The 288,358-nt window shown below is 38.4% G+C and overlaps 2 protein-coding genes across 3 annotated transcripts; one reads left to right on the top strand and one right to left on the bottom strand.

The window, feature by feature from the left end:
- Window positions 1-103,448: 103,448 nt before the first annotated feature.
- LOC145979505 (E3 ubiquitin-protein ligase RNF169-like) lies at window positions 103,449-195,821 on the bottom strand. Of its 2 annotated transcripts, XM_083112441.1 has the most exons (9): window positions 195,411-195,821; window positions 189,315-189,463; window positions 169,629-169,721; window positions 159,067-159,223; window positions 145,975-146,073; window positions 137,378-137,497; window positions 124,505-124,607; window positions 113,188-113,288; window positions 103,449-105,981 (listed from the first exon to the last, which is right to left on the bottom strand). In XM_083112441.1, the coding sequence occupies exons 1-9, from the start codon at window positions 195,760-195,762 to the stop codon at window positions 105,194-105,196; spliced, it is 1,962 nt and encodes a 653-aa protein (XP_082968567.1). In that variant the 5' UTR covers window positions 195,763-195,821; the 3' UTR covers window positions 103,449-105,193. The 2 variants fall into 2 exon arrangements, with proteins under 2 accessions (XP_082968567.1, XP_082968568.1); XM_083112442.1 differs by lacking the exon at window positions 145,975-146,073.
- Window positions 195,822-210,321: 14,500 nt separating this feature from the next.
- Window positions 210,322-279,130, top strand: LOC145979322 (juvenile hormone esterase-like). Its single transcript, XM_083112171.1, has 11 exons — window positions 210,322-210,549; window positions 218,281-218,415; window positions 225,189-225,330; window positions 243,659-243,844; window positions 246,049-246,239; window positions 251,913-252,087; window positions 260,085-260,177; window positions 265,928-266,031; window positions 271,107-271,242; window positions 273,564-273,684; window positions 278,160-279,130. The coding sequence occupies exons 1-11, from the start codon at window positions 210,358-210,360 to the stop codon at window positions 278,326-278,328; spliced, it is 1,644 nt and encodes a 547-aa protein (XP_082968297.1). The 5' UTR covers window positions 210,322-210,357; the 3' UTR covers window positions 278,329-279,130.
- The last annotated feature ends 9,228 nt before the right edge of the window (window positions 279,131-288,358 follow it).

Here is a 288,358-nt window from a genome sequence, read left to right as displayed (position 1 = left end):
GAAGCTGAGGACGGAATCCATGCTAGAAAGATTTGTATTGGAAGCCATGGCCCAGACTGGAGAACAGTATTCGAGAATCGGAGAAGTGAATGACTTGAAAAACAGGCTAAGAGAAGTTGGAGTATCAATTTCAGTGAATCTGTAGAGGAGGCCTAAGAGGCGCATTGCACTTTTAGTTGTAGCTGCGATGTGTTCCTTAAAGTTCAGTTTTTCATCTATGATAACACCTAGATCTTTTTGGGTCGCAACTGTAGTAATATAATTGTTTTCAAGAACATAATGAGAATGTATTTTGTTCTTTTTTAAAGAGACTGTGAGGGAGGAACATTTCTGTGGGTTAAGTTGTAGGTTCCACTGCTTACACCATGTGTAATGGATATCATGTGGATATTCCTTCCGAACTTCTAGATATCTAGAAGATATCCATGGGATATTCCTTAGATATTCATATCTCCATAACAGGAGACATTCATAGGATATCCAGGAAGAAGAACATTTCATGGATATTCTGTGGATGGTTTTTGGATATTATGGACACTCTGGATCATTTTGGATGTTTAAGACATTCTGTGCATTATTTTTGGACATGTTCTGGATACTCTCTGGATATTTTTTGAATATGTTTCTAGACATTTTATGGATTATTTATGGGTATGTTTTGGAAATTTGTGTTTCTTGGTTCACATGAATGAGACGTTATGCGAACTTTATTATTTGACTGTGGATGGCAAAAGGATATATTATGAACAAGAATTGGATCTAATCTGAATATTATCCTGATATTTTTTAGATATTTTAGATCCAGGATTGGATACCCTCTGGATGTCCAGGATATCCCATACATGACCAATGGTAGTACACCCTGGACTGAAGACAAACGAGGCTCTGGCGATTGGCCCCATGGCCAGTATAATTTTTTTTGTGTTGTCCTGTGTTTTGTCCTTATTCGTGCTGAGTGCTCCTTTACAGCCTCAGCTTTTAACGAAAGTCAGAAGATTTTAATATTTTATGATTTTAGTTATGCAACGTTAGAGTTGTTATGTGTAACGATAACGGGCTGGACCCCGTATAATGTGACGGGTGCATAATAGCCTTAGTGCTGACGCACCCAAAATTTTAAATTCAAAATCAAAATAAAAAATGACCAATGGATATCCAGAACTAGATATTCTATGACGTCTGATGAATATTCATAATATCCATGCATCTGATCTGAACATTGAAATATCTTATTGATAAGCCTTGGATATCCTTGCGCTTTATTGGAAGATATGTATCTATCGAAAAGTACTTGCTTTACCAGCAAAGTCGGGAGAATATACCCTTATGTCTCGTCTGTCCGTTCGTGTTTCAAGCAGTATCTCTGCAACTACTGGAACTACAAAGACAAAAGTTGATGGGGTGATAAACGTAATAGTCTAATGCAATACACTACACTAAAATATTACGTTAGAAGAGCCTATAAGTGCCTATAAGAGCACAAATAAAGTAAGAACAGGTCCCATGGAGTAGCGGTAACGCTGTGCTTGTATACCACAGAAGGTTCATCCTGGTACCGCTCCCGCCATTCGGTGATCTGTCGTCTGCTCGAAGACCTTGGCAGCCTTCAACTGACTGCTTCCGTCTACCAAGGTGTGCGCTGGAAACAGCGCGAAGTTTGTCTTCTGTCAACCAGACCTCTCCGTTACCTTTATTTATTTATTTTTTATATATATTTATTCCTTCTTTTGGATGGCGAAGTTAAGGCACAAGTCTTTTCTTCCACTTAACCATCTCTACCTTACTTTTATAAATTATAGCTAACTGTTTGTGAAATATGTAAAAACTAAAAACATTAAGATACCACAAAATGAACTATATAAAAACTAAGAAGATTAAGATACCAAAAAAAGAAAAAGAAAGAAAAATAATAGAAAGAACAAAAAGTAAGAACAGAAGAGTACATACACACAAAGAAAGAAATACATAAACAAAAACATAAACACACACATAACAAACATAGTCAAATTACATAAAAAGTCGGTGGGTGTTGGTCCTACAAATTTACACAAAGGTTTAATGTTATTTTCTGTTCTCAGTCCTGGTAAGTTTACTCCAGAAGATGATTTCTTAATTTTGATTTGAATTGGCCAAGGGAAGAAGAGTTTCTTATGAGGTCGTTCCTACTTTTGGAAAGTGAACTTGAACACTTGGAGTGACTTGTCCATGACATAGTCCACGTCCATGGGAACGTCGTCACCTTGTAATCAAGGAATCCCAGGTTCGATACCCAGTCGAGGCACATAGTGATTCGGACCCCACTTCAATCTAAAGATCCAGTCCCGATTAGCCTGTTCAAGAAGTGGACTTAAAACAAGCTTCAATGAACGTTGAACGCTTCGTTGTTACTTTCAAAGCAGAGGGAAGAACAAGGCAAGCTACATACAGGAAGCAGGTATATCAGATGGAGAGAGAAAGATAATTTTCCTTCTAAAGGTTTAGTGGTTCAGTGATATTATTTGCTTATATATTTGATCCCTTACATTGACAGAGGAACATGAAGTGAGAGTATTTGAGATCCTTAGGAAAATATTTGGACCTAAAAGGGATGAGGAGACAGGTGAGTGGAGAAGGTTACATAATTTAGAACTACATAATTTGTATTCATGTCCAGATATTATTAGAATAATTAAGTCAAGAAGACATAGGTGGACAGGCCATATTGCACGAATGGGAGAGGAAAGAGGAGTTTACAGGATTCTTGTTGGGAAACCTGATGGTAAGAGACCTGTAGGAAGGCCAAGACGAAGATGGAGGGACAATGTTGAGATGGACCTGGTAGAGATGGAAAAGAGTATATAGATCTTGCTCAGGATAGGGACAGATGGAAGGCCTGTGTTGCTTCAGCCATGAACCTTCGTGTTTAAGAAGGCTAGAGAGTTAGTTTAGTTAGTGATATCATTTGCTTACCTTTTTGGAAGACTGGTGCAACAGCATCTCTTGGCGAAAGCTGTTCTTCGAGCTTATAATCTAGGAGTCCAGTTTGATTCTCAGTGGAACTGTTCATATCCTACTTTCAACTGTAGTCCAGCCCCGATTAGCCACTCTGAGCATCGCGTTGATTGATTTGGATATACATACATAGGTGATGGTCATATCAGCAAATAGCTATCGGTCATGAAGGCTTATAGGGGGTATGATGTTAGGGTCCCACATTTTCTTGATCACTTCCGAAGGTGGGAATGATGTGATCAGCCAGCACTCAGTACATGAAAGGACAAACGCACGACTCCTCAGAATATTATACTCACTGTAGGTCCAGACCCCATAGCCTCGTTAGCCTTCAAGATGCAGTTGCTGGGATGGGACTGTACTACGTGAAGAGAGGTTGACATATTGGTGCCTCTCCTGAAGTTCACTCCTTATACTCCTCTCTGTAGGAGCTGTGTTTGTGATTGTCCCTTCTATGATTTCATCTTATCATCATTCATCCTCACCTTCGCGATTAGCCAAAAGTGTTACTTCACACATTCCTCACCAGATGGCAACAGCGTCACATAACTGTACAGGCTAAGCTGTTAATAGAGCCGTTCTGGATAGCGAAAGCAGGTGCCTTTCCTTGGCCGCTAAGTCCCGATTTGGCGCCAATTTATTCTTTTTCTTTTGATGCTAACCATGCAAAACCATGGATGAAATTCCTATAGATATGCTTACTCGAGTGTGGACTATCGGCTTGATGTCTGTAGGGTTGCACACATTGAATTGCACTAATGGTAATGAAGCTTTGAACATTGTACAGTAGCTCCATATAGTATATTATATGTAACGTATACGTTACATACATGTACGATTCAGAATGTAATAAAATAATTTGAATTCAAACCACGGAATATTTTTTCGGACACTCTAAATCAAATCAAATCAATCAATCAATCAAAAACCGATTAACTTTTCTTAGCGTAAAGTGATTTTAAAACAAACGTTTGGGAATCGCATGGTTGCCTGTTGTGTGGGCGAGAGAGAGAGAGAAATGTAGAGATAGAAAGGAAGACATCATCCAGTTGTTGATTAATTCCTCCATCTCTATCAGCCGTACAGTTATCTCCCGATGTGTTGAGAGACCGCCTTGAAGCGAGCGGGTGGTAATATCAGGCAGATCCCGGGAAGTGATTAAGAGAAGCGATGGTGCATTCGACTGGGCTGTCTCCACCACCTGCGTCCTTCCGTCCGTTATCTTTCCAAATACAACTCGAGATGCCAGATTCCATCGATCACCCCGAGGAACGTATATTAGATCCTGGCAGGGTGGATCCTTGTTAAGATTCTTGTCACGGGAATTCCCCTACAGCAATTTAAGATTACGGAATATGCTCGGAGCAATAGTAATGAAACAAACTCATGATTAGGAATATGATTTTGGGAAGAATGGATAAAGAAATTCGTTTTACAAAAAAGCTAATTAGATTAAGAAATGTGTACATTTGAGCATTTCCTACTTGATAGAGCATATTTTAACCATTTTCCAGTCATATTCAGCACATTTTGACTTTTTGAAGACATAAGGAACTTGTCATTTAGGTATTTTCGAAGTGGATTAAATTTAATTCCACTTTAAACTGTAGGTCCTGTCCCGATTAACCTTACTGTGTATAAAGTTGGCTTAAAACATTAAATCAATAATTTGGTTTATTTTACTTCTCATTGCTGCCACTTTTGGCTAATCGTGAAGATAGGGATTTATTTATTTATTTATTAACCAGTCGCCTATAACAGAGCGAATGCTCCAATTACAATAGGCATTACAATTTGCTATATACAACATAATTTTCATAAATATATAATACATGATACAAACACATAGTAATTATTACACAAAACCTTAGATAAATACGAATACAAAAAGTTATACAAATACAAAAGTTTCACAAATACAAAAACATACATATATTACAAATTTTGAACAGAGGAGAAAACTAAAGGACAGAAGAAACAAAACATAAACAAGTAACAAACTATAAAAGCTTGAGAATAATAAAGAAATTATACGAATACCACTATTTAAATAAGAAACAGGAATAATCAATACAAAGCAAAAGCTCAAATTTGAATTCGTTTATATGTATACAAAATTTAAAAAGCTATAAATTGTATTTGAGACTATAAATATATCACTCTAGAATTGGATCTGTTTTATTTGTATATTATATCTAATATGTTATTTAAACTATATAGAAAATTTTTAATATTAAAAGCCAAATCCAAATCAATTCCATTCGAGACAATATTATTATGTTTACTTAATAATCTAATGATTGGAGAATTTTGATGGAATTTTGTGTTTGATTTATTGCAGCAAAATGGTTGTCTTACTCTTAATACCTTATAATTGACATTAAAGTTTATCAATGAATGATGATATGACGAAACTGATGTAGGGACACTCACGCAGAACATTCGTGCCCGAGCAGGGACTCGAATCCTGAATCTCTGCCATCTAATCTTATCACTAGGACTAGGATTTTTATGAACTAAATATCACCAAAATATGCAAAATAAAATATGCTCTTATGACCTAAAAAATATACAAAATATGCACTATAATTTGAAAAATATGCCCTTATAACTAGACTGTTTCAAACATCAATATCTAACTTATGCTGAAATATTTTCACTATTTTTAGTTCACTTTCTTGGCCCTGATGAGTTGAAATGTGCAATGAATACTTTCTGTAAATTATCAATTAAAAATTAAAAAGATTTTTCTACAGTCCAAACAGTCGATTGAACATAGGAGTAAGAACGAATCCACTTGGAAAATGACTGTATATTTCTTGAAAAAACGAAAATATACTGAATATGACCGAAAATCCATCAAAATATAATTTATCGCGTAGAAATGGTCAAATATGCCAAAATATGCCCATAAAAGCACATTAATTCAATTAGTTTCTTCACAATATGAATTTCTATATATTTAGGGAACAAACACATCAACCATTACCAAAAAAATATGCTGTTATGAAACTCCTAGCCCTTCTTATCACAATTCATCTTCATCTCCGCGCGCGAAGCGATATGAGCCAAATCATTGAATCTATCGTGTTGCTTAACAATATCTGTCGTTTATATTGGCAAATTTGTTCTCTCTCTCTCTCTCTCTCTCCTTTCATCTTTCTTTCCTTCCATGTTTCGTTCTCTCTCTTCTTTCTTTCTTTGTCCATTATAAATATCTTTGTTAATTCATCTTTTTTTCATATTTCTGTATCGCTTATTTTTCTTTCATCCTTTCTCCTTCTGTTAATCTTCCATTCTTCCTCCTTCCGTTTATCTTCCATTCTTCCTTGATCTCATTCTTCTTCTTTTTTATTTCTCTTTCTTTTCTTTCTCTGTTTTTCTAGCTCTTTCTCCATCTCTTCCGTTCTTCTTTCCCTCTTTTTTACACTTACTCTCTCTCCATCTCTATGTTTCATCTTTGTTATTTTCTCATTTTTCGTTTATCTTTCTCTCTTCATTAAGGTTTCGCCACCTCTTTCCTCCTTCTTTTCCTCTTTTCCATTAGTTTATTTCTCTCTCTCTATTCCTTTCTTCCTTGCTGTTTCCATCTCTGACGTTCTTTTTCCTTTGGTTTCTCTGTCTCTCTCTCTCTCTCTCTTGCTATCTCTCCATCTCTTTTTTCATATTTCTCGCTTTTTCTACCTTTCCTCTTCCTTGTTATTTCTTGCATCTCTTTCATGCTTCATCTCTTTCCCTTCTTTTCTAATGATTTTTATTTCTCTTTGTTACTGTTTCTGCATCTCTTTCTTATTCTTGCCCTCCTTTCCTATTATATTGTTTATTTCTTTTTATTTTTGTCTCTTTTCTGTTACTAATTTTATTCATCTGCGTGTAATTACTGCCCTAGGTCTGAACCTTGATATCTCAGAAATTGAAATTTTTTGGTAAAGTGGTAATATCAGTAAAGTTGACAAAAACTGCCCAATTTCATGTTTTTTGTGCTCTTAGTTTTTGAGTTATTGACTTTCAAAAAAGCAAAAATCCAAAAATTTGACATTTTGAAATCTTTGAGTAGCTGTAGATTAAATACCATTTGACCTAGAGAGCTGAAATTTGTGTCATTCTCTTCTGCTTTTAATGAGCTTTAATTTTAAATGCAACACGACTGTGCACAAGCTCTCTATGTCAAATAATTTTTGATCTACAGGTATTTATTTAAAGATTTCAAAATGTCAGCAAATTTTAGGATTTTTGCTTCTTAGAAAGTCAATAACTCGAAACCTAAGAGCAGTTTCTTTCCTCCTTATAGATACGATGAATAAACAAAACATCTTAAAAATTTGAATCCTAAAGGCTCAAAAATATGGTGGATTCGACATAGAATGCGCAAAATTATTCTGAAAATTCCTACTGTAGGCTATTTGGGTTGGCATGGTGGTGGGCTAGAGCCCCTCCCCGCCAACCTGGTGATGACGCACCTGTCATGATAGTAGACGAAAGTCGATTATTTTTTACGTTCCAAATTCTGTAAAACTGAGATATATTGAGGCAAATGTTTATAACGGCAAAACTTTGAAATGCATGTTCGATTTGCATTCAGAAGTCAATATAGACAGATTGGAACCTACTGTAACAGAACATGAAAACTTCACTTGCCGGGGTTGATGTGATTGTTCAGGAGCGAAATATACGCAGGATCGGCGTTCAATTTCCACTGCCAATACGATTCTCAGAGTTTCCAGAACAGCCGGTCCGCAAATGCCTTGTAAAACATTGAATTTATTGCTTCTTGAAGAGGTCGTACTGTTCACCGTACATTCCCTTTTCCTCTCTTTGAAAAAAAAAATTGTTTCTCCTCTTCTTCTCCAGCCTGGAGAAGAGTGCCCTGGAAGCCTGGAGCTGGAGAGAACTGTCAAATAAATCGAACTTGGAAATATAAGCCTGAGAGGTTTTTGAGAAGATTTGCACTTCGGTCAACCGAAAAGCCAGGACGTGAAAATAGTAGGCTGTCACCTTCATTGACCTTGCTCCAAGTGCATTTTTAGAAGATGTTTTTTTTTCCTTTTCCAAGATGTTTCTGCAGCATCTTTCCGGGCCACCTGGATTTCTCTGCTACGAACATCCCTGGAAGATCAATATTAAAAGGAGTGGCGAGATGGACGACGCTAAGTGAATGTTTATCGCCTCAGCATCCCGAAGATTCATTTCAAGAAGCAAGCTTCTGGAGAATATTGGAGTGTTCCAGTCCGGGAAACAAGGCAAGAACATACGCCCTCCTCTCACGGACATAGCGTTACGTACTATTTTGCTCTGGGGCGGTTTCCATGGAGACCTAAATGGGGGCGTTTATCGTAGTTCGTACCGAATTTCACCCTCTGTTCTGAATGGTAGGTCACGTTAACCAATGGGCAGAGGTAAAGCCAATTATTACATGACTAGGACTCTAGTCGAGGATATACAGTCAACTTTACTCATTAGAGTATACTTTCTGCTACAATGCTACCAGGTGTGGCAGAAAAGTAATGAGACTGGTTTTCTTTTAACCATGAAATTATTATTTTTACAAATGAAGGTTATCCCCTTCAAAATAGTTCCCTTGGGCAGCTACACAGCAACGGAGGCGTTGTTTCCATTGTTCGCAGCAGTGCTGGAAGGCGTCTGCTGTAATATTCTTCAGCTCGTCGGTTACGCTCTTCTCGATATTATCGAGAGTACCAAAATGACGCCATTTCAAGTGGATTTTGAGCCGGGGGAATGAAAGGAAGTCACAAGGACTGAGATCCGGCGAATACGGAGTCTGAAGAACCACAGGAATGCATTTTTCTGCCAAAATATCATTGGTGGAGACAGCCGTGTGACATGGGGCATTGTCGTGGTGCAGCATCCAACTGCTAAAAAATTGAAGGACGGTAAACCGGTTCAAATTTAACTCACTACTGATAATTCTCAACGTCAATCGACGATCTGACCTAACATCTCTTTCCACATTGTCGTCCGTTTTTTTAGGTTGAAGGTCTTCCCGCACTTCTCGGCCTTCTAACAAGGACTTGTGTCATCTAAACAGTTGAGCCTGGATAGGGAATGTTCCCCATAAGCCCTTTGTAGCATATAAGTCATAGTAGCGGATTCGCCAAGCTTTACACAGAATTTGATGGCAAAACGTTGCTCAAACTTTTTGCCACTACATTCTCGTAATGCACCTCACAAACACACCTTCACTTCAGACGCTCTCAACAACCGCGTAGCAACTGTAGCAAATTCAAACTTGCACTGAGTCAAGGGCAGGGGTTAACCTAACTGCCATGTGAAGGGGGAGGCAGCTGCGTCGTCGATTCGTGCGAAGTGTTGCCAGTCTCATTACTTTCCTACCATACCTTCTACAGCGTGTCCTAAAATAATTATCGGGGTCTTATAGTCATTTCCCTTATATATGTAACCTACAAGGACAAAGCATATAAGGATGTAAACAACAACCAACAAGTTTACATAGTGTATCTTATAAATGTTCAATGTGAGCACCTTTCGTGACACGGTACACATCCATCCGGGAGTCCAATGCTTCTCGACGCTTTCGTTCGACACATTTGGAAGTCCAGAACCCTTCCCTTTGCAGACACTTCCAGTTTTTTGAGACTCATAAAACCATCGAATCGGACGGAGGATCACTTCGAAATCGCCGTCGAAAAGCTCGCAGAACCACACCTTGCAAATCCAATGACACAAAAGGACTTCTGCACCGGAGTCTCCATCTTGTACGAGGGACGTTCCGAAAATAAGTTTCGTCATTTTATTTTCACATGGAAGCTTCATTACAAACAGAAGAATACAATATAATAACAAAATACAATCTATTGGCTATTTTTCCACATAGTCGCCACCGACAATGATACATTTGTCGTACCGTGAAATCAATTTCAAGAAACCCTCCTGGTAAATATCGGTGCCCAGCCATTTAAGGAAGTTCTTCACAGCCTGTTGCACCTCTTCGTTGCTTCCGAAGTGACGTCCCGAAAAGATGGTTGAAGTCTGATGGGGCAAGATCGGGGCTGTAGGCCGGGTGATTCAATCTCTTCCATCCTGACGACGAATGTGTTCTGCAGTGACCCTTGCTGTGTGGGGTCTTGCATTGTCGTCCAAGAACAAAACTCCTCGACTCAAGAGCCCTGGTGTTGCGTCGAATGGCGGACTTAGATTTGCTTAGTGTGTGGCAATAGCGTGCCGCGCTACGTTTCCAGCACCCGTCTTTCTGCCATACTGGTTTGCACTCGAATAAGCTCGGGCACGTCGGTCTGCTGCTTATCTCTATTCTTCGACACTCTGCGCATGCGCCATCGCTCCTCTCCTCTCGCTCCTCCCGTTGTGAATTCAGGAAAGATTGTCTTTTGTTATGGCAATGTGATTTCGCACTTTGTAATACAGCTTCCCTGTGAAAAAAAATGACGAAACTTACTTTCGGAATGTCCCTCGTAGAGTCCAGCGCAGATAATTCTGCCGTGCAATGCGCGACAGAACTAAAGAAGCAGTGTTGCTAATGGAGCAGATAGAAAAATCGCTGCGGTGCGCCGATGCACAGCTGTTACGTACAACAATAAAATTAGAGAATTCAGGTCTATCTAACGTTGAGTTTTAAACGTCATGCATTATACCAGGACTAGGATTAATATGTACTAACAAGTGACTATGTATGTAGCTACATACATATGGACTAAAAATTCGCAAAATATGAACAAACACATAAGTAAAATTACCAAAAATGCTGCAAAGAAGACTTCTTCATACGATTCCTTATTTGAGTGATTTCAAACAAAATAAAAATATATATATATTATTTTTCATTGCATTAATGCACTGGTGGCGTTCTAACTTTTCACTCCCAAAACCCGTATACACTGGTATGGAACTGCAACGGCAGATAATAACATGCCAACGTGTTAAACTGCTACAATTGCACCATAACACTCCTCCTGAAGCAGTATTATTATTTCCTCTCTGAGATCGGCGACAGTCGGTTGCCTTTGTTGTACATTTACAAAGGATGCCGACTTCCACAACAATAACAAGTACATATACTGCCACTAGACGATAAGCTGCGCGGCTTTTTCTTTTGTTATAAACCAGGGCCGGCGCTAGTCATTTTGCCTCCCTGGGAGGTGGCGGCAGATGCCGCTCTATTTCGACCCCCCCCCCCCCGGTCATTACGCAGCAACGGAAAATTGAAAATTAATATATTCCTAACTAAAACATCAAAATAAAAAATAAATAATGAGACTTCTTATGCTATTTCAATACTATTCAGCGCAAAAGAATATCTCGCTCGATCACAGTTTTCAATAGGCTTATTTTTTTCTTCTCTTCAAATTTTGCCGCTCTGGGTGATGGGACGGTTCGCCCTCCCCTTCCGCCGGCCCTGCTATGAACTTGGTCACCCATCAAAGCATGGCAATTTTAACACAGAAAACAATATGTATCGCATTAAGCAGCAAAAATGACAGCCTCCTCTATGCAATTTCTACAAGAACACGTGCCGGAGCCAGAGTTGAAATGATGTTGGAGCCACATAATTTATTTATTTTGAATAATTCCAAAATTATGAAATATGAACAATTTGTTGCTGCTGTTCGCTGCTCTCTTGCCAAAATGCTTTATTGGGTTGCTAACACCATGACTGGCTTCCTCCTTCATGAACTCGTGCACGTTGCTTAGAATTTCCCGAGCTTGGCTATGCAAGGTTTTTGATTTCAACTTCGACAGAACTGGAGGCATTATGGAATTTAACGTTCATTAGCAAACACACACTTTTACATAAACACACGCAATACACGCACACAACGTCAAACCGGTCAAATACTTAGTATAAAATAAAAATATGGTGCTTCCAATCCAACAAAACTCACCGCCACTTTACCTGCCTTTTCCCCTTCCGTGACAGAAATAGTGCTTCATTATTACAGTTGGCAACACTAGTTACTAGCTAGCCAATGAACATGCACTGCATAAAAGAAGCAAGCACTACGCCGTGCTATATTGCCACATTAGCGTCCCTACCGAACGGTGGGAACCGCTAGCTGGAGCGCTATTTAATTGTTTTCAATGATGTTTGCGCGAGTGTGTCCAGGAATGGAATGACAATGTGGCAACAATAGCGAAGGTTTTCGAGCAGGGTAGAACACATGATGCTAAGAGAGAGGGAGACGAAACGAAAATTCGTTTCTACGCAACGGCAAATTTACGTGTGTGGCACTCTAATACACCTAAGCCGCTGTGACTGACCTGTACGACATGAACATTCACCTTCGTCTGTTCCAATATACCAACTACTTGAAACCCGGATAATCATTTAGGAACATACTGTATATATGTGTGTGTGCATGGGTGGGTTTTGGCCATTACTGTCTTCTATTACATCCGATTTCACGTAATCGGGAAAAATATGAATACATGATGCACGTCAACATTTTATCGCCGTAATTAGAATACTATAATGATTTCGCAGAAATGCATACAGTTAATTTTAGCAAAATTTGTTGGTATCTTTGTGCATGCCTTGAAGTTTCGAAGTATCGAGTAACCCCATGCGAAAGTCTCAAAAATTGTTTTTTTTTTCTTTTTCAGGTTTCAACACGTAGAGAACGAAAATAAGAACCTTAGGACAATATTTGGACCTGAAAGAGATGAGGACACAGGTGAGTGGAGAAGGTTATGTTATTTAAAACTGCATAATTTGAATTCATGTCCAGATATTATTAGAATAATTAAATGAAGAAGACTTAGGTGGGCAGGCCATGTGGCACGAATGGGAGAGGAAAGAGGAGTTTACAGGATTCTTGTTGGGAAACCTGATGGTAAGAGACCTGTAGGAAGGCCAAGACGAAGATTGGGTGACAACGTTGAGATGGACCTAAAGGAAATCGGTAGAGATGGAAACGAGTATATAGATCTTGCTCAGGATAGGGACACATGGAAGGCATGTGTAGCTGCAGGCATGAACCTTCGGGTTTAAGAAGGCTAGAGAGATAGTTAGTTAGTTAGAGAAGGAAACAAGGTAACCACTTCTGTTAATTTTTTACGCCTTTTTACACAAGTATATTTTCGAAGCGATTAATTTTTAGTGTAAATGTCAGTAATATTAAAGTTCTTACCAGTATACAAATTGATAATTCACAAACGCAATATCAACAGAAAATAAAATACAATAACATGCTCTACTTTAGCCACTATCTTTAAATGTAGTCGTTAAAATATGCCTTTCCATATATTTTATACGTCTTCTCTATTGTAATATGCCTCTTATGTGCTAATTATGGGTATACAGCAGGAGTGTATATTCCAGGCTAGCTAGGCCTGCGAAGCCTGAAGCCTAGAAAGTAAAGTACTGAAGGAAAATCGATTAGAAACTGTGTGAATTAAGCTGATTTGAAAAAGAAGATAATGGCGATTCTGAAGTTGGCAACCTGAATTATTATGAGTTTGCAACCTGACTACCGTTGGGATGGCAACGTGGCTTCCTTGAAGACGTCAAGAATGAGTCTTAATCTTCTCCCTTCCAGCATAGCCTACACAGAAAAAACTGGTTTGTTTGGAATTACCAAAAAAGTTTGGTTAAGCTGTTTGGTTATGCTTTTTGTTTCCGATAACCAAATGTTGCTTGTAATTACTAAATATTTTTGTTTAAGAAAACAAAAAAATTTGGTCAGACAAAATATGGTACTCTTAACAAAATGATACATATGTAAGTAAAGAGAAACAAAACGTTTGGTTAAATTTACTATATGTGCTTGAGCGTGCTTTCGAATTTGAAATAACGATTGTCCAGTTTCGTCGAGTGTAGCATGAAAGTCCCTTGTCGAAAATTGAAACTGATGTAGATAGGTAATTACTCGAAGCGAGTCTTTATGTTGCTGTGTAACATAATATTCTGAAAAAAAGTTCAGAATATACTTACTTTATACTGAGTTTCCTACACCGGCCGCTAGATGGTTCTGTCAAAATGTGTATAAGAAACATAAGTTCCTGTACTACAAATAATGGTACGTTTGATTATAATCATAATGAAAAATTGTGCTTTAACATTCTTCGGAGGATATGTGAACATCAAAGCTACAAATTAAAGAAGAAAATGTATTGCAGTGAATAAAAGTGAATCTCCCATGAGCAACCTTTTGATTCTGGACTGTATAAGTAGAAGGTAAGTGCCCAGGAAAAACACGCTCGAAAATTGTTTAGTTCACGTGAACTTTCTATTCTGAATGTGTATTTTGAGATCAGTTAGTTTCTACACACTAGCTAAAATTATCCATATTATAACATAAGTAATTATGAATAAATTATTTGGTTTTCCTAAACAAATGGGCTACATTTTGTTACATTTACCAAAATAATATTTGGTTTAGGTAACCAAAAAATTGTTTAGGACAAACAAATACAACTTGACCAAATATTTTGGTAATGGTGAACAATTGTTTGGTTGAAGCCTATTTAAACAAACGTTTTGTTCACTACAACCATTTTTTTTGGTTAATCCAAACAAACATTTTTCTCTATGTAGGACCAGGTGAGTTAGCCCAGATCTTAGTGTCAGCATACGCCACTGGTATAAAGTCAGTTTACCCAAAAAAACACATTGATAACAGTATTACGAAAGTCAATGTGCTTCTTGTGCTAAATAATATTTTGTAGATATACGTTTGGTAACATTCTCGTTTGACACTGGCAACAGTGCACTCGTTATTATTTTGTCGACAGTTGAGTCTCTGGCTTGTTGTAGTGTGCTTGTTTGTTGTTTGCAAGCAAGTTCTGGCCTGTGACGTGTTGAAAACTGCAATTACACATAAGTGCACAATAGAACAGCGTTGTGGTGGAAACATGATAAAGATACAACCCAAGTGCTGGCAGGTATTCGTGCCAAGTTTCCTTATCCGCCTTCACCAACACGGCAACATGTGTGGAAACTGAACAAACAATTTGAAAAACCTTGAAATGTTGCAGCTGCACCAAGGTCTGGACGATTTGCAAGTGTTGTACCGAAGAAAAGAGACAGATGCTGCAGGATGTTGTGTTAGTTGAACTTGAAAACAACCCCACTTATTCAGATCACTGTTTTGTATTGTAGCAGGATGAAGCTCCTCCACAATATGGACGTGATGTTAATTTTTTTTTTAGATGACACATTTGAAGAGTGGATAGGACGACGTGGTACCATTGACACTGCGTGTTCTTGTGATTTGACGCCATGCCATTGCTTTGTGGGGAATTGTTAAGGATACTCATCATCACTAAAAGACTCAATTATCAATGCATTTCATGTCATCAACAATGATACAAGTTTACTGCATCGTATTTGCAATTCTGTTGTTGGTCATTGCACACAATGCATTGCAAACAATGGAGGAGACTTTGAACAAAACCAGTGACACTGGAATTTTGTGTATCTACTTGTATTTTGTATGTATACTTGAATTTTGTGTATAAACTTGAATTTGTGTATGGGTAAACTGACTTTTGCGCCACCCTGTATTCAACCACGAATGACATTTATTTTTATAAAAGTTAATTAATTTCATCCGTATATTTAATAGAAACATGCGACTAATCCAGTGTTAATGGAAACGTAGCCTCCATTTAACGTTTTACGAAACCCTCCGAAAAATTTTGGGACACCAGAACTGAATAGGCCTACAACTGACTGAATGGGTGTATGTACCTAGGTACAGTCAGCGGAAAAAAATGATACACGTAGATCCATCTATACACGCTTTCCTTCTAAATGTTGTGTGTGTGTCGCCTACTCTACAGCGATGAACGAACTACAACAGTAAATCTTCAATGTCAAGTTAGCCCATCAAGATTCACAACAGCAACTAGCTTGCGGAAATTGAAAATAGATGGCAGCACCGATATTTTAAAAACTCTTGAGTAAAGCTGGTACGTGAGAACTAAACTAGAATTTATGAAATGTGAATTGTTAATGCACTATATTATATTATGATAATTTCAAGAAACGAATACAAATTAAATAGAGTACAAATGACTAATAATTATTTTATAGCGGGATTGCGGATATGGAATTGAGCGATTATTGCTAAAAAAATAACGGATCATAAAAACTGTATTGTGTAAAGTGATCGTCATTTCGTAAGCCCTTATATTAATTTTAAATGACATTGTAATGTCATTCTGAGAAGTGAGTAATTAAGGATCCAGGTGTGCAATTTTTTTTTGCAGGTCCCTATATATATACTCTGGTTATTGATATAAACAGTGGCTGCGCCAGGATTAATCATTTAGGGGTGCGATGTTGAAAATGAAGGAAAACGAAACATGCATGCAACCTTAACACTACAATAAATACCGATCAACTTTTAGGAGGTATCTATTATATGATAATATGCCAATGAAACTGTGACTTGCTTCATTTTACCACAACCACCTCACGTTTGGAAATTTGAAAGTAACAGCTTGTTGAATGCAGTTCATTGACATCAGGGGCGCCGACTTGTCAAAATTATTGGGGGGGGGCTAGGATCACTGAAATAAATTAATGAATGACTCACTCCCTCCCTTTTTGAAGTTTTGGCCATCAGTAGTGGCCCATGATTTCCTCAAAAATATTAAAATTTTTAATTAATGTTCGAATGCAAAATGTCAATTGTTCACGGATGGATATATCACAAGTTTCGTCAATCATAATAGCACAATATATCCGATTTTTAATATCTGCTACCACAAAGCGCAAAACAGATCTCCCTAATATATCAATGATCTCGTTCTGAATATCATGTGTGAGCCATTTTGTAGCCAGAACGTCCCATCCACTCTCCTAGTTCATGCACATCTTCTTTTGAAACTTCTTTTAGTAAAAATGTGAACAATACTCCTAATTATATACTTAGTATATAGTAATAAGTCATGTATTTTGCTGTCTCTAGTCATAGCCCCCCCCCTCAAAGTTGATGGTCTAGAACATTTCAAATGTGTATTTGAAGTTAAGTTCATGTGGCACAATTCAGAGTAAACTTTACAAGAGAAGCAAAATAATACATTAGATCCTCTTAAGCAAAATTGTTTAGGGGGCTCTGTCACCACATCGTTAACATTTGGGGGGGGGGAGCTCGAGCCCCCCAAGCCCCATGGAGTAGGCGCCTATGATTGACATATATTGTGTGTTACATTCCAAGAAAGTGATCATGGAGTAGGCTATATATATTCAGACACACATTACGAAGGGGCTATAATGCTGCAAGAGTTAATAATGTATTCTGTTGAAAAGACGTTTTAAAATAGGGGTGCGGAAGAAAAGTAAGGGGAGTGCAACCACCCATTTACATACCCCTGGAGTCGCCTCTGGATATAAATGTCCAAACTTGTGATGCAACTTATGAGGGGGGTGGGAAAGAGAAAAAGAGGACAGGGGGTGGGGGACGGCGGACCAATCTCGGTGTCTGGCCAGAGGTGTAGTAGTTCCTCTGGAGATTGAATTATTCTATCTTTGGACACAAGGATCCTATAGGCCAAGAGATTCGACCTGTAATGAGTAGAACCCTGATTTGTATGTACGAGTAATAACATATCCTATTCCTTTCTAGATGCACACCTTGAACGGAAAAATGTGAACGAATTATATAACTGATATGATTTGGCATAAGTTTTATGTAACATATTTTTTTTTACATATTTGCCAGAAAATGACATATTTTACATATTTGCCAATTTATTTAATATAAAACAACATATTTCGGTAATGTTTTCCTATCTTGATCCTCTTCCCTACATTTTCGATTTCTGAAACACGATGAAGAAAATTTGAAGCTCATGTGATGCCATGTTTTGTAACCAGTGAGATGCATAGTGCTTACTGTCACCTAAAATTGACTGCCAAGTGGAAAGACAAGCTGAAGAAAAAAAAGAATACGGGAACTGTTATTTATCGAAAAATGCTTCCTAAAATTATTTTGAATATATTCAAATATTAATACATTAAATATCTAGCAGGATTCTTGAAATTGCGTGGATACTCGATTATTATTAATATTGCATATTCTTTGATACTAAATATTTAGTTACATATCCCATATCAAATCGTTTATTCCAACACAAATGCTTTATCACCGACTTCCACCCCATTCTTGCGTGATCTAATGTTTTTACGTAAATTAATAAGACAAGATTGTCTATGTTCTGAGCTGTTAGAGAAAATACACTACTTCCATGTAACATCTTTTACAGCGAGGAACGGAACACATTTCTACACGCCATTCTCAAGGTTAAACGTATACCAGAACGTTCAAATAGTAAAAGTTCAGGAATCGTTTAACGAGTTATTCCTAGTGCATGCTTTGTACATATTCATATTGAATTGATTGCTTTGTTGTTTTAAACAGTGTCGTTAAAGGTCTAGAAAACCCCTAAATTTTATTGGGTTCCGCTGCAGGACCGGAACCTTTTTTTTTTCGAACAATTTAAATTCGGTCCACGTTGCGTAATGTATCATTGGAAAAAGGTTCCTGGACCGTATTTAAATTGATTCAGAAAAAATGTTCCTGGATCGAATTGAAATACTTTGCAGATAAATAGGTTCTTGACGGTCCAGAACCCATTTACGCTTACTGACTTTCTCTCTTGGACCGGAATTGAATTTATTTAAAATTCCTGGACCTCTAACAACCCTCGTTTTAAGTCCACTTTATGCACAGAAAGGCTAATCAATACTGGACCTACAGTTTTAAAGTGGGATCCTAACCACTATGTAACTGTACCGGGTATCGAACCCGGGACCCCTTGATTACAAGGCGAAGACACTGCGCCATCTGGGAGGCGATCATATGATGTTATTAGGAGCAAAATTCTGTAAAACTTTGTAAATGAGTTTTACTGTATTTGTAATATGTCGTTACACAATCATAAATCTTCGACATTAATTTATGTATTAACTAACTCTCTAGCCTTCTTAAACCCGAAGGTTTATGGCTGTAGCAAACACAAGCCATCTATCTGAAGTATTGCGTTAACTTCCTTATTAGACAAAGTTGTGGTATATTTTTAAAACACATGTATTTACACTCTGTAATTGATACATAATTATCAACATAAACATAAAAGCTAGCAAAATTGTCAGAAAAAAGATCACGTGATACTTCAAAATGTACAGGGAATGTATCACCTTAACATAGTATTCTCGTCCAGCGTGACTTGTCCCTTATACTATAACCCCAAATCATTTCAGGATTTGCTCCTCCAAGTTCATTAAACATTCCCTGTACTTTATTTTATGAATTTTTTAATGCTGACCTATACGCTGAAACCCTAACATAATCGCATAATAGTTTTTGAATTCACTGCTGCAAAACATAATGCATACATTGCAAAATTATGTAGCAGTTTAAGATGAGAGATTACTGTTATTTTGATATAATTATGTAGGTATTACATAAATGCCTACCTACAATAATCGTATTTTTAACCGTAATATTTAGAGTATTTAAAAAGGGGCTATTATGTTTCTTATTTAAAGTAGCAAACATGTAACATTAATAGGGAAAGTTGACCGACCAGAGTGGGAAAAAAGGGTGGCATGGTGGAAAGTAGAGAGGAAGAGGTAAAAATTCACCTTTCCCGGATGATCTTTATCCACCGCCTATATGCAGTGGCGTCGATTATGGGGCTAGGGAGCAGTTGCCCCACATTTTGCAATTTTTGCTCCCGCGCTATGCTAAACATTATCTACCAAGGGACAGTAAACTGTCTTTGCACCCCCCCCCCCCCCGGTTATGGAACCCAATCGCCGCCACTGCCTGTAGGGGTCCTCCAAAAGGAATACAAATAATATCAGTAAGTTATTCAAGCCCAATATATACTGGGTGTACCAGAAGTGAAAGCGCAAACTGATACACGATAGTAGAGGCAAAAAAGTCTCAGTAAACATAGGGTCACAAACGAACCGTTTGCGAAATAATTGCGAATGTATGGTTAAGATTCGCCACTGACTCATTGTGTGTACACATCGTATGTTTGTCTCCTTGCGCACTCCAAGGTTTCTTGGTTTCCAACATGTAACATACTGTACAGTACAATAGTCCTTGGTAATAGAAGCAAGCTACCCCATGTTTACTGAGACTTGCTGAGACTTTTTTCACCGTTTCAGTTTGCATGTATATGTATATACATTTGACTTGCAAAACTTTGCTGGGAAATATGAAAATTTTAAATATAATTATGTAATAATTAAGCTAATGGCTTTTCAAAAAGGTGAAATATTGACAGAATGTCTCTAATAGAAGTTCTAATGAAATTCATAAACTTTCGATACAAGAAAACTATATTACATTGATTTTAAAAATGAAAGATTAATCCGTCCCATGTAAAAACATTTGTCAAAGTAAATAGGAAGTGTTTATTAAAGTGACGCAGCGAAGGAACATTCACTTTGTTGGGACACAGCGCTCCAAGAGGTAAACACTTTCGTTCCATGTAATTTTCAGTCTCAGTAAATATGCATCGGAGCGCTACATTCCCATCATTAAAATACAAGACCTGAGACACTTTCTATCGCCTTTAGGGAAGGTTCCTGTTCGGAATAGAGAGGTATTAAGTCATTCAGAGGAAAGATAATCAGTAATTGTCTGGAAAATCGAGTTTTCTCTAACGAGATTGGATTCCGAAAAATCCTTCTCTATCGACGTTACAAACAGAGCTGAACATCTTGAGAAAATTGAGAATATTGTCTGGGAAAAGACATGAACTCTTCAGCGTGGTGGTCAACAATGCAAATGACAATGTAACACACGCCTAATTGTACATACAGTAAACCCTCGTTAACACAAACTCGCTTAAGACGAACACTCGGTTAACATGAACAAAATGTTGGTCCCGGCAGGGATGTATTATATCTTATAGAAAGTTTTATCGGTTAACGCGAATTTCGGTTACCACGAATTACGAACTGTTTTTAGTCCGTTGCGTCATTAGATCTCATTTAACACGAACTTTCAAAGTTTTTCATAACTTCTTTCTGATGATCCTTTTGTCGTTCTTCTGCTAGGTATGTAAGAAATCGCTCAACAATCTCTATCATCTTGCCAACAATCAACTTATACAGTATTGTAACAAACAGATTCAGATCAACAATGTGTTCAAATGTGTTTTTCTATTCTTTAAAACATAGCCAGTACGATTGACATCAAGATTTAAACTTGGGTGCAATTGCTCTACAATCGCGATCATGGCGTCAACAATGATCTTATACGTATTTAACCAACAAATTCAGTTGTGTGTTCAGATGTGTTTTTCTATTCTATTGGACACTTTTAACGTTTTGCTGCAACATCCGAATTGACTGCTAGCTTTACGGAAGCTATGAGTACAGTTGGCAGTGAAGATACCAGGCATTTGCGTTCCCGTCTGTAAGCGCAATATACAGGAATCTTTCACAGAAAATGATCTGTGAGTGTTTTTTCTTTTAAGTTAATTACTGTAGTACTGTAGTAGTGTTTTCTATTATGACATACACAATACGTATTGTAAATTGTTAATGTGTAGAAAGAACTGTATTGCAACAATAAAATTGAGTCCCCGATTTTTTTAACACGAACACTTGATTTTGCGGTCCTTTGATATTCGTGTTAACGAGGGTTTACTGTATATGTTACTCGATTGTGTTTCAATGAAAGCATAGTTTACAAAGAAATTACTTATTTGATGTTCATTAAATGGATTCCTGCATATACAGTACGTCCGAGATGTCCCCTTACCATACTTGCATGCATAATGTTGCAACCGTTTCGAGAATTGGCCGGTATTCGGTTTCTTGGGAAAGATTTCGTTTTCGTGGTTGGCATCCCTCCTCTGCTTCATTTAGATCCTGAAGCTTATCAACAGTCCTTTACTTTTCAATCACCTCCCATTTACCAATTACATTCGCCTCTTACTTCACACCCTTCCATTAATTTTCTGGATCATGGGCATTATGCCCAATATAGAGAAATTTGGCCTGATTCCACTTTTATTTATACTGACGGTTCAAAAAAATCAAATTCTGTTGGTTGTGCAATTTATATCCCTGAACTCAAACACCAGGCACTCATCCGATTACCCCCTGATACCTCTATCTTTATGAAAAACTCAATATGCTGACCAAGGCCAAAAAAACAAATATGCAAAGTGCTTAGAAAAGCGGGCATTAAAACTTACAGGAAGGGAGGGAGAAGCATCTTAAGAATAGCGAAGAATGCAAACAAAGAAAAGAAAAACAGAGAAGTGAAATGTAAAGAATGTCAGAGTGTGTGCATAGGAGAAACGAAAAAGAGTCTGAAAGACAAGTTGAAACAACATAGGGATGATGTACGACTTAAGAGAGAGAGAAATGCGAGTATTAAACACACGACAGAAACAGGACATGACATAGAGTGGGATGAGGCTAAGCAGATAGGAAGGGAGAAGAGAATACTAGTGAGAAAATGGAAGGAGGCCAAGGAAATAGAGAAGAAAGGTGAAGAAGACACAATGTACTGCAATGGGGGACTGAAGATAAACAAAGAATGGAAGAAAGTGTTAGAAACAGTGGAAAGGACAAGAGAGAAAGAGGAGGAAGAAGAATGAAGGAAAAAGAGCATGAGATAAATAGTCCAACCACATTCTCTTTCAGGTAAAAGTACTGTTGACAAGGGAAAGCCACCTGCTAGAATGTTCCAGAACAACTTGCTAATAGTCTGGAGGGGAGTAATTTTTGTGTATACAGGGTGACTGGTAATTAGATGTATTCCCTGAAAGGGGTTAAAGTAGAGACAATTTGCAATACATTTGACTATATGACACCCCGTCCAAAAATTAGTAGTTTTCGAGATAATCGAATTTATATTGTTTCTTTAAAAAATTGCAATTTTCCACATAAAAAGATGAATTGAGAAAAAACTGCTCATTGTATGGAACTTATTTCAGCATTTTCTGATAGCTAACAAATAAAACAAAAAAAGATACCATCACAACACGAGTTACAAGACCAAATGTCCGTAAAAACCTGCGTGCCTGCATTCGTAACGGAGGTGCCCAATTTGAGCAAGACGTGTAATGTTCTTTAATTGTATTGTTCATTGATTCCATTCACATGAAGATGAATGAAGTATTATTTCTTCTACACAAATGTGAATGTTAGCAACATTTGTACCTTGTTGGATAGCAGATGACACAAGGAAGTAAATAAAGTAATTTGTACGCTTCGTGTCATACCATTTTTGTTATTAATACGTTGCCAAGTAAACTAAGAGTGCATTTTTTTATCATCACTTGTAAGTTTAGACCCATCCGTTACTTACATGTGATTGTTATTTGGAAAAAACTTTTTTTAAACGAACCACTTATTTATTAGCTATCAGAAAATGCTGAAATAAGTTCCATACAATAAGCAGTTTTTTCTCAATTCATCTTTTTATGTAGAAAATTGACATTTAAAAAAAAAAAACAATTGAAATTCGATTATCTCGAAAACTACTAATTTTCGGACGGGGTATCATATGGTCAAATTTATTGCAAATTGTCTCTATTTTAACCCCTTTCAGGGAATACATCTAATTACCAGTCACCCTGTATATATCGTGCTGTTTTGTACCTTGTTACATTTGTACATAGTTTGAAGAAGACCTTGCTAGAAATGTTACGTTTAGTTTATGTTTTATAATAAAATAAATATCTGCCTTGGTCAGCAAATTGAGTTTCTCATATCATGGAAACAAGGCTTAATGGTGTTATACTCTATCTTTACTGCAGAATGCTTTGCTATTTATCGTGCATTAATATATTCCATGCAAAATAATCACACCATCCTGATTCTTACCGATGCACTAAGTGTCCTGCAATCTCTCACAATAACCTATCCCCAATTAAGTCGACAATCAATATTTATTATTTTGATTTTACAACTTCTACAACAAGCACAATCGAACAATATTCAAAGGCACCTTACATATGTTAAGGCACATAACGTCAATCATAGAAATGAAATTGTTTGATAGGTATGGTAAACAGGCCCGAAATTTAGAACACATTCAATTCACTAGATTACCATATACCGACTTATTACCTCGCGTAAAAAAGAAAATACAGGATTCTTGGTCAGATTGGTGCAAATAACAATTAACAATGGTAGGTCATACATATCGTTGGATAGCAGACTATCAGTCAACACACTCATGGTTTCAGGCATATTTACTTCCTCGTTCGACAATAGTATTCATTAACAGATTACGTACTGGACATGTCCGCACACCCGCTCATCTAGCAAAAAAAGGAGTAAACAGACAGGTTACCTGTTCATGTGGTCACGATACTCCGGATTCACAACATCTCTTTTTAGAATGTCTGGAGTTCCTACTACAACAGAATATCTTTCATAAAGGTATTATTCGACGAAAAATTCCATTGCCTATTTCACTTAATTACCTGTTAACCAATTTATCGCCGTCCCTAATATGGATGTTGTGTGGATACGCTCGAAAGAATTGTCATATAAACAAATACCTCTGTGAAATCAAACCAAATTCAATGATTACATTATTAATAACATTGTGTCGTGACTAGTGTGTGATTCCCGTGTGTTATGGTTCAACTAGAAGAAACTAGATTGTTACAAGGAACAGGACCGATGGTCAAAGTCAACAGTCATTTGTTGACAGGGTCAAAATATGGAATGGAATGAAATGGAATGCTCTGAAGGTCACATGGAACGCTCGCTCGTATTCGTCTGTCAGTTGTTGCACCATGGCTGATGTGAGTGGACGTAGTTACAGTGCTGAGGAACGGCTAGTGACGTGTGTGTGGGTGCAGTTGGCATCTCTGCTCCAGTAGCGGCTTCTGCCTATTCGCACGTGCACACCCAAATAAATCTGTAATGCAATTAATTTTTATTAAACTTATTCACTGAACACTATCTCCAGTGTTTCTTTCAGCGCACCCCCGGAGGGAATCTACCGCCCCCCGGACAAATTGTACAAAAAAGCAAAGTATAAAACTTTTCCGCTGCCGTTGTTTCCCTCTCATCGGACCGCATTACTTTGTGTGGCGAATATTCTTGCCTTTATATTTCCCTCCGTAAATAACACCGCCCACACTTGTCCAATCTTACAGAAGAAGCAGAATAAAACTGGCAACCGCACTAGCCTTATCTCCTCTCTCCCATCTCGTATGTGCAGTAGTGCTTTCCACACCAAAAGCGCCGACACGTTGTCATCAAAGTATTTTCTTTGTAATTGATACACAACAGTATATTTGTAATCGATAAGAAAATCGATTATCGAGTCAAAGGTGGACTGACTGAAAAGTGTTGAGTTAGAAAAGAACCTTCTTGCTGACCTCAAGTCCTACAAATGTTTTGTCAAGTCGATGCTTGATAATGAAATATATACAGAAGCTGGAAATCCATTGTTGATAATCTTAGAAGCTGACGTGGGATATTGCGAGTTGAAAAACTCTGTGAAGTCCTTCTAACCATTCCCGTAACGACAGCCGGCGTAGAAAGATCTTTCACTGCTATGAATATGATACTAACTAGGACAAGAAGTAGAATGCTGCCAGGAACTTTAATGCATTGCATGATAATAAGCATTGAGGGACCTAAGATTCCAACTGATGATTTTCTGGAGAAAACAGTAGATTTACATGCTACGAAGAAAGCTCGCAGAATAAGATTGCTGTAAATTATTCATGCCATCGTAAGCTTTGCATGATGTGTTCTATTGAGTTTAATAATTGTAATATTTTTTCTGGTTCACCGTCGAGGAATTTGGTCTGGATGATAAAATGTAAAAGTAGGTGGTGTTTTGTAGTTTACTATTTACTATTGTAATGCTGATTGCTCAAGATAATATTTGTAAATGTTAGACAACAGACTTATATATAAAAAAAAGATATGTCTTTCCACATACAATTACTAAGTATACTTAGGTCTTCTCAACGCCCTCCCGGTTCTCTGGAATGCCCTCCCGGAGCAAATTTTCTGAAAGAAACACTGCATATTTCCTTCAAAACATCAAACGTTCAGAAGCCCATTCGCCCCTACGGCTTCGATTTACCAGCGCCTGCCGCTGAGATACGTTCGCTCGGAACACAAGTCGCCGTGTGCTCGTTGGCCGCTGTTTGCAGCACGCAAGAAAAGAGAAGAGATTCGCTCTTCTAGATCGCAGTATTATGGGCTTTACGCACACTGCTAGTGCTGTGTTCACGATACAGCAGTGTTGCAATCCCATTCTATTCGAGATCGTGTGGCGGAGTAGAGGCAGCACACACATCATCATAAGTCGAGGGATTTTTCTTTTTTGGAAAAGGGACATTTCTATGGTATCTTCGCCCATCCTGTTCCAAGAAAGAAGGGGGGGAATAGGGCAACCGAAAGCAAAACGCGTGATTTCAACAATGTCTTGCATGGCCCTAGATTGGCCATGGGCAAAATTAACTGTCCCTGTGGCGCTGTAGTCGATCAACCCGTGCGGGGGTAACGTTGATAAGTCAGCTGTTTTTATTGTGTGTCTGTTCTTGCTTTGCAAAATTGTTGCGCTGTCCAATGCTCGTTCCTGTTTCAGTGTAAAGTGTTTGATTTCATGATGAAAGGGAAAACTGAACACAGCGAAAACATACACGTACGTAATATTCAACGTTGTTGAATATTTGGAGGGAAGTTAGCTACAGCGACTGCAGTAATAATACTGAAACGGCGGAAGGGGAAAAAATCTGAAATACGTAGCAGGGCAGTGTGGACACAGTGAGTACTGTTATTTTCTTTAATAATTAATATTCTCTTGATTTCGCTAGATTTTATTTGTTTGGTCTGTCGGACATTAGAAATACACAATTGCTAGATAGATTACAACTGATTTTCTCTCTTCATAAACTTTTGTCTTCTCGTTTAATATCTAAGAAACTAAAAGTTAAAATATACAAAACCGTAATTTTGCCTGTAGTATTATATGGATGTGAAACTTGGTCCCTTACATTGAAAGAGGTACACAAATTGAGAGTATTTGAAAATAAGATCCTTCGGAAAATCTTTGGACCTAAAAGGGATGAGGAGACAGGTGAGTGGAGAAGGTTACATAATTTAGAACTACATAATTTGTATTCATGTCCAGATATTATTAGAATAATTAAATCAAGAAGACTTAGGTGGGCAGGACATGTGGCACGAATGGGAGAGGAAAGAGGAGTTTACGGGATGCTAAGAGACCTGTAGGAAGGCCAAGACGAAGATGGAGGGACAACGTTGAGATGGACCTAAGGGAAATCGGTAGGGATGGAAAAGAGTATATAGAACTTGCTCAAGATAGGGAAAGATGGAAGGCCTGTGTTGCTGCAGCCATGAACCTTCGGGTTTAAGAAGGCTAGGGAGTTAGTTAGTTAATATATATCCAATTTTTAAAAAAAGAAATAGCCACGCACTCGATGGAGACACATAGTGGTTCGGATCCCACTTTAAACTGTAGGTCGTCTCTGCTTTTCTGTGCATAAATAGATCTAAAAAATAAACTCAAACATAGCCATCAGCGACGCAGAGCACCTTCAAGAGGAAATAATACACCTGCGCACAGCCTTCAGACAGAATGGATACAGTGAAGGCATTATCAACAAGACGCTAAAGAAAGTAACACACAAGAACAACCAACGAACAAACTCGGATCCACCTGATGACCAAGAAGACAAGAAGATGGCCATCGTCCCATACACCGGTAACCTCTCTGCAGTCATCAGCCGCATTCTTTCAAAACACAACTTTAAGACGATCCACAAACCGCCATCGAAAGTCAGAAGACGACTTCGAAACCCCAAAGACGACCTAGAACGGAAGACACCCGGGGGTTTGCCGTATCGCCTGTGGCTGCGGTAAAGCCTACAATCGACAAACGGGGAGGACAATCGAATAGCGCTGCAAAGAACACGCCAGCTCCATAAGGAATTTTCGCCCGACCCTGTGGCCGAGTGGTTAGCACATCGCGCTGCGACGCCAAGGGTCCCGGGTTCGAATCCCGGTCGGGCTTGGTTGTTTATGAATGTCCATTCATCAATTTCATCATTTCATCACTCATCCCCATCTTCGCAAATTAGCCAAGAGGCACAAAACGCAAAGTAAAATAAACTAAATCAATCAATCAATCAACGATAAGGAATTTTCATCCCGAAAAATTAGGGTTAGCAGAACATTCAATCCAGGAGGGCCATAGAATTGATTTCACAATCACCGAGATCATCAATAAATCATCAAATTACTGGGACCGTCTCATCAAAGAAGCAATAGCCATACACGGGGAAAAGGACAACCTCGACAGGGACACGCGACTCGAACTGGACCAAAAAGAAAAAGAAAGAAAGGAAAAAAACCCACCCCCAAAGGAGCTCGCGAGGGTGAGTGGTGCCCGACCTTAGTCAACCGGCAACTATCCCATTCCAGCTTTTAACCTTGCCTGGTGCCTCAACTTTGCCTCGTAAGGCTGATTAAGGCGGCCGGGTTTGGTTGCAGTAGTCCTTTGGTTGTAGTCCTTCTCGGAGAGTCAAATCCAGATTAGTGCTGGATGTGGCCCCTTTGAGTAGACCTCCATTCATGCAGGCATGCACTAGTAGCTAACTACCTACAAGGATATCGGATTTCATGCTTCCTGGTTTATAGTCTTGTTTAAGAAGACTTTCACCAAGTGTCGAAATTAGGAAAGATGTTGAAAAAACTAGAAGAGAAAGAGAAGGGAAGCTCCGAGGGTAAAAACTGGCGAGCCAGCAAAAACCTCGGCTGCGTCTGAATTGCATTAGCTTCATCTAGATTCTGATGTGTGAAAAACCTTCACGTTGAAGGGGAGGGGAAAAACACACATCCTAACGGTTCCTAACCTTAGATGCCGCAAGCGGCGGGGGGATAAGGAGAGGAAGGTTTTTATGGGTATTTTGGCCTTGCGGCCCATCAATTCTATTGTTAGTAAGCCTGGTTAACGATAGTCGACTGGGAGCGCGGACGTCGGAGAAACGCCACCTGATTGGCCCGCCACCTACACAGGACCCCTCCCACACCAAATACATATAACGTCACCCTGGTGCCGGGTCTGCACATGCTCCCTATCACAGGAAGGAACGGAATGTCTGACTGGGTGCTCTTCTCAGAGCATCTAGTCTCGCCGGGCGTTCTTCTTAGAACGACCGGCGCCATATTAGAAAGAGAATTAGTCTACGGCAACTCTCTCTTCAAGATTGTTGTCTAGGGAACATGACTGAACGAGTACCAGACATCAAAGACGTAGCGGAACGAACTCAACCCTCTTCACCAGGCCCGTGGGATGTATGCAAGTATATCGCAGCGCGCATCGCATGGGTTGGATGGCAGACGGGCGAGCTCAGCGACTGACCGGCGACTCCCTGGAGACGAGACCGAGCACGACGACGCACCGGGACTACACTCCGCTTCACCAGACGCGGCGGCGAGCAGAGACGACGGAGGAAGGGAACGGCTAGATCTTCGAGAAGCGGCTACCCGAACCTCTCCACGGGGGGCGCTCCTGACAGAGAAACTCGGAATGACCTTCGGGACCCGGGGGGGAGATACCCTTCCCAGCGGCTGGAAGGAACGAGGTGGGGACACCACGCAAAGGGTTTCTAGGGTGGGTTCCCTGCGCCGGGTTATGACCACCTCTGAACTGAAAGCCAATGGGATAGGGGAAGGCCTCCCAGGATCCCGGGGTTCGGACCGGGGAATTTGGATGGAGCCCCGCAGCCCGCAAGGGGACGCTACGGGGCCCGGCCGCGGATAAACATGCAGGTGGATACCTTGCGGTGTTACACCAAGCCTGCATGCCAGCGACTGTGCCCCGGCATTCTGTCGGCACGCCGGGTCGTGCTTCCCGCCCGAACGACCACTCTTGACTAGGGACGCTGAAAAGTGGGGGAACCATCCAGGCTGGCCTTGGATTTGCGTAAGACCCACTCGGAAGCTGAACGAAACCAGGAAGCTGGGGATCGAGGGGAGTACGGCCCGTCGCTCCGGCGGAGAGCGTTGGTGGTCCTCAGAAGGGCCGATCTTGGCCCGATTGAGTACCACACGGAGGGAGATCGGTCGATGTGTCTGCCTGCGGGAGACGAAGGGGAGGAGGAACTGACGTTCGCAATCCTGCTGAGTCCATACTGCGGGGCCTGGTACTGGTCACGATCGGGCTGTAATGCGTGAGCACGCAACGGCTTACCTGGGGGGGTTGGCCACCTAGATGCAATATAGCAAACAGCTCGTAAGCCAGGGTCATGTTATTATCAGGCTCCAAGGATGGCCAAGGCAGAGGAACGAGCGCCGGGGAGCCCTCTCTGGCTGTTGATCGTGGGTAGGTATGGAAGCCGGGACACCTCTGCGGACCCTCTGCCCGAGAGTGGAGGGTGAAGGGGATCGGAGAGTCTGGTCGGGAACGGAGCCCGGCGTCCCTCTCTCTGTCGATTAACGGGGTACGCATATCCAGACAGACTCCGACCCAGACTCCTCTTGCTACGACGCAGACGCCTATCCTAATTCATACCATTTTTAAAATATCAAATTAACTTAGAGTCACACTAAAATTCAAAATTAATAATTTCCAAATTACCACTTCCCACTAACAACCCCTAGTTTGGTCAAAATTTTAACTCTCTTCCTAGGTCCAAATTCCTCCAAATTTATTAAAAATCTTACACTTGTTGCCCCATAATATCCCATACCCTGTCACAAAATTAAAATACATATTCATACCTTAATCTAAAATTGATTGGTTGGTTTTTTACTGCCCCTCAGGCAGGTTTTTTCTCCAGCATACGTTAAAATCTTTTTCTTCTTTTTTCTTCGCATTTGCTGCAACTTCCTTCCTTTTCCTTCTTCTCATTTATACTTCCCGAAAAGTGCCGAAAGGCAGAAGTCGGAGATACAATTCACACCTAGTGTGCTTTTCCATGTAGTTTACACTCTAACCGCATGAAGCATGCTACACACAAGGAGGGCGCTCTAGAGCTCTACTGTACCCGCCTCACGGGTGGTCGGGTTCAAGAGTGGCTGCCATTATATCGCAGTGCCGTTATATAAGGCTGGGCCCCACTTAATGCGGCGGAGAACTTTGGGGGCCGTATTAATAAGTAATAAGTAATACTTATCTCTGCACTTCATGCCCTGAAGATGAGAGTGACGTTAGCTCTCGAAAGCTCGGAAGTCTTTCCGGAAATCACTTGGGTGATTGCCCGAGAAAACCTCTTCAATATTTGCCGCCAGGAAAGCTTCAAGAATTATTTCAAACAAATAAAATTTTTCATGAAATACGACTCTCCCATAACCTCATTTTCAGTGAAAGGTGGTCATAACGTGGGGAGCCAATACATTTAGCATCATTATGGACGCAAGAAAGGGAGCAAGTATTTGAGATGCGTGACTTATAACACTTCTTCTGGACGCATGGTTGAAGTGCACACCCATAGCACCAGACCACCAGCCGCCACTGCCCTGCTCTGAAGGTCAAATGGAACGCTCGGTCGCATTCGTGTGTCAGTTGTTTCGCCATGGCTGATGTGAGCGGACATAGTCACAGTGCTGAGGAACGGCTAGTGGCGTATCGGTGGATGCACTAACGACAATGCACCGAGTAAACGATGTACTGTAACGTAGTGTAAAGTTCCCAAGCATGTTATATTAATGTAAGTAAATAAATAAATTCATGTTACAATAAATAAATATGTCATCTATTTTTAGAGGTAATATGTAGGGTGTAATATAATTTATAGGTACGGAAACTTCTTCGATACTCTAAAATTTGTTATAACTATATTGTAGCTACAGCAAGTGGGCGTTCGCAGGATTTATTTCTCGTTTGGGAGCAGGCAAGCAAGGACACCCGGAGAAGGGGGGCACTTACACCCCCCTGACATTTCTGGAAAGAGTTACTGTAATTCGAATAGTGAAATTGTAGTGATATTTTATAAAAAAATATTGCTTTCTGTGACAGCTATTATTATTATTATTATTATTTGAAGTAGGGTTACATTTAAGCTTACAGTCTATTTTACACTAATTAAAAAAACTTTTTGTCCTACATGAATTAATATGTTAAATATACAATTATGCAAATTGTATATAGATATACAAAATATGGAAATTACAAATGTATGTAATTTAAAAAACATAAGAAGTAGTGGCTAGTAGTAATAATAATAATAACAGTAATAAAAGCAATAATAATAATAATAATAATAACAATTTATATGACTCTGCCCCTCCTGAGAAAAATTCCTGCTGGCACCCTTGCAGGCATGACATATTTTTCCTACAAAACATTCCTTCAATTTAAAGGTTCGTGTTTATGCGACAATATGTATTAGTCCCTCATAAAGGTTTATGATTATGATTATGATTATCTCATAAAGAAGGTAGAATGCAGGGTTTTATAGTGTTTCAATGACTCTTCCATCTTAACCATCTTACATCATAAAGCAAAACGAAGTTTAATGAATAATTTTTAATCAGATATGTGTATATTTTAAAGTTTACAAGTGTTACTAATACAGAGCATGTTATTTGTGGAAACAAGTACCATGATAACAAAACTCTTAATAATAATAATTATTATTATTATTATATCGGAAGGGGTCAAAACAAAGGCTAGCCTGGGGGCCCAAATTTCATAAATCCCCCTCCCTCCAGAGTAAGGCACTTTGTAGCTCCGACAATTCCACAATTATAATTAAAATATCAATTGTGACATACACAACCCTGTCAAAATTGTTTTACTGATGTAGAGGACAAAGTGAACGGTTTCTTTTTCGGTCTTGTTTCAACGCAAAGAGCATCCATCCGAACAAAACAATGAAATATTTAACCTGCACATATTAAATCACGCAGCACAGATTCTGAGTTGCAGTGATTTATGCCAGCCTTTGTACTAAAAGCTGAATTTGCTTTATTGTCATTATCAGAGCACGGATTTTCATGAGCTAAAAATCTTTGAAAAATGACCTTTAAAATGACAACAAAAATTCCTTAAAATGACCTAAAATCTTTGAAAAATGACCCGAAAGTTCGTACAAAACTCAATCTGCTTATTGAAAACAGTGTATATATATATATATTTGTAACGAACCTGAGAGTTTAAGGTCTTATATTTGTAAGAAGTTCATTCATTCATACTTTATTGGTTTTAGATGTTATACCAGCTCTACACCAAGTGTCCTAAAAATATGTCATGCATGACACTGTTATACAAATTACAAATTTTGAATATATATAGTTTTCATATACATCATATATCTACATCAATATCATGCAAAATCTAAAATTGATAATAAATACAATTGTTATATCTGGTGACTATATCAAGTTACACATTTTTAATATTTACAATTTTCATATGTCTATATTAATATCATGAAAAAATCTACAAATGATAAATACAATTGTTACGTCTGGTGACGATATTAAACAGGATAAAGAGGTTGGAAGATGTATTCCTTTCTCCCTTTGAGTGGTATAAAGTGGACATTGAAATATAACATGATGAGCATCTTCCTGATCTAGATTGCACTTGCACATAGGTGAATTTACTAAATTAATTTTATATAAATGGTGATTTAAACGTATGTGACCTGATCTCAATCTTAGTATTAAAACTAAAACCTTTCTGGGTATATTAAATGTAAAAAACCACGGAGTCTTATTGTTTAAATTTAGTACATTTTTATATGAATGACCCATATATGTAATTTTTTTTTTACCCATATCTCCCAATCTTGTTGAATTTTGTTTTTAACTCTTGGTAACATATCTGTATATGATAATAATATATTCGTTCTGTGATCCATAATTCTTGCTTCTTTAGCATTTTTATCTGCAGTTCATTATAATGAAACCCTGAATGTGCTGGTATATATGCAAAATGAATTGTCCTTCCCTCTGTAGTTAACTTACCATACAATCTTATTATAAAGTACCAATGCTGATGCCTTATATAACTTTTTGTATGAAGATTACACACTGTACAAAACACTTTTAGCATCTGTTAATATTAACAACCTTTTATCTGGAATATTATTAATGTACATCAATGCACGATATATTCCATATGCTTCTGCCGAGAAAATAGAACACTCTCCAGGTAGTCTAAACTTTTTAATATTTCCATTTGAAGAGTCAATAAAAGCACATCCTACTTCTTCTTTATTTTTTGATGCATCTGTGTATATGAATCTATAATTCTCCCAATTTTGTAAATATAATTGAATATTTGCATAACTTGTTAATGAAACATTTCTTACCGGTATTTGATCATATGAAATTTCATAAATTGGATGTTTGCTATGTGTTATTATTGTAGAAAATAAATCTTGAAATTCTATTTTACATTGTAGGAAAGTTGAATATTGTCCCTTTATTTTGTTCTCTTGATATAAAATCCATTGGTCTTGCATAAGTTTATTTACTGGATGTTCTTGTGTTTCCCAGCACTTGAAAACGAATTTATTTGTAATCCATTTGCAGCTATACTTAAAAGGTTTTTCTATGGATTCTAAATAAACTCCTACATAGGGAGCTGAATTCATGAGACCCAATGATCTCCTCAAGACTTTTCTTTCTAAACTATCTATCTTAGATAGAATTCTTTCTGTAGCATTTCCATATATGCTGCATCCGTATTCTAGCTTAGGCCTAAAAAAGTTTTTGTAAAATAAAAGCATTATTCTTGGGTGAGCACCCCAATTAGTATTTCCTAAAATTTTAAGCATGTTGAAAATTTTTTCACCTTTAGCTTGTAAATACCTTATATGATCCATCCACATTAATTTTCTATCAAAATTAATTCTAAATATTTTATTTTATTTTGAAATGGAATACCAGCAATTTGTGTCAACGTATTTGGATATTTATGTTCACTTTTGTTATTAAAACATACAGTTGCTGACTTGTTCTGTGATATGATAAAGTTCATTCTCTCCAGCCAACATTTCACTTTATGAAAATTATTTTCTATTTTCTGAATACCTTCATATGGATTACAAAATGATCCTAATATACACAAGTCGTCTGCATACTGAATTATTTTTATTGTAGAATTATGAAATTGAAATATTCCTCTCATATATATATTAAATAATAATGGAATCAGTGGACTTCCCTGAGGTAATCCTTGTGAAATGGTACGGGGCCCACTAAGTGTGTCCTGAAACCAAAATAATATTTTCCTATTTATCATCAAGTTCCATATTATCTTCATAATTATTTTCGGAGTATTTGTCTGATTTAACATATCAATTAATATATGAGGATCAACGCTATCATATGCACCTTGTATATCTATAAAGTGAGCAAATATATATTGTTTCTTATACATTGCATTTTGAACATGCAATGTTAATGTTGATAATGCATCAATACAACCCTTGTTTAGCCTAAAACCGAACTGATAGGGATAAAAATATTGTTCTTTCTCAAAATACCACTCTAATCTTTTTAATAATAATCTTTCAAGTATCTTCTCAATTGTAGGAGCCAACGTAATAGGTCGATATGATTCAGCTTCTTTCGGATCTTTAGTTGATTTAAGTATAGGTAGTATCAGATGTGTTTTCCAGTTTTGTGGCACATTTCCACTTCTCAGAATATTATTATAAATATTTACAAGTACTTTTAATGCATTGTCCGATTGATGTCCTATCATTTCATACGTTATTCCGTCGTATCCTGGAGCAGTTGATTTTATATTACTTAGAGTTTCTCTTAATTCTTGCAATGTTATTTTTGAATAAAATTCATCACTGGAACTTATATTATTTATAATCTCGGGTTTTTTATTTCTTACATAACTAGGTGTAAACTTTTTTTCAAAATGTTCTTGCCAAATTGTTGTTATATGTGAAACTCTAGTTTTATGTCCTTTTTTAAGAATTTTTTTTTCCAAATTGTGTTTGTTTTAACAGATGGTGATAATGATTCACAGAATTCTTCCCATGCTTGCCTTTTTGCTTTATTAAAGATACGTTTTGCTTTAGCAATTACTTGTTTTAAATTTATCCAATTATTTGGCAAAGGTTGTTCAGCAAATATTTCAGACAATCTTATTCTTTCTTCTTTTGCATCTTGACACTCATCATTCCACCAACTTATAGTAGGAAAGTTGTTTTTATTATTAATTTTCTTCCGTTTGGCTACAATATCCATTGCATACGTTATTAATTGTAAATAATTACATTGACACGTTATGTTTTGTTCCTGTTTAATATCTTCCATTGAGATATAAGAGTCAAAAATTACAGAATATAATTCCCAATCGATGTTTTTAACCTGCCACCTTCTAATTGGTAATGAATATATTTTAAGTACTGAGTGTGCATCATTTAACAATGTAATGAAAATTGGCAAATTATCACTACCCCTATTCACAAAATCTACTTCCCAAAACAATTTATTTATTATATTATTTGACACAATAGTTAAATCTATGGCTGTTGGTGATTTACCATTCCATGGATAATGAGTAGCTGACCCATCGTTCATGAAATGTAATGATCGATCACTAATCCAGTCCAAAATACTACATCCTAATGCATCTCTATAATTACAACCCCATGCTTCATGATGAGCATTCATATCACCTGTGATAATGACATTGTCGTGGACATAATATAATAATTCATTAAAGTGTGTTACTTTAATATGTTGAGATTTATAACTCGATGAAATATAAATTGAAACTATTGTACACTCTGTGTTCATCTTAATTTTCACTGCTATTAATTCTACATTAAATAATTTTATCAACCCTAATGATTCTGGTAATGTTACTCTCTTAAATTTTATACTTTCATGTATATATAAACCTACACCTCTTGTATCTTTAGTATGTAAATTAGATATTAACTCGTAATGAGGTATTTGATAATATTGATGCTGTCTACCACGAAATTCGGACAAACTCAATATACCTGGATGATGTTCATCTATTATTTGTAATACTTCTAATCTTCTAGCTGTAAATGAATTTATATTCCATTTCACTATAAAAGACATACCTATTTATTCTCTTTTACAAGTTTAACTTTCTGATAATATTGTAATTATCTTTCCTATAATTTGTTGCATTGAAATTAAAATCTTCTGTTTCTTCCTGGAATCATTTAAATCACGAACTGATTCAATCATGTCTGGTAAAAGATCCAACAATGACTGATATATTTCCTTTTGTCTACAAGAAACTGATTTACGATCCGAATATCTTCTGCAATTTATATTGTCCATATCTTGTTCTTGCTTACTATAAGGGGGATTCTCTCAAATATACTGGATATTTGTATTTTATTTGTTCTTTTTCTGTGTCTGATGTGGATGAAGCATTCACATTCACATCCTTTTTGTTTTCCCGTGGGAGTTGTACAATACGTCTTGTAGCCGTTTTCATAATCTTCTTTGGAGGTGATGTAACAACTTTGCTGTATTGTACTCTCATTTTTGGACCACTATCCTCCTTTGATATTTTCTTTTGTTCCGCCATTTGAGTTACAAACCTCGCACAATAACTCTCTCTGCCCTCCTTGCAACTATCACTTGTTGGTGCATTCTTCTCATTCACATAACCCTTTTGGTTGGGGGGGAATTCCAATCCGTTTCTTCGAACAGTTTCATGTTGAAATTGATCCCTAAATAATTTAATTTTTTGTTCACATGATATATTTTTTGAATTATTTCCCGTCACCATACCTTTTGCTTCATAGTATGAGATGTTTTTCTCGGCCATAATAATTTGAATTTGCTTTTCATCCTGATATTTTGAGCACATTTAGTTGCAAGCGTTATGATCTCCTTTGCAATTTATACATGTTTCACTCATTTCGCAGTTTCCTTCGTGATAATCTTGGCCACATTTATAACACAATTTTTTACCCTTGCACTGTTGACTTGTTTGAGCAAATCTGAAACATCTATTACATTGCAACACTGGTTTCACACGTGGCACTACCTCAACTATTTGTTTTCCAACTGCTATGTATTGTGGTAAAATTTTCCCCTTAAAAGTTACACATAGGACTGAGTAGGTTCAAGCTTAAATGACCCATCATTCCGCCATATTTTCTTCTTCATTCTCTCCATCTTAGTCACTAGCACTGGGCTTTCTATACTGCTTTCCAAATACTGCATTTCAAATTCTGTGGGTATTCCAAACACAAGGCCTTCCTTCTCCACTAAAGATTTAGGAATTCTGGCATTTACTCCTAACTTGTCTAATAACACTTTATTTTTCACAAAGTTATTAGCTTCTTGTGACGTGTTGAATAATGTTCGAACTCTATTTCGTCCACTTTGATCTACATACTTTACTTTCACATTATTATCCATCAACATATATCCAACTTTAACTGGATGCAAATTTCCTAACTGTTGGTTTCTACTTTCTATTATCACTAAATAGGGTTCGTTGGCACCTATGTCATACTGGTATATTTTTTCTTCATGATTGGTAGTGTGTTCCATCCAGCGGCGTATACTCTGGGTCACCTAGGTAATCGGAGATGACCCGGCTATAATTTTTTAAAAAGTTTTTTTTTTTTTTTTATTTCTTGGCAATATTCTTCCGAAACAATCTTTGATTCACATATTTCTTTGCTTCCAGCACGCGAATGTTTTCAAACCGTTTGTCACGGAATGTCCGTGAGGCTTTTTCTCCAGCTGGTGGAATCTGGTGACGTCAGGGTGAGATTCCACCGGCTCCCTTTAAATCCCTTGACGGAAGGGAGGAGAAGGAAACACTGATTCTCAGGCGCGGTGATTCCATGGCAAGGGCAACCTCCTTCTGGAGAGAGTCCATCGGTTGCACTCTCCACCCCAGAGCCTTTGCCGTTCCCTCGGCTGGCACCCTCTTCTGCTATTCTTCCCCGATGGCCTTTGTATCGTAGGAGCTGTGTTGTTTACGACAGGGAAATTTCTCTGGAAACAGAATTCTGGGTTCACAAATTACGTACTGAAAAGGAAAGTAGGGAAAATACATCTGAAAATGCGCGAGAAACAGGGAAATCTGAACAACATTTGCGAACCAATACTATGTTAATTCTTATTTTACATTTGCGTCTGTCTTCCTGATCTCTGCTATTTCAACAGATATTGTCAAAGAAAAAAAAACTTTAATATTGAAGATGAAGGTAATTAAATAAATTAAATTTTAACTAGAAATTCAAGAAATTACACCGACCTCTGTGGCGGAGTGGTTACCACAGCTCCCTACGACACCAGAGCTCCATGGTTCGAATACCGGCCTGGGCATGGGTGTACTTTGTAAATGTCCCTTCATCAATTTCATATCATCACTCGTAGTGATTAGCCAAAAGTGGCAGAAAAGCGACGTCAAATAACAATTTAATCAATCGATTAATGAAGTAATTAAACTATTTATATGCTTACTTTTTTTCATATTTGTATTTTAAAATGCGTGATTACTTTCTTTGTAGCCTTCAAAACCAGTGAGAGTACTTCTTTCACAGAAATGAATAATTTTTAAAAGGGAAAGCTATCAGAAATAAATTATATATATATATATATATATATATATACGTACACATATATTAGGTAATTTAAGTTGATTTTTCCCCTCTTTAGATTAATAATGATCATAATGATAAAAGATGTTTGAATGTAAAATATATAAACAAAAAACGCAATGATTCCAACTTATAACACATCGCGCATCGCAGGGAATATAAAGCTGGGAAAGGGAATTTTTCAGCATACATAGGGAATTTAATTCTGTGTTAAGCAAGAATGAACCACAATAGAAGATTGTTGCAGGGAATTGAATGCGTGTTGTAGCGATTCGAGAATTTAATATTTGTTTAGCTGTTAGTGGTTTAGTATTCGTGCTATTGCTGTGTTTAATGAAGTTAAAGGCAATGGATATATAATACAATATTTGCGACTGAAAATATTTGGAACGGGATCTTTTCCGGAGAAATTGGAAATAGTTAATGTAGGTAGGCCAGTAGCATCTCTTGTACCACAGGTCTTGAACTTAAACTTCCGTGTATAAAAACAAAAATCGAGAATGCACGAGCAACTGGGTACTTGGGTAACTTGAATTTTACACTTTAATTAATATTGAGGGTATTTATTTCACTACCGCATTCCTTTCATATTCTTTGTTACAGGTTTCTTTCTTACAGATTTATTATATTTTCTTGTTTTATTATTTGAAATTCTAAACGTAGATTAACTGCAAGTGCAATCACAACAATTATTCGACAGTGGTCGCAACAATAAGTTAAAATTTTTAACACATATATTCATAAATCCTGTATGGATGTTGAGGTAAATTTGCAGGGAGACTTCAGGAGTGGGTGAATGAATCAAGTGTCGGAGATTACCCACTAGTTAAAACCAGCATACGCCACTGGTTCCATCCTAGAACTTTTGTTACCCATTTCATTTTGTATTGTATTGTTCTTTCTTTTATTCGGCCCATTTACTTTGTGTGAAATGTCCATAACATCATTTACATCATTTTCTTCATGTTTTGAATCAGATGATATTATATCAATATTATCACTGGTTATAGTATTATTGCATATAGCACTATGTCCGTCCTCAACAATATTGCTTCCCCTTTGATCCATTATGATAAATAAACGAGACAGTTAAAGCACATCTCTAATACATTCCAAAGGGATATTGAACGTCTTAAATTGTAATCGATTTGATTATTATCAATCAACTTTTGTCCTTTTCTATCACAATAGATAATAATCTAAACACTACTTAATCTTACTACACAAGTCCTTCAATTAAATCCACATAACATTCGATTCAATCTAGCGAATAATCTTGCTTATTGAACCAATACGCCATTTTTTCACTTCACAGCAGCACACATTGTTTCAATGTAAGAAGTTAAAATTTTTAAAATGTTTGTTACTTCAAATAATGTGCAAGCTGTCACAGACAACTATAGTTAGATTGATACAGTTGTGGTTGGAACATGTGTATATGTTTAGAAATACCTCATAATCTGTTCGTGTTGATGTCACTTTCTCATCTCAGCAGAGGAAGTGAACCCACCTGATTGTTTTTCACCTGACGACAGACTCAGTTAGAAAACAGGTGAAGGTGAGAAATCAACAGAAACGTGGTAACGGTTAATGGAATGCCCGAATAGTGTAACTGGTAATTATTTTCGTTTCATTCTGGCTATACTCGGAAATAATAATTAAGTACAGAAACTTTCGTGTATTTACGTTTGACTTGTCCAACGTTAATTCTACAGTAAGAATCACGAACCTTCCGACCTTCTGTAAACAACCATCTCACTTCGAGTAACGTATTACTCCGCGCCAGCTGTTCGTGAATGGTGCGGCCATCATATGCTGCTCACTCGCAACCTTTAATTTTACGTAACATGGAAAAACGTATTCTTCTTTTAACTGTTAATCTACACATTGAAGTATAATAAATTTTCTACAAGTGATTAAATACGTGTTCTTGTTCAAGAACGAACATATTTTTCTACGCCAAAAGTTCAATTTATCTGACACTGGGTTAACAGATCCCCCTTCCCCCCTCCCTCCTCACTCAGTATGACAGCGCCAAAGTTACACAAGAGAGAGAGATAGATTCGTTTCAGTAATTCAAGCCTTTTGGTTTTATTTCCACTAAATTATTGCCAACATTGTTGACATGTGGAGTATTGTTTTCTCCTTTGTGCAACAAATATACCGCCAGTTTTAGCAGAAGCTAAACAAAGATAAGCCAGGGAATAAAAAGAGATTGTTTATCTTTCTCTCGGTTTCTTGTACACTACAAAACAAGAAGACGATAATAAGCACATTATTTACACACGTCTCATGCAAGTAATGTATTTTCTTACCTTGATTCAGTAATTCCTTTTTGAACTTGAGGCATTTTCGGCGCTAGACATCATCCTATCCGAGTACGGTCTGTCAAATTTGCTTGCCGAAAAGGAACTCAACGTGGCACAAGAGGCGAATATAACGTCGACTGCTAAAATTGGGGAGATCGTCATCAATCATCACTATCAACATTTTCTCCACAGTGGACATAACGGCTCTTTGATTGAAAGAATACGAAAGCACCTCGCATTGTATTGCGCTTATCTCAAAATCGGTGTGCTTGTTTATACGATGAACAACGTGTTTTTTTCGCGGGACTCACAACATGACCGTTGGTTTTCCTTGCTTTCACCACACCGAAAACACAAAGACGCAGACACACAATTACATTTGGACACCAACTTCATTGCTTGCTCGGGATAGCACCGACACAACGTCACATAAACGTTAAGAACAACCTGCTTCTTGCCACTTTTCAAACGGCTGTATTTCCGAAAGACTACTCTGAAAACACGGGAGACCTTCCTGCACGCATGGAAGTCGCCATGTTCGAAACTGGCGCTATTTTCTTGCTATTCACGTGATCGATTGTAATTTATACAATAATCACGTATTATTATTATAAACAGAAACCTTTAATGAAAATATATTTTAAAACGTATAATCCAATGTAATTTACACGTTTTTCTTCCATTAGCGTACTTTCATAGGACGGACTACATGATGCGGAAGAAATCCGTTATTAGGCTGTTGCCAACCACAGTACTTCTCACTAAGTCAAGTACAGAAACGGAAGTGGTATGTCGATTGTCGGCATATGATAGTGTGCTTTCACATTGTCAGTGACGATCCTCCGGGGATGGGGAAGGGGGTGGGACGCAGGAGTCGATCTATAATCCAGAGGTGTTCACCATCCGGATGGTGACATCCTCACACTCCGGAATACTTTTGCGGGTGAAGGAGGGCAGGCCGTAGGGCGAGGGAGGTTGATTTAAAATGAACACCTCTCAACATGAGAGAAGAAAAATGTGACAATATTTAAAAATTCACCCCCAAATATGCATTTTATTTTATATGTAGCGTACAATAAAATGTGATAAAAACAAAGGTAAAGTGCTCCCCTGTGCTTAGCACCAGACCATGAAGGCGTATAGGGGGTGTGGGTGTAACGACCCACACTTTCTTGATCCGGTCGTGAGTGGGGGTGATGTGATCAGCATCACGCCCCTGACCACCTTTACCCCCCAGGGTTTTCCCCCAGGTACCCATGTCATTCGACGCTGGGTGGGCGCCGGAGCCGCTTCCAACGTTAGAAAAGTTACCGGATTTGAACCGGCCGGGGATCGAACGCGGAACCCCTGGCGTTGTAGCGCGCTGTGCTAACCACTCCGCCACGGAGGTCGACACCGACTGAGCCACCGCGGCCACACAATAAAATGTGACTGCCTCAAAATGTTTCTGTATTCTACAGTCTTCTTTCACCACTTTTATGCTTCTCTAAGTTGCCGTTTTAGTTTCCCTTGGTGTCTTTGCTGCATAATTATTAATTTAGTCAATCAAATCATATGTATTAGCTTATTTTCATTATCTATAATAATAAATCATAATATTTTGCAACATCAAATAAATTTAATGAAGAAACCCCGGTTTCAAAACATAATTTATCTCATGTGTCACATTCTTCTAGCAAGTTTTTTTTAGTAAAATATGAGAGAAAATTAATCCTTTGGTACGGAATCGTCTTACTTCTGGGGGATAAGATGTAAATTTTGTATTTGATTTTTTTAATTTAGCGTTGCTTTTCTTCCACTTTTGGCTAATCCCGACGATGAGAATGAGGGATCGTCAGATGAAATTGATGAAGGGACACTCACAAATAACACCCATGCCGGAATTCGAGCCAGTGAACTTCGGTGATGAGTCTGAAAATCGAGCACCAGGCAAGATGTACATTTTTTAACTTTTTTAAACATACATTCAATAACTTTCAACAGGTCATCACTCAGTGATACACTGCTTATTCCGCATCTGTTGACAAATGGAATGTTTTTACACCTTGTAGGCTCTGTGGATTATTTTTTTTCCATAAGTTTGCAACACTGGTAGGGTACACGTGCTTTTGTTTACAGAAGGTCTTAAGTTCTATGATTCTCACTTTAGTATATGCAAGTGTGTTTAGTGATTGTGATGTGATTTAATATGATATTGAATTGTTCCTCTTCAGGCAGAAACGTAAGCAAATCTGTGCCTTGCTTGTAAGTCCCCATACGGTAGGAAATATAAGTGATTATAAAACTGGGTTTAACTTTGAATACTGTGTTGTGTTTCTTTTCTACCCAGCAAGCCCTGATGGTTTGCAAAGATTCTCATGTTCCCGACTAAAGGAGTAGCAGACTAACTTTCTGACGACTGGTGTCCAACTGGAGTACGTTGCATATTCCAAGACAAACAATTTAACAATTGCTTCTTCACCTTGGTGTGTTGTACGGACTGTGATTAAGAAACTCGACAATGTTGCATTTCGCGATTTTCAGACAGGGTTTGTTGCGCTGGTAGTTAAACACAGAGTAAGTACCGCAAGATAATTCAGGCAAGACAGAAATTGTTGAACTTCTTATGTTTCAGCATGCAATGACACAAAAGTTTTTAAAAATGACCTAAAAATGACGCAATTTTTTAAAAAATGACCCCAAATCTTAAAAAATTACCGAAAAATAAAAAAAAATGGTAAAATATGACCAAAACATGACCCAAAAAATTACAATTCTTCAACCTGAGGAGGGTGTTCAGGATTTCTGTACTAGTTAGCAATGTCTACGTTGCGACAGTTAAAAGATGTCATGAAAATCAGGGTCCTGATCATTATTAATATTGTTAATTGTTGCACCAACCTAATTAGATCCCATGCGTGGGTAGTGAGGAGGTAGCTTCTGTCTTTCGCCGCTAGATGGATGCACTGTACATGTAACGAGCACGTAGAGCGAATCCGTTTTGCGAAGAAACTGGGAAACTTAGCTCGTAAAACTCCCGTGCACTTAAGGGGGGGGGGGCGAACTCGGGAAGCAGGTGTGGCGCTCTTGCTTGGAAGCTTGCAGCACGTGCTCCGCGCAAGAGGAATGCCAAATGCTTCAAAGAATCTAGGTCACGTGACGTATTCATGTATTTCGGTAGGGCACATATTTGTTAATTCAATGCTTGCATGTTTCTAACCTGTCGAAATGGCCAGCAGATAAGCAAATAGCAAAACGTCCGAGGCATGGGCGTTCCGGTTCCTTTGTATTCATCCTGGCTGGCTCGGTTCCATCAGTTCATCATACATACTCATGCAGAAATCTACTAAACGCGCGGTCATGAAACTAGGCGGCTGGGCAGAATTCCGCTGGTGCCACATGTGGGAAAAGCAAACCGAGAGGGGACAAAAGTTGCTGTTTCTCGCGCACTGTGTGGCAACGTCAACCGGGCTGCGTTGCCTAGTTCGAGCGTCAGACCGACCTCTCTCGGGGGCGCTTTTGTGTCATCCCTGACCTTTCAAGCAAATAATGTTACTTTGTATCACATGGATTACAAAGACCAACTCTACAACGAGATCTTTCATTCTCTTAAACCTCTCAACACACGGGGTTGTGCTCCGACGTGGCAACAGCGCAAACTTCTGCCACCCGCCTAAGTTAATGGCCATGCGTATAGATAAAAAACAAAAGCAAGTTAAGCTTTTCCCTCTTGTCTCTCTCTCTCTCTCTCTCTCTCTCTCTCTGTGTGTGTGTGTGTGTGTGTGTGTGTGTGAGTGAGTGAGTGAGTGAGTGTCGCGGTGGTGCAACCTGAGGGACGCCTGTTTTCACGTCGGAGACCCGGATTCGATTCAAGGGAGGGAGATTTGGGATGAGAATTTTTCCAACAATGCCCCTGTATGGAAATGTGAATGTGTCGGATCTTACCTCAACAAACCTCCCCCCCCCCCCCCCATATGTTGCAATGTGATGTGGGTAGCTTTTCATTTATACATACATATTCATATACGCGTATATATCCCACTCTTTCCCACACTGATTTTTTTTTTAATACCACCACACTGCTGACATTCTATTTTAAAATTTCATTATATTTCCTATCCGATTTTTCTAAGACTTGCCTTCAATTATTACGTATAATCGTTTCCACTTCAACAGTATAAGCCTATTACCATGTTAGAAAGGCATTGATCTTTTTATCCATTTCAAAACAATAGCCGACAACAAAATATTTCATCATGCAGATAAATGAAATTTAGAGAATAGTGGTTTTTCGTAAATGGAATTTTAATGTTGAGTGCTCTTTTTAAGTATTTTCTTCAATCATGTATGGATCCTTTAAACTTGGTTGCACTCAAAATTTCTAAATTTTATTTAGTGAATTTACAGTGTTGAATGCTCTTGTTCAATTTTTCTTGAATCGGGTATGGATGTCTTGAACTTGTTTGCTTTGCATAAATTCTAAATATTATTCAGTAAACTACAATATTGAATGCTGTTGTTCAATTTTTCTAGAATCCTATATGGCAGGCTTAGATTTCGTTTCCAAAATTCCTCAGCGCTCGCATCCTCCATCGGTTCCGTGGACTTTTTCTTCCTCTCTGGATATGAAAACACATCTTCCTGCCTACTTCTGGTCTTCAGAGAGTCGATGGATGAAAAGTTGCGCGTCCAAACTGTCCGTCTTGATATTTCAGGAGTGTCGAGAGGAGAAAGGTATTAACAATGGAAGAGCTCGAAAGACAGGAGCTGGAAAGAAAGATGTTCATAAGGGGTGGAAGCGGGGGCGAAAAAGCCACGGATGAATTCCCATGGGAAACACGAATTCGGGAACAATTGGTTTCAGAACAAGCCGGGCAAGTTTCGCATTTTCTTGGCCGCGACCATAACTCAACGTGATAAACTAGACCCAGTAAATCACGATTAGACCGACGCTCAAGGGTTGGCTGTGGACACGGCTCTCTCTCTCTGCTGGGCCTCCGAGAAGAAACGCGCCCCCTCTAAGGATCTTCCATTCTTCCCCACCCTGGGGTTGCCCCCCTTTTTAAGATGGGCGTCTTGCGAGGCAGAGCTAAGAACTACACCAGGCAACACCATACATTCCATCACAAATTTCCTCCACGGCCAAGATTTAAGGGAGAACGGCTAAGAGCATTTCGTATGATTTACGGCTTAAATATGCATGGTGCTTATTACAGGACTACCTGCAGGGTCATTATTGATTACCGAGTTAAGCAAGTCGTGCCTCGCCAAGACACGAAGGAGGGAATAGAAAGTTTAATAGACGAGTTACCGGAACAGATGCTTGGAAAAGAAGGTCCCTAATTAAAGTACAAAGTGCTTGTGGAAAGCCTGTGCGCTAGATCGCAACGTTTCATCCTGGATTGCTGCAAAACGCATTACAAGCGTGTATTGTGTTGCATAGTTGAAAGGATAAGCGTCACTTACTTTTAATTTCGAGCGATATAACATTGGTGGAATTAGAGAATTAATTATACTCTGTCATTAAGGCTAATTGGGACTAAACCTAAAGTTTAAAGTGGGATCCGAACCACTGTGTGCCTCCACCGGGTATCGAACCCGAGACCCCTGGATTACAAGGCGACGACAATATCACTGCGTTGTTGGAGAGGCCCTTCTCTGTCTCTGGAATCTGTGGAGCAACACAGCACATAACGGACCCGGTGGAGGCACAAGTGGTTCGGATCCCACTTTAAACTGTAGGTCCAGTCCCGATTAGCCTTACTGTGCATAAAGTGGACTTAAAACAGCAAATCAAACCAAACCAAACCAAACAGCACATAACGGAAGAGAAGGGGAGAAAGCGAGTCGGTGGAGCAAAACCGTGTGCGCTTCTGCAAATAGCTGCTAGCTGCATTCCCTTCCCCTATCATTGGTCGAGCCATCTCAAGTCACTACTTGCGTAGAGACATCCTTTCGTTCCCTTGCTCCAGATATGCCCGATGCAAAATGTAGGAATGTAATCCATACAGTAAATGCCTAAGTTGTTAGAAAATAATACAGGCTGTTCGGAAAAGATTGCACCTATTTCTTCTAGGTAGTCAGTGTGCGGAGAGGCATATAACAACCATTGATTGCTTCTACAATGCAGAAATTTCACTTGACGTACCCACACTGTTAGACGTTACCGTGAAATCTACAATATCCTACAGTTAAAATTTTACGGACTCGACCGTGGATTGGGAAAATACTTCCATACCGTTTTAGACCAAGCCGCGCATGCGCATTTGTGTCGCTCGTCAACTTTCACATGCCAACATGGCCGAGGGGTATGTTTTTGTTGATGTGTTGTGCTTGTTTATCGATGGTTGTGCTACGAATGCCTGCATGGAAAGTAAATCTACATAACTCAAGGTACGTATAATGTTCTTATTTTTTAACATAATGGAATGAAAATTCATTGTAGCACAGTTTATTACGTGCTATATTATTATTATTGTACTGCTGTACTATGCAACGAAGCCAATAACCACGTGCATTTATTCACTTCGCCTGTGTAGTGGAAGATATAAATTCATCGATGTATCTCTCACATATACCACATTGCAAATACCTTCACTTTCATTAGGTAGTATACAAACGATATATGAAGTGCGTGTCTGTTGTTTACAAGTAGTTCTCAGCATTTGGTTTTGTATCAAATTCCTTAATGGAATATTTCTTCTTCCCAGGTAATTTAATCCAGCAGAAGGGTCAAAGCACAAGTGCAATGTAGTAATTATTTGACAAAATTTAAAGAAACAAGTGTAAAGTGAAAATAAATAAAAGTAAATTATAATTATGTACTTGGTTGATTTGAATAAATTATTTATATTATTTGAATTATTATATCCATTTTTAAAGTATTTCAGAGGATTGCACCAATAGTAGGGATGAAAGATTGGTAGTAATGCCAGTAAAAGCCAGTTTTTGATCTTATTTTACCTATTTATTTATTAATTTTTTATGTTGAATTGATTCTCTTGGGCTATCGATCAAGTGGGTTCTGCAACTGTTTCTGAGCTTTTGAGAATAATGCCACTATCTTCAGGCTAGAATTACTTCTTTACCTTTACCCTGAAGATGAGAATAAAGTCAGATCTAGGAACTTCTGAGACTTTTGTAGAATTCATGTGGTCAAGGAGAGAGAATCTGTTCATCATTTGCCTACAGAAAAACTTATTATTATTATATTATTCTTTGTGTTCATGAATGCAATTTATGATTTTATTTGTTGCATTGTGAGGAACTTGAAGTTAAATTAAATTTTTTCAGTTCAATTACAGATATTTTTGTAATTTTTCCCAATTTAAGTAATAATAATTATTGTACTAACAAAGTAGTCCCATTATGGAAATGTATTTCCATAAATGCTAAAACATTGAAGTTTTAAGGTTTGAGGACTATGTTTTCCTTTCTGCTTTCTAACGTTATTATGTTATTCACAGGGTTTCTGAATATCTGAAAACGCTGAGAATTTATTTGTTTTTTGCTTGGAAGGATTGTAAACATATTTCACCTTTTCCTCATAACTGGTTTTCTTTGTGAATGTATCATATCCTTACAATGCATTCGCGCGCGCGCGCACACACACACACATACATATTGTAGTAAATGGAGAGGTATAACAGTTGGGCTGAAAAGTTCGTAGGCTAACATAGTAAAAAATATTTTTTGACAAAATTCGATTTTATTATTCAATATAGTTGCCTTCGAGGGCGATACAACGATTATAGCGGTCATACAATTTTTCGATGCCATTTTTATAGTATGATTTCTCTTTAGCCTCAAAATAGGCCTCAGTTTCGGCGATTACCTCATTGCTATCTCTATTTTCGTCCGTTTTGTCTCTATATATCTCTCCCTTTCTTGCTTGTATATCTCTCACCCTGTTTGCTTTGTCTCTTTATTTATCACTCTGTTGCTTTCTCCGCATTCCTTCTCATCAGGCTTCTCTATTTTCCTTCTCTCATTCCCTTAAGACGCTTATTTCTTCTGGTGAGACGTAAACGTGACGTCAATGTATCCCACTTAAGAACACATCTTTTGGATTTTAACTTTCCTTGGAAATTCTTCTTAATGTGTCCATGGTTTCCGCATCCCACCACATATGGTGACAGAATACTTGTAACCATTGACTTGATTGATTCGTTCCACTTCCATGTGCACTTCGGCACCTCCCATGCTTAGGAACAAGGACAGCTCCCCTTTTCCCAGTTTTGAACGTCCTACAATTTTGTATTTAAATTTATTTTTTCCTCGGATCCAAACTGTCCCTTAATTGAGAAAACTTCAGCGTTTTTTCTCTGTCCTCCGGATACAATTACGACGACATGATTTATGACTTTGATCCGCATGAAATTATCTCCCCCCCCCCACCTCCTCTCCGCTTTAATGACATGTTAAAGTCCTCCCTTCTGCCGCCCTGTTCCTAACAAGGCCTTGTATTTTGTTCAGCGAAGGCTAGATTTAAGAATTCACATCTTCCGTCTCCGTTAGTCTCAAAACCTTATGCGGATATTTACCGAGTGCAGAAGGGTGGAATAAAATGATGCATTGCAGTGTGATACATGTTTCATATTAGTTAAACGAAGAGTCGTGTTCCTAGACAAATAATTTGAATTATTTATGTATTCTTGTCCTTCTGTACTTTTGTTATGTTTGGCATCGATTCTCCTCCCCTGCTCTGCTTTGGTTTTCGCCATCTTTAGAGAAAGCAAATTATCATTAGTGTCTCTATCTTATCATTCTCGGTGATGTTCTTGAAAGTACTAAATTATTAATTAGCATAGTAGGGCAGAGTTAAAGCCTGAGGGACGTCTGATTGCCACATCAAAGGAGGGAGATTTGGGATGAGAATTTTTCTAACCATGTCCCTGTATGGAGATGTGAATGTGTCGGATCTTACCTCAACCTCCCCCCAAACACACACACGAGTCTCCTAACATGGAGCGTGCTACGCTCGACCGAATATCATTTTAAGGTGACGATAATCATAGACACATATATGTAAAATAACCGCCTTGGTAGTTTCAGCCCATAATCATACTTTCATTCACTTTCCTATGCATTGCTGTATTGGTTAGATATATTAAACTACATTATAACATGGAGATGATGACTATGTTCACTTAAGTTTCAATTTCACTGACAAGGGAGGTTATCTAAGTGTTTCCCTCCGATTTCCATGAGACTTGGTAGGTGTATAAAGGGACCCAAAGTAGGAAATACGTGTTTTTTTGTTTCGGCTAAAAAATAGTTTTAGGGGCAACCCACCCCTCAAATGTCAAGATGACAAATTGAAGTGGGAATCTGACCCCTGTGCCCCCTCCGATTTCCATGAAACTTGGCAGGTGTATAGAGGGGCCCAAAGAAAGAAGTACGTGTTTTTTTCATGGAAATCGGAGGGGAACACAGGGGTCAGATCCCCACGTCAATTTGTTCTCATCTTGACATTTGAGGCGAATTTTGCCCCCTAAAACAGTTTTTTAGCCGAAACAAAAAAAAAAACGTATTTCTTCCTTTGGGCTCCTCTATACACCTGCCAAGTTTCATAGAAATCGGAGGGGGACACTTAGATAACCTCCCGTGAGAGTCTTTTACTTCACGATCCATATTCGAGGTCCAACAGACAAATACGTGTACTACTGGGCTTCGAACATATACCGCTCGATTTGCCTTTTGGAGCGTTATTCACTCGAGGGAAGAAGCTCTCAATTCCGTACGCTAACTGGCGTCGTCCATACGAACTATATTGCGCTGGAGCGAAATCCTCTCACTGCAGGACTGTTAAATACACTTCCAACTCTGCGTATACTCGCTGTGACACGTTCTCGTCAACAGAGGCAAGATTAATCAGATGAATCTGGTACACTTCGTCCTTCACATGATACACAAAAGGTCCAAGGGTAAGTGCGGTAATTAGTAATCAGGGGACCTAGGAGGCCTCGAATTCAACGTGCTGGAAAAGTTGTGTTCAGGACATCTCTCATGATCCTGGCCCAATGTGGTGGTGCATCATCTTGCTGCAAAAGCTTTTTGAGCTCACACGAACCGGAGTATACTCTTGTATGTCATTGGGGAGTGATGATTTAAATAACCTTTACGGTTACACTCTCCATTTGGTGCGGTTTAGGTACCGTGGAAATATTTGTCGTTTCATTTTATTTTGTATTTTAATATTATGTTTTGAGAAGTCGACTCTTTAAAAATACAAATTATTTTCCTCGTGGTAGGAATCGAACCTAGGAGAGACTTGCGAATGATGGAAGATCCAGCGCGCTAACTGCTAATATACTACACAAAACAGATTCGTTTTCGGTTCGACTAGAATTTGGAAGAAGAATTGGAAATTTGATTAAAAATTATATGAAGGAAGAAGAAGTATGAAATTAATATTGTTGAATCACGCTTGTCTACTAAAAATGCAAAACTTTTATTCAATTTACAAATCAAAGAATTGTTCACAAGTTATAGTTAAATCACTTGAGATGTTGATAGGGTGTAAAATAAATCTCAATGATACCGACACGCGTGTAAACATGAAATTTAAACATTATTCGTTAATAATCCAGTTTGTAGTTAATAGAATTGTAACGGGTTACATTTAGAGGGTATACTGACAAAGCTACCGAACATCTGTACTTGATTAAATATAGAACAGAATTGCAATCGTCAATCAATCATAATTGGGAATCGTGATGCAGAGCAAACGGAATTTCAGCGACCAAATGTGCAACTTCCGGTTTAATCTGGCCACTTCCGCTATTCAAATTATTTCAACCGGAAGCGAGCTCATACGGCTGGAGTTTAATTAGTTCCGAAAGGTAGTATTCTAATATGACATTGTCCATCGTCGTTATGAATATTGGAGTATTGCAAACTTATATATCTGGAAAACATCTTTTTCCACATTTACAAGCAATAGAGGTTTTAAACATTTTTTCAGGCCAAAGAGACTTTGGTGTCAGAACCCACGACCAGCCAATATAATTCTCTATGCTGTTGTGTTTTGTCCTTGCATATGCTGACACTGGTACATAATATTGAGCCATACGGTATATTACTCTACTAAATTTAGTGTACCGGGTCGCCAGAATTAAAGTTACCCAACTCAGAGCCCTCTGTAGCCTGTTTGAGGCATCGTAGAACTCTGAAATTTGGTGAATCCACTAAACAGATCATGGGGAAGAGGAAAATACATGGAGACAATGTTGAAACGATCGAGCTAGAATTTTCATACATTTGGAATTCTGAAACTTGAGTGAAACCGGATATATTCTCAGAATCGTAGCCCACCCGCGACCCCACCATTATTACTTCTGTTGTCATCTTTCCAGTGTTGCTCCTGCGTCACAAGGAATATAGACTGAAGATTCCCTTATGATTGTCCCAAAATTCCCTTTCCAGCTTTTAAATTCCCTGTCCGATCAAGTCGAAAATCCCCCTTGATAGGAGTTCAAACCTAGGATCTTCAGTTTCGTAGCGCATTACGTTCGCGATTGAGGTTACAATCCATGCACCAGGCTAAGTTTTTAAAAAGAATAACTGCTTCCACACTTTTCAAAATTCCAAAAATTTAATTTTGAAGTCAAACAACAAAAGCTTTATGACTAAAATTTCCATCTAACTTTTAAAGCTTTTCTCTTGAAGGTATCTAAAGTTTAATGACGAAGTATAATAATTGTGCATTTCAGTACACACTGTATGAAACGTAAAAAAATAAGAAAAAAAAACTTGTGCTGGATATTCACTCATCTGCTGGATTGAGTAAGCCCCCTCATGGATATAACAATAATATAATAATAATTATTATTAGTATTATTATTATGGAATAAAATTGTTTTATTATTATGAAATTTTAATTATTATTGTACAATTATTGTTATTATTTCTATTATTCAAATTTCTGGCGAACATGGGAACAATTATGGATGAACCCCCCCCTACCAAAAAAAAAAAAATTTCCTGCCTACGGCCATGCACAGTAAGCATTGTTCTTGCGTGGGGAATTTGAATTGCCTAACTTAAGTTACAAGTCCTTCTCCTTGGCCGTGCGGTCTAAGGCTTTGGGCTCCGACTGCGGGACGGCATGGGTTCGAGTCCACCTGGCGTAGCCCGGTCATGAAAATCTCCTACAACGGCTGGGGGTTCGACGTGCTGACCCCACGTCACCCCATTACCGGTTAATTGTGGGAGGGAGACTGGCAGTCGGGAGATAGGCCAAGGCGCTTACGGGCTATAGAGACACGCGTTATTTATTATTATTAACTTTAGTTACACATTGACGATTTTGTGGAATATACGTATTTCAAGTTATGCCTTCTGTACTTTATTAACTTGTACGTATTTGTATTGTTTGTATTTGGCGTTGCTTTTATGCATTTGAGGTTAATCGCGACCTAGGGGTTTATCTATAATCGAATGGTTTATTTCAGAAACCTATCGACCACTTCTTGCGAAAACGATATTTGTACAGTTTGAAGTAGCCCTTGCCAAGACGCATCCTTTGATGCATAAATCGGTCATGTAACAGCCTGCCTAAGGTGCCGAGGTACGAGGTTACATGAACTATTTCTGCACCATACGATGTGTGTTGGCAAGGGCTACTTCAAACTCCCCATTGGTCGATAAGGGGTTTCTGAAATAAACTATTCAATTTTCCATTTGGTGGGTGTAAGTCCAAATTCAGGGGGTGTAAGGGTAAATTTTAAGCCAAAATCGCCATAAATTGGGCCTTTGCGAAAAGAATTAGAGGGTGTTGTGGAAGTTTGAGGGGTGTTCGGAGGGCTGTGGGGGTGTGGTTAAATCACTGTCGCGACCATAAGTGATGATTAGTTGAAGCTGATGAAGAGGCAGTCACAAAGACTGGCTGGGACTAGATTCCGGGAACTTCGATGGCCTTTCGTGGTTAGCTGAAACAAGATCCAGAAGTGAAGTATGCTGAGAGAAGTTGAAACACTTAGAAGAAAAAGGGAGAGATATTGCCTAAACAGCCTTGCACTATTCGAATGAGAGCTCGAGGAAAGAAAGTTCGAAAGGAAATAGGAAAAGAAAGAGCATTTTGAGGAAGTCGAACAGAAGAAACATGTTGGCTTTGCGGTACAAAGCTAGCGGCGAGTCGGTGGGCCATGCCGAACCACATGCCAGGCATAATTCAATATCACTTCGGCATCTTGGCATGTAATAGTTGTAATTCACGCAGCGACCAACCCGCCCTTCCACAGATGTAATGGAATCCAGCAATGTTGCCCTGAAGAAGAGGGCAGTAACCAGAAAAATAAGAAAAATGAAAGAGGGGGAAAAAGAAGCAAGTTTTAAGTCTGAACCGGCGCCATGAGCCTCTTCCCTCTCTGCACGTCATTTCAAATCGAGCGTCGGATACGAGCCAAGAAGAACCCCCCCCTCCGCTCTTATCCTTACCCCCACCCTTCCAGACACAGAAGTTCCTCCTCCACCCCATTAACTAACGAAATAAGGCAGAGTGGGATAATAAGATATCCTGACTTCGGAAATCGTACGGAAGGAAACTCAGTAAAGGAAAAGGAGGTGTAAGCCGGGAAAAAAGATAAATAAAGACGAGGTGAAGAGAGAGACTGGGGCAAATGGACGTTATTATCTAAATCGTGTCCCCCTCCCTCGTTTCTAAGCCTTGTTTTTGAAAAGGGAGAAAGAAAAATTCTGATGGGGGGAGTTCTTAATGAATAGAACGCTCTTAACTCCTCATAACCTGAATTAGATACTCTCACAATTAGTAGTGACATCTTTAGTACCAAAAAATAAGTGCAAAGTTGGAGGGCTGTAATGTTTCATTAGGTGTGTTAAGTGTCCTTTGACGAATTCTTATAGTACTCTTTTATTTCTGGAGCACTATTTTCACGTTAGTGTTTGAAATTAGTAGCTGCAGAATGTGATTGAAATTTTCACTTCGGAGCCTCTACTCTGTCCCGTCTATCTCTGTAGCAAGGCTGCGCATAGCACCAGAGAAGAGGGGAAATCGAGCGGCCGGAGCGAAGGAGTATACGCTACTGAGAAGGCTGGTAACTGCAGTCGCTTTCCCCCTCCACGCAATCTCATTCCCTCTCAGGTGTTCATTGGTGGAACCGTCTCGCGTCACTACTTGCGCAGAGACTTGTTTTCGTTCGCCTCCTCCAGAGATACCCGGGAAAGAGTATAAGTGAATCAATCAGATCAGCGTTCTTGACCACCATGGGTGTCATAGGAATAAGGACAATTTGTCTATTTCCTTATATTTGTAATTCTTTCTTTCTTGTAAGCTCCAGCGTAGTCATGTGGTTAGTGCTCTCGCCTTTGGTGCGAGAGGTCCTGTGTTCGATCCCCAGTGGCAACTCCAACAATGAGGAACTATTTGAAAGGGAGAAGTAGCGGTTCCCAGTCTAGAAACCCAGACAACAGCAGCGATGGGACTCAATGAGCTGGTCACTCGTCACCCAATGAAAACTCTTCTTGGCAGGCCCTGACCGTCAGAGGGCGTTGCATCAGGAGTTTAGTCTTCGAGTCCATCTTCCCTGTGCCTTCCCTTTAGCTTTCGATCCGCTGTTCTCTATTTTATCATATCTTTGTTAGTACTTACATCCACCCTACTAGATCATCTATTTTTTGTTTCCTGTTTTCTGCTTCATTTTCATCTCTACTTCCCCTTTTTTTTCCATGTGTGTTTGTGTATTCTCCATTTCGCTCATTATCTTCTCTTTTCCTCTCTCCCTATATCGCATATTTATTCCTCTTACTTTACCCCCCTCTCTCTCAATCTCTCTCTCTCTCTCTCTCTGTCCTTATGTAGCTTCTTTATTTCCCTTGTATTTTATTTATTTCTCTTCTTTTGTTGCTTCTCTATTTTTCTTGTTTCTTCCCTTTCTCTCATACTCCCTTCGTCATTTCCTTAATTATCCGTTTTCCTTGTCTTTCTCTCTCTCTCTCTCTCTATCCCCTCTGTTGCTTTTTATTCATATTGTTTTTCCTTTCTCTGTTACAATATCTTTCCCTTAGTCCCTTCTGTCTTTATTTTTCCCTTTCTCGCTTTCTCTCCCCATGTCGCTTTCTTGTTTCTCTAACATTTCTTTCTTCTCTCTCTCCCTCTATCGCTTCTATATTTATTTCGTATTTTTCCTTCTTTCTTTCTCCCCCTTTGGCGAGTACGGCCCTTTTCATTCTTCCCGATCTAGGTTAATCACAAATTTATCATACACTATTGTTAGGGACGTGAAGTTCTCGTTTAATTTTTCCCTAAATTTCGGTTATTTTTTACTGCAGTTCGGTGTTATTTCTCACGGTTTAAATAAAAATTCGGTGTTATCTTTACATGCGTTTTTACGGTTTCTATGCATAAGATTTTCACATTGATTTAGTTATGGAAAATGAAGGCAATTTTTAATTTTAATGACAAAAATAAATAAATAGAAGGCTTACCATTGTGAGAAATGACCAAATTTCTTGCATTTGGAAAATCATTTTATTTCATCGGTCACTAAAATATGAAATGTTTATTGAAAGCTATCACCCAAATCTTTGAACACAATCATATTTCAAACTTTTCACTCTCACAGAATAAAATTTTCAATTTTTTTTTCTTAAATTCACTTTTCAGTTTACATTAACATTGATGATTTTCCACCCACAGATGGTTCGTAGTAAATGTTCACAGTATTCACTCACGACACTTTCTATAAGAAAAGCACTTCTAAATAGAAAGATAGCATTTTTTCCCCCATTCACTCCAATGGAATGATTCGTTAACAAAGGCTTCCACAGTTCGAAGTGTGATGTATATCTTGTCTTTTTAAGCCTCTGGAAGCCTTCGACGACAGAAAGTTGCCGGTTTGTTTCGCTCGCCTTGGTTCTCTTCTCGGACCTACCCAACTGCGTAGTGGTAACATGGCCGCCTTGTAAAAAACACAAACTGTAGGTCCAATCCCGGTTAGCCTTTATGTGCATGAAGTGGACGTAAAACAACAATTCAAACAAACAAACTATTCTTGTCCACTTGCCTCTCACTTCCATTGCGCTTAATCAAAAAATCCTTCCGCACCCGTGTTGCGTGTGATTTTGCAATTGAATGATAACAAAATAATGTAGTTCTCTCTGAAGTATAAGGTCTTTCAAAAGCAAACTTATGCATTTACTGCTGGCTTTGGCATACTGCAAAGCAGTGGCGGCTGGCAGCTAGTATGATGGGTAGTGCCAACGTGATCAAGAAATCGAAAATTTTTCGCTAGCATATGTCATAGAAATCTAATGAAAGAGGTAATTTTAATGGAACTTTGTTTACTAAAATTGCAGACAAAAATTCAGAGCTCCTAAGATTGGTTTATTTTACTTCGCATTTGTACTACTTTTGGCTAATCGCGAAGATAAGGATGAGTGAACACTCACAAAGAACACCGATGCCCAGGCCGAGATTCGAACCCGAAATCCCTGGCGTCGAAGCATGCTGTGCGGAGGTCGACCAGAGTTTCTAAGAAATAAATGCGACTATTAAAATTTCGACGCCTGTCACCTTTACCATTTTTTTGATATTTTTAAATAGAATTGATGTTTAAATCTGGCGTGGGACAGCCAAGTTGTTTAACTTTTAATTTAATATCGTATAGTAGCTTGGAAAACGGTGTATGTAATAATGTTCTAATCTGACTCATCTTTACTAACTACCCTTCCTTTCACAAACCACCGGACACTTGCACTTCAGTAAAAAGAAAAACACTGAACAATTTGCAACCCCAGCACGGCAGACGGTTCATCAACAATCGGTGTTACTAACAACTGAAGTAGGCTATGATTATCTGCTAAATGAACTGTAGATTTACAATTATTAGAATTCAATGCAAGAAATTGAATTATATCTCCAAGTGAAATTCTTATACTGATAGATTTCCGTGTGATTTTTTACAAATATTAAAGTAAAAAATCCCCTGGTGATGCGAATTCCCTTTGATATTTAGGCAATTCTTTTGTACAGAAAATGTCTTCAATGTTGCCAACGTCAGTCGCAACACATTAGTGTCTGTGTGCGTGAGAGCAAGGGATATATCTTTCTTAAAGAAGAAATCGATAAGAAAAAAGTGTGAATGGCTCTTTAGACGCATCTATCTAAATGGTTATATAAATTTGGGCAAGATATTACGTTCGTTCTTGCCAAGTATGCAGGAAAGTATCTTTCTCGCGAATTACTTCTCCAACGAGTATTACAAATCGGTCAGGATTAGTCACTTGTCTGTGAAGTTTGCAACTATGTCAACACAATGCGAAAGCTCTCGCGTCGAAAAGGGGCACGGCTGGTTGTCTTATGGGCTACCACCTCCTCGCTCGTTAACTGCGGAAACTTTTTCATGCCTCCGCGCATGCCTCTGCGCACAGGCCAGACTATGCTGGCCCAGAGCAAGTGAGAGAACAGCTGGGGATGCGGCGCAGGAATTGAGGCGGCCGTACGAGATTCGAATCTCCTCCTTCGTAAATGTATTAATTTAACTATTTTGGCAAAGCAAGTACTTTTTCTTTTTCTGAGGGTAGAGCCATAGCACGGCGACTCTCCCCTTAGAGCCGCCGCTGCTGCAAAGTACACCACAGCAGGAAAAGGAATTGCAAGACGATGCACAAACCATGCAGCCTCAGGGATTCTGACTGAAATTTTCCTAATGCAAAAAAATCCCTCTTACACCTCAAAATACCCTACATACACCTACACCCCTAACCACCTCACGCGCAACACAACAGGCGTTTCTCCCTGAAAATTTTCCCGTTCCTACGAAACTTGCCTTCTGAGAAGATCCCCGCGGCGAATTCTATTTCAGGACGAGGTTAAAGCATTGTCAGTCATTTCTGCGCCAAACTGCAATAAATAAAACATGACAATCTCTTTCGAATCGAACATTCACCAGCCAGACTACAAATGACAGATCTCATACAGCTCCAGGTAGTTCTTTTTGAACAAAGGGACTGTTATTCCCAGTTTGTATTGCATATTTCGCGGCATTTTTCGGTTTAAAGTGCAAAATTCGGTTATTATGAAAACTTGCATAATTCGCGTTATTTTGCGATTCCGAAACACCAAAAACATGCCTCCTTAACCTACCCAAATACATTTTAAACACTTTATTTTGCTTTCCTCAACTTTTCGGTGTTATTGCTAAAGCGAAAACTTCACGTCCCTAACTATTGTTAATTGGGCATTGAGAGGTGGGGAAAATGCGAAAGTTTGTCAAAAAGTTTAAACTCCAGGCAGCTGATATGGTTACTAGTATTTTGTCAATGAAAATTATCACAGTGTTGATTGTGTCTGTTTTTGTATTGTTTAATACTATTATTAATCATTGAAACCCAATATTAATAATAATAATACTTTCTTTATTTAGCAGGCGAGGTTCAGCCATGGGTTGCTCTACCACCTAACCCCTTGCTATGAGTTACATAAGAAATATATATAAATGTATATAATATTATAATAATATTGTTAATATTATTATTGCACTGTTTATGGAAGTTACATTTGCTGAGCAGGCATTGGTATTCAATGGGGTTGTAACAACCAGATGTGCCCTTGTCTATACTCAGATTTCCCTGGTGATATCACTACACATTCGCTACAAATTGTATGCTGATTTTTCGTTTCAGAACACGTTGATCAATTTAACCGTTGTTAGTAACAAAGATGCTGATAATTGTGTACATTTGGTTTCTCGTATATGCACAGAAATAATATATGTGTGCCAGAGACATGCAATATGACGTTTTGTGACGTTCTACGTCATCCTAGCGCCTAAACGTGATGATAAATGCATACGTGGATAATCGGAATATATACTGGAATTCGCAATGCTCTGCAACGAACCTTAGTTGTGAGCAGTGGAGTGGTCATCAAATATGAATGCCCAATCTGTGTCCTGCGGAACAGACATGTGGCCGAACCGAAACAATATATATATTGGTGACAACAATGCGATCATCAATAATGCAACAGAACCCGAGCGTGGAAAAAGGTACCTAAGCATTAAAAATGTGTTGTGTATGACAGTGGCGTATTTGTGAGGGGTAGAAGAGTGCATATATCAAGTGTCAAAAGACGAACGACTAATGGAATTTTATAATGTTCAAAAATCCTATTTTGCTTGTTAAAAACTATTTTAGGTTTATCAAGCATTAATTTAGATTTTTATATATTTTTAAAGCTTTTACAGGATTTTTATGTCACACAGAGGCATTTGCTTTGTTTGGTCACGAAACAATTCAATGACGAATGTGTTTGTAACAAACTCTCTGTCGATTTCCCTTCCTCCAACTCCATGGTGATTTTTGAAAGACCTAAACAAAGCAACATGTCTGGTGCCACTGTTACCTGTACAGTCCAAAGTGCAAACTTCTGATCTGTATTGTCCTGCTCACTTTCGCGTCACTTCGGCCTTTTGTAGCATTCACGCCTTGCAATCTAACATTTCAGCATTGAGTTTGCACCATTGACTATGCTTTTGTTGAAAGATTATTTTCAACATATAAGATGATCCTCACAAAGAAAGTTGTGGAGTTTGACTGTGGATAACATGAAAGACGATTGTTACCTAACTATACGTCGAAGAGTGGATTTTAATAGCAAATTTTCAAAGGTTAGTTCTGTCATCGCCGTAGGGTTAGGCAACACACATAACGTTATGCAAGATAGGGCGTATTTTAGGATATAGGTGTCCCATTTTCATTGCCAGTGACTATACCTAATCAGTATTTTTCAGGAATTTTGAACTATATTAAGTTTTTTCCATTGTTATTACATTCCAATGTAAAATGGCCAAAGCTGTATTTGGAATTCTCTGGTAAATAAATAAATAAATAAAAATAAAATCGTGTCGACGGAAACATTTTTGTGAAGCCCCTGAATTATAGTTATTTTGACTTTGATTTGATATTTGTTATTTTGCGTCGCTTTTCTGCCACTTTTGGCTAATCGCGACGATGAGAATGGGTGATGATATGGTGAAATTGACGAAGGGACATTCACAAAGAACATCCATGTCCAGACCTGGATTCGAGCCCGGAACTACCGGCGTTGTAGCGCGCTTGGCTAACTACTAAGCCAGCGAGGGCGGCGCACTTACGTTACTCTAAAAGTAACTCTGTCGCATTTATAGTTACTTACTTTGAAAAGTAACTCAGAGAGAGAGAGAGAGAGAGATTGAGAGCTCCGGTGGTGCAGTCGGTAGGACGTTTTACTGCCACGCGGACAGTCATGAATTCACGGGCGTTGGCCCAGAGAGAAAAATCCCCTTTCAGGAAATTGAAAAGTTCCCCCCCCCCCCCCGAAAATTTCAATAACCTGGCAGAGCATTTAGACAATAGCTAAGAAAATTGTTCACTTTGGGTTTCTTTCATTCATTTTAATTTAACGAAGCACGCAAGGGCAGCTGCAAGATTTTTATCAGGTGGGGGGCAGTCGTAGAAAATGTTGCTACTACTACTACTACTACTACCACTTATTATGTTCTTTTTTAATTTACACACATTTCTAATTTCCATATTCTGTATATCTATATACAATTTGCATAACTGTATACTAATTCGTGTCGGACAAAAAGCTGTTTTTTATAGTTATGTAACCCAATTTCAAATAATAATAATAACAGCGGTGGCGATTGGATTCCAAAACTGTGGAGGGGGAGGGCAAGGACAGTTTATTTTCCATTGGTATATAAGGTTTAGCAAAGTGCGACGGCAAAAGTGGCAGAGACTGAATGGCAATTGCCCCCACGCCCCTCCTAATCGCCGCCAATGAATATTTAATAATAGAGGAGAAGGTCTAAATATGAGCCAAGGTTTAAATATGGGTTTTGGAGTTAGCAGCGCTCCCGGGTGCTGCAGCCTGGCAGAGGCTAAGGGAACTGGTTATCTGTCAAGGACAAAGGTTGCGGCGCCAATTCGCAAGAGAAAGTGGTGGTTAGTTTCGGCCATGGACGCTGTTATAGAATTGCGACCTATGAAAACTTTTTGTAGGTATGTTTTAACTCGGCGTTTTCTGAATTCTCATCTGCTTTGTGATATTAGCGGTACATAAAACAAATGTGGGATTTTATAATGCCATTATTTGTTTGTGAAATATGTACCACAGAGAGCGAAAATAAATTGAAGAAGAAAAATAGCGAGATGGTCTAAATATGGGCTATAACATGAGCTCTAATGTTGAGATCACATTTTCAACAAATACTTGGATGTTTTTCTTAATTTCGATTTTTCCCATTCATTTTCATTTTCAAAAATATGAATTTTATAATGTTTTAGCGATAAATGACTGTTTTTTTAAAATTTTCATTTATTTTTGTGATATTGCCACTAGTAGCCCATATTTAGACCACAATTTTGAAATACATCATTTTACCATTTTTTGGAAATTGCTTTTCTTTAAAAAAAATGGACACCTTCTACACTTTAGCATGCTATTACATTTAAGAATATATTTCATAGATATGCATTTTATAGGCAGGTGCTTGATATATTAATTTTTTCCCTCAGAAAATGACAACATAAAAAGGGGGACCCATATTTAGACCTTTTCCTCTAATAGTTGCTGTAACTTGCAGTCTCTCACAGAAAACAATATATTTTGTTATAAAATATGGCTACAATTTCACCACTCGAATTACGCTATTTCCAGAAATTTCAGGGGGGGCAAGTGCACGTCTGACCCCTCCTTGCGGGCGCCATTGGTAGCACGTACTTTTTCTCTTTTTAATAGAAATAAGCACTGAATCAGTCCTCTTTATAATTAAAAGACAAACTGATGAACGAATTTAAATTATCGTTCATTTTTTATAAATGTTAAGTTAAGAAATATGATGATCAATTGAGGGGGAGACGGAACACATGTAAAGTTTTATTGAAGACGTCATCCACAGATGCTGCACAAAGCCTAGACACCTTAGTTGGCTGTAAATGCTAAATATTATTTCATTAATTCTCATAGTTTCACTCTTAAAGCAATACTTAATTATAACTAATTACACTTTATTTTATTTAATCACACATCAGAAGTAAGGAGCAAATTTAAATAATTAGTATTATAATGTGATGCCTTAGCATTCCTCCCAAGACGTTTGATCTCCCACACGGAGGAAAGTGGCTGGATTCAACAGTGCAAACCGAAGACCAGGGTTTGAACCCTGGAGTGGATGATATTAGATATGATAATAATACTTCTAGCTATACCCTCGTCAGGAGCTGCTCTGGGATTCACCAATACTGCTAAACGTCACAGTAAAAGGTACAATATTCTACCCCTAAAATTCTGCAGACTGCTTCTCACTTTACACAAACAAGACGAGACTGTAAATATACATCTCTGGCCATTGCTGCCAATGCTTTCTCTCTTTGTTCCTATCTTTATCTTCTTTCTCTCTATTTGTTTCCATCATTTCTGCCTTTCACTCTCTCTCTCTCTCTCTCTCTCTCTCTCTCTCTCTCTCTCTCTCTCTCTCTCTCTGTCTCTCTCTCTCTCCTCTTTGTTTTTCACTTTCTCTGTCTTTCTTTCTCTCTCTTCCTATCTTCCTCTTCCTTCCTCTCTCTGTTTCTATTTTAATTTTTGTCTCTCTCTATGTATTTCTATCTTTCTCTTCGTTCTTCTCTCTCTCTCTCTCTCTCTCTCTTCATTTCTCTCTCTCTTTGTCTCTATCTTTCTATTCCCTTCTATATCTTTCTACGTTTCTATCTTTCTTTCCTCTCTCTATTTGTTTCTATCATTTCTGCCTTTCTTTCTCTTTCTCTATACTCTTTTTTTTCTCTCTCTCTCTCTGTTTCTATTTTAGTTTTTCTCTCTCTCTATGTGTTTCTATCATTTTCTTCGTTCTTCTCTCTCTCCTCGTTCGTCTCTCTCTTTGTATCTATCATTCCCTTTCTTTCTATTTTTTCTTTGATTATATCTTTCTCTTCCTTTATCTCACTCTATTTTTCTTTCTATCTTTCTCTTTCCTTCCACTTCTCTCATTCTGTTTCCATCTTTCTATGTTTCTCTGTGCTTAAATATTTCTCTTCCTTTCTCGTCCTTTCCCTCTTTGTATCTTTATGTTCATTTCTCTTCCATTCCTTTTTTCTGTCTTTCTCTGTTTCCATTTTCACTCCCTTTCTCTCTCTCTCTTTGTTTATCTTTCTTTTCCTCTCTCTCTCTCATTGTTCCCATCTTGCTCTTCCATTCTCTCCCTCTTTCTTTTGTTACCACCTTTCTTTTCCTTTCAATATCCTTCTTTGTTTCCATCTTTCTCTTCCATTCTTTCTTTCTCTTTCTTTGTTTTAAGTCCACTTTAAGCACAGATAGGCTAATCGGTACTGAACCTACAGTTTTAATTGCGATCCGAACCACTGTGCAATGTGTCTCCACAGGGTATCGAGCCCGGTACCCGTGACAACAAGGCGACGACGTTACCACTACGCCATCAGAGAGGCCACACATTAACTTCGTTCTTACCGTGGAGAATAATCATCATTCATCCTCATGGCCACGATTAACCTAAAAAGAATACAGAGTAGGCCGATCACTTGACGTAACATGAAGCATTTCTTAGCAAGGAGCATATGCGGGGATAAGAAGGATTCCTTCCCAGTATTATCTTCATGAAGACTGAGTATAAATCCTGGACAGACAAGCTCGGCGCCCTTTTATGCGATCCTTCATACGGTCGGCTTTTAGCTGTGTCGCATGAATCTTCCAAATGATTCCATATATACCCTTGGCGAGGCCTTAAATTTATTCCAATTCTTCTCTTTGTGTTTGTCTCCAAGAGCATGCGAAGAAATGAGAAGACAGAGATTTGTGTTTTATGTTGGCGGAAAATCAGAACAGATTATCAATCTGGTTAAAACCTTGTCTTGCTCATACTGTCGTCGGCACGTTTCATAACTTGCTTGAAGGGAAAATCTCGTAGGAAAAACAATGTCATGGTAACTATGGTGCCTGGAAAAGGTATCCCCAAAAAAATTGCTTTAGGGTTGGTTCAAAAGTGAATGGAATATATTGAAGTAAATTCTACTTCGTTGGTCATGACTTCTAAGATTCTGTCCACATACTCTGCCCTTCTACTATTTCTTTTTTCCTTCTCTTTTACTCATTCATTTTTTTTCTCTGCCTTTTCTCTTCACCTGTTTCTGTATCTACTTATCTTTCGATATTTCTTTCTCTTTGTTTTCTCTATCTTTCTTTCTTCCTCTGTTACCTCTCTCCTTTTTCTTTATTCATTTGACCTGAATCCGTTCTTGCTCTCTTTCTTTGTTTTCTATCCTCTCTGTCTCTGATTTTTTCTCTCTATTTCTTCCTCTGTTTCTGTTCTCTATATTTCTTTCTCTCTCATTATTTCATCCACTATTCGCTGTGCGCTCTTTCCTTCTTCCTATGTTTCATTATCCCTTTCTTTCTTTCTTCTTCTGTTCCCTATTTTATCTTTCTTTATTATTCTATTATTTTCTTTCTTCCTCTCTTCTCTGTTGTCTCTTCCTTTCGTCCTGTTTCTCTCCTTCTTTTTGCTTCCGTTCTTAATCTGCTATTTCCTTCTTCCATTATTTCTTTCATTCTCTCTTTCTCCTTCTGTTCTCTATTTTGCCTTTCTTTCTTTTTCTATTACTGTATTTGTTCCTCTGTTCTCTATCTTTTTCTTCCTTCTGTGTGTGATTCTTGTTTTGCTGTACCCCAAACTTTCCATCTTCAGTCCATTTTGGTGAACATAGGAGGTTGGGCTAAAATATTTCACTGTGGTTAGAGTCCATCCTTGTCCACTCAGTGGACGGCTCTGCCATCTGAAACCGTATTAAGTATATCATTCATTCTTGCTCTTGAATTATCTCAACAAAACAGAAAGTGGTGTTAGAAGGTTCATATTCGTCAACATTTTGGCCAACATTTTAACTTTGGTGGTGTTAAAACAACGCAGACGTTGCAGTCAACACCGTTTTAACATCCCTGAATGTGCCTCCTGTCTTCACCATTTATGGAAACTACGATCCCGTCAAAACGCTTTAGGAGTTTTCTAACCACGCTTCTGTTGATGAGTTACTCATCTCCATAGCTTCAATCTTGGTACTTATATGGGTTTATGACGTTTTTTAAGCACTCTAGGCGTAATACACAAATATTACACGTCACATTGCTTCGGTAAAACACAAACGCAACCTGGGATAAAGAAATAAGAAACTACTTACAAATTTTCGATTTCAGGCTTCAGCCATCTTATTTCAGTAGTGGTCATGATAATTTTTCACCTCATTCTTTATTGATATTTTTTTCTTTCCAGAATCGAATACAAGTTGACATAATTTCTACAAAGTTTTATATTAACAAATTTGAATAGTTTTTTACAATATTGTCTGATTTTAACTTATTATTAAATAATTTGAAATAAAATTGGTTTTAAAAGAATCACTATTATGTTGGAATATGGTTTGATATGGTGAACAATAGATGGCTCTGGACTTATAAGTATTTTTCTAACATTTTTGTTTATTCTTTTTGAATGTTTTACTGTGGTGGAAATGAGTTAATATCTTGATCTTTTTTACAGAATTTAGAATTTTATTTGAAATTGAGAAGATAAACCACATGTAGGAAGATAACAAAGTTTAATTTCTAATTGCCATAAAGAAAAATGTACGTAATTTCCTTTTATAAAAGTAATAAGAAAGCTAAATTTTCTAGCCAAATGGCTTTCATATCAATATCATGATTATATTGATATAGGTTACTGCATATTGCCTGCGTTTCAGCATTGCCTAATAGTTAAAGCTTTCACCTTTGGTGCTAAGGGTTACATTTCCGATCCAGGAAGAGGACCCCGATATTTCGTACTTAACCCTGGAACGGTAGGACAATCGGCAGATGAATGCCCTACAACGGAAATCCTTGGAAACTAATACTTGGAAACCGCAGATTTTCTACAACAATTTTTTTGGAAAATAAATATTGAAGAACACAAATTAAATATTCAGTAAATATTTAATACTCTACAACGTAATCTTTGTATACTAGTTATTGAAGAATACAGATTTGTCACAGAGTCCTTTATTTTTGACACTACGATGGTTATGGTCGAATGATTGATATGGACACATAGGCTATATAACGAATTAAGAATCCAGAACATCCGCATGGAGAACATTTATTTTCGTAGCACAGCCAATTCTGTGTTTTATATATTTTTTAAAGTTTTACATGATTTTTATGTCACACAGAGACATTTGCTTTGTTTGGTCACGAAAAAATTCAGTGACGAATGTGTTTGAAATGTACTCTCTGTCGATTTCCCTTCCTCTAAGTCCTTGGTGATTTTTGAAAGCTCTAAACAAAGCAAAATGTCTGGTGCCACTGTTACCTGTACAGTCCAAAGTGGTCTTGCTCACTTTCGCGTCACTTCGGTGCTTTTGGCATTCACGCCTTGCAAACTAACATTTCAGCATTGAAGTTTGCACCACTGACTAAGTTGTGTTGAAATATTACCAGCATATATGATGATCCTCACAGACAAAATTGCGGAGTTTGACTGTGGATAACATGAAAAAGATTTTGGCCTAACTATAAGACGAAGAGTGGATTTTAATAGCAAATTCCCCATGGTAAGTTCTGCCATCGCCATAGGGTTAGGCAACGCACATAACGTTATGCAAGATAGTGAGTATTACAGGATATAGATGTCCCATTTTCATTGCCGGTGACTATACCTAATCAGGAATTTCAGGAATTTTGAACTATTTTTAGTTTCTTTGAACCTACTTCAAGTCGGTTTTTAGGACCTATTTTAGGATTTTTAGAACCTATTTTAGGGTTTTTCGAACCTATTTTAGGATTTTTAGAGCCTATTTTAGGGTTTCTAGAACCTATTTTAGGATTTTTAGAACCTATTTTAGGATTTTTAGAACCTATTTTAGGGTTTTTAGAACCTATTTTTGGATTTTTAGAACCTATTTTTGGATTTTTAGAGCCCATTTTAGGAACTTAAAACCACACTTTTTAGAACCTAAAAATCTGATGTCTAGTCATTACCTGTAAAAGACCTTTCCCGGGAGTGGATTGGAAGAGGTTCTGAAGATAACCCAGCTCCCTTAGACTGGCCTCCAAGGAATCCACAGCTCACTTCTGGGAGTTCATCAATTCCTGAGTCCGAAATAACCGGTATTGCACAACGCAAGAGTTACGAACAGCTGTGGAAGAGGCTTCCTCAAAATATCTGCCACAACATGGCGCAGAATTCGGCTGTGCTGCAAATATGACGGTCTCTATACCGTTGTTCAGGAGTCTTCACGAATCAGGGAAATGTCCATATCAATGATTGAACCATAACCATCGTAGTGTTGAAAATAAGAGGGGGTTGTCCACTTTGAGGTCACTCTGTAGAATTCTAACGGGTGTCCCACTAGTTTTCGAACCCGAAAAACCCGTTATAATTTCCGAACAAACATACATTGGAAAATGAAATTCACAATACACGTACCTTGTTTCATGCTGAACACGAGGCAGGGTTGAACATAAACGCACGCGTCAAAACAAAGACGGTAGGTGGCGCCAGGGGAAGTGGTGGGTGTGGGTTAGTGTGATCCGCGAGTCCCTGCATCGCGAGGATGGATCGGTACACCGTACTAGAACGCGTGTTCATTGTAAAGAAATATTGGATATCGAGACCGTATCAGGCGTTCAACGTGAATTTGTTGGATGCCGTCAAGGACCATTGAAGTTGGGAGTTTGGTGTGCAATTTCCCTACAGCGTATCATTGGACCCATCTTCTTTGAAGACAGTAAACACACAAGTTTACTTTCACATCTCCAGTGCATTTGTGAATCAGCTGGATGATGAATAAATGCGTCGCGGTTATTTCCAACAAGACGGAGCGACATGCCATACTTCCGTGTCCATGGCAGAAATTGAGTCCTTTTTTGATGACAGAATCATCTCCAAAGGATTGTGGCCGCCAAGATCCCCAGATTTGTCTTCTCCGGATTTATTTTTATGGGGTTTCCTTAAAGGTTGTGTCTACAGAAATAAACCACGATCACTGCAAGAGTTGCGATACAACATCGAGAATGCGATTCACGACATCACACCGGAGACTCTACATCGGACTTTTCCCAATATGGAACGCTGTGTATAAACATGTCTGGACGTCCAGGAAAGACACTTGCAGCACCCGCTGTGACGATCATGTATTCAGCATCAAACAAGGTATATGCATTGTGAATTTCATTTTCCTATGTATGTTCGTTCGGAAATTATAACGTTTTTTTCGGGTTCGAAAGCTAGTGGGACACCCTGTATAATATCATGCGATACAAAAAAACGCATGAGCTTCTAACATTCTGCATAGCTGGAATTCTTCTTTAGACATGCGCATACTTATTCAGAGCTTGTTCTAATTATTTACATCTTGGATGATACAGAGGGTTTTCAGTGTTTTTGGTTGTTGTTGTTGTTGTTGTTGTTATTATTATTATTATTATTATGCCGCAGTGGTCTAGTCGGTAGGGTGTCTGAGGAGGGAGACCCGGGTTCGATCCCCGTGGTGGGTGATCCGGCTTTGTCCCCGCATAAAGCGGCTCTGGGGCTCCTCCAGCCTCAAATCAATGAATACGGGGTACAACCCTGGGGAGTAAAGGAGGCCGAAGAGTGGTACTGATGACATCACCTTCAAAATGGCCGAGATCGAGAATGTGTGGGGCCCAATCCCCACATCCCCTTAATTGGGCCTTCATGTTACGGTGCTATATGGATGGGGCTGGTACCTTATTACTAAAAAACTCAATATGCTGACCAAGGCAGAAATTTATTTTATTATAAAACATAAACTAAACGTAACGTTTCAACCTTCTACCAAGGTCTTCTTCAGACTCTGTATCAAGTACAAATGTAACAAGGTACAAAACAGGACGATATATATACACAAAAATACTCCAATCCAGACTATTAGAAAGTTGTTCTGGAACATTCTAGCAGGTGGCTTTCCCTTGTCAACTGTACTTTCACCTGAAAGTGAATGTGGTTGGACTCTTTATCTCACGCTCTTTTTCCTTCATTCTTCTTCCTTCTTCTCTCCTCTTTCTCTCTTGTCCTTTCCACTCTTTCTAACACCTTCTTCCATTCTTTGTTTAACTTCAGTCCCACATTCCAGTTCATTCTAGAAGGTTGAAACGTTACGTTTAGTTTATGTTTTATAATAAAATCAATTTCTGCCTTGGACAGCATATTGAGTTTTTCATATCATGGAAACAAGGCTTAATGGTGTTATAATTGGACTTATTATTAATAGTTGGGTGATGACATGGCATGTTTTCAACACCACACCCGTCTCTTTTTTGTTTTGTAGTTTTGTCCCTTACGTCGTCTTTCTGCCTTTTTATACTAATCGCTACGATGACAATAAATGATGGATCGGTTGGAACATGGGAAATGGGCGCTCAGAAATACACATCCATGCCCATATCCGGGACTCAAACCTGCACTGTAAGATAATCCTTCTCCATTGTGGTGGGATATATGGTTTGTAATATCTCGTAACTTCACCATTCTAATGGCTTCCTTAACCTTGGCACAGTTTGTATCACAAACGAAATAAATCTCTGCTGTAAACAGATTGCCTCTCCGGATAATTGTATCCAAGCTGATGACAAAGGTTTCCAACTTACGGAGGGAAGAAAAAAAAGAAGCTCGTTAGCCAAGATTTATTACAGGGAGGAGAAAATTGATGACCAGGTTCTATGCACTTCCCAGTAAATCTGGGGCCAAGTTTCGCCGGCATTAAAGAAATGTTATTAGATTTCGGAGTGCGAAGTCTTCACTTTATAACGCTAATAGGGGAGGAGCAGAAAAATACGGGGCAATGGGATTTGTTTCTTTCCTACGATAAAAAAAGTATCAAACTGCTATATTATTCTTTGGGAGTTGTTGCATGATTTCCTTTTCGTGAAGAAACACAGTTTTACTTACACCCAGTGTCAGAGGCGGCGATTGAGTTCCAAAACCGGGGGGGAGGGGGGCAAGGTGCCAAATCTAGGCGGCAAAGACAGTAATATTTCCCTTTGTAGATAAGGTTTAGCATAGGGCGGGTGCAAAAGTGACGAGAGGTGGGGGCAACTGCCCCCTCACTCCCCTAATCACCGCCACCGCTCAGTGTTAATTACAACACTATTTATAGTGTTTTGTGGCTGTTTGTTTCTTGATGCGAACTAAGCTTTTTTGTTTTGGGGCACTCATTGGCGGGGGGTTGGGGGGAATGCAAATTTCTCTATATACGAGGGCTGCTCAATAAAGAATGATCATAATTTTGTGATAACAGCATACCCTCGCTCATCGTTCAAATTTTGATAGTCCCTTTCAAAGTAGTCCCCATGCGATGCAATGCACTTATCCCACCTTTTTTTTCCTTCTTCAAAGACATGCTGGAAGCCATGTTTTGATAGGTCCTTGAAAATCGCCTCTGCTGCCTTCAGCACTGCTTCCGATGATGGAAAACACTCTTCACGAAGGTGTTTCTTCACATTACGGAATAAAAAAAAGTCAGAAGGGGCTCGATCTAGACTGTAAGGTAGGATGAGGAACACATGTCACATTTTGTGTGTCGAGATATGAAGTAACAACATCTGCAATGTGAAGGCGAGCATTATCGTGGTGCATCATCCAACCTGTCTTTCAAATGTGGCCTTTTGCGATTGATATGGACTTGGTGAATTTCCAGTACATCCCTATAGTATGCTCCAGTTACAGTTGTATGTGCTGGTACGACATGCTGATACACCATTCCCTGAATATCGACAAATGATATGACCATAATCTTCCCAGCAGAAGGCACCACTCTTTTGCGTTCTTTAGTGTTGGTGATGACGGAAATTTCCACACAGAGCTTTGCTGTTTGCTCTCTGGATCGTAATAGTGCAGCCAAGTTTCATCTGCAGTGATAACCTTCGAAAGAAACACCTCATAAAAAAAACTATGGAAATAGTAACACCAAAAACTTATATTGCCAACTTCAAACTTAACGTAACTACAGTTTCTTGTGATCACTTTAATACGTGTAAAATATCAGCACTATGCCATGAAAATATAAGTGGCTGATGTTGTCTCGGTTCGGTGAAGTTGATCAGTTGTACTTCTTTAATCAACAAGGCTGCATAGTTTTCGGCAGAGAAAAATGACTGGACCATTAAATCATCATTCATACATTGAATTGAACCCGGGACCCCTTGGTTAGAAGGCTGTGACGCTACTAATGCGCCATCGGGGACGCCTTACAGTGCATAGCCTTTAAGATGTGTCCAGGCAGAGTTTTCAGTGTTATAAGCTCTCACAGTTGGGGTTGCGCGACTTTAGAAACACCCTGTAGAAACTATTGTTGTGTGGCATGAGAAAATGAAACAGAAAGGCTGTAAACATTCTATTTTTTATCCTAATAAGTATTTACAGAGTGAGGGTTTATGATTTTTGTACGATTTTCATTAAGTTCCCTTCTAGGATCATTGCAGCGAATCGCAAGTGTTCACCAGAAGAATCCCGTCGCTTTGCTGCCGGATCTGAGAGTTCCAATCTAGCTTATATTGGTTGTCTTTTTCGTCCTCTTGCGTTCAACGTCAGAAAAGAACATCCTTGGAGTGGATCATCTCCCCCTCCCTCTCCACCCCACTCCCCCCCCCCCGTATGTTGCATTTAATCACAGGGCAAACTAATTAGTGTCTTCATGACCGCTTTCGCTGAGACGACATTCGAGGAATAAGCACCCAAGCAGCATCCCAACAACGCGGTAATTACCTTTCGAGATGGAACAGTGGAGAAGTGCGGAGGCCAAAGTTGAAACAATCTAATAAAAGGATCGTCGAGTTTGTCTTCGGGAAGATTAGCTTTTCCCCCAGACTCGTGTTGGAGGAGTTGCTTTCCGAATGAGCACGTTGCTGCTTCGGAAGACGTCTGTGTTATACATGCCAGCGCTCGGGACACACTGCACAAGCTTGCAAATAAACTCCCGCGCGGTATTACCATTGCTTTCTTTGATGTTTGGATTGGAACCCGGTGAGCTCAGCGAAACGAGAGTTGCCTGTACAAGTAAGACGTTTGGGAAAACAAAAATTTCCCGGGGGGGAGAGTTTTTCTTTTAACAACAAAATATAAGCAAGAAGTATTTACTTGTTATGTACTTTACTAAGGATAATATCGAAAACACACAAAAAAGTGTGCAGAATGCTTTCTCACTTTTTCAAGAGATTATTACTTTGTCTACACTAATAACAATATGCGTTCAATAAAAGAAGAAAGTAAGTCAAACTTAATTATAAATTATAATAGTTTTGTATTAATACAAGAACTAAACAAAAGCTTTGTACATAACAAAACTATTTCGTAATTTATTTACATCTTTAACCAGTTATTAAAGGAATTAATTTACACATATCTGATATATATAAAAGTAACTAATTAATTATTTTATGTGTATTTAATAATAATAGTTTTTTAAAATATTTAGTAATTAATTTACTTTTATATTAAGTAACATTATAAATATCCGGTATACCAAATATCCATATCATAATAATTGATGTATGTATATATGTATGTGTGTGTGTGTTTATATATATATATATATATATATATATATATATATATATATATATATATATATATATATACACACACATGTATATGGGGGTGTAGATTAAGATCTTCTTCCCGCCCCCTACCAGTCTTTAGTGATTTCGCATCCTGTTCTCTACATTGGAATTCTAATTGCCGGACACGATCACATCACCCCCATCTTCGGCCGTGTCAAGAAAGTGTGGGACCCTAACTCAACATCCTCCCTACACCTTCGTGGTGTGCTGCAAAGCACAGGGGAGCACTTTACATTTTTATTTTACGTATACGGTAAGGGTTGAAGAAATCAATTAAGCAAGCGTAGGTCCAAATGCAACGGCCTACCATCCCTCGTGAGATTTTTATATGTGAAATTGAGATTCTGTGTGTGCAGTTAAGCTATGTACACCTCAGAGCATAAGTAACAATAAGATAAGTTTAAATCATTATTTTCTTCAGTCTGTTTGCCACAAAAAATCGACGTCCTCCGTGGAATTGTTCTACAACACACGACACAAGTAACTTGACGCACAGCTTATGAATAGATGCGGATATATACACTTATAAGAAGATGTATAAGCATAAGGGCAATGACATTCAAACCACAACAGGGGGTAATGGATTCGAATACCGACGTGGGTGAACTTTGTGAGTGTCCCATCATCAATTTCATCGTACCATCAGTCATCCTCATCGTCGCGAGTAGCCAAAACTAGCAGAAAAGCGATCCTAAACAACAAATCCAATCAAACCACAAAAACAATTCGAAAATTCTGCTTCCACAATTTCTAATTACTAAAACATGCTTGTTCTTTAATAGCATGATCTATGCTGAAAATTGATTCATTGATTGATTGATATGCTTTAGCTTACTTCGCTTCTTGTGCCACTTTTGACTAATTTGCGAAGATGGGCATGAGTGATGATATTATGAAATTGATGAATGAACACTCACAAACATCCACGCCCAGGTCAGGATTCGAACCCAGGACCCCTGGTTTCGTTGCACGATGTGCTAACCACTCCGCCACGTGGGCCGTCTATCTATGTTGGAAAGAACTAGATGCTTGTTTGAGTCTTTGTTTCTAAGAGCCGGTTTTTCAATGTACAGTTAAGGTTACAGTTAGCTCGTAACTAGAACTCTGGTGGCGATTATCTTTACTGGTACTTCTTCTTGCAGTTACCTGCCTAACTGAAAGTTACGAAACAACATGGGTGCCTCATACACCTATCGAAGTTCCACACTCGCAACTTCACTGTCAGATTAAACAAGATACAATTCATAAAACTTTTAAATTGATACAGAAGGAGACTTGTTTTGTTTGGCAGAGCTTACCAATGTCCATGCAGATATGGAAATTAAGCAGCGTAGTTGCTAGAATTCGCTTGGTCAGGTTGTGTTGGAGAATTTGCGACCAGAACATCCGCTGTATCAGGCGGACAATCTCCAAACGGTAATTTGGTGCAGTGGTTAGCGGGAACAATCGACGCGATTTGAAACTATACTAACAGATGGCGCGCAGATCGATTCCCTATTTTTGCGAGCTTCAGCATAACCAACATACCATTTTTGGAGTACAAACTTAGGATTTGCTAACCGCCAGTTACTTTCACATTGAAAAACCCGGTGCTGGTTAAGAGTGGCGATTATCTCCAACTGGCAGACAGTTAACAGAAATAAAAACTGGACATTGAAAAACCAGCCCTAAGTCCACTTTATGCACACATAGGCTAATTGAGGCTGACACTACAATTTAACGTGAGACCCGAACCCCTTGTGCCTCCACGGGGTATCGGAGCAGGAATCGAAAAAAAAACAACAGGTGATTAGGAATTCTATCATAATTAGTTTCCAAAGCAAAAAATTATATTTACAGTGCTATGCCCCGAAAACAGTCAACACCTCTGAGAGCGTCTAAATTGTTAGAAGACATCGTGGGGAGACGACACTCTCAACAGAAAATTAATATCTGAGGACAGAAATCCCATACCTGCACTAAACGCACATAAGAACTTAATCCAGAACAGCATACACACCGCAGAAGATGTTACCACTTACTCCGATTGCTGGTACTTCCAACAAAGTGTTCTCAGGTTACTAGCCAGGTTTAAGTCGATGTTGGCTTCCAACATTTCGAGCGCATACATTGCCCTCATCATCAGTAGCCCAGTCAATAAAGGTTTCATGCCGGGAATAATTCCGTAAAAGCTGAATTTTGGTCAGTTGTTAGAACACTACTATTAGTGCAAAATCCCAAAAGTTTCTCCAAATGGAGGAGAGCACCAGAAAAGTGTCTCTTTATCGCAGTCCGGCGGTTAAGTCCGGAATCATTGACTTTTCGATAAAAGCATTAGACTTGGAAGAATCAATGGTTATACCACTTAAGACATGTTCAGTCGATGGACGCCATCTTGAAAACGTCCGCCATATTGGATATTTTTTATTTGATATATCTCGGGAACGGTGGCAGCGTCATCTCACCAGTTCGGTTAGCCAAATGATACAGGATGGCGCATATTGTCTATACCAATGTGAATTGTTAAATTTGTGCGAACGTAGGTGCCCATGCTTAGGCAGCTGCAAGGCTTGTAATCAGTCTACTCTGGAACCATACCATATTCAATGGTGTCCTGATGCTCGCTTCAAACCTGTATACTTCTCATTCTGCATGCTGCCATTAGCTCTCCACTGTCTGACGCACCTTTTTACGTAAGCCGTGTATCTGGCACAGGCTCATAACGATCCTCATTGGTTCGTCGCAGTGTCCAGTAGCGTCTCCTGAACGGAACCTGCTGGATGAACGTCCCCACTGCTGTGTAGAGCCCCGTACTCCTCCACTTGCACGACTTATGTCTGGAGAGGTTAACATCCCATGGGAGAATGGTTGAAAGTTTTTCAGCTGCCCGAACATGGGATATTCCTGCACATGCTCACCTGAGTTCGCACAGTGCTACCGATATTTGGTAGATACAAAATGCGTCACTCTGTACAAATAAGCGACGACAAATAACGAAATCAGAGTGAAAGGCACGTCCCTCATAAAAAAAATTATTGGTTGACACTTCTGAAATGAAACTCTTGAGAATTTTGAGATGTACATGTACATTCGAAAGTAATATTGATTGATTTGATTTATTTCACTTCACTTTTCTGCTACTTTTGGCTAATGTCGAAGATGAAGATGAATGATGATATTAAGAAGGAATACTCACAAAGTACAGCCCTTGTCCAGGCAGGGATTCGAACCCTGGACCTCGACCGTCGTACTGTGCTGTGTTAACCACTCCTCCATGGAAGTCAGGTTGAAAGTATATATATATATATATATAAGTACGTATATATAGTGAGCTCATATGCAATAGGATTTTCTTAAACACTCAACTCTGTAACTGCACATGCAACTAGAACAGACGTAATGTGTAAAGATGTGTAGAAATTTAGTTAGCCACAAACACATCTAAAGCTTATTCACCTAATTGCCGTGCTTAGCCAAAAGTGGGAGAAAGCGCATAATAAACCTAATATTGTTGTTATTTTAAGAGTCGTCTGTTTGATAATTAATTTGTAAGCCACAAATAGTAATAATGTATGTATTCGTAGGCTGGGATAATTGTCAACCAGTTGTTGAGGATCATGATTCAAATCGGCAATTAACCACCAGTGTGACGAAAGTAACAAATTTCAAGTTTATTATTTAGTAAAAGATTACTCTTTAATACGTAATATCATGTTTACGGGCATTTTAGTGTTACGTTTGTGACATTCACGAATAGAATGTAAGGTTCTAGGCATGCGATTGGATTGAAACATTCATAGTAAGCTGAATCCATTGTATTATGGATTACTTTATGGTGTCTGCTAACAAAGGGGATAAATGGAGTATGGTGGCATAGCCTGAATGCGTGAAAAGCATTAACGAAAATATGTTGCATGTGTGACGATTAAAAACTGTAATAAAGTTTAACTTAATTTGTCCATGAAGTATAGGTATAGGCAACAGATGTTAAAAATTTTTGTTGGTGAAATATGCAAATTATATGCATTCACAAACATTTGAACTTTAATACAATTAAAAACAATAATAATTTCCAGATTGATTTTTTTTATTTACATGGAGTACCACTTTTCATAGAATATACATTTTTAATAGTCACGATTCTATATGTCTGTACTTTTGCAAATTTTAGCCTCCACGATGGCGCAGTGGTAGCGTCGTCACCTTGTAACCAAGGGGTCCCGGGTTCATTTATTTATTTATATATATATATATATATATATTTATTTAATTGAAACACAAAAGGCGCATGCCCAATTACAGTGTTCAATATTGGTGCCACAATTACATTACCAAGATCATAATAAAGATAGTTTACAAGAAATATGAATGACGTAATATACAAGTTGCTTTAAATAACAATTGCGCAAATAATTTAATTATTAGATTATAGAGAAAAAACGCAGAGGTAATACAATAATAATGGAACTAAATTGTGGGAAATGACCTTACAAGCTAATTGAAAACTAAAATTCTGTGAACAGAACAAAATATATAAACATTCAAGTTACAATTACATTTGAATAAGTCTATGCTTGGCTTATTCTTAGAAAATGAGTTAAATAAGTTGCACATTCTCCTCAGGGCTTCAGCTTCGGTCATTTTGGTTCTTGAAAGGGGGATTTGAAAGAGGTCAGTTCTGGGCCTTAACATACTGTTTGGTACGTAAAAATTTAAATTCGACAGCAGATGAGAAGAATCTATTTTACCATTAATAAGTTTGGGGTGGTTCGGATCCCACTTTGAACTCTAGGTCCAGTCCCGATTAGCCTTACTGTGCATAAAGTGGACTTAAGACACCAACTCAATCAATGTTGCAACATTTGTATGCATTTACCAGAACACTCGGTTGTACTATTCAATCTCAATCACTTAAAATTTATAGAGCGCAGGCGATCAACTTGGGACGACGTCCCCACACGATAAAACGAACAAGAATAGTGGAATTGGCAAGCGCTGGGAGTTGTTATGAACAGGGAAGCGAGGGAAAAACTTTTTTCACGAAAAAACTCATCTCTTATTCCGGGGCGCATTGTTTTTTGAACTTCCGTGACAACTGTCTGATTCAGATGTGGAATTTACAACCTTCCAAAGCCGTTAATCTTTGAAGACTCGGAATCAAATTTCACTCTCCTATTTTTTCCCGTTTCCTTTCTCTTCCTTTCTCAACGTCCCACAAACTACGGCGAAGGAGTACGAGAATGGGGGGAAGAAATCTAGCTCATGTCACATTCGTAACGACATGGAACGTAGCGAGAAACAATCCACAACTGAAATTCAAAGCTGGCTGCAAAAGCCGCCGAACATAAACCACCTTATAATAGGAGTAGAAACGGGGGGAGGGGGTCGGTTTCCTGTGTCTCCCGCACGGAGGCCAACAGGGTTGTAGTTCCTCGGATCCCGCCACATCCTGTACTCTGCATACATAAAATATTTCAGTTCCGAAAGCTGTGCATTGGGGTGGTTTCTACAGATACGGTCTTTTCTAGCATAATCTTATTCCGCAAGCAGGCTCGTATACATGCCGTCCCGTTTCTCCCCCTGCCATGTCGATAAAGCAGAGGCGAAGGGATGTAAAAACAACAATGCGAATGTGTTCGTGGTGCTGTTCTTGAGATCTTTGGGATAAGAATGAAATGTTGGAGATCAAACGTACCACGCAGGAAGAGGGGGCGGTGTGCAAATTCAACAGAAGTTCTTTAAGAAGTTTTTGTTTGTCTGAATTTATTTTCCTGCAAGCAAGCTGGATTAACCGAAGACGGTTGAATTCAAGATTTTATGAATACCCGGCGCCTACACCACCAAGAATATACAGACTTATACGAATACTTCAGAATTTTTATCTTTGTTCACTGATATTTTTCTGTTGAAGGTTGCCGATGGCAATTCTGAAGCTATTAACATGACCTGTAGTACTCTTTCATAGTTATATAGGTGCAGAAACCTGGACGTTGAGAAGAAATGAAGAGAAACGACTCGAAGCTTTTGAAATGTGGACATGGAGCGTGTAAAATGGACGGACAAGGTAAGAAACGAAGCCGTACTGAAAAGAGATGGTGAAAAAAGATCTATACTGGAGACCATCAAGAAGAGGAAAAGAAACTGGTAAGGACACTGTCTAAGAAGGAACTGCCTGCTAAGACATGCCTAGGAGGGAATGGTTGAAGGAAGAAAAGTCCGTGGAAGAAAGAGATATCAGCTTATGGATGATATTAAATTAACTGGGTCGTATGCTATTACGAAGCGTAAGGCGGAGAATAGGGAAAGCTGGAGATTGCAGTGAAAAACCTGCAAATTAGGCAGAAAACAATGAATTAATGAATGAATGAAAGTTGAAATGGAACAATTGTATATTCTTTAATGCATTTTTAAAATTCTTGTAGTTTTAGGTTATGTTTGCTAAATATTTTGAAATGCTTTCTTGTCCAATACACTGGTTTTGAATACCTTGTAATATGTAACCTTGTAACATGTAATACTTCTGTATTAAGGCCGAAAAACTGTTCTCGGCAGTTTAAAAACACTTTTAAATAAATAAAAATAAAATAAATATCCAGTTTTACTTCCACATTGAAATCTTAGAGGATCTCCCCAATGGCGCAGTGGTAGCGTCGTCACCTTGTAATAAAGGGGTCCCGGGTTCGATAGCCGGTGGAGGCATATAGTAGTTCGGATCCCACATTACACTGTAGGTCCAGTCCCGATTAGCTTTACTGGGCATGAAGTGGACTTAACACTCGAGTTTTGCTGTTTTCCAGTAGCGTTGTCTTAAGCGTCTTAACCCACATTTCTGTCTTCTCAAACAGACTACAACCCACACTGTAGAAATATCCAAGGGATAGCTATCTATAGGATATTCACAATGTCCATATCAGATCTACGGATATTATGACTATCCATTAGATGCTCATGAGATATCCATTCGATATCCGTGGAGTGCCCTGTCCTCGATATCCATTGGACATTCCGGCCTGGATATCCAGAGGATCTCCAATGCTTGATATACGGTACACGTCCACGAGTTATCAAAATTTTTCATAAATATTTAATATCCGTTGAAAGATCCATTCATAGTGTCTAGTCATTCAGCTAATTATGTTAGAACTTAAAATATGAGATGCAGTCTTAAATCGTAACTCGCAAACATAACGCAAAGCCGTCGTACATATCCCCTTGTCTGACTCAGCGAATCGCGCATTGAGGCGTATGTATAGTACAATTACTTTGCACACATGATGAACCTAGAAGAGTGAAGCTAACTTTATTTTGCTCATTTTTCTCCCGTCATAGTTTGTTCTGAGTCTACTTTATGCTCAGATGGGCTAATTGGGACTGGCCCTACGGTTTTAATTGGAATGTGAACCACTGTGCAATGTGACTTCTTCTCAGGGAATTGAACCCAGGACCTCTTGATTACAAAGTGAAGACATTATCATCAGGCCATGGTTTTTGGCCTTCCTCCTCTGGTTACACCACACTAAAACTATACTCTCTTTGAAGCAGGCGCGGTTCTACCCTTAGGTTTCACGGTCACGTGCCCCTCCATCCATTATATATATAAAAATAACTACAATTATAACAATGTATACTTGTTTGCAACGCTTGTATTTGCTGTGTCGCAAGCAGTCTTCATCGCAGTTAAGACGGCTTTGGACGAAACTTGGCAACATAGCAATGGTAACATTCTGACTGCGGACTTCCTGCCTCACTCAATGCCTGCCTGCTGCTACATTCACAACAGGTGTTCAAAGCGGCGTCCCCCAGCTTCGCTGCAGGCATGACATTGTAAAGTTCTGGCGTACACGTTGGAACAACCCTGGGGTCGTTCCAACAATATCACAGGCAGCGAGAATTCTTGCCAGGAGATCTTCTTCAGTCTCGACAGGTGTCTCGTACACAAGCTTTTCACATGACCCCACAAGAGGAAATCAAGTAGGGTCAGATCAGGTGACCGAGCTGGCCACGGAACAGCTTGTGAAACTTGTGCAGCTAATAAAATTATTACATCTTCATCCACCGATTTTCACTTATAACTTTCGACTAAGTCGTTTCCGGACCAGGGTTCCTTATCTCAAATTGATACATGTGCCTTTCTCCATCATCCCTGAAAGTTTGTATCATCAGCCCGGAAACACCCTGTATATTGCACACACCAAAATATTCACTGGGCGCGCCAGGAACTCCTGGAAAATCAGGATGCTTGTTTTCTTCTTGGACCTTCATCAGCTCGGTCCGTTAGCAAAACCCAGCCGGCGCTCTCCAGGAAATTGAGCGAGCATTCAATATCGCAATAATACCTTTTATTATGAGGCTGCTACCTCGCACAGCTCCCTAATTAGCCCAGCAGAAGCTCTGTTATCGCTCCTGAGTAATGAACGGGATAAATTCCGGAGTTGGCTCCAGAGGAAAGGTAGGAAAGACTGCGGAGCATCGTGGTTCGTATAATGTCCACGTTGGTTGCCGAGTTAAACTGTACGAAATGATGTTTGGGTCCCGCATCACTCTCGCCATTAATGGCTATAATGACGTCAGAAGAGGGGGCTTTGGCCCGCTGCCATGGCTTGAAAATACAATCGGAACGCGAAGTTAAAATTTAAGCTGATGTTTGTAACCGTAAGAAGCACTGTAATGAGATGGAGGAACAGTATTACAAAAAATTGCGGAGTGGTGCAGTACGATAAAATATTATTCAGATATTTCTGAAGAAAAAAATGTACCGAAAAATATTTCACGACTGTGATTGCTGTTGGCTATTTCTGACCCTTTATTTAGAATTGAAATATGTTTAGTTAATTTGTCCGTGATATATTTTCAATCGTTACCTCTCTTTGGTTAAATATGAAAGTTTTTAGTGTAGAGAGAAAATTATTTCATTCTTATAAGTTTTCTCGTTCAGAATATAATACTGACTTTACACACGCACACAGAAAAATATGGATTTAATTGATATAGTTGGACAACAATTAATATTTGAACAACTTTTATTAATTGTTACAATTTTCAAGATTGGTGGGAATCGGTAACAGTATCGGCTCAACCCTAATAATGATATATTATGCTCAAGGACGTATTTAGGGTCCTATGCACTCAGAAGCTAAGGGTTATTATTATATATATTATTATTATATTTTTATCATACTGCTTTGAAGGACAGTACAAAAGAAGATTTAAAGACACTACTAACTAATGATAATATACATAAAATATTAATCAGGAACTTTACTATTCGTCAACTTTAATACTGACATCTTCATCTATTTGCAATTAACTTCCTTCTTTTTATACAAATTTTGGCAATCTTGAGTACAGACAAGCTAGATAATAAATAGCTAAATGGTTATATCTATATTCTTATACCATCTTTTTACGTACTATTCGTGTAATAATAAAAATGAAATATTAATAAATGTACAAATTTTAATTAATATTTTACATAATTATAACTTATTTTAATTCAAATATTATTATTATTATTATCACTTAAATAAATATTATTATTATTATTATTAGAAAATACACAGTTAATTGCACAATATTATATAACAATAAACATTATTAGTATCAGAGATAAAATCGATCTCGTTGAAAACTGTAAACTGAAGTGTAAATATGCTAACTTGTTATGTTATTCTATTTTATTCGTGTAACTTTCTACTTTTGTATTTGACTTAGTGCTGTATTAGGTTTCATACTGTGCTCAACACTTAAAATAAACGATTATTATTATTATAATTGACACACTTGGTTTGGACCCCCCCCCCCCCCCGAAATGTATTTCTAGATACGTGCTTGATTATGCTGTAATAACAAAATTTGCTTTATAAATTTCAAACAGGAGTCACACATTTTGCTAGAACACTAATATGTAAGGTTGTATTGGAGTGCACGAGTTTCCAATTTAACGAATAGTTCATATTTTTACAGAAAAATATCATTAAAGGGATACTTATGACCACGGTAGGAAATCTGCAACAAGATATCATCTTTAGAAGCTGCGTAACTGTGATCCACAGTTCGATACCATCCTGACCTATTGAAGCAGTGTTTCGAATATCACCTCAATAGCCTATCAGCATAAATTAAGCATTAACGGCAATTGAGAATGAATGCCATACCATGCTGATGAGTTATATTGGTTCGGGTGGATCCGCTGGCTGTACAACCATGCACAAAATTCTCCTGTGGTTGCATGTTTCACTATACACTAGTTTTAACATTAAAGACATATCTGAGGTTCAAATTGTGACAATGCCTCACTGCATGCGGCGTGGCAAGGAAAATATTTGAATTAGAAACATTAGGCAGAAAGGTCCTAATGTTAGAATTAGGAGAAAAAATTGTAATGGAAGATTAACCACAGTTATACACATTTTACATTTTAAGATATACTGCCTTCATCAAATCCGAAACTCCGATCCTAGATCCAATATCCGAAACTCCGATCCTGAATCCAATATCCTAAACTCAGATCACGGATAAAATATCCGAAACTCCGATCCTGGATCGAACATACAAAATTCCATTCCTGGGTTCAATATCCGGAAACCCGATCTTGAATCTAATACAGGTAACCTCGATCTTCAATCCAATATCCGAAACTCCGATCCTGAATCCAATATCCTAAACTCAGATCATGGATAAAATATCCGAAACTCCGATCCTGGATCGAACATACAAAATTCCATTCCTGGGTCCAATATCCGGAAAACCCGATCTTGAATCCAATACAGGTAACCTCGATCTTCAATCCAATATCCGAAACTCCGATCCTGAATCCAATATCCTAAACTCAGATCACGGATAAAATATCCGAAACTCCGATCCTGGATCGAACATAAAAAATTCCATTGCTGGGTCCAATATCCGGAAAACCCGATCTTGAATCCAATACAGGTAACCTCGATCTTCAATCCAATATCCGAAACTCCGATCCTGAATCCAATATCCTAATCTCAGATCACGGATAAAATATCCGAAAGCCGATCCTGGATCGAACATACAAAATTCCATTCCTTCCAATATCCGGAAAACCCGATCTTGAATCCAATATACGAAACTCCAATCCTCGATCCGGATATCAAGAGTTTACGTTTAGTCTATTTGTTTCTAAGTCAACTTTATGCACGCGGAGTATACTCAGGACTGGACCTGCTGCTTAAAGTGATATCCCAATCACTATGTGCCTCCACCGGGTATCAAACACGTGATGAAATTACCACAATGCTATCTGATCTTATATCCGATTTTAGAACCTTCGATTCTGGGTTCAATATCTGAATCTACAATCGTGGATCCGTATCAAAAATTCCAATCTTGGATAAAGTATCCAACCTCCGATCCTGGATCCGCTATCTCAACGTTGGATTCTGCATTTAGGCTGTGTCCGAAAGGTCCAAGACCACACTTCAAGCGAGCATCCTCCGAGTATGCTCTTGCAGTGCGGTCTTGAAATCGTCGACTGGAAGTGAAAATCTTTCGAATTGCACTTCGACTGCAGCGCCAAATACGATCAGTGAGGACACATTGTTTTCCTCGCGTTTTAAACACTTGTTTTTTACCATATATATGATATAACATTTTCAAATGTTGTTACACATACATTTCCACACATTAGAAGGACTTTAACAAACAATTTGCTGACCCATAACGTATATTTCACCCGTGTTGCTGGCTTTCTATCTCCGCGATTATAACAAATGAAGAACGAGTGTGGATATCACGTAACCGAGTCACCAACCATATGTGCTGCGAGCTGTGTACTTGCGTCCTTCTGTTCTTGGCGCTTTCGAACTGTACTAGGTGACGTCACTTCCGTCAAGAACATACTTCAAGTATCTACTTTGTACCTTTCGGACAGAGCCTCAGTATACTAATTTTCCTCATCCGTGTTCACTAGAATGGAATCTCCAAGACTGTGGCGCATTTATGAGGGGGGGGGGGAATTCAGTCTTGAACCCTCTCTGAAATATATCGAAAAAGATGGCCTTCCTCCACCCTGACACTGGATGCACCTGCACTGCGCCGAGTGTATCCCTTATTTCACTTCACTTTTGCGTGTTCTGACGTCAGACGAGGAATGCCTTCGAGGTTAGGTATGGGTGTGAAACTTGGCCCCTTACATTGAGAGTATTTGAAAATAAGATCCTTAGGAAAATATTTGGACCTAAAAGGGATGACGAGACAGGTGAGTGGAGAAGGTTACATAATTTAGAACTACATAATTTATAACGGTCAAATATTGAGTGACAAGTAATTAATCTAATTGCCCGTTAGTATGAATTAATTGCAATTGGTAATATTAATATCCGTCGCGAATACAGGTGTCTAGCGAACTGCCTTAGCCAGCACTAGCTTGCTCAAACACCGTTTTTCGCCCGAATTCGGATTTACATGCATTCTTATGGGAAGAGCAAGAAAAATGCAACTTCTAAACCAATGGACCGAATTGGATGAGATTTTCACCAGCGGAAGACCACATCATGAAAGTACTGATTCCAAGATTTGAGCCTAATCAGAACAGAAATACGGGAGTTATGATTTATTAAAGATTCATCGCCGAATTGAAAGGGAGACGCTACCCTACCGAGTTGTTCCTGCTTTTCGTGACTGAATACAAAAGAGGAAGAGTTAGCCTAATCTCTGCGCGAGGGGCTGCTGCCAGGGGTTAAGGACCTGAGTGAGCATTGGCCAGGATAGGAGGACAACGGTCAAAGCACCAGAAACAATAAACAAGCACCTGATCATAGAGGGTACAGCGTCACTACGTTCAAATCTGGAATAAAAGGGATGATTTGGAACAGTTTTGCACAGTTTTGCCTACAATCACCACCGGAGTGTGAGCTACGCGCGACCGAGCTGCGAGTTGCAAGCAGACTCGAAGTCTGGATTTGTTTTTCCTCGAGTGAGTGTTTCAGAGCCATGGAGTAGAGCAAAGTAGAACCAGGGGGTCGTCCTCCCCTTGCCGTCAACGCATCCGTGCACATACGTGTGGTTATGTGAGAATAACGCCAGACACGTCCACCCGTGTCAATCGTCCGAAACAACGTCCAAAGTAGTGAAAGTTAATAACATTTGATATCCATGTGAAACCGCGAATGGCTCATCGCGTACGTTCGTCTCATCGCCCAAGTCACGTATCTGTACTTACGAGTGACCGCGAAGAACTGACCTATTATTGCGCAAGTTGTCGTATGGAGTCGACAGTGAACGAGTGAAGCCAGGATCCGATGAGGCCAGATGGAGCCGCCGACTGAGCCACTTTCGTCAACCAGGATAACCGCGAGGTGCAACAATGGAGCGTGGAGGCCTTCCAGAACTGTAGGACCACTTTCACCCAACCCAGGTCAGAGGGAATGCAGCGAAGGTAAGATCCAACCATGTGCGTGTGTGAGAGAGATGACGACTATCTACCGCGAATCTGCGTGAATCAAATCATTGCTTAACTTAAATCAGTGCTATGGCAACCCTAGACATCTGTTTTCCGGCGGAGTAATCAATTTAAAGATGAGAGTTTATGTTAACAGCAAACAATAGTTCATTGAATATATTTATACCTTCAGAAAAGATAGAAGGGGTTCGCACAAGGAACAATTATTCACTTTATACTTAAAATCCTAAACGATAAATTGTAAAAGGCAATGTAGCCAAGACATAGCAAGAGTATGGTCAAAGTAGTAAATAATCTAACCTTTGTAATTGTCATATTGTCGCCATATGCCATGGAATTAGAGTATGAATGTGAGATCGAGTGAAAGAGGGCAAGATGTACTGTCTTTTTATATGTGCTTTAATATATGTGTATATTCAGAAACACCGTAGTCTTATGTAACGTCATTTCAGGTATTTAAAATCAAATCCTCCTAGGTTTATTCTCGGTAACTCCGACTGTTAGGCACTTATCCTGACCGTATTATATTTCATGTAATGTTTAATTCGCCCAGCAGGTGAGGCGAAAGATTCTTCGTTGTTGCGTTGCTAAGCTCAGCTCAGTTGAGTTAGTTGAGTTAATTAGTTATTTATTAAATTAGCAGCCCGTAACAAATTTGCATTCATGCCCAGATATTATTAGAATAATTAAATCAAGAAGACTTAGGTGGGCAGGCCATGTGGCACGAATGGAAGAGGAAAGAGGAGTTTACAGGGCCCTTGTTGGGAAACCTGATGGTAAGAGACCTGTAGGAAGGCCAAGACGAAGATGGAGGGACAACGTTGAGATGGACCTAAAGGAAATCGGTAGGAATGGAAAAGAGTATACAGATCTTGCTCAAGATAGGGAAACATGGAAGGCCTGTGTTGCTGCAGCCATGAACCTTCGGGTTTAAGAAGGCTAGAGATTTAGTTAGTTAGAAAATAATATATTTATAAATTAAATTATATGCATTACCAATTATTATTACAATAAAGAATTCTAAATATGAGTTAACCCATATCCTGCTACAAAACTGGGGGCAAGGACAATTACTTTCTGTTAGTAGACAAGTTTGAGTTTTTGTTTTAGGTCCATTTTTATGCACAGATAGACTAATTGGGACTGGACCTACAGTTTAAAGTAGTATCCGAACCACTACGTGCCTCCACCAGGTCTGGGTAGCATAGTGCAAGGAGCAAAAGTGGAAATAGTGGGGGTGGGGGCACTGCTAGTAGCCTTGCATCAGTGGTTATAAAACTAAAAGTACCCAATATCGCAAACTGCAGACTTCTGGAGACTGCCTCTCTACACAACAAACACATTCATTTATGCAAGGACCAGATTGAAATTTTTACAAGTTTGAAAAATCGTCGATGTTATTTTCATAGCTTTTATAGGTTCACATTTAAAAATTGCATGCCTGGGGGGGCATGGCCCCTCCCCTGGGTACGAGCCTGTCCTTGATGGTCCTCACTTCGACTGGGTCCTAACCTGTAAAAAAAAAAGCTAGGGAGCGAAACTCCGTTTCTCCCAAAACTGCCCTAACGTAATCCCGATAATCTAAATAAGCACTAGCCGCTCGTAATTCTCTCCTTTTCCTTTTCACTTCGACTATTTAGGAGATCATTCGCTAAAATGTAATTGGATGTCAAATAGAAAGCAACTGAGAGCTATTCTCACGTAAACTATTTATTCGGAATTTGAACTTTTGATTGCTAACTCCGTTGCCTCGAGCGCGTCTCTCGATAACGGCGTTTTTAGTGTAAAGCTATGTTTGCTTATTTCCCTGTGAGTTCCGGAAGAATTCGCACCAGCGGATTTTTCAAGATCCCTTTTATGAAGTGGATTAGCTTATTAATTTATGATGCCCGGGGTCCTAGGTTCGAGTCATCCCTGCGGAATGATACGGTTTCAACATAATATTCATCAAACAGCTTACCGATAGGGCTAAATTACCTTTTGCACTGCAAGAAGATAAAAACTATGGAAAATAAAGTTTCTCAAGGGAGAATGAAGTCGTGACAATCCGCACTGTAAACAATTCTCTCTACTGCTCACCCTGCCTGACGGTAGTAACTTTTCCTCAATGGTATATGCAAGGTTCCAACATTATTTGTTAATAATTTCATTTGTACTGGAAGGGGTTTAAAATCTTCATATCACTTGTATAGCTTGGAAGGTGGATTGAATTATACAGGGTGTCCGGTTTAGACCCTTAACATTACAAAACAGTATAACTTTAGTTACATTCAACTTCAAATGAAACTTATTGTTTGTATGGGACTGGCAACTGTGGCCATTTGCGAGAATCACCAGTACTACAGCGCCTAGAATAACGTAGTGTGGAAAACGGCATGCTTCTGCGCTCTCTGGCTGGTTCCACTCGAAAATGATCCGCTAGAGGCGTTGGTGTTGACCCCGGTGCTTGGTGTTCGACTGCTTATAATGGAAGTAAATGGAGTTTTCGCTGCAACGTCTGATTCTTTTACATGAAGCATTTCTATGAATGTGATAATTGCTATGATATTTGGTACAGTGGTCGCGAAGATATTAACGAACATTCTAGACAGTCGACCACGTCCTGTTATCGTCATACTTTCGTTAATAATACGGGAGAAAAATATGCGTGGAATGTTCTTGGCAACTAAATTTTTGTGTATGAATTAGGTTCATTATTATTATCATCATCATCATTTCTTTTAAAGATATACACACTGAAGCATTTGTATTTTTGATATTTACTGTCTCTTTTCTTCCTCTTTAAACTAATCGCGGCGATGATGAAAATGATGATTGCATGAAACGACAAGGGGAACCCCATAAAACTTTTTTAGTGCCATCGACATGAGTGTAAGGCAACTTTCAAACCAATGGGACAAGCGACACGGGACGTTCACACTGTCACACTAGTGACACACACTTCCAGACTGTAAAATAGCATTCATTGCACATGAGGGTCCAAACAGCAAACGACACGTTCATATGGCGTATTCGCGTGCTACTTGTTACTTCGGTCGGAAAGCTCCTTAAAGGAAGGGTGCTGACCGAAGCGACGCGCTACAGGGGGAGTTCCCAACTAAGTGACAAGCGACATGGTGCCTTCAGTCTATTAGCAAGCGTTGCTTGCGAACAACAGATAGGCGACACGATAAACCGCACATTACAACAACAGATCTAGGCGACACGATAAGCCACACGTGTCGCTTCTGCGTCGCTCAATCTGGGCCGTTTCCTCAATAGCTTGCAACATGTTGCCGTGGTTTGTTGTTCGCGCATACGCGATGCAATGAGTGTCTTACTTTAGTGAGATTGCGCACCAAAGCGACACTTATCGCTTGAGGTTTTCACCAACCGAACGCTGGCCTGTGCTTCCCGTCATGCCGCTACGATGTGAAATGTTGCTTTTGATTGGCTCCTTTCCAAGCAACATGTGTCACTTCGGTATGAAAGTTGCCTTGGACCGGATGACCCGTGTCGCTTTGGTGTGAAATCTTCGTATCGTTTGTCGCGTGTCGCTTTGGTGTAAAATCTCCTTGAGGAAACGGTGCAGTCAGAGCTTTTGTCCCTACGGTTCGAAAGACTGCATTGATTTTCGACTGCTCGCTTTCACGCGACATTTGTGGTTTGTCGCCTCGGTATGAAATATCTCTCAGGATACTATTTACATTCTAATAACATAGAAAAATAAACTCTAATACACAGTCCAAGACCTGACGTCCGGAATCACATTGCGATGTTTCTTCTTGTGTTACGCATGCTATTTATTTATTAATTTTATTTTACTTTTCTTTCCAAATTAATGCCATTTCGTGACTGCAAATCACTCCAAAAATACAACTGTTTCCATCAATTCACTTACCGCCTTTCTAGAGAAACAAATCTACACAATATATTCCAAAAACGAACTAAGCCGCATTACTTCCATAACAAAATTAGCACCTGGGTCGATCGCACTGCCATCTACTTGTCATCGTCTCGGGGAACCAGTTTCTTGGGTCGTTTTCCACACTACGTTATTCAAGGCGCTGTACCAGTACTTCGAGTTGACGTGACGCACATGCGCGTGTAACGCATAAATTCCAAGATGCCGGAGTGGACGGTTCAACAGAAAGTGTTCTGCGTTCTTTCACTGGCAGCAAACAAATCTGTGAAGCTTGTTCAACGTGCTTTTCGGCTTGAATTCAATCTTCAACGTCACGACAAGGTTCCTTCCTATTTGGGTATTGCTAAGTGGGATAAACAACTAAGAGAAACTGGAAGTATTGTGTTGGTGCGCGGGGAGTACGCGAAGCGGAAGGTATCAGAGGAAAACATTAAAGTAATTTGCACTGCATTCACAAGAAGTCCAAGAAAATCAATAAGACGTGCAAGTTTAGAGCTCAACATTCCTCGGTCTACTATCCATGACGTTGTGCACAAAAAGTTACGTCTACGGGCGTAAAAGATTCAGTTAGATTAACGAAACTATCCTGATGATAATCCTAAAAGACATACGTCTTCGGGCAAAATGTTAACCGAAATTGACAACAACAATGCTTTTCTGGACAAGGTGTACTTTTCTGATGAAGCTGCATTCCACACGTGTGGCAAAGTTAACAAGCAAAATTGCCGTATTTGGAGAAGTGACAATCTTTACGAGTTTCATGACAATCCTCATGAAATTATGAGAGACTCGCCAAAAGTTAATGTGTGGTGTTGGTTAATGAAAGAGAAGATAATAGGCCCATTCTTCTTTGCTGAAGAAACAGTGAGAGGAACCAATTATTTAGACATGCTTCAGCATTACGCTGTGCCTCAAATGCCTCCAGAAACCATTTTCCAACAAGATGGAGCCCCGGCACATTTTGCTATTATTGTACGAGGATTCCTCGATGAGCATTTTCCTAGAAGATGGATAGGAAGAGGATCTAAACCACTTGCTTGGCCTCCGCGCTCGCCGGATCTTTCCCCCTTAGATTTTTTCTTTTGGGGGTTCATCAAGGACCATGTCTACAGTATTCCCGTCGAGAACTTGGAAGATCTGCATAACAGAATTCGTCAGCCGATTAACAATGTGACCCCTCAAATGCTAGTGAATACCTGGACGGAATTGGAATATCGGTTCGACATCTGCTGTACCACAGGGGGGGGGGGGGGCTCATATCGAGGTAGTGTGAAGTGCTGGGACAAAAAAAATGCATGAGTTTTTCTACCAAAATGTAAATTTTGGTAATAAAATTGTGTTTCTCTGCAAAATTATGCTCTTTTGTAATGTTAAAGGTCTAAGCCAGACACCCTGTATAGGATTAATTTTAAACTTGAGAGTTCAATCTCATGTTTATTTGTACTTTACAACTTGTGGTGAATTTTTTCTTTGACACCTAAGAATAAAACGGACATCAGATTGACTGAATGTCAATCGCTGACGCCGGGCCACTTGCTGCAGTCTCGTAGCGAATGTCACGGAATGCTCTGTATAACCATTTTTAGTTTTGTTGGTAACAGTTCAGAGCTACACTAAAATAGCATGATAGGTGCCACTAGTTCAGAGCTACACTAAAATAGCATGATAGGTGCCATTAAGTATCTTAATCTAGCAGTGAGCTAGGTAAATATTGTTTTATTGTATAAGAACGATATGATTTTACAATGAAATAAAATAAAACCTATTTCAGATACAACCAAACTTTTTATATTATTTTGAAGCATAGTTTATTACATTATGTTTTGAATAACACATCATTTCAGTGTCCACCTCGACTTTGTGCACACAAGTGAATTCGATGAACCCAATTTTTGATGACTTTGTGCAATAACTAGGGCCTAATGTCATGAATGCAGCATCTGATGTTCAATTTTAATGCATCAAGGGTTCGTTGTCTGTTTTCATAGACTATAGATTTCAAATAACCTCACAAAAAGCAATCTATAGGTGTTAAATCGCAACTTCTTGGAGGCCAACCAACAGTTACATTTCTTGAAATTATCCTTTCACAAAACTGTTCTTGCAATACGTAGATAGTGGCATTAGCAGTGTGACATGTGGCACCGCCTTGTTGGAACCACATGTCCTCCAAATCAATTTCATCTAAATTTGGCCACAAAAAATCTGTTAACATCAACCAGTACCGCTCTCCAGTAACTGCATCTCCTACCTTGTTTTGGAAAAAAAAAAAAAAAAAAAAAAAAAGGTTCGATGATGTCATGTCATAAACCACACTATACAGTGACCTTTTGCGGATGCAATGGCTTCTCGTGAATCTCTTGTGGATTGTTTTCACACCAAAAACGCCAATTTTGTTTTTTTGTAGTAATGCATGATAGCATGCCTGCAGTTGAAGGTATCCTCCACAAACATGTCTTCCCTTTGTGCAAAAACCCAAACAACTTATGAGTGATCAAAATGACTCCCAACAGAGTTAAGGAGATACAGTTGTTTTTCTTCTTTAATGTATGCAGAGGCAGCCATCTTGGATATATGACATCACAAAGGCCATATGCCACAATGGTAGTCATCAACAAAATACCACAGGCAATAATGTTTTCCCTTTATATGTCAGAAGGTCAAGTTAAGTGTAAAATACACTTAGAATCCTTTCAGAAAGGGAAACGAAATAGTTTCACTGGATATATCTCCATAAGAGTGCGAGATATTACAAAAACTGTAAGAACCAATTTTGTTCCCTTTTCAATTCTGAACAAACAATGTCTCTAAGAAAATTTGTCGAAAACCAATTTTGAAGGAGTTATGATCTATTTTCTTTTAGTGCATGAAGCGACAGCCATCTTGCATTTATGATGTCACACAGGCCATATGCCACAATTGGGGGCAAAACACCTGGTAGCACATGATTGTGTACCACACTAGCAAGTATCACCAGTAGTCTATGAAATATTGACATAAGAAAATTTATTGTACCAGGCATAAATTGCCTTCCCGCTTGGTGCTTGTCACACAACACTGCACACAGTGATGTGCACTGAACCATGCAAACTGTGGGCTGTGAGTCAATGTGTCCGGTGTTGGCACATTCCACGTACATCTTTACTCTGTTGAATAAAAATCTGTATAAAATTGGTTGTGCAATGTGAATTGACAATGATAATGGATTTTAAAAACGGATACAAAGAGCTTCAAAACAAGACCAATATTGAATTTGTAGGACTACTCAATACGAAGAAAACGTTGTTTCGCAAAATTGATAAGAATGATTTTTTTGAAAAAAATTTAAAAATTAAGAATTGTGTTTAAAATGTTTCTGCCTGCACCGTACTAAAATTTCATCATGTTTGGACAACTCATTTTTTATTGAGAGAATTTCAAAGCAAGCGATTGTTTGCAAACCTAATAAAAAAGGCTAATATGACACAACTGAAGGTCGCACATTGTAACAAGTTGTAGCGTGCTGAGACATAATGATAAAAAAAGAGCATACTTGAAAAAAAAATGGTTAGCAGATTAAAGCAGAAATATATAAGCTAATTTTTTATGTAACTCGTTTTCATGTAGTTCTACTGGTTCATTTTTAATTGGAGTTCAAACTCGAGTACCTATAATTTTTAATCCGATTAGTTATGCTAGGAAAAACACTACAGAAATAAAACAGATTCTATCCTTGATGATGGATTTGATGCTTTAAGTCAACTTTATGCACAGTAAGGCTAACCGGGTCTGGAACTATAGTTTAAACTGGAATCCGAACCAGTGTGCCTCCACCGGGTATCGAACCCGGAACCCCTTGATTACAAGGCAACGACACTACCACTGCACCATCGGGGATGCCCGATTCTATCCTTGAGAATTGACATGCAATATAGCATGGCATCTGAAATGCCATTTTCACTTTAACTGTAAAAAAAAATGAAAGGAAAATGCTTTCATCCAAAGCTGACCACAGTTCAGTATTTCCGTTGGCACATGTTCTGCACTGTTCTTCTCATTTCATTGAATTCCAGCACACATAAAGCACACTGTGCACCAGAGGTTGCTATCCTTACAAGAACACCACATGTGCCGACGGAGAAACTATGAGCACGGACTGTAAAATCCAGACAAAACTACAAAGGCTACTAGGAAAGTTTTCCAATGTGGCACAACTGAAGGTCGCACGTTGAGACATGTTCAAACCTCTGCAGTGCAGACGGCAGGATGACCTTTCGGTATTAGTTGCTCATGAACTGTTGCAATGAAAAGAACTCACATTGTCAGCTTGGTCAAAACTGAATACCGGGAAATTTTGCGCTACAACTTTGCACGTGTTTTGAGTGTTGAGCAGTGTTTGGATGAAATGGTTCGTGCTGGGGATGATTGTCCTCATCGTGCGACCATATTCATATGGTATTCAGAGGAAATTTAGGCCTGGAAGATGCTCCAAGGTCAGGATGCCCACCCTCGTCTGCCACAGAAAACTGCTGTTGTCAGGAAGATGCTCGAGTCCAGCAGGCAGGTGACCTATCGCCAAATATAAGAGGGTTTGGACATTCCTGCACCGGCAATTCATTTAATTCTGCACGACCACCTTTAAGTGAAAATGTTTGTTCCCTTTGGATACTCCAAGTCTTAACTGATGACCAGATGGCACAATGCATCTCATGGTGCTGCAAGATGCTCAAGAAAATGGGAACATCTCGCTACGTTGAAAAAACCTGGGTTTACTATTATGCACCCTGAAGCCCAGAACAAAGTCTGGGTCTTTGAAGATGAAAACATGCCCATGTCTGTGCTAAAATCCCGATCCGTGAAGAAGAGTACAGTCTTCTGTACCGTAAGGGATAGTTGTGGAGTGCGTGGTGCTGGAAACACAGACGGTCACCGTGAAGGTACACCAAAGAGTGCCTGCCCAGAGTTGTTCAAGCTCTCTAAAACAAGGGCAGACACACTGGTTTTTCCACCACAAGGCTCCTGCCCAACCGCTCCAAAGTTTGCACAGAGTATTTGGCACGTACTGGGCTGGAGGTGCTAGAGCATCCTTTCTACAGTCCAGACCTCGCTCCATGCGACTTCGTGCTGTTCCCTCATGTCAAGAACGGGCCAAAAGGAATATGGCCAATGAAGAGGACCTTATAAGGGCATGGGATGATGACTGTGTCCAGATCCCTGAGTAAATGTGAAAGAGTTGGCTCGATGAGTGGTTTTAAATGATGAAGAACTGTATAGTGTGTGGTGGAAAGTATTTTTTAAATCTGTATTGCAAAACTTTTCTAATATCCTTTGTCTTTGAGTTTCTCTTGCACAAGACAAGCATAGGAAAGCATCATCATTTGTTGCTTTATGTAATAAATTATGAAACCTGTTACCGAACTTTATGGACATGGTGTTTATCAGAAGTTAAACAACCTGTGCAATGGCAAGTGTCGAACATCCCTAATGCTAAGATTTTTTTCTATTTATTTATTTATTCAAAGTTTCAGATACAGCACCTTTAAGGCCATTTTACACTGAAAACTCTAACAAATAACAAGAACAAGTCAAGATGGTTTAAGGTAAAAACAAGAAAGGTTAAATATAAACATAAGGCATAAACAAGGAAACAAACAAAGATTTACATATTCATATTTAGGGAAGATCGGAAAATGCTTTCAGGGGCAAAAATGTCTATGTTTGTGGGTAGATTATTGTAGAACTGGGGCAGCCTGTGGAATAGAGCGGGCTGTATAAGGGAAAGCCTAGCTGTGGAGGTGTGGAACAATTCAGTGTTTCGGGTCGATCGAGAGGAAACTCTGAAGTTGAATTCTGTAAGAAGAAATTCAGATCCTAATTTCCCATTGATGATTTTATAGAAAAAATTCATATCGGCCATATCACGTCGGGTCTACAGTAACTGAATGTTCAAAGTAGTCAGGTTTCTGAAGATGCTGCAAAGAAGGAATTCTATGACGAACAATGGCGGTAAAGAAGCTGAGGACGGAATCCATGCTAGAAAGATTTGTATTGGAAGCCATGGCCCAGACTGGAGAACAGTATTCGAGAATCGGAGAAATGAATGACTTGAAAAACAGGCTAAGAGAAGTTGGAGTATCAATTTCAGTGAATCTGTAGAGGAGGCCTAAGAGGCACATTGCACTTTTAGTTGTAGCTGTGATGTGTTCCTTAAAGTTCAGTTTCTCATCTATGATAACACCTAGATCTTTTTGGGTCACAACTGTAGTAATATAATTGTTTTCAAGAACATAATGAGAATGTATTTTTTTCTTTTTTAAAGAGACTGTGAGGGAGGAACATTTCTGTGGGTTAAGTTGTAGATTCCACTGCTTACACCATGCGACAAGTTCGGAAAGAGCATTCTGGAGAATCACAGCATCTTGCATGGTTGAGATTTCTTTGAAAAGTTTACAGTCGTCAGCAAACATGAGTATATTGACAGGAAGTGAGGAAAGTCTTTGAGGGAGATCGTCCATGTATAGGATGAACAAGAGAGGGCCCAAGACGCTCCCTTGCGGTACCCCAGACAAGACAGGAAGAAAATCAGAAGAGGCACCTGAAAGGGTGACACGCTGTGTCCGTGAGTGTAGATAATCCTGGATTAAGGAGAGAAATTTGCCATGTATGTTAAATCTAGTTCGTAATTTGTGAATAAGAAGAGCATGGTTAATTTTGTCAAAGGCTTTTGAAATATAAGTATATCACATCTAGCTGGGAATTTTTGGAAATAGCCTTAGTGGCATGTGAAAGGAGAACTGAAAGATTAGTCAAGCAAGAGCTACCTGGAAGAAACCCGTGTTGGGCAGTACTGATATGCGGAGATGTAAATCTGAATAATCTGTCCTTAATGATTTTTTCACAGATTATAGACAGAGGTGACAGGAGTGATATTGGTCTGTATGATGTAGCACTATTTTTGTCTCCAGATTTGTGAATGGGTACAACGTTGGCTTTCTTGAACATCTGAGGAAACACACCTTCAGAGAAGCACCTATTTAGCAAGAGAGAGAGAGGATGAGCCAAGAAGTCGGCAGTGTTACGGAGGAAAATTGTGGGAATTTCATCTGGTCCTAAAGAACGGTGTATGGGTAATGAGGCAAGGAGAGATTTAACTTCATGAAAAGAGGTTTTGATAGTGGAGAGAGAGTGTGAACAGACAGACTGCACGTTGGGGAGTGGGTTGGTTGAAGCATGCGAGGTGAAGTTTTCGTGAAAGAAACTGTTGAATAAGTGCACTCTTTTATCTCCACAGGCTGATTCCGATTTGTACTTGATTTCCATGGGTACGCCTGATTTTTGCTTTCTTGAATTTAACAAAGTAAAGAATTTCTTTGGATTGGTAAGGCACTGTGCTGTTACGTTTTCTACGTAGTCCTTATATTTTTTCTTAAGTAAATACTTGGAGTGACGTCTAATACTACAGAAGGTTTGGTGTGTATGCACATTGGGGCGTTGTTTCCACAGGTTCCAGGCTTCTTTTTTGTTTTTTAACACCAGGAGAACTTCATTGTCAAACCACACCGGATATTTTGTCGATTTCGGTTTCCTGGCCGGCACGAAGTCATCAATTACGGCGTGCAGTACATCTACAAACATCTCCACTGATTTGTTGACGTCACCATCCTGCACCAGACACCACGGGTAGAAATGAAGAGCTCGGCGAATGTCCTCCCAGGGTGCATTCTGCCACAGGCGATAAGGCTGCTTTTGCGGTCGAGACTTTCTCTTCTCCACGGGGGGCAGGTACACAAGGACATCTAGCGAGTCGTGGTCCGATGGTAAAATGTTTCTGTCCGGGGTTATTTCTGGATCAGGCAGGGTTGCCAGGACGTAATCTAAGTTGCTATCACCGCGTGTCGTATGCATGTTGAATTGCTTCAGACCAATACCATTCATGAATGTGTCCATGAACCATTGATCAGCAGGGCAGTTTGCAGTACCAGACGTGGGGGTGTTCCAATCGATGGAAAGGTTAAAGTCACCAAAAAGCATTACGTCACCACACATTAAGGCTGCCAAGACTGAATCCCTGCAGGCTTCCAGAATTTGCACGGGAGAGTTTCTGTTCGGTCGATAATACGAACCAATTAAAATTTTTCTACCTTTCTCAATGTTAAGTTCAACCCACACGATTTCACAGTCACGGTTCAGATCCTTTCGAATTTTGCTTTTCCACTTCACATTCACGCACACCATCACACCCCCTCCTCTTCCAACTGGCCGATCATTTTGAAAAATATTGAAGTGGCTCACAAAAGGCAATTCATTGTCTGGAACAGTGTCGTTCAGCCAGGTCTCCGTAAACACCAAGCAATCGTAGTTCAACAGCTCCGTCAGATGAGTAGTACAGTCGGTGAGTTTATTTTTTATGCTTTGAGCATTTTGGTAATAAACTGAGAGGGAGGTAGAGTTCCGTTGGAGGGGCCCGGGGTTCAGATGAACGTCACCACACAGGAGCGCGAGGCACAGGAAGTAACGGTAGCTGGCGAGGGTTCAAATCTGAAAGAAGCAAAGCGGATGGGGAGAGGGGTGAAGTTTGAACTAGAGAAGTAGTAGTTTCAAATCCAGTAGATCAAATTTATTACTAATTTCTTTCACTAAACATGAAAATTGGTAAAAAATATGACACAAATACCAACACTATATGTGCAGAAACTTGTATTTACCATAATAGGTAAAGTATGCTTGGGCATAATTTCATTAGTACAATGTCTTATTCACAGAACGTTAACATATTTGACTAGCTTACAAGTTAGAATATCTATATATATATACACACATGTATACATATACACAAATCCGTTAATTAGACGAGAGCATACACTTACTTTTCAAAGTAATCCTTAATTGCACTTGTTACTTCCTTTGAAAGTGAATCGTAATCAATGATATAAAAACTTTGAGATATTTCTTTTTCAACCCAAGATAAAGTTATAGGTTACACACAATACATGAAAAACAATATTTTTTTTATAAAAATACATTTGCATAAGCATTTTATTTACACAATGAAGGAAAATAACAAAATATTGGAAAACAATATTATAGGCAGTTACGTTACTAATGGTTATTTACTAAATACGTAATAGAAGAGAGACTGGCTGAGTGTAAGTGCATTCTTAAAAGTTCATAGTGAAAAATTAAACTTTAATATGGAAGAATCAGTCTTTTTAAGGTACGAGACATTTATTACTCTACATAAAGACTTGAACAGGTACTTACATGAAAAGAAAGCATATTTAACATCAACATTCCTGTTCATATTAATTTACAAGTACATTGCATAGTTTGTTATGGTAATCATCAGCATGTAGTGAATTTCATGAATCATGCTCGATATATTGCAAGTGTACTGTTTTTTTGCATCTCTGGATAACAATACCATTTACTTCCCTTGAAAACAAAATGAAATAAAGTGGCTGCATGGTGTTTAATATAGGCAGTGATTTTTCCTGGTGATATGAAACAGTATGACATTCCGACACTTTTTTCCATGTGTACTAGTAAAAACAGTTGTTTATATGAAATTCCTATTATTTTACATAGAGTTTCTGCCCTCCTTATACATGATTAGATGAAGAGAAGGATCTACGTATTGTTAACATGACTTGGCATGGTTGTAGGAATATGCCTGTCACGTATACTTTTATATTTTTCGTGAACTTTGGTCTATTGTGGTGGCAATAGGAGGGTGCTGAATACATTTTTTTTTTGTTTTTCGTGTAAATTTCAATTTTCTTCGTATTCTTTTTAACTTTCATTATCGGCAGGTAAAATGTATAAATTGCACCTTCTCCTCTCATTCCATAAAAATAAAAAAAATGGTTTCATTCCTCAATAATATTTAAGTTCTCTTGATACGATTTCTATTGTCCATCATGGCAAGTTTGAAAAGCATGCGTCTGAAGAGTTCCAATCCTATAACATTGATTGACTTGTAAATAAATGCCTGATGAAGCTGTGTTCTCTCGAAACATTACATAAAAAAAATGTGTTGATTTTAACAATCGTACATAAGAATTAAGTTAGCCAGAATTTTGCTCAACCACTTTCTACTTCATAGAGCATATTTTAACCATTTTTCATTATACTAAAAAAGTGAAAATACGATGAACTTTTACACTTAGCCATTTCAGAAGTAGGTGAAATTTGCTTCTTTTGTGTCAGTCAATATAGAAGCAAGCTTTAGCATTATAGGTTCAAAACTTTGCTGAATAACAATAGGCTGTCATATGTATTTGAATATTTGCAAAGTAGTGATTGTACATTGCAACTCAGGGCTCATAAAGAACTATAGGTGTTTTTGACTCTTACGGTGGGTGCTCTACAAGCTGGCAAGGGAAGTGGGGAGCAGACTAACCAGACAACAGTGATGGCACAGAGAGTTATGACATCGAGGGGAGGAGGTGCTGCCCCCCCCCCTCCGTTCTACTGTCTTATTGTGCTGGATTGGTTGCTTCCCCGCTCCCCACTTCCCTTGCCAGCATGTAGAGCGACCGCCGTAAGACTGGAAAAGACCTATAGTCAAGATCCTTGTGAACATATCACAGTATATCATGTTGATATTTTGAGGAAATAAAATAAATAAGCCTACATATTTTCATATTTCTCTTCTCTTTTTTGAATTCTTAATGAAGAAGAAACAATTTATTAATTACTAGAGCTTAGCTGATACCCATGCCAATAGATCAGTATTGGGACGTATTAGTTGGAATTTATTTATTGATACTTCTCTGGTGTTTTTATCTTTCATGGAATCTGTAAATATGCCATGCAACATTTGAGGAGGATAATTATCACAGAAATTATGCATCAACCACTGATGAAATTATTTTCCTGTAGTTTATCGTTATTACAAGCATAAGAAAACAGTTTTTCTTTGTGACGTTTCAGGAGAACACACGCTCCCTTCGTCAGATATTTATTTTCATTTTGACTAAAGATACAGTTATAACAATGGTTAGCAATTATTTAAACAAAAAGAATCCCTTATATAATGGATGTTGTCAATGTTACATTGTTGTAATATAGCAACTTAACTGTGAAAAGAAGCAGTCTGTTTTATTTTTATTTCAGATAAAAAAATAATTGATCACATTATTTTTTTATTTAAAATTATGAATCCCAAATATCATCAGGTAATTCAAAGTCATTCTCGTTTTCACAAAGTCTCTTGATGTTTTCTGTTATATTAAATTTCAAAGAAGGTGGCTTACTCCATTTGTGAAAAAGAAAACTCCATACTGGATCTATGTTACCATTTTTATATTTAATTTATTCCAGTGTCCTTCTGCAATGAACGAAGCTTCCCAGACATTCAACTCTATGTTTCCCGTTTGCATCATTAAAATTTAACATAACAGAAAACATCAAGAGACTGTGTGAAAACAATGACGATTTTGAATTACCTGATGATATTTGAGATTCATAATTTTAAATAAAAAAATAATGTGATCAATTTTTTTTAATCTGAAAAAAAAATAAAACAGACTGCTTCTTTTCACAGTTAAGTTGCTATATTACAACAATGTAACATTGACAACATCCATTATATAACGGATTCCTTTTGTTTAAAAAATTGCTAACCAATGTTATAACTGTATCTTTAGTCAAAATGAAAATAAATGTCTGAGGAAGGGAGCGTGTGTTCTCCTGAAACGTCACAACGAAAAACTGTTTTCTTATGCTTGTAATAACCGTAAACCATAGGAAAATAGTTCTACAATGCAAGCAATGCGTACATACAAGAAAAACTATTACTGATGAAACTGTTTCCCGCAGACTTTGTACCGTACTGTATAGTGTATTTAGGCCTATGCCCTTTAAATACACAATAATAAACATGTTTTGTTGCTATAAACTCAGTTTTAATGCACTTTCTACTGTTCTTTTACGTTATTTCAGTTAATCCGGACTTTTGTTAAACCGGTCAACTTATCCCTTGTTAGTCCAGATTAACGAGGTTTTACTGTATACCAAAATTTAATATTTTGATGTAGTTATTGAATATTTTATAGCAAGTGGATGCATACATAATAGGAGTGCAATACTTACACAATAATATTAATCAATACTTTGAACACATTTTAATTGTTACAATTTTCAAGCATCTGAATCGGTGTGGGTATTTGCTCAGGTCTATTAATTAGAAATTTTATTATTGTTGGGGCATATTTTTATGCTTAGGACATATTTATGAAAAGTTTAAGAAGTGCATATTTTGTTTTGCATACATTGGTAATTTTAGGTCCTGGTTCAATATCACTTTACCAGAAATGTGCTTGAACAATAGTCATAGATTCATATTGATGTGACACTCAATATTGAAACAATCATAATTTAATTGTGGCACACATATAATTGTGCATTTCACATCAGATACTTCGTTCCACAGGATCAAATAAGTATTTTATATACCTTGCCACAGAATATTGGTATTCTGGAAAAGTAACGGTCACCAAACATGGTAGAACTGCTCTTACGCTTATCCAGTTAGCATTTAGCTCACGCTCAAGTAAGCATTCATATACATCTGCTTTCTTGTGGGTCATTTTGTAAAAATTCTTGCTTACATGTCTCATCCGAGATGAATTTTAGATCAGGTTTGATCATTATATAGAATTCTTAGAGTACCATGCACTGGTACTTTACATAAAAGGTATTAAAGCCAAACACAGCAATGCTCTAAGCGCTGAAAAAACACTAATATTTCTCTTTTGGAAAAAAGTAAATATTTTATTATTTTTCCTCTTAGCTATAACCCCTATTTAGGTAGTCCTCTTGTATTATATTTACACTTATCTAATTTCACTTAACTGAAGTCAAGAATAAACATACTGGTATATAACTTGTGCATAAAAAGTAGTCAAAATCAGTTCTATCCTCTGCATATTAATATTTGAGCGTTCCTACTCTTGGTTTGTTATTATAAGATATTCCCCAAAAATTGCAAATTCTTTTATTACCTAATGTCAACTTCAAAAAAGCTGTATTGTGTTGCAAGCGTAAGCATTCCACAATGATTTATTTTTAAAGTCTCTTAAGCACTATTTATGACTATATTGAGATTTATAGCGTCATATTTACATCATGAGTGGATGGTAATGAGCTGTTATTGTGCGTGAAACTGAAGAAGGCAATTTTCAATGCCAGAATTCAAGCAGAAATTACATCTAGCATCTGGCAATAGGGAATTGACGCTGTACTTGTGGATAAAAATTACTGAATCTTTATGACAAATCAGATTATTTAATGTAGACTGCCGCAGCAGGCTTACTACATATTCATGATGTTTACTACCATTAGTAACAGGTTTTACTATAGCGAATAATGTAGTTAGGGCAAGAATGCAGCATACAAAAGACCTAATTTTCTTGAACCTATACACGAACAACAACTACACTATTTCTTCCAAATGTATATAAAATACACACACACTACCTTTCGAATTATCGCCTATAACGTAAAGTTTCCTCTATTGTTGTTTGTCTTGCCTTCTTACAAAATTGGCTCCGTAGCTCATATGCTTGCGCTGAACCTTTCTGGCGATTCACAGTTAACACTTCGTGATTCCAGTCACTTTGCAATTTACATGCTAATTCATAATCTGCCTGTTCTTGCTTTATCATTTCCTCTATTCGTTTCTGTTCTTCCGCCTCTAGCACATCGTGGATGTTCCTGTCGAGTTGTTTTGAATCCTTGTCTTCTCTAACGTGCCTCGTAACGGTAGAACAGGTTTGGAAACTTCCACTAGATTTCAGATACCTATCGATTGGAACCCTATTGTTAAATTTCACCCCACTAGTACCAGCTTCACTAGACAGAATCGTCATAAAATTGCTCTTGCTGGAATTTCCAAAGCGACCTTTGTTGCTGGAAGACACGGGCGTGTCAAGTTTTATGGCACACTGGTTTTCAGGTATCGCCTTATGATGTATCATACTCTGTCTACACTTGTCTCTCGGTCCCTCGTCTTCCATATCGGTTTCGGAATCGGAACTTTGACCATCGACTTTGCTGCACTGAGGTAGAGGTCTGCATCCCATTGTAAGACCAAGAGTGAAGTCATTTCCCCCCGATTTCGGCCTTTTTCTTTCAGATTCATAACTTGTTCCATCGTCACTAACACATGTATCGGACAGTGTACTATGTTGAACATTTGTATGAGGTGCTCCAATATTTCCTAGTTCTTGAGAAGACCTTCCTGCAGGATGCTTATTAAACTGCATTCCAGTACCTGCAGATACAAGGAAATTAGTACAATTACTTCACAATCCCACTTATCTAAGCGTCATTCAACATTTAGGGAATCCCAGATACTCAGAGTGGATAAAAATTATGATTTTTATTTAAAAAATAATTCATATGATTTTTTAAGTCAATTTTTTAAATTTAAATCACAGTTTGTGAATTAAAAACAACATAAAATTTCTTGTATTTTTCAGCACAGTTCACATAAATAAATGCTCTTTAAAACATATAAGAAAATAATATACACTACTCTGTTTCTGACACTTTATATATGAAACTACTTTGGAAAAGTTTGTTGACTGTATTATAACTTTAACTTACAAGGGAGGTTATCTAAGTGTCCCCCTCCGATTTCCATGAAACTCGGCAGGTGTATAGAGGGGCCCAGAGGAAGAAATACATGTTTTCTTGATTTGGCTAAAAAACTGTTTTAGGGGGCAAAACCCCCCTCAAATGTCAAGATGAGGACAAATTGAAGTGGGGATCTGAACCCTGTGTCTCCCTCCGATTTTAATGAAACGTGGCAGGTGTATAGAGGGGGCCAAAGGAAAAAATACCTGTTATTTTGTTTCGGCTAAAAAATTGTTTAGGGGTTGAAACCGCCCTCAAATGTCAAGATGAGGACAGATTGAAGTGGGGATCTGACTCCGAAACCATGTAAATCTGGCATAGGAACAACATGTTCATATAATTATAATTGGAACACACACAGCACAGAACTGTATGATTGTCGGTACCAAACGCAGTGCAATTGTAGAGAGATGCTGAATTCATAGACACCATTGTTCCTGTATAGGCATGGGCATAACGATAGACGGATTAAAGCAGGGTAACTGAGCATCAAAATAGCCGCACACGGGAACCATAATCCTATCAAGCATCACCTAGATATCATATAGGTGATATCCATAGCCAAATATACAAGAGGGATACACAGGGGTCAGATCCCCACTTCAATCTGTCCTCATCTTGACATTTGAGGGGGCATTTTGCCACCTAAAACCATTTTTTAGCCGAAACAAAAAAACACGTATTTCTTCCTTTGGGCCCCTCTATACACCTGCCAAGTTTCATGGAAATCGGAGGGGGACACAGGGGTCAGATCCCCACTTCAATTTGTCCTCATCTTGACATTAGAGGGGAGGTTTTGCCCCCTAAACAGTTTTTTAGCCGAAACAAAGAAAAACATGTATTCCTTCCTTTGTGCCCTTCTATACACCTGCCAAGTTTCATGGAAATCAGAGGGGGACACTTAGATAACCTCCCTTGTTAGTACGTTCTTTACAGCCTTTGTAGTTGCATCTTTTTTAAAATGAAAATTTGCTAATTATTTTTAGCTTCCATGTTTATTTACAGCTAAATGATAATAACACTATTTACAGTTTTACATGATTAGTATTTTGCTCATTAGTCTGCACACACACAAAAAAAATGCTATTATTTTGCCTATGAAAAGTAAATTTGAAAGCAACAGAAACTTAGTGTCTTTACAATAGACATATTACATTTTCCTTTTGTAATAGTTTCACCTTATCAGTACATATATTTTGTTCCCATGTTTTTCCTCTGAAAATGTTACAGTATCTAAAATCTATAAATTAGTTATGTATAGGGAGCGGAAGTTGATGAAATGTCATCTTTTTCTGACATCTTGGACAAGATGGCCATTAGACACACACAAAATTACACTTCGTCCAGAACCCAAAAACGGTAATTTTAAAGTGCATCTTTTTTTGCCAATTTTCAGGTTTTAGGTAATTTTCTCCGATTTTCGGCACTTTTCATTTTCGCAATATTCGGTGTATTGTTTCGTCATATTTTGTCACTTCTTTCATTTTGGTAATATTCTTGATTCATTGTATACGACTTTTTCATTAAATTGTTTTAAAATTATTCGGTTGTTTCCCTTGGAAATCCTTGTTGCATATGTTAATTGAATGTGCAAGTGGTATCATTTGGTGCCTTTTTTTGAAAGCAAAATTGCATTTTGTTTAATTTCCTTTTCATTTCAATTTTTAACCTGAAACACAAATTTAATGGTCATTTTTTGCATTTTTTACGTCATTTTTTCCCATTTTTTAAGGACAATCTATAGGTCATATACCTAATTTTTTAGGTCATACACTTCCGCTCCCTACTTATGTACATTACTCTATAAATTACATTTTCATTTTAAAAATAATTTAAATGAAGTTTTTTTAAAAAAAAAGTTCACCACATGAATTAAATCTTCATTTAACTTGAATCAACCTAATGTAAATCAAACAACCTTGCCAGATAGAGAAGACATGGCCATTCTACACTGAAATTACCAACAAAAAAGAGCGAAAACCACGAATATAAAAGTAAGTGATGGGACAGCTTAATTGGTAGAGTGGGATAAGTAAGTATTACCGAACAAATTGAACATCACCATGCTTATTCTCTTTTGTATTATCCAATGCAAACTTCAAGAATTGAGACAAAAACCAAACAAGCTAATTCACTCTAATGAGTTCATGTTTCATTTTTCCGTGCAGTTTTTGTTCTCGACCCATTTTTGTTTGCGAGAGACAGGTGGCGAAATCGATCACGAGCAAAAACTGCATGGAAAAATGAAACGTGAACTCGTTAGAGTGAATTACCTCTCTCCGCTTAACTGCCAAAAAGATACATTTAGATACAACCAAACAAGCTGCTGACAACAAACCAGCATACATAAAAAATCCACTTCTTAAGAACACATAGAATGCACGAGAAACATTAATGAAAATGTTCATGGACACTTTACGAGCAATACTTGTGCATCCCTGGTAAAACTGCACACAACTTGATGGAACTGATAATTCTCCACATAGCTCTAATTTATGTAGTACAAAATTCTGATATTTAGTTATATTTAAATGAATATAAAAGTGTTCAAACTCATTTTGGAATGTCTTTATTCACATGACTTTCCACATAATGTAAATTTTAATGAACTTTTCCACTCCATTCCCAAATCCTGGCAAGTATCATGTGCTTCTATTGGTGAATTTGCAAGGCAAGGTAATGCATGGAAGGGAATGCATACGCTGAATATAGCCAGACATTGCGCAAATCCCAATCATTGTTGCGAACCCACTGTTCACTGGTTGGAATTTTACAGGAACAGGGAATTTTGGAGCCAAAAAAATACAGGAAAGGGGGAAAAGGGTAGCGTATGACTTTCAAAAATGTTGCATAATTTTTTTTTCAGACTTCGGGAACAAGCATTACATGTCCTCAATGAGTGGTCTTTTGTCTGACTTCCCTGCAAATCTGGTCCATCCACTGTCCACATGGCCAACACTACAAGCAGAATTTTGGATCTTTTTCCATAAGTTGGACACACTGCTGCTCTTACACATTGCTTTTAATTATTATTTTCCCCAAGAAGTATGAGACTATTTTCAATGCAACTTTGCATGTTTTTAGGGATGTACCTCTGATACAAACATTTTTTTGTTTTCTTTGGTTTGTTGCGGTGGCTTTTTTTTTTTTTTTTTTTTTTTTTTAAATTGATTTTCATGTTCTTTCTCCTTTAACTTTTATTATTGGGAGGTGGAATGTATAAATTTAATCTCTCTATGACAATTAGTTCTCGAGCTACAATTTCTTGGTACATCATGGATGAAAATTTTCTGTCCAGAGAGGTTTTACAGACAGGAGAGGCTCCTGTCTTGAGGTTAAGATTGAGGCTAGAAGACACAAATGATGACAAGTGAGTGAATACGGTCTAATGTCTAGTAACATGGTTCTAGCTTCCATGGAACATGAAAGATTCCTTGTAGGATAGTATTTGTCAGAGCATTCCATAACTGTCTCAAACCAGGGATCACAAAAACCATCAATCGCTAGCTATCAGTAGCACATGGAGATACTTCCAGTGGCTGCGTGCTTTTGGAATGTCACATCTTCATTCCGATGGCACTCTCATCATACTTGTAAAGCAATAATCCTTCAAATGTGCAAGTAAATCTTGAAACTGAATTCACTTGTATCAACCAACATAACAAAATGTAGGGTACTAATCAAATAAAGCTGAAAAAAAAGGACCATTATACACCGGTCATGTTCATACGTCAGTGTGAACAACCAGTATCTCAGTAAGCACCAGAAATATAATATTAAATTTTGGTGGATTGATAGACCTGTCAAATAATAGCTCAAGCCAACATAAATTAAACCACATCTGGAATAAGCTGTCACTGTTCTTGCCATGGACGTCTGCAGAATATTTTCCAGGGGCAACAAACAAAACAAATTTCCCCCATAATAGTGCTGCCCCTCTCAAAAAACACTTATTCACATTGAGGCTATCACATTCCTCCAACACCTTTCTAATATAATAATTAACATAAATTACTGTGAATGAAATGGTGTGCAAAATATAAGTTTAAGTAACATCTATTTTCCAGAGGGGCATGCCCCTCCCCCTTGCCCCCTCTTCCAGATGCCCATAGTTCCCGCACTCGCTGAATGTTGCTATCTAGCAGAAACCATGTGGTGTTGTCACTAACTTCTGTCAAGCCACCTCTGTTGGGAGATGCTAGGCTGCAAACAAGCTACACGGGAATGTAGAAATGTTCATACATTGTGTAAAATGAAGTTCTTGAATGACATAAAAAATGTAAGGAATAAACTAGGAAGTGAGAACATCACATGCTTCTCCGCTTCCCATTCGCTTCTTGCTGTCCTGCAGATAACTTCTTCCTTGTTCATAATTCACACAGGAACTATCGAGCAATCGCTACCTTGGAAAAGGTGACACGGAACAAATGGGATTTAACTTGATCAGTCTCTCTGGATAAGAGACGTGAATCAACCTTATGACCTTCATGTTATGGTGTTGCAAAATACGCCTCCAGCGGAGTAAATAGAAAAATCATGATATATGCAAATGCAAGGTATTAGTAGTACAAGAAAATTCCATTATTGTGAGAGGGGAGCATTACAAAGTATCTAAACTGACAAGCACGGTTGAGTAATAGAGCTATTCACGTCACACACTCGCTGCACAGTTTGTAAGGACTTAACATCGAGGCTGTGACCCAGTTTCAAAGAAGATAACTGATAATGAAATTGTACTGAAATACTTATCTTTCCTAATAACTACAAGGGTTGTTCAAGGTTGACCAAGACTTTTATTTCTAGACAGGAAATATACATACATAGAAGCACCAAACTATGTCAGTTTTTCAAAGTATTCCCCCTGAACATCCAGACACCATTGCCATCGTTGTGGAAGTTCTTGATGCCTTTGGCATAGAAAGAAGTAGGTTGGTGTCGTAGCCACTGCAGGACAGCGTTCATGAGTTCCTCATCTGTCTAGAAGTGCATCCTGCCCAAATGCTCTTTAAGAGCACCAAACAAGTGGAAATCACTGGGGGATAAATCTGGACTGTAAAAACTGTGTGGTAAAAGGCCAGTGTTGTTTGAGTCAAATAGGTCGTGTGTGGCCTGGCATTGTCATGGAGAAGAATGACATGTTTTGACAACATTCCAGGGTTTTTCTTCCGAACGGCCCCATGTACAGCACCGTGAAGCAGTGTTGAGTAATACTGGGTATTAATTGTGGCAACCTTCTCCAAAAAAAAAATCCACATGGATAACACCTTTCATGTCCCAGAAGACAGTTCGCAAAATCTTACCGGCAGATGGCAGCGCTTTGCTTTTCTTTGGGTGGAGGGGAACCCTTATGACACCATTCGTACACTCTTGCCCATGACAGCATGACAGTGTTTGTTCACCATACTGTGCTTGCAGTCTACGCCAAATTTCAGCAGGTTTCACCTTCTCCTTCACGAGAAATTTCATTATACACTGCTGTTCCACAGCAACAGATACACTACTTGCCGCCATTTTTGTTTACACTACTGCGCATGCGCCAAATGCATCGCAAAGGATCATGGTTACTTGCAAGGAATCATGGTCTGTCTTGCCGAAGTAATGCAGCGCTACATTGATTCGTTAATATTTTACGCACGAAAGTCTTAGTCAACCTTGAACGGCTTTTGTATGTTTTGTAGTTTTGTAGATATGAGTTAGAAATACGGAGAGTGGTGGTGGGTGGAAGTTAGATTGAGGAGATTACCATGGGAGAGAGATGTATAATTCATGTACCATGCTTTTGTGGAATAAAATTATTGTGCCACAGGGCATGGGTTTCTCTGTGCAGTGATAACCTGAAGCGATTTGTTGAAATCTCAGAAAGTAGTCAAGGCCAAGTTCTAAACTTTTCTAAAGTTTAAGATCTTGCAAATAAAAGTTGAACAATTTTATTATTGCTCCATCTGTCTGTCTAATGAAAGGAATAAATTCATTACATCTTAAAGTTTCTACGAACCAAGAAATTATGTTACAGTTTGGCACGCATAGAAGTACAATGTAGAAATTTTAGTGAAAAATGCAGACTTGACCAGGACATGAACCTGCATCTCTGGCATACCATGTCATACGTAGGTAAAAACAGCAAGAGCGAAAAATCAGGTGAAACCAGGACTGACTTGGTAGCTCAGTTGGTCAAGTAATGGCACGGTATACCAGTCCTGGCCAAGCCTGCATTTTTTGCTAAAATTTCTGCAAGGAATTAACATAAAAATTGAATCAACTGTTGGTAGCTCAAGTATTTTTCAAATGTGAGAAGTGTTCCATGGCTTGGTCAGTCTGATGTTCCCTGGTCTAAACCAATGTATACTATGAATGGCCCCCTGAATGAAACTTCCAAGTGTCACCCAAAATTTCCTTCGCTTAGAGGAAAATTTAATTTAATACTTATAAAAAATTCCAAATTATATCATTACAAAACTTTGCATGTAGATCACAATCAGTGAAAGGGGACAGCAGTTACAAGAAGAAAATTGGAGAGTTATCATTGGCAATGTGGATTCTTGCATTCAAATTATAAGTCTTCATTAAAACTACCAATAATGTGTGAATCTTGTGCAAAATGCCAAATTTTTAGTGTTTCAAAATGATACAACAATCTTAAGCAAAGAGCGTCACAGCAAATGAATGAATTGTTAGAATTCATTCTTAAGTAAGAAAATCTGTACTTCTATGACCACACAGAATGAATCTATCATCCGGACATCTGGTATTCTGAACAATGAAACGTTAACATTGAAAATACCACCAGCTTCTACATTCCACAAGGACAATGTATGTATATAGTTTATATTTGTAATCTTACCTCTGAATGCAGAACAAGATGCAGATTCTGATGATGATAGAACTTTGGACACATCCTGTATTTCTCTCATTCTCTCGGCTTGATATTTACCAGGCAGCAATCTACAATAAGAAATGTAAACTTTGTATTTTTGTTTATGTTATTTTCTTTCTTTTCTGCCACATTTGGCTCATCACAACGATGAGAATGAGTGATGCTTAGATAAAACTGATGAAGGTACACTCACAAATAACACGACCAGGCTGGGGTTCGAACCGGAGGCCTTCTGTGGTGAGGACCACTTAATGTGCTTGGTCACCAAGCTGTCTGAATGTAAATATTCATTAAATGCTAACCCTTTTATATCATATCTGGGTTATCTTGAAGCAAGAATGAGTCTTGACTTATGTGGAATACCTTTTCTAGCCAGGTTATATTCTAAGCATTTAATTTTAGAAACATTAAATAGTATATCTTTATTGTTTGTTAGCATTTACTAGGGATGGGCCGATATAAAATTTTGGCAGATACCGATATAAAATTTACCGATACCAATAACCGATATTCTACCGATCCGATATAAAATTAGAAATGGTCTTTGAAGAACCTGAAAGGTTCAATGACCACCTTAATAAATGTGTTTCAAGGTGACTGCGGTGAAAAAGAAATAGCATACTTACACATTTACTTTTTTTAGAAAGTAGGGCATGGAGATTTTCCATAAAAATTATAACAAAATGGCAAGATTTTGCACTAAATTATCAGATATTTATTGATATATTGGATCAGTAAAATAATTTATACACTGATATGGCTATATCAGCCAATACCGATAGAGTACCGATTAATCGGTCCCATCCCTAGTAATTATATAATTTTTTATTGTGAATCTCTACTTGTGTTACAATTTATTAGAGCAATTGTTGGTCTCAAACTTTTGATTGTTGACATGCATTAATAACAGTTGGGCTGAAAAGTTCGTAGGCTAACATAGTAAAAAATATTTTTTTGACAAAATTCGATTTTATTATTCAATACAGTTGCCTTCGAGGGCGATACAACGATTATAGCGGTCATACAATTTTTCAATGCCATTTTTATAGTACGATTTCTCTTTAGCCTCAAAATAGGCCTCAGTTTCGGCGATTACCTCTTCATCAGTGCTAAATTTCTTTCCAGCGAGCATTCTTTTAAGGTCTGCAAACAGGAAAAAGTCACTGGGGGCCAGATCTGGAGAATATGGTGGATGGGGAAGCAATTCGTAGTCTAATTCATATAATTTTGCCATCGTTTTCATTGATTTGTGACACGGTGCATTGTCTTGATGAAACAGCACTTTTTTCTTCTTCAAATTGGGCCGTTTTTTCGTGATTTCATCCTTTAAACGCTCCAACAACGCTATGTAATAATCGCTGTTGATGGTCTGGCCCTTTTTAAGGTAATCGATGAATATTATATCATGCGCATCCCAGAATAATGATGCCATAACCTTGCCAGCCGACTGTTGCGTCTTTCCACGCTTTGGATTCGGTTCATCACGTGCAGTCCACTCGGCTGACTGTCGATTGGACTCTGGAGTGTAGTTATGGAGCCATGTTTCATCCATTGTAATATATCGACGGAAAAATTTGTGTTTATTACGGTTGAATATCGCTAAACATTGCTCCGAATCATCAAAACGTTGTTGCTTTTGAGCGATTGTGAGCACGCGCGGCACCCATTTTGCACACAGCTTTCGCATATTAAAATATTCATGCACAATATGTCCAACACGTTCCTTTGATATTTTTAAAGTCTCAGCTATCTCGATCAACTTCACTTTATGATCATTTAAAATTATTTTGTGGACTTTTTTGATGTTTTCATCGGTAACAGCCTCTTTGGGGCATCCACTGCGTGCATCGTCTTCGATGCTCATTTCGCCTCGTTTAAATTTAGCAAACCACTTCTCAATGGTTGATTTTCCTGGTGCAGAGTCCGAATAATGTTTATCAAGCCAAGCCTTGACTTCAACAGTATTTTTTTTTGCCAAAAAGCAATGCTTTATTAACACACGAAATTCTTTTTTATCCATTTTTTCACAATAACAAAAGCTGCTTCACTCACAATGCTATATCTCACGAACTAATTATCCGGCAGCTGTGAAATTTATACACGTATCTTTTGAAGGTTAGTACTAAATAAAAATCACATGGATTTAATTCTAGTAACGCCATCTATGAGTCAGCCTACGAACTTTTCAGCCCAACTGTTACAGTAACGACGAATAGCCTACCTCCATAGCATAGTGGTTAGCACGGCCACTACGCCAGGGGTACCGAGTTTGAATCCCAGCCTGTGCATGGGTGTTGAGGGTCCTTTCATTAATTTCATCATATCATCAATCATCTTCATCGTCGCGATTAGCCAAAAGTGACAGAAAAGCAAAGTAAAATAAACCAAATCAGCCACGGGCCTCACAAACTGGTTTCTGGACCAAGTTTTTAAACAAAAATGGGTGTTGTTGCTTTGTTACAAAAAACATTTTTACATTGTAGCTTACATGATGAAAAAGGTAATTAAATGAGTTTTCAAAATATGTATAATGTATGAGTATTCGTAATTTCAAGGATGTGCAAACACACATTTATTACCTGAAAATAACGACGACTAATCTGCTTCCTCCCCAACACAATAACTTACACAAAATGGCTGCTGGCAGCCTGAGACTGTTGGTTTTCTAATAGGGTGGCCACTCTAGGACCATGATAAAATTCAAGTATAATTCCAGGTTTTCAAGGCAAATTTTCAAAAAAATTCAAGGCCACAAGCAGATGTTTTCTCTATTTCAACCTTGCCTCTGAACACCCACACACATGCACCAGAGGCACAACCACGAACTTTTGTCTGGGGGGAGGGGGGAGTACCAGGATAAACGTACCAATAATAATGACATTATTATGACTATTATTATTATTAGTAGTAGTAGTAGTAGTGGTAGTATCAAAGACATTATCATCCTCGTAAATTACGCAAAAATGGGGTAGAAGTCTATGTTAAAGCATTTGTGTTGGAACAAACGATTTTAAACATTTAAAAAAAAAAAACGTTCAATTTCACATTCATTAATAATGGAAAACAAGTACACAACCTGATTTTTGAATGGCAGAAAATGCATGATAAATGCATTCCGAATATTATTATTTTTGTACATATAAAATGTATAACTTTCATGTACAACATATGTTTGCATATATATATGCATATGCATATATATATGCAAGTTATAAAATTCTTCACTCCACATTTTTACGCAGACGATACCCAGTTATATTTCTCAGATCATTACGCTTCGTTGGAACATAAGCTTCAGTTACTAAATTCTGACTTGAACATCGTCAGTAACTGGTGTGTATCTAACGGTCTTAAAATAAATCCAGAAAAATCCACTTTCATGATCATTGGTTCTAATTATTCAAGGTCGTTAATTAAAAATATTAAGTTCGAGTTCAAAATAAACAATTTGCCCATTGTCAGGAATAACACTGCTAAAAATCTTGGTCTGATTTTTGACGAAATTTTTGATTGGACAGAACATGTAAAGACGCAATGTAGGAAAGCTTATGGAACACTTAGGAATCTGAATCATTTCCGTGACTTCCTCCCTGCGGAATGCAAGCTAAGACTCATCCAAGCGTTAATCTACCCATTGTTCGACTTGTGATAATGTTTACGGCCCTCAACTCTCGCAAAAGCTCAGTAAAAGAATACAAATGGTGCAAAATGCCTGCTTCCGATACATTTTTCAAGCAAAAAGATCCGATCATATTCTTCCATTCTTAAATAATAATCAGGTTCTTACCATGGCAAACAGAAGGAAGTTGCACTATCTCTGTTTTATACGCCGCATACTGACAGAAGGTAAACCGCAGTACCTGTTTGAGAAGATGCATTCCCGTAGGGAAATCCATCAGTATGTTACACGTAAGCGGAACAACTTCGATTTACCCCATCACTCTACCACGGCCTACAAATCCTCTTTCTCCTTTTCGGCTCCCAAAGCATGGAATGCATTGCCTGCAAATATCGCTAGTGTAAAGAACCCATTATATTTTAAAGGTAAAATAAAAGATCTGCTGTTAATGGAACAATGGCAGAGTCGGGGCACATACTGAAGGTATCAAGTCACTCACTATAAGGAATTGTATTATTATTACTATTGTCTTTTTTATTTCTAGTTACACTTTTTTTTTGTATGCAACTAATTCCTATGTATTTTTTTCTTTCTTCATTTTTTATTTTTATTATTATTATTATTATTTTACGTTTAGCTTACTGCTCCATAAGTTTATAATCATCTCATATGTATTCTCATATTGACAAGGATTAGGTGGCAGAGCAGCCCTTGGCTGAACCTCGCCCGCTGAATAAAGAAAATTTATTATTATTATTATTATTATATTCAAAATGGAGTGATGTAAAATAATTGGAAACAATATTGATTTAATAGGGCGCAAATAATTTCATGAGGCGCCATGGTACTCACTCTTTTACAACTTTTATCGTTTAGATTGTTCGGCGGCCAGGGCAGACTCCCGCTGCTCCCTAGCTACGGCTCTGAATTTGACAAGACTAAGAAAAGGAGATATTGCAAGCGAAGCGAACGAGAAATTTTTAAGAAATGTATTTATATTTTCATAAAATTTGAAATCTAGGGGGATAATTCCTCCTCTGTGCCCTCTGCAAGTGCCCTTGGGCATCAATGTTTGCCCCCTTGCACTCCTTAGAATTGATTTCCATTCAAGGTTGGGGGGAGGGGGAATGCCCCCTGCCTCACCGTGGTTGCGCCACTGACATGCACACACAAATACATAGAGAGACAAATTTATGGTAAATAAAGACTGAGGAGAGTGGTAAATAAAATGTTAGATCAGCGGTATATACCAGCGGTGGAAAAAAAAAATTGGCACACACTTTTTCATCATGAGAGGAAACAACATACAAAAGAGCTATAAATTGATAACTACTTCATTTTTATATACTGTACACACACACAAGTACTTAGCTGTCCAACCAAAAAGAAAACATCAACACAAAATCACTTCATTTCTAAATTGCATATCTCAAGTGATTTATTCATTGTATGTATTTAAAGGATATCCTTGCTGTCCAACAAATAAAATAATCACTACTGCACATACACAAACACATGTTGAAAATCACATGATGATAAACAAAATTCATTCATGACTGAACACAAATGACACCATTGTTTCCCTTGATGTGCGGGAACAGACTAATCTTCTCGCTGCTACAGCTAGCAAGTTCAATGAAACTTGAAGTTGAGTAGAAATTTGGGGATAGAAAGGAATGCAGCTTGACAGGGAGCGAAGATTTCGAACTGAGATTATGTGCATGAGAAATCCCAATTTTCAGCATCTTCCTGATGTGATCGAAGATAAAACGTTTTTTCAGCTGCAAGTGGTAGGAAACTTTAGGCAAACGTTTCGTTACAAATCAACAGTTTGCGTGCACAACCTCGATTGCCGGATTTTGCATGTTTTCTACTTAATGTCATGATATTTAACGGTTATTTCACGAAAAAGCATTCATTTCGTGGAAAAAGGACACATTTCGCATTACTTCGCGAATAAAACTCATGCATATTTCATCACTGGGGGTGTAGTTACATGCAGAATGTTCAAAATTGCACCTTTTTTTCACATTTCGTGATTTCGCAGATCACGAAAATTCAATGTCCCTTCAAATACAGTAACAATATGAAGTGTGTGTGAGATTCCAATGTATCCAACAATTCTAAATTTAATTTAATTAAACGGTATATTTAAAACATTTAATTTGAGGTCCTTAGTTTACATTTGCCATTTCACATACTCAAGACTCGAAATACATCTACAAACACAAATCACACGAAGGTTACGGTATATATTCTAACCTGCGAAAAACTGTTAATTGTTTAAGAATTTCAAACTCAAATCTACCTAATCATCTTTAAGAAATCTTATCTTGCAATAATCTTCCGTCTGTCAGATTGCTCTACAAAGGACAGTAACAAAGTAAACAGATCAAGAGAATTCTGTTTTATTTTTCACACATTATTTTCCTTCCTCGATAAAATTAAAAACTCAACTGTGAAAATCTCGCTTCAGGGCATTTATCAATATTTATAAATTCAATAGGATTTGGATTAATAAAAGTTGCAATTTTTCACGTCTACAGAGAAAAATTCAAGCAGAATTCACGAATAATTTCCGGAGCCAATAATTTATGCAGAATTCCCGGAATTCCCAGTTAGTAGCCACCCTGTCTACACAGGGCACCAGAGGAGAACTTGGTACATTAATGCAGTGCCATTTGTTAGCTGTGTTAAAAACTAATATGATTTTCATAAAAAGCACGGGCTATCTTTGGTTCACCTACCATAGTTGTACTAAAATTTAGTAATATCTGTATTAATACTAATATCTACCAAACACAACCCAAAAATTGCAACAAGAAAGTGGTAAATTCCAATAACAAATTAACGTAGTAGATTTCTACATAAAAACAAGTTCAAATCGAGACAGCTCTTCCTAGAGTATATAATGTACAATTTCTACTATAATAACTGGCAATACTCAGTAATAACCTGTGTATCAAACTGAAGTAAAGTTTGTTTACAACAAATTTAAAATTTCCTGCTTGTCCAATTTATCTAGTAATAAGTATATTGGATATTATAGTAGAAAAAATAAACCCTAATCTGCATGATAGTTAGAGCAGCATTTCTAGAAATCTAGATGAAACAAAAAAAAAAATCATCTTATTATGTACAGGGTGCGGCAAAAATATTGAGATGATTTAAAAATCACCTCACCAGAATCTCTCGACAGATGGTGCGCAAATTCGTTTCATTGTGTGCAGCAGTGCATACCCTTCAGCAGCCATGGAGCGTTGGTCGAGTGAGCATCGTGGATTCGCAGTGGAATGTAACTGTAACGTCTCATCGATATGTGACCTTGCTGACGGACTTTCTACAGCCAGAACTGAGTAGGCTCTGTCTTCATATGCACTGTGCATTACAACAAGATGTTGCCACAGCGCACACAACAGGGATGCTTCCAGGAAGGATCATGTCACGTCAGGGAAATTTCACATGGTCTTCGCGTTCGCCCGACTTATGTTTGTGATTTCTCTTTGTGGGAGTTGATTGATTGATTTGTTTTATTTTACTTTGCGGTTTGTGCCTCTTGGCTAATTTGCGAAGATGGGGATGAGTGATGAAATTGATGAATGGACATTTTACAAACAACCATGCCCGAGTGGGATTCGAACCTAGGACCCCTGGCATCTTTGTTGGAGTTGTTGAAGCAAGAGGTCTACATGACCCGACTTGACACGTTGTATGACTTAAAAGAGTCTATTCCGCTGCAATACAGCAAGATGCTGCACAACGCTATGCCTGCTGTACGTCGACATGCAGAGGTTTGTTTGAGGAAGAATGGTGCCCACCTGAGTGACATTATTTTCAAGACATAGGCATCACATGAAATGCTTTTGTATGTACTTTCCAGTCATGTGTTTTCATTGTTAATCTGAAGTTTAAATTTTGCAAATTTAAATAGTCTCAATATTTCTGCTGCACCCTGTATTTAGACAACAAATTACAAGAAAAATTCACTCTATGGTATAATATTCAGTAGACTAATGTTCCCAGTAGGAAATTGATAAAAAAAATAATAAATATGTAATATTAATATTAACTGTCTTTTGTTTATTTGAAATTTGTCAGTTTAATATTTATTTAAAGTAAATGTAACAACTGGGGCATTGTTAAGCTTTGTAGAGAACACTCTTGTTATAAAATCATTTGCCCTGATGAAAATTTCATAAGAAAGTGGAAAAGTTGCTACAAAAAAGTTATATTCTGCTTTTATTTGTATTGAAATACAAGTCTGATAGAATAACAAGCAAGGTCAGTATCACAAAGGATTTATTAAACACACTTACATTATTTGCAACCACATATAACAAATTGCCCCATAACATATTTTTGACTAAAATTTGTCTTCAAATTTTCCACCCAATTTGCCACAAGTTCTCTGACTATTACAGTATTTTCAGATAAATTTACAGTCTATTCAGTAATGCTATAAATTAATTTCACTCTGTTTACAAATCAATTAAAGCAGTCTAGTTGAATGAAACAACCTACAGTTTCAGTGAATTGAGGAAACAAAACTTTTTAAAATGTGGGAAAAGTAAAAGTGAAATTGCAGTTTTAAAACAACAGAGGAACTAAGGATATTGTTACTACTTTAAATAGTTCTGACTTTTAAATCTCAGGTTCCTTTGTGATATAAGTACCTCCAGAAATAAGTTCTCTGTGATGTGACTAGAAATAGTAATTTACTTTGTGATGCAAGTACTTCTAGAAATGTTACATTTTGATGCAAGTCACTCTAGAAATAGCAAATTACTTTGTGATGTAAGTATGTCTAGAAATAAGTTCCTTTGTGATGCAAGTCCTTCTAGAAATAAGTTCCTTTGTGATGCAAGTCCTTCTAGAAATAACAAGTTACTTTGTGGTGTAAATATGTCTAGAAATAAGTTCCTTTGTGATGCATGTCACTCTAGAAATAGCAAGTTAATTTGTGATGTAAGTACATTTAGAAATAAGTTCATTTGTGGTGCAAGTCGCTCTAGAAATAGCAACTTACTTTGTGGTGGAAGTATGTCTACAAATAAGTTCCTTTGTGATGAAAGTCACTTTGTGGTGAAAGTCACATCTATACGCAGTACCAGCTATCTGTAGACCAGGCGAACAAGAACAAGTCTCTGCCCTAATAGTGACACGAGACGGCTCCACCAATGACAGAAACGGGATTGCATAATGAGCGACTGGAGTTGCCTGATTTCCCGGCTTCGCTCTGGAAGCATTGCAAACTTTTCAAAGCGACAATACCTTACGCACATACGTATTTGGGTCTCTAGGTTCATATGCTTGGTTAAAGATTCTTGGGGAAACATTAGGGACAAAACAAAAGTAAAGTAAAAAAGTAAAGTGCTCCTCTGTGCATAGCACCATGCCATGAAGGCATATAGGGGGTGTAGGGGTAACGCCCCACACTTTCTTGATCCGGTTGTAGTTGGGGTGATGTGATCTGACTGCCTTTACCCCCCAGGGTTTCCCCCAGGTACCCGTGTTATTCGACGCTGGGTGGGTGCCGGGGCCGCTTTCAACGTTAGAAAAGTTCCCGGATTTGAACCGGCCAGGGATCGAACCCGGGACCTTTAGCATGGTAGTCAGACGCGTTACCGACTGAGCCACCGTGGACACCTTTAGGGATAAAACAGGAAGTGCAAATTGATAAGCTGTGCATTTAGCGTGCGGACTCAGGTCTGGACTGTATGTCCGTACATGCCATGAATTTTCCTTACATGTACAATCAGGAGCATACAATTGGCAATCCTACGCTTTCACCACTGGATTTTCCTGCTCCACAGTTAGCTGGGACAGGGTATAGAAATAAGTTCCCTTCAGTGCAAGCCACTATAAAAAATAGCAAGTTATTTCGTGGTGCAAGTACCTACAAATAAGAAAAATTAAATATGCTGACCAAGGCAATAATTTATTTTACATTCAGCATATTTAATTTATCATATCATGGAAACAAGGCTTAATGGTGCTACAAATAAGTTCCCTAATGATGCAAGTGACTAAAAATTGCAAGTTCCTTTGGGACACAAGTGACTAGAAATGAACACTAAAATTGGTAAACGCTGTAAGTGCCACAAGAATTCAAACACCGTTTCCCACGTTAAACTGTGAAATGTGCCATGCTTGATAATGTGGTAAACGTGAAAAGTGGCTGGTAGCCCTCTCAAAGGGCATGCAAAAAGGCACTAGTGTGAATGTTCTTATGGGCTGATGTGCTGAACGATGCGATTTCCCAACACTTTCGCTTTTGGCACTTACAACGTTTACCACTTTTAGTCCTCAAATATCAAATTACTTGGTGTTGTAACAGTTGGGCTGAAAAGTTCGTAGGCTGACTCATAGATGGCGTTACTAGAATTAAATCAATGTGATATTTACTTAGTACTAAACTTCAAAAGATACGTGTATAAATTTCACAGCTGCTGGATAATTAGTTCGTGAGATATAGCATTGTGAGTGAAGCAGCTTTTGTTATTGTGAATAAATGGATAAAAAAGAATTTCGTTTGTTAATAAAGCAATGCTTTTTGGTGAAAAAAAATACTGTTGAAGCCAAGGCTTGGCTTGATAAACATTATTCGGACTCTGCACCAGGAAAATCAACCGTTGAGAAGTGGTTTGCTAAATTTAAACGAGGCGAAATGAGCATCGAAGACGATGCACGCAGTGGATGCCCCAAAGAGGCTGTTACCAACGAAAACATCAAAAAACTCCACAAAATAATTTTAAATGATCATAAAGTGAAGTTCATCGAGATAGCTGAGACTTTAAAAATATCAAAGGAACGTGTTGGACATATTGTGCATGAATATTTGAATATGCGAAAGCTGTGTGCAAAATGGGTGCCGCACGTGCTCACAATCGCTCAAAAGCAACAACGTTTTGATGATTCGGAGCAATGTTTAGCGATATTCAACCGTAATAAACACGAATTTTTCCGTCGATATATTACAATGGATGAAACATGGCTCCATAACTACACTCCAGAGTCCAATCGACAGTCAGCCGAGTGGACTGCACGTGATGAACCGAATCCAAAGCGTGGAAAGACGCAACAGTCGGCTGGCAAGGTTATGGCATCAGTATTCTGGGATGCGCATGGTATTATATTCATCGATTACCTCAAAAAGGGCCAGACCATCAACAGCGATTATTACATAGCGTTGTTGGAGCGTTTAAAGGATGAAATCACGAAAAAACGGCCCCATTTGAAGAAGAAAAAAGTGCTGTTTCATCAAGACAATGCACCGTGGCACAAATCAATGAAAACGATGGCAAAATTATATGAATTAGACTACGAATTGCTTCCCCATCCACCATATTCTCCAGATCTGGCCCCCAGTGACTTTTTCCTGTTTGCAGACCTTAAAAGAATGCTCGCTGGAAAGAAATTTAGCACTGATGAAGAGGTAACCGCCGAAACTGAGGCCTATTTTGAGGCTAAAGATAAATCGTACTATAAAAATGGCATTGAAAAATTGTATGACCGCTATAATCGTTGTATCGCCCTCGAAGGCAACTATATTGAATAATAAAATCGAATTTTGTCAAAAAAATATTTTTTACTATGTTAGCCTATGAACTTTTCAGCCCAACTGTTAAGTTGTATGTAAGCAGCTCTAGAAATAAAAATGCCTACCTGTTTAATCCATGCTGCTCAACATCCTTCCCAAGAGAATCAAACCAATTGTTTAAATTAACTGGTGTAGTTTTGATTAATTTTGGTTCAAGAACTCTTCCATCTGAAACAAATTATATTTTAGAAAATAATTAATAATCAAGTTGAATCAAATAACCCTACAGTTCAATAATAATTAAACATGTCAGCAATAGACCGAGAATCATAGTACTGGCCAGAAGTTTGTTTTTCTAATCCCACTTTTATTTCTCGGACAGGCTAACTGGTATTACAATTATAGTTTAAAACGAGATCTTAACCATTATGCAAAGTGCCTCCACCTGGAATCTAACATTGGGAACCCTCGATTACAAGCAATAGCAAGTTACAGTAACAAAAGCAATAGTGGTAGCAGGTTATGGCATTGGGGAAGACCAAGAAGGTATTACTGTTAGTGTGTTAGAAGAATGATCCGATACACACAACAATGGGTATCGGGAAAGGAAGAAACCTGTTTGACTGCCCCCTCCCCCCACCCAATATTGGCATTGTTCATTCCAAGTTACGGAAAATCATAATGATTCTTATTTTTCATGATGCATTTTCTTTTTACTGTTAAAAACAGAACTAATATTCAGATAGTTGTATTCGAATAGAATAAGGAAGTAAACAATGTTTTTAAATGACAAAATTTAGTATAAAAAGAACCAGTTTATGTTTTCATATACTACCATTGCTACACATGCTCCCTTCATCCCAATTCACTCTAATAGTACACCAAACACAATGGTTTTAATGGTTTTACAGTTCTCAAAATTCCATAGATTACAGTTGTATGTGAGATGTTACAAAATATAAACACTCAATTAAAATGTCTGCGAATTTATTAACTATTAAAGCTTTTCCTTGATCTAGGTAGAGTTGGAAATTTAAAAAACTGCTTTTTTGGGGGGAAAAACTTCCCACGGCTTTCTTTCTTGGGCTTTTTTCAGTTCTTTTCACAAAAGTGTCTCAAATCAATGAAAATACAAGAGTTGGCAGTATTTTTCACGTTCCACGGTTTTCGTTCTCCCTACTGTAAAATAGACAGTCATTTCTAAATATAAAATACAATTTACAATATGAAATTCATAGCTAGACATAAACAGTGTTTTCAAAAAAGGAGGCTCTTTTGAATGGGCAGTTCTTTCCGAGTGCTACCTTCATATTTCGGTATGTAGTATAAACATATTCACATAAGTAGAGTAGTTTTGTATGTGTTTTTAATAGAACCTAACAGTATGATGTGATTTTTAATGTTTGAATTTGTTATACGAACGTGTACATAAAGCAAAAAGAAAATACTGCTCTATTTTTTGAAAATCTAGTATCAAATCTCTTTACATTACATTTTGTGTTCAGTAAGATATATTTTTATTCTGGCTTTGCAGTACATATCTATAATAAGGTTAAATGGCCGTTAAACAAGGTCACGGAGCAACTAGTGATGTATTTTGGCTGCTTGTTCAGGGTGGCTACAAACAAGCAGAAATAAAATTCCCTGACTTTTCCAGGTTTTCCAGGACAAAATTTACATTTTTCCCTGACAATTACAAACTAAACTAAATCGATGTTTTTGCAAATGGAAATAATAAACTCATACAGATCCACGTATGGTTTTGCTAAGTACCAATATTATCTTCTATTAAATTGACTTAATTTCTCTATTCTCTATGATTTGAATTCAAACTGCAAAATAGTGAATTTGGAAAATTATTACAATTCACAAGCTAAGGAAGGATTATGGAATTTTGTCATACGCAGCAAGATTAAAATAAAATACTTGATTATTTTTAAAGTTACGACTAAATGAGATAAGAGTGAAGAGTGAATGATTAAGAAATACAATTTGTAATTTATCAGTCTCCTTATACTTTCTCGGTATTATATGTTGATATTTCCACTGAGGTTTGGAACCCTCTGCTTGCAAAAACTATGAGTGCGGACTCATTTTTCAATGCATAAAGCTACTTCTCTCTTCTCTGTAAAGCAAACGACTTAACTCTTGCATATAAGTGAAACAATTGAATAGAACAAAAGAAAGTGTCATATTTCCTTACATTATCGATGGATTTCTGCTTCAGTACAGTATATCCAAGTGAAGTGCTGTGAAACTGACAACATGCAGTTATACCAGTAATGCTGACGAAAAGGATATGTAAGTATTAGAAATTTAACGCAAGGAATTTATAGAATTGCACTGTATAGGTACCTGATTTAGCTAACCAACACATTAAAACAGGAACACTCTAATAATAAAAGCTTCTGAAAGTTCATATACGAGGGGCATCCTGAAAAAGCTCCAATGGTGCCTGTATGCAGCACTAGTGGCCGGAGAGCAACATGCACGGAGGAAGAAGTGGCATGTAGCTGTAATCTGGTACAGTTGCAATGCAACCGGTTTAGGACAGTTCTAGGTTAAAGATTGCAGCTCTCATAAAGTCTCCCACCGACTGCGATGTAGCCTACATTGCACGCTCAGAATTTGGCACAGAGTCACCAGCAATCGTGTGAGTTGTGCAGACCGGGCGTTGTGAGTGATAGTACGGTCAGACGATGGTGCAGACAATTCATGAAAGGCCAATCGAATGTGCACAACCCCATACAGCTGAGTACACACGGGCCTTTGCATCACTTCAGGTGAGAGATCTTAGATCACTCCCTGTACAGCCCTGGCCTTCAATGTACCGACTTTCATCTCTTTGTTTAACTGAAGAGGTTTCTGGCAGGGCAAGGATTTGACAGCTATATTGCGGTAGAGATAGTTCCAGTCTTTGCCGTCAGACACATATACCATGGGCATACAAAATTTAGTTCCATGCTACGACACATGCCAGAACAACGGTGGTGATTATGCCGAAAATTAGGTTAGGACTCACTGTTACTAATGCAATAAATTACAACTGATATTCTTGTTTTATTTATGCCTAATCGTTAGGGACCTTGATATTTTTTTTTTTCAAATTGGTGTATTTTCTTATTTTTTATTTTTTACTATTCGGTGTTATTTTTTCCAAAATTCACATTTTCATTTTAGCGCATTTTCTGGCAAATATCTGAAATTATACCTTCATGGTGTTTTTAAACTACTGTTTCAAATTGTAAGTCACATGGCTTACGCCTCTTCGCAAGAGTTTGATATCTTGAAAGTTATTTCGGGAAAGTTATTTTCCATACCCCTTTATGAATTTTAAGGTAAGGATTTTAGATAATGGAATTTTGGTGTGGAGTTAGGGCCCCACACTTTCTTGATCACGGCTGAAGGTGGGGGTGATGTGATCAGCACCACACTCCTGGCTACCTTTATCCCTCAAAGTTTCCTCAAGGTACCAGCTTCATATGATGCAGGGCGGGTGCCGGAGCAGTTTGAATAGGTGGAAAACATCCCGGTTCTCCCCCGTAGGGGATCGACCCCGGGTCTCTCGCATAGTAGTCAGATACCCTAACGACTGAGCTCCATTATTACTCGCTCGACAAACGCCGATGGTGAGCACTTAGCTTGGTATTTCAAAACATATCTCGTGCGACAAATACGAAGATGTGGCTCCCGTGTGACGGTAGATACGCACTCAATCTCCTGTTAGAACCCTGCCACTTTGCTCTGTGGGAAAAACATGATTTAATGTGGCTGTCCGAATTATTCCATGTACGTATAACTCTATAGTTTATTCTTGAGTAAAATGTTGGAAAACTTGCATGTTCTATGTACACAAACATGGCCTAGAAAAGACAATGATGTTGGATTTCATGGAATATTTCGTTGTTTTAGGACATTTCTTTAAAAAAAATTGCTAAAAACGCCAACAATTCGCATTTTTTGCCAAATTCGCATTATTTCGATATTTCGAACGGGCGAGAAATATGTCCAGCATCACTGCACATTCCTAAACATAATTTCGCAGCAATTACCATTTTTCACGGTTTTGGCGTTTGCTAAAAATCAATGTACCTACTAATTGGATATTACTTTCTGGCCACCCCTCGTATAAATCAGTAGATGGAAAGTGAAAATTTAGCAGGGCTAGCAGAAAAAAGTCAATTCTTGAAGGAAGTGATTTGCTGTTATGATTGAATGATTCGAGTAAATATGATATTAAAATATTTACGTATTTATTATTAGTATTTTATTACATAATATTGGACATTAACTTCACTCAGTGAGAGATTAAAGACCATCTCTCACGAGATTAAACAGACAGGACAGAGAGTGGCGTTAATTTCATTGCAATATTAGTGTTGCAGTAAATTTGAGGTTGGGAGCAAGCACTTGCCAATTTTTATAACGTTCACCAATGCAGATTTATGTTTCAATTTTTCGTGATACTATTCAATATGTATATCCCGTTTTGTTGGATTCGTCTTGATATCTACGAATATTGCAATGTCATTGTAAACGTATGTTAACTTGTGCGAAACCAGTAATACGTCAGGATGATAAAAGAAAGCCTTCGCAAGCACTGCTACATTCAATAAGGTGAAGTGAGCCAGAAGAGTAATAAAATTCCAGCAGCATATTTGCAGTCTAAAGCTCTTCTTATTTATGCATGCGATTTTTGTTCGATGTTGCAGTCCATGCAATTTCTGTCGCATGTTGTAGTGAGATACTTTGTCAGGTGGCGATATTCGACAAAAATCGTATGTATCAATGGAACCTATTTGTTTCCATGTTCCTTCAGTTTACCCAACAAAATGCCTTACTACGACGTCCGACAATCGGACGGCGCCACCCGCTCTTATCCCCTCCATCTGTAAGTCCCCTTACTACTCCCATAAAAAGTGAAAAGTGTTCCCCTGTGCATAGCACCACACCATGAAGGCGTATAGGGGGTGTGGGGGTAACGCCCCACACTTTCTTGATCCGGTCGTGAGTGGGGGTGATGTGATCAGCATCACGCCCCTGACTGCCTTTACCCCCCAGGGTTTCCCCCAGGTACCCATGTCATTCGACGTTGGGTGGGCGCCGGGGCCGCTTCCATCGTTAGAAAAGTTCCCGGATTTGAACCGGCCGGGGATCGAACCCGGGACCTTTAGCATGGTAGTCAGACGCGTTACCGACTGAGCCACCGCGGCCACACTTACTACTCCCATACGGACAACAAAAAATGATAATTCATTGCATTTTCCACGTAATATTTAGAGGCTTAACCTTTACTCCTCCGATGATACCAACCATATGGTATCATCAAAGTAAGGTCGTACTGGTCCGATGATACCATAATGGTATCGTGGTGCTGATTACGAAATGAATGTGCTTTTTGGACCTTCATACTCTTATGTTTGGGTGGAAACTCTGACACAGGTCTGGAGCAAGCCTGGGAAATTCATATTGATGACCAACCTCCCCCCTCTCCGCAACATATCCATGCCACATTTCCGAACAGAGTTTCACATTTTGGCTCATTATTCAACTTGTGTGGCACCCAGGAACATGAAACATGTTTCAATCTCTTTGGAAACGTCCATTCTTTGAAAAGAATACTACAATTCGTTCCTTCTTCCCAAATAGCGGGAGAAGAGGGGGTAAACTCCAGATTTTTATGTTTCTTTTCATTGAAATTCGGTAGTTGCTCCCCCCAAACCCCCTTTCCTCGGTTCGGCATTCTGAATTGTACACGGTTGCATGCTCTGATGCTTTAGCTGCAAAACAAAACTTATCCGAAGTAGATTGCTCCCATAGTGCCCAAGTTATAACAATTTTCCTCCTAAAATGCAAATTACCTATTTTTCGTAAAAAAAAACAGTTTCATATTTTGGCTTATTATTCAACTTGTATGGCACCCAAGAACATGAAACATGTTTCATTCTCTTGAGAAATGTCCATTCTTTGAAAAGAATGTAGCAAACTCCAGATTTTTTTTCCCATTGAAATTCGGGGGTCGCACCCACCCCCCCCCCCCCCCCAACCCCCTTTCCTCGGTTCGGCATTCTGAATTGTACACAGTTGTATGCTCTGATGCTTTAGCTGCAAAACAAAACTTATCCGAAGTAGATTGCTCCCATAGTGCCCAAGTTATAACAAGTTTCCTCCAAAAATGCAAATTACCTATTTTTCGTAAAAAAAGTTTCATATTTTGGCTTATTATTCAACTTGTATGGCACCCAAGAACATGAAACATGTTTCATTCTCTTGAGAAATGTCCATTCTTTGAAAAGAATGTAGCAAACTCCAGATTTTTTTCCCATTGAAATTCGGGGGTCGCACCCCCCCCCCCCCCCAAACCCTCCTTCCTCGGCTCGGCGTTCTGAATTGTACACGGTTGCATGCTATGATGTTTTATCTGCAAAATAAAACATATCCGAAGTAGATTGCTCCCTTAGTGCCCGAGTTATAACAATTTTCCTCCAAAAAAGCAAATTACCTATTTTTCGTACAAAAAAAATCACATTTTGGCTTATTATTCAACTTGTATGGCACCCAAGAACATGAAACATGTTTCATTCTCTTGAGAAATGTCCATTCTTTGAAAAGAATACTAAAGTTCGCGCCTTCTCCCCAAAATAGCGGGAGAAGATGGGACAAACTCCATATTTTTTTCCATTGAAATTCGGGGGACGTGCCCCCCCAAACCCCCCTCCCTCGATCCGATGTTCTAAATTGTACACCGTTGCATGCGCTGACGTTTTAGCTGCAAAACAAAACTTATCCGAAGTAGATTGCTCCCATAGTGCCTGAGTTATAACAATTTTCGTCAAAAGAGTGTTCGAAGTCAATGAAGACGAAATTCCCTGACATTTCCCTGACTTTTTTTGACACCTCAAATTCCCTGACTTTTCCCGGTTTTCCAGGTTTTCCAGGTCTGTCGCCACCCTGTTGTTGCAGCGGTTCTGAACCTTTGTGAAACCATAGCACAGTAAATTTATTTCGTACACAAGTTGATGCCCTGAACTCAAAAAGTTCACTCATAAATACATTTCTGATCTTTAAAGTTTATATGGAAATTAATATTCACCCTTAATTAATATTAATATATCAACTATGGTATAATCATAGATCAATTACGTATAGACTTGCTGTTAAACATAAAATTACAATTAAATTAGTTGTCAACCCCTGGGTGCAATGGACCTCTTTTAAGGCCCGGCTGTTGAAAAACACTGGCACTAAAACTGAAGCAGAAGCGAATAAGACTGGCAAATGGCAAAAAAATCTATTTAAGAAATCTGGACTGGACCTACAGTTTGAAATGACATCGGAAGCACCTTGCCTCCACTGAGGATTGAACCTCAGACCCCTTCTTATTACAAGGCAACAGCATCACTTTATTCCACTCCAGAGGCCCAATCATGATTATGAAAGAAACCTTCTATAAAAAAGCCAGCCTTTTTGCAATTTGTTCTCTATGATTTACAGGCTAAATTAAATCTTAATCTCTGATGAAGTAGCAAACAATCTTGTTAAGTATAGAGAACATTCAGACTGAAGCAACACATGACAGTGGGGGGGGGGGGGGGTGTCACATTGAAGTGACAAGGGCCCCTTCAGTCTAAGCAAGCATCCACCAAGCATGCACAAACAAGACCGAGGTGACATGATGCACACCATTGAAGAAGTTTTCAGACTGAAGTCACAGGTGACAAGTGACACAAGTCTCCTTCAGTATATAGCAAAACATTCACCATGCAAGAACAACATACCGAAGCAGCAGGATGCACACCATTGAGAAAACAGTGTAGTCCGAGCAACATACAAGTGACATGTTTAGCTCTTTGTCGTACTTCAGTTCAAAAAAGTGGTTTGCTTCCAAGTGACACATGTCACTTTGGTCTGAAAGTTCACTGAGAAAACTGTACAGGCCAAGTGACAAGTGACACTTGCCGCTTATGTTGCTTTGGTTCGAAAGGTTGCATTTACTTCTAAGGGTTGGTTTCCAAGAGCCAGTTGTCGCTTCCATCTCCAAGCTCTGTTAAACAGGATATATACACAAATTCACATAATATGTATACTTCTGCATGTGTGTTGTGAAAAATAAAGATTTCTAATTGTCCCGAAACATCAAATATATTCATATTAACATTTGTTTCATATTTTATGACATCAACATTTAAATTGTGACACAAACATGTTAAAGCTTGTTTTAAGTCCATTTCATGGTCAGGACTACACCTTTAGTTTTAACCCTAGCTTACCCATGTCGTACGAGAAACTTACATACAGGGGGGGCGGCCCACGCTTTCTTTTTATCATAAAAATTCAAGGAACCGTTTTATTATTGAATCACTGCTTCCTTTTCTGATTATATATGTGCAGTTGTTTATTAATTATAATAATTACAAAAAATTCTATAATTAACAAAAATAATAACCAATTATACAATTATTGCATGAGAATATCGCAAATATTTTATCATTCACTAAAACACAAAATCCATAATATTTTTTTATTAATGCTTTTTTTAGTAGAGGTGCAGTTGTTTATTTAATTACAATAATTGCCATAATTACCAATCAATTTTACACTGTCACTGGCATGAGTCTCGAATGAGATGCATTCAAAGATGGCACCTGATATGCCCCCAAGTGCATTTTGCCTCCTAATTACAATACATTTATGTTCTTATTAACAAAAGTAATACAGAAATATTGGGAACACCCTGGGGAACAATGTAATTTATTTTCAAACAGTTGAAAAATCTAAAAAATAGAGGTGGTTGGCCTGCAAGCCCCCCTCCTCAGTAAGCTGGGGTTAAAATTGTATCTGAATCACTATGCAATATCTGTCAACTGACATTGGTCAATATCTTTCTCTAGGCTGCTACATCATGTAATTTTTTTAGCTAGTTGTGAAATATGCCACTACAAACCTGTAAACTCATAGGTTAGCCATAATTGGTAAAAAGCCAAAATTTCCAGTTTTTTTTTTTCTTTCTTTAAAGCCAGCATTTTATTGGGAAAAAAAACAGGCTTCCTTGCAACTCTAGATCTAGGTGTGTAAATGTTTATAACAAAATAGAACAACTATGGATTTCAGTTCACTAATTGTATGAAATGTAAATAATAAAGAAACAGTTGCGATGGCTGTTCACTCATCTTGTGGATTGAGTAAAAAAGTTTCCCCAAGGATGTAATAATAATAAATTGAGAATAAAATTGGTTTGTATTATTAGTTTGCAATAATTATAATTTCATAATGAAAACATACAATTGTAACACGATGAAGCCTTGTTGCCACGATAGAATAAACACATATGTAGTGTTTCTTTGTCATGGAAACAAGGCTTAAGCATGTTACCAAACACTACATATGCTGATCACGGCAGTCTATATTTCAGTATTCATCAGACTTGAAACCAAACTAAAAGATTTAGATTAATGTAAATTTCGTAATGTATCATAAACACCTCATGAGGACCAAGGCCTACCTACTGACTTCCTGCCTTACTCCCATTGGAGGTTGGGGATCAGCCAACCAGTTATGGGGTGAAGTGTGGTCAACATGACGAACCCCCAGTTGGTGTAGGTTTTCATGACCAGGTGTGACATTTTTCTACGTGGATTAATAATAAAAGCATTACGTTATATTTCCGCGTAAAAAACCTCACAGTTTTCTTCATTGCTTCGGTACGCATTGCGTCAGTCTTTTGTAAAGTTTCTAGTTGTCTGAATCGCCACTAGAGGCCCTCAGCTTCGTTACTTGTTTCTGCGATTACGCATAGACAAAGCAGTTTTTTAGGAAAGCAGTCTTGACTCGAAAGAACACAGGACACATTGGTCACGATATACTTCTTCCTCCTCTTCTTCGACCTTCGAGAACAGTGCCTGCATTTAATTCCTACTCTCGGATCACGTCGAAGAAGTTCTTTCGAAACTGTATTGTGACGAATACCTGAGAGAGTTCCTGCTGTTTAGAAGGAATCAACGTGGTATTGGGACTATACGAAGTGTTTGACTGTTGCCCACTTTGATTCCTGTTTTCTCGAAGTTGACTACGCACGAGGCGAGCGTAATTGACGATGTTCGAGGGAAGAATAGAAGCTGTCGTCAGGAAGTTACATCGCGTGAAGTCTGGTTAGAATGCTGACGTTGGAGCGATTGCAAGTTTGAACTATTCGCCTTTTCTTCACTGCTGCAACGTATGGACGTCGTTTTGAGAAGGGACGTGTTTGGTCAAAACAACGCTTAGGGAGAGGATGATTGACTTTGACGTTACGATTGTTCAAGGACCACGCAGTCGAACGACTTGTGGCTGAGGTATGTACTTTTTTGTGGTAGTTGGTAGTGAATAACGAAGTGTCATCGTGGAACGTACATAGTCATGGTGGATTATTTGCACGTGTGAATTATCAAGAAATATTGTAAAGAGTGTAAACGAAAGGGTTACATTTTTCTCTTCGCAACTGTCAAGACGAACGTCACGATTGGCCCAGAGTTACGAGGTGCGACTTTTTGCTCCCTCTTTTTTGCCCACTTTTGCCTAATTTGGCGATCTACACGTGTACAGTATTATCGTAGTGTTACGCTTTATAATTATTGAAGAAACATGTTCGCTACGAGGATCTAAAAGGAATTTAAATCCACTTACGTAATTTCACGTCGATGTATTAGGAAGAAATTGATACGCAACGTACCTTAGAAATACCTTGTAAGAGCACCAAAGAATTGAGATTTGTATAATGTTGTTTAATGGCCAAAGATTCATGATTAAGTCTTCATAGTATAAAAGAAGGAACATTTTTATATAAATCGCTGCTAATCTAATGCATTGTCAAATTAGTAATGGTTTAATATGGAACACATTGATGTCATTTCACTTGGAAGTAATTTTAAGAGATAGATCTAATCTATTGTTATAATTTTCGTGAAAGGTTGAACTATTGAATGGACGCCGGTTCGTCTAATTGTTGTTATATTGATGTATTTGATGTTGGGAAATAATAGTCATTCTACGTTGCGGGACTGTTATACTAAAATTTGACGTGTTGCAAATCATAAATTGTGTTACCTATTTGTCCTAGAAACTATACTCTTGATCAAACTTGGGTTATTAGAATTGTACGTATTTGGACACGGAACGAACCCTCAACTTCTCTTCTAGATTAAAGTGACTTTTTGAGAAACTAGAATCTCTTTGCATTAATACTGGTGGTATTCTCTTTAGTTTAATCAATTGGGTTGTCCCGATTCGTGGTTCTCTTACGAGACTGAGGCAACTGTGCAAAAACACGCCATTAGCTTCAAACAAAATAACTATTGTAACAATTCGGTTGGGGTAAGTTTGATTTTGATTCCACGGCCTCAGTTCGCAACTTCCCCTTGTAATATTATTTAACTACCCACCTAATTAGTTACACAGGTTATGCTACTCATTCATAGTTTCCCAATTTCCTCACGATGGTGGGTGAACACCGATCCCATACACAGGCCGAAATCGCAGGAGAAAAGTTGTTACGTTTTGTCATGGTGCAGTAACCACATTCCACTCCACAGTTCTGGACGCTTCCGTCGCACACTTTCACGCAATCTTCTCAAGACATTCAGGTAAAATTGCTGGTTCACTGTTTGTCCTTGGAGAACATATTCCCTGTGGACAATCCCATTCACATCAAAGAAACAAATCAACATTGTTTTCACATTGGATCGAACTTGACGTGCTTTCTTGGGATGTGGTGAATTTGGAGTCTTCACTGGCTGGATGCTTGTTTTGATTCAGGATCGTACCCATAGCACCAGGACTCATCCCCAGTAACAATTTTGTTTGAGAAAATTTGGGTCCTTGTGCAGTTCAGCCTTCAAGTTGCGACAAACATTCACTCAATTCTTTCTCTGCTCCTCTGACAGCAAGCGAGGCACAAATTTAGTGACACCCGTCTCATCTTCAAATCGTCAGTTAAAATGCGCTCGAAGGTATTCCAGGACAACTCCACTTCTTCAGAAATTTGCTCGATGGTCTTTCGACGATCTTCATTAATGGACGATCTTCATTAATGGCATCTCAAACTTTTCCAATGTTTTCTTCATTTCTGCCTGTCGAAGGACGGCCAGGCCTTGGCAAGTCTTTAGTTGACATGTTGCCATCTTTGAACCGGGAAAACCACTCATAGACTTGTGTCTTTCCCAAAGCAGCTTCATTAAAAGCTTGGCGAAGCATAACAACGGTCTCAGCAGCCGTTTTTCCCAACAAGAAACAAAATTTAACACATGTCCTTTGATCCTTGTGGTCCGCCATCTCAACAATCACTCAAAAATCGCCAGACTCTTGCCACAACACCACAAACAATGCAACACTACGAACGAACCGCTCAGCACAGAATAATGCCAACTTGCAGATTGATGCAAGATATCCCATACTAATGACACCTAGCGACACAAGCCGTAACTACATCGGTAATCTGCGCAACATTATGATTGTTTTTTTTTTGGGTACCTCCTCGTATATAACACATACTATGTGCCACTAATTATGCATGGAGCAGAGACTTGGACAATGAGACAGAGAGACAAAAGAAAGATGCAGGCGTTGGAGATGAAATTCTTAAGGAGTATATTGGGGAAGACCAGAATGGATAGAATAAGGAATGAGGAGATGCGACAGAAAGTGGAGGTACTGAAGCTTCAGGACAGAATAGATCATGCACAGATGAGATGGTTCGGACACATCAAGAGGATGGGTGCAGAAAGACTGCCAGTAAGAGCTTACAATGCACAAGGAGTGAGAATAAGGCCAAAGGGGAGACCAAGATATTGGTGGAAAGAGCAGATAGTGGAGAATGTTAGGAGAAGATGACAAGATTGGAACACTGTCGAAAGAGAGGAGTGGTGGAAGACCAGAAGAAAATGGAGAAGCTTGACTTCTATGCAGACCCAGCCAGAATATAGGAAGAAATGCAGCAAATATTGAGGCACCTTTCATTTACTCACCTGGAAGTTTTTTAGGGGGAGTTCTCGGCACAACCTTAATAGGCTTGAAGTGATGGAGTTCCTGATTGATGCTGTCATGGCTTCCTGTGCTCAGATCACTTCCACTGCGGATCTTCAATTCTGCAAATGAAGGAAATCATGTATACAAATAAGTGCTGAAAGCTTTCTTTGATACACATTTTAACCTAGTGATTAGAAGAGCCACATATTTATGGTGAAAAAAATATCAAGGTTTCGGTACAAAAAAATGGATATTTTGGGATAAAAAGTGGTATATAAAATGGCATTTCGGTGTTAAAATGGGAAATAAACAAAGGTAAAAAAAAAGGTAAAGTGTTCCCCTGTGCATAGCACCACGCCATGAAGGTGTATAGGGGGTGTGGGGGTAACGCCCCACACTTTCTTGATCCGGTCGTGAGTGGGGGTGATGTGATCAGCATCACGCCCCTGACCGTCTTTACCCCCCAGGGTTTCCCCCAGGTACCCATGTTATTCGACGCTGGGTGGGTGCCAGGGCCGCTTCCACCGTTAGAAAAGTTCCCAGATTTGAACCAGCCGGGGATCGAACCCGGGACCTTTAGCATGGTAGTCAGACACGTTACCGACTGAGCCACCGCAAAAACCTAAATTTGAATGAAAATCTGCACGTATTACACAAAATTAACATTTCACTTCTAATAGCACATTTCACTTCTAATAGCACATTTCAAAAGAAAGGGCCGATTGATTATATCAAACGAGAAAAGAAGTGTAGTAACACTGTATTAGTGGTTTCCATCACGTACATATCTGTACTTCATTTTTAAACATAGTCACCATTATTTTCTAAGCACTATTTAGTACAGTGGAATAAGTCTTTTCACACCCTCTGCATAGAAGTTCACCACCAGGAAGTTCAGCCACTGCAATACTACCATTTTCAACACCTCAGTTTCCTCAAATCATTCAGACACAAGTCAGTTTTTGAGGTGCAGGAATAGGTGATAGTCAACCGGTACAAGGTCTGGACTATATGGGGAGTGATCAAAAACTTCCCCTCCGAACATCTAAATAATCTAGAGAGTGAGGACAACAGTGCCTGGTTCGGCGTTCTCACGGGTAAGAACAGTTCCTGACCGCAGAATTTGTTGATTTTGTACTGCACATATTGATCTGATAGTGTTTCACATCAGTATGCCTACTATGTGATTGTTTTATCAGACTCCATGAAATTCACCAAACCACACTTTGTTGCTCCCAGATGCCATAACTTTTCATGAAGATGGAGTTTGCTTCAACATTTTTCCCTTTGGTGGGTGTGACCGTACGACACCATTGCTGTACTTTTTATTCATTCATTACACTCTGCTACCTCCATTTGGTGCAAGGTGCATGAATCTTAATCTTAAACCTCAGCTAGAATATCTACAGGGTAGGGTTCTTTGCAGACAACGAAACCAGACAGGATGCCTTCCAATGGAGATGTTTAAACGAATATATTATATGAACAAGGATACATAGAAATAGAATATTTACATGATGAGCTACTTTTCTCTATAATTCTCATCTACAGTCAAGTTTTCTCTCAATATGTTTTTCATTATTTGTTTTCTTCAATTTGTATATTCTTCTATCTGGACTTCCTTCTTAATGGACAGTCTGGATCTGGACTTCCTTCTTAATGGACAGATCTGGACTTCCTTGTTAATGGATGGTCTGGATCTGGACTTCCTTCTGGATGGACAGGTTTGGACTTCCATCTTGATTTCCTACGTGAGCTTCCTGCTTAATGGACAGATCTTTGGTCCTATTGGCTACGTAACAACTCGCACCATACACCACACAATTCTCGGCTGCCTTAGCACCTTTGGCGTTATGACATTGAATCACAGACTGTTCATTTCAACTGACGGGGTTGTGTAATCGAGCCGACATTTTAACATGCTCTAACTCACAATTAACTAACAGCTGACTATCGAATATATTATTGCTGGGTTGCCAATGGACCAGTTGATGTTACTGTGCAGAGGATAACCGATTACAGTCACCTTTTATAAATAATCAGCATTTATTTTTTTAATGCACCTCGTAGTTATCAGAGTATTAAGTTTACTCCTGTGTAAAGGAGTACATTTATTCTGCTCAAATATTTACAGCAGAATTAATCAATGTTTCAGTGATTTGGATAACACACAGTATAATTCAGACTTCCGAAAGTGTTGTGTCGATAAATAAACTCGAAATTTCATGTTTAAGAGTTCTTTGAAAAACATGAAAAATTAACATTACAGTGTGTTATTTCACATTTCATGTTTTCGTCAAAAACGAAATATGTATGCACCTACTGATTAGTAATACTGTCCATTTATAGTGGATGTGTGGGCCACCCACTGGAGTACTGATGTTCATTTCAGTTCTTAAAGTCTGCACTCAAGCAGTGATGTGGTCTCCCCGAGTTTGATTATGAAGGTTTGAAATTATCAACAGGAGGTTATTGTATGAAATAATTGATTGATTGAAATTAAAATTGCATGAGAGTCAGCCCTTAGGCTATGTGCACCCAACACATTATATGAGGTCCAGCCCCATATCATAGTTAAAATTAATATCTGTTTCTTGAGGACTAATATGTCCTTATTTATTTATTTAATAGAAGATTCCAAATACAGAGTTAGCCATTTTACATTGGAACGATTTTATAGGACATAACAACAAAAATAATACAATAATACAACAAAAATAATAACAGAAAAATTACATGTGGTTAAGAGACTTACATACTTTTAGTTAACTTTCTTCTAAAATGGTCCAGAATTTCAAAAATGTCTATTTGGCTCCCTAGATTATTATATTGACTGGGCACTCTATGGAAGAGAGCGCACTGGATGAGACACAATCTCGGCTTCTAGAAGCAAAAAGTTGAGTGCTTCTTGTTGAGCGGGCAGGCACACGAAAGTGAATTTCCTCAAGAAGGTGGTCACTTCTGATCTTGCCATTCACTATTTTATGTAGAAATATATGGTCAGCCAGTCTATGTCCCTCTTGAGCAGTTTGGATACTTAACATTTGCAGGAGGATGCACTTTGGCAAGTGTTTTGTGGACGGAGTTCGGTGTCGAACAATGACCAGGAAGAAATTTAGGACGGAATTTAGTCTACCTGAATTTGAGGGGCATGCCACAGACCAAATCGGAGTACAGTATTCAATTTTAGGTGACACAAAAGATTTGTAAAATGTGCTGACGGCAGTCAAGTTGTTTATTTCCGTGAAACGACAGAGAAGACCCAGCATACGCATTGAACCCCTTGTGACTGTAGAGATGTGATCAAAAAAGGAAAGAACAACTTTTTGTTGTCTGTTTTGGAGGTAGTGCTTGAGCAGAGAGTGAAAGTTACATGAATATTGAAACGGTGGGATAATTTATGCAGGAAATTGTGATTTATAGTCAAAAGCTTTCGAAAAATCCAGATATATTACATCCAGTTGAGTTTTTTTTCAGATATAGAGTTGTTAGAGTCAGATAATACCTAGGTACAATGCTTAAGTTGGTTAAGCAGGATCTGCCTGGGAAGAAGCCATGTTGTGCTGTATTTATATATGGAGAGGTAAATTTGTAGAGCCAGTCCTTTATTATCTTTTCACAGGCGGTAGGTAGAAACTGGTGAAAAAAGGGAAATAGGCCTACAAGAAGAAACAGCACACTTGTCTCCAGATTTATATAATGGTACCACGTCAGCATTTTTCCATGAATCTGGAAATGTACCCTCATTGAAGCATCTGTTTAATAAAATAGAGAAGGGAATAGCGAGAGAAGAAGCAGCGTTTTTTAAAGGAAAATAGAAGGGATTTCATCCGGACCATTGGCGCGATTTTGAGGCATTGAGGATAGGATGTATTGCACTTCTTCTGGAGACGTGGAGAAAGACGTTAGAGCGTGACAGGAAACTGGACGGAGGTTGGGAAGGTGTATTCGAGGTTGTATTTATGGAGGAAAAAAAAGAGTTAAAAAGATTAGCTTTGTCAGGGCCCTCTGCACATACTGAGTCATGTTTTACTTTCAAAAGTATTCGGGAATTTTGCCTCCTTGAGTTGATTAATGACCAAAAACGTTTGGGATTTGATTTGATATTGTTTGTGATCGCACCAACGTATTCCCTGTATTTGGTCTTTTGTAGTTGTTTAGAGTGACGTCGTAAGTCGGTGAAAGTTTTCCGTGTGTATTCATTAAGAAAATGTTTCCAAGGGCAAGTAAGAGCTCAGAGTCGAACCAGGGAGGGTATTTGCTTGATTTCGTTTTTTTGAGTGGCACATAATCCTTCATCACTGCATGAATCCCATCAGTCAGCACGTCACACGCTTCGTCAACACTTCCACTCTCCAGGATTGTCCAGGGAATGGAATTCAGTGCCGAACGGATGTCACCCCAGGGTGCTTTGCACCAAACAAGGTATTGGCATCGAGGGGTGGGAGGTTGTTGACCCTTCAGGTGGTCCGGGAGACAGAATAAAAGTCCAGCGATTCGTGGTCCGAAGGGATGAGGTTTCTCAAAGGGGTAAAGTGCGCTGAAGGGAGTGATGAAAGAATGTAGTCCAGGTTACTGTCTTTTCGTGTATTGAACATATTGTGCTGTTGAAGTCTGAGGCCACGTATGAAGTGATCCATGAAGTCAGTGTCGTTCTTGTCTTTTGTAAAACCATGTGTTGAGTCTGTCCATGTAATTCAAATACATTGAAGTATCCGAAAAGAATTATGTCGCCCATAGAGGATGCCGACAGCACAGAATCTTAGCAAGCCTCCAGAACTGCTACGGGGCTAGTTTTGTGTGGCCTGTAAAAACAACCGATGAAAAGTTTGTTTTTCTTGCCGAGAAGCACCTCAACCCACAGAATTTCACAGTCACGATCCAGGTCAGTTTGCACCACACTTTTCCATTTGTTATTTATGCAAAGCATCACTCCCCAGCCCCTTGAGCCTCTGTCTTTCCCGTACATAGTGAAATGTTTTGAAAAAGGCAGTTCGGAATTCAGTACATTGTCGTTGAGCCACGTTTCGGTTATTGCAATACAGTCCTGCTCCATAAATTCTCCCAATTCCGAAGTGCAGTCAGAAAGTTTATTTTTTATGCTCTGGGCATTCTGATAGTATGCACTGAATTTGTTTTCCATTGGCCTGGGGACTAGGGTTTAGCTTAATGTCTCCACACAGCAGCACAAGAAAAAGAAAGTTCAAGAGCCGGTGAGGCGGGAGGCTTACCTTGACCGCTGTCCGTTGCACGTGTCTCCTTCGGTGAAGCAGAGAAAAGCGTCGGGAGGATGCCTGCCGCTGGAACAATAAAACACCTCTCTCACTGCACTTCACTCACTCGGGCTAATGTTTTTACCGTCGGCACTGTTCAATAGCAATAGCTTAACACCCGTCCAAAGTACCACAATAAAGAAATAAACTGAGAACACAGAAAATCCAATCTTATGCGGAGCGTGATCCGACAGCTTTCTACAGCTGGTGGCCATCTTTATCTAGTTATAAACTGACACTGTAAAGCAGTACTCAACATGTATATAGGGACAAAACACAGGACAACAGACAGCCCTATACATGATTACACTGGCCCTAGGTACAGGCAACAGAACCTCGTTGGCCTGCACACTGCAGTTACTGGGGTGCACTGCATGAAAGTGAGTTGATATTTCGGTGCCTTCACAAAAAGTCAGCCCTTACACACTGATTATTTCTGTTGTCATTTATGGTTCTTACAAGCAGACAGACCCAATTTTTGATGTAATGTTTCGGGTGAACACACACATGCCTTTCATCCTAATTCACTCTACCAAAACTTACAGTTCACCTTTCTGTGCAGTTTATGCTCGGATTTTGCCACCTGTCTGGTATCTTCATCAGGCATGTAGTACAGACATGCTACAATACAGGTGGCAAAATCGATCGCGAACAAAAACTGCTCGAAATAATGAACCGAAAGGTTACACTGGACAACAAATTTAAACTTTTTTCATGCTTTGGAAATGAAAAGTACACTTCCTTATGGAATTGAGGGTGCCGAATATGAAAATAATAATAAAAATGCTGAATTGGTTCGAGTTTAAGTGTAATCGAAAGAAATATGTGTTATGTGGTGTTAATAGGAAATTAACACGTGTACAAAATGGAAGTTATAAAAACATTACTTACATGGATATTACAAATGGCACCTCTTTGCCTGTCGCTTGCATTGTGGTTCTGGACTTGCAACAATGGCCCTGATATAGTTTCTCTATTGTAGATATAACTTGGTGGAAATGTTCCCCATGTTCATTCCTGGGAAGAAGTTTATGTGGGAGTGTAACATATCTATTTTTAGTAACATATGACACCCCATTGCTTGGTAGGAAGATATTAGGTGCTCCACTAGTTCCTTACAATTCTGAGTCTGCACGTTTCCCAAAAAAAATGTCCCCACGTTTTGCAAAGAGTCCCATGCAATCTTCTCCATATCTTCTAACAGTGCATCAAATTCAGGGTCATTGAGGAGTTCTCGAGTCTGAGGGCCAATAAATATTCTTTGCCTGATTTTAGTTTCACTAATTTGTGGAAATTTACGCAGAATATACTTGAATGCATCACTGGCTTGGTTCATACCTTTAACGAAGATCTTGATTAAATCTAGTTTAATATGTAACGGAGGAAGTAAAACCCTGCTGGGAGCTATCAAAATAACATATTGAACGTTCTTTGTTCCTGGCTCCAAAGATTTATGGAGTAGCCAGTCTTTCCTTAAGTAGTGGGAAGCCTTATCACGGCTATCCCACTCGAATAAAAAGCAGCAGTATTTTGTGTAGCCGAGCTGCAGGCCAAGAAGTATGGCTAGAACTTTTGAAGTTGCCACAAATATTCCAATTGTATTCGTTATAATTTATGGCTTTCAGCAGTTCTTCTATGTTGGCATATGTCTCTTTCAAGTGCACTGCATAACCGATTGGGATTGATGGCAACACATTTCCATTGTTCACTAACACAGCTTTCAGACTTAGTTCTGATGCACCTATGAACAGCCGCCATTCATTGGGATTATGTTCTATCTTAAGTTTACTCATAAGACCAGTCACATTTTTACAACACACTATGTCACTTTAAACTAAAAAATACTCTTCCAGCGGTTTCTGACTCATCCGAAACACGGATACTTTAACATCTTCAGGATGCCAGTAGTTCTGCACCACTTCTTGACAACTCCAGGTCCCTCACAAGGTCATTTAATTCATGTTCAGTGATCAGATGGCAATTAAATGATATGATGTTGGCTGTGAAGTCAGGATTGATGAATGACTATGAATCTGCAACAGGATTTGGCATTCCTGCGTCGAGTTTAGCCGCCTCTTGCTCTTCGTCGGATGAATCACTGGAGTACGATGGGGGAGGTTGTGGAACAGGTAGTTCTTCAGAATGTGGCACAGGACGAATAGCTGAAGGAATATTGGGATAAGTGATAGTCCACTTCTTTTTTTTTGATAGGCCTTTAATTGGAGGAACCATGCAAAAATAGCAGTTTGAAGTATGATCTGTCGGTTCTCTCCATATCATTGGAACTGCAAACGGGATGCATGGTCTTTTTCCATGTAGCCAGTCCCGCAAGTTTGTCGAACACGTGTTACAACAAATGTGTGGTGCCCACTTTTTGTCCATATCTCCCACTTTACAACCAAAGTACCAGTGGTAGGCTTTCTTTATGATTGGCATGAAATTTCTTTTTTGATCGACAAATGTTATTTCGCCGCAACCATAACAAAAATTGTCTGCACTGTTAACACATTTACGCGACAAGTTTCTGGTCAGTAAAGTCAAAAACCATAAAAAAAAATACACCACAAACATACTACAAAATTTCGCCACAATCATGTCCGAAAGATCAAATTAGAACTACACTACACAGGAACACGTTTCCCCCTGGCAAAATCTTCAATACAAACTGAGCGTGATGTGGTTGATGATTCTCGGTCAGCGATCACGTGCTAGAGATAAGGAGAGTGATAAAGCTAACCGTCAAACAATGGATATTTATTGAAATACATAGGCAGCCGCTGTTGTCACACGAACCCTTATTTTGCACACCGGAGCACATCCGGCGATAATGTATTTCTTCGAAACTCGAACCAACCTTCAAAAACTAATATCATATTCGTTATCAGCACCCTCAAATTAGTAAGAATTGGTTACTTTTATCTCCGAAGCATTTTCATTGTTGACCAGTGTTATTAGAGTGAATTACATCTCTCAGCAGATGCAATCTATACTGTTCTCATATTGACAAACTTCTTGAAATTTAAATGGAGAAACAGACTAATTTTGTGTATGAATTTTCTACATGTACTCATAGCTTGGATGACAACACTAACTGTGAGAAAAGAAATATAAAGTCCAAAAATTGTGTTAATTTTCTTCTGAAGTAATTTTCATTTGTTCCAACACAGGTTACACTTTGTCTTTTGGGAAGGAAACACAAAACAACAAAATATGTTCATATAATAGCAATTTCTAATTATAAAACTAATTTTCTGTAATTAATTGCAATACAACTTAAGCCAAGCAACATTATGGAAAAAAAAGAGCAAGTATGTGGTGCATACCATTCCTCACACCAAAACTTCTTTTCGGTTTGTTGGAAGACTGCTGCAAATTGGAGATACAATGATTTGGTAGTTTCTGAGGTGACGACTTCTTCTGGCCTGAAATTATATAAGCACAAAATATAGCACTTCTGTGCACAGTAAATGTAAAATTGATTTTTAATACAGTGGTCTCTTTTTAATCTGAACTTGGATAATCTGAATTATTCAGTAATTGAAACAGAAATCTATTCCCCTTCAAATTGCTATTGAAACCAATGTTAAAAATTCATATGTAATTCGAATTTTCGAACATTCTATTTGGATGATTTGAAGGCTGCTATCCTAGAGAAGGGGAAGTTTCTGTCTGCTGGTATGCAGCCTCACCCTCTCCTACATAGAGTGGAATTGCCCACCCCTTTTTCTGCACAAATGTCCGTCCTTGAACCTCCACTAGTCAATTATTTATGACAAGTCTTCTTATCTGTTGTCAGTTGTAATTAGTCAAGGAACATTGTTCACAATGTTTCAAAGTGACAAGCTGAATCTAAAGCAAACTTTAGTGATGACTTGTTTCACGCAATTAATGAAATAGACGATTTTGTTAACCGTGTAAAGAAAAACAAAAAATAATGAACAAGTGAGAATGCGTCTCTACTGTTACACAAGTACGTGATTTTGTGTGTTAAAACAGTGTACTTAAAACTATTTTCCATTTTACTGGTAACTATTGTGGCTACGGCTGAGCAGATACCGATGTCACTATATCGGTATTGGTCGATACCAATTGGTATCAATTTCGGAACCGATACTTGTGCAGCATTTTGATTGCTTGCAGGGTCTGCAAAAATAATGTGCAACACACTCATGGAATTAACCTGGAAATTTTGCATAATTCGAAATTGATTATTTTGCACCAGTTTTGTGTGTAAACACGGAAATTTGTATTAACATAACATGTAATGCAACATTCTGATCTAATTTGTGAATATTTTAGAGCAAAAACTTTGGTAAATTGAGAGTGGAATATTTAAACACCAATATCAATCACTATTTTGAAAACTTATAATATTAAAATATTCAAGCATCGGTATTGGGAATTAGTATAGTAGTTTTGTTATGTTGATTGCCTTTAATAATGTATGTTTTTCTTAATTTCAATATTTTCATGTCCCCTTGAAGTTCAAATTAAAAGAGAGTCCACTGTATAATAATTTTATTGCCAGTTTACATAGAGCACAACTATACAGCTTGCCACATATGATGGCTGACGGCCATGCAGGCAGCGAGATAGGTCAATGATATTACTTGAATTCCATGCCTTTGCCATAAGGAGCTTCAATACAAGAACAGCGATTGGCGGTCACAGTGGAGCGACTCTCCACTCTGTATCTCGCACACATGTCCATCAGCCATCATATTTGGCAAGCTGTATAGAAGCTAATGAGAAGTTTGATAGCCTTGGTTTCTTGGCTCAGAATAAAAACATAAATACTGAGCTTCCTTTCTTAAAAAGAGTGTAACACATGATTTATGAGGGGCGTTCAAGTAAATCAGAGGTTTTTTTACAGGTTCAAAAACAAATCCCAGGGTGGAGGTAGTGCACGTAGTAGGAACTGGCAACTGTGTCCTGTTACTGGAAGGCAGTGCCCATTGCACATGCCAGTCCCGAGACCAGTTGTCAAAATGCCAGACAACAGTGTAAATGTGTACATGGAACAGTGTATCGCAATGAAGTTTTTAGTGAAGGAGGCCATAAAACCAGCTGAAATATACAGAAGACTGAAAGCACAGTACGGTTATGAAACACTCAAGACATTTAAATCGTGCAAGTGCTTCAAAAACGGCTGTACGGTATACAGACACCACCACCAAAGAAATTTCGAACCATTGTGTCAGCAGGTAAAGTGATGGCAAGTGTTTTCTGGGACAAACATGGGATTATTTACGTGGATTTTTTACCCCGTGGTGTCACTATCACCAGTGAATATTACTGCCGTGTTCTGCATGTTGTGCATAAGAATCTGAGGAAGAAACAGCCTGGTTTGATCACGAAGGGTGTCCTGTTTCTGCAGGACAATGCAAGACCTCATACCACTCAACGCACTATGCAAACATTCCAGGAAATAAGCTGGGAATTATTGCCACATCCCCCTTACAGTCTGGACTTAGTGCTAAGTGATTTCCACCTGTTTGGATCCCTAAAAGAATTCCTCGGAGGTCAACATTTCAGCAGTGATGACGAAGTGAAGCAGGCTGTCCTAGAATGGTTCAAACATACTGACAAATCTTTCTAGGCATGAGTTAAATGATGGAATAAGTGTATAAATGTAGCCGAGGAGTACGTCGAAAAATAATAGCAGTTTCTACCACTTGAAATTTGTTCTTTTATTTTACATACTCAAAAGTCCAGAATTGACTTGAACGCCCCTCATAGTTTCTATTTTACAACTATGTACTTACCCAATGCCATTTCAAAGCATGGGTGAGATCCCTGATGGGTAATAAATAAGAGGCATGCATATTTTGTTTTTAACGAAAACAGGACATGTGAAATAACAACACTGTAATGTTCATTTCTCATGTTTTTGAAAGATGTGAAGTGCATTTTCGTACCATATTTTGCCACCACAAAATAAACTCATAAACATGAAATTTAGTTTATTTATGATGCGACCCTTTCTGAGGTGTGAATTATCTTTTAAGTTACGCAAATTACGGAAAATTGATAAATTCTAGTGCAAACATTTGAGAAGCAAAAATGGACCTTTTGCACAGGAATAAACTTCATACTCTGATAACTACACAAATGTGCTATCAGAAGGGAATTGTTTTTCTTTGTATATTAAGTGTAATATTTTCCTGTAGTTTACGGTTATTACAAGCATAAGAAAACAGTTTTTCTTTGTGACGTTTCAGGAGAACACACGCTCCTTTCATCAGACATTTATTTTCATTTTGATTAAAGATACAGTTATAACAATAATAAAAAATAATTCTATAATGCAAGCAATGCGTACATACAAGAAAAACTAATATTAAGTGTAGTTTGTAAATCAAATTAAGGGTTCTTTTTTCACCATTGTAACACTGAAGTGCCATTTCATTTACCACTTTTGATCACGAAATGTGCCTACTTTTTGTACCGAAATCTTGATCATTTATTCAATATAAATACGTGGCCCTAGTAATAAAACTAGCACTCCACTCCAGAGATGTTCACAACATACTTCCACAACCCAGCAACCAAGATCCTATCGCAAGTGTGATGTTCATAGACTAGAGAAATTTCAAAGCCATTTCCATTTGGAAGCATTTACCTTGCAATTTCCCATCCCTTTAATGACATTCCTGCCTGCATGGTGGCCACTCTAGGACCATGATAAAATTGAAGTATAATTCCCAGTTTTCAAGGTGAACTTTCCAAAAATTCGAGGGTACAAGCAGATATTTTATCTATTTCAACCTTAAGTATTATCGCCTCTCACCACGCACACACACGCACACACACACACACACACACACACACACACATAAATAAATATATTAACAATGTAAAGGGTCTGTGTGATTCCAATGTATACAAAAATTCTAATTCAATTCAATTAAATGGTACAGTCACGGACACTTTTGAGTTGTAATGATTCCATTGAATGTAAATGCAATCATTACAACCCAGAAGTGTCACTGACTGTACATATATTAAATTTAAGATGTCGAGTTTATATTTGCCATTTCGCATACTCAGACCAGAAATACATCTACAAGCACGTCACAAATGTTATGGGACATAATAATCTACGAAAAGTAATTAATTGTACAAGTATTTCATGGTATAGTCGGTAGGGCATCTAACTACCATGAAGGAGACGACGGTTCAATTTCTGGGGTGGGTGATCTAAGATTTGAATTTTCCCAGCCTTGTCCCGGCATAAAAAGGCTCTGGGGCTCACCCAGCCTCAAATCAATGGGTAACCGTGGGGGGTAAAGGCAGATGGAGGGTGATGCTGATCACATCACCTTTAAAATGGAAGAGATCGAGAATGTGCGAGGCCCTACCTCTACATCTCCTATATCTGCCTTCATGGCATGGTGCTATATGCACTGGGAACTTACGACGTGTGTAGTCATAAGTAGATAAATATTGGTCAATGTTGGTGTCTGTTAATACGATTATTTGTTTTTAACTTTACATTTCATGATGTATACTTACGTGGTGGAAAAGAAGGGTCCATTTAATTCCAAAGATTCACGATAGGTGGAATACAAGTACAGTTTGTGCGATCTCTACCGTAAACTTGAGACTTCCTCATCAGATGTCCCACTAATTGCTTTCTCAATTTCTATAAACGTATTTTTCTTTGTTAAATAATTTTTTAGAAGCTTAATTGTTTGTCTAATTCTACATTCTTAATTGCTTATTAGTATGATCAAAATTAATAAGATTGTAGTGTTTAAACTAGTCCTATAAACAGAATTCTAGTGTTTCTCAATCATGCTCTGGGTGAAGACTAAAGGGAAGTTTTGTTTTGCAGGCAGCAGGAATTCAAAAATTCATATTTAAAAAGGATAACTTTAGGAACATTAAATTTTCTTTACACTGTAATAATTAACTGGGGAGATTATGGTACGGACAACAAACGTAACCGCAAGATCCTTCACACACTTTACATATTAATAAAAGTAATGATTATACCTGTAATATGATTTGTAAAGTTGATGGAACACTGAGTTTTAGTAAAAGGTGAATGTTTGAATGCGGTAAGAACGGCAGTGGGTGATAAAAATTAAACATGACAGCTCATGGATACTTGACCTTTGCTGGATTATGGATAGTTTTTGTGGTTTCATGGACTTTCAAAGGAAATAACTTGGATAAGTGAACCGATGAATATCCAAGTGTGTAGTGGATGCAAGCTACGCATGGAATTATGTGGTATTTGGCCGTATTGAAGCGATTGATGTTCCGGCTGGAAGGAGACAAATGTCTGCCATACCGGTAGGCTGCATGTAAGTAGGAAATTGTTCCTCTAAGCGATCTCAAACACGAAGGTTAGTAGTACTACAGTAACTAAATGTGCATATAATAAGCTAGCTTTGCGTGTGTTGGAAAAAGTGCATGATCATTGAATTTTATCATCGCCGACATTGTGTGTGTTACAAAATGGTGAAGGCTGCAATGACACACGGAATTGGTATGAAAGTTGGTTCACAACATTTTGCAAGTTGGTAGAGCTAAGTACTAGCTCGCATTCAGTTCCGAAGTACCATACTTTTACTTACGTGTAATTTTTGGGTGCTAAACAGACATATTCTGTTCAAGTCTCGTGAAGAAAATTATAATTTTACTTTTGTATAACTGACGCCGAGTAATATCACAGGCAAATAATCCAGTGTGTGAAACACATGTTTTGATGTCCAATTTGCGAAGTTTTGCATCGCTTAATGCAAGTTAATTCTTTTAATTGGAGAAAAAGGAAATTTGTGGGAAAACATCAGTAGTATGAAATACCTCACCAGGCTATAAAGTTTACAGCTTAAATTTTGGCTATGGTTCATGTTAATTTCAAATAACATCCTTTAATGTTATTGGTACACTCAAGTCCCAAAGTATTCGTACAATACTTTGTTTAGATGTAAACAACAAAGCTAGTTGTCACAGGCGTACTTACTTCATTATTCATGTTTTCTATCAATAAAGACATATGTTAAGAGTATGATGGAGATGAAAATTTCCCTGCACACATATTTCTTTGAATCAACATATATTTGGAGTATGTGCATATTAATGTGTGAATTTATTTTCCAGCTGGGAGATTTCCATCTCGTACTGGTTATCTGGGAGAGGGGGGAGTAAACTTTTTGGCATAGGTCTGCCATTAAGGGGAAAATAAACAGTATCACATTGAACGTATAGTGGCACATCGACAACTTGTATGGAATTTATGATATGGACACCACTTGCACATAACGCTCGTCCTCTGGTACTTTAATGTATGTGAGATAACTTTCCAGTAAGACAGTCACATCCCAAATCTGTTGTACTAATAGAGGCTTTCTTAGTGGAAAGTCACATCCTGCCCAATTTGGAAGATAATTTATTATATGAGGAACACTCCATGTTATTACTTGGTAGAAATGTTTCGCTCACATGAGTTACTCATGCAGCATTTTGTGAGAAGTCTAAAGGTTTAACAAATTAACAAAATAAATGACACCACAGGTATTGGCTTGTTGAGGTATTTATTCCAGGCACGATTAATTTGTCGTAAATCACCTTTTGAGACAAACAAACAATTAATTTATCATCTTGGTAACTTTATTAGCGGAATTGTTCACATAATCTTTAAATTTTACATCGGTGATCCTATAATCTTAGCACCTAGCTACAGGCAAGACCAGCAAAGTCCATTGTAGGAAGTGCTGTAAGTTTTTCTATAGTTAGGGAAAAAATCTTGGGAAAAAGTTTGGGTTCTTTGCTATGCTGTTGTTGATCTACTGAACTACCTCATCAGTGGCATAACGTCTCAAACTTCACCTATAAGTATTTCAAATTTACATAATCAACTTCAACATATCTTGCAAGAATTAACCTTTCATATGTCAGATAGATTGTTCTGCAAAGACACTAACAAAGTAAACTAAATGGAGTGAGAGAATTCTGTTTTATTGTCCACACAGCATTCTTTTTTCCTTCCTCAACAGAAATATAACCTAAACTGCAAAAATCTTGCCTCAACGCATTAATAAATATGTATAAATTCATTGGGATTTGGATTAATAAAAGTTGCAATTTTTCACGTCTACGGAGAAATATTCAAGCAGAATTCCTGGTAAGTAGCCACCCTGTTCCTACCAATTCCCTATATACACTATGTGGAAGAAAGTCATTGGACACCACATGTCAGCGGATACCATTAGTTTTCTTGCATTCAGTAGGAGGTCAGTCCACCTTTGGCAGCGATAACAGCAGCCACTCGTCGTGTTAAACTGGCCACAAGGTCGTGCAGTACACAGAGTGGGATATTCCGCCATTCCTCCTGCAGTACAGTCACCAACTCTGGAAGTGTAGAAGGGTGAGACAATCACGACCTCAATCGGCGCTCCAGTTCGTCCCATAGATGTTTGATAGGGTTGAGGTCAGGGCTCTGAGCAGGCCAATCCAGTCGGGGGACATTATTTTCTGCATACCACTCCATGGTAGCCCTGGAAATATGACAAGTGACATTATCGTCCTGGAACACACCTTCTTCGCTTTCATAGAAACGCCACAACGTGGGGAGCATAGAGTTGTCGAGAATATCTTGGTAGGATGCAGACGTCATGTGGCCATACACCGGTACCAGTGGACCCACGCTATGCCAGCTGAAACAACCCCAGAACATGATGCGGCCACCACCATATTTCACTGTGGGCACTACACACTCGGGTAACAGATATTCTCTGGGTAATCGCCATACCCACACTTTCCCATCTCCCCTCTTTACACCAGCGTAGTCTCTGCCCTTTATTGTTTTTTGTTATCAGGGGTTTGTGGGCAGCGGATCGACCATGATAACCGAGCGCATAGGCCTCCTTGCAAAGTGTCTTGGTTGAAACAGTCAAACTGGTCGCACTTTGAAACTCTTCTGCAATCGAATGCATTCGGACGGGTCCTGTTTTTACAAATCTCCCTCTTCAGCACTCTCCTGTCTCGGTCGTCCAATTTCGTGGGTCTTCCAGTTCGTGGTGCATTGCTGCAGTGTCCCTTTTCCTTCCACTTCTTGATGACAAAGGCTACAGTTGATTTAGGGGCCTGTCGAGCATCAGCTATGCTACATATACTCATGCCTCCTATGGAGCAGCCTACTATGATCCCTTTTTCAAACATGCTGAGCTCTTTCCTATCCGGCATTTTATAAGTGAATGATCTGAGAAGCCTTCTACTGCTATATATATATATATATATCCATCTGTACTCTCTTTTCCATGAGGAGTTCGTTTCAGAGTTGAAACCAGGGTGTCCAATGACTTTCTTCCAGATAGTGTATTTTATGCACATGGCCAAAGACTGAGAATAGCATATGACACCTTTTATCCGGCCTACGTTTCTGGAATAAATACCCGAACATAAATTTGTTGACACAAAGGCTCATTTTTGGGCAAAAAATATGTATACTGGCGGAAAACTTAACAATGAATTTATATCAGAAGTGTGCATATAGAGAGTCCTGATAATTCGACATACAGCTGTGTGTATATACAACAACTCAGTCGAACTGCCAGTAGCTATGTGCTGTTTTGATTGATGTGTAACAGTTCTGTCCATGGGGCAGATGCAAATAAAAATATCATTTCTCAGTACAATCTTAGGATTAATATTACCATATTTGATGTTAGTATTTATTTCTTTTTACACATTTTTGAGGAAAAAGCTTTATCACTGAATATTATAATTAATTTACATTACTTCAAATACAAAGTAATACGTAATTCTATTTCAACAAATAACTCACATAATCTAACTGGGAAAGAATACATTTTAATCTTCTTCGTCAAAACCCAAACATTCATCTCCACATCAAAATGAAGGAACTTGAAACCTCTTCTAAATCAGAATCCAAGTCCTAATAGAACAAAATGACCTCTGTACCCTCCAGTGTGTTATTAATGTCACACATCTTAAATGATTTAATCACTGCCTTAGTTTTCACAGCATCCTATGAAGCTTTGACTCATTTACATTTCATATATAAAGAGGAAAACCTTAAATTTCGTATTAAATGAATGGTATATATTGTGCTTTCATTTAAAATAATATTTTTAGTGGAGTGCAAAAATTAATTATAATCCATTTTAATTTCCTTTTTTTGAAGGTAAAGTAAGCGAATAATCTTACCATCCATTTCGATGAAATCGTCCTTGCAACAGCTTCCGCATTGCATAGCTTACTGCCACTTGTACCTGGCTTCACCATTTCACTGACACTCAATACTGTCGTACCCATCACACAATTAAGTTAAAACTATTCTAAAAAACTTCACAATAAAAGTCTAAATCTAGCAGATAAATACACTTTCAACCCAACAGGCATGTCGCTTACAATGCGTTTGTTACTGCGTAAGGCCGGATCGCATTTTTCAAAAATCGCTGCAATGTACTCCAGACACTCATTGAGGGAAGGTGAGGTAGAAGGTGGTTGTTCTTTCTTTCCTCTAAGCTGCACCAAATAAGACAATTGTTGAATGTTTCTTTTAGGGAAAATACAATCGTACAAAATATTAGACATCTTGTCAATAAAGGGACCACATGGTGGCTAATCTAGGAACTTGATAAAATTCAAGTATAATTCCCAGTTTTCAAGGCTAAGTATTTCAGCCTTACGTATTATCGCCTCTCACCGCTCGCACCCATGGACACACAAATATTAACAATATAAACGGTCTGGTCTGCGCAGGGCTTGAAAAATCCCGGTTGCCAGGTCGCCATGGTGACTAAAAATTTCAGCTTGGCGACTATCTTTTGCTGCAATATTGCCGTTTTTTAAGTTTTAGTGTACGAAACTTTCAAGATTGTAAGTTCAAATTGCAGTACAGCATAAGTTAGCAAATTATTTTTTTATCAACGTTGTGAACATTCTATAAAATCAGTAACAATTTCTTACTCTTTGTCCCCCAACCCCCCATTTCCAGCTTTCTCACATAATTTAGCGATGTTTTGAATACGTTGATGCTCAGCTTATAGACAGATTGATTTGCTTTATTTTACTTCGCTTTTTGTGCCACTTTTGGCTAATTTGCAAAGATGGTGATGAATGATGATATGATGAAATTGATGACTGGACATGTACAAACATCAAAGCCCAGTCCGGGATTCGAAACCGGGACCCCTGGCATCGTAGTGCAATGTGCTAACCACTCTGCCACAGGGGCTGGCTCAGCTTCTTATAGAATCCACAATTACTAGTAGGTGGTTTCCTGGAAGCACAGTTGGGTAGGAAAGGCCAAACCTGCAGGTTGCATTGTGATTCATGCAGGTTTTTTAGATTTTTAACTTTTATAACTTTTTTACCTGTGAATAGGTCTGCTGTACAAGTTTTTTTAGGGAACGACTTGGTTTTTACGTACTTCTAATGGCAAAAACTTAATATTTTAAATGTATCCTAACCAACCCTTAACCACAATCCTCATATTACATTTTTGACGCAGTACTATGTCAAGTACTTAGTTTTTTATACGAACCTGAGGAAAGAGATAGTCAATCTCTGAAACGGTGTTCTACAATAAAAGCACTATACTCACATACGTAAGTACAATTTTTAACTTTCCTTTATATTCTGGATTTTGAGTAACACGCGACTAACCTACAAAATGCTCTTGTTTATTCTGTAGTAGAAGAAAGCGAGATGAAAAATTATGTTATGGAATTGAAGGGGTCAGGATGTTATGGTGTAATATTTCTCGGTGTTGTTCGTCACAAAGTGAAAAATCATGGGAAATTGCCATTTCACTTTTTTAGTGTGTTTTTATTATTATTATTATTATTATTATTTTGAAAGAAATCCAACCTGGAAAATTGTAATCGTGCCTGTTGATATATACGTGTTATATGCAGTGACATAGTGAAAACATTTCTTAGCTGAGTTATAGGTGGTGGACATTGAAACTGAAAAACCGGTCATTATAGAACAGGCTGCTCGAGGGCTAGCCTTCATCTCCTGTTGGGTCATGCATAGCGTAGCGAGCATTCAATAGCGTGGGTGTGCACTTGCCAGTCACTTTGGCACACTAGTAACTGGACTGCACGTCGAATTTTCGGTTTCGCACAGTAGAATGGGAGACATATCAGAGTTCCAAAGAGGGCAAATTGTTGGTGCTCGTCTCGCAGGTGCATCAGTAACGGAGACTGCGAATATTTGTAGGATATCATGGGCCACAGTATCAAGGGTCATGGCAGCATACCAGAATGAAGGACGAACCACATCCAGTAAGAGTAACTGTCGGGGAAAGTGGAAGCTGTCTGACAGGGACGTCAGGGTATTGAAGAGGATTGTGTCCAAAAAGGGTAAAGCCACCGCTGCAAAAGTCACCACGGAATTGAATACACACTTAATTGAACCTGTTTCTACCAAAACCATCTGTTGAGAACTTCATAGGGTAAACATCCATGGCAGGGTTGCTGTACAGAAACCTTTGGTCACTAGCACCAATACCAAAAAGCAGGTTGACTGGTGCCAGTAGTGCAAATCGTTGATGTTAAACAACCTGAAACATGTCATGTTTTTGGATGAGTCCACCTTATATTCTTTGTGTTCATGCATGAAGCATTTACAACAGAGTGAATGAAAGTTATCCCCCAGGTCATGATTAGGAGGTTACAGAGTCCTCATGTTGATCATGAAAGATTATGAACGGGTGTTAAAAGGATTTCATTGTTACAAGTCAATTGTGTGCAGATATCTATATTTAATTGTTGGACTGTATTATTCATTTCAAGGTAAGGCAAAGGTAAAGTTCACCCATGTATATAGCACCATGCCATGAGGGCACATTTAGGGGGTTCTCGATCTCTCCTTTTGGAGATGACGTGATTAGCACCATGGTCCAGTCACCTTTACCCCCTCCCACATGTACCGATTCATAAAAGTTCCAACGTTAGATTACCCACCATTCAAATTATCGGTGATGTAAAATCCTTGTCACTATGACATACGTAAATCATATGAATGATACAAATATGCTTTAACTTGTGGATCATATTGTTAGTATCAGTTGTATGACCTTGCTCACTACTTCAACCTGCTGTGTGTAAACTGGCAAAGAGATGTATGGTAAAGAGGTGTACGTAAAGACGTGCAACCAGCTATTCGTTCGGCTGCATATTTGTAAAACTTATTATGAGGGCACTACACGAGGCCACAAACACTCCTGACCAGTGACTTTGATATGGCTGTTCCTATTAGAACAAGAGGAAAAAAACCTCTAGGTATTTTTGAACTTCATAAATGTTTCTAGGTGCACTAAAACCTATGTCGGAAGCTGGTACAAATAATAGAAAGAACTCCTTGAGAATTTAATGAAATTTGCCATATTTGACTGACTGTGTTTTCGTGCACGTAAAGGGGCACTTGGACTCTAATATTTCTCTTACAGTTTCCAGCAACCATTTGATAAAAGAAGGATATAGTTGATTACTTCATTATATTCACCAATCAATCAGTATAAATCTAAAAAGAGTTATTATATGAAGTTGTATATTGTGTATGCTTTCCTATTTCTCTTTAGAAACAGAGTTACTTCCCCCATCATCATGTAATGGGAACATCTATAGCAAAAAGACTGGTACCAGAGATTCCCATTACAATACTTCATATTACGGATGGGACCGATTAATTGGTACTCTATCGGTATCAGCCGATATACGCATATCGGTTTGGTTTGATTGGTTTGATTTGGTGTTTTGAGTCCACTTTATGCACAGTAAGGCTAATCGGGACTGGACCTACAGTTTAAAATGGGATCCAAACCACTTGTGCCTCCACCGGGTAGGCATATCGGTGTATCGGTAAAATTACCGATTATTTTACCAATCCGATATATCAATAAATATCTCATATATTAGTGCAAAATTCTGCCATTTTGTTGTAATTTTTATGGTTAATCTCCATCCCTACTTTCTAAAAAAGTAAATGTCTAAATATGCAACTTCTTTTGCACTGCAGTGACCTTGAAACAATTTTTTAAGGAGGTCAATGAACCTTTCAGTTTCTTCAAGGATCATTTCTAATTTTATATTGGATCAGTAGAATATCGGTTATCGGTATCGGTAAATTTTATATCGGTTCTTTATCGGTATCGGCCAAAATTTCATATCGGCCCATCCCTACTTCATATGAATATTTAGCTTCCTGAACAGGAAACACAAAATTGTACACGGTTTGTTAATAAAGCAAATGCTTCTAGTGCTGGTGGCACATGTCACAGCCAAAGTGTTAAAAAGAACGTTGTAAGCACCAACATTCAAATTTCACTTCAATTTTCACACATTCACTGCTAACGTCAAGAGAACACGTACAGACATGAGCAGGCAAATCTTTTTAAAAGCCTAAAGTTGATTAAAATATACAATACATACCAATAAATGAATCCATGGGACCCGTTACAGTTGTTGATACACTTCGTATTTTCTTGTTTTCTTTGTTGAAGGAGCCCAACTTCACAGGAGCTGAACTTCTTCCCTTCTTCAGGTGCAGAGTTCGGTCTTTGAGGTAATTATTGACAGTTGGCGTGTCCTTCGAAAAATAAGAAAATATGTTAGGTACTATTCTTCATCATATGACAAAAACTCAAATAATTAATCAAAAAGATAAAAAACAGGTTTCTTATATTTTTACACTACAAATTAACACTCTTTAAACACTATTATGAGTATGATAACATTGAAACTTTTCAAACAGTCTTGAAGTTAGAAGAGAATTATGTACAATATCTTAGTGTGTTTTAGAAATAACTTCAGGTACCTAACCTATTATGATTATTAGGTGTAAAAGTGAATCATCACAATATTAGGGATAATAATACACTATTGCTATCAGATCTGAAGGAAAAAAATGTTTTTACTTTATCTTATTAAGATTTATAATTCATATCTAGCAAAGTTAAATATTCAATAATTGTTACGTAGACTATTCGGAACCTTCATTTTGCTGGTATTAACGCATGGGTTACTGCAACATCCTGGCGCATGCACAGAAGTAAGCAGTCATGTGTTAGTTCCAGGGTTGGCATTTTGCCTCGGTTTTTCGAAAAAACATAAAACCCGAAAAAACCTGGGCAAAACTGGGATATATTGTTTTTTTCAGGTTATGTTTATAAATACATATATTTTAAAAATGAAATACATTTTTCTCTGATTGTAATATATTGGAACATTCAATTTGTATTGTTTTAGTTCACAAAATCAAAAACTATTTAATATTTTCTGTTAACATAGTTACGAATTGACAGTCGAGGTCTCACATCTTGAAATGATTAAACAAAACATACATAACCCATGTCGCAACAGACCATAGAGGGCCCAGGACTCCCTACAGACTACCGGCAGCACTCCTATCTGATTCTACTTTGCGGTTGGAGATTGTCCAACGAGTTACGGGGTGACATGTGTTCAGCACGACGAACCCCCAGTCTTCCTTGTAGGTTTTCATGACTGGATTATGCTACTCATTCGCAGCTTCCCATTTTAATCATGATGGTGAGTGTTCTCCAGTCTCATACACAGGCCGAAATCTCCGGGAAAAAAGCTGTTACGTTTCCCCAAGGAGGCTCGAACCTGCACGCGTCTCGTAGCCAGAGCCCAAAGAATGACCGCACAGCCACAGTGCGGGACAAATGATTAAATTATCTAAAATACTATGTTCTGAAAAAATTGACCAAGAGTTTGATTCTACTCTTGCTGGATGGCGTAATAGTTAATATATCTATGATTATTCCCTGGGTTGCGCATTGCAATACTATACTAATGCTTGATAACTGTGGTGGTTTAGTCGACCTCCGTGGCAGAGTGGTTAGCACAGAATTCTGCAATGCCAGGGGCACCGGGTTCGAATCCTGATTCGGGCGAGGATGTTTGTGTTTCGCCAATGAGAATACAGAAAATGGAGAACATTGATGTGTGTGGTAATTGAGAAAATAGAGAGAAAACCGGGTATACTACTGCTTAGGGGTATTAATTTTATTAGAAAAAGGTCGCCAGGCTGTTTGACTGCCATGCAGAATACACGGGTTTGAAGCTTGGGGTGGGTGATCTAAGGTCGGAATTTTCCCGGTCTTGTCCCTGGGACTCACCCAGCCTCAAATCAATGGGGCCAGGGGGAGGGGGGGTAAAGGCGGCCGGAGTTTGGTTCAAAATGTCAGAAATCGAGAATGTCAGGCCCTACCCCATATCCCCTGAATGTGCCTTCATGGCACGGTGCCATATGCACGGGGAACTTACCTTTACCTACTATAGAACATACGGTAGCTGCACACACTTTTAAATCTGCTTCAATACAGTTTGTTCACAGTAGATATATCACAGTTTTGTTTTCCCATTATATTTGTGGATGTTTCAAGTTCAAATATCTCCTCCGTGTATTCTATTAACCATGCCAAAATTATAAGGCTGACATATTTAATTACCTTGGCTGATTTCATCCAAATGGAATACCGCATCCATCCTCCAAAATATCTGGTTGCTATGAAACTAACAGTTCCCATGGACAAAACGTTAGTGACTCCAATTTGGCCCCCAACATACATATGTACTATATTTCTTAAAACATAATTATAAAGCCATAGCTTAAGAAATGCCCTAAAATATTTCTTTTTGAATACTGCTCGCCCTTCTCTCAGGCACCTCCATAAAACAGATATTACGTCTACTTTGAAGATCCAGTCACCACACACTCGTCACTAACTAGCAGACATGAAATTTTTGCATAAAATCATTAATGGCAAAATTAAAACCGAATTCCTAGTAAACCAATTTCATCTACGAGTACCCGCACGGCCAAACCCGCAACTCAAAGCTCTTTCACATTCCCGCTACAAAGCTCTCTCTCTCTTACAGCGGTCTCTTTACTATAGGCTCCTCCACTTATATAATAACCTGCCTGTAAATACCGATATTTTCTTGTCAGAACACAGTTTCCGACAATCGCTAAGAATGTACGTGTAACAATTTCTTTATTTTCGTCTGCCATCTTGTATTGTCTTCTTGTCATTTTTATTTTTTTCTTGTTGCTACAGTTTCAGTATAAAATGGTCTTTCAGTACTGTATCTGAAACTTTAAGGGCATTCGATACAATTTCCACGGGAGTCTTCCCAAGCCCTTCTGTCCATGGCAGTGTGCCAACTTAGCTCTCTTGGAGCCAGATCTGGCTCTTTCGTGCACTCTAGCCGGACCCTGTGGCCGAGTGGTTAGCACATCGTGCTGCGACGCCAAGGGTCCCGGGTTCGAATCCCGCTCGGGCTTGGTTGTTTGCGAATGTCCATTCATCAATTTCATCACTCATCCCCATCTTCAAAAATTAGCCAAGAGGCACAAAACGCGAAGTAAAATAAACTAAATCAATCAATCAATCTTTAGTTCACTCGTTCAGCTGTGAACTGGGACGCCCACCCCCCGTGCCCCACTATGATGCCATCTCTGGTTCCGACCCACATAGACCACCTTTCGTCATAATTATACATTTTGCACGTGACATGATATTGTTATATTGGCTGGATCGCCCCACTCTCTCTTATCTCCCCGGCTACTTCTTTATAGCGCAATGTTAGACGTGAAATTGACATAATATTGTCATCAGAGAATTCTTTACTTTCGATTTCATATCACTATCGATGGATTATTGAGATGCGCGATGCCGCCGGATCTAGATGTTGAAAACTAAGATTAAATTGTCATCAATTTAGAGTTAACTATAATAGCAGTGCCCCAACCCTTTGACAACTAACATTACCCTAGAAGGCACTTTATCCAGCCATCGTAAATCTAGTGCCATGAGAGTCAGTTTTAACTCCATTTAAGGTGAAATTTAGTTCTTTTATGCCCATCAGGTTTGGCAACACTGCCAGGAGGCAAGGAAAAAAGCATTGATCATATGGGAGTATGATTTGATTCATTCTCTTGTGAATATAAAACTTCTGATTGAATAGAAAGATATGTCAATGGGAAGAGGGCAGTTTGAAGATGAATTTCACCAGCGGAAAAGTCGAAACTTCCATTTGATTAGCAGTAACTTGATGTTGAAGTTGATTCCCCATAAGGAATACATGGGATTCCGAAAATTATTATTCATCATATTTTTCAAACATCGTGTTCAGCTTAATAATCAACATAACAAAATGTTTGCACTTGCAACATGGAGAGAAATTCATACTCTTGGATACACCCAGGGTTTGTTTTAGTAGCAGTGCCTATTCGGGCGATACTGAAATAAATGCACAATTGGTGCGTAATTGTATCTCCTCGCCTTAAGTAAATAAATAAGTATATTTTCTTAATGTCTAAAAATGTAGTTTACGCAGATATTTGAAAGTGGCATCAGAATTTGGAGCTACTTCAGAATATGAAAAATCAATTTTTCATCCAGCATCTGAAATGCTTTCAACAAATGCAAATACAAGGGTCGTTCAAGGTTGACCGGGACTTTTATTTCTGCAGAGGAAATAGGTAGCAGAAGAAACACCAAACTATGTCAGTTTTTCAAAGTATTCTCCGTGCGCACCGAGGCACCGTTGCCATCGTTCTGGCAGCTCCCAAATTCCTTTGGCGTAGAAAGAACTTGGTTGTTGTCGTAGCCACTGGAGGACATCGCTCCGCAGTGCTTCGTCTGTCGTGAATTTCTTCCCTCCCAGATGGTCTTTAAGGGGTGCAAACAAATTATAATCACAGCGGGGCTAAATCCGGACTGTAGGGGGGATGGGGCAGAACTTCCCAGCGCATGTCGGCCAGAGTTGTTGTTGTCACATTGGCTGTGTGAGGGCGGGCATTGTCATGGAGAAGAATGACATTTCCAGACAACATCCCAGGTCTTTTCTTGCGAATGGACTTTCGTACAGCACCACTCAACAATGTGGAGTAATACTGGGAATTAATCGTGCTCCCTTTGTCCAGAAAATCCACATGGATAACGCCCTTCATGTCCCAGAAAACACTTGCCATGATCTTTCCAGCGGACGGCTGCATTTTGCTTTTCTTGGGGGGCAGGGAACCTTTATGCCGCCACTCCATGCTGCATCTTTTGGTCTCTGGGGTTGAATTGTGAAACCATGTTTCATCACACATTATGATGGATTGCAACAATTCATCACCTTCTGCTCGAAACCGATTCAGAAGCTGTTCAGAGACCGTCCTGCGTGTCCACTTCTGATGGAATGTCAGCTGGCACGGAACCCACCTTGCACAGATTTTGCGGAAGCGTAAGTGGTCGTGAATGATTGTCTCAACACTCCCGACACTGATATTCACCTTGGCAGCAATATCCCACACTGTTACTCGCCGGTTCTCAAGAATCATTTGCTCAACACGTGCGATATTCACTGGTGTGACTGCAGTCGGGCGAATGTGTCCATGCGCTTCATTTGTCACCAGCTCCCGTCCTTCGCGAAACTGCTCACACCATTCGTACACTCTTGTCCGCGACATCGTTTGTTCACCATACTGTGCTTGCAATCGTCTGAAAATCTCAGCTGGTTTCACTTTCTCCTTCACGAGAAATTTGATTACACACCGCTGCTCCACAGCCACAGACACACTGCTTGCCGCCATGTTCGCTGCAACTGCTGCGCATGCGCGAAATACGTCATGCCGGGCGCTAGTTACTCGCGAAGGAATACATTACGTCACCCGCACGTTTCATCATGATCCGGCTATTCATCAATTTTTTATACGAAAATCCCGGTCAACCTTGAATGACCCTTCTACAAAGTAAAGCCATTCCCTGGGTGTATCTATTTGCAACATGAATTTCAGCTTAAAAACTCTAAATTTGCTACACATATCATGCTCTCAAAATTGGTGACATCCCCCCCCCCCCCTTTCCTAAACCACACACTATATTACAGAGTTTTTATTAAAAACTTCAAGCTCTCGCAAGGCATGTTAAATCAGTCTGTCGTACACCATCTTTAAACATGGTGACAAATTATTCTCAAATACAATATGACACCAATCCTTTAAGTCATCTTGTAACTCTAAAAAAATTGTGATTTTACCACTCCTCTCCTAAACTATGAAATACAATTTTAAAAATTTTACTGCAAAATTGCAGACCGACGAATTATCTACAATGACTGACTGAGTTTACTTCCTTATACTCCGAAAATGCATTGTAGACAATTTTGGGGGAAAAGATAGCATAGCTTAGAGCGTGCGTGCAACAAGAGGAAAATCAGTTTTTCATTCATGATCTTGAAACACTTTCTCCAATTTCACTCACATGTAATACCATTGCAGCCTGTTTTATATTCTGGAATTGTGTGTAATACACACCAAACCTACAAAGTGATATAACTTGCACTGTAAAGTCACAATAAATTTATCAAAACATAATGCACGATTTAGGAGGATCATGGGTGGGGTGGATGGGCAAAGAAAGACAAGTCATCTATTTAGTGACCATAATAACATGTTTCTGCACAATTAGCCTATTCCCATGTTAAGAACGTTAAAAGACTAAAAACCTGTATTTATCACTATGTACAACTTGCAGGTTCAGCTTTTCCTGCTCAACTGTGTGCAAGTTTTTAGAGAACAACGAGTTTTTTTAAATATGTCTGGGGGGGGGGGATTATAATATCTTAAATGTATCCACACCAACCCTTGTCCACAATCCTTTTATTACATTTCGATGTGGTACTATGTTAAGTACCTAGTTTTTATATGAACCTGAAGAGGATAGTTAGTCCCCGTAACGTAGTTCTAAAGAAAGGAAAATAGGAACAACATACTCTCATACGTAAGTACAGTTTTTAACGTCTTTTTATATGGTGCAAGTAATGTCACAATGCTCGAAATTGTAGTGTATAAAAGGTTTGAAAATATCAAAAATGGTTAAATTATGGAAGTATACGTATGCATTGTATTTACTTGAGTACCCAACACCCCCTATTTTAAAGAAGAAAATTAAATTGTGGTAGATTATGAGAGGGCTCGACTTCTTGGGTACAGAGCTTCTAACCACTTATATAACATTTATCCTACATGGGCAAACAACCTATTACATTCAATCAATGCACTGAACTGGGAGGGAGGCAGGGAGGGGTTACTGTCTCAGTGCAAGGCATTGGAAAGAAAACAGAACATTTGCACACATACTAAATTTTGAGAAATGAAATGAATCATTTGAGAAGTGTTTGATTTAATTATACCACAATTATCTTTTTTCTACTTTCACATTTCAATAAAATGTACTCAATTCTCCTTTGTAATGTTTTATGCATGGAAAAATTTATTGTAAAAGTTGATCGTCACAGGTGACACTGTGTGGCTTGTCCACATATGGAAGTGACATATCTTTTTTCAAAATTATAAGCTTTGTTTGTTCAATGTTTTATCTAAATATTTCAGACCCTTTTGAATTTTTGTTTCTTTGATATATGATTGTATTATTTCTGTTAAAAGTCTATTTCTAGCATGATTTGAGAAAAAAATATCCTGTGACGTGTACCACATTAATTATTTTGAGTATTATAAGCTTGGCTAAGCCCTTATTTTACAAGTTTTCTCAAACTGTTGACAATTCTAGAACCGCACAATTATTTAAAGCAATAATTTATAACATTTTCTGAAGAAATCCACATTTTGAGTGGGTTTTTCGAGGGAAAACTAACGGTTGACTTCCCCGGCTCCCAAGCAAGAAGCAAACTTGGCAAGAGCATTTACAAACATATAAACTTTTACACACATATTTTCCATTTTACAGCTGTGCACGTTAGAAGCCACACAGCTACCCCTACTTTAATATAATAAAGTTGAAAATTAGCAATTAAGAAAAAGAAAGAGATGGAAATACTAAAAGCTGTGTGTGGGGAGAGGGGGGGGTAAAGCGAAAATAAATATTTATTTAATGAAAAGACCCACCAAAAGACCCAGTTATTTCCTCTTCATATGAAAACTTCAGCTATATTTAACAAGAGACACAGACTCGCTTTATCTATTACTGCATTATGAACTGCATTTGGCAGACTAGCGAGGCTCTCGCAGCCAGTATAATTTCATAAGGGACTTCTGCTGTCGTCCCTATACATTTGTGATTGTCCCTTTATTCATCTTATCTCACTACTATTCATCCTCATCTTCACAATTAGCCAAAGTGGCTGAAAAGTGATACAATATCAAATAAATAGCAAAAACTTTTGACCACGAGTATAATTTCTTGACCTACTTGTTCATTTCTTTACTTTTCCTTAACTTTCATGAATTTCGTGACACCGTGGCACAACATAATTCGACACAAGTACAAGTAAAATTCAGCAATGAAAAAAACAAGACATCTAGCAGTTGAAATTTGAAACACGTGATTACAACATACAAGCACAAGAGATGATGTGACTACGAGGGCCACTATTTATATTTTGAGCCTTGGCAACACTGATTGAAGTTAGGCGCGATTTGACGTTTGCACAGAATCGTCTGGCATTATTGACCATAACGTACTTCAAATGTTTTGTCAATAGCTTCATTTGTGTTGTTTATGTTGCCTTGGAGATTGCGCGACAACAATAAAATGGAATTAACTCGTGAACATTTTCGTGCGATGATTCTTTACGATTTTCGACGTGGATTATCAAGACAAGAGTGCATCGATCAACTTACTTCCACATTTGGCGATGAAGCCCCATCCTTTGCCACTGTGAAATGCTGGTATAATGAATTTAATCGTGGCCGTCATTCGCTCACCGACGAGATTCGCGATGGTCGTCCAAAATCAGTTGTCGTTCAAGAAAACATTGATGCTGTGCAAAACCTAATACTGCAAGATCGTCACGTGACATACTGTGAGATTGAGGCAACCATAGGCATTAGTTCCACCAGCATATATAAAATATTACGTGATCATTTAGCTGTCAGAAAGGTATGTTCTCGTTGGATCCCACACAATTTGACAAAAACTCAAAAAGACGCTCGGGTCAATTGGTGCAAACAAATGCTCAATAAATACAATCGTGGTGCTTCAAAAAACGTATATAAGATTGTAACAGGTGACGAATCATGGATATATGCATATGAGCCGGAACGTAAACAGCAGTCGACTGTATGGGTGTTTCAAGATGAACCCAATCCAACAAAAGTTGTTCGCGCTCGAAGCACATCGAAACAAATGGTCGCCTGTTTTTTCGGGAAAACTGGTCATGTGGCAACTGTGCCTTTAGAGGAACGTAGAACGGTCAACTCTGAATGGTACACAACAATTTGTTTGCCAGAGGTCTTCGGTCAAATACGGAAAACAAACAAACGCCGTCGGATCATTCTTCATCAAGACAATGCCAGCTGTCACACATCTCGTCTAACAACCGACTTTATGAACAGTCAAAAAATCGAATTGATGGGTCATCTGCCGTACAGTCCTGATTTGGCACCCAATGACTTCTTCTTGTTCCCGAATGTCAAGAATAAATTGCGTGGACAACGATTTTCGTCGGCGGAAGATGCCGTTGATGCGTTCAAAAACCATATTATGGAGGTGTCTCAAGAAGATTGGAAAAACTGCTTTGACAAATGGTTCGAACGAATGCAAAAGTGTATTGACCATAAAGGAGAATACTTCGAAAAACAATATAGCAGTTTCCAATGCCAAATTCCTGTTTTTTCATTGTTAGGCTCAAAATATAAATAGTGACCCTCGTATATATTCACAATACAAGTGTATAGAGAACAACAGGCTATCCCAACTTTATATGTCAGTACTTGCATGATATGAGACTTGTCGCTCATCCGAAATGAGTTCATGGAAGTTGTGCATGGCTAGGGGTTAGATTACAATTGAAATGTGTTAAAAAACGACACTGATACCAAAACCATGGATACTTGCTACTGAAAACTAAAACATTGGTAGAATGAATGAATGAATTTAAATGATTGGGTGCGTCGGCACTGTAGGCCATTTTGCACCCTTCATTCTGACTGAAAAAATTTAAAACAAGAGGTGTAAAAAGCCGCTTGGAAAAATAAAAGTGCAAGGCTGAAAAGGGACCTGCACAAGACAAACACAACACATTAAAAAGTTGGAAAATACTAAAAGCCTCCTTAAAGACAGTGGAAGATACCAGCTCTTTGCAAAAAGCTAAAAACCTTTGATAAAATACTGGTATCATCTCCCAACAGAGACGATGAACAACGGGAAAGCTTGATAGTTTGCCAGAGGTAAGCAAGATCGGCACATTCAACAAGAATATGCCAAATAATTAAACCTACATTACAAACACGACACAGCGGAGGGTCCTGCCCTTGTAGCAAGTGACTATGGGTTAGACAGCTGTGTCCAATACGCAACCTGGTTAGAAGAACTTCTTCTCAGCGAGATGGATGGGACGAAGAACGCCGAGCACCTATGGTGGGCTTAATAGCATGAAGCTTGTTCCCAGTGACCGCTTCTCACTCTTCCTGCCAAGTGTCAAGAAGGCTACAACGAAACACATTCTGCAGGTTGCTGGCTGGCAGAAGGTGGACGAGAACTTCACCATCTGCATCAGCAGACTTGGCGACAGCATGAGCTGCTTCGTTCCCCTATATGCCCACGTGACTAGGGACGGGCAACAGAACCGGACATCAGCACTGGCAGAAAAGGACACGAGCCATGCAGATGCACTGCAATACTGGATGCCGGGAATTCAGCGAATCCAGTCTGCAACATGCTGGTCGAATCACTGCACACAAGGACTTTCTTCAGGCCATTCACGTCAGCAAAGTCCAGTGTATAGATGGAACAGGCAGGATGTAACGAGTAACTAGAACTTTGAGAGCCTAGGACGAAGGCGCAACCAACTGATTCAACTGACTTGGACCCACATTAAAATTGGGATACTGCAAGTGAAGAGTAGTATATCAGTTGTAACAAAGATCACATCTTTGAGATGTCTCACAATGACCATTACACTATGAAATAACTTGTAAAAAAACACTCCTCACTAATTCAAAAGCACATTAATACCTGCATATTTATTTCCCTCGCTATCTTTTCATCTGCTTCAGCTAGCAATTCTAATGTTCTTCTTTCTTCCATCGCTTGAGCCTCCTCTTCTTCCTAAAATTGTACAATCGCATTACAAAAATGACATGCCAAAATAACATAAAAAGCTAAAATTAAAAGTACAAGAAAGCAATCCTTCTATGAAAATAGCAATACATTCAGGTTTATTACATGCACAAGCCATCTTAATTTTTTTAAAAAAAAGCATTAAACAAAGAATGGTAGTTATTGCTACAAAAGGGAGATAAAAAAGTTTGTTTTTAAGTGTGGTTTAAGCTTAGATAGGCTAATTTGGGCTAGACCTACAGATTAAAGTGTACTGGTGTACTGTACACAACTTGTATTTTAAAATATCATTTTTAATGATATTTTTATTATTATTATTATTTTTTTTTTTTTAAAAAAAAAACATGCTCAAAATGGATGTTTGTGAGTGTCCATTCATCAATTTTATAATATCATCACTCATTCCTATCTTCGCAAATTAGCCAAAAGTGGCAAAAAAGCGAAGTAAAATAAATCAATCAATCAATGGAAGGCAACATGCAACTGTAACATGAATTGGGGCCAAACCTGAGTCTAATACCAAGTGCCACACAATGTTCATGATGTTTGCAATACTATATTCACTACTCACTACTAGGGATGGCCAAATCCAGATATCGGACATTCTGATATCCAGATTATCTGAAATGTCTGGATATCCGAATGTGTCCATTATCCAGACAGCTTTATCGTTTATCCATTTTACGGGCTATCCACATATTCTTTTATTCGTCATTTTCACATTTCACTGTACAGTTTTCTACAAATCTTCATCAATTCTGTTCCATTCGGGTATCTGGATTATCCCAATATCCAAATTATCCATTGGATCCGAAATGGATATTGGATAATTTGCAATCCCGATATCCCTTGGCTGGCCATCCCTACAACACTACAGAGGTTGTTCGCTTTATATCCGACCATTGTCGATTCGGTGCTGCCACCTGGCGTATCATGCTGGAACTATGGGTCTGCTGGCGGGAGCAGTGTTGTGTCTGACCTTGTGGGTGCGTGAGTGTTGGTAGTGCATGTTATCAAATGGCACCGAAAATCAACCGGTATTGGGAGGGTTACGTAATGACCCTTTTCCATGCTAAGTTTTCATACGTACGCATTGTGAAACAGTGTCGGGAGAATGGGTTAACACTCGGGGTGACTACTGCGACAGCTATTGTGGCCCGCTACACACAACAGGCTCTCCTTGCGAAACATTCACTCGCGAAAACCACCAGGAGAAGGGCTGCAAGCAAAGTGTCACCCGTAGTGCTAAGGGGGATCCATCGATTGGCGTGCCAAGAAAATCCCCCGACTCAACGTGATATGGCCCACAGATTTCACCTCGTGCCATCAACTGTGAACAAAACAATTCACAAGCGCCTCAGGTTGAAGTGTGTGCAGCAGGCCCGTATACACCACCTTCTACCACGTCACATTGCCGAACGTAAGACGAACTGCAGGAAAAGTACCTGGCGGGTTCCAAATGGAAGAAAGTTGTCACAATGGATGAATCATATGTCCATCTCACTGCTGGTGATCACATTCAGGCAATCACATAACGTGACATTGACGGCAAGGGGTGCAGCAACTTTGTTCGTCAGTGCAGGGAAAGTTTCCCTCGTGGCTATATGGTTGTGATGGGATTCGGATATGAGGGTAAGTTGATACGCAAGGTGGACAAAAACGTGACGGTGAATGCCAGACACTTCCAAGACTCTATTCTGACACCTATCTATCGGAGAGACATCCCAAAATTTTATGGAATGGACGCAAACCAGGTGATGATCCATATGGACAAGGCTTCGAGTCATACCGCCAGAACATCACTACGTTTTTATCAGGAAATGGCAGAGGAATTAGGAATTCGTGTCATTCCCTTTGAAGACATTCCTGTGAAAAGCCCAGATGCCAGTCCAATGGACTTTTGCGCATTTGAACTGTTGAAACGTCATCTTCAACATCACCGCCCACGCACCATGGATGGTCTATGGAAAGCTTGCAGGGAGGAGTGGGACAGAATTTCCATGCCTGTTCTTCGCCAGAGCTTGCTGCAATGGAAACTGCGATGTTGGGCGATAGTCCACAATGCTGGGGGTCCAATAGAACATGATCGGTGGTGGCGGCGCGGTATCTCTTAAGGTGAGTACCCGTCTCAAACATGGTCGGATATAAAGCGAACAACCTTCTGTATACATGAGCCTAACTAGATGGCATAGTGGCTAAAGTTATCACTTCCTAATCAAGGGATCCCACAGTTGATTTCATCTGTATGCACATGTGTAGTGGTTCAAATCCAAATTTAAACTGCATGTTCAGTACCAATTAGCCTACAAGTGGATTACCACAAATTTGCCTTTGTTTACACACCAAGGCCATACTAAGAGAAAAGATCTAGCTAATGTTGGAATAATCATGCCACAGGATCTCAGGGGTGATTTATTGTTGCCGTTCACATCATGTAAACATGAGAGGGATAATAATTTGGGAAACCAACTTATGCAGACAAATATTTCGTGTAATGTGAGAATGAGGCTACGTTCCAGGATTCTTCAACTATTTAAATGGTTAGAAATGGTGTCCCAGACATTTTTTTAGGAAGATGTTGCTTTTTATATAGTGAAGAGTGATACCGAGCAAAATCTGGAAAACCTCTACTTATCTACCTCTCCACACTGATCAACGACCCGATCATTCAACGACAAAGCTGCATACCGCTGAGTATGTAATCCTGGCCTCACATCCTTTGGGGACTTTCCTTGGAGGATAGAGGCTTTAACCTCTCGATGAGGGGTCAGGGACATGGGAAAGTAAGAAAAGTATAAAATGTCCCAAACAGTAAAACATACTCTGTCTTGAACCAGAATTCATCGATTATAGTGGGCATTGTGGAGTGGCAGTTCGAGGAGGCGTATAACTTAAGGTGCGAGATGCCTCAGTGAGTTGTACCTCGAAACCAGGACCTTACATTGAGCATCATGACGATCGGGTCACTGTAAGTGTGGAGAGAGCTGCGCTCTGGCAACCCTCTTCTTGACAGAGTAGGCCAATTAACTCATAAAATGAAAACCTCTAGCTTTACGAAATTTGCTACAGTCCCTTGTGACTCAAACGATTCCCAAGCTAATCAACGAGTCACACTTCAATAGATTGATTTTTATTTCATGCACACATCAGCACATAGGCTATTTTTGCATGTCGTGCAATATGGGGATATTCGAGGATTTGTTTTGAGTTAACTTTATGCACAGAAGGCTAATTGGGACTGGAGGTACAGTTGTTTAAAGTGGGATCCAAACTACTGTGTGCCTCCACAGGGTATTGAACCTGGGACCTCTTGATTATAAGGCGATAATAGGGATATGTTCCTCAACTGAAACACATTTATTTATTTATTTAGTCTTCTTTTACATGGCGAAGTTAAGGCTATGGAGCCTTTTCTTCCACTTGACCATGTTTACAAAAAAAATTGAATGTGAAATAATTAAAATATTGAAAAAGAAAGAAAGAAAAAATATATATATAAAAATTACAGAGAAATAAAAAATACATATAAGAATGGTAATCTAACCTATAGATATAGGCACACACACACTCACACATACATATTCTTGCTGACACACGTACAAGCAAATACATAACACTACACTTACTTAAGCACAGTCCAACATTAAACTTACTTTAACACAGTCCAAAATGGTATACTTGGACGATAATTCATCTTAACTATTACGTTAAATAATTTTTGTGCCTTACGTCCTTCTATCATTCTCTGCACCCGCCATATGATTAGAGAAATCAAACATTTAATTTTCATTATATAATATGTGTAACTTTAACAATTTTTTGAACGTCACAATTGCGGAAGAGACATGAATTTCAGGTGGCAACTTGTTCCAAACGCCTGCTGAGGTAACAGTAAAAGAATTTGCATAAAAGTTGGATTTGTGGAGTGGAATGGAGAGCAAAGATCTTTCGTGCGATCTGGTGTTGCGGCTGTGAAAGTCTGAAAGATGTTGAAATCGGTTATAGAGATATTGCGGGTCTTTTATTTGGAGGATTTTGTACAGTAAAATTAACTTATGACAATTACGTTTATCGCTCAATTTAAGCCACTCGACCTTCGCAAAGTACGATGTCATATAAGTATAAGTACGATATAATATTTTAGATCGAAAACGAAAATAATGCAGGCATTTTGAATTCGCTGCAGTCGTTTAGCTTGCTCGTGATTGACATCCAAGAAAGCAATATCGCAATAGTCAACAATGGGAAAGACAAGAGACTGGACCAGTTTAATTTTTATGCGTTCAGGGAGGAAGTATTTGAGCCGATAAAGTGAATGAAATGCACCGGTAGATCTTCTAGATACTGAGTTAACGTGCTCTGCCCAGGTGAGATGGTGGTTGAGTATCACACTAAGATTCTTAACAGTAGTGCTGAAGGGCAGATGCGTATCATTTACGTTGAGTCTAGGGTGGCTAGATTTATCTATTTTGCTCAAAATTCTAGGGGAACCTACAAGAATACACTGGGTTTTAGTCGGGTTTAGAAGTAAGCCATGGTGTGCGAACCAAGTACTTATTTGTTTAAGGTCATTGTTCACAATTTCTATTACATGCAGTATTTCTTGCGGGGGGGAATGAGAAATATAACTGAAAATCATCAGCATAGATATGGTATTTACAGCAGTTAAGCACCGTCGGGAGGTCATTTATGTACAGAGCAAATAAGAGGGGGCCGAGTACAGTGCCTTGAGGGACACTACAAGGAATGTTTTTCCACGATGATTTCCCATATAGGTCAATGACACATCGTTGACGTTCTTGTAGATAGGAGCAGAACCAATTAACCACTGAGTCGGAAAAATTTAATATCGATGATAATTTAGGGAGTAGAATTTCATGATCAATGGTTTGGAAAGCTTTTGTAAAGTCTAGAAGTACCAGAATCGTAAGTTGTTTATTGTCCATGGCTAGCCTTATGTCATCGGTTACATTGACAAGAGCCATGCAAGTGCTGTGGTTACTTCGAAAGCCAGACTGAAAAGGATCTATTAAATTATTTTGCATTAGAAAGTCCCGGGTTTGATCGCTAACGAGATGCTCTAGAGCTTTAGACAAGGCTGGGAGGCTGCTGATTGGTCGATAATCATTGACGTTTATTATGTTGTTTGTTTTATGTATAGGGCATACCAGGGTGAGTTTCCAAAACGAGGGAAATGCACTAGTAATTAAAGAAAAATTAAAATATGAGTGATACGAGTTTGAGGATGGGCACCTAACAAGCAAATGAAATATGTCTCTTAAAAACTTCCTTACTCAATTTTCGAAACTAATTCATTACTGTATATGATTTCCTCTGGGGGTTGCACCATGTTGGAAGTTTTACCACAGGGCTGGATCTACGGGCAAAGTAACACGATTGTGCTTTGTACAAATCCTTTAATGTGGTTAACTATACTACAATAATGATAAGACGTTTGCACACATGAATCACAAATGCCTAAATCCAAGTGGGCTGATTTAATGGGAAATGTTTTTCTTGCAGCTGCGAGCGACATGCACCATCCCATTAAAGTAACTCTCCCAGAATTTCATGTTCTAACAAAGAAGTTCCAGCACGAGGAAAATAAAATATATTAAGAGCGAAAAGCAAAATCACATTGAATCTTAAACAATTACTTAACAAGAACGAACTGTACGGTTTCCGGGGACTAAAATCTCCGTACCTACATCCCTCTTTTCTATTTTGTCCCTGTCATTTGATCGAGTTGCATGGGCAGTTCCATGAGCCACTTGGCTGGCATCAAGCACACATATATGTAGTGATTTGACTGCCCTTGCACTGTACAGTGCACATGGCAACATTTTTAAAAACACACTGAATCAGGGTAGCTAAGATTTTTTAATTATGAAATTCCCCGACATTTCCAGGTTTTCCAGTCCAAAAATGAAATTTTTCCAGACATGTTTTATCATCATGATTCTTGCTTAATTGGACCTTGTGTTTTTCAATTAAATATACAGGGTGTCATTTTAATGGCGCCCACGGACCACGGAAACGTATAGAGGACATCAAAACAAACAACATTTCTCAGTAACATTTTTCTCGTTGGTGCGTCGTTTCGGCGCTACAGTCGTTCAAAAAAGCCCGTTTTGCCGCCTGAATGCTGGCAACCACACACAACATTTGATTGCATTTGTGACGTCATATCCCATCGTGAAGCGATACGTTCCAGGGTTGCCAGGAACACACATACTCAGTGAAAAATGACATAGCTACAATCAGCCACATTATGTACCGTAACACAAAACGAGAAAACACGTTCTGTAACCTAACAGGAAGTAAACAAACGATACGAAAAATGGTAGAAAGAAAATAGAATTCAAGTGGAAGTGGTCATATCGAATTTTGTCTCAGCTTACATGTCAAATATTTGCAAATCTAGTTACCAAGTTGGCATCTACAATTTAGTCTATCCACTTCGTCCTTCTGATACTAGTTGTCTGTGACACACTGAACAGATGACAAAATAGAAATGAAAGAACTCAAAATTCCAAACGTAAGGAACAGATAATATAATGTATATTCAGAGCATTATGAGCCAAGTAGCAAAAATGATTGAAAATACAGGGATATAAGTAGTTGTAATAAAAGCTCTCCAACGACTGTGTTTATCTACGCACCGGATACACATGTAATAGTTTGGAACTGTGAACAGGGCAGTATATTCTGTACTGATTCATCATTAGATTGTTATAGTGGTTGTACGTGTTTTAGCCATAATGTAACAACGTGAACCTCGGATACTTCCGTTATCAGCACAAAAGTACCGCATGGCATCTGGACACAAACCTGTAGATATCAACCTTGCAAGGAGATTTGCAAATATTTGACATGTAGTTGGGCGTAAACAGCCACATGTAAGCTGTAAGTCCAATAAAATTTATTGTTGTTGATATTTTAGATGTAGGCTGAGACAAAATCCGACATTGACATTTCATTTTGAATAAGTTTTTTACCATTTCTCATATCGTTGGTTCACTTCCCTCTTCCCCTGAGATGACTACTGATCTTCTGGCTGGTAGGCTATGATGTTCGGTCTGCTGGACGCGTTTCTCGCTTCGTTTTACAGCTAATAATGTGGTTGGTAGTTTGTCATTTTTCACGAAATTTGTGTGTTCCTTCCAACCCTGCCGTGCGCTGTTTCGCCGCAGGATATGACGTCACAGGTACGATCAAATGTTGTGTTGGGTTGCCAGCATCCAGGCAGCAAAACGGTCTTTTTTGAACGGCTGTAACGTCGAATCGACGTACCAACGAGAAAAATGCTACTGGGAAAAGTTGTTTGTTTTGATGTCCTCTATACGAATCTGTGGTCCGTGGGCGCCATTAAAATGATACCCTGTATAATCCGTTACTTATTATAAATATTCAGTTTCACATTTTTTAGCAAATTTCATTCTACACACATGAACACATGAAAATTCAAAGACTAAAATGTAAAATTACAATCGGCATCAAATGTATTGGGTGCTACAAACATGTACATCTAGCCTTCAGGCTAAGGTAACAGAGGTACATTATTTCACCATAACAGATCTCCACAATATAAAAACAACAGTAAAAGTTCGTAAACCATACTCAATTTTTCATTTTCTGGCGGATTTACAGTATCGTAGAAAATTCTGCTTCTTTGCTTACATTTATAAGTACACAGCATCTGGATAAATTTTTGTTGCATATAGGAATTCTATAGGAAATGCCAACAAGACTAAGATCTATAAAATATGACTGTAGAAAACTTCTTACGTCACGTGTCGGCAACATATTTGTTAAAACACTAAAATAACACACAAACAGCACGATGAAGAACACTTTGGAGTTCTTCCAAGCTTTCGACTCCTTCCGCGTCCACTCAGTCTTCCCTCGACCAGCCCTGAAGATGACTCCGTGAAGGAGTCGAAAGCTTGGAAGGACTCCTGAGTGTTTTTCATCGTGCTGTTCGTGTGTTATTTTAGGGTTTTAACAAATCTATAAAATAATAGACGATAACCTCATCTTCACCAAACTTTCCGATAATTATGATCATATTGTCAATGTACTTTAATTAAACTAAGATTTTTTAATTATGAAATTCCCCGACATTTCCAGGTTTTCCAGTCCAAAAATGAAATTTTTCCAGACATGTTTTATCATCATGATTCTTGCTTAATTGGACCTTGTGTTTTTCAATTAAATATACAGGGTGTCATTTTAATGGCGCCCACGGACCACGGAAACGTATAGAGGACATCAAAACAAACAACATTTCTCAGTAACATTTTTCTCGTTGGTGCGTCGTTTCGGCGCTACAGTCGTTCAAAAAAGCCCGTTTTGCCGCCTGAATGCTGGCAACCACACACAACATTTGATTGCATTTGTGACGTCATATCCCATCGTGAAGCGATACGTTCCAGGGTTGCCAGGAACACACATACTCAGTGAAAAATGACATAGCTACAATCAGCCACATTATGTACCGTAACACAAAACGAGAAAACACGTTCTGTAACCTAACAGGAAGTAAACAAACGATACGAAAAATGGTAGAAAGAAAATAGAATTCAAGTGGAAGTGGTCATATCGAATTTTGTCTCAGCTTACATGTCAAATATTTGCAAATCTAGTTACCAAGTTGGCATCTACAATTTAGTCTATCCACTTCGTCCTTCTGATACTAGTTGTCTGTGACACACTGAACAGATGACAAAATAGAAATGAAAGAACTCAAAATTCCAAACGTAAGGAACAGATAATATAATGTATATTCAGAGCATTATGAGCCAAGTAGCAAAAATGATTGAAAATACAGGGATATAAGTAGTTGTAATAAAAGCTCTCCAACGACTGTGTTTATCTACGCACCGGATACACATGTAATAGTTTGGAACTGTGAACAGGGCAGTATATTCTGTACTGATTCATCATTAGATTGTTATAGTGGTTGTACGTGTTTTAGCCATAATGTAACAACGTGAACCTCGGATACTTCCGTTATCAGCACAAAAGTACCGCATGGCATCTGGACACAAACCTGTAGATATCAACCTTGCAAGGAGATTTGCAAATATTTGACATGTAGTTGGGCGTAAACAGCCACATGTAAGCTGTAAGTCCAATAAAATTTATTGTTGTTGATATTTTAGATGTAGGCTGAGACAAAATCCGACATTGACATTTCATTTTGAATAAGTTTTTTACCATTTCTCATATCGTTGGTTCACTTCCCTCTTCCCCTGAGATGACTACTGATCTTCTGGCTGGTAGGCTATGATGTTCGGTCTGCTGGACGCGTTTCTCGCTTCGTTTTACAGCTAATAATGTGGTTGGTAGTTTGTCATTTTTCACGAAATTTGTGTGTTCCTTCCAACCCTGCCGTGCGCTGTTTCGCCGCAGGATATGACGTCACAGGTACGATCAAATGTTGTGTTGGGTTGCCAGCATCCAGGCAGCAAAACGGTCTTTTTTGAACGGCTGTAACGTCGAATCGACGTACCAACGAGAAAAATGCTACTGGGAAAAGTTGTTTGTTTTGATGTCCTCTATACGAATCTGTGGTCCGTGGGCGCCATTAAAATGATACCCTGTATAATCCGTTACTTATTATAAATATTCAGTTTCACATTTTTTAGCAAATTTCATTCTACACACATGAACACATGAAAATTCAAAGACTAAAATGTAAAATTACAATCGGCATCAAATGTATTGGGTGCTACAAACATGTACATCTAGCCTTCAGGCTAAGGTAACAGAGGTACATTATTTCACCATAACAGATCTCCACAATATAAAAACAACAGTAAAAGTTCGTAAACCATACTCAATTTTTCATTTTCTGGCGGATTTACAGTATCGTAGAAAATTCTGCTTCTTTGCTTACATTTATAAGTACACAGCATCTGGATAAATTTTTGTTGCATATAGGAATTCTATAGGAAATGCCAACAAGACTAAGATCTATAAAATATGACTGTAGAAAACTTCTTACGTCACGTGTCGGCAACATATTTGTTAAAACACTAAAATAACACACAAACAGCACGATGAAGAACACTTTGGAGTTCTTCCAAGCTTTCGACTCCTTCCGCGTCCACTCAGTCTTCCCTCGACCAGCCCTGAAGATGACTCCGTGAAGGAGTCGAAAGCTTGGAAGGACTCCTGAGTGTTTTTCATCGTGCTGTTCGTGTGTTATTTTAGGGTTTTAACAAATCTATAAAATAATAGACGATAACCTCATCTTCACCAAACTTTCCGATAATTATGATCATATTGTCAATGTACTTTAATTAAACTAAGATTTTTTAATTATGAAATTCCCCGACATTTCCAGGTTTTCCAGTCCAAAAATGAAATTTTTCCAGACATGTTTTATCATCATGATTCTTGCTTAATTGGACCTTGTGTTTTTCAATTAAATATACAGGGTGTCATTTTAATGGCGCCCACGGACCACGGAAACGTATAGAGGACATCAAAACAAACAACATTTCTCAGTAACATTTTTCTCGTTGGTGCGTCGTTTCGGCGCTACAGTCGTTCAAAAAAGCCCGTTTTGCCGCCTGAATGCTGGCAACCACACACAACATTTGATTGCATTTGTGACGTCATATCCCATCGTGAAGCGATACGTTCCAGGGTTGCCAGGAACACACATACTCAGTGAAAAATGACATAGCTACAATCAGCCACATTATGTACCGTAACACAAAACGAGAAAACACGTTCTGTAACCTAACAGGAAGTAAACAAACGATACGAAAAATGGTAGAAAGAAAATAGAATTCAAGTGGAAGTGGTCATATCGAATTTTGTCTCAGCTTACATGTCAAATATTTGCAAATCTAGTTACCAAGTTGGCATCTACAATTTAGTCTATCCACTTCGTCCTTCTGATACTAGTTGTCTGTGACACACTGAACAGATGACAAAATAGAAATGAAAGAACTCAAAATTCCAAACGTAAGGAACAGATAATATAATGTATATTCAGAGCATTATGAGCCAAGTAGCAAAAATGATTGAAAATACAGGGATATAAGTAGTTGTAATAAAAGCTCTCCAACGACTGTGTTTATCTACGCACCGGATACACATGTAATAGTTTGGAACTGTGAACAGGGCAGTATATTCTGTACTGATTCATCATTAGATTGTTATAGTGGTTGTACGTGTTTTAGCCATAATGTAACAACGTGAACCTCGGATACTTCCGTTATCAGCACAAAAGTACCGCATGGCATCTGGACACAAACCTGTAGATATCAACCTTGCAAGGAGATTTGCAAATATTTGACATGTAGTTGGGCGTAAACAGCCACATGTAAGCTGTAAGTCCAATAAAATTTATTGTTGTTGATATTTTAGATGTAGGCTGAGACAAAATCCGACATTGACATTTCATTTTGAATAAGTTTTTTACCATTTCTCATATCGTTGGTTCACTTCCCTCTTCCCCTGAGATGACTACTGATCTTCTGGCTGGTAGGCTATGATGTTCGGTCTGCTGGACGCGTTTCTCGCTTCGTTTTACAGCTAATAATGTGGTTGGTAGTTTGTCATTTTTCACGAAATTTGTGTGTTCCTTCCAACCCTGCCGTGCGCTGTTTCGCCGCAGGATATGACGTCACAGGTACGATCAAATGTTGTGTTGGGTTGCCAGCATCCAGGCAGCAAAACGGTCTTTTTTGAACGGCTGTAACGTCGAATCGACGTACCAACGAGAAAAATGCTACTGGGAAAAGTTGTTTGTTTTGATGTCCTCTATACGAATCTGTGGTCCGTGGGCGCCATTAAAATGATACCCTGTATAATCCGTTACTTATTATAAATATTCAGTTTCACATTTTTTAGCAAATTTCATTCTACACACATGAACACATGAAAATTCAAAGACTAAAATGTAAAATTACAATCGGCATCAAATGTATTGGGTGCTACAAACATGTACATCTAGCCTTCAGGCTAAGGTAACAGAGGTACATTATTTCACCATAACAGATCTCCACAATATAAAAACAACAGTAAAAGTTCGTAAACCATACTCAATTTTTCATTTTCTGGCGGATTTACAGTATCGTAGAAAATTCTGCTTCTTTGCTTACATTTATAAGTACACAGCATCTGGATAAATTTTTGTTGCATATAGGAATTCTATAGGAAATGCCAACAAGACTAAGATCTATAAAATATGACTGTAGAAAACTTCTTACGTCACGTGTCGGCAACATATTTGTTAAAACACTAAAATAACACACAAACAGCACGATGAAGAACACTTTGGAGTTCTTCCAAGCTTTCGACTCCTTCCGCGTCCACTCAGTCTTCCCTCGACCAGCCCTGAAGATGACTCCGTGAAGGAGTCGAAAGCTTGGAAGGACTCCTGAGTGTTTTTCATCGTGCTGTTCGTGTGTTATTTTAGGGTTTTAACAAATCTATAAAATAATAGACGATAACCTCATCTTCACCAAACTTTCCGATAATTATGATCATATTGTCAATGTACTTTAATTATCAATCAGATATCTGGACTGCAAGTTATACTTAGATATTCTTTCTAATATTATAAAAGTGAAAATTTATTACAGAAATTCAAAGGAACCATGATTTTGCACAAGACTGAGAATCATAAGAACGAAAGAAACAAGTTTCTAAACTGACTCTTTTTTGGGAGTGGAATCACAAGATCCGAATCCAGAAGTGGGAGTGGCCTCCTTGTTCATTTTTCAACTTTTTCTCGTGTAAAATCCTAAATGTAGGTAAATTCCAGATGATCTGCAAAATTCCCTGACATTTCCCCGTTTTCCAGACATGTAGCAACCCTGCTGAATATACTACTACTGGATCAATGTGGGAGTACAGTACAGTGAATGCAACATGGTGTGATTACTAGGGCAAAGGACTTTATGTTATAACATATTTTTTATTTGGCATCGGAACGAATACTGGTGTGAGATCTTTAAGTCTCTATGAAAACCAGCTGAAATAGACAAACTTGATAAGGCATATTTTGACATTTTTCCAATTTTGCGTTTTTACAACATTTCTTCAATGCTCTCGTAATAACACATTGAATATTTTCATAATTGTCTTCCATATAAATCGGTTATTTTATAATTTATTCTCCATAGCTTTAGTGCAACGGATAGTTTATATAATTGATAGCAAGGTAAGGAAATTACGGAAGAAGAATTAAAACCAGGTGCAGTCTTTTCTTACCAACTAATACAGAACAATAATAACCCTAATTTTTTTAACCTGCCGACAATTGATAAGCGTGTGAACCGGACAGGAAATAAACAACTTTCAATTGTTCTAATTTCTTTACCTTTTTTCACTGCTCACAACAGTCAGTCAAAAGTAAAAATAACATTTGGTACATTACAGCCCCATCTCTATCAGCAATTTGTTTTTTTTTTTAATCCTTAAAATCACCTTAAAAGTGTTGTTTGGGTATTGATTGCTGTCACAAGATATGTATATTGTTGAACAGAAATAACATTGAGTGTAACATGTTCTGACAAAAATTTTGTAGTCTGATTTTCAGATTCTATATAGTTAAGATCTGCCTTAAAAAGTTGTGTTTGTGTATTGATTGCCGAGATTTACCAGAGCTGTAGCCAATTATGCTTTAGTTTCCACAAAGGTGTAAATCTGACATAATAGTAAATGAAACAGGATAATTTCAGTAAACCTCACAATATTTTCAATATTTTCCAACTACATTCCTTGGGTTAAAGGAATTCTGACTTCATTTAATATCACACCCTAGTCGTTCTTCCCTGGAAGATACTGACTTCCCACATAATGAGAAATTCGAAAGTACTGATGTGCATTTTTTTTGGCTATACTGGGAATATGTCTGCATTTTTCTGACATATTTTCATTTTTTAATTACAGTCACCTACATATTTTACAGTTTTATAGGACATACAGTCCTGGTCCCTAGTGATTACACGCAATCTCAAGGAAGATGCATTCCTCTGCATGGCAAATATCAAATTATGTAGTACCGATTGTTTGAAAACATAATGAAATTCATGATTCTGCATATTTTGTCATCAGCTATGCAAGGAAAAGTACAATAAAGCAGACAACCATTACATAGGTATATTCTGAATTTGGACCACATTCTCAGTGTGATTCATATCTTATACCAGGGCGCAAAAGTTTTGGGCTGGCGACTAAAATTTTGTTGTTTCAAATGTGTGTCAAACACGCCTCAAAAGTTCACCTCTTGACAGAAACGGCAGAAGTTATAGAAGAAATTCTAAAACTGAGTGATATAAACACTATTAGGTGGTTAGCCAGCAGAGAACGTGCAATAAGAGCTCTCTTGCAATCATGGAAAGCTGTTGTGACTCATCTTGAACAGGTGGCCCATAGAAAAGACAATGATGGCGCTAAAGCTAAGGATTTGCTGAAAAGTTTGAAGCAATTTAAATTTGTTAAGCTTCTGTACTTCCTTTTGGATTTCTACGGGAAATTGAACCCTTTAAGCGTGGCATTACAAAATAAGAATCTTTTGATTTCATCTCTGAAAATAAGAATTGAACACTGTATTTCAGTTTTGGCTGACCTGGAATCTAATGTTGGACCAAGCGAACAAGATTTCTTGGACCATGTATCCATTTCAGGGAAGATCAGGGATGTGCAAGAGTTTCAGTGTGTTAGAGGAAACTTAATTAACAGTGCGAAGGTGGAAACTAAATTAACAATGCGAAGGTGTATATCACAGAAACATTGCCGTCTATATCAACAGATGCGATTGCATCTCTGCATGTTTTCGACACCTTGGGTTGGCCTCCCAAAGAAAATATTCTTCAGTTTGGGAAGAAATAAAGAAGCTCTACATATACTTGAACCCGAGCCTTTATAATGAGAAAATGGATGTTCTGTCAGCAGAGTGGACAGAATACAAACTTTTGTTTCCTTCTCCAGCTTTGAATCAGACGCTGGAGAAGATCCACAGTGCCGATCCACAGTGCGGAGTGTTCAGCAGAATTCTCCAATTTGCTCCAGATTTTGACATTTTGTGCTGTTCTACCAATGAGCACAGCCTCATGTCAGGGAGGTTTCAGCTGTCACAACAGACTCAAGACTAGTTACAGGAACTCTCTGAAGAATGAGACACTGGATGATTTGCTCAGAGTTTTCGTAAATGGACCCCCCCCCCATCCTCCCTGTCAGAGTTTGACCCAGCAGCTGCGATTGATACGTGGTACTTCAGTGCAGAACGACAGCGCTACACAAACATTAATTCCTAACTTTTTAATAATTGCTCATATTTTCATTATTTATCAATATAAAATAGTGGCGACCAAAGATTTTAGTCCGGCGACTGATTTCAAACTTGAAATTTCATGCCCTGTCTTATACCAAGATATTATGATACCTAAGTTCTCACAAAATTAATAATCTACATTAGAGTACTGAATGGGACCACTTTCACTCGATCATACTCATTAGAGTCTCCCACCCTCGAGTGTATAGAATCAATCATTTCAATGTGACAATAATCGTAGAAATACATGTGTAAAAATCTGCCTTGGTAGTTTCAGCCCACAATCATCTAGTCATTTTCATATGTCGTTATGCATTGGCAAGATAGACAGAACTACATTTCAGCATGGAGCTGATGACTTTGTTCACTTAAGTTTCAATTTCAATGCATCTTGCACTTCATGATCCATATTTGAGGGCCAACAACAAGAGACAAATTATGGTTATACGTTCGTGTACTACAGAGCTTTGAGTGTACAGATTGTTCTGCCTGTTCGAGCGTTATTTGCTCGAGCAAAAAGTACTTAATGCAGCACTAATATACAGGGTGGTGCAAAAGTCAGTTTACCCAAAAAGCACATTGATAATAGTATTACGATAGTAATGTATGTGCTAAGTAATATTTTTAGGTATACGGTTGGTAATATTGTCATGTGACACTGGAAACAGTGCACTCATTATTCTCTTGTCGACAGTTGAGTCTCTGGCTTGTAGTAGTGTGCTTGTTTGTTGTTTGAGGTTGATTTCCATAGAAGAATGGAGTTTTGTGAGATGTTTTAAATCATCATGAAGCAGATCCACATTTCTTGAAGTCTGTTTTATGGACAGATGAGGCCCAGTTCAAACTGAACGGCCTTGTGAATCATCATAATTGTGTCTACTGGTCTGATACAAATCCACATGCAATTATGGAAAAGGAATGAATATGCCTGGAGTGATTGTTTGGGGGGGGGGGGGGGCATTTCTGAGTTTGGTGTAATGCGACCTTTTTCTTTTATGCACGTGTTACTGCGGAATCTTATCTCGAGATGCTACAGAATGTTGTGTTAATTGAACTTGAAAACAACCCCACTTATTCAGATCACTGTTTTGTATTGCAGCAAGATGGAGCTCTTCCACATTATGGAAGTGATATTAGATTTTTTTTAGATGACACATTTGAAGAGTGGATAGGACGTTGTGGTACCATTGACACTGCGTGTTCTTGTGTTTTGATACCATGCAATTTTGCTTAGTGGGGAAATGTTAAGGATATGGTATACTCATCATCACCGGCAGATTTGGATGCACTGAAAGACTCAATTATCAATGCGTTTCATGTCATCAACAATGATACAAGTTTACTGCAACATATTTGCAATTCTGTTGTTGATCATTACAAACAATATATCGCAAACAATGGAGGACACTTTGAACAAAACCACTGAAACTGGAAATTTGTCTATAAACTTGAATTTGTGTATGGGTAAACTGGCTTTTGCATCACCCAGTACATTAATTCATCCAGGTCCATTTTTGTATCCTGAGCAAATACCAGGCAGTTTTATGAATTCAACTTAACCCAACTTTATGTAAGCACAACAGTTACATTCCCATGAACATTTCTTGCTGTATTGAAGGAACTCCCTCTGCATATATGGCACGTTACTTCTGGATATGGTTCTGAACTTTTGAAAGCAAATGTCACTCATCTTCAGGGACTGAAGTGAAAGCTTCACCTTTGCTTCACTTTTGGTTAATTGTGAAGATGAGGATGAGTGATATGATGAAATTGATGAAGGGACTACTCAAATAGAACACCCATGCCCAAGCCAGGATTCGAACCTGGGACACATGGCACCGTAGAATGTTAACCAGTCTGCCATGGAGGTCGGCATTTATTCATAGAGGTTTTCCACCTAAACATGCCATGACTCCCACGAAAAGTATCCATGCTTTTCAATATTTAGAGACTTGCAATATCTCATGTTAGAATCTAATACTTTACACACAAACTCCAACACAAATTGCGGCAGTGCGAGTGATACGTACAGAGTGTACAACAGTGTGCTCGAGCGTAGTGCACATATAGAATGCTGCCCAAAATCAAACCATTCTGAGAAGGGTACTTCACAATTCTTTCCAATGCAAAATGCTCGTATTGCGAGATTATCAAGCAATGTAAGAGGAGTGGTTATGCCGTCTGCGAGAAAGGCATCTCTTGTGTGCTGCACAAACAAGTTAAGGCCAGGAGAGGACTGATTCCAGAGGGCTCATCCACGACCAGCACCAGCCGGACCCGGAGATCATTTGGAAGGTGAAGGCCCTAGTTTTCAGACCGAATCAAGCAAGAGAGCCATTGCAGCGACAACTGTAAACACCATTACTGTAAACACCATTGTAACCTGGGATTTGAACCTGCAAAAGCAGGATAAACGCCGAGTTCATAAGCTGCTGCCCCAGCATATTGCAGAATATGCCATGAACAGCCGAAAGCTGTATGAAAACCACCTGGATGGTAAAAAATATATGTTTACTTTCACGTTAGATGAGGGATATGTGTATCTACATGACTGCAACAAACCCTGGGTAATATTAGACACACATATTTTTGGTAAATAAAAAAGCAAATTTTCAGTATAGAAACAGTCAATTTAGAGTTCAAAACCGATAAATAAAATGAAATTTCGATGTTATAGCAGTGAAAAGCGGTATATCAAATGACATTCTGGTTATAAAAATGTGAATATAATCCTAATCTTGATTTAAAAACTGCACTGTTACGCAAAATAAACATATCCCTTCTAATAGCACATTAAATCATTACCAGAATATTAAGTTTATTCCTGTATAAAGGGGTCTATTTTTGCTTCTCAAATATTTACAGCAGAATTAATCAATTTTCAGTGAATTGCATAACTCGCAGGATACTTTGACTTCAGGAAGTGTCACGTCAGTATATATACGGTAAATTTTGTGTTAAAGAGTCTATTTCCAATGTTGCAGTTCATTTCGCATCATTTCGTGACAAAACAGGGTAGGAAAATGCACCTCACACCTTTCAGAAACATGGAAAATTAACATTAGAATGTGTTATTTCACATTTTGTGTTTTCGTCAAAAACGAAATATGCATGCCTCCAGCAATATATTACAAACCAAGGGGTGAAAAAGGGTTTGCAAGTTGGTATCAGGAGACGAAGGAAAGTTACCCCAAGGATTTCATGGTCATCGCAGGATACAGCTACAATGGCAAGTTACCCATTCGCTGGGTAGCTAAAGATGTGAAAGTCAACTGTGTCTATTATCAGACTCACGTCCTGACCCCGAAGTTTTGCACAAAAATCCCATCTCTCTATGTGCCGATTCCGTTACGGTTTGGCTGCATCAGGATGAGGCTTCAAGTCATACATCTGCTTCAACCTGTCAATTCTTGGAGGATATGGAGAGAAAAACGGAAATACATTCCATCCCTGTTAAATCACCTAATGCATCATCAATGGCTTTCTATGCATTTGCGTTAATGAAGGGCTCTTGGGCACAGATGAGCATGACGTTGACGGTCTCTGGAAAGCCTGCCAGGAGGAGTGGAATAAATTGGATATCACTGTACTTTGAAATAGCTTGTTGCAGTGGAAACTGCAATCCAGAGCTTGTGTTCATGGCCACCACATCGAAAATCACCGCTGGTGAAGGCATGGTTTTTCATCAGCTACAGCTATTTGAATTTGTTACCATAGTCGCAATCTGTGTATGTTTGTGTGTATGTGTGTGTGTGTGTGTGTGTATATATATATATATATATATATATATATATATTAGGGATGGGCCGATATGAAATTTTGGCCGATACCGATACAGTACCGATATAAAATTTACCGATACCGATAACCGATATTCTACCGATCCGATATAAAATTAGTAATGGTCCTTGAAGACCCTGAAATTTTCATTGATCTCCGTAATAAATGTGTGTTTTGAGCTGATTGCAATGCAAAAGAAGTTTAATATTTAGACATTTACTTTTTCAGAAAGTAGGGCATGCACATTATCCATAAAAATTACAACAAAATGGCAGAATTTTGCACTAAATTATAAGATATTTATCGATATATCGGATCGGCAAAATAATCGGTAATTTTACCGATAAACCGATACACCTATATCGGCCGATACCAATAGAGTAACAATTAATCGGTCCCATCCCTAATATATATATATATATATATATAGTGCATTTGTACATACTCAAACATCTTCTGAAGTAGATTTCTATCTATCAATTACTGAATATAATTCTCACCTGCAGCTGTCGTATAAGATCTTCACTGGCTCGCATTTCTGCTGCACGTTGCCTATTAACTTCATCTTCATATTGTTGTATCTGCTTCTGATATTCCAGCCTGATTTCTCCTGGATTACTTATTTGAAGAGGTGCTGGTTGTTGCAGAACTGAAAACATATTTTAAAATATATAAATACATGAATATTGAGTGTCCAAAAATACAGACAAAACAGACTTCGTACATTCTTGAAAAGAAAATGTATTAACTTGAATAATTAGCGAGTGTTTGATATATCTCTAAATAGACCCATTCCATGTCAAATGAAAAAGGTCTTCAACTTTCAACTTTTTTGGGTATGGATAAAATAAAACATTAGTAGAAACGTAAATGTGATAGTAGGAAAATTTTCGTGTGTGAAACATGGAGTTTTGCTGTAGTGTGTTGGCAACAATGAAGTTTGAACTGATTCCACCTAACAATAAAAAATAATTCAATGTGCCCTGAGAATATATTGAGTTGTGTTTCAATTAGATGCTGCACCCCATCACTGGGCACAAGTGGTTCGTGATTTTCTTGACCAACATTTCAATCGTCGTTGGTGTGGCCGTGGGGGACCAATTGCTTGGCCTCCCAACTCCTCAGATTTAACCCCTCTCACCCCAGAGATGTTACACCAGACCTGGAATGAATTGAATCACCGTTATGAGTTGTGCAGAGTTTGCAATGGAAGCCATGTGGAAAACTGAAAATTGTACCAAACTGTTAGTAGTGTAAAAAATAAAAACTCCCACCTTTCAGACTTTTGTATACAATATTTCAAGTAATTACATTTGACCAAAAAAATCCACATCCATTTTACTTTATCCATACCCAAATGGATCATCCGCTATTTTTTAAATTACAGGGGTGCAAAATGTGCGATTTTGGCCATTTTTTTAATATCTTGTTAACTTTACATTGCAATATTTCGGCAATCAGGGCACCTATAGAAGTGATTCAGGCGACGTTCAAAAGGTCTTCAAGGGGTCTTTCGCACGAGATATTATATGCCTACATCAGGGCAAAAATGCAACTGAAAGTAGTGTAAAGAAAATGTTGGTAGCCACTTTTTAAAAAAAGATCTTTTAATTTTTTTGGAAAAATTGTATGTCATATATACATTAATTGTAATGCCTGTAATTATTGTAATCAATAAGTGTAGAAATTTTAAAAATGGGATGCCAATGGGATCCACAGTTATGGTAGGTTAGGTAATGCATGATAACATATTTTGATTACTACAGTTCAAAGGTAAAAAAGTATAACAAAAATGAAACAATATAACTTACATGAAATTTAGAAATTTCGTATTTCCGCGTTGCACAATTTAATAGTAAAATCCTATTAATTTTGAAGATGCGTCTTCATTCACTAAGGGTACGGCACCTGGAGCGGAGATGGTACCGCGTCACTGCTTTGTTTGTTCCCGGGCAGGGATCTTTTAACGGGAACAAACAAAGCAGTGACGTGGTACAATCTCCACTCCAGATGCCATACCCTTAGTGAATGAAGACGCATCTTCAAAATTAATAGGATTTCACTATTCAGGGTGGCCACTCTAGAACCATGATAAAATTCAAGTATATTTCCCAGTTTTCAAGGTGAACTTTCCAAAAATTCAATGGTACAAGTAAATGTTTTCTCTATTTCAACCTTACGTTTTACCACCTCCTCACCACCCAGACACACACATTAACAATATAAAGGGTCTGTGCGATTCCAAAATATCCAAAATTCTAATTCAATTCAATTGAACAATATATATGAATTTAAGGTGCATAATTTACATTTGCCATTTTGAATACTGAGACTAGAAATACAACACATCTACAAACAAGTCACAAATTTTACGGGATATAGTCATCTACGAAAAATTGTTAATTGTTTAACAATTCCAAATTTAATCAACTTCAAGATATCATAAATTGCCATAATCTTCCGTCTGTCTGCAAAGCACACTAACAAAGCAAATGGATTGAGAGAAAAAATATGTATAACATGAATGGGATTTGGATTAATAAAAGTTGTAATTTTTCACGTCTACGGAGAAAAATTTAATCAGAATTCACGCATAATACCCGAAGCAAATACTTCATGTCCAATTCCTGGAATTCAAAGAATTCCTGGTAAGTAGCCACCCTGCTATTAAATTGTGCAACGTGGAAATACAAAGTTTCTAAGTTTCACATAATTAATTTTAAATCATGTTTACCGCATCCATCATGAATGAAACAATATTGTTTGAATTAAGGCACATGAAGCTAATATTCACATTTCCAGTTTTTAAAAATACAGGGGTATTTTAAAGTCCGGTGTCATAGGCAACTCCGTTATTAGTGCACACAGCGAAAAATGGAAAGAGGGGAAAATTAATGGAAATATGTGTGTTTCAACCTAAAGTGCTGATATAAAAAATATGAACATGTGACGAGCATCCCCCCCTATACCACTAGAAACAAATAAACATGTACAAATGAGAATCCGGCTACAGTACATGCTTCACAGTGTGCATGTTACAATTAAATTTTCTTGTTTACTTTGTCTGTAATTATTGTCATGAATTCTTAATTTACACAGTACTGTATGGTATTACAATGACATACAATATTCCGGGCCAAGCATGTGGCATTTTTGGCTACCAATTAAGCTTGTATCTGTGTACAGCCTGAATGACACATGTTGAAAATTAAAGCACTTTACATTGAGGCACACTTATTTCCAGCAACTTTCTCCTTTTTCATTTTTTCCACTTCACTAATAATGAAGTTGCCTATATGCTACAGTATTATGCCTTACATAACCTATTCCAACCTAAATTTACCATAACTCTGGATCCCATTTTTAAAATTTGTACACTTGAGTAATAGTGTATGCATGACATTCAATTTTTAAAAAAAATTAAGACAGATTTTTGAGAAACTGGCTACCAACATTTTCTTTCCACCACCTTCAATTCTTTTTTTTTTTAAACCTTGACAGTCATGTAATGTCTCGTGTGAAAGAGCCCCTTCAAGACATTTCGAACGTTATCTGAATCAGTTCTATAGGTGCCCTGATTGCCCAAATATTGCAATTTACGGTTAACAAAATGTTCAAAAAAATTGTCAAAATCGCACATTTTGCTCCCCTGTAATTTCGAATGACTGCTAGCAAACAAATATACACATAGGCATATAAGAAAGGTAAAAATACATCTGTGATGTTAGCAGCCAATTGAAATCGGAAGTGAGCGACATGAACACAATGCTAAAGCTTGGAAGTGTAGGGTTGCTAGCAGAGTTGAAAAAAGGTTACTCCAGCCAAGAAAAGCGAAAATTATGCGAACAAAATTTTCTCACATAGTTTATCGGTTAATACAAAGTTCAATGATGAAAAAGAAAATCAATGGTATTACGAAGATGTATAGAGGTACGGATAAAAATGAAATTATAAGGGGCTAATAATTCTCCAGAAAACATGCAGCAAGTAAACATTAAGCCTCTTGGTACTACTTTACTATACCTGAGACACCTATCAATGATTTATTTCGCAATTTCTTACATTGCTAACGTACTATTCTGCATTGGGGAACATTTCTTTAGGTGAAATAATGAATTTCTAACGAAAATAATGTCTATTTCTCACATTAACGAGTACTTACTGTTGTTCCTTATTTCCCACATACCATCCACGGGTAGCCCCAAAAACCATTGACATTAGCCCAAAAATTCACGATAGCCCCACAAACCATCACGGGGACGAGGTATGCCTACTAGGTTAGGTTAGGCCTGTTAGGTTAGTTTCCATTAGCACTCCTTTCGTTCAATTTAGCATATACGGACAATACGAGAGCGTATTGTGCTCTCATGCAGGAAGCAAATGGCGGCAGCAGAAATAGCGCTTCGGAAATAGATTTCCGACGAAAACCACATGCATTGGCATTAAAATGGATCAAAACTACATTCCCGAACATCAACAACGCTACAGAAAATGATTTGCGTAAGTACTTTCTCCTGTAAATTTGAAGAAATCCGTCTCCGGTATAGTAAAGTGTTACCAGCCTCTTTAGTATGTGTTAAGATACATAAATAGAAATCTAAACATATAAAAAATGTGTGTGTACCATGATTCGTTCAGAAATAAATAGTCTGAGCTTGGGCAGATAAATTACTCAAATTTGTCGTGAGGCATAACAGAAAAAATTGCCCATATCTTATCTGCCGAGCACGTCTGTTGTTTATTTAGTAACTTTTTACATTCGTACTTACCTATTGTGCATTGCGAAACATTCTTTTAGGTGTAATTTTGCTTCTTTCACAAAAATAACTTCAATTTATGAGATTAGCAGTTATTATTGTTCTTCCTTTTTCCGCTTCAGTAATACACAATATGGCCCCGCAGCTTGACTTGCGTAGTGGATATGCAGTGTTTCTGACCTCACTAACCAAAAAAATGCCCCACACACCATTCACGCATAGCCCCAACAAGCATTCAAGGTAAGGTTACTTTAGGTTCAGTTAGGCAAACAGTTAAAATTTGGTGTGTGTTATAACAGAAAATACGCCACACACCATTCACGAATAGCCCCAAAGATCATTCCCGCATAGCCCCACAAAACATTCACGGTAAGGTTTGGTTCGGCATACATAGTTAAAAAAAAAAAAAAAAAAAAAGGACGTCATTTTCTTGGAAAACAACGGCGTGGTTGGAAACAGTGACAGGAGATTACGTCATGAAATGTGTGCAACATCCGGTTCATTTAGAGAAAGTAAATGTAAGCAATGGCAATTGGGCGTCTGAGAGATATTTCTCTTCAAAAATACATGCATTCCCCGTCAAAGTGATTCAATGATGAAAGAAAACACCCTCCACGAATCTTCAAAATGCTACAGAAACTCATTTCGGTAAGTAGTTTCTTCTGTAAAAATGAAGAAATCCGTCCGGCGGATAGGATACTGTTACCCAGAAAAATAAAGATCAGTAATTATTATTATTACGGAAAGCAGTTAACCACCTCACCTACATACTATAGAAATTCCGGTAAAGGTTCCGATTGTTTTATGATTTCTCCTAGCACAAAGACTAATTATCGTAGAATTTTGGAAATCATTGTCACACGAAATTTGAACTTTCCTTAAAGTAATGAGCACTGTTTGTGTTTGGACTCTAAAAAAGTTATTTATGTTGAAAACAAACTTGAAAATTACCTTACGCACTTCTCATGGACAAGATATTCTCCATCGACAAGAGACAGTAAATATCGTAGCAGCGTGGGAATGAATGTAGAAGTAAATGGGAACCTTAGTAGAATGCATTTATGGACTTTATTTTAATGCTAAGGGAACCAAACCTAAGCTGCTAACCTAACCACGAAAGCACATATTGAACAAAACCTTAGATAATCACTAAAACTTCGCAGCATGTGTTAACAAACGTACATCGAAATCGAACCATGTAAAAATTGCATTTGCAGCATGATGAAATCGCAATAAAACAAAAGGAACTTGGGTCAAAGAAACATCTTACATGGCAAGGGATGTTTTTCATAAAATATATCCTACACAGTAATGAATCATGAGATCTGGTGAAAATAGCACAAAGCTACATTCACCACCTGGTGAAAGCAGTCACTCTAATAATATTTTGAGAAATGTACATATCACATGATTTATGTAGAACACAATGGAACCGAAAATGTTCAGCAGTAAGGAGACAAGGATTTTAAAGTTAAAGCTGAATTGGTACCTACTTGATAAACTTAAGCTATACTATCTGTGTGTACACCAGCACAAAAAATTGTGCATATAATGTCTTGCCTTGTTTTTGTTTTTTTCAGAAAAAAAAGAAACCTTCATGTATTCTGAATTTGGTTTTAATATCCGGAAAGCAAAAGTAAATGAGAAACCCAATTTATTAATTGCCTTATTATAAATGTCAGCCTATATATCAGGATATACACGCACACATCTATCTGTCAAAGGATGCCTGAACTCCAGCTTAAAACAAGTTTATAAAATCTAGAAAAAAGCATATATAATAATCAAAGGTTAAATTTTACATTGCAGTCGAGATTCATTTTGGTTTTCCCCACTTACGTTCTTCTAATCCGTCATCATCACCATCTAGCTTTGCCTTCACCTCTTCTGGAAATTTCTTCTGTATAAACTCCCACAGCCTGTCATTTACTAGCTTCTGACTTCTTGTAGCTCTACGCAACCAGCTGCCAATTCGAGTTCTACACATAGGACATGTTAAACTGTTCTTTTCCACAGTTCCTTCAAAACAATGTAGACATAATCCATGTCTGCAAGGTAAAGTCACTGGTTCTATAAAAATACTTCTGCACACTGGGCACAAAACATCAATTAAATTAAGTTTTGAGAAATTTGTAGGTAACTTATTTGATTTGTTTGAAATCGCTGCCATTTTAGCGCGTAAATGGTCCATATATCTAACCCGCCAAACCTGACAAAAATCATCGTTCGTTCGAGCCACGAAATGAACGCCTCGAGCTACCCACAGGTGGCTCTGTTTACTACAGCCAACAGACAGTTGAAGAATGATATTACGTAAAGAAAATATAAACAAATGCCTTTCAATGAATCCCAAATTCGAATTTTAAAAGTGTGTATAGGCATAATTGTAATAGAAACATATCTGGATCGATAGGAGAGAAGGAAATATGGCAATGTATATTATCGATCCGTGTAAGGAGCAATTAGAATTCAAACAGTTGTAAAAGGTGTGAAACTTACTAGCATCGAACAAAGTTAAAAATTACTAATAAAGATTAATCAATTAATTTCCCCTTGAACTATATTAAAACCTTCCTTTTTACAAGGGAAGGGGAGGAAGCGGAGGAAGATGAAGGATACTTGCTTGATCAAGTAGCATCGACTGCGCCAGAAAAAAGTGATGGAGGAGGCATCACATAGAATGACGGGAATATTTTCGTCGGGGGGGGGGGGGACACTATCAAAATGTAATAGTCAAATTCCGTGATAAGAATAAAATGAAAGGTATAGATAATGGTGAATAATATTTTTATTTGAAAATGTGGCGTTCATATATCCATGATCGTCGGGAGAGGGGGCAAACTAGTCCGTCGACCACTCCAGGATTATCATTGTTCATTTCATGCTACAAAAAACAGAAACTTTCAGTGGCGGATCCAGAGTAGGTCACGCGCTCCTCAAATACTCGAGCAAATTATACTCATAATATGTAATTTACAAAGTTAATTTAAAAAATCTTATTAATTATGTGTACACTTTTGAAAAGTGGTGCACCCCGTATATCGTTAAAAATTGCTGAGTGCCGAACATCATTTGAAGTTGGTGCCCCCTGTGCATTGTTGAGTTGAATTTGTTGCCCCCCATACACCACTGGAAGCTGGTGTCCCCGAACATCGTTGAAAATTGGTGCCCACGTGCATCGTTGAAAGTTGGTGCCCCCGTATGCCGTTGAACGTTTGGTGCCTCTGATCAGTTTGAAAGCAGCGGCGGCTCTAAGGAGAGAGCCGCCGTGCCATGGCTCTAAACTCAGAAAATGAAATAGCACTTGCTTTGCCAAAATATAGTTAATATTAATACATTTACGAACGAGGAGATTCGAATCTCGTAAGCGTTCCAGCTTACGGCCGCCTCAATTCCTGCGCCGCATCCCCAGCTGTTCTCTCACTTGCTCTGGGCCAGCATAGTCTGGCCTAAGCGCAGAGGCATGAAAAAGTCTCCGCAGTTAACGAGCGAGGAGGTGGTAGCCCATGAGACAACCAGCCGTGCCCCTTTTCGGCTGACACGACGCGAGAGCTTTCGCATTGTGTTGACATAGTTGCAAACTTCACAGAGAAGTGACTAATCCTGACCGATTTGTAATACTCGTTGCAGAAGTAATTCGCGAGAAAGATACTTTCCTGCATACTTGGCAAGAACGAACGTAATATCTTCCCCAAATTTATATAACCATTTAGATAGTTGCATCTAAAGAGCCATCCAGACTTTTTTGTTATCGATTTCTTCCTTAAGAAAAGATATATCCCTTGCTCTCACGCACACAGACACTCATGTGTTGCAACTGACGTTGACAACATTGAAGACATTTACTGTAAGTACAAAAGAATTGCCTAAATATCAAAGGGAATTCACATCACCAGGGGATTTTTTACTTTAATATTCGTAAAAAATCACACGGAAAATCTTTCAGTATAAGAATTTCACTTGGAGATATAATTCAATTTCTTGCATTGAATTCTAACGATTGTAGATCTACAGTTCATTTAGCAGTTAATCATATTTCAGTTGTTAGTAACACCGATTGATGATGTACCGTCTGCCGTGCTGGGGTTGCAAATTATAAACAAAGAAAGGCGAGAATACCGATCGACTCGGTGTCTCTAATTGTCCAGTGTTTTTCTTTTTACTGAAGTGAAAGTGTCCGATGGTGTGTGGAAGGAAGGGTAGTTAGTAAAGATGAGTCAGATTAGAGCACTATTACATACACCGTTTTCCAAGGAACTATACGATATTAAATTAAAAGTTAAACAACTTGGCTGTTCCACGCCAGATTTAAACATCAATTCTATTTAAAAATATCAAAAAAATGGTAAAGGTGACAGGCGTCGAAATTTTAATAGTCGCATTTATTTCTTAGAAACTCTGGCCTACCTCCGCACAGCATGCTTCGACGCCAGGGATTGCGGGTTCGAATCTCGGCCTGGGCATCGGTGTTCTTTGTGAGTGTTCACTGATCCTTATCTTCGCGATTAGCCAATAGTAGTACAAATGCGAAGTAAAATAAACCAATCTTAGGAACTCTGAATTTTTGTCTGCAATTTTAGTAAACAAAGTTCCATTAAAATTACCTCTTTCATTATATTTCTATGATATATGCTAGCGAAAATTTTTCGATTTCTTGATCACGTTGGCACTACCCATCAAACTAGCTGCCAGGCGCCACTGTTTGAAAGTATTAGCAAATTCCTGTCCATTACTCTTCCTTTGTCAATCCAACTACAGAGCAAGCAAATGGATTTAACGCAATCATCAAACTTGGTTCAGCTTGTTTACTCATCTCTATTGGATATAAGAAAGAACAGTGCTCAACAGTTTGATAAAGTCTTTCAGGAAAGTAAAGCACTTGCTGAAGAGCTGAATGTTGATATAAAAATCTCAAGAATTGCACAGAATCAAAGACATAGGTCAAATATTCCCTCAAAGAATGTCATCGATTATTTCAGATGTGTTGTGTTCATCCCTTTTCTGGATTATTTAATATCTGAATTTGATTATAGATTTCAAAGAAACCAGATTGATGTCTTAAACACTCTACAGAAAGTAATCCCAAAATTCATTGTTGAAGAAGATGACCCAGGTAAAGATATAATTGAGGCAGCTAAATTTTATGAAGATGATGTGCAGTCTATTTTAGAATTAGAAAGGGAACTCACGTTATGGAGACAATTCTGGTTATTGGAAAAATCTACCCCAGATAATCAAGCAGAGGCGTACAAATTTTCTTCCTTGTATCCCAACATTAGAGTGCGCGTCAAATTTCCTGCATATGGCCTTGAACGGCTGAATAGCACCAGCGGATCACAGACGTGCGGCGTTGCCTAGTTCTGTGACAAGGCGTTTCGCTCAACCACGCTGTCTCTTTTCCGTGTGAGATTTCGACATGGCACCGCTGCAGTGCGCTGCTATTGGCTATCGCCATATGCAGGAGATTTGACGAGCACTTTAGTAGTTTGCTTCACCTGTTGTGTGCGATTTCAGTCACAACGGCTGCAGCTGAGCGTTCATTCTCCTATCTGCGAAAAATCAAGACCTACCTTAGATCTACAATGGGTAATGAACGATTGGATGGTTTGGTTCTCCTATACATCCATAAAGACAAATACCAAGTGAAACCAGAGGAGGTTATTGACATATTTGCAAGGAAACATTCACGAAAACTACAGCTACAGTATTTGTAGGGTGAGTTAAAAGTCTTTAGTAAGTTCCAATTATTTGACGATTGAAAAGTTAAACTGGTGTCCAAATTACTAGCAGCTTTATCATGTATCATGCATGTTACTGAAAAGGACTCAGGTGCTATATTAAACTAATTATAAAGCAAAAATAATTAAGAAATGAAGTAAAACAGACTGTTTTTAATATGAAAATACTTCTGTAACTTGTGCGTTTCTGTGTTCGCGAGGAATACGATATTTTTAATATATTTTTTTTTCTTACAATGTAATTTTTAAATATATTTGTTCTTAATAACTTGGCTGCATGTACCAGTGGCGTGGCGTGGGATTTTTAAAAGTGTTACCGGTTATCAGTAGGACATTTAAGGGAGGAGCCGTAAGACTGGCTGGCACTCTGGCACGTCTGCAATTCAATACTAGATTTTGGTAAAGTTATTAATCAGGAAAAAAAATGTTGACATAAGGACTGAAGTGAAATCGTAAACATTGGTTGTTGACACAATAATACGTAATTTGATACTTACAGAAACATCGAAGGCTACTTACAGAGCAGATCAATCCGACGACTCTTCTTTGAAAATAGTTATATGATGCTGTGGTCCCGGGTTCGAATCCTTGCTTGGACATGGACGTTTGTGATGTCTATTCATCAATTTCATCATATAATCACTCATACCCATCTTCGCAAATTAGCCAAAAGTGGCACAAGCGAAGCAAAATCAATCAAATCAAATCAAAAAAGTTCTATGATGCTGTCATAAAGTGAAGTTTTTCATTTGAATTTGAATTTTTGGGTGCGTCATGGTCATGGTCCATGTTATCCACACCTGAATTCCACACGTTTTTTTTCACCCGAAAATAGAGTACATGGCCAACAAAAGAGTTTCTACAACTGCGCACATCCACATAACCACGGATAGTCGTTATACCACGAAACATTGAAATGTCGGTCATATCCAGCAGACTTGGTTTTAAATCGTTGAAAATAGGCTTTGGCCTCCCTTTCACCACAATTTCGCTTGTTTCTGCAAAAGAACAAACCAAAAGATTGCTTCAAAATATCTTCTATCACACAATTACACACACTGTTCAGATAGGATGAACCCGCCACCTCGGAACTCGGAGCAAGCTCCATTCCGCTTGTTAATTAATTGACAATGCCCGAAAACAACACAAAAACGAAAGACACCACTCACAAAACTCGCACTGCACAGTCCCTCCCGCAAACCGGTTTACTTTTGTAACGAGTGAAGCACCCTCCTTGCCGCCTCCCCTCTCAGCATCGACGCTTCCCCAATATTTCCTTCGGAACCTGCAAGAAGTCCAGTTCTACTACTGTCAGGCACGTATCCAGGAGAATTCCTTTCGGGGGGGGCTCAACACCATTTTTTAAGGGGTATAGTAAGAACCTCACAAATGTTCAAGACCAGTGGTGGCAATTGGGTTCCAAAATGGCGGGGGGGGGGGGGTGCGGAGGGCGTTGCAAGGAAAGTTTACTTTCTCTTGGTAGACAAGGCTTAACATTAAAAGGCCATAATGTTGAAGCAAGAAAATAAAAAATGTGGAGCAACTATCCCTTAAATCGTCGCCACTGTAAGGCTGTCATTTTAATCAGAACGTGAAATCGGAACATTTTTTACCACTCGACTCCTCTGTTTCCATGCATTAACATTGTGTGCCGGAACCATCTCAGTATGTGTGTTTGTCCATTTCTTCTCATCAGGCATAAAAACATCTATGGTGTCTTTGAGTGTTTTTACGAAGCTGTTACACGTGCACGGGATGGACAATCCACTCGACAACGCGAGATTCAAATTGCGGGCTGCGAACTGGACGCAGCCTGAACACGACTAACGTGTCTTGTCCTCTCATGTTTGCAGCTCTTATAAAAGCCGAAACCCACCAAATTGTTCAGATTCAAGCCTTAGCACTCACAAGCACGAAATAAGGAAGTCTTCTCGAATACAGGTGGATCACGAAACAACCCTTCCGTTCCCAACACATCTAATGTTTCGTCTTCCAGTATGATCAAATGCTTACTCATTTACCTCCAGTGACGTGCCCAAGGGAGGGTTGGTGAGGTCATAACCCCATTTGACCCAGTATTCCTTTTTTTAAAAAAAGTAAAAAAAAAAGAGGAACGTCAAAGACAGGAAAAAAATGGCAAAATCAGAACTGACCACGAAAAATAGTATGCGTAACCCCTCTCCCTTCCGAAAATCCTGGGCATGCCTCTCTCTATCTCGGACACATTTTTTAAAATCAACTCACCAGAAGTTTTTATCATTCCGTATTGGAGATTGAATTAAGATGCGTTCTTCCCGCAGGTTTGGATATGATCCTTTAGGGTGCTGTCGTCTGCCTGCTTTCACACCTAACCTTAACAAGGCCCTAATTTTCCATCTTTGTGACTTGGATTTTCAAGACTTAGGAAGGTTTCAGACCGATGGGACATGCGATACATGTCGATTGGAATGGGCCAATCAACAGCAACGTTTCACACCGTAGCGACACAAAAGGCCGCACAAACTTAATCTTCAGGCGACATGGTGTGAAATCTCCCTTGTTAGGCCACTGTCATTGTCACCTCAAAGTAGTAGCTCTTGTTGACCACAGAAAAAAAAATCTTCTCAACCGGTGGGAATGCTCCTCAGTTTTCTTCTCTCTCCTATATTTTCTGTGCTTGTTCACTATACAGGCAACACCTTACGATTTGATATACACAGGACATGTACTATATAGACATTTTAACGAAAAAGCGGTTGAAGTCAAGGATGGCTAGGTGGCTCAGTTGGTAGAGCCCTGATTTGGGTCCTGGTAGAGCCTGCAATTTCCACCTAAAATGTCTACATATGGAACATCTTACTTTCTCTTCTCGACATTCATAAAATTTTCGGCTGTCTCTTTACGGTAGTTAAGTGTTTGAATGTGTTTCGAACCCAGTAGACTTAAACAAAAGTATTTTTTTATACCCTGAAATTCTCGGACTGCATATACGAAATTTATTTCTGGCAAAACTAAATCATCACTCAAAACTTTGATTTTCAGTTGATCTATGCAGCTTATTTCTGTTTTAATAAACTACTCCAATATCCGCTACTGCTGAAATATTCACACGAGAGAGAGAGAGAGAGAGAGAGAGAGAGAGAGAGAGAGAGAGAGAGAGAGAGAGAGAGAGAGGCAGGCCTTGATCTCTTCGGCCCTCGAACCGAACTAGCACTACGCTGAGGCCCCGGAAGTTCTGCTGTCGTCAATGTCTTCATTTTCGAATCACTATATCTTATAAAGCAACCAGAGAACGTTGACTGATCTGATCACCAATCGACTGTATGAATTGTCACACTTACCTCTGAAATCTCATTAACCGATTCTTTGTACAGATCAACAGAAAAAATGAATCCGTGTATTTATATCCTCATTATATTCTAGAACGTTCCACAGATAAAACGATTCTTTAATATTGCCAGTAGTTGACTCATTCTCTCATTCAAGAACGTACACTCTCCCGCCTTTCAGAGATTAGAAATTACAACGAATCGCCCTACGTGTGGCGCTACCTTTGTTGTGCAGCTTCCAAATGCTGACAAGTCTCTACATAGTGCTCAAGTGCGCTGCGACAACACCGAAAGCGCAAGAAAAGTTTACGTGCAATATTATCAACAACAGGGTTATAGAACATTCTCCGTCTTGCCTCGATAATTATCTATCTCCTTAAATCACGTCACATTATTAAAAAAGCCAAAAACCTAATTTTATCTAGCGTAAAATAAAACATTTCCTGGGGTGGAGGGGCCTGAGCCACCTCAACACCACCTTGGATACGTGCTATTAACAATAACAGGGTTATAGAACATTCTCCGTCTTGTCTCGATAATTATTTCTCCCAAATTATCATCACATTATTCAAGAAGCCAAAATCCTAATTTTATCTAGTGTAAACAGAAAAAATTCTTGAAGGGGGCTCGAGCCTCCTGATTCCCACCTTGGATACGTGCTATTGACAATAATAAGGTTATAGAACACTCTCCATTTTGTTTCGATAATTATTTCTCTCGGATTTATAAATTTATTATCTTCACATTATTCAAGAAGCCAAAAACCTAATTTTATCAGCCAAAAACCTAATTTTATCTAACGTAAACTGAAAAATTGCCTGGGGAGACGGTCGATCCCCTGTGCCCCATCTTGGATACGTGCTATTATCAATAACAGGGTTACGGAACATTCTCCATCTTGCCTCGATAATTATTTCTCTCCTTACATTATTGTCACATTATTTTATTTCACACCACAAGAAACCAAAAACCTCATTTTATCCAGTGTAAACCTAAAACTTTCGGGGGGGGCTCGAGCCCCCTAAGCCCCCCCTCTGGATACGTGCCTGACTACTGTTGCCATCTTAGTTCTTTTGAAACCAGATATGCCCAAATGGCGAAACTTTTCGTTTCAAATAAGATATATGTAGAGTAGATGTAGTCTTCATCTGTTTCCTAACTACTCCCACTCCCATGTTTCGCCCACTGAAATCTCATTATATACTACTATTTCGTATATTTTACGTCCCTTACTACCTTTAAGGCTTTCGCTTTATAGGATAATCGTGACGATGAGGATGCATGGTGAATTATTGAAATAAAATTATTATTTCTTTGTGTATGTAATTATTAATTTTTATAATTATGTAAGCAAAATAATAACAACAAACATTGAAATAACCATTTCTTTCTGAGGATTCGAACCTGCGACACCTGACACTTCAGAGCGTGCTAAGATAACAATCGGCAAATTATGCTTGTAAGTAATGTTTTTTCACCCAAAAACAGTTCTACCACCTCAAAAACATTGCTTCAGTCCGAAATTATTGCATTCCTGCGACAACGTATGTCAATCTCAATCGGCCCTTTCAACAATTATCACAAATTCCTGTGACCGAAATAATATTATATGTGTGAAATATTGAATTTTAGGTTGACATTTTTAGAAGGACAGCGGACCCCTTGATCATACCCATCCCTCTCCTCTCCTTCTCGCCCATGATGTCGAAGAAGGACAAAGAGGACTTTCGTAATCGCTGATATTTAGAGTAAATACAAAATATCACTTGGTAGTTTGCGTTTTCCCCCGGTGTGATTTGATTTTTTTAAATTTTGATTTGGCGATTTAAGTCCACACGTGCACAGTAATGTTAATCGGGATAGTTTAAAGTGGGATCCGAACTACTTGTGCCTCCACCGGGTATCGAACCCGGGATCCCTTGATTACAAGGCGGCGACGCTACCACTGCGTCATCGTTCCCCATTGTGCCTGGACACCTTCAGAGTAAGATAGACCCGATTAGGCGACTTAGCTCTTTTCTGTCAATTGAATATGGCAACACTGATCTGTATCCCGTAAGTATCACCGGCAACTGCGGCGGCTAAGCAGTCATGCCAATAACCCGCCTCCTCCTCCCGCCGTAACGGTCTTTGCCGAGACGGAAAGTCTTCCTTGGGTGGGCTCAGGACCCTTTCCTCATGTTGCCTGAGGAGGGTACCGGATCAGCCTTCCTCTTCGCTTTTGCCGGTGTCAGAAAAAATGTCAGTCTGCAATGTTTGCTTTACGACAATATTACCAGTTTATGTACGTAATAATATTTTAAGACAGGTTCTTCAATTCTTTATATTTTGGTGTTACCTGCGGTAACAGCGGCTACATGCACGCCACGCCTCTGGCATGTACAGATGACTGGAATTCGTACTTAAAATAATATTAATGTATAAAAGACTTGTTTCACCATGGTAAACTTTAATTTAAAGTAGTACTGTAATCTTCATTAGTATTTATGTGTACACTTTTGGAAATTGGTGCCCCCAAAACTGAATCCTGGATCAGCCCCTGGAAACTTTGCTATTTCTATTGTTAATAACATAAGTTCAGTTAGTTCTTATTGGAACAGAATAACAAAGTAAAAATGCGTTATATATAACTTATAAAAAAATAAGAGTAGTAAAATACAGGAACCAGTATATTTTTCCATCTTCTGCAACCAAAGAATAAATTGTTTCACATTTTTCATTCCAAATATTAGATTTTTTTATGTGAGAGGGCACATAACAAACACTATAGCTAAAATTTCCTCTTAACTTGTAAAGCTTTTTTTAACGAGGTATGTAAAAGTTAGTAACGAAATAGAATAACAATGCATGTATCGGCATAAGTACTATATAATTATTAATTATATCTGTATTTCTCCTATTGAAGTTTCATCCATTGCTTGACACCCCTTACAAAAATTTCTAGTAACGCCCATGCCTATATAGGGATTTGACATCCATCCAGTGCCCTCCCACACCAGAAAGTCTGGCGTGTGCCGCCAAAAATTGCAGTGTGCGAATTAACGGCCCGGGGGGGGGGGTGCCAGGAATCCCCCCCAACAAAACATTTTATCCCCGGCAAAATAAAATTATTTTTTCATTCCTGCCAAGGATTTTCCCTCCCCTCCCCCTTGCTCTCAAAGAAAGTAGAAATGAAAGCATATAGTAACTATATCATTTTTTTTAAAAATATGTAATGAACATAACTGAAAAATCATTCGTGTCCAGCACATCGCGTTACGACACCAGTAGTGGTACAAATAGCAGAAAAGCGAAGTAAAATAAACCAAATCAATCAATCATTCGTGTCCATAAATGATCCAGTTATCAAAGATTTCCCTGCCGAAAAGTATGCAGCCTTCTGGATTAAAGAAGGACAGCATTCTGCAACTAAATATGTATTAAAATGTTCACAAGAAACTTGCATAGGTAGGTCAAATGGACATTAAGTTTGAACCTGGCAATGGAAATCTCGATAAGTTTTCAGTGTTGCTAGTTCCATAGCTCTTTTTGTGTACGAAATTGGGTTTTCTAAAAATGTAAATACATTGTTTCTAAATTACGTCATAAAAATGTATTAAGTAAGACATTAATGACTTACGTAAGTTATAACAGTGGGTTAGACAAAATGGTTTAATATATTTTTTAATTGTGTTTAATAACCCATTAAATTATATAGTAATTAATTAGAGACAGCTAATTCCTCGTCCAACTAAAGCCCCTATCACACGGAACTGGATTTCTAGTAGGAATTCCCTAGTTGGCGCTTAACTAACTTTCTAGGTAGCAATCATGGCTGCCTGGCTGACTGCTTGACTGGTTTGGAGGAATAGGATATGTTCTAATTGCTACTTGCTTTCCTCGACTGGATTCTGTGGAACAGCCAATCAGAGCAAAGTTTCGCCATGTGAAGATAACCTGTGAGTGTGCAAAGGGGCGCTTTTGTCTGTGGTTTCCGACTGTTACTCCAGCAATGTATAAGCATGAAAGGCGCGTTGAGTTTCACCATCTATGCTGAGTGCACGGTTTGATTTGATTTGATTTGATTTAGTTTATTTTACTTCGCGTTTTGTGCCTCTTGGCTAATTTGCGAAGATCTGGATGAGTGATGAAATGATGAAATTGATGAATGGACATTCACAAACAACCAAGCCCGACCGGTATTCGAACCCGGAACCCTTGGCGTCGCAGCGCGATGTGCTAACCACTCGGCCACAGGGTCCGGGCTGAGTGCACGGTGTTTACATGTGAAACAACTAAAATATTCTTCCATACGTGTACAGTAAACGTTGTAAAGTATGTATTTAAGCAGCGCCATTGTTTTGTACCTAATAACGTTTTATACGAAACGTTATTCCTCTCGGTTAATTAGTTATCGACTTTTAAAAATTTGAAGTGATACATTGTTTACATCTCACGCGGCCGCCATTACAACTTCCCTCGTATGGGAACAAAAGTCTATCGACAAGTACGCTGATAAGTATCGTGTGAGGCGAAAACTAGCAAATTGGAAGCCAGTCCAGCGCCAACTAGGGCATACCTACTGGAATTCCAGTTCCGTTTGATGCGGGCTTAATGTTATAAAGTATTTAGAACCACACGTTAATAGTTTAGTTTACTAACTGACAAATTTGCATACCCAAAATCCTACTTCCCTACATGCAATCATAAATACGCCACTGAGTGGGCCAAGTACGTCCGTAGGGGGGGGGCACTTGCCCCCCACCTTTAAGATAGCATATCTAGAAAAAGTTCATGAATTCGAATGGTGAAATTGTGTAGCGATATTTTATTGCAAAGAATATTGTTTTCTGAAATTTTCAGGGTGTCAGTCACAGCAATTAACTGTCCAACAAAGTAGCGAGAGAACGTTTTCACAAGAGCCATTACGTGACTGCCGTAACTAGAGGTGTGCAAGGGGGGAGGGTCGGGATGTGATTGGGAAGGAAATATTAATAATTCTGACGTTTTCAACTGAAAAGATCTCCATTTCCCGAACAGGTCGAACAATTTTCGAAATTTCCCGATGCGGTGAAAATCTCGTATTGTACATACTATTTCCTCTTCAAGTGATTGTTTTTGCACTTCTGGAATGAAAATTGTTAATTTGAAAAGAAAAAAAAGATACTTATAGACTAGTGCAGAAAATATTTTTTAAAAAAATAACCTAGTATAAGAATTTATCGGTCGTTCGGGATTACGAAAATTCTGGATCTGACCTTTATAATTCACACCTCTTCATTTTGAATTATTACTTTTTTTACAATACCCTTCAGCATGTAAAAACATGGATCAGAGATACCATGAAGGACGTAGAATAAGTGCTCTCTGATATATGTGCATTGTGAAGAAAGTCAAAAAGACATAGACTGTTCACAGTGGCGTGCGGTGACATTTTCCGTTGTGGAAGCAGATCCCGAAAAATTAAGAAAACCAAGAATTCATTGCTTCTACATGGTACGTTATACTGAAAAAAATTAGCCCTCTAGCTGATACTGTTTCCAATAACGTCTCTAAGGGGAAAGATGAATGTCCTGGCGCAGTTGTTCATTTTTTCGAATTTCAGTTGATCTGTTGTCAAACGTATTTAATGCAACAGACGATCGTGGATGATTGAAACAATCTTCAAGATTTTCACACATTGCAATATTCACAAATCCACTTTGGCACCACGTAGTTCTTTCCGTAGTAAATAGTAAACAATTCCAACACTAAAGTTTTTGAAGCAAACAAATAGAAATTCACCCGCCCGAAAAACAGTAACTTTTCACTTCGCAAAGCGCTTGAAAAAAGTCTGACAGCGGCCAGCGAGTCTTACCAACTCTATTTGGCGGATGTGTCCATGGACATGTTAGCTGTCTTAATAGACCGAACACTCGGAAACGTTTATCTTCACATAGAATATGTCATCCGTATGTCAGCAATCATATTTTTGTGTTTTGAAACTTTATAGTTTATTTATGAATATACATTTTAACTAACTTGGTGGATATTCTACATCGTTGACATATACAGTATACTTGGACACTTAATCGTGCAGTTCGCAACACTGAGGACATCAGTAGAGTGATCCGATGGCACTCTGGCTTTCTTTCAGGCTTACCGGTTGGAAAACAAAATTTGTCTCCACACAAACTACCCTCCCATTTGATCCTTCAAGGTCGCCGGGGGATTTCTCGGGCTCCTGGTGGCAGGATGGCCAGGGTGACGCTATGCAGATATTTTGTCAACACGCCGCGAGAGGGTGATGATGGCCACATATCGGAAAAGGACGAACCTTGGAGGCTTGCAGGTTGATATTCTGTTGAGGCAACCCGGAAGAAATAATGAGAAACCAAAAGTTAAAGAATTAATTTGTAACAGTTATGTTGTGTGCCATCACTGCTGGCCTTGCTGTACCGTAGTGCAGGCGCATGACTGTTCATCAACAAAGTGACAGATGTTTATGGAAAGGAAGCAAGGGGAATTCAGTTTTTATTTAAATAGTAGGCTCGAGTCTGAACATGTATACAACGTCAAAGTATTTTCAATTCAATTTGAATTTTATGATTTATGAAGTATAATAATAATAATAATAAGATGAAGCAATAATAGTAATAATAACAACAACAACGAGTTGTTATGACTGACGGGCAAGATATGAAATTTTACAACCCCCCCCGAGAAAAAAAATCTGCGGGCGGCCGAAAGGATATGTAGTATATACGTGTGTGTACAGTGTAATCCATGAGTATTACCGTGCAAATTGTCCATGACTATTTTCATTATTTTTTCTCTTACATCCTGTGTGTTTTGAAGTGATGGATTTTTATGTCTGCTGGTGCAGAAGTTGTCAACAGCTTGTTTTGAGTTTTCTTTTAATTCTTGAAGCTGTTACTGGGTCAAATAAAGTGCACGAACATAGTGATGGACAATTAGCACGGTAATACTCTTGAATCCCACTGTACATGTATCGTATATATTGCACAATGAGCACACAGCAACCAACATAAGAATCTATATTTATTACCAGTTTCGAATAAGGTTTATGTAACACCAAAGTTTATGAGGTGTCTAAATGGACCCCATGCAATGCATGTTCTAATAATTTTTTAATATTATAATAAATGATTACATATTGCAAACCATTATTTAGCTAATAATCTCGAAACAGAATATAAATAACTTGGTACGTATCTTCCAAACATACTGTTTTCTCACACAATTTTGTGAAGATAAGAGGTAGGATCCACTTGAAACCAGATAATTCTGTAGAATTAGGAAGGCTAACAGAATATACTCCACATCATAAATTCGAGTTAGCAATTAACGTCATTAGCTGATTTCAAACAATGATTTCTAAGTGATTTTCCAGTTAATGTTGTGCCGTCACTCCAAGTGTAGAACGTTAGTACAAGGCATGTAACCACTGTGAAAGATTAATTGCCAATTAAACATGGAGTATCTTGAAGAGATTTGCCATTGTTGGGAAATTACATATTGCAATTTCAGCTTCCGAGTTTGAAGATGTGTAGTCTTGTGATCATATAAACGCCTAGGTTTGTTTTTTTGAAAGTGTGATAAGGATTTGAACTTTACACCAACACACACGCACGCACACTGAATTTATCTTCATATCTCTTACAAAACTAATACGATAAAAAAAATGAAGTAACAAGATTTATCGGTATTCGTCCATATGTATATAAACGCACATCATAGAAAACAAATACATTTGTCAAGATGACTTCACTTTTTGCGCTCCTGTTATTGGCTGTGATTGCTGCTACAGCCGCACAAGATTCTCCCACTGTTTCCATCCCTGGTTTGGGGATCCTCAGAGGGACGATTGCCGCTACAAGAGGGAACAGGACCGTGCTCTCCTTCCTAGGAATTCCATATGCAAAGTCTCCGAGTGGCGAGAGGAGGTTCTTGGTGAGTAGTCCCATTGTTGTTTTTTATTTTGATTGTTACTTAAGTTCTTAAGATCTCCCATTATTGCCATTCATGGATTAGGGACCATCTCATTGATACCATAAGTCGACCATGAATGCCATAGGCGAACGAGATGCAAGAAGACACTCACGAAATGCCTAGACTCATAGTCGCCGACTTTACTGGGGGTGCAAGGCACTTTATGTCCACCAAAATTCAGGTAGAAGAATACGTTTTATGTATATTTATACAGCGGCGGCTCTAAGGTAAGAGCCGCCGTGCCATGGCTCTACCCTCAGAAAAAGAAAAAGCACTTTCTTCGCCAAAATATAGTTAAATTAATACATTTAAGAACAAGGAGATTCGAATCTCGTAAGCGTTCGAGCTTAAGGCCGCCTCAATTCCTGCGCCGCATCCCTAGCTGTTCTCTCACTTGCTCTGGGCCAGCATAGTCTGGCCTAAGCGCAGAGGCATGCGCGGAGGCATGAAAAAGTCTCCGCAGTTAACGAGCGAGTAGGTGATAGCCCAGTGGTAGCCATAAGACAACCAGCCGTGCCCCTTTTAAGCTGGCACGACGCGAGAGCTTTCGCATTGTGTTGACATAGTTGCAAACTTCACAGAGAAGTGACTAATCCTGACCGATTTGTAATACTCGTTGGAGAAGTAATTCGCGAGAAAGATACTTTCCTGCATACTTGGCAAGAACGAACGTAATATCTTCCCCAAATTTATATAACCATTTAGATAGCTGCGTCTAAAAAGCCATCCAGACTTTTTTGTTATCGATTTCTTCCTTAACAAAAGATATATCCCTTGCTCTCACGCACACAGACACTAATGTGTTGCAACTGACATTGACAACATTTAAGACATTTTCTGTACAAAAGAATTGCCTAAATATCAAAGGGAATTCTCATCACCAGGGGATTTTTTACTTTAATATTTGTAAAAAATCACATGGAAATTTTATCAGTATAAGAATTTCACTTGGAGATATAATTCAATTTCTTGCATTGAATTCTAAAAATTGTAGATCTACAGTTCATTTAGCAGTTAATCATATTTCAGTTGTTAGTAACACCGATTGATGATGTACCGTCTGCCGTGCTGGGGTTGCAAATTATAAACAAAGCAAGGCGAGAATACCGTGATAGACTCGGTGTCTCTAATTGTTCAGTGTTTTTATTTTTACTGAAGTGAAAGTGTCCGATGGTGTGTGAAAGGAAGGGTAGTTAGTAAAGATGAGTCAGATTAGAACATTATTACATACACCGTTTTCCAAGGTACTATACGATATTAAATTAAAAGTTAAACAACTTGGCTGTTCCACGCCAGATTTAAACATCAATTCTATTTAAAAATATCAAAAAAATGGTAAAGGTGACAGGCGTCGAAATTTTAATAGTCGCATTTATTTCTTAGAAACTCTGGCCTACCTCCGCACAGCATGCTTCGACGCCAGGGATTGCGGGTTCGAATCTCGGCCTGGGCATCGGTGTTCCTTGTGAGTGTTCACTCATCCTTATCTTCGCCATTAGCCAAAAGTAGTACAAATGCGAAGTAAAATAAACGAATCTTAGGAGCTCTGAATTTTTGTCTGCAATTTTAGTAAACAAAGTTCCCTTAATATTACCTCTTTCATTATATTTCTATGACATATGCTAGCGAAACTTTTTCGATTTCTTGATCACGTTGGCACTACCCATCATACTAGCTGCCAGCCGCCACTGTATTTATATATAGTATAAAGTATTGTTTATGCCGATCTTGCCCCCCTCCCCAAATTATCTTGCCCCCCTAACCCACAAATTTATCTTAAGTTGGCACCTCTGCCTAGACATAATTAAGAAACAAATCTAATATTCCAGTTTATTAATGTAATCTAATGAAAAAGAGAATGAAGCAGTGTTATGTCTAGAAAGCACTTGGATGGTACAAGCACAATCTAAACATTTCAATTACTGTTAATTAAAAGTTTACTACACAAAACTCGTCATGTTTAACACCATTAAACCTTGTTTCAATGATATGAAAAACTCTATGTGCTGACCAAGGCAGAGATTTATTTTATTATAAAACATAAACTAAACGTAACGTTTCAACCTTCTAGCAAGGTCTTCATCAGACTCTGCACCAAGTACAAATGTAACAAGGTACAACACAGGACGATATATATATATATATATATATATACACACTCACAAAAATTACTCCCCTCCAGACTATTAGAAAGTTGTTCTGGAACATTCTAGCAGGTGGCTTTCCCTTGTCAAATGTACTTTCACCTGAAAGGCTAAACATTTTCTTCCATATGGAATGTGGTTGTACTCTTTATCTCACGCTCTTTTTCCTTCATTCTTTTTCCTTCTTCTCTCCTCTTTCTTTCTTGTCCTTTCCACTCTTTCTAACACGTTCTTCCATTCTTTGTTTAACTTCAGTCCCCCATTCCAGTTCATTGTGTCTTCTTCACCTTTCTTCTCTATTTCCTTGGCCTCCTTCCATTTTCTCACTAGTATTCTCTTCTCCCTTCCTATCTGCTGAGCCTCATCCCACTCTATGTCATGTCCTGTTTCTCTCGTGTGTTTAAATATCGCATTTCTCTCTCTCTTAAGTCGTATATCATCCCATTGTTGTTTCATCCTGTCTTTCAGCCTCTTTTTCGTTTCTCCTATGTACACACTCTGACATTCTTTACATTTCACTTCGTAGATAATCCCTTCCTCTTCCTCTTCTCTGTTTTCCTTTATCTTGTTTGTATTCTTCGCTATTCTTAAGATGCTTCTCCCTCCCTTCCTGTAAGTTTTAATGCCCGCTTTCCTATGCACTTTGCATCCTTTCTGTGGTCTTCCCCATACTCCTTATTCCAAACCTCCTCTCTTTTTCTTTCTCTTCCTCTTTTTGTTTCTCTTCCAATTCTCCCCTGCCACTCTTCTTCCTTCTTCTGTTTATGTCCAGTCTATCCTCCTTCTCATAGCCATTCTTTTCCAGCTGTTTCCATAGGCTATTTATTTTGCCTTCTTTTCACATTCTTTCATGCATATTTTCTTGATTCTGTCCTCCACATTCTATATGAAATTTTTTTTTGTCACCTCACTTGCATCACTTCTTTTGTGGCAGAATACCCCTGCTGCACACTTCTTCTGATGCCAAGCGTTTTCAATTTCTTGTCCTCTCTTCCTTTTCATCAATATATCTATGTAGCTTATCTTGTCTTCTTCTTCTATTTCGAGTTCCAATAATATCCCTCTTTCTTCATCTTGAATTTCTTTGGCAAATATGTCGAGCTGCCTCTTCGTTCCCTTCCATATGCCAAAACAATCGTCCACATATCTGCAAAACAGAATCATTTTGTCACCTCCTTTTTCTACTTGATAAAACTAAGAGAAACAGGCATTGCGAAAGAAGCGAGCAAGAACATTTTACGAAATGTATTATTTTTTCATAATTTTTCAAATCGGGGGAGGCAATTGCCCCTCTGTGCCCCCTGCAGGTGCCCTTGACCGTAATTGTTTGCCCCCTTGTCCCCTAGAACTGATGTTCCTCCAAGGTTCGGGGGCAATGCCCCCTGTCCCCCTGTGGTTGCGCCACTAGATAATACCATTTGTCTTCAATATGGAGTTCCTGTTTATTTCCATGAATTTTCTAAAACAAAAATTGCCACATCGTACTGTTACTATGTACCTAGGTCAAGTACGTATTTAGGAGGGTCCAGGGGGTCCGGACTCCCCCGAAAGACTTACCAAGTACAAAAATCAAAATAATGAACATATGTTTTGTTTAACATTTCTTGTATAATCGAGGGTTTTTTATTTCAAGACAGTAAATATTTAGATTTTATAATTGCTTTATTTAACATTAATTTGATGTGTGTGTGTGTGTCTAAATAAAATCTAACGTAGTACACCCAACGGCGAAAGAAACAGTAGGCGAATTGACCACCACCGTTTTCATTCGGTCTGAATTACACAATGTGATGAAAATGAATTCAAATAAAGATGCCAATAAGCAGAGAACAATGCCTGTTTCGAACCAACATAGTTTCATTCCTTAAAACAAAGATGTAAAATAAAAAAAGGAATGAAAATAGCGGTGGACAACTTGCCTACCATTATCTTTGCCGTTGACTGTACAACGACTCCTTTGGTACATAACCACAACATAATTATTTTATTGGGAGACGATTGAGACTAAACTATCCTACCGTTAGGGGCGAGCCCCAAGCGTCCTGACTCCCCTTCCCTGAAAAACTTAACAAGTACTAACATTAGCTAAACAATGAAAATATACGTGCTTAGCATTTGCTGTATAATCGAGGGTTATTAATTTCCGCCGAACTTTGAATGATAGGACCAAAGATATTAATCTGAAATTAATTTTCGTCAACCGGATCTAACATTCTTTTTTGTTATTTAATAAATATTCAATTCGTTATCTATTTGGCACTGATTTCCTTGCCAGCGCAGTTGCTTTCATACACATTTTAGTGATCTTAATTATATGCTAGATAATGAATACATGCTTTTATACCTCTATTCTTATACCGTTTTTTATACCTATTAATGTAATAGCAATACCATGTTACTTTCCTGCCCCCCACACTTTACCTCCGCACTCGAGGTTCGGTGCACTTCGTACTCGGCTCAGATTTGTCTAGGGGTATCTTTCTTTGTGGAGTACATGTGGAGTACGCTTGTCACAAGGTAGACTCGCGTTACTCCAAGAAACGTCTTAACAGGCGCTAGGCCGCCCGACGTGTACATTTCTCAACCTCCACGGTGACAAGGCACTAGGCTGCCCGGCGCACCGTAATTACTTTAGAATAACATCCAGTACAAACTACCTTTTTACCTGTAAACTGGACACCAAGGCACTAGCTTGCCCGGCAATCCAATCTCTTACAGCATCCGTTTCGGGAGATCTGTCCTCCGGTCCTAGCTAACCGAAGCAAAAACAGCCTCTCCCTTCCAAGTCTCAGTTCCAACAGCCGACCTCCCCATCTCTCATCTGGGAGTTTATATACGTTTGGTTGGCGTCTGTTGCCAACCGCCCTTCTTTCAAAATTTTTAATCTTTAACAGCTAAACTGCCCGCCTTTCTTTTGAACGTTCGAAACACGAAGCAAGAACAGAGAGCTACATGGTATTTATACATGGAATAATATGAACCTAAAATTGCATAATAAATTGAGATACCCTTATTACATAATATACACGTAATTACCTAATTAATTAACATATTAATAAATATTTCAATAAAAAAAACACTGTTGCCCTGACACGGGGGCAGGGTAACAACCACATTAATTTAATATTAATTAATTAATATTATTTTAATTTAATATAAGTATTACGTAATCGTTGACTCTCCCAGAACTTTTGGAAGAACTGTGCAACTGTCACATGCGACACTGGATCTCGTTGGGTGTCGTTGATTAAAATCATTTGCAATAGGACGTGAACTTCTCTCCCCAGACAGCAGTACGATTTCGATGCGTTCCTCACGTGTTAGGAGCATTCTGGCACTGTCCTCTCACACCTGTAAAATGAGACATTTGTTACAATCATGCAGTCGCAACTTTTTACTGGATAAAAATACGTAGAAAACTTTCACCATTGCATTTCTCGTGAAATTCTAGCCTGATTTGAAATATCACATCACCTCCTTCGCAATTAAAAATTTTGAATTGGCTGGTTGGTGTTTTGTGTCCGCTTTATGCACAGTAAAACTAATCGGGACTGAACCTGCAGTTTAAAGTGGGATCCGAACCTTTATGAGCTTCCACCGGGTATCCAACCCGGGACCCCTTGATTACAAGGCGAAGACGCTACCACTGCCCAATCGGGGAGGCATCTAAAAATTTTGAGTTGAATTCAATATGGCGGACGTCCGCTTGGAACGCACCAATATGGTTCCTCCTTGGCCTAACCTGTTTTTATCATGACCATTTGTACCCAGCCTAACTCCTTTACATTTTACAGACGGTGTTAAGGGACTTTTGAATCACTCTGTTTATTGCAAAATCATGTAGAAATTTAAGCTACTGGATTACACATACCTACAATAAACATGATCCTTAACAGTAACGCTTGAAAGTAAGAAAATAATATTTTTAAAAAATAAGGCTATTATTTTTTGTCATTAAAACCGTAAATATACAAGATGGTCATGATTTTTATTGAAGCAATGTGGAAGCGTGAGCATCAGGGGAGAGAGTTGCAGGGGTGGCAGTGGAGAAAGTAAGGGAGCTCAAGAAATCCACCTCGCCCTGGTGAAAATTTTATCTTGAGCCACCACTGCACACAGCTCTCAACATTTAGAATAAAATTTGCGTAAACTTGTACTGCCAAAAGAATAGCAACCCTCAGAAAATAATTTTGAATTTGTTAATAATGTTATGGCTATATTTAGATAGATTTTGTTAGAAACATGTACAATTCCGACACGATAAAGTTCTAGGCCTAATTTTATCATTTTGCCCTCATTTTAAAGAGTTTTTAATTCATTTTTGAAGTTTTTTGAGAACACAGATCAAATGTCGCAAATAGTACCAGAATGTAGTATGAATTTCTTTTAGAGAGGAAGACAATGTAGCCACACAAAGAAATGTTTCGTGTTTAGCTACTAAATACGAGATTCTTCGAGCGCAGCATCTTTCGTTAGTCAAATTACTTGAGGAGTTACAGTTCCAAATAAAGCATTTACGAAGTACGTACAGTAAACCCCCTTCCAAAATTTTGGGTCGTACTCAACCTGTTCCTGCGCCACTGATTCACAGCGTACATTTAAGATTCAATTCAAATATTTTAATGATTGATGGTTTCTAAAGACAAAGACAAAGTGCCATTGATTGCGTTGCGGATCGTAAAGGACCAAAACTGAATGTAGATCCTGTCCGGCTGTGAAGGACCAGAAATGAATGATGATCCGAACCGGTAGGATCTAAGTGTAAGTGAAATTGTAGGTACCACTTACATCTCTCTGGTATGGATTGTGTCGCTACAGGGCAAAGTTCACCGCGATCCTCTTGGGAGTTGTAAAGAAATCACGGGCACACACACTGATAACTATAACTATGTATTATAAGGTATATACACATAACACCTGATTACACTTCCCATGCACTCCTGTCTAGGGAAAACTGTTTACACGAATTTGCAGCTGGTGTTACAACAACGCGCCACTAATGAAACGTAGCCACGTTAGGCTTACGGTATCCATAATTGTCCTCGACGATTTCTGGTTGTGTCCCGAGTGGCTTCTCTACGCACACTGGCTGGAAGTAACAAACGCGCTAAAATGGCGGCAACTAGACACCGCGCTCAGAATGAATTAGCCAATGGGAGTGCAGGTTAATTAAGGCATTTGATATACACAAATAAACAATTGAAGCTATATGCAATATAAAATATATAAACCAAATCAATCAATCAAGATGAAGGGACAATCGCAAACACATGTGGACTATACACAACAAAATCCTATAGATGATTATATTGACCATAAGTTGAGACGCCAGAGCCTTGTTCGTTTGCTAAATGCGGTTCAGGGTGTGTACTAAGTGGAAATTTTAGAAAATTTTAGTTCTTGTGTGAAATTTTAATTGTAGAAATCATAATTTGATTAATATAAGATATATTGATTTGATTTGATTACCCTAGTTTCATTAAGATTACCGTAGGAAGGTAGAAAAGCTGCATTCAATAACTGAATTTCAATTTCCTCCCTCTTTCAGCCTCCGGAAGACATGGATCCCTGGGAAGGAGTCCTGAATGCAACAGAACCAGGAAGACAATGCCCTCAAATGTACATGGAATATGAGGAGGGAGATGTCGAGGACTGCCTCAGTTTAGATGTCTACACTCGAGAGGTGAGAGGAAGAAGTTATACCTTTTCCTATATTGATAATGACCACCTTTGAATACTCATTTTCGCAGTTCACAACTAAAATAACATTCCATGGCACAACAGGCCTCTATGGGCTGACAGAGCGGCCGAACTTTTGAGGAACTCCATGTGGAATCGAATCCGGGACATTAATATTAGTGTTTATTCAATTCTCCAATTTCTCGTCCAGGACAAGCACAATCGTCTATGTCTTACTCCGGATTCGAACCCGGGACTCCTAGCGCCGTAGAGCGCTGTGCTAACCACTCCACCACGGAGCTCGACCCCATTTGGCTACGCAGGAGCCTCCGCAGTCCAAAACATGAAGTTAAAATATTAGCATGTCTTCCGAGTTGCTTCGTGGTTAGCGCTCTTGCCATTGGAGCTAGGGGTCCCGTGTTCGATTCTCTGTGGGAGCTTCAAAATTTCTTTGTTGACCCACCATTATGAGGACAATTGGGGAGTTGTAATTGTAATAAACTGAGAAATTCATATTCAGGTCTTGCCCCCCGCCCCACTTTTTGACTTTATATGAGGGCTGCTGATAAGGGACGAGCCCCTCACGAAATAAAATTCTAGTTACGGACCTGGGGGTTCTTTAAGCGGAGTACGAATTGCCTATGTTGACAATGTTTAATGAGAAAATAACATATACTAACATATACTAATAAAAGGCCATGCGTCTCATTGGTTATATCTGCAGGCCTACAGGTTTCCTGAAATCCATATTTTTCAAATCCTTTATCTCCCCTATTCTTAAATACTGCTCCCCTGTCTGGTTGATTGATTGATTTGCTGTTTTAAGTCCACTTTATGCACAGGAAGGCTAATCGGGACTGGACCTATAGTTTAAAGTGGGATCCGAACCACTTGTGACTCCACCAGGTATCGAACCCAGGACCCCTTGATTGCAAGGCGACGACGCTACCACTGCGCCATCTGGGAGGCCCTCCCCTGTCTGGACCATGCCTTCTAAAAGTAATCTTTCCAGGATTGATTCTATCCTCAGCTTTTTCCTCGCCATTGCTTGCCATAGAAAACTTTATCTCAGACACCTCCATAAAACAGATATTTGGGGAAGGTAACACAGTACCGGACACCTAAGATGTTTAAAGTATTTTTCAGATACTAGGCTATGTTGTTTATTGAAAAAAAATGGACAAAAGATAGATAAACATGTTATTTATTAGCTATGATGAACACAAATGTTAAGACGCAAAGCAAATGACAAAAGTAAGTGGTTGTAAATCAAATGAAAAATGACAAACTTAAAAACAGGCTCCCAGTACCGGACAGCAAACCTGAAGTCATTATTATTATCAAGATTAAGAAACATAAAAAGTAAGCAAATTGTGTTTTCTTATAAAATCACTCCTGACAATGGTCACAAGTATGACAAGAAATATTTTGTCCGCTACTGCGAGCAGACCTACTGTCCGGTACTGCGCCACATACACATGTTACGAAATTCGCTCACAGACGACGCACAGTTAACACGATAACAAGGGTCGTTAATGGTTTTCGATCTTACGTAATCAAAAATTAATAAATGCCTATTACGATTCATGAAACTCACCCTTTAGGAAAAATCGATATGCTGCAAATTATCTTTCGTTGATCACTTTCTTCTTACAACGTGCAGAAGTCGCAACACAATGGTCTGTCGTGACGTAATCTGTGACTTCGATTACATCAACTGCACCAGTGGCACCACACAGGAGTGTTTTACATTTTCATTCCTGTAATTGTATGAGATCTAGCGGGGATACAGAGAAACAGTTTTTGTCCGATACAGTGGGCTGTCCGGTACTGTGCAACTCTCCTCTATGTCTACTTTGAATATCCAGTCACCACACACTCGTCACAAACTATCAGACATGAAATTCTTGCAAGAAAACATTAATGGCAAAATTAAGACCCAATTCCTACTAAATCAGTTTCATCTACAAGTACCCACACGGCCAACCCGCAAAGCTTTTTTCACAGTCCCACTACAAGGCTCTCCTTCTACAGCGGTCTCTTTCTATAGGCTTGCCCGCTTATATAATAACCTTACTGCAAATATTGATATTTTCTTGTCAGAACGTAGTTTCCAACAATCGTTAAGAATGTACGTGTAACATGAATTTTGTCATCTTGTATTGTCTTGTGTTGTTGTTGTTGATTTCTTGTTGTTACAATTTCAGTATAAAATGGTATTTCAGTACTGTATCTAAAACTTTAAGAAGTAAATAAATAAATAAATGTTGTATCTTTATATTCCCTTTTCACAGAAACTATTAGATATATGAAGATAAAATTTTAACATAGTTTAATTTAATATTTTCGGAGTATTCATTATCACTTTAGCACGTTTTCCGTATCATTGTGACGATTTAAATAAAGAAAGTAAACAATTGAAAATCAATATTTGTACAGAATAACCAACTCTAACGAATGTAATATAATAGAAAGCCACATTAGTACAAGTACAGCGCCTTGAATAACGTAGTGTGGAAAACGACCCAAGAAACTGGTTCCCCGAGACGATGACAAGTAGATGGCAGTGCGATCGACCCAGGTGCTAATTTTGTTATGAAAGTAATGCGGCTTAGTTAGTTTTTGGAATATATTGTGTAGATTTGTTTCTCTAGAAAGGCGGTAAGTGAATTGATGGAAACAGTTATATTTGTGGAGTGATTTGCAGTCACGAAATGGCATTAATTTGGAAAGAAAAGTAAAATAAAATTAATAAATAAATAGCATGCGTAACACAAGAAGAAACATCGCAATGTGATTCCGGACGTCAGGTCTTGGACTGTGTATTAGAGTTTATTTTTCTATGTTATTAGAATATAAATAGTATCCTGAGAGATATTTCATACCGAGGCGACAAACCACAAATGTCGCTTGAAAGCGAGCAGTCGGAAATCAATGCAGCCTTTCGAACCGTAGGGACAAAAGCTCTGACTGCACAGTTTCCTCAAGGAGATTTTACACCAAAGCGACACGGGTCATTCGGTCCAAGGCAACTTTCATACCGAAGTGACACATGTTGCTTGGAAAGGAGACAATCAAGAGCAACATTTCACATCGTAGCGGCATGACGGGAAGCACAGGCCAGCGTTCGGTTGGTGAAATCCTCAAGCGATAAGTGTCGCGTGCCGCTTGTCGCTTTGGTGCGCAATCTCACTAAAGAAAGACACTCATTGCATCGCGTATGCGCGAACAACAAACCACGGCAACATGTTGCAAGCTATTGAGGAAATGGAACAGTTTGAGCGACGCAGAAGCGACAAAGCGACACGTGTGGCTTATCGTGTCGCCTAGATCTGTTGTTGTAATGTGCGGTTTATCGTGTCGCCTATCTGTTGCTCGCAAGCAACGCTTGCTAATAGACTGAAGGCACCATGTCGCTTGTCACTTAGTTGGGAACTCCCCCTGTAGCGCGTCGCTTCGGTCTCAGCACCCTTTCTTTAAGGAGCTTTCCGACCGAAGTAACAAGTAGCACGCGAATACGCCATATGAACGTGTCGTTTGCTGTTTGGACCTCATGTGCAATGAATGCTATTTTACAGTCTGGAAGTGTGTGTCACTAGTGTGACAGTGTGAACATCCCGTGTCGCTTGTCCGATTGGTTTGAAAGTTGCCTTACATTCATGTCGATGGCACTAAGAAAGTTTTGTGGGGTTCCCCTTGTCGTTTCATGCAATCATCATTATCATCATCGCCGCGATTAGTTTAAAGAGGAAGAAAAGAGACAGTAAATATCAAAAATACAAATGCTTCAGTGTGTATATCTTTAAAAGAAATGATGATGATGATAATAATGAACCTAATTCATACACAAAATTTAGTTGCCAAGAACATTCCACGCGTATTTTTTCTCCCGTATTATTTACGAAAGTATGACGATAACAGGACGTGGTCGACTGTCTAGAATGTTCGTTAATATCTTCGCGACCACTGTACCAAATATCATAGCAATTATCACATTCATAGAAATGCTTCATGTAAAAGAATCAGACGTTGCAGCGAAAACTCCATTTACTTCCATTATAAGCAGTCGAACACCAAGCACCGGGGTCAACACCAGCGCCTCTAGCGGATCATTTTCGAGAGGAACCAGCCTGAGAGCGCAGAAGCATGCCGTTTTCCACACTACGTTATTCTAGGCGCTGTAGTACAAGTAATACGAGCTGAATCTCTCTCATTATATACATTTGTAAGTTCAGTTCTTTTGCACGTTTTCTAATGTAGGGTGACCAGATATTTGTTGACCAAAAAGAGTATAGTCTATAGGTTGAAGGTGCGCATGCATAAAACATAAAAAGAAAACGAAAATAAGGGTGGCTATTTGTTATTGCTTCTATTATAGCCCCTATAAAATAGGCCTACACTCTACAGATTCAAATTACTTATGGGTCTAATGTAATTAGCTAATTACAAATACTTTCTCACTAATGGCACCATCGTTCATACTTCTGGGATGATTTTGCTTTCTTGAGTATGTATGAATCGTCCTAAATTGTGGTCATGTCCACACTAAATTTCACTTTCATTACTTGTTCGAGTGTTGAAACCAGGAGTGTATGTTTTTCCTCCCGCCAATAAGTTTTAATAACACTGAAGAGTTTCTCACAATCAACATTTGTACCAGGCAGAGTAGAGTAAACAAGAATTTTATAAGAGGCACAATCACTTTTAAATTTGACCCAGCCTGTACTAAATCTTTGTACACTGACCTCCACTTACCCATCATTGCTTCTTTTCTCCCCCCGCCCCCAATCTTCAAGATATTTTTCAACGGCTTTTAAAATTGTACAGTAAGTGTCAAAAATATCATTATCATTAAATTCCAATGAATTTGAAATATGTTTTGCTTGTTGATGGATATATGAAAATGACTCTTGAAATTGTTCATAGGAAATTCTTGAGTCAAGGAGTAAATACCTCAGACATCTTCAAAAAAACTAATTTTCTAAGTATTTTACCACTTCACAATAAAACCTATTTGAAACAGAGTATGCATATTCCTCCTTCATACTCCCTTCTTTTACAAGTTTCATAAGTAAACTTTTTGCTGAGAATGGGAAAAAGTTCTGTTCTATTCTGGAGTTGAAAATATTAAACAAACTTCAATTACTGTTATATCACACCTTTCAAATTTTAAAATAGTATCATTAAACAGGAGTAGCCGTGCATGCAGAAAATATAGCCATAGTTCACTTATATCATCTTGAAAAAAATTGACTATATCAATTGGGGCATTTTCCTCACTCAAAAAATAGGCCTTCGCTTCATACTGACGTATAATTAAAGTAAAGAGAGGAATCTTATCTTTGAGCGGTATAAAAGACCCTCATAATGGCACCCAATAAATTCACAGAATCTTTTCAAATTTTCTGTTCTCACAGAAAAAATACTAAAATGATTGTATATTTTGAAAACCAAGTTCTCAACATCTATGGGTATTATTTTCGCACAAGGTAAAGAAATTGCATTATTTAGAATATGAGCCCCACAACCAATAGGCAAAATATTTTTTTCTAATCTGCACTCTAACTCTCTGTGCACATTTTTATTTCCTGATGTATTGTTTATGCTACCAAAATTTAATAGTGCATTATGTGCTACAAATCCAACAACCTTAGTTTCCAAACTATATTGACTTAGTTTATCCATCAATACACTTGAAGAAACTATCCAACTTACGTGTCTCAGAAACCGATGAACATTCTGTGTGTGACTTCGATTTTATATGTTGTTCAATATCATATTTACCTTTGTTTTTATGGAAAAGAGTATATTTGGGGATTTTTGCAAATTGAAAAGAGTATAGAGTATATGAACCTCTAAAAGAGTATAATACTCTTAAAAAGAGTATGTCTGGTCACCCTATCTAATGCGTATGTCTTCATAAAATATAACAATGGACCATGTCACTCGGTATTAAATGGTCTGTACAACTTATAAAGTGAAAAACATATTTTTTGTCACGTTATTATTGTTTATTATTATTGATTGTTTTGGGGGGGGGGAGATAGAGTGGGGAATATCAAGTTAAACAAAATAGCTTCTGTAAATAATATCCGTATTTTAAACACCGATATTTTTTTCCTTATTTTAATGGCAGTTATACATTTTATATTTTTTGAGGACATATTAGGGGGTGTCCAGGAACCTCAGGGCCCCCCGTGCGCACTCCTATACCGCGTTTGTTACAACCTGTCCCCTTTCCCGCGCTAGGGAGCGCTCGACAGTTTCGGTGCCAATCAGAAACGAGAAAAAAATCGTCTGCTGGGCAGCGAGGAGCGAATGGAAGCCAGAAGTGAGGCGCTTACGTAGACGCTGTTGCGACGTTGCGTATTTTAATTGGCTGCCTGGCTTTGACGTTCCCCAGCACCGAGAAAAGCCAGGGAGCAACTAGCGCGGGAACCGGGACAGGTTGTAACAAACGCGGTATACGCTTGGGCATCCATCTTTTACTTTATTAACATTATACCGGTTTGGTACCTTTATATTATTAAGTTTGTTTGTTTGATTGATTGATTTGCTTTATTTTACTTCGTTTTTTGTGCCACTTTTGGCTAATTTGCGAAGATGGCGATGAGTGATGATATGATGAAATTGATGATTCCATGCCCCGGCCTGGATTCGAACCCGGGACCCCTGGCGTCGTAGAGCGATGTGCTTACCGCTCTGAAAAGGGGGCCGGCATATTAAGTTTGTTCCTCAGTTAAGAGTGAATATATTGAAATCATTAATCATCTGCAGATTTCTGAAAATGCGAGATATCCAGTGCTGATCTACATCCACGGCGGAGGTTTGACAGCGGGAAGCAGTTTGTTGAACCCAGCCTATTTGATGGATGAAGAAATCGTGTTGGTCAGCATTCAATATCGCCTTGGACTTCTGGGTAAGCCCTTTTTCATTACGGCACTAATAGCTTGTAGAGATTTGATTTGAATACTCACTCAAATTTTGTTTCCACTCTTTGTCATGGTATTAAGCCCGTTATAGGTGCATGGATGGCATTCCTCGTCCCGTCACTCTCGTCGAGAAGACGTTCTTCTCACTCGGTTTCGTATTGGACACAGCCGTCTATAAAAACGGCCTGTCCCGCTTCCCGCGCTTACTGATCGCTGGCTTTTCTAGCAGAAACCACGCATCATTGCCGCTGCAGACCGTGTGAACTCCGTGCTGGGGAAAGCCGAAGCCAGGCTGTGAATAAAATACGCAGAAATGCACAAATATACAGAATGCCCCTTCCTGAATGTTCCAGCTAAGATGACACTAAACACTAGAAGTGTGCGGGATCCCAAAAAGTCGGGACAGGGATCGGGAAAAGAATTTCCCGTCCCGATCCCGACTTCGGGAAAAGACATCCCGTTTTTCGGGATCCCGAGGAGTCGGGAAATGCCGAATGGTCATTTTAAAAAGTCGTTAATTCTCGACGTTTTCTGCATAGTAAATTTCTCGAACAAAAATAATCACTTAAAGTTAAAATGACTTGTAGAATTCGAGATTTTCAGAGCTTCGGGAAATTTCGTACATTTTCCGTCCCGAAAATTTCCCGACTTGGTTTGGAAATTGCAAATTTTCCCCGTCCAGAATGTCGGGATTTAAAAAGTTTCCCGTCCCGACCCAGAAAATTCTGTCCCGCACCCCCTACTAAACACAAAAAGGACACAAGCAAATATCACCAGAATAAATTCCGTCCTGGATATTTTAAAACGCAACTACAAGTAGCACCATGATCGCAAAACAAGATTCTTCAACAAGACACAAACAAAACACTTGAGGTAGACCGCAACAGAGTCATACCACGCTTTCCATAATCCACCGGTGGACGCGCTGGTGCACCGCTCATGCACGCTTTGGCTTTCCGTATTTCACCGGGGCGCACCAGAACTTTCACCAGGTTAAACCATGACGTCATCATTTTACACCAGCAACAAGAGCTGGTGCGGCTGGTGAATCAAAATGGCGTCGTCTGCACTGAAACGTGTTCTGTTTCATGATATGCGTTCTGTAGGCAGTAGTACGGAATGCCACGCCGATTTTGTTGCACGGGAGGCGAAAAAACTGGCTGCAAGTATAAACTGTCGACATTTTTAATACTACTGCTCCTTCACTTGCCCGCAAAGTGAACTAACGTATGCCGATGCATCAAAACATGCGTCCGTCTTCTACTGCAACATGCCATTGGCCCAAAAACCATACCACACAGTCACTTTCTTAGGATGAAGGGGTACGTCCAGAATCACTTGCGGATTTTCATCTGCTCAAATCCTACAGTTTTCTTTGTTAACGTAGCCATGAAGAAAAAATATGCTTCATCGGAAAAGATGACGACATTCCTCTCAATGCACGAAATGCTTGAACACGAATTTTGATAATAAATTCGAATAATTTCTATGCGTTGTTGCATTGTGTATCTCCATGATAACTTGCCACAGACTACTGCAGTCAGATGTCACATTTCCATCTCGTCATTCCAGTCAGTGTTGCCAAAACACTCTTTAAAAGTTCTGACGTTCAAATTGGTAGACCCTATAGTACCAGTCGCTTGCTTAGAAAGAATCAAAACAGTGTTGCGTGGTATCCATTCCACTAAAAAGCACTTGAACAACTACTTGCTCAGAGACTTGTTTTCGTTCGCTTGCTCCATAGATTACCGGGATAGAGTGTAATCACCTCTAGCTTGTTGTTTGGTGTCTTTTCAATCTTGTCATATTCCCTGCATACAAGGGTGCACACACCCCTGGGATTTCTGGAAAGCGGTAATGAAATTCGAATGTTGAAATTGTAGCGATACTTTATAACAAGAAATATTGTTATCTGTGACTTACAGACCGTAAGTTACAACAACTATTATTATTATTATTATTATCATTATTGTTATTATTATTTTATAGTATCCTCCGGCACGTAAAACATGAAGCAGAAGTACCATGAAGGACAGTAGGTTAAGCGGTCTCTGACTCTGATTGCTATCAGTGAAAAAGTACAAAAAGACAAAGAACTGTTCACCAACAATGTGATAGGCTAGATGTTTATTGAAAGGAAGAAAAGGCGAATCCACTTTCTGTCAGGCTCGAGTCTGAACTTGTATACAACGCCAAAGTATATTCAATTCACTTTGAATTTTATGATTTGTAAAGTAGTAGTAGTAACTAATAATAATAATAATTAAAAGTATAATAACAGTAGCAATAATAATAATAATAATAATAATAATAATAATAATAATAATAATAAACGACGCCCTTGCCTGCATATTCTGCTTTAGCATGTTCCTCCACATCCTCGTTGTGTAATTTGTATCTCTTGATCCAACAATTCTTACTGTAGAATCAGTTTTAGAACACAAATTATGCCATTTTATATGAGATCTAATTGTTGTGACGGACGTAGGCACCAAAAGAGTTGACCGACCAGTAGTGTAATTGGCTATATAACCAGGACGAGAAAGTATGAACCCCCCACAGGCAGATTTGCCTACACTTAAAACTAGCTCAACATGCCCATATGAGCTTTTTGCTCAAGTCTGGAACTCTGTCTAATCCAAGATTTTTGTAAAAATGCCCTCAAAATTTTCCTGAGAAAGTATGACCCCCCTCAGATTGATTTGCCTACACTTATAAAAGGCACTTCTGTGAGATTGTTGTCCATAAACTTGTCAAAAATATGCCCCTCTTGATATTTTTTTTGGCCACACTTAAAACTAGGCCAAGACACACCCACCTACACACATATATACACATACATACACACCCACCCACACCCACACACACACATACACATACACACACACACATACACACACACACACACACACACATACACACACACACACACAAATCACACTGCTGAACCCAACTGATATTTTTTATTAAGTATAGAGTTTTGATTTGAACCCCAAGAAATTTTATATAAATACCAAAGCCAAAAATATTAACACACATATACACATACACATACACACACACATACACACATACACATACACACACACATACACATACACACATACACATACACACACTCACACACATATCACACTGCTGAACCCAACTGATATTTTTTATTAAGTATAGAGTTTTGATTTGAACCCCAAGAAATTTTATATAAATACCAAAGCCAAAAATATTAACACACATACACACATACACATACACACACACACACAAATCACACTGCTGAACCCAATTGATATTTTTTATTAAGCATAGAATTTTGATTTGAATCCCAAGAAATTGTATATAATAAACAACAACAAAAATGCCAAGTCAAAAATATTGCAATCAGTGTAATAAAAATATATCCAGCCCCAATTGGGCTAAGCACCAAAAGATTTGTAACCCAGACAAATACAGAACTCCCACAAAAATATGCCCCAAATGCCATAGAAAATATAGCATGGAATATTTCACATATAAACATAAAGATACTTGCTCTGCACAGTCATCAATATTGCCCCCACAACCATCTACATCTGGTCTGAAAAGGAAGCACGAAGCACCTGTTAATGCTAGAGCAGCATAGCAGCCACGCTATGAACCCATCCATAGCAGTTTTAATAGCCAATTAAGGGATTACCGGTTTGTATCAGAGCCAAGATGTGGTATTAAGAATTTTTTGAACAGTATAAATCCTGATGTGCAGGCAATTCTAAATGCACAAAATGGCTCTTATAAGCTGTCCCTCAAATTGTTTACACAATATAAGAAGCCAAATGGCACAAAATTTACACAGCCCCACATAACAGAAACTGTACCGGTATATTCAAATGCAAATTCAGACAAAATAATAAGCAGGTTGATAGATCAATTGAATATTAAACACTCTGAATTTGCAGCAAAAGAGTCTGGATGGAGCCTATGCGGATCTCCACACAAGTTATATGTTAATATTTCTGAATTCAGCCCATTACAAGGATCCACATATCTGCCATTACCTGCCAATACTAAAAACAAACAAGCCGTGGTTAATATAAAAAATAATGATGAGAAATGCTTTTTGTGGTGTATTTTAGCTGCTTTGTATCCAGTTTCAAGGCATCCTGAGAGAATAACTTATTACAAACAACATGAACATGATTTTGATGAAGCAATGGAGGGTTTAGAATATCCAATGTCTGTTCAGAATATTGATAAATTTGAAAAAAAGGCCAGGAATATCAATGATAAACAATTATCTATTAATGTATTTATTTGTTCCACTGGCCGTGGCAATTGCTTGATAGCACCTCTCAGAATCAGTATATTTGATGATGATTCTGCTGTTCCGATTGATCTGCTCTTAATTGAAGGGGATGGCACATATCATTACACTCTGATACATAATCTTGAAGCTTTAGTGAGAACACAACTAGACAAATCCAATGCAATATTCAAGTTGTGCAGAAGATGTTTAAGTGTATTTGATGGTAGAAAAATGGTGAATGGGGTTCGGGAAGTGAATGCAGAAATTGCTAAAAACAAGTTAATTGAACATTTAAAATACTGTAAAAATCATAAACCTCTTCATATGGTGATGCCAATGCCAAGTGAAAATGCAAAATTCAAAAAATTTGAAGCCTTGTTGGAACACCCAGCATATATTGTCTGTGATTTTGAATCAAACCTCAAACCTCTTGCATTCTGCAATCCAGATCCTGAAGAATCTTCAATTACACCATACCAGCTACATGAACCTTCCAGCTTTTGTTATGTGATTGTACAGGATGGTGTTGTTAGTAAAGAATATTCATACATGGGACCAGATGCCATCAAAAAATTTGCACATAGAATAGAAAATGAGTGCTATGACATAGCATCTAATATCTTATTAAAATCAAAACCCATGTTGCCTTTAACAGAGAAACAGATTGAAGATTTCAACAATGCAGAAAAATGCCCGGTATGTGATTCTGAATTTTCAGATACAAAAATCAAGGTGAAACACCATTCTCATACAGATGGTAAATTCAAAATGGCCCTGTGCAATAGCTGTAATATTAAGATCCAGAGACCAAAATTTGTCCCAATATTTTTCCATGGAGCATCCAATTATGATTTTCATAATTTGATCAGATATGAGGGGTTTGACAAGTAAATTTAAATATTTTAGCTGAAAATGATGAGAAATATATTGCTATTAGCAAAATAATTAAAGTTAATGGTGTTCCTATTCACTTAAGATTTCTTGATTCATACAGAATTTTATCTGCTAGCCTGGCTACACTGGCCACTCAATTATCTGATGATCATTTCAAAATCACATGTGTTTTGTTTCCAAATCAGGACCTGAAATTAATTAGGCGGAAGGGTGTATATCCATATGACTATGTTACAGATTTTTCTAAATTTGATGAGTGTTCTTTGCCACCACAAGAAGAGTTTTACAGCAAAATCAGAGGATCTGGAATCACTTATGAAGATTATCACCATGCCCAATTGATGTGGAACAATTTAAAATGCCAGACATTTGGTGATTATCACATGGCATATTTAAAACTTGATGTGACCCTCTTAGCTGACATATTGCAGGCATTCAGAAAATCTTCTATGCAAAATTATAGACTGGATCCAATATATTTTTACAGTGCCCCGGGCCTAGCATGGTCTTCAATGTTTTTAAACACTAAAATGCAATTGGATCTGATCCAGGATCAAGTTATGTACTTGTTTATGGAGCAATGTATAAGAGGAGGCATGGTGCAATGTTCTCAGAGATATGCCAGAGCAAATAACAAATATATTGCTGATTATGATCCAGAATTGCCATCAAATTATATATTGTATGTGGATGCAAACAGCCTGTATGGCTATGCTATGATGCAAAAACTGCCATATGCAGGGCTTGAATGGGTTGAAGATTTCAATATTGAAGATCTTAAGAATTTTGATGACAGTGACTATGGCCTCTTCTTAGAGGTTGATCTGACAATTCCAGATAATTTACACAACAAATTTTCTGATCTGCCCCCAATTCCCGAGGTTCAGTGCTCACCTGGCTCTAAACAGAAGAAATTGATGATGACACTGGAGCCAATACAGGGTTATGTTATATATTACAAAAACCTCCAGTTCCTGATGCATCATGGTGTTCAAGTGACCAAAATTGGCAAAGTTTTGAGGTTCAGGCACTTAAAATGGTTGAAACCATACATTGATACAAACACAGAGCTTCGAACATCTGCAAAAAGCCAATTTGATAAGGCCTTGTTTAAATTGATGGTCAATTCTGTATATGGCAAAACTATTGAAAATGTCAGAAAACATACCGATGTTAAAATAATTACTGACCCCAGCCTGAGCAAAAAATTGGTTGCAAAGCCTAATTTCAATTACAGAAGAATTTATGATGAAAATATGGCACTTTTCAACATGAAAAAAACAAAGATTAAGTTTGATAAACCTATTTATGTAGGGGCTGTGATATTGGAATTGGCCAAATGACATATGTTAAAATTGTATTATGATGTGCTGAAACCTTTTTATGGTGATAGTGTAAAATTGATGTACATGGATACGGATAGTTTTGTTCTTGATATTAAAACAGAAGATGTTTATAAAGATATGTCACAGCCTGAATTGTTTAAATACTTTGATACCAGTGAACATACAGAGATTCAACACCACAACAAAAAGGTGCCTGGCAAGTTAAAAGATGAGACACTTGGTGATGTTATTGTGGCATTTGCTGGGTTAAGAGCCAAGATGTACAGTTTTGAGACATGTAGTGGCGCTGTTGCCAAAAAGGCCAAGGGCATTGGCAGAGTAACTGTTGAAAAGGAGCTTGAATTTGAAGATTATAAAAATTGTCTCAAATCATGTAGCACAATCAGAACATCAGAATCCAGAATCCAGAGTATGGATCACTTATTGACTAGCAATATTGTAAGAAAAGTGGCTCTGGACCCACATGATGATAAGAGATGCATTTTATCATGTGGCATACATACTTTACCATGGGGTCATTGTGATTTGAAAAATGGCAATCAATGCCCAAACACAGAGCATGATTTGAAATAAATAAACATGCCTATGAACTTATTTGGGTTCAAAAAACAGGCTATTATGGAGCTGCCAACACCACAACCCTCTTCTGATATGATATCTAAACTAAGTGGCTTGTTAATTATTCATCTGAACAGCATACTTACAGATATTGATGATAAAACAGGCAAAACATTGTACATATTTAACAATAATTTAAATCATTACCAATTACCTGTAGGTGGGCAATTGCAATTTATTACAACCCCTGAGGGCAATGTCAAGATTTCAATAGGGAGAAATATTTATAGAATTAAGCACTCAAACATGGTTTCTGGCACTGTTTATACTGTTTCTGCTGGTGACTGCTTATATATTGAGGTCCCGGGATCATATGACAAGCTTATACCCCTTTTTATAGAATTAAGAATCAGATACTCTATAATAAATAACCATTAAAACAAAAATGCCTAATGATATATTTGGCCATACAAGGCATGAAGATCACAGTGATGAGATTTTGATGCTTGATGTCAGAGTCAAGAAATTAAGAAGTGATTTACAAGCTTTACAAACAACACTCAATGCCAGTCTTCAATTAGAAATTACAAATTTGCAATCACAATGCATGGACCCTCTTCTTAAAATTGATTCTGAACTCAAATTGCTGCTTCAGAAATATACTGACTTGGCCACATTGGATAATTTTCAAAGTTTGGAAGAAGCTGTAGCAGCTCTTCAAGCCAAATTTAAGACCTAGGCCACCAATTCTGAGCAATTGAAACAACAATTGGAAGAGCAGATAAATAATGTCCAGGCACAGCTCCAAACAATTGTCAAAAGCATAAAATCACAAGAAGATTTTGATCTAGTGATTTCCACTCTAAAAGAACAGATTCAATCAGTCCAGATACCTAATCTGGGCCCTCTGAATAATGCCATAGCCGAGGTTAAAGAAAAAATTGAGACACTTGAAAATTTTATGAACAACTTGCCATCTTCTGATGCTTTGAGTGCAATAACTCGGAGTGTAGCCAATATTAAGCTGCAACTTGAAACATATGAAGATTTTGGAAAAATTCAAAGTACCATAACCCATCTTGAAGGTACAATAGCAGCAGTGCAAAGTGATTTGACAAATGTGCAAGAATCTCGCCTGCCCGGGATTGTAGATACACTTGTCAGTGTCCAGCAACAAATCACAAAGCTTGAAAACCTCAACACTGAATCTGAACTATCTCATTTTCATCACTTGATCGATGATATCCAAACAAAACTTGAAATTTTACAACAATCCACACCCACTCAGGCAGATATAGCCCTGCTCCAAAATGCTATGCAAAATGTGGCTGATGCTTCTGAATTAAACAATGTAAAATTGGCACTAGAATCTTTGCAAAATACTGTATCAAATCTGCCTACATCACAAGAACTTAAAAATATTAAGAGGGCAGTGAATCGCATATTGAAATCAGAAGATATCAAGAATATCCAGACAGAGATCAAACAACTCACTCAGACAGTGGCCACTCTACCAACAAATCAACATATTAATGAACTGCATGCCCTGTTTGGGGATATCAGAAGACAAGTCCATGATCTTACTGCTCAAAATTCAAAATTGGCAATTGTTGAAAATTTACAGCAAATTGTAGCTAATATCAAGCAACAGCTAGGGACCATGGAATCCAATCAAGCAAATGCTCTGTCTGTTTTTGCCACCCAGCTACAAGAGATTGTGCAACAATACAAGAAACTTGCTGTGGACATAAGAATCAAGCCTGGGCACGATGAGATTGTTAGGACCATCAATGAGCACCTTGAATCTGTAACAAGCACAGCAGAAAAGGAAATAACAGGCATAATCGAGAATCCAAAACATTCAGTAATTCTTGAATTGTACAGCATCCCCAACAAAGAATATGATTCTCCATTTACACCAGGTGGCAAAATATATATGCTGTCCCCTGCACAATTTTATTACCAATTTTTTGTTGGGGGCACATTGAGACCAATCAAGATCAAATATTGGCTTCAACCACAGGCTCACCACTACCCCACCTTATCAATAACAAATGCTGATAACAAAGTAAAAATCACCAGTGCAGAATTGGAGGATTTTACAGACCCCAATACATTAGAAACAGCCTATGCTGAAGATGATGGCTCTCTGGAATTTAAAATACAAATAGGGGACAAATTATATTTAGAAAATCCTGTAGTTTCAGCTGCTGAACACCCTATAGTTGCAATATTCTTGTTTACATATTATGTCTAGAAAAATTATTGTTGATGAATTACAGACAGGCCAGACATAATTTTAAGAGACTCCCAGTAGTCACAAAGGGCATAGATGATTTATGGCAAAGCGACTTGATTGAAATGGCAAGTGGACAGTTGAAAAACTTTCAAAATCAAAATTTGATCACAGAGCTTGTACCTGTAGCTGCAAGAAACATATTAGATTATCCATTCACCCCACTTTCCAGTATTCATACACCTAGTCCTGTTGGTCCTAGAAGAATTGAAGCTACTCAGGATCCTATTGAATTGGGTCTTCTTGCTCAAAAATATTTAACCACACCTAAAGACAATAAAGATGAGGTATTTGGCTTATATGCTGACACAGAGCGTGATGGTAGCATCATACATAGAATTGGCAATTTCAGAGTAACATTTATGGGAGATGATCTGATTGTATATTCAGAATCTCATCTTGGAGAAAAAGGTGCTTTTGTTAAATATCCCGGCACACCTGGATTGTGGGAACTGATGACTAGGAAAAGGCCTGGCAGCTATACAGATCAAGATTATGAATATTACAAATAAATATTAATAAAATCAGATGCTCTATACCAGAACAATGATCCCACACAAAAAAGAATCAAGTCGAGCAGTGGAGCAAAATATAACAACTTAATCAAGCCCATATGGTCACAGATCAAGACTGGCAGTGGAATCAAACAATACAACACCCTGCCCAAAGAATTTGTGTGGGTTGATGATGTCAGGAAACTTGTAGATAGGTTATTGGTAATAGCTGGGGAGGAAAATGCTGGCAACCACAATTTTTACAATGAAAAGGTTGGAATTATGGACATGATAAGCACAAAATTGTCTAATTTTATAGTGAATGACACTAAGGGGATTGGATATCTTATAAAAATTATTAATACTCTACCACCTAAATTTTGGAATATTTCTGAGGGTCGGGGCTTGGTTAATGACATCATAAACAAGCTGCCATTTGAACTACACATTCCAGGCTATCAGTATTGTGGTCCCGGTACAAAATTGGACCACAGATTAAACAGAGGGGATCCTGGTGTTAATCCTTTAGATGCTGCTTGTAGAGACCATGACATAGCATACAACACACATTCTGATCTTGACAAGAGACATGTTGCAGACAAGAAATTAGAAGAGGCTGCATTTGGTAGATTTGTAAGCAAAGATGCTTCTTTGAGTGAAAAAATAGCAGCATTGGGAACCACCATAGCTATGAGCACCAAACAAAAACTGGGGTGGGGGTTGTGAATATGTATATAATAAACCTACAATGAAGGCCAAGGGTGTTATGTATCAAATACCTTATGCAGGTCTCAAATCTCTTAAAACTATTGACAGTCTTTTGACCAAAAAGCAGCGCAAGAAAAAAAATTCTTGTCTTGCAAAGGGGCATGGTATGAAATTGTTACTTAGTACCCCCCAATTAAAAAAATTACAGCAATCAAGAAAAAAATCACATGTGGGGGGATTTATATTTACCATCCCTGCCATCTTAGCTGCTCTCGGGGCTGTGGGGAGCTTGGCCGGGGGATCAGCCGCCATAGCAAAAACAGTAATAGATGCCAAGAAAAATAGGGCAGAATTAGATGAATTGAAGCGCCATAACCTGGCCATTGAGAAACAAGGCAAAGGTGTTAAGAGAGCCATGAATAAGTTAAAAAAAGAAACAAGAGCCGCTTACAAACCAAGATATTGAAGCTTTAATCAAGCCACTGGGCATCAAACATTTTAGAGGTGTGTACATGTCTGATTCTTTACCGGAACAACCACTCAACCAAGAGTGTGGCATTGTTAATTTGGATAAGTACAAAAATCAGGGCACTCACTGGATCTGTTATCTTAAATATTTAAAAAATGAGGCATTTGTGTTTGATTCATTTGGAGGTGTTCCAACTGAAAATTTAATAAAATATCTAAATTCAGCTAATCTTTATTACAATAATGCCCGTGTTCAAAACTTCAAAGATGTTAATTGCGGACATTTGTGTTTATCTGTTCTTAGATATATGTCTCAAATAAATAAACCATCAATTGAAGATTTTCAAAAAGCCTTGTGGTATCTGAAACATCATGGGGGTATTCCATCTCACCAGCCAAAATTCAATATTGAAACTCAAATTGCATGATGACATAGTGTATCCCAAAACAATAGCTCTTAGAGCATTTTATGGCATGTACTTGATCCCTAATATTACACACCACAACAACACAATTGCAGTTGGTGATGAAAAAATTGTCATCACTCCAGGGCAATATAATCTATCTACTCTAAATGCTCAATTACCCAGAGGTGTAGTGTTAAGTCAAAATTTCTTCACTCAGAGAGTAGAGATTGTATCTGCTCCAGAAACAGTAGATCTGGGTACTATAGGTGAGCTGTTAGGCCTTGAGAACAACACAAAACTTGAACCAGGCATCAAACACACTGCTATTAATATACCCAAATTCTTAGCCATAGAGACTCTAAATATTCACTGCAATGTGGCTGAGGGTATGATCACCAAATCAAATGGCATAGGCACTCACAAACAAACCGGCATCATTGCAACATTCAAACCTAATTCTGAATTCATGGAGCCAATCATCTACAATCCATCCCCAACATTATATTTTCCTGTGTGCCATAATAGAATAGATTATATTGAATTGATGGTCACTAATGAAAAAGAAGAATTAGTTGATTTTGCTGGAGCCACAACAACTGCAATCATAGAGATTAATATTTAAATAAAAATACATACAAAAAAAATATGGAAAATATTGAGAGTTATGAGCTACAATCATTCCCCCCAAACAGGAGGACATTTGCAAATTTAAATCAACCCAACACAGAGATTGAGGTTGATCTTGATGTAGGGGATGGATTTATACACCCCCACAGAGCAGATCTATACATCAAATTTGATGTTGTAAAGCTCGATGGAACAGATTATCCGGCAAATTCAAATATAAGATTGGTGGACAATTTTGTGCCGCATCTATTCTCTGAAATTGAGATCAGAAAGCATGGCGTTGTTATAAACAGAGTGGATTATCCCGGCATTACCTCCACAGCTTTGGCCACATTAAGATTATCCAAAACCGAGGCTTCTTACTACAAAATAGGTGGATTTGAGGCTGGTGATAAGATATTATCTAAAAACCACACAGTGCTGTTCCCCATGCGCCTATTGCCAGGATTCTTCTCAGATTACAAAGATATTATGTGGAAGGGTGGTTTAAGAATCACATTTAGAAGAGCTGCCAATGATAATAATGCTTTGATGAGGTACAGTACATTAAACTCTACAGGAGAAGCTCTGCCTAATAGCCTACCTGATGAGGGCAAATGCATTATTCAGACTATGGAGTTAAGAATCCCGGTTGTTGAATATGAGGCCAGTTATGCTCTTAAATACAAAGCTGATATAATAAAAAATCCACAAATTTCTCTACAATTTTATACATATCAATGTGTACAGAAGCCCGCAACTGGTACATATTATGAGTTTGATGCTACAAATTCATTCTCCAGTATACAATATGACATGCCTTATTTTGTGGTGGTATTGTTTCAGACTGGAAGACACAATAATCAGGAAAAAAATTCAAGCAAATTTGATAACTGCAACATCAAGAACATATATCTTAAAAATGGCAGAAATGAGGTATTTCCTAGAGAAAATTACAATTTAGACATGTCCAAGGATGATTTCCTCAAATTATATGAGGCATTTACAGCATACAAAAGAGTCACTACAGGCAATACTGACATGTATTACACACCAGATGAATTCAAAGCACAGAGACCCATGTTTGTAATTAACACTTCAAAAAGGAAACAAGTTGTGGTTAATGACAGGACAAACATTAAAATTATCTGTGAATTCCATGATGCATTACCTGATGACACTATATGTAGTGTTATTCTCATAGGTGAAAAATCATATGTTTATGATGTAAGAAATGAGAGAGTCACGGAGCAATTCTAGAGGGGCTCTGCATATTACATTGTTTTAATATTAGATAAACAAATTGAAGCTGGTATCCAATTGAACTTAAACCGGAAGTAAATATGTGTGGGTGGGTGGGTGTGGGTGGGTGTGTATGTATGTGTATATATGTGTGTAGGTGGGTGTGTCTTGGCCTAGTTTTAAGTGTGGCCAAAAAAATATCAAGAGGGGCATATTTTTAACAAATTTATGGACAACAATCTCACAGAAGTGCCTTTTATAAGTGTAGGCAAATCAATCTGAGGGGGGTCATACTTTCTCAGGAAAATTTTGAGGGCATTTTTACAAAAATCTTGGATTAGACAGAGTTCCAGACTTGAGCAAAAAGCTCATATGGGCATGTTGAGCTAGTTTTAAGTGTAGGCAAATCTGCCTGTGGGGGGTTCATACTTTCTCGTCCTGGTTATATAGCCAATTACACTACTCCGACCTAAGTTTCGAGCTACCAGGGGGGATCGAAACCGGACCGCTAGCACCAAAGGCGACAGTTCTAAGTAGTATCACAGACAAATGTATATAAGTCAAGCCTTCGCGGTCAATTTTCAATACCGAAGCTCTGAGGCTTCGCAAGTGAAAGTTGTCTCGGAATTCGATGACGTCGGGCTCAGCACCCGAGCGTTGAAATTTAGCAGTGCCATCTCTTGTCTTTTATTGGCAGAAGAAGTGGAAGCAAGATTGCGAGTGGTGCCTCTCAGCGCCTCTCAGCGTATTATTCCGAAACTTCTTGCGAGGGGCAGTTCCCAGCAGGAGGTCAGTGCACCAGTTTGTTGCCTTGTTTCCAGATCTGCTTATATAACCTTATCTGTGGTAGTATGCTACGCAGCAGTCCACATCCATACCTACATCTATTATCAGTGTGCGAATTAACGAGGGGGGGGGGTGCCAGGGATCCCCCCACAAATTTTTTTATCCCCGCCAAGAAAATCAGATTAAAAGCGTATAGTATACCATTTCTTTACAATGGAACAAACACCACTAAAGAATCGTTTATGATAGCAGTTAATTAACATTGAAAACAACTGCATCCTACATAAGGTTCTATTTTTCAATAGCTCATAATTTATTTGTTTATTGCTGTTGAGTGTAGAGATTTTACAAAGAGCTCCAAAAATAACGCTGTTGCTCTGTCCATGGGCGTCGGAAAGAGGGGGTCGCACTGGTCGTGGATCCCCCCCCCCCCCGGAAATTGACATCGTTCATTTAAAGATACAAGAAATCCGAAAGTTTGTTACTCTTATTGTTAAGAACAGAAGTGAAGTTAATTTATTTAGTATTCGAACAGATTAATCAAAGTAAAAATGCACTGGATGGAAAACATTGAGTGAAAAATACAGGAAGAATGTTATATTCTACCATTTCATCCAAGAACGAATGGTTTTACAGTTTTTAAAATTCTAATAATTACAGTTGTAGGTGAGAGGTCATACAACACACTTTAGATATTAAATAAATCCCCCTAACATTTAAAGCCTTTTCTTGAACGAAACGTGCAAAGGTTAATATCAAAATGCATTCAGACACAACTGCATAAAATGAAAAATAAATAATGGAAAATAGTTGTTCTGGTATTCACTCGTTCGGTGGATCGAGTCTTCCCATTTATATAATAGGCTAATAATAATAATTATTATTATTTCCCATAAAATTTATTTTTGTTAGCTTATAATATTTATTATTTTATAATAACATTTATAACCGTGGTAATAATACTTGTTATTTTTCTACCATTCAGCTTTTATCATTTGCCCGACACCCTGCAAAAATTTCGGGCGATGCCCATGGCTCTGTCCATTGCCAAATAAACTACGAAAGCTTATCTGTCATTGGGTTCAACGCACAATAGATAATTGTTCAAGTTTTCTCGTTCAATAACACTTTTGTGTATGGGTTTGGGTTTTAGAATGTAAATATACTGTTTCTATATTACGTCTAATTGTTATTAAAAAAAAGGTAAAGTGCACGCCATGAAGGCGTATACGGGGTGTGGGGGTAACGACCCACACTTTCTTGATCCGGTCGTGAGTGGGGGTGATGTGATCAGCATCACGGCCCTGACCGCCTTTGCTCCCCAGGGTTTCCCCCAGATAGCCATGTTATTCGACGCTGGGTGGGCGCCGGGGCCGCTTCCATCGTTAGAAAAGTTCCCGAATTTGAACCGGCCGGGGATCGAACCCGGGACCTTTAGCATGGTAGTCCGACGCTTTACCGACTTTTTTTTTTTTTTTTTTTTATAAAAGGAAAGCCCCTAAGCGGAAGCTTCCCCCATCACACTTTATTCACTCATATCATTTCATTCATATTTCAGTTTCAGGACTTTTCAGGACAGACAATCACAAACATCCATGCCCAAGCCAGGATTCGAACCCGGGACACCCGGCGTCGTAGCGCGATGTGCTAACCACTCCGCCACGGGAGCCGACCTACTGAGCCACCGCGGCTATATATATATAATTGTTATTATAAGATTTAATGTATTAGGTAGGTACTTAGAACTGGAAGGCAATAGTGTTTACTAACTGGTAACTCCTCCGTGGCCGTTCGGTCTAAGGCGCTGTGCTTTGGACTCCGACTGCGGGACGGCATGGGTTCGAGTCCACCTCGGTTCAGTCTCTGGGTTCTCGGCCTGCGTATAGGACCGGTGGCAACCCACCATCGTGAGGAAATTGGGGAGCTACGAGTGAGTAACGTAACTCGGTCATAAAAATCTCCTTTTAACGGCTGAGGGTTCGAGGTGCTGACCCACGTCACCCCATTACCGGTTGAAGAACTCCACACCTCTAGGTATAGGATTGTGGGAGGGAGATAGGCCAAGGCCCTTCGATGGCTGTCGCGCCATGGGCTGGGTTTTAACTGGTAGCACATACAAATTTGCATAGAAAAAGAAACCGAGCCCCCCCCCCCCCCCGCGGAAATGAAATCACAAATACGGAACTGAGTGGGCATATCCCCCGAAAGCAAAAAGTTTAATTCGGACACTGTCCATTATACCCATCTACGCATACACATGCACATACACACACAAAGCAAAATATAAAAGATTATTTTTATTTTACTTTAAAGATACTAATAAATATGCAATGTATCTCCACCGCGAATCGACCGGAAACCACTGAGTTTCTAGTTGACAGCCACGTTACAACTAACATATCGAGGTCGACCAGAATTGGAATTCAGCAATATATTCAAGCGAACGGTATAATAGACCTTGTTGGAATTTTAAATAAATTCAATTCCGGTCCAGGAGAGAAAATCAGCAAGCCTAAATGGGTTCTAGACCGTAAAGAACCTTTTTATCTGTAAGGCATTTAAATTCGGTCCAGGAACCTTTTTACCAGGTCAATTCAAATAAGGTCCAGGAACCTTTTTACCTGCTCAGTTTAAATACGGTCCAGGAACCTTTTTTCCGACTGAATTTAAATTCGGTCCAGGTACTTTTTTCAATGAAACAATACGCAACTTGGACCGAATTTAAATTGTGCGAGAAAAAAGGTTCCGGTTTGGCAGCGGAACCCAATAGAGCCCATTAGAATATATGGGTTCCTGGACCTCTAACAACCCTCGTAAATACCCTTTACTCTTGACGTCGGGAACATAGACCCTTATACCTGGTGTACACTATGGGCTCCTGGAAGTCGAGGAAAAAAAACCTCGATCTCAAAATTACTTTTATACTGGCCAGTTTATTATAGGAAATCTTCTTACGTCTCCTTAGTAGAGGCAAGAGACCTTTTGAACCAGCTCAGAGAAACTAGTTCTTAATGCTCACTTCCCCACTATCCAACCGAGATAATTCTTACACAGTGATTGCATATATAAGAACCTGTTACCTGAGCTACCTGGAATTCCACGTCAATTATTACCTGCCCGACCCTGTGGCCGAGTGGTTAGCACATCGCGCTGCGACGCCAAGGGTCCCGGGTTCGAATCCCGGTCGGACTTGGTTGTTTGTGAATGTCCATTCATCGATTTCATCATTTCGTCACTCATCCCCATCTTCGCAAATTAGCCAAGAGGCACAAAACGCGAAGTAAAATAAACTAAATCAATCAATCAATCAATAGTCAATTATTACCTCTTTCGTGCCCAGGGATTCCGCCTGCTTACTGGGATTCCAGAAAGTTCATAATAAAATAAAGGAACTCAGTATATCGAAATTTCAGGATTTTTTATACCTGAGTGTTTAGTCTCCTACCCAAATTTATTGCATCATATTTAAATAACATAAAAATAAATTATTTGATTGTTTGATTTGCTGTTTTAAGTCCACTTTGTGCACAGTAAGGCTAATCTGGACTGAACGTACAGTTTAAAGTGGGATCCGAACCACTATGTGCCTCCACCGTGTATCGAACTCGGAACCCCTTGATTACAAGGCGACGACGCTACCAAGAAATTATTCGATTATACATTCATTGAACAAGATAAAATTTTAAAGTTGAGATTTCATACCTTTCTATCGTCATAATTTTTTGCAAAACACAAAATTACTTTCCAATTGTTCATCCATTAGTGGATTACGTAAAGGTTTGGTAGTTATGGAACAATTAAACATTGCTATCTTACATGAAAATTTCCATCACAAGAAAATATCGAAACACATACTTTACACTTGCGATTTGATTTAGTTTAAATGTGCAAAGGCATTACAACCTAAGTGCAAAACAATAAAATAAAATTAAATAAATAAATAAAACTTCTCTGAAAGAATATCTCATTTCTTTGGTCATTCCTTGAGGTGGAATTATCTGGATATCTCACCTAATCAATCTCTTACAGCTCTGAAGTGCAAACTCATTTACGTTATCTGCTAACCAAAGAGATACATTTCTATCCATTGTTTTTAAAAAAGTTAACTGAAAGTGAATATCTGGGGAGAGGTAAAGGTACTCTACTTTCATGGAGGTACTTTAGGGAACATAATATGCTTACCGACTCCCAATGTGTCTGGATTTATGTAATACTTTTCTGCTGATTCCAGGATACCTCTCCCTGCAAACGGACGAAATCCCTGGTAATGCGGGGTTCCTGGATCAGCTGAAGGCGATGCAGTGGGTCCAGAGCCACATCCAGGTCTTCAGTGGGGACCCCAACCGGGTTACCCTCGTGGGTCAGAGTGCTGGGGCAATAAGCGTAAATTGCCACATGATCAGTCCTTTGTCAAGAGGTAAGGCATTACAACACTTATAATTACTATGAAGTACAGTATCTGAAACTTTGTTGGATTAAGATTTAATTTAGAGAGGAGCTAAGTTGAAGGGCGTATCCAGAAAGATGCAAGGGGTGCACTTGCTTCTTTCATAGAAAACGAGTGGCGAAAATTTTCATTTGTCTCATTGCGCTTTTTACGTTGGACAGGAAAATAAATGTCATTGCCTTTCAAATAATAGGGACTATTCAAATGACATCAGTAAGAACTTTCTTTTAATGTAGGTGACCATACACAAGGGAATCGTTATAAATCAGAATAAAAATATCCAGGAGACGTCTAATGGATGTCTTCTGGATATCGTGTCATTCTTAAGAATGAAGGGATCTGAACCAGTCAATTGTGCAATTAATTGCTGAGTGAGGTAAGTTACTCATCATTCATCCTCTGATGAGAGTACTCGTCATTGGCATGACGAGTTAACGCTTGGCAATGCGAAAGGTACACAATAAAATTAAGGAACTAAGCTGCAGAAAAGACAATGGTCACTCGTTGGGTTTTGTAAACCTTTGAACCTGAATCATGGCTGGGTGTTAGGATAATTACCTGTCTATCTGATGAATTTAGGCTGAATAGAATATACGAAGTCCTCTGTTGGCTTCTCAATTCGTCGACCAGAGCGTCGTCTCACTTCTGCCCTACTCCTCTCCTAACCTCTTGTCCCTTCTCACCTTGCAACAAAAGTCAGTCCCCTCTCAGCTTGTCTCACCTCTATATCACTAGGCCATCGAGCTCTTCCTCTATGCCGAATCGTGTTTTTTAATTGCCACCATGCAAACCGCTGACTCTATAACCAGAAGAAACTACCTGTTTCCTGGATGCTCAGGAGGTTTGCATGGCACAACACAGTGCATTGTAAACATGCCTCAGAGGCTGAGACAACTGAGAAAAACAAGTGAATGCCCTGGTCAACGTGAAGCATTCAGAGAGACTTTATAAAATAAACATATAATCTTAGGGATTGATACGATATTCGTGCCGAAATTCTGGATATCCATATGATGTCCCGGAATGTCCAGTAGATATCCATAGGACGTCCCCTGGATATCCATATGTCCGTCCAGGGAACATCCATAGATATATCCAGGAAGGATGTGTTTTGGACATTTCATTGATGACTTTTGGACATGGGTTCACGTGATAGGGACATTATATCGATATTTTAATTTCATTGTGCATAAGGACATATTTCAGACTAAAATTGTATCTAATCTGGACATTATGCTGATATTTCTCGCACATACTTTGGATCAGAAAGGAACATTCCTGGACTGGATGTACACAAATTGAAGATCTCGGGTACGTATATGCTTATAACAAGTACTTCACTCTCTCTACTTATCACCCTCAGTCACCATTCACTCTCTCTCCTCTCTCTCTCTCTCTCTCTCTCTGTCTCTCTCTGACACACACACACACATTGATGCACACAAATTCAAACAGAGGCATCTACATAGCCGAAAAATGCTCTCGCGTATCAATGATAAGCAGCGTACGCAGAGCTTATTCTTCACTACCACGGCTAAACAAGTTAACGTCTCAATGCAAACTCGCACCTGTTGTTGTGTTCGAGACTCAAAGAAAGCCTCGTGGCAAAGAAAGTTTCAGCTGGCCTGGGGCGCATGCGTGACTCCCTGAAAAGACAATGGGCCTACGGATGATGAAATTCCTTTGGGAGATACTTTTAAGTTACATTTTCATAAGGTTTAGCTTGGTGCAGGAGCAAAAGTGGCAAAAAGTGGGGGGCAACTGCCCCTCTCGCCCCCGATCGCCACCACTGCCTGTAGCTGATGAAGGGATGGCAGCGTTGCTAGCCAAATGTGATTCAGTTTCCTCCGATGAAGATTTTCGTTAACTTTTAGCTATATATTTAATCTCATCCGCAAGGTTCTCCCACACTCACCCTCACGCCAAGCCCTCGCTCTCATCCTCACAACTGTTTCATGTGGTGAGGATGATGTGAGCCCTCACAAGGGTCACTCTCAGGATAGGAAACACCTCTGGAGAAGACAATAGAATTCCCAACCATCATTCCCTTCAATAACTGGAAGATATCAACGTTGATCACAGCACATCGCAACAGGATTTTGCCATCTTAGCTATCCCCATATTTCTCTCCTACCAATTCTACTTCCTGTGTTCTTTTTTATTTTCCTTGACAGGTCTTTTCCATCAAGCAATAATGATGAGTGGCTCCATTCTTTCCGAATTACAAGTGAACAGAAACCCCGTGAATACGGCCATGGAGGTCGCAGGAATACTTAATTGTTCTCTCGACAACCTGACGTCAGTTGCTGCCTGCTTCCGGTCAACGCCGGCTGAAGATCTCGTCATGGCTGCCAACCAGTATGAGGTATGATAGGCATAAACTACAGAAAGGACCTACGGAAGCATTTCATTTAATATTTTTGCCATGTAAATGCAAAATGCTTCCAAAAATCTTATACACTTTCCACGGAAGCATTTCATGTAACATTTCGGTTAGATATTGTCATTACAATGTGTACAGTACAAAAGGCACGTCGAGTTACACCTTATATGGTGTGTGCACGGTGTTTACAATTGAAATAACTAAAATATACGTGTTCTGCATACGTTATAAAGTATGTATTTAAGCAGTGCCATTGCATTGTACCTAAAACCTCTTTATATAAAACGTTATACCTCTCGGTTGAATAGTTATCGACTTGAAAAAATTTGAAGTGATGCATTGTTTACATCTCACTCGGCCGCCATTACATCCACACCCATGACCTAGAGCTTGCTTCTGATTGGTCATGCTTCTTCTTTATTTTATGGCTCACACCGCGTTTGCAGTTTCTAGCCAAAGTTCCTGAGTTCAGGTTCTCTTGTTGAATATCATTCACTTTCTTCGAAACACTAATGACTTCCTGATCTTATGGTATAACAGTTTTGTGAGGTTATCAATTTAAATTGTAGTGTGAATCATCGTGGTTGTTTAAATAGTAAACCTATGTTTTCTAGAGAAACTATAAAGAATCCAAATAACTGCAGTGCGAGGTTCAGATATTAGTGTAGATAAGGATGTCGGAAATTGTATATCATTTTGTTATGCTACGAAAAATGCTAGGGAAGTAAGAACCGATCCTATCCTTGAGAAATGCCATGAAATATGCCATGACATCTGAAATGCCATAAGATTTTTTACTTTACACGGCAACATTTTGGTCTTGGCATAAATGTTAAGAAGAATGCCAAGGAAAGTGCTTTTATCTAAAGCGGGCCTAACAGAAGAAGCGATTGGGTGCCAGAACTGGGGTGGGGTGGGGGTTGGAGGCAGGGACAGTTCGTTGTGAGTGTTCCTTGATAATATCATCACTCATCCTTACCGTCGCGCTAAGCCAAAAGTGGCAGAAAAGCAAAGTAAAATAAATCAAATCAATCAATTGAAATGCTAGTGTCTGATAAGTTCATTTTTAGTGCATCATACGAAAAAGCAGCAGATGAAATTACCCTCTTATGCACTGTTTTGTGTGTATGTTTTGATGTACCAAAAGTGCTTCATTAACAAATAAGTTTTACATTGTTTTACTGATTTGGTTTATTTTACCTCGCATTTTCCGCACTTTTTGCTAATCGCGAAGATCATAATGATTTTTTTAATGATTTGCTTTATTTTACTTCGCTTTTGTGCCACTTTTGGCTAATTAGGAATATGAGTGATGATATGCTGAAGTTGATGAATGGACACTCAGAAACATCCATGCCCAAGCCGGGATTCGAACCCGGGACCCCTGATGTCATAGCCAGATGTGCTAACCACTACGCCATGGGGGCTGGCTTGAAGATCATAATGAGACAATGACACTCATAAAGAACACTCATGGACAGGCCGGGATTCGAACCCAGGGCCACACTTTGATGTGTTAGTTGAGTCAACATATACCAGTGCTAATTGACACATTTTTTGTTCTGTGTGTAATGTTATTACTAGCGCTAGTATTTTTGTGTTTCGATACGGTGAAGATTTAACTAAAAAATAGAAATGTATGTTATGAAAAACTATTTTATGCTTATTTTAGAGCATTTGTATGTATATTTGACTATTTCCTACTTGATAGACCATATTATAACCGCTTTCGCTCTTTCAAAATAAAAAGGAATTTTCTTTTATAATTAGCTTTTTCAAAGTGCATTAAATCTGCCCCACTTGTGTCAGCCGTCTCTCATTTCTTTTTCTTAAGACTTTGTAGACTGACAATAGCTAACATTTATGTTTGAAAATTTGCAGAAAATATACTTTCAATAAGATAAACAGAGACTTTCAAATTTCATACTTTTTACTGGTTTCTCTTTTGTTTTATTTTAACCTTACATAGTAGATTACCCAGTGAAGAAAACACAGTTTATTAATTAGAAATTTTATTAACGCTTCTAACGTTGGAAGCGGCCCCGGCGCCTACCCAGCGTCGAATAACATGGGTACCTGGGGGAAACCCTGGGGGGTAAAGGCGGTCAGGGGGCGTGGTGCTGATCACATCAGCCCCACTCACGACCGGATCAAGAAAGTGTGGGGCGTTACCCCCACACCCCCTATACGCCTTCATGGCGTGGTGCTAAGCACAAGGGAACACTTTACTTTACCTTTTTTATTAATGTTAGGGCATATTCCTGCAAAATTTCAGGTCACAAATGCATATTTCATTTTTCATGTTTTGATGATGTTTAGGTGATAAATCTCCCAGCCATGGTTATTACACATTTTGTTATGTTGTGCCCGCACAACAATTGTGCAACGTGTGCCCTGATTCCTGTGGGTAAAAATCAGGGCGTTAGATCCACATTTTATTTTTATTTGACTCTTAAAGGGTGCCATGAGTGGCGGGCGCACCACTTGTTTTCAAGCCAAATTCTTCAATTTTCTCTCAAATTATAATAAAGCATGAACGCCACATTTTCAATAATCTGCTTCCCTTATTAATTAGCGATGGGCATGTGCAAAGTGTATTATGTAGTGTGTAAGATTTAGTAGGGTTACACCTCAGCAGTGGCGGCCATTAGGAGGGCAGATTCCCCCCCACACATACACATTCTGCCTGGCACTCTGGCCTCTTAATGCTAGCCCTTGTCTACCAAGAGAACGTACACTGTCATTGCCCTGTCGCCCCTCCCAGTTTTGGGATCCAATCGTTGCTACTGCACCTTGGGTTCCATAATATAATTTATATCTGCCATGACGAATAATATTACTTCTTGCCCTACATCCATAGAAAGGAGTAGTATTTATCTAACATGTTACATGCTTATAATAATAAAAAAAACCTAGGCGGCGAAAATATCGAACGTCAAGCGAGACAACGTAATCAGAAAATATAAAAAATAAATAATTATTAATTAATTTACGTAAAGTGGATAACTATAACGTGGAGAAAGAAATTATCCTTGACTGCGTAAAAGATATTGTTTTTGATTCGTTGCTAAGAAAGAGTTGTTTTATTGCACAGAGCCTAATAGAAAATCGATTGACTTAGTCTTCCATGCTTCCTTATTAATAATACCGAGGGAGTATGTCGCGATGCTGAAGGGAGTGCGGAGAGTAGATGAAGGAGTGCTCGAGCACCCACTTGTCTCGATTTTCAAAAGACCGCTTGGCTCCCAGTATAGCTTACGCTGTAATATGGCCGAAAACTGATTTCGAACAAAAAGAGTTGTGACTCTATCAAATTTAATATGTTTTTGAGTATTTTTATTTAAACTTCCAAAAATGGTGTTAAAACAGTAGACTGAAGTTGGAGACAGGCTTCCGCGTAAACCACTAGCGTACGCAGTATATATATATATATATATATATATATATATATATATATGTATAGAGCTGGAATTGTAAAAGTGGATACACTTTTAGGTGGTGGGGTACACTATAAAATATTCGCAATTATCATTTCTATCTTTCGTTTTAAAAGTTGTTCAAATACAAAAATGGAAATGGAGGGATCATTATTTTACATTGGGGTTACATTGTTTTCCCCAGAGTTCTTCTTTCATTTGAAAATTATAATTTTCTCATAATTTCGGAAAGAGGTTTAGAGCTACAGCAACATCAGCTCCCCCCCTGCGTATGCCAGTGGTGCAAGTCGCCTGTTTCTAGCTCTCGTAGATCCGACGCTCTGGACTGCCAATGCGCTACCGGCAAAAAATCCATTATGGCAACCGAATTTCCAACATGGCAGCATGTTCCTGAGCTGCGATTCTTTGATACTTTTCGTATGACCTTCAAGGTGATCCATAGTACACAATCACCAATTTTTAACTTATTTGATTTCTTCTGTCTTCGATCAAATCTTGTTCCCATGTTTAATAAACACTGAAAATGCTGACCAAGGTAGAACTGTATTGTAAAATACAGAAGCAAAGATATTTTTTTAAAAACTTTGAATCTTTGTCTGAAGATGGGTCTCTTACAGGGTAGAATCGTTACGTCTATAGTGTATTATTTTACAATATATTTCCGCCTTGGTCAGCATTTTGAGTGTTTTATCAAATACTGAATATTGTCCCTGGTCTATCGTATCACGCCAAAGGCGTCAATCGAAGCCGGGACATCTGGCGTCGTAGCGCGCTGTGCTAATCAAAACACCATTCTTTCTAGAAAACTACTCACCCATCTGAAACATAGCTGCCCCTTCTCATACCTTCAAGATTGACAGTGATCTCAGCTTTTCCTTCTCCATTGTTCGATATAGAACCATCTCTGAGAAATCTACCCAAAAAAGAACTTTTGAAAACTTACATATCAATGTCCCAGAATCTCGCAGATACAATGGGATATCAAATTAGTATACACGATCATAAATGGAAAGTTGAAACTTAGCATTCCACTCGACGAACTTTCCCTCAAAGTTCCTGGACATGAACACGTAACAAGGAAACTTTCCACATTGCAACTCCCAGGCTCTCGCTCGTTCAATGTCAGCGGCGTGATTCGAACCCGGGACCCTGGATCATAGCTCGATAGTCAAATCACTTCGCCAAGGGGTTCTTCTGAAGCGCTGGAAGTAACTTGTTATAAGCATATTACACTGGATCTTTAAACTCCGCTGACACGGAAATAGACAGGGAATCTTATGAAATAAAGTAAAGTAAAGTCAGCTTTATGCAAGAAGTACGGTTAACGACAGGATGGAACTGGCTTAACGGCTTTAACGATCGGAAATTTGAATCCCCTTTAAATAGATTGCGATAACCGATATCAGCACAGTTGTAGTTCGAAAGTTATGGAGTAAACAGTGGTTGTCTCCAAGTTATAGATTGAACATCTGTTCTACACTAGAGTTAGAAGTGGGGAGTTGCGCTCCCCAAAGACGTGAAGGCGTATAGGAGGTGTGGGGGTAACACCCCACACTTTCTTGATCCGGTCGTGAATGGGGGTAATGTGATCAGCATCACGCCCCTGATCGCCTTTACCCCCCAGGGTTTCCCCCAGGTACCCATGTCATTTGACGCTGCGTGGGCGCCGCTACGCTACGTCCAACGTTAGAAAAGTTCCCGGATTTGAACCGGCCGGGGATCGAACCCGGGACCTTTAGCATGGTAGTCAGATGCGTTACCGACTGAGCCACCGCGGCCAGTACATAGAAGTGTTAAATATTGAATGTCGTTCGTGTTCTCCTTATTTCACAGGGGCGAGTCCCCTTGCACATAAAAGGTAAAAGGTACCTCTCGTAGAGGCGAGTTGCAGCCTCGATTCGATCCCGAAAACCCAGTGTGGGGGTTTTATACTGCAGGGTCTCCCCGATGGAGCAGCAGTAGTAGTGTCATCGCCTTGTAATCTACGGGTCCCGGGTTCGACACCCGGAGGAAGCACATAGCGGTTTGCATCCCACTTTAAACTGTAGGTCCAGTCCCAATTAGCCTAACTGTGCATAAAGTGGACTTTAAGCATCAAATCAATGAATGAATCGAGATTGTAAATTTTGCGTAACATTATATTTCATTTGTTTTGTGTGTATTTACTCTTTGGAACTCGAAATCTGATATCGATGCAAATGAATTTTCAATTTTTCAGCAATCATATCTGCATTCAGGGAAGGAAGTACTATCATCGAGTGCAGTAATCCAAACAGCGGGTGACGTCAGATTCTTTCAGGAAGATCCAATAGAGCTATACCAATTAGGGAATTACTACAAGGTCCCTCTTTTGGCGGGATCAACTAAACATGAAGCACTTTCCTCTTTTCTAAGTGAGTATTGCATATACAGGGTATCCCTAATAAAACTATACCCATAGTAGCCCAAATGAAAATGGTGCCGACCTGTGACTTCGGAGTGAGGGTGGTCATTTTGGTATAGTTATATTTGTGCCACCCTGTGAAATCTTCCAGCGGATAACTAAATATATTGGGGCCGAAAAATGTATTAGCTGTTTTGTTTTTGAACGTGATAAACCGGAAAAATTAAAATGGTAAAGTGGTGGTAAGCAACATTGTCCAGACAAAAATGTCAGAAAATTTATTATGTTGCAGTTCCCGCCAAAACTGCGTTTTTTCTTGTGCACCTACAAGCCTACATGTCATTTATTTGGAAATTAATATTTCACGTTTATTATTTTTTGTTTACTTTTATTATGAAACAATTACGCATCATCCAGTTTAAATTTCCTTTTCTCGGATAGGGGGGCGGAAGGATGGCCTTCGTGCTTCAGCGTGTCAAAATACAGGTACATGTGAGAAAGTGATGGCTCGAATGTTGTGTAAATTTGGATCATGGAGACGTTTTCGCGTTGGATACGCCTGTTCTTAGAATACCACAAGAGATTTCTACACATCAATAAAATGGTAGTAACGCTTTAATTATGGAGAGGCTGTCGATACAGTGTACCTAATTTAATAATATAATAATAATCCGTGGTTAGCCTATCTCCCTACTGCCAGTCTCCCTCGCACAATCCTACCTAGAAGTGTGGAGATCTTCAACCGATAATGGGGCACGTCGAACACCCAGCCGTTACAGGAGATTTCCGAGACCGAGTTGCGCTACTCACTCGTGGCTCCCCAATTGCACGATGGTGGGTTGCCACCGGACCTATACACAGGCCGAGAACCCGGAGACTGAACCCAGGCGGACTCGAGCTCATGCCGTCCCGCAGTCAGAGCCCAAAGCACAGCGCCTTAGATCCCACGGCCACGGAGGAGGACACTGTACCTAATTTACTATTTGATAATCTACGCTGCGTCACGAATATAGGCACTTCACACACGCATTAGAAAAAGGAGAACTCCACATATTTTAAAAATAACCCGTGGCGCATCAGCCCGTGGGAGCCAGAGCGGTGGGGGATCATTCAACCAGTTATGGATGACGCGTGGTCAGCACGACGAACCCCCAGTGTTCTTGTAGGTTTCAGTGATTGGTTTACGCTACTAATTCGTAGCTCCTCGCGATGCTGGTTGGCCACCGGTCCCATACACAGGCCGAAATCTCAGGAGAGAAGTTGGTACGCTTCCCCCAGGAGACTCGAACCTGCGCGCGTCCCGTAGCAGGAGCCAAAAGCCTTGTTTCCACCCCCTTGTTTCATATCTTCATGATTCACATTTTCCAAAACATCCGTGCCCACACTTTTTCATGTGTACCAGCTTTTCGACATCCCACTTGAAAATAAATTACATAAGCTAAGAGATAAAATCCGATACAACCAATTTTTAGGTGCGCGAGAAAAAGCGCTTACAGGAAAAAACCTGTTGGTCTTCGGAGCTGGTTCATAGATAAATATCATTTTTTGAGTCTAATGTACGAGCGGCTAGGGACAGCCTTAGCAACTTGGAAGATACATGGTGCACATAAAGGCCGGCAACACTTTCAAAAAATTATTGTAAAGAAACTATTAATATTCCCAAGTGACAGGGCACATTAGTTGGACGAGCAAAGTCGTAAGTTTCTTTCTGTATTGCAGTTGTTCCCTGTGGTTCTATTTCTCGCCACTAGATCGTGGCAAATTCAAGATGGCGCTTTCTGGAGCTAAAGGAAATGTATGCTACATTTTGATAAAACAAAGAGTGCTACAGGAACGTCCAACGGAAATTTAGAAGAAAATACAGGAAGAAAGCACTAAACAGGAAGACACGGAAATTTGATATAACCGGATACTTGTGTGCAAAGGAGGGAAGTGCTCCTCCAAGCGTGAGTGAACGAGTGAGGGAAGCGTTCACAAGGACCTCTTCATTTGCATGAAGCCATTGGTATGTGTGGAGTGCGCTTTTTCGAAAGAAAGAAAAATGTATGAAACCTTATCGGCTGCAGTTAGTGCAAAAGGTTTAGTCCCAAGACAAAGAAAGGCAATAACAGTTTGGTTCTGAATTGCAGCTGAGAGAAGATGAATTCATAGATTTGTTATTCTTCAGTGATGAAGCAAGATTAGATTGCCTTTCTTCTTGGTGCTTCTTTCCTGTATTTTCCCCTAAGTTTCCGTTGGACGTTCCTGTAGCACTCTTTGTTTTATAAAAATGCACCACACAAAAATTTTTCGGCTCCAGAAAGCACCATCTTTATTTTATTTTTTCAAATATGGAAGATATAATGATTAAATACCAAATATTTGCTCACTCGCTCTCTCTCTCGCTCGTCTAAGTAGTGTTTTATTTAAATAAATAAAAAAACGGGTAAGCTAAACGGTCATAAATACGAATGTATTTATTTGGGCCAAAGAACGCGCGTTCTTATTGTTGTTGGTTTGGTTTATTTTACTTCGATTTTTTGCCACATTTGGTTATCGCGAAGATGAAGATGATTGATGATTGATGATGTGATGAAATTGATGAAGGAACTTCACAAAGAACACCCATGCCCAGGCCAGGATTCGAATCCGTGAAGAACGCGCATTCCTGTTCGATGTGCTGTACTCTGCAGTCCTGCAGTGAAAAATGAAATAATTTGGAATGAATTATGTATCCCAGAGCTCAAAGAGCCAAATAAATAGTATTGATTGATTGATTTGGTGTTTTAATTCCGCTTTATGCACAGTAAGGCTAATCCGGACTGGACCTACAGTTTAAAGTACGGATCCGAACTGCTATATGCCTCCACTGGGTATCGAACCCGAGACATCTTCATTACAAGGTGACGATGCTACCACTGCGCCATCGGGGAGGCCCTGAATATTATTGAAGAAAGTACACAAAGTGTCTATTATTACCAGTTCATCCGCCTTTTACTATGTTCAATGTTTGCCACCTTCCATCACTTTTTCTAGCTGTATAGATTAAATTGCCATAGTAAGTAGCTAATGAGCTTTTGGAAGTGATGAGGGACATTCATAAATAGAGAGCTCTTGACTCCTGATTTCGTAGTGCCTTGCAAATGCACTGGAAGGAAATAATTTGTATTTTTGTTATTTAGCGTTGCTCTTTCATCACCTAATCTTTGCTATGATGATGAACGTTGATTAAATTAAACGGGTGAATAGTGGTTACAAGAAACACTGATGCACAGGCCAGGATTCGAGCCTGGATCTTTCAGTAACGAGATCTTGCGATTGTGAAATTAGGGAAATCAAGAAATAAACATTATTTCAAAAAACACGAATCATATGCAAAGATTGTGTTTAAAAAATCCATTTGAAAAATACAACAGCAGAAAAGTGCAGTTTGCTTTTCCGATACAACCGTATCCGATTAGTTAGAGCTTTCCTCCCGTTTCTTTTGTTTGGCCAACCTCCCTGGGGAAGTGGTTATCATAGCGCACTACGACACCAGGGGTCCTGGTTTCAAACCCCGACCTGGGTATGCGTGTTCTTTGTGAGTATCCCTTCATCAATGTCATCATACCATCGCCCATCCTCTACCCCGAGATTAACCAAATGTGGCAAAAAGGCTACGCCAAACAACAAAAATCAAATCGTTGATTGATTGCTTGATATGCTTTATTCTATTTCACTTGTCTGCCACTTTTGGGTAATCGCGAAGATGATACGATAAAATTGATGAAGGGACACACACAAAGAACACCAATGCCCGGGCCGGGATTCGAACCCGTATGTCTATCTTCGTAGTCAAATCAAATCGTCTTTGTTGTCATCTGTAATAGGTTCGGTTCCTAATGGGGACCCCAAAGTGTGTGAGAGCTACTTAAGAATACGTATTGGATCCGGTTTCAGAAAAATGCGCGATGGGATTCGATGCGTTGTCTACGCGATACCCCCCTCTCTCCTCGCACTTTTTTCTTTATTTTTTAAAAAAAGGCTCTTGGTTGGCATTAGGTCTCAAAGGACCCTTGTTTTCCTAGCTGCATAGACACCGAAGCGGTAGCAACCACTCCCCTCCCCTTCTCCTCGTTTCCTGCCAAGAAACAAGTGTCCCTCGGAGATATCACTGGACAAGAGAGGCGAGAGATGCCGCAGTTTACAAGTATCATAAAAAAAGGTTGCCAACTATTAGACTTTTTGCAAAACTACAGAATTTATGGGATCACCCTCCGGATAGTGTATAAACTTGCATAATACAATTCTGCGCAATGCATCTAGCAATCCAGTAAAATAAAAGTATGTTATTCGAAAATTTTGTTGCGCCAATACTTGAATTGGATTTTAAAAATATTCATATTTCTCTCGTGTTTCAGTGGGATAGAAGAACTGAAATCAGACAAATATTGGCAACGATGTATCGTGACCCTTGGTGAAAATAGGGTACGGGGGTTAGTTAAAATAGTTGCTTCCGTTCCGAGCTGTGAGTGTAGACGTGAGTGCTATTGCGATTCGCGAAGGTTTTCATAGTGCGTTTTTAAGCAAAGAAAAGTTCGTTGTGTGGTTGTGCGTGTGTAGTGTGTGTGCCTGCGTGTGCGTTTGTGTGTAACAAATCAAATGTCCGAAGAAAATCAAGATCTTGTGGCCAACATTCTTCAGAGACCATTTGCTTGCAGGACATTTTAAGAAAAGGCGGCACTGATCAAGAAAGGTCGACCAACTCCACCTCTTCAAATATCGCAACAGAAGAAGAATTACACGCGCCATTTCTTACCGTCTAATTACGATAAGACTTACTGGTTGACAGGTAGTACAACAAATAAGAAACTGTATTGCTGGAATTGCCTACTTTTCAGCACGGACAGAAATTCGTCTTGGACGAAATTAGGTTTCTGTAATTTAGGAGGGTTTACCAAGGCTGTAAAAGTTCACGAAACATCCCTAACACATATTAAAGCGTCTCTTGCCTTATCTACGTTTGGCAAACGGAGAATCGAGACTCAACTTAGTGAGCAGGTTAGAAAGGAGAGGTTGCTGCATAATGAAACCATAAAAACAAACTAGGAACTTTTGAAACGCCTGATAAACGCAGCTTGCTTTTTAGGCCAACAAGAACTCGCATTTCGTGGTGACGATGAAACAGAAAATTCAGTGAATCGGGGCAACTATGTAGAACTTCTTAATTACACCGCCCAATATGACACTTTACTAAAAAATCATCTTCAAAGTGCAACAGTTTTCAAGGGTGTTTCGAACAGAATCCAAAACGACTTGATTGAATCTATTGGATGTGCTCTTTACAGCAAAATTCAGAATGAAATTACATCATCGAAATTTGTTGCAATCATGGCTGATGAGACAACTGATGTCACGAATAAATCTCAGTTGTCAATGGTATATCGGTACATTAAAGATGGCCACGTGGTTGAGAGATTTGTTGGTTTTTGTGACGTTAGTGCTAACAAAAGAGCCCAAGCTGTTGCTGAAGTCATTGTCGCAAATGTAGTAAATATGGGCTGTTGCGACAAAGTTATAGCACAAACTTACGATGGAGCTGCTGTAATGGCTTCGGGCCTGAATGGAGTACAAGCAATCGTCAAGGAATCCTTTCCTGGAGCGGTTTTTGTTCATTGCTACGCACACGTTTTAAATCTAGTACTGTCACAAAGTGCGTCAAATATTTCAGAATGTCGTATTTTTTTTGCCACCTTAGGTGGATTGGCAGCATTTTTTCTCGGTCGCCAAAACGTGCAAAATATTTAGAAGAGTTCCTGAAACGCCGTCTCCCAAGTGTCTGTCCAACCAGGTGTAACTATTCATCGCGTCTGGTAAACACTGTGCACGAAAAGAAAGAAAGCCTACGCGAAGTGTTTTGTGTCATGATCGACCACAACAATGAACTTGAAAGAGATGTTTTGGAATCTGTAGAGGGTCACTTAGCAAACATGGAAAATTTTCAATTTTGTTTCCTTCTTGCTGTTTTCCACCGAATATTCATGCACACAGATGTTCTCTTTTCCTATCTTCAGAAGCAAGCTTTGGACATTGTGTACTGCAGACATAAGGTGTCGGAAACTTTAATGGCGATTCATTCTCTAAGAAATTCTTTTGATGAAATTTATGATGAAATTGTCACTGATGTGGGGCCACCACGTAGAAGAAAACGTAGTTCCGATGCTTCGTTAGATCCGAAGTTAAATTTCAAGCGTTTGTTCATTGAAATATTAGATAATATACAGCAACAGATTCAGACCAAATTTCAGGACTACAATAGCATTTCATTTTTGAGTCTTTTGGACACATCCAAATTTCAGACATATAAACATCAATTTCCTTCGGAACACTTCAAGAACCTAATTGCAAGTTACGGTCGTTTCTTTGATGAAGTTCTGTTGAAAAATGAGTTGGTCGTAGCCTATTCTTCTGCTGAATTTGCAGACAAATCTCCTCACCACCTGCTACTTTATCTGAGCGCAACGCCTGTTGGGAAGGCAATGCCACAGCTTCTCATACTAGCCTCCTTGATCTCTACAATACCGGTAACGACAGCCACCGTGGAACGATCGTTTTCAGCAATGAAAAGGATTAAGAACTACGCGAGAAACAGATGCGGACAAATTCGTCTTTCTAATCTTGCGCTTATATCAATTGAATCAAGACTGCTGAGTGAACTAAAGGAACAAGATACATTTTTTGAGTCTGTAATTGACCACTTCGCTACAGCAGAGCGTCGAATGGACTTCACATACAAATAGGTAAGTCTTTGGATTTGTCTTGCATTCTATATTGTACAGTCACAGACACTTCTGGGCTGTAAGAACCCCATTAACTCTCAATGTAATCGTTACATTCCAGAAGTGTCCGTGACTGTATGTTTTGAATGGATTTGATGTTGTTATATCTATTTTATTTTTCGTTGTTTATTTGAGACGAAGAACATAATTACGGGCGCATCCAGAGAGGACAACGAGGAGCGTTAGCACCCTCTCCCCAAAAATTGTCCAAAATTTTGTGATGGCAAACGTTTTAATATTGGTTCAGCGATATTGCTCAAACATTAAAATTGTAGTTGTTCATCTGCCTGAATAAAATATACATTTTCAAATTTGTAAATATTAAAAAAATATCTTAATGTTGTTTTCCCCCGCGGGAGAAAGTTTGTTTCCCTGGAAAAATCTCTGGGTACGTCCATGAACATACTAGAAAGTACAGATCGATGTAGTCTCACAATATAATTTGATTTGTCGCTTGTATTATCGTCTTCGTGCTATACACATATCGACTAACCAAATTGTTTGACTACAATGTGAGATTTTCAGGATACCTAAGCATATACCTAAAGTTTGTGTATTCTCATATCTCGCTTTATCCATAATTTTGATGATGAGGTTGTGACGATTATGATCAATCTTCAATACTACATATTGTTGCAAGTCAAGCTCTTTATATTTAGCTATACTTGTCCTAAAGGGGGGGGGGGGGGTATGACACCACCAACCCTCCTTTGGCACTCCACTGATTGCTACCCCAAGTGTCGATGTCACCGCACGTCACTGCGTTATAGTTACGTCACAGCGCAAAGAATAATAGTAAATGTATAAGAAGTAACGCTGTGTCTAGGCGTCCGAAATTGGGGCTCCAAATTTCATTCTAAGATTTATTTTTAGGTTAATATAGCAAAAGAAAACTGTTCAGATTTCGAAAAATTCTCGTCTGTTTTCATCTGGGCCTACAACCAAATCTGACCTGCCTAACCAATCCATAGTTCCATACAGTTCCATGTAGGCATATAATAGCACAAATAAGCAAGTAAATAAGTTATGCACGTTAAATGTTGTTTATTTCAGTTATTATATGTCTACGTGGTTAGGTTAGACAGGTCAGGTTTGGTGTTCAAGTTGCTAAGGCTGTTCCTATTCGCTCGCCTGTAATGTTGTCTCTGAGTATTCTAGCTGCACGAAACAACTAGCAAGTTCAGTAGAATAACGTATTCTTTCGTTGCAGGCTATGCTGACGTATACTTGGAACCCAACAACTTCACCAGCGATGTACAATTGAGGAAGGATGGACTTGTTGAGGCATTGTTGCTAGCGTGTGGTAAATATTGAAAGTCTTATTTCCATCCTTAAATAATTGCGCTAATAATAATAATCGCGATATTAACTTTGCTCTTTTACAATTTAATGTCTTCGAGTAGCATAGATCGAGCCAGGAACTTTGATACTATAAGGTTATTATGCGAAGTGCAAGTACAGGGTGGTTATAAATTTTTGGACACATTTGACATGTGAATAAAAAAACACTTTTGAAATAACCTTTCTTTTGTTGTAAATAATAGAGCAACAGTAAGAGTTTGTGTCGACATCGACCGAACACACGTGGCGCCATGGTGGCAAGGTAGAGAACCTCAGTTCCAAGATGGCTGCCGTACAAGAGAAAGCTATATGCGTTCTTTGGTTTCATGAAACCAAACCTGCAATAACTGTTCAATGACGTTTTCGATTGGAGTACACGCCTAATTCGTCCAAGTTAGGACTCCATAAATGTTGGTATCAGCAAATTAATGATACAGGAAATGTCGAATTTAGGAAGGTGATGACAGACCATCGGTCTGCGAAGACGTTGTGCATAGAGTGAAATACACTTTTGGCTACACCCTTGTAAATTTATTTCTCGCACGTGATTTAAATTAAACTGCCCAACATGGTCTGCAAAACACAACAAACCAAATATGGCTATACTTTACATACTGTCGGATTAAAATTTACAGATACTCGAGTTTGGACTCCAATTAAAAATTAATCAGTAGACCTACATAAAAACGAGTTACATCAAAATTTAGCTCATTCGATTCTGCGTTAATCTATGCTAACCATTTTGTTTTTCGAGTAGGCCTTCAATTTTTTATCGTCGTGAGAAGAAAAAGTGCCGTTTGTTTTAGTTTTGCAAACGGTCGCTCTCTTTCAAATTCTATAAATAAAAAACGGGTACTTCGATCCTGATGAAATTTTAGTACGGTGCAGGTAGAAATTCATAATTTTCATATTTTTTAAATTTGTCAAAAAAACGTTCATATCAATATTGCTAAACAACTTTTTCTTAGTACTGGTTGGTTCTACAAATACAATATCGGTGTTGTTTTGAAGCTCTTTGCATCTGTTTTTAAAATCCATTATCATTGTCGATTCACATTGCAAAACAGATTTTATACAGATTTTTATTCAACGGAGTAAGGATGTATGTGAAACGTGGCAACACCGCACACAGCGATGTCCGTTGAGCCGTGGAAACGGCCGGTTGTCACTCCGTGCGCTGTTGCCAGTTTCACGTACATCCTTACATCAATTGCGACTGAATTACAATTTCAACTTCCTCTCATGTATATTCATTTATTATTTTTGTTATTAGAGGAGAAGGTCGAAATATGGGTTAAGGTTTAAATATGGGTTTTGGAGTTATCAGCGCTCTCGGGTGCTGCAGCCTGGCAGAGGCTATGGGAACTGGTTATCTGTCAAGGACAAAGGTTGCGGAGCCAATTTGCAAGAGAAAGTGGTGGTTAGTTTCGGCTTTGGACTCTGTTATTGAATTGCGACCTCCGAAAACTTTTTGCAGGGATGTTTTAACTCAGCGTTTTCTGAATTCTCATCTGCTTTGTATAGGTTATGATATTAGCGGTACATAAAACAAATGTGGGCTTTTATAATGCCATGATTTGTTTGTGAAATATGTACCACAGAGAGAGAAAATAAATTGAAGAAGAAAAATAGCGTGATGGTCTAAATATGGGCTATGACATGAGGTATATGTTGAGATCACATTTTCAATAAATATTTGGATGTTTTTCTTAATTTCGATTTTTCTCATTCATTTTCATTTTCAAAAATATGAATTTTATAATGTTTTAGCGATAAATGACTGTTTCTTTTAAATTTTAATTGCTTTTTGTGGTATTTCCACTAGTAGCCCATATTTAGACCACAAATTTGATTTACATCATTTTACCATTTTTTGGAAATTACTTTTTTTTTTAAAAAAAAATGAGACCTTCTATACTTTAGCATGCTATTATATTTAAATATGTATTTCATAGAAATGCATTTTAAAAGCAGGTGCTTGATATTTTAATATTTTTTCTCCGAAAATGACAAAATAAAAAGGGGGCCCATATTTAGATCTTTCTCTCTACTATTGAGATGAAAACTGAGAGTGCGGAAGTGGGCTCTGACAGAATTCAAACCGCCCTGGCCCCTCCTATGTCCGATTTATATGAAAATGCATAGACTCGTGCATTGGCGGCAATTGGGTGCCAAAACTGGGGGGCAAGGGCAGTTTACTTTAGCTTGGTAGCCAAATTTAGTAATAAGATGCCATTGTGCGGAGGCATAAAATGGGGGGGCAACCCCCCTTAATCACCGCCATTGGACTCATTGGTTATATCCTGTACGTGTTTTTAATTTCCATGTATTTCAGTTTAACACTACAAATAAAACATCTATTGGATGATCTCCTATTCCTATAGTTCAATCCGTCCACTTTAAGTCCTTGGATTCAATTTCTTTAATTTAATTACAGAATCAAAATACAAGAAACGTAGTAATATGCGAATTTTATGGATAATGATAAGCTGATTTAGAACATTTATTTCTACATTATCGGTGTCATCTCAATTATTTTGAGATATGATTAATCTTGCTATCTATTTCGTGCAAATATTTGTGTAAAATTATTCTTTCGTTGCACATTAGTTGTATTATATTGTTGTAATAGATCACTTTATTACACAGTAATATCCTTGGCAAAATAGGGCCTCCCCCATGGCGCAGTGGTAGCGTCATTGCCTTGTAATCAAGGGGTCCCGGGTTCGATACCCGGTGGAGGCACAAGTGGTTCGGATCCCACTTTAAACTGTAGGTCCAGTCCCGATTAGCCTTACTGTGCATAAAGTGGACTTAAAACACCAACTCAAACCAAAAACCAAACCTTGGCAAAATAAATTATATTTTTCCCCTGCCAGGGATGTTTTTATCCCCCTTAAAGAATATGGAATTGAAAGCATGTATTATACCATTTCTTTACTATGTAACAAACACAATTGAAAAATCATTCGTGTGCATTAATGGTTCAGCCATGAAAGATTTCTAGCCGAAAGTATGTAGAATTGCTCATTAAAGGACACCATTCTGCAACTGACCAACCTCACCGAGCCAACAGCAGACTGTTTCCATGGCATAGTTACAGCGCCTTGAATAACGTAGTGTGGAAAACGACCCAAGAAACTGGTTCCCCGAGACGATGACAAGTAGATGGCAGTGCGATCGACCCAGGGGCTAATTTTGTTATGAAAGTAATGCGGCTTAGTTAGTTTTTGGAATATATTGTGAAGATTTGTTTCTCTAGAAAGGCGGTAAGTGAATTGATGGAAACATATATATTTGTGGAGTGATTTGAAGTCACGAAATGGCATTAATTTGGAAAGAAAAGTAAAATAAAATTAATAAATAAATAGCATGCGTAACACAAGAAGAAACATCGCAATGTGATTCCGGACGTCAGGTCTTGGACTGTGTATTAGAGTTTATTTTTCTATGTTATTAGAATATAAATAGTATCCTGAGAGTTATTTCATACCGAGGCGATAAACCACAAATGTCGCTTGAAAGCGAGCAGTCGGAAATCAATGCAGCCTTTCAAATCGTAGGGACAAAAGCTCTGACTGCACCGTTTCCTCAAGGAGATTTTACACCAAAGCGACACGCGACAAACGATACGAGGATTTCACACCAAAGCGACACGGGTCATTCGGTCCAAGGCAACTTTCATACCGAAGTGACACATGTTGCTTGGAAAGGAGCCAATCAAGAGCAACATTTCACATCGTAGCGGCATGACAGGAAGCACAGGTCAGCGTTCGGTTGGTGAAATCCTCAAGCGATAAGTGTCGCGTGCCGCTTGTCGCTTTGGTGCGCAATCTCACTAAAGCAAGACACTCATTGCATCGCGTATGCGCGAACAACAAACCACGGCAACATGTTGCAAGCTATTGAGGAAATGGCCCAGTTTGAGCGACGCAGAAGCGACAAAGCGACAAAACGACACGTGTGGCTTATCGTGTCGACTAGACCTGTTGTTGTAATGTGCGGTTTATCGTGTCGCCTATCTGTTGTTCGCAAGCAACGCTTGATAATAGACTGAAGGCACCATGTCGCTTGTCACTTAGTTGGGAACTCCCCCTGTAGCGCGTCGCTTCGGTCTCAGCACCCTTCCTTTAAGGAGGTTTCCGACCGAAGTAACAAGTAGCACGCGAATACGCCATATGAACGTGTCGTTTGCTGTTTGGACCCTCATGTGCAATGAATGCTATTTTACAGTCTGGAAGTGTGTGTCACTAGTGTGACAGTGTGAACATCCCGTGTCGCTTGTCCCATTGGTTTGAAAGTTGCCTTACACTCATGTCGATGGCACTAAGAAAGTTTTGTGGGGTTCCCCTTGTCGTTTCATGCAATCATCATTGTCATCATCGCCGTGATTAGTTTAAAGCGGAAGAAAAGAGACAGTAAATATCAAAAATACAAATGCTTCAGTGTGTATATCTTTAAAAGAAATGATGATGATGATGATAATAATAATGAACCTAATTCATACACAAAAATTTAGTTGCCAAGAACATTCCACGTGTATTTTTTCTCCCGTATTATTAACGAAAGTATGACGATAACAGGACGTGGTCGACTGTCTAGAATGTTCGTTAATATCTTCGCGACCACTGTACCAAATATCATAGCAATTATCACATTCATAGAAATGCTTCATGTAAAAGAATCAGACGTTGCAGCGAAAACTCCATTCACTTCCATTATAAGCAGTCGAACACCAAGCACCGGTGTCAACACCAGCGCCTCTAGCGGATCATTTTCGAGTGGAACCAGCCAGAGAGCGCAGAAGCATGCCGTTTTCCACACTACGTTATTCTAGGCGCTGTAGCTTAGTGCTGACATTTTACATGCATTAAAGTGTTCACAAGAAACTTGTAGTTACGTTAAGGTTGAACTTGGACTTTAGAAATTTGATCGACTTTTCCGTGTTAGCTACTAGTTCGAAAAGTTATTTTTATGTGCGAGTTTGAGTTTTCTTAGAATGTAAATACACTGTTTCTAAATTGCGTGTAGAGGGGTCCTGGGGTCAATACCCGGTGGAGGCACGTAGTGATTCGAATCCCACTTTAAACTGTAGTTCCAGTCCCGATTGCCCTTAATGTGCATAAAGTGGACTTAAAACACCAAATCTACCAACCAACCAACCAACTAAATTGCATGTAATGACCTAGGTTAGAACTAATATTCTAGGTACTTAGAACGGGAAGGCAATGAGTTTACTGATTGGTAACATATATATACATTTTGCATACCCATAAAATAACTACCTCCCAAAAATGAAATCACAAATATGCCACTGAGTGGGCACTCCCCCCCCCCGGCCCAAAGCAAAAAGCCTAATTTGCGATATTAATGTAATTAATTTAATATTAATACATTAATTTAATATTAAGCGATATGTGTCCTCTTGTAGTCTATAAAAAGAGAAAAGTGACAAGATTGAATTATCATTTCTGATTCCATGCCAAATCTGTTTTTAATTCCAACAAAGGGTTACGTACATAACCTACTCGTGAAAGTTGATATGAAATGAACATAAAATGTGATACAAATGTTTACTACTAACAATAATGCGTTTTTAAGTCATCATTAAATGTGTTATAACATTGCTGATGCTGATGCATCTCACCAGTGAATATTTATTGTAATAAAATACAAAACAAAATTTGCAGTAACAAATTTCTACTTACATAGGTATTCCAGATCCAGGCCATGTTCTGGTCGATGCCATCCAAGAGATGTATTTTGGCAATGCAAGCATGGAAAACTTCCAAGAGCTTATTCCAGGTATTGTTGATGTAAGTATAGCACACATAAATGTTAGTTGGAAAGTAGATATTACCTTTCATAGACGTAACAAAAATATACTAATTAATATGTATACATTTACTATGAAATACATTTACTAAGCAATAAGTTACCAGTAAAAAAAAATGACCATCAGTTTTAGAAAAACAGTGAATCACATGTTAATGGATAATTTATTTTACAAAACTGACAACTTATTGAACCATGAATTTAATAAGAAATAAAAATATGATTAGCCATTTCGTCTAATCTATGCATGAGTCAAATTTTGTTTAAAATGCTTATTTAGAATTGGAACTTGTGCTTATATAGTTCGTGTCCTCCCGTTTCGCCTTATGCCATTTCGCCTTATTGCGTTTTCAACTCCCCCAATAAATTTTCAAATGATTTATGTGACACGAACTTTCTAAGCCGAAACGGGACATCCCATTTCGCTTTATCCTGTTTCGTCTTATACACAAACAAATTCTCACCTGGGAATCTTATCGACTTGAAGGGTAATTCATAATGGGAGCGCAGAGCTTGTGATGTTGCCTACCTTGGCTCCCATTGTCCTGTCGGTTAGGTTAGGTTAGGTTAGGTTCATAATACATTAATAATTATGACCCTTCGTGTCGATAATATTTCCTGGTGGGAAATTTCTTGTGTGTAAGGCGGAACAGGATAAGGCGAAATGGGATGTCCCGTTTCGCCTTAGGAAGTTCGTGTCACATAAATCACGCGGAATTGTATTGGGGGATGTTATAAACGCAATAAGGTGAAACGGGCCGTAATTATATAGTGTGATTTATTTTCTATCGACAATTACTTTGTATTTGTTACTTTCTTCATTGTTGTCATAAGATAAAAACAACTTTTAACACATCAAAACAAACAAACAGATATTTAAGATAATATTAATTTACACATTCACTAAATGTAATATTTGGAATTTGATATGCTTCCGCTATGTAAAAAAATTAATGTAAGAGTGTATAGCAATGTGTTCAAAATTATTTTCAATTATGAATTTTTACCTGTCCCATGTCATTGTACCTATTGTATGATTTAGTTGATGGAATAAATAAATCATTCAATCCCTCAAACCTCAAAACGAACCATATGCATTAATCACATTGGTATGTTCCAAGTTTATTGGTTATAACTTTTATACGCTCCGTTAATGAGGAAATTTTATATCATAATTAATTAGCACATGAATCTGTTTTCAATGTAAAACTTTTAGATTTGTAGCATCCACAGCATAAAATTATATATATTGTTACGGTAACAATATACGAGGGATGATCAAAAAATACAAAGCCTGTAAATTCCAGTAGGTATTTAGCCTATTAGACGAATACAAACGGACTCACTTGAAAGGATACTTCTTACACTACTTCTCAACATTCTCCTCCCCGGTTCAGGAATTTATCACAGCGCTTCACGAGGTTCATGAAGCCTGTCTTGTGGAACTAGGGGTCCTGTTGTAGGAGCTCAAGCCTTACTTCAAAGAAGCAAAGAGATTGTAATCCCTCGAAGCAAGGTCCGGGTTGTGTGGTGGATGTTGGAGCACATGCTACACAAACACGCCAGGACGTCACGTGTATTCTGAGCCGTGTGTGGAGTCGCGTTGTCACGAAGCAGAACTACTTCTGTTGTGAGAAATCCGGGTTTTTTTTTCGCATCGCGAAGTAAGGGCTTGGCTCCGACTACAGGACCCAGAGTTCCACAAGACAGGCATCATGAATCTCGTGAAGCGCTGAGATAAATGCCTGGACCGGGGAGGGACTATGTTGAGAAGTAGTGTATGAAGTATCCTTTCACGTGAATCCGTTTGTATTCGTCTAATAAATACCTACTGCAATTTACAGGCTTTGTGTTATTTTCTTCCGATCATCCCTCGCATAATACCGAATGTTGACAATTCTTTGACTCCAATTGACAGACTGACAGATGGATCCATATATTCAGTAGCCATTATAACAGCGTAGCTAAATGGTTAGCGCTCTCGCATTCGTTTCGACCAGTCCCAGGTTGAATCCCAAAATTTTGACGTTGACTCAGCGTCGTGAGGAGTTACTTGAAAGAAGAAGTAGCGGGTTCCGATCTCGAAAGCCAGACAACAGTTTCTATGGGACTCGATGCGCTGAACATGCGTCACACAATGAAAACGCTGCTCAGACACCCCCTCCCCAGTGGCGCTATGGCGTCAGGGGGTCGGGTTCGAATCCCGGACTGGGCGTGGATGTTCGTGAGTGTCCATTCATCAATTTAATCATATCATATCATTGCTCATCCTTATCTTCGCAAATTAGCCAAAAGTGGCACAAACCGAAGTAAAATAAAGCAAATCAAATCGAATCAAATGAGAACGGCGCATTTGCAGGGTCTGGCCTTTAGAAGGTTGTTGGTCATGGAGTTTAGTTTAGTAGTATTTTACCAGGTGGCGACAATTAAAGTTCCCCTACTCAGAGCCCTTAGGAGCCCGTTTGAAGCAACGGATGTCGCTGAAACTTGTTATAAAGGCTATGGAGACAATGGGGAAACGAATGCTGACGAAAAAAGTAGTTCACATTTTTACCACCAGGTTGAAATGTGGCGCTGAAATCCAACGCAAATGAACAACTTCATGAGAAATCTTTCGTGCGACAGTTCATCAATTTTATCACTGTCTTACGCTTCCAAACAGTGGCGGCGATTAGGGGGCGAGGGGGCAGTTACTCCCCACATTTTGCCACTTTTGCACTATGCTAAACCTTATCTACAAAAGAACATATACTGACTTTGTCCCCCCAGTTTTGGCACCTTGCCCCCTTCCGGTTTTGGAACCCAATTGCTGCCACTGCTTCCAAGGGATCATTCACGTTGACAGGGCCCAAATTGAACACTGCTGTCCCGACATAAATTCAAAATTCTGCTTGTTGTTACTTCAGCGCCACATTTTGCAGCTGTTGGCAAAAAATTGAACTATTTTCTTCACAAACACTTGCTTTCCCATGGTCTCCATCTATACCAAGTTTAAGCGAAATCCGTTGTATCAAATGAGCTCCAGATAGCTCTCAGTAGGGGATTATTCCATGCCATATCTAAAAGGTTCCCAACTTTACGTTTTTTTTTATTAATTTGAAATTTGTGGAAGGGTCATCTGAGGTAGGAAAATATACAAAGTTATAGATCCATATTTTTTGTATTTCCGAAATTACAGGGGTGCAAAATATGCGATTTTTTTCAATATATTGTTAACTTGAAATTGAAATATTTCGTCGATCTTGGGCAACTCGAAAGTTCCTATGTCAGGGTAAAAAACAATTGAAGGTGGTGCAAAGAAAATTTTGGAAGTAATTTTCTCAAAAACGGGTCTTTATTTTTTTCAGGAAAATTAAATATCATACATACTTAATAGCTGTACAAAATATCAAAATGGTACGTCAATGGAAGCTGGAGTAATGTTAGATTTAGGTTAGGTTAGTGTAGGGTTGGGTAGGTTAGGGAATGTAGGCTCCCCCGCGAAGAAAGTGTAGCTTGCATAATAAATGGTTAAGAGGGGCGTACACTTGGACATATTTGCTAAATTTTCTGAGTATAAACGCTATTTAATGGACAACATTCTTACTTAATTTTATTTTTTTGTTTTCTCTTTACTTTCCTTATGTGTATATACGTAACATGAATGTAAGATTTTATTCATTTTTTCCACGGTAATGTACTATAAGGATGATATATGTAAACTCTATATGTATTTTCTTTTTATATCTGAAAATGTGTATAAATATTTTTTTATTTGTATAAATCCCAAAATGTAAGACATTTACTGTGCCCTGTAAAAGGGCAGATGCCTGTTGTGCGCAGGATAATATTAAATAAATAAATAAATAACATATTTTGATAAACAAATTCCTATAATTCAAAAGTAAAAGTCTAACAGAAATGAAGTACAATATTGTTTGAATTAACGTACACGAAGCTGATGACATTCGCAGTTATTATAAATACAGGGTGATTCAAAACTCTGGTCCCATAGGGAACTCCATAATTAGTGTACATGGCGAAACACGGAAAGAGGGAAAAGTTGTTGGAAATAGGTGAGTTTCGATGTAAAGTGCTTAGAGTTTTGATGTAAAGAGCTTAAAGTTTCAATGTAAGATGCACCGTTCAGACTATACACTGGTACACTGACCTCAAATAGTACTCCGGCAGTTTGTTTCTTTATACAGCATATTTGTAGAAGATACAATTCAAGATACAAGTGTATCAATATACGCTGTATAAAACACAACTTATTCAAACTTCGTTGATCCTGTACGAGCCTCATTGGTAGCCGAAAATGCCACACGCTTTTCGCCGAATACGGTATGACATCGCAATACCACACAGTACTGAGTAAATTAAGATTTGGTGACGATAATTACAGGCAAGGTAAGCAAGTAAAAAATCTCGAATATGTGAAATTCGCAGTGGCACAATGTGAAGCACGTATTGCAGCCTGATTTTCATTTGTGCCCGACGCCAGGAGTCCCGGGCTCGAATCCTGGCCTAGGTGTTATTTGTGAGGAGTGGCCTTTAATCAATTTCATCCTATCATCGCTAATCTTCCGCGATTAGCGTTTTTCTTTAACAATTTTAAATAATAATAATAATTGTTTCACAATTTAAAATTCTAAAAGTAAACAAGATGTTGTTTGTATTCTGCACATTCAGATTTAAAATATATCATCTACTTTGATCCTCATTCATAGGCAGTTAACAAGAAATGTATCTTATGTGGGTACTTTACTTTATGCATTGAACGTTTTAAAAGATATTTTGATATTAAAAGTTACATGCATTTGTTTAGACCACTGGACGTGGAAAAATTACATGGGCAAAATTGTTCGGTTTATCTGATATATTTATTAAAAGTGTGTGCTTATATTTGTACAATATATAATTGTATGAAATCATCTATTTTAACTTAATAAAAACGTAGTGTTTATGAGTTTTGTAATACGTTTGGTAGTTACAATGAAGGAGAAATAACTTATTTTCGCATTTTTTGGTAATTACTAATTCGCAAACACATGGAGACATTCTTATATTTTTACAGCTGTTAACCGTCTTGTACATGAAAGGGAAGACTTATAGAGCAATGCAGATCAACTCAAGATATGAGACCAGTTTCTGGTATGCCTTCAACTTTTATCAGTCACAATATGCAGTTCCAAACAAGTACAACATAGCAGGTAAATATACAACTCCGAGTTTTGTATGTATGCTTGAAATATTTAATTTGGATACCATTTCGGTAACAGTTTCATACATCGGAGACACATTTCTTCAATTTTACTCAAGAAACTACTTACGGAAACTGCTTACGGAAAAGGTTTACAACGTTCGTCGAGGTATTTTCTTTCATCGTGGAATATATTTGACCGAGAAATCATGTGTTTTTCAAGAGAAATATCTCACCGACGCACAAGTGCCATTGCTTTCATTTGCTTGCCCTACGACAACCGGATGCTGCGTACGTTTGATGACGTAAGTCCCTGTCAGTGCTTCAACCCCTCTTTTTTTTTTTTTTACTATGCTTGCCTAACGTAACCAAACCTAACCTAACCTTATCGGAAATGGTTCGTGGGGCTATCCGTGAATGGTTCGTGGGGCTATCGGTCAGCTACCGTGCATAATGGTTCGTGGGGCAATCCGTGAATGGTTTGTGGGGCTATCCGTGTATGGTTCGTGGGGCTATCCGTCAGCTCCCCGTGCATAATGTATAATTTCCACAAGTGACGAACACGATAGTAGTTATTTTTCGGTGAAGAAGGTTGAAACAGTGCATACCCAGAACTTGAGTCAAGATATGCCCGCCATATTGTCTCTTCCGGAAGCGAAGAAAGGAATAAAAAAAAGCACTCAAAATGTGAAAAATTGCGTTTCTTTTCGTGTAAAAAGCATAATGACACCTTGAACTATGTTCCGCAATCCACAATTGGTAAGTACGAACCATGAAAAACACAATATATGCGATTTTAATGTGTCTCCGATCTATGAAACTGTTACCTACAATTTCCTTTGGGGATTGCTCATATGTGACGTTTAGTTTCTACTTCTTCTACTTGAAACAAAACCTATCAGCTTTTTTTAATAGGAAATAGTTAAGGGAAAGATTAAGTAGCAATAGAGTGTTCTTTGTAATAAACTAAAAGGTTGGTGTGGAGGAGGTTAAGATACTATCATACATAAATATGGAAAAAATACATTTAAATATTATTAATTTTAGGCTTGAAGATTTCGTATATTTTTCTACTCTGCCATTACCTCCCTCAACATAATATATTTAGTAATATTACTTTATATGTTTCTACTGGCCATTATTTACTTCTCTCTTCCCCAATTCCCTTTTTCCATTTCTTCTTCCTCCCCTATTTCTTGTATTTTTTCAATTTTCTCAGTGGCTTTCTCAAATTCTATCTTATATTCGGGTTTACATCTCTCTCTCTCTCTCTCTCTCTCTCTCTCTCTCTCTCTCTGTTTTGATCTTTCCCAATCAGATTACTTCTCTTCTCTTCCTATTACCCTTGCCTCATACATTACGAATTTTTCTCCTCCACTCTGTCTCTATGACTACTACTCTCATTTTCATGATCAATTGCTCACACATACATATTTCTCTCTCCGTTTCTTTCCTCACTTCTTAAATTACCCTCTATCATCCTGTCTTGCATTCTAGATTATATACTTAAATTTGCCACTTCCTCTACGCTTTTTCGTCAATTTTCTTCCTGATTCATAGTTAACATCTATTTCTCTCGTGTCTCTCACGCACACATTTCTTCCTCTCTCTATGCATTACACATTTTTTTATAATTCACGTGTTTCTTTTGCTTTTCCCCTTTCATTTTAATTTGTTTCTCCCTTTTTCTCTTTAATTCACATGTTCCTATTGCTTTTTCCCCTTCATTCTACTTTGTTTCTCCCCTTTTCTCCATAATTCACATCTTTCTATTGCTTTTTCCCCTTCATTCTACTTTGTTTCTCCCCTTTTCTCTATAATTCACATCTTTCTACTGATTTCCCCCTTCATTCTACTTTGTTTCTTCCCTTTTCTCTATAATTCACATGTTTCTATTGATTTCCCCCTTCATTCTACTTTGTTTCTTCCCTTTTCTCTATACTTCACATGTTTCTATTGCTTTTCCTCTTCATTCTACTTTGTTTCTCCCCTTTTTTCTATTAATTTCTAGACCTATCACATACATACCAAATAGGAGAAAGAGTTACTCACGTTATAAAGCTTTATGAGAATAAAAATACAAAATAATTTTTGAAGAGGAGAATGTTTCTTAAATTCACATTTCCACCCTCATATCTTTATGCGAATTAAATCTACTTTTTATTCCCTGTTTAAAATCATTTTTAATTTTTTTAATATTGATTCTAATTTTTTAGAAACTGATTGAAATGTGTTTTTAACAATAAGATAATTCTGAAAAGGAAGAATATTTTGTAACTAGGAAAGCTTACCCTACGCATTTTTATCAGAATATTTACACTGTATTTTCAGGCGTTTCTCACGGAGCTGAAGGGATTTACTTTACTCCAATGGAAGGAGTGGAACTGGACGAGAAAGGGGAGGAATTCTCAATCAAACTAATCAAACTCTTCACAAACTTCGTAATATACGGGTAAGTTGTTAGGAATATACAGGGTGTCCAGAAAATAAGTAACCATTTTCGTGTTTCAGCCAACTTGGGAGTTTCGTTCTTTTTTCATGTTTTGCAGGTGATTACCAGGCACAATGTTGACCATTGCTGAAAGTGTTGTCGTTGTAACATGGCGTATACAGGGTGTTCCATACAATGAGCTGCGACGACGGTGTCAGCGGAAATTTCGGAAGACTGGACCTACAAATAAATCCATATGGAGGCTTGAATAAGTTCCATGTTCACTTACATGAAATGTCGCTTCGTCGCTGAATAGGACTTTGCTCATTAAATTATGTCTTCACAGAGTCCAACAAATCGATGCACATTGTCATACGGTCCGGAAAGTCCTCTGCATGCATTTGGTGTAACATCTGCAAATGATATACACGCTACTTCAAGGTGAATTTTAGCACTATGGATACTGTTAATTTGGGATTGCCCAATTGACGCGCAAGGAAACGTACAGTTTTAGTACTCCGCTCAACTGACTCGCGTATAGCTTCACAAGTGATATTTAGCGACGAAGCGACATTTCATGTAAGTGAACATGGAACTTATTCAACAGTCTCCATATGGATTTATTTGTAGGTCCAGTCTTCCAAAATTTCCGCTGAAACCGTCGTCGCAGCATATTGTATGGAACAGCCTGTATAGGCCTACGCCATGTTATAACGGCAAGACGACTATCAATGGTCAACATGGTGCCTGGTAATCACCCTGCAATACAAGAGAAAAGAATGAAAGTCCAAAGTTTGCTGAAACACGAAAATAGTTAGTTATTTTCTGGACACCCTGTATTGTTTAGAAATTACTCAGGATATTATGTCATACATTATAAAATATATTCATAATTTGGTAAAAATAGAGAACTTATTTATACATTTAGTTTGATTGTATTTCGGTTAATCAATACCGTTTGTCGATCATTCTAGGACGAGAAATGAATGTAAATAGAATACAATGGACGGTCAAATACATTGAAATAGTAATGTACTGGAGCAATATGAACCCGCACCTTTCGAAGATAGCATAGTGTCAAATGTCACGAGGGTAGAAAATTTCTGATAATCTGAAATTACAGCAATATGCCACGTTACAGGAATTCATTAATAAAGTTTCTACTCTTCAGAAAAATAAACTTTACTTGATGCCACTATTCGTTGAACATAAAGTGTCATTTGATTTAGTTTTCCAGGTTCGAATCCCTGCCAGGCCATGAGTGTTCTTTGTGGGTGGCTCTTCATTAATTTCATCGTATCACCACTCATCCTCATCTTCGCCATTAGCCAAAGTGGCAGAAAAAAAACAAATCAATCCATTTAGTTTTATGAACTTACCTGCGGGTCCTGCAAGTACAACTAACTATTATTTCTAGTTATTTATAGGTCTTTTCAGTTCTTACGGCGGGCGCTCTAGAAGCTGGCAATGGAAGTGAGGAGCAGGGAAGGGACCAATCCAGCGGGATAAGAAACGCAACAGCCTGTAGAACGAGGTTCACGTAGTACTTATTTCCGCCATGTCGTACCTCTTGGCGCCAGCGCTGTTGTCTGGTTGGCTGCGGTGAATTTCCCGCTTCCCTTGCCAGCTTCTAGAGCGCCCGCCGTAAGAACTGAAAAGACCTATAGTAGTGTTGCCCACGAGACGAGACTTTGGCCTGTCTCGTCTCGTGGAAATGTTGTGAAATGCTGTCTCGTCTCGAAAATATTCGTTTGTCTCGGGACACATGATCAATCTCGTCTCGTCTCGAATTTTTAAAAGCCTGTCCCGTCTCGTACCGTGGGCAACACTAGCCTATAGTAATAAGTACAATTATGAATTCGGAATATGATTACGTACATTTGCCTACTCTTGATAAAGGTATATACAGGGTTTGTCCAATAAGTATCGGGATCGATTTTGTCCGGGCGGTCTCTGTGGGTGGGATCGGTGTTGCGGGATGTCACGTGAGCTAGAAGACCCAGCTCAGTTGCCTCCGAACCTTTGGAGTGTGTAGGTCGCGCCTGAAGTGAAAATGTGTTTAGTGCTCGTGTCAAGAGTCAAGATGCAGCGAACCATCGAGCAGCGTTGTGCCATCAAATTTTGCGTTAAAATCAACAAATCTGCTACGGATACTTTTGATATGATCCGTGAAGCTTACAAGGACGAAGCCATGCCCAGAACGCGTGTTTTGAGTGGCACAAAATATTCAAAGATGGCCGGGAAGACGAACAACGCTCTGGACGTCCGATATCGATCCGAAACGCTGAAAATGTGGCCAAACTGCGAGATCTTCTGAACAGTGATCGCCGGTTAAGTGTTTGTTTGATAGCACAAGAGTTAAATTTACTGAAATCCACTGTGCATTCAATTGTGACCGATGATTTGCATCCGATTCCTGGCTGCTGCATCACGACAAAGAGCCCAGTCACACGCCGCTAATTGTGAGGGAGTTACTGGCCAAACACAATGTGGCAACGCTGCCGCAAGCACCCTACAGTCCAGATATGGCTCCCCCCGACATCTTTTGTTTCCTCGGATCAAAAGGAGCCTGAATGGACATCGTTTCGGAACGATTGAGGCGGTGGAAGCGGCTTCGACGGGGTGCCTGAACAGCCTTGCGGTTGCCGACTTCCAGGGGGCGTATGAAAAGTGAAAAAAGCGCTGGCAGTATTGTTGCAGGAGGGTCATATTTTGAAGAATATTAACACACTGTACATATATCTTCAATAAATTTCTTTTTATGACTTCACTCCAGATACTTATTGGACAAACCCAGTATGCATGCTATATATTTTCTTGTTACAGAGGTATTAATAGTCCTTTCCAGCAGTAGTGGGTTTGATTGATTGATTGATTTAGTTTATTTTACTTCGCGTTTTGTGCCTCTTGGCTAATTTGCGAAGATGGGGAAGAGTGATGAAATGATGAAATTGATGAATGGACATTCACAAACAACCAAGCCCGACCGGGATTCGAACCCGGGACCCTTGGCGTCGCAGCGCGATGTGCTAACCACTCGGCCACAGGGTCGGGCAGCAGTAGTGGGGATTGGGTACTAAAATTGTGGGGGAGGACAGTATACTCTTCTTAGTATGCAGTCTTCTAGATTCACAAATAACAGTATTTACTTTATTTCTGTTATACACAAGTTTATACAATGAAAAGGGAACCAGTGAGATTAAGAACGCTGTAGCAATGTCGATATATTTTTAAAGTTGTTAATTTCGATTCCTTCAATTCACTAAACATGACCAATAAATTGAGCATTAAAATTTGAAATGCCAGTAGCTAATGGCACAATAGGAACATTCATCGTTGTCATTGCATTAATTTGTATTCACGACAACAGAACGAAAATATGAAGTTCATAAAAAAAGAACACAAATAAGTCTATAAGTCTCAGTGTAACCAAAGTCCCGTTCACTGACCACCAATTTCTTGCTACTATAAATTACATTGAATACATAGTTCGTACGTACTGTCAACGGCAAAGATAATGGTAGGCAAATTGTTCACCGCTATTTTCATTACTTTTTTATTCTACATCCTGCGTTGTTTTAAGGAATGAAACTATGATGGTTCGAAGCAGGCATTGTTCTTTGCTTATTGAAGTCATTATTTCAATTCATTGTCATCATATCGTGTAATTCAGACAGAATGGAAATGGTGGTGTACAATTCGCCTACTGTTTATTTCGCCGTTTGGTGTACAGTACGCGAAGAATGAGCAGACTATTACGCAATTTAAAAATTAAATTTAAAGTCCTCAACGTTCAACTGGGTTTCCATAATATGATATAATTTATGTTGCAAGAATTAAAAGAGCGCAATTTAATTTCTTAAAGTTTTATTTCATATTAAGGATTCCGATACAAACTCATTTGCAACTTTCTGACACAAGACATTTTAAATCAATCTTCTTACATAACAAAAACATATCGAAATCAACGACTTAAAAGAAAATATCAATATTGATACAGCGTTCTTAATCTCAATGGTTGTCTGTTAATTTTATAAACTTGTGAACAACAGAAATAAAGTAAATATTCGTGAATGTAGAAGACAGTCACAGTATTAAGAGGTCACAGTGTGGGAAAGAAAAGCCTGTGTGTGTTTGGAGGGGGGAGGGGGAACATGCCTCCACCCTAGTCATCGCCACTGCTTTTCAGCAATCACAATTCTCATGTGAACAAAGTGACTGGAGTGTCAGAGATACCCGGAGATATCTGATGGGCGAGGATTTCAGGAAAGAATTCACCATCTTTCTCTTCTTTTTAAAGTCTATTTTATTCACAGAAAAGGCTAATCTGGACGGGACCTACAGTTTAAAGTGCGGTCCGAACCATTATGTGACCGGGACCCATTGAATACAAGGCGAGAACGTTACAACTATGACATCTGGGAGGCTCAACAAACTCTTAAATAACAAGCGCTGTTATACTTTTAAAATATATCAGCATCAATCTTCATTTCCAGGAATCCCACTTCTCCAGAGAACCCAGTAGCTGGAGTCCCAGAGTGGCCTCCCTACGCCTCAGAGGGGGAGAGCTACTTGAGGATGGACGAGGAGTTTGTCGTCCTGCAGGATTTCAAGAAAGAGTTCACCATCTCCTCGCAAGAGGGTCTGCCTCATCTACCCAGTTAACTCACGCAACAGGACATCTGGATTACTGATGGAAACAAACATAGTATGAAAAACCTGTATTTAAATAATACCAGGTGTTTCAGAAAGAATTGAGTGGCTAGAAAAATTTAAAGCAAGTAAACTATTAAACTTACGTTAATGAAACCAGTTAAGAACGATCGAGGAATGCAAACAGTTTGTTCGTGTATGTTTCGTTATGCTAAGGGTTCATCATATCCCTGCCTGTGACACTCAAATCACCCACATCACTCAGTGTTTTGTACAATGTCTTGGTTCCCAAGATAACCGGACCTTACACCGTTTGACTTACTTTTGTATGGTTTCATGAAAGACAGAGGATTCGTCTCACAGTACCGCGTCATATCGCAGCCCTAAGGGAGCGTATCATCGCAGCGATAGACACTATGGACAGGCCTATGTTGATACGAGTGTTGCAAGAACTAGACTATCGTGCCGATGTGTCACCCGTGGTGCACACAATGAACATTGTAGGTTTGAAAAAAAACTGTTTGCATTCCTCGTTCGTTCTCGACTAGTTTCATTAACGTAAGTTCAGTATTTTACTTGCAATATATTTTTGTAACCCCTCAATTATTTCTAAAACACTAGGTATATTTTTTTATCCAAAATGTATCTGCAAAAGCCAAAGAACTAAGAAGAGATATAGAAAAGTCATACGACGTGGATCAGACTGTTAGGAAACATTTTTTAATCATGAACTTTTTAAATGACATGTAGCTACTTTTAATATAATTGTGATGTGATAGTATTTATAACCAGCAAATAAAGTTAACTCATTTTATTTTATTTATTTACTTATTTCACCTATAACAGAGCTCCAATTACAATAGGCTTATATATATATATATATATATATATATATATATATATATATATATTATAAAAAATTAAAAAATTACAATTACAACAATACAAAACAAAAGAAGATGAAGGAGAGCAAAACTACAATAATAGTTTCATAAAGAAAACCAGCACAAGTATTCTAGAGAACATAAATCCAAAAATGATATTCACTGAGGTAGAATAAGATACATATCTATATACAGACTGAGACATTTATAACTATACACATGTAAATACTCATATATAAACAAATATACGCACATACAGGGATAATTGTATTTACAAACATACCCATGTACACAGAAAACATCTATAATTGTTTGATTTGTTCATGATATCCTTCGAAGGACGGACAGGAATTGCATGAATGGCATACCGAAATACAAGTCTCCACCTTTTCTGACTATTTCATTATGTTTAATACATAGTCTTAGATTGGGCGAATTCTGGTGTTCTGTTGAGTTGGATTTACTGTAATAAAAAGGCTGCCTGAACCGTAACATGTCCTTCTTAGCATTAAAGTTTAATGTTTGGAGGAGACTTGGACTGTCGACCAGCCCGTTGACTAACGTATATAAAAATAATTGATGTGATACTACTCTCCTTTCGTACAGTGGTGTAACATTGAATTCTTTGAGTAGTTGTTTATATGATACCTGATCCTGAAAAGACGATCTTTTGTGTTTTTTTGTAATACAGTATAAGTAACGAACGAATTATTTCTATCTTTTTGCTATTACATTGCGTGTAAGGTGACCAGACTACCCTTGCATATTCTAATTTGGTTCGAACAAGGTAATTAAACAGACTTGTCAGAGCTCTTTCATTATGTATGTCTTGTGAACTTCTAATTAGGAACCCTAACGTTCTGTAAGCTTCATTACAAATCTGATCAATATGTGTTCCAAAAGATAATTTATTATCTAATGTAACTCTTAAGTTATTTATTTGATTTACTCTTTGTAATGCACGATTATTCATTGTATAGGGGAAGTGGGGGGAATATGACCACCTTAAGACAAAATTTATAATATTTCAGAGATGTATTGAAATACAGAAAAATTGCATATTGCAAAATTTACTACAGTCTTTCCGCAATACATAGTAGTACACATGAGCGAAACTCTCTTCATGCAAATGAGAAACAATAGAAAAACAAAACTACTACAAAACCCATTTTACCCCGAGCGGTGGGGGTAATATGAGCACACTATTGGGGAATATGAGCATGATGAGTTTGAAAGTAAATATTACAAAATATACACTAAAGGCAAGTCACAATATAACACTTAATGATTCTTCAATACGGTATATATCATAAAATTAACTTTCATGTCTCAAATAGTCCTTCACCCGCGACAAGCAGGGCAGATAAAATGTACTTCCTCCTCCTCTATGCCAACGCAATTATTATGATATCACACGGAACAGTGTTCACAACGTATCCACTCTTCACCTTCATTGTCTCAATGATACCAACCCTTGGATATACGGCACTTGCGCTCTTCACCGCTAGATGCAACTGTAGATGGAATAGTACCTGAACTTTCCATTGATCGTGCAGACACATGAGGGAGACGTTTCTTTTTGACTGCAGAAATAGTTTCTGATGAGGTAAGCTCCCTTGTTTCTCTTGGTTGCCTTCTCCAGGTCACAGGTGGCTTGTAAAGAACAGGAATTGGTGACATGTGCGCACAAGTTTCCGAGGTGAATATCTTGTGCGTGCAAGCGTGTTTGCACACTTTGATCTGACTGCATTTGAAGATGTAGGAGAAGCCGCGTCATTGAGCGATCCAGGAACTATAGATTCACACCTCTGAGATCCTGAGTAGGATGGACTGTTGACAGATTGTTCCACAACCACTTGAGAGCTTCCGCTTGGAATTGGTTGGGCCGGTGTAGTTCTAGCCTCTTGGTTGAACGAGGCTGTGTCGTCTTGGAATAAGGATCTTTCATCATGTGTTCTCCATGTGCTCTGCTTGCCAGGTTTTCCTATTGGACGTTCGTCTGTACGTTCGTGGCATCTGGAATGCAAGAATGAAACAATGAATATCATACAAAACCAAGGGACACGATACGTGGATGAATGTAACACAACTCTTAGCAAGGGCATGAAAATATCTATCCCAGGAGGTCACTAGAATAAGAATCAGCAAAGAATAACTACATACGTAGGCTTGATACGAACGTGCCCACCGCGAGCGAGATGGCATTTCGATACACTTCCGTTAGCAGTCCACAGTTTTTTTAAAGTTTTCAATTCAAACGATTCACACAGAATCTATACTATAAGCAGCAACATATCATAGGATGCAGTTTTTCTTTATAGCGTAATGAGATTTCTGAGGTTTGGAAATATATTCTACGTCTCTGAATTATTTGTTTTTGAAATGCCCATCTTCCCCTTATCAGAATTCCTATGCCCATTTTACCCCGACTTGCTGTGCTCATGTTTCCACAACTTGCAACATTTTACGTAAGTTTGTACTACTGCATTCACAACGCGGGACACCGCGTGATGCCATTTGCATTGCATGCTCCTTTGTTGTAGTTTCGTTGTTACTATGTCAGTTCCCCGCTATTTTACGTTATGCTCTGCTCAGATCTTAACTCCAACTACTCTAAAATAACATCACGTGCATTTTTTACTATAATTTGGAACAGCACTTACCTTTCAACAGGCACACAATCTTCCTTGTCTTCAGCTGCGACGTGACAACCAACACAGACGACAACTTGGTCTCCACTGATGTTGCCAACCTGCAGTAGATTTTTTTTCACCACACACAGCTGGTGCTGTGACGTAAAAACCTTACGTGTACCCATATTCCCCACGTGCCCATTTTCCCCCCACTTCCCCTACTGATAAATATTGGGTTTGATTTGCCTGGAAAAAGTTATTGCAAAACATTTTGTGACATTCAAGTTTAATTTATTTTCGATGCTTCATCTTTGTGCATTTTCCAAGTCTTTTTGCAACTTGTGTGCATCGTTTGGATCTTTCATTACTTTATACAATTTTAAGTCATCAGCAAAAAGTAAGCATTTTGAGTATTTAAAAATTGTGGGTAGATCATTGATGTATAATAGAAAGAATAATGGTCCAAGATTTGATGTTTTGCAGGATTTAAATGATGATGAAAATATAAATGAAACAGACGTAAATAAGAATTGGGAGCACTTACGTAATGCAATAGAATCAGCAGCTAAAGAAAGTATAGGATACCATAAACCGAGAAAAAGTAAGCCATGGTTTGATAATGAATGTCATAATCTAATAGAAATAAGAAATCAGGCTAGACTTAGGTGGTTAAATAATTCTGATGATACAAATCTAAACAATTATAATAGAATAAAGCGAGAAGTTAACCGCACGTCTAGAAGTAAAAAAGAGATTACTTGAAAAGCAAAATTAACGAAATTGAAACAAACAGCAAAAATAAAAATATCAGAGATTTATATAATGGCGTAAATGAGTTTAGAAAGGGGTGGCAACCTAAAGTAAACTTGATAAAATATAGAGACGGTGATTTTCTAGCTGACCCAAGTGATATTCTAAATAGATGGAAGAACTACTTTAATGGCCTTTTAAATGTCCATGTAGGAGATAAATCAGAAGTGAATGAAGTACACACAGCAGAACCTTTAGTTCCAGAACCTAACTTGACTGAAGTTAAAGATGCTATTAAAAAGCTAAAGAATAACAAAGCACCTGGCATTGATTTAATACCAGCTGAGTTAATTAAATATGGTGGAAATTCATTAATATGTCAAATTCATAAATTAATTTGTTTAATATAGAATAAAGAAGAAATCCTCAACAGTGGAAAGAATCCATAATTGTTCCTGTGTTTAAAAAAGGTGATAAAATGAACTGCAATAATTACCGTGGAATTTCTCTACTCTCAGCAACATATAAAATATTATCTAACATTCTTTTAACAAGACTAACCCCATATGCTAATGAAATTATAGGTGATTATCAATGTGGAATTAAACGTAACAGATCAACTACAGATCAAATTTTTCACATCAGACAGACACTTGAAAAAAAGTGGGAATATAATCAAAATGTCCATCAGATATTCATTGATTTCAAAAAAGCATATGATTCGGTGAAAAGAGATAAATTATATAAAATATTAGTAGAGTTTGGAATACCTAAGAAGCTTGTTAGTATGATAAAAATATGCACCAGTGAAACAGAAAGTAAAATTCGTGTGGGTATTAATATGTCTGACAAATTTACAATTCATGATGGGTTAAAACAAGGAGATGCATTATCTCCATTGCTCTTTAATTTTTCCTTAGAATATGCTATTGGGAAGGTAAAAGAAACTAAAGAAGGACTAAAATTAAATGGTGTGACTCAGTTGTTAGCATATGCAGATGATGTAGACTTACTGGGGGATGAGAATACAGTTAAGAATAATGCTAAAATATTTTTCAAAACTGCTAAAGAGATAGGTTTGGAAGTTAACCAAGAGAAAACTAAATATATGCTTACAGGCCGAAACCAAGTGTTAGGTAATAATCAAAATCTAATTATTGATAACAACTCGTTTGAACCAGTTTCCAAATTCAAATACTTAGGAGTAATATTAACAAATGAAAATGATATTAAAGAGGAAATAAAAAGTAGGCTTAATTCAGGAATTGCATGTTACTTCTCTCTTCATAAACTTTTTGTCTTCTCGTTTAATATCTAAGAAACTAAAAGTTAAAATATACAAAACAGTAATTTTGCCTGTAGTATTATATGGATGTGAAACTTGGTCCCTTACATTGAAAGAGGAACATAAATTGAGAGTATTTGAAAATAAGATCCTTAGGAAAATCTTTGGACCTAAAAGGGATGAGGAGACAGGTGAGTGGAGAAGGTTACATAATTTAGAACTATATAATTTGTATTCATGTCCAGATATTATTAGAATAATTAAATGAAGAAGACTTAGGTGGGCAGGCCATGTGGCACGAATGGGAGAGGAAAGAGGAGTTTAGAGGATTCTTGTTGGGAAACCTGATGGTAAGAGACCTGTAGGAAGGCCAAGACGAAGATGGAGGGACAACGTTGAGATGGACCTAAGGGAAATCGGTAGGAATGGAAAAGAGTATATGGAACTTGCTCAAGATAGGGAAAGATGGAAGGCCTGTGTTGCTGCAGCCATGAACCTACGGGTTTAAGAAGGCTAGAGAGTTAGTTAGTTAGTTAATGGTCCAAGATTAGAACCTTGTGGCACACCGGAACAGACTTTGTACTTGTATGACTTAGCTTCATTGTATGTCACAAATTTCATTCGATTGAATAGGTAAGAGGATATTAACGTAAGAAAGTTATGAGAGAGACCAAACTTTGACAATTTACTCAACAATACATCGTGATCAAGAGTATCAAAGGCTTTGGTGAAGTTCATCTATATTGCATCAACAGAGTTCCTATCATCGAGGGAATCGGATATAGTCTGTGTGAAATTGACCAGATTAGTTAAAGTATACTTTCCAGGACAAAATCCATGTTGATTTATTGATATACTGTATAAGGTTTAATATGGTTGTATATCCTGTCATATAATATACAGCGTGAGCACAAAACACTCCCTGGTTTTGAAAGGGTATAACTTTAATACCAAAAGTAGTATTCTACAGAAATGTTTACAGTAGTTGTAAAAAGTCATAAAGTTTTCGTGGTGTTCATTGGAATTACAAATGCTCAATGTGCGCGTCACCTGTTACGCGGGAAACATCGAGACGATAATCCAGCTCCAACCACACCTTCTCAAGCGTATCCGGTGTGATGAAGTTGACAGCTGTACTGATGCGTTCCTTAAGATGATTCAAGGTTGTGGGTAGTGGAGTTACATAGACCTGGTCCTTCACGAACCCCGAAAGGAAAAAGTCACAAACTGACATGTCCGGTGATCGTGGGGGCCACTTGCATAGATTTTGATCATTGGGTCCAGCTAGTCATTCAGAAAGCTGCGTACAGATTGATGCCAATGTGGGGGCGCTCCATCTTGTTGTAGAATGTACTAGTTACCTCTCTCTGCAGCAAGTTGAGGAATTAACCAGTCACGTAGCATTGTTAAGTAGCTTTCACCTGTGATTGTTGGTCCCTCAAAGAAGAACGGACCGTACACTCGACGCTCTGACACTGCACAAAAAATATTCACCTTGGGTGAGTCAAGTTTCACATCAAGAGTGGCATGCGGATGCTCGCTTCCCCAGATCACGAAGATCGCCTCATCACTAAACATGATCTTTGTCAGAAAGGTTTCATCGTCCTCCATTAAAGTGTGGATAGTCTCGCAAAACTCACGTCGCTTCACCTTGTCTTGTGGATATAACTTTTGAACCAATTGCAGCCGGTACGGGTGAAAACACAAACGCTTCCGTAAAATCTTGCTTGCGGTAGTTTGTGGCACCTGCAACTGTCTGCTGGCTTGACGTGTTGATTTTCTGGGACTGCGTACAAAGGCTTCTCGCACACGATCCACAATTTCCTCAGAGATGGACGGTCGGCCAGAATGTTCTTTTCTTTGATCACAAATGCATCCTCTCTCAACAAATGTTTTATGCCACTGCAGAATGGATTTGTGTGTAGGTGGATCAACATTAAACTTCCGTTTAAATGCACGCTGCACTCTCACAACACTGCTTGTTTTGGCAAATTCTAACACGCACCAGCTTCTTTGCTGCGGAGTGAACGCCATTTGCGATGTTACTGCCCTCTAGCTACCGAATTCACAACTAGCGATTCTGAAAAGAAAGATATTAAAATATTTTGAGTTAACTGAGCTTTAGATATCAATTTTATCAAAATATTCAAGTAACTATTAATTTTATGACATCTTGAAACCAGGGAGTATATTTGTGCTCACGCTGTACTATATTCAAAAATTTTTGAAGAAGATGAGATTAGTGAAATGGGTCGATAATTTGTAATTTTGCATGGGTCTCCCTATTTTAAAACAGGACAAATTTTACTGATTTTCCAAACATCAGAAAAAAATGCGTTTTTAGAATAATATTGTAAATATAACACAAAGGCGTGCATAATAATTCGGCACAACCTTTGAATATGTATGTTGGCAATTGTTCGGTTACTTATGTTTCGAAACATGAGAATGTTGATATTCCTCTATCCCATACTTAAATGAAATAATTGTCAGATTACACTGCAAGATCTGAGGAATTGGAGAGATATCGGCAGTATCCTTTTTGGCTGATAAATGTTTCGAATGAAAAAGAGATACCTTTACTCAAATATAGAACTTTTCTGCCTTTATGATTAACTGTGAGGACATAACAAGTGAAACAAAAGTATTGCGAATATGAGGTGAAGACAGGTTAGATATTATGGAAAAGGAAACAAAGAAGAGGTTTTTCTTCAAGAATAGTAAGTTATTCTAAAGCAGAAAACCTAGACTCAGAACATTGTGTCTGTGAAGTGTACTACAGTACAAATCAGAATTGAAATCAGAGAAAGAAAGATAAGTTACGGATGAAGTATTTTCATTTGTGGATCGACCATGTTTATAGATTTTAACTTTCTTAAAACAAAAGTTTCTGCATTGTCAAGGCGTAAGGCATGACATTCACTCCTTTCTAATTCTACTATTTTGAATCAGTACAAATTACCTATAAATTTTAATCCCCCTAACTAACACTCTCCCTATACAACTTTGTACTGTTTTAATCAAGAATAATCCCTTAATTAACACTTCATAATGGAGACGCTTTGTTTTTTCAAACCATCTTGTACACTCCCGTGCAAAACAGTGCTAAATTTTAAAGAGTTTTTCCCAGCCCCTAGATTTTTTTTTTGTTAATTAAACCTCACCTGTCGAACATTTTCATTGCGTCCCAATCGTAATGTTCAATTACATAATGCTACGAATAACTATTTGAATTTGTTTAGTGACAGTGTTTTTTATCCTGACGTAAATGTATACTTTCAGTGCAATTACCCCCCTAATTATTTCACATTCTCTTGTAAGAACGACGTATAAATAGATCACAATTAGATCTGCATGAGGAGCTAGACCGAATACTAGAATTAACATCCACTTCTAATGAACCGCCGCTCAACCCCCAAATCCCCTCAGTATTTTCATTCCGTGTAACTCGTTCACGAGCAGCACAAGTTGCATACCCCCAATTCTTACAAGAACTTGCAACTCCTAAAGATCCCGCAACACATCCACCCCTCTCCCAGTACTTCACAATATCTGTACTGTTCAAGAGCTCAAGAGGATAGTGTGTCGTGAAGTGTTGTACAACCTTTCTTCAAAAGTCGTTATCAGTACATAGCAAAATAGCAATTCTTTGCTTAGTTTCTACATATGATGTACTGACGTAGTTGAAGTTATTACAAAAGATGTTTGTATAACTTACTCATATATGGCAAAATTTGCAAGAATCTTAATCAGTTTCTGCGAAAATTCTGTTCCCTCCTCATCCAACACAAAATTTGCATATGGGGCCAAATATTTAATGTCATCGCTGTGGCTGATACCTGGAAACAAAAAAGCCCTTCAAATATTTTGTTACATGTATTGTAGGACCAAACCAACAAATATAATGTTTTAATATGTATAGAAGATTACATAAACCTACTCTAAGATTCTATGATTTACTATATAATGTTAATGAAAAAGCAAATATATTTTTCTCTTCTATTTCTAACAAAAAATATCTTTTTTTCACAAATTCGTAAGTTACATTTTCATATCTTGCAATGACTGTCACTGTGCGAAGTCAGCATTTGGCTAACATTTAATTTTAGCGAGTGTAAATCTCAAGCTTTCTTATCTTATTTCATTGTTGCGAAATTTCTAATCTGCACTCATGGGCGGAGTTTGAGCTTTTGCCTTGGGGAGGACCAGACTTTGGGAGAAGCATATGATGTACACTGGCGAACTTTTAAAAAAGGTATCCCTCCTATTAGTTAGATTGGAAGGTAATTGGAAACACTTCATTACTCCTGTATTGGATAAGAAAGTGGGGGAAGGCAGTTGCCGACGAGGCCATCACTACCCTATGCGCACGCAAACTTGTTTCCGGAAAGCTTTCTGTTGGAGTCTTGTCAGGCATGATCTGGGCAGTTTGTGGAAGAATTTTGTGTTCCTATCACCTCCTCCCTTCTGTGCTGTGCTGTGTGTGTGTG

This window comes from Lepisma saccharinum, chromosome 26 (genome assembly GCF_977018435.1).
Source record: "Lepisma saccharinum chromosome 26, izLepSacc3.1, whole genome shotgun sequence".
Lineage (NCBI taxonomy): Eukaryota > Metazoa > Arthropoda > Insecta > Zygentoma > Lepismatidae > Lepisma > Lepisma saccharinum.
Note: the sequence above shows the minus strand (reverse complement) of the source record. Positions and strands in the feature narration are given on the sequence as shown.

Coding starts and splice junctions, on each gene's coding strand:
- LOC145979322 (XM_083112171.1), top strand. CDS start 210,358: ATGACTTCACTTTTTGCGCTCCTGTTATTGGCTGTGATTGCTGCTACA. Junction 210,550..218,280: donor GTGGCGAGAGGAGGTTCTTG/GTGAGTAGTCCC, acceptor TCCCTCTTTCAG/CCTCCGGAAGACATGGATCC. Junction 273,685..278,159: donor ACAAACTTCGTAATATACGG/GTAAGTTGTTAG, acceptor CTTCATTTCCAG/GAATCCCACTTCTCCAGAGA.
- LOC145979505 (XM_083112441.1), bottom strand. CDS start 195,762: ATGGACCATTTACGCGCTAAAATGGCAGCGATTTCAAACAAATCAAAT. Junction 159,224..169,628: donor CGAGGGAAATAAATATGCAG/GTATTAATGTGC, acceptor TATTTTTCGAAG/GACACGCCAACTGTCAATAA. Junction 113,289..124,504: donor GAGCAGCATGGATTAAACAG/GTAGGCATTTTT, acceptor TTCTTATTGTAG/ATTGCTGCCTGGTAAATATC.